The following is a 288,358-nucleotide window of genomic DNA, read 5'->3' as shown; positions in this document are numbered from 1 at the left end:
GAGATTTGTCAATTTATTTTTGTTAATCTGTCGTTTTTCGTAAAATAAACTGTTAATGGTATCACCTTCTAAATAAGAAGGCTCGTATATATCGCTTTTACTTCTCTCTTTACGTAAATCTTGACACGAATGTGTAAGACTTTTATTAATAATCGCGTCACCTTGGCCAATGACTGGGTTACTATTACTACTAACTGTTTCCTTCCTGATGTGCTCCGATAATCGTTTGATTCTGGACTTAGACCTGTTCTCAATTAATCGATGCATCAATCTCACTTATGATAATAATCTTTTGTCATATAAATTATTATATTAACCCACATATTCTTATGTTTGCGATGTTTCTCGTCCATCATTGAATAAAGCTTATTTCTGTATTCGTCGACAGAGAGTTGTACGTCGTCTCTGAGCAACGGTACCACGCTCGAACCTCTTGCCGGTTCGTTGCTTCTTCTATGAAAACTGTAAAAAGAATAATGACGATAATAATAAAATAATTCCTTTTATTTCTCATCACAAAGTTAATGTACTCGGCCACATAAGGATGTTCTAAAGCCTCCACAGCTGTTAGTCTGTGATTTGGATTGAAGACAATCAGATTGCTGATAAGGTTCAATGCTTTCTCCGGCACCTCTGGTAATAAATCCTTCAATGAACGCCTGGGTGCGTTTGGTGTCTTTTCTAATAAATGAGTAGCATATCCGGCGCTAACCGAAATCAGATCTGAAAATATCACCAAGGAAAATCGATTACTTTCTTTCTTCTATTCTGAGGATTTGTGAGACTATCAAAGAGTATTACCTTCTCTAGTAGGTGGCGGAAGAGTGGCCATTATTCTTTCTACTTGATTTATCGTCGATGAACCAGGAAATAATGGCTTTCCAAGAAGCATTTCGCCAAGAATGCATCCCAATGACCACATATCGATACCCTTCGTGTACCTAAATTGTATCCATAGACAACAAAGTTACGTAAATTTATATATGTATGTATATATTTGTACAAAATAACGAATACCTTTTTGAAGCAACGAGTATCTCCGGTGCACGATACCAGCGAGTTGCCACATAATCCGTGAGTGTTGGATCGCTGGCGGTTTCACCATCTCCTTCGCCTATTTGAGTGACAGATCGTGCCAGTCCAAAATCAGCGATTTTGCAATGACAATGAGCATTTAGTAGAACGTTTGATGGCTGGAACAAACATAAACATAGCAGTCATTCCGATGGGAATCAATCCACGTAGACCATCTCACCTTCAAATCTCTGTGTATCACGTTTCCTGAATGAATGTATTTGATCGCCTTAAACAGCTGATACATGATGAACACCTTGTGGAGGTCCTTCAGGATCTTGCCCTTCTTAATCACGTTGTGCAGATCGGTTTCTGGGGAAACGGGCCGAAACGGGTTTCAGGCCAAAAGTCTGAGAATCGCCGCGGCATGTGACCTTCGTTTGAATTCTTCTTTGGACCGGGTAAAACTCACCCATGTACTCGAATACGAGATAAATATCTCGGTCGTTGTTCGCCTTGTGAAGACCGATCAGTCGTATGATGTTGTCGTGATTGGCGAATGATAGTAGAAACATTATCTCACGGAATGTGCGCTGTGCATCCGTCTGATTTCTGAAGGCATCGAAGATTTTCTTCACCGCTACTGTTTCCTTGTTTCTCTTGTCTATCGCCTTCCATACAATACCGTAAGCCTATCGAAAAATTTGTCGAAAAATTATCGATTAAAGATGTTTTAAATTTTGAATAAAGTTCGTTACGATTATAATATTTATCCTTAGATTAAATATTTGATGTCGTGATTGTAATTGTTAACAGCACATGTACCGATTGCTTCCGGTTATGTTTTTCCATGATGGACCTACGTGATAATTGTTATGGATAATTGTACGTATGCGCGTATATATGCACACAATTTTTCTTCATCATATCCTTCATACTATATAAAAACAATTTGCTTTTTTCATCCCATATAAAGTTAGAATCATTTTTTATATTATATTTTTCTAGAAAACTTTATATATTATACTTTCTAGAAAACTTTATACATTATACTTTCTAGAAAACTTTACACACACACACACACACACACACAGACGCACACATATAACTGAAAAAAGTTTAAAGAACAACATTGCAAAAATAAAAATTACAAAATACTTAACATACTATAATATTCTGAAATTAAGGAGAAATAAGTAATTATTAAAAATAACAGAATGAACAAAAAAATTACCCCCTTGCCAAGACGTCGAACAATGTCATAATGTTTGGTGACGTGTACATCGATCTCTAAAACCTTTTCACTAGTATTTTTTGACGACATCGCGACTATAGATGAACGCGATGAAACTTCACGAACTGATACGGCGATCCGAAGGATTGAAGATGTACGAAAATTTTCAAACGGAAACGATGATTAAGAACTGTAACACATTCACATCTTTACACATCAGGAAGGAAGTTCTACTTGATCAGTTTTTTCATTCGACCTTTGACACATCAATGTGGCTATGTTTATAGAATTCATGCCAGTTACTATGACGACAATATTCAATGGTACTCATGGTAGCAACGATATCGCGTGATCACTACTTGTCCAATACATATATGGGGATAAATTCAAGAGGAAAGGAAAATAATTAAAACGTTTAATTTTTACGTTTAAGAACGTATATTTTTTTTCTTCAAATCTCGTACAAACTGTAGTCAACATTATGAATCTTGTTCGACATTTACACCTTTAAAAGTGATGCTTACTACGTAGTGTAATTCTTTTTAACAATGAGAAACTATGTAATAGGTACAATTAATTAACAAAATTTTTACAATACTTAGGATAGATAAAAAATAAAAATGCATAAATTTAGAAATAGAAATAGCTGTTTAAATTATTACTAAACTTGAAATGCATACTGGTCCCAATAACAGTTACAAATAGCCTATTTGAGACAAGAGCATAATATCTAGAAGATAATCTAAAAATTGTTTAGTCTGAACGAACGATACTTCTGAAAAATGAAATAAATCATTCGTCTAAATGTCGATACAGGAATCTAATGCATTAAAGATAAATTCTTTTCGTCTTAATAACAGTAATAAACTCTCGCGAGGTACTTTATTTCATGTTGCATGAAACCAAAGCTTCTTGGATAAAGAACTGCTTAAACGATTTTAAGCACATAAGGTCCTGTTAGTCCAAGAAAACTTTTAAGTACACACACATATAGATATTTATCATTCATTTTTTTCTTCTTTCCACCCTTTTTTTTTTTTTTTTTTTTTTAATAGATAATATATAGGCTAATGTTCTTTTCAATAGCCTCCAGCTGGTAAGTAATATGTATATCATTCACTTCCTTGGCTGTTGAATAATAATTGGACGTGAACTATGAGTTGGACGTGCATTATGAGTTGGAATAGGCTTTTCATGGAAGACTTGCACAGCTTCTGGAGGAAAGTCTGCATTCCCTTTTGCAGGTACTCCACTAATCATGAGAGTTTTTGGTGGACTGAAACATAGTTAAAATATATATAAATATATAAATATTTTATTAAACATTATAATATGTTTATGATAGATAAAATTGTTTTTGTAATTTGTTTTCATTTAAATATAGGAACAATTTATTCATTTATATGTATATGCTCATTTTGTTTGTATCATGTTGCTTTGTATTGCGCAATACAAATTATAACGTTATCGCTAGTATAGCAAATACACGAGACTATGCCACATATATGTCCCATATGTTAACTATAGGTAACTATTACTTGAGAGATCAACTGTGTTTTTAATCATTATAATTTGCTAGATTAAATGTTAAAATCAATATTGTTAAAATACGAATTATTCTTACTGTAAATAGAAAGATACCTGCTAGACGGTTTACTTTCGTCTACATCTTTAATTGGTTTTATTTCACGATCTTCTTTCGGTGTTTTGTGTTGGGTGATTCTCATTCCACCTGCTTTTACTAAACAAGGATATAAAATTTCAATCAAAAGAAAGTTAAATACATAGCCAGATAGCCTTGAAATATCCAGACAGGTGCATATGACGTCATTCTAGTTGTGTAAACATATTTACTGTATTTTAAGGAAAATCACGATTTATTTACTTACCAGCAGGAGGATGTCCACCTTTGAGTTTACACTCTTCTGGACTTGACATTTATATGTTAATTAAGAAATTACAATTAAAAGTTATTTTGCTTTTTATGAAATAACACACCTTGCTTGTTGCACTGCGACACCAATCACACTGATTCAATGGCGGTCGGCGGCGCAGTAATAAGTAGGAGGTTGCAGTGGGGCGGTGGCTTCAAAGTACATTCTTTTCATCTTATCTTTCGTATGTGTATATTTTTTTTATTTCAATATTATGTTCATAATTTATTTCTAACATTGAAAAATAATATTCATATCGATTAAATTACATGTTTTGAACGAATAAATGTTATTAAATTAAATCGCAGGCAAAAAATAGATATAAAAATTTTACATTTCAAAGTAAATTTTATTAAAGGAAACGTTTCACAGGATATAAAATAAACTGTAAATGTTACTAATTAAGTCCTTTCTGTTTCTGATCTTGATACATATAGTGAAGGTCTTTACAATCTTCATCAGAAATATGTACCCAGCCAGTCGGCTTCATGTGATACACTGTAAAAGATTCACATTGTATCATATTGTATAATCTTCCTTTATATGATTACGTACCTCTTACAATACCACCAGAGTAAGCGTCTCTATGAGTAGCATGATAAATTGATCTTCTGCCAAGTTCATAAGCCTCTTCATCAGTTAAATCCCAGCGATAGCCAGAATCTAATGCACCAAATGCATAAATTGAGCCTGATCCTACACTGAAAACTTTTCCTGGTGTACGGGCACCTTCTGAATCAACATAGTATAAACTAGGTCCTCTTTTGTCCCATCCAGCAAGCATCATACCTGTAAATCAATATTTTATCAATTTCATTAAAGAAATCTACTGTAAATACTGTCGATTTGTAAAGAGATAAAAACACACCTATACTTAATCCCATTCCTTTATAATTATATATCATATTTGACAAAAGCTTGCTAGCAGCTGCAATAGAAATACGTTCCCTATTCCTTAGTTCATATGTACGACATTGTTTTGCTAGAACTCTATCCCAGTAAACACAATCTGCAGCACCGCCAGCTAAAGTTCCAAGGAGATAATCATTGATTTCAACAATTTTCTTCATAGTAGATGAACCTATAGTAGATGAGAAAATATGTTATAATATTTCTTATTCAAAATTATAATATTTAATACATATACACTTTAAATTTACCAATAAATTGACCCCCTGTTGCTCGTGAGTCAACAGCAAGGACAATTCCACCTTTATACTGAAAACCCAATGTGGTTGTTCCATGATCAAACTTGATCTTCAAGTGTTTTCCTGCTTCATCAGTCCCTTCTGCGAGTTGTGACAATTTTGCTGCTGGCTATATACGTCAGAAAAGTAATTTTTAAAGAGATGACATTACATGATGTAGCAAATTTAAATTAGTGAAAGGTTATGTAGACGATGGATTTAAATTATTTACTTACATTCATATATGGTGGTACTGCTAATTGTGCATTGTTTATAAAATTCCTGCTATATGCCTGAATTTCTTGTGTATAATTATCTTCGTTACGCGAGACATTGAAATCAACAAAAGAATTTAGACCACAAACTTCAGCAAGCGCCATTTTTGTAACAGTCTAGTGTCGAATGCTTGTCATCTTATTACTTCGACTGTTCATTATAGAGAGCGTGTTTGAAGCTATACTTTGGCGCAATTTCACCGCGCAGATTTTAAATTATTGCGCGCAATAATACTTTTTTAAATTCATTGTATTTTCGTACCAAATTATTTTGGCATAAAAATTGTTTAACTTAGTGCTTAGAAAAATATTTAATAACAAGGTAAGAGTACAATACCGATTTAATAGAAAATATAAGTAAAGATACAAAAACTGTTCTTAATAAAATATGTTTACATACGTTATAAATTATAAGTTATAAGCTATAGGTGCAAAGATGGTTTATTTATTTATATGTATACAAGAATTATATACACATTACTGTAACTATTAAAAAATAAAATAATTATTATAAAAAACTTAACATACATAAATGAGTAAATATCTATATTTCTACAATGAAAAACAATGAAATACAAAATATATGATTAAAAATTTTCATATGTTCCTATCTCCTGAAAAATTTCATTTAGTCAATAATAATTCTTAAAATATAAATTTATTGATGGTCAATATAGTAGGAAATTCACTGATATATATTCTTTTAAACGCTCTCGGTTGGTGGCGCTAGAGGTACATACGTCATTGTACTACGCGGACGATCGTCAGTTCACATTTTTATAAAAATTAATTCTAAAGAAAAATATTAGGTATTGAGTAAGTTGAATTTAATTTATTTAATAATAATAAGATACATTTTGTTAATACATACATCAAGATCATATATACATGTACAGGATATCTAGAAGTTTAATTTCAAATTTCGGTGTTGTATAAGTAAAAATAAAACTAAAATGTCATATAGTAAAAAATTTATAAATGGTTTGTTAAACGATTGTAACAAATACATGAAATGTAAGATTATATATACTTATGTATATATTGTGAAAAGTGGTTTCCCTTTATCAATACAAAATTGATATCAATTTATTGTAGATCAAATTTCATGATTTGTAAATGATTAATTCATCTTGCGTAGATATTTTTGTATCATAAATACTTTGCCTTTTAGAATTCACCACAAACAACTAGTAAAATGCACAAAGATAAACGTACCTTATACGAACATGTATTATAAACATTATGTATCCTGTTTTATTCTATTTATATTAAACTAATTATAAGAGGAAAAGTATTGATAATATTTGAGACATTTCATATTTCTATTACAACTTTTTAATGAAAAATTTTTTAACTTTCTACTTGATTTAATTTGAATTTCTGCATAATCCTATTATTATACAGTAAAGTTTGACACTAAACTTTTGGGTAGCCTATTAAGATCAGTATATATTACGAAGTTCAAAAGTATTTTACAAACGTTATATTTGCATCCCTTGTATTTCTTTCGTACTCACGGAAATATAAGGGATTTCTTTCCTATTTATATAATGTAGGGTTGATTTATTACTGTGAAACGGTTATCTGTATCAATAATGATAACGAGTTTTCTGAAAAAAAAGAAACCTTCGAACTTTCGTTAAAGTAGAATACGGTCCAAGCGCTTGACATATCGTTCCACGTGGAGACATACTCCACGCTCCATGTATTATGTGATTTATAACATTAAGATAATCAAAAGTGAGGGCACGTCACATTTCGATACCATGGATCACAAAATATATTTGTGTTTCAGTAAAGTGTTGTTAAATATCGCGTATTATTTTGCTCATGGGGTCAACGATATGACGTAGTCGTGATGAAGACGAGGTCACGTGGAAGGGGGTAAGGCACTTTACCGTATGCACTGATTGGTCTATGTCATGATCGCACCACCCATGTATTTGACGTATACAATATGAAATATGATAATATATTATTGCATATTTTCCTTGCGATTCTCTGTATTAAAACAACCGATGTTTGTCTGCCGCGGAACATCGATAACGATAACATTCTTCCACTATTTTCTAATTATCTTTTCTAACTATGTCATTCTAGTCCCTTTCCAAACACTTATTTTATGCATCGAAAAGAAATGCACCTCTTACAGGTTAACTAAATATTTCAGTTGATTTTTCTGTATCTCCTTTATGAGAATATTTATGATACGAATCGTAACGATCGCTTGAACGTTAGCTCGAGCACAATTGCTTATTATATTTTTTCCCTTAATTTTATTTTTTGCTTATATTACGAGATATTATAGCAAAAATGGTATCTAAACATTAAGAAACGATAATTAATCTTACATTAGGTGAATCATCGAATTCTAGTCAGATTTTATATAGCAATGTATAATTTGAATCATTAAACATTAAACCATATTCAATTTAGTTAGTTCTTTTCTTAGTTCTTCGAATTCTAATGTTATGACCATATAGGAAACAATTTACACTATGTAGATATGAAACGTGGAACGACATATTCAATATCACTCTCTCTCAAATACATAAACGATCGTGTCAGAGCGTAGAAAAAATTTTTCAAAAAACTCAATGTGTCAAAAGGTCAAATAACTTTGTACGTATCATGGAATTTTCGAAGACGCGACACGACGCGATGCGATGACTCGGTTTACCACAGGATAAAATAGCTCGATAACGCGCAAACGCATTTGATGTTCGAATAGAAGCTAGTCATTTTATCGGGTTTTGAGGGTCGACGGGGTCGATGGTGCGACGCCAGATTCGATAAAAGTTGAGACCATTCTCGCATTCTATCGCTTCCCCTGCTTCACTTGAATCTTTCATTTTCCTTGGTGTTTCTTTCCTAAACTTCTGATGGGGCTCAATCAATCTCAAAATTCATAAAGTTTGTAATTTCAGTCGGAAAAATTATGGAACGTGAAGGAATAACACTAACAATAAAGGAAAAGCGTTAATTACATATATCAGGTCAAATAAACAAAATACATCTCGTTGATATAAACTTTAATATAAACAAAACATGTTTTCCCTATCATTATTGCATAGACATTTTTCTTCTTTTTTCCGTTTTTAAATAAATTTTTTCTATTCTCAAGCAATACTGGTACTCTTAAGCAATACTGATTTTATTGAATCGCATTTACTCGATGGTTTTATTAATATGCATGATTGGTTATAAGTTGAAAAGTTCACAAATCGGAATTGATTTGGTTTCCTCCTAAAAAATCATTAATTTATCTAAATCTGCGCTGATATAAATACTGTTGTCGTGTACTATCGTCGACTCGTGACCGACTGATGATTCACGATGATCAGGGGACGAAAAGATGTTCCCTGGTTCGTGTCATTGTCGGGGTTCAACGTTCAATTCGTGCAAGGACGCGAGCTTTGCCTCTAAAGAGCGTTCACGTGCGGAAAAGTCAAAGAGACATTCTTATCACAAATCGGTTGAACTGGGCTCCGAAAAAATCAAAAGATCCTTGGAACCTACACGTGCACACATATTACGCGGTTTTCATTTATTATACGGCGCCAGTTCTTGCAAAAAAAAAAAAAAAAAGAAACTAATAAATGACGATATTTTTGCAACGGATTAATCTCCTTAAAAGAAGCTATCGCGAGGTTAATTCCAAAACCATTATGATTGTTTGAGGTGACTGCATTAATGTCGTCTCAAGTATTCTTGTTCTTTTAGTTATTATCGTCTTGTTACATAATTATTTATTTTTCAAAAATTAAAATTTACTCTCTTATTTTATGATTTCTTTAAATAGCTACTTAAATAATCATTAACTACTCATTATTGTAATATCGCGATCTAGGGATTTTTAGTTTGAAAAATCGAAGCTAAATTACTCAAAATGCAATCTGGCTTTGTTAAATCGTAACTACTATTGTACTACTAATGTGACACGATAGTTTAAGTAATAGTATAAGGGACTAATTAAACATAATATTCTCTACATATAAGAAGCGGGCCTCTGGAAATCTAATGAACGTAATTTTTGCAGTTTGTTTTTTTCGATTGTTTACTCATCTCTATTGTAAATCATCTCTATAGTCATCTGGAACACAAAGCAACCTCTCTAAATCATGTTCGTTTGTGTGGTAACTCTTGCGGCACAAGACAACGTTCGTTTCGATAGTTTCTACTCGAACTTCCTACAGGTTCAGTATTTTATATGTACAGGCAACTAATATAATTTTATATTACTCGGTGTACGCACTTATTCCGCTCGAGTGACGATTTGACTCGGTAACGATCGCGCGCCGGTAATTACGCAACGGGGGTAGAACTCTGCACGATCGTTGAGTAAGAGACGAGGTGAAGGTGAGCAGTTAGCGGCGAGAGTGTAAGTAGCGCCCGCCACGAAGTAAAGTGCAGCTGATCGCTGGCTACCGTGGACCAACGACCGCAGTTGTATCGTCATTTTCCATCATTTTTCCTTTCTTATAGAAAAGCAAAATATGTATAACTAATGTAAAAACTCCCGTGAAACATAATATTTAGATAATTGAATGTTTTGCATTGAACGACACTTTGCTAAGTGGGGCTTGTAGAGTACCAATTATTCATCTAGTATCTTACAATAATTATAAAAATAAATTATCTTCATTGTATGAAGAAAGAGTTAAAAATAAATTGTCTTCATTGTACTAAGATGTGCGAAGGAAGAGTTAAATTTTTTACAAACTATGAATATCGGATTACGATACACACAACTACACTGTATGTCTATGAATGGAAAGCTGATGCAATAACGATTCGAGTTGTATCCTTCGATGTTTGTCTTTGCGTGTCTTCATGTGTGCTCCCTATACGAGTTATCTTGCGAAGCAAGCAAAATTTGCAGTGACAACGATCATTAGACCTCTCCATTTATCGATTAACTAAGTACATCCAGGGAATACCTGGAGGTTCGTGTCGAAATCGCGGTTACTGCTGACTCGTCACACCGGATTCATATACAAGCGTGCCCATTTGATGGAACGTGTAGGCACGAGTGGGCCTGATAAAAGTAGGTGTACGAGTATGTACGTAGGGGGTTTTACGAGGAAACAACGAGAACCGTAACCTACTTCTGTACAGAAGCCGCGAGCTGGTAAATCGAGACGGGAGAGGGGTATTTCTTGGAATTTGTATAGTCATCAGATAAAGTATTCCTTCGATGTTTTAAATCTTCCATGATTTCCTTCCCCACTTGTAATTGTTACCTCGCATTCGTTGTTTCAGCGATTTAATTTGAGTTAACTTTAATCAATTCAAAAAGTTGATCAATGACAAACTGTTGGGTCATGTTCATTCCGAATGTTATAGTATTCGCCATGTTTTTATTGTTCAAATAACGCTTCCATACTCATACTTGTGTCGCTGAGCTGCAACCATATGCGTGTGGAAGCTGGCAAGAATAATATCTAACAGAGGATTAAATTCATTATTTCAAGTGGTTCGATTATCGGTCGACCGGTAAAAGGGTTATCAAAGCTACTGTAGGGCTATCAAGACATTTTTCGTTTATGGCTCGCGCGTGTATCTTAAATGGCTCCACCTTCGAAAAAGCACACAAGAATATGTGTTCTAATAACAAAATAAAATCATAGTAACATTGAAATGAATAAAATTTCACTTCTTCGAATTGTCTTAAAATTTCGCGATATTCGATTGGTGACAAGCAATTAGACGCTGTGGTTTCATCATTGTGCGCCTCTGAGAAATCCACCACGCGTGACTGATGTCGAGTCCTGATAATTCATGAAATAACTCGTATCGCGTACCACAATGAACATGAAGACTCAAAAGAAGAAATGTTGAACAAATCCATGGAATACAGAAATGGGAGGGAAAAAAAGAGAGAGTAGGAAAGAGGATGCATGTATAAGAACAACGTTCAAAGTGAAAAACAACAATAACAACGATTCGGAGACCCCCTGCGACGCCTATCGTGATACAATTGCGTCAGTAATAACACGATCCGAGCATTAGTACCATTCAGGGTTATCAATCATTTCTCTTTTTTTTAACCTCGCTTGTGTTTCTGTGCTGCTGTGATAACAGAAGCTACGCGATATCTTCCTTTTTTGCTGGTTCGTGAAATCTCGGGACGAAACAACAGGAATGATTTTACCCGACCTTCGCCTTTGCACTCGTTTTTGGAGGTTTTTCCATAATCCAGGCACGTGTGATGATAACCGTGAGTTCGTAAGATTTTTTTTGACTGTATCCGATTCGAGTTAGCCCGTATCATGTATAGATAAATACGCCAGTTCCTGCATCGAAATGATTCGTTTCGCAGTGGTTATGATTATTCCATTAATCCTGACATTGAAGCATAGTAACGATCTTTAGAAAAGGAAAAAATTGAAAAGGTCAAGTAATTGATAACGCATTAGACGCAGACGTAAACTGAAAAAAATCTGTGTTCTTTTAACTTTTTGCAGAAAAGTTTCCCTTTATCAGTTGATATTGGCGATCGTAATATCATTAATGACATCGCTGTACATCAAGGTATATCCATTTAAGAGAGAATGCAAAAGTAACCGAATCGACTATTTAAACCTGCTTCAGTGTGAACGGGCAACTCATTACCAGAATAAAAGAATATAATTAGCAAATTTAATCTTCTATATGCTAGCTTACACTTTGACCTCCGGAATAATTCCACTGATCGGAGCATACGTCGTGCGTTCAAACTTAGCATTCGGTATATTCCACCGCAGTTATGCTTGCTGGTGCTCTAGTCATTAACTACTTTAGCAGAAGTTTATGAAAAATTCTCAAATATTCGTAAATATACATTCGTACATACTCAGGTACGAAAGGCGAAGATATGAGACATTTGCCTAGTAAATTTTACGTGGGTAAATCGTTAGAGATGGTCTGAGAAGAGTACTATTCTTAGTTTAAGGACGCACGGATTGGAGATGAATCACAATAGACTTATGATTTTAACTATCTGAACCATCTGTCTGAATTTTATCTAATAATATTTAAACATAACACAGGCTTCTTCATTCTGTGTACATCAGTGTGCAGAGTTAGTTATCCTTGAATTAAAGATTGACAAATTCTACTAATTCGCTCTAAGGCAACAGGAGGTATCTGTATCATATGGTGAAGATTTCTCACGAAACTTGTCGAATCTGAGTGTTTCTGTTCTTTCATTGTCGACATAGACAAGTAAGCAATGCACCAGGAACACATCGGTCACTCGGTCACTTGTGGTGTACGCGGCTGTGTACGCTAATATTAGCGTGGCAACATGGTAACCGCGCATCGAGCTTATTCCTGGCCGAGCAGCCAGCTGCTTGGCTAGCCAGAGTCAAGGTCACGGCGTTACTAGCTATTTGTCGTCAGAGTCACAATCGCGAGTATCACGCGTGGACCACGTATAGCATTGGCCAGCGACGTCGAGCCCTTTTCCGCTCTTCAAATCGGAAGAGCAACCGAGTATCGTAGATTGCAGCTTATACGCTAATGCCAGAATGCCAGGAACACCGAAATCACCGATCGACTGATTTTTCTTTCATGTTAACACGTTCCTCGAAAGACTCGCATGGGAACAGATAAAAATAAGTCGAGACGAAATTACTGTCCGGTCTTGTGACAAGCTGTTATCGTGCGATTAGTTTATATCGAGCGACGTCTTTATTGTGCGCTCGTGAGCATCAGCGAGATAGAGATGTTTCATTGCCATTTTCGTGGATTGGCTCTCGAAAAAGATCGAGATAAGAACGCGGTGGATAAATCTGGTTAATATGAGATTCATTTTTATTAGATCGTCTGGTAAGTTCCATGTATCAATATTTACTAGAATTTGTTTAGCTTTTTCATTCTCCTCGACATTTTTCTCTTCGCTAGAAAAGAAGAAATGATATCTTGTGTCAATGTATCTTGGTATTTTTGATATTCTAACCCCTATTCCCACGATTACGTTACATATATGCGACATAAATCACGTCATTGTATATTGAAACTTGCCCAAAGTTACCGGACGAAACTGAGAAGAAGAAAAACAGGAAGAACAGAAGTAAGAACCAGAAAGGGTGGAAAGCGTGAGTGAAAGACGTCGTGGTGGTTGTTTAATTGAGGATGAGAGGGCGACGGTGACAGCGACGGTGACGACGACGGCGACGACTGTACCGACCTTGACCTTCGTTTTGAAACGGCATGCACGAGCGTGGTGCTGTCGCCCGAAGCGAATCGCATGTGTGAGAATGTTTCGTTGCGCGAGCCAGTCCACTTTGGTCGCGCGGTTGTATGTGGAGCACGGTAAAAGTGACAAGGTGTTAAACGATCTGGTCGATCTACGTTACGTTCCCCGTTATGGGGTACGTGGCTCCCGCGATCGCTCTCTACATACTTCAGTTATCCTAAGCGTGGCTCGTAACCGTAAGGCCAAGGTAGTCGGTTACTTTCACCGATTATGTCAATTCCTGGCAACGACGGCGTTTTCTTCGTTGACATTACGAAATACCCTCACGGCCTCATGACGGATCTTCTAAAGTTCCGTCGCGTCGCGCCGCGCCGCCTCTGCTCTTACCTGGCTGCTCGGCCAGATTTTAAGCTAATTTCGAGTCTAATTTCATTCTATTTTAAATACACTGACATACTACTAACGTATCAATGAGACATTTAAAAATTGATCTTAACTTCTATCTAGATGTCTTTCCTGCACCTCTGCGTATGGTATTACTTAGTCGACAATTCACTCGAGTTGAAAACGATGCACGTAATTTTTCAACGGTGAAAGCTTGCGGTGATAACACTTTCCATACATACGACAATACAAAAGTTAAAGTCCCGCTAGGATTTGGCTCTTTTGCCGAAATGTATCGAGCACTTTGGATGTATTTTTATTTACTCGATGCAATCAAGTGCGAACAATTTCTAAATTCAGTCTACAATGGAGTAGGGTTCAGCTCGAACGGAGTCGTTGCCTAATCTTAAAATCATCGTCTCAGGTCTTAGGTCGTAACGAGTAATTTGTCTTATTTTTTTTTGCGGCTAGAACAGATTACACGGTGAATTTTTTTTCAATGATAATTCAAATATCGTGCGCCACAGTAATTGGTTCTTATCTGCAGAACGGTGAAATGAAGATTAAAATTGCCATTTTAAAAACTAATTGAAGCTTTGGCTTTCATTTTCGTTAAAATGTTGAAATTGAAAAAAAGAAAAAAAGAAGGGAAAATAAGCAAGACTAGATTTCTTGAGCCGTATGAAATGCTTTAATTTACATCAAATTAAGCGCTGCTCCTGTTACTACGAATTACTACGACCATTTATTAATGAAATACAATAATATTTGCGATTGAATTTTGTCGATTCTCACAAGTTATGTTGCACGATGCTTTTGGAGTAAATTCGAAGATTGAACGACATTTTTGGTGACGCTTAATCTTCTTAATTATCTTTTAATGACACGCCGCGTTAAGCAATTTACGTATCAGATTAAACGTTCGCTTGAAACGTGGCATCTTCCTGTAATTCATGTTAATTGCTATGTTTCTCCGCTGTATTACACGCGGTGAAACATTTTCTTCCCTGTTCCAGCCATATTAAAATCAATTTCCAGATATATTGTGAAATTACCGTTTCGAATAACAATTTCTATTAAACAAGCCGTTCTATTAATCATGGTGATACATTTTGCCGCGATCACTGTTCGACGATACAAACATATCCGGTTAGGTAACCCAGTATTTTAAAAGGAAGAAAATTCCAGTTTCACGGACTGAGGTATCCAAGCAATCGTAAAAATATAGGCTAAATGCGCGAACTCATGAACGCGTATGTATACACGTAGCTATGAAGGAACGAGAGTGAATGAGAGTAAGCGAGGCGCTCGTTTGGCCTCGTAATGAAAGTGAAATCGAGGGCGCCAGAGTGCTCGCCCGGTTCTTTGCTTCACCACAGTGCGTATGTCCTACGTCCAGGCCATGCACCGACGAGAATTATTTTGGATAGTAACGGAATAGACGATACTCTATCCATATCTCGCTATAGTGGATCGCCATCGCTGAAAATTCCTCAATTTAAAACAAATAATACGAATGCATTGACACGAATGCGTTGTCTAAAACAAGCAGAGAAAGAGGAAAAAGAGAAGAAAGCCTGGATCAAAGGAAACATTTTACTGTATCGAAACCTGCCGATTCGGAAGGATTTGAGATTTACAAGTAAATAGGCATAGCAACAGAGATAGGGCAAGAGTGGAAAGAGGGGGTTAGGAAAAGGAAGAGAGGAGACAGAGAGAGAGAGAGAGAAAAAGAGTGAAGAAGGGAGAGAGAAAATGAAGAAGGGGTAAAAAATTTGAGAAGGGCGGATTAGTGGCGAGGAAGAACGGAGGGTACACAAGGTGTTGGCTGTCCGTACTGTTGGCGCAAACTTTCACTTTTTTCGTCTCTTCACCCCCCCACCTTGGTATGCTTTGTAAAAAGCGCCATGGCCGGTATCACATCGTCATTGGTTCATTTTCGTTGGATCTCTTCGTTCATTGGATTTCCCTTCCATGCACGATTCTCTTTCTCTCTCGTTGATTCACCTCCACCGCGCTCGGCTTCTGTCTCTTTTCCTCTCTTTCTTGTCCCCCTCGTTGATTCTCTTCTTTCCCTTTCACTCTCTAAGAATTCTCTCTCTTTCTCCGCTCCTCTCCGACTCGTTCTCGTTCTCTCCTCCGCCTCTCTCTTCGACGATATCTCATCGATCCCCTCCAGCAACCCCCGACACTTCTGGGCACGGCAGGAGTCCTTATGTAACTGACACCATTCCGCTAGAGTAACCGGGACAAAATGTTGTCGAATATGGCCCGGTAGGTAGAAAAACAACAGAAATGCTGGAAAATCGTATCGCGAAATCGAACGGAGTTATCCCTCAGAAAGATGCTCCTTAATCATGAATAATTGCAACTTCAAAGGAGGAGAATTAAAATATTGTCTGTTGGAGGAAAATCAGATAGAATTGCGTCAAGGATAGCTGCGGAAAATTAAAGTAGTTTGATAGTAGTTTTTTTCTTCGAAATTATATATTTCTAAAGAGTCCTATAGGTTCAGATTAGGCAGATTGTCATCAAGTAGACAGATGTAGTTTTTCAGTAGTAGTTTTTTTTTTTTTGAAATTATATATTTCTAAGGAGTCCTACAGGCTCAGATTAGGCAAATTGTCATCAACTAGACAGAGATGTAGTTTTTCAGTAGTAGTTTTTTTTTTCGAAATTATATATTTCTAAGGAGTCCTACAGGCTCAGATTAGGCAAATTGTCACCAACTAGACCGAGATGTAGTTTTTCAGTTCGTCCTGCGAATCTGGAGCGGATTCGACGGTCGTCGTAGTCTATTGCAGTCCGTAAGAATTCCGCTTTTGCAATCTTCCCAGGCTCGACTCTAGTTGCGCGCCAATCGACGCTTCAAAAAGGGACGGCCGACAAAAGTTCGTACAACAATGAGCGACGTTGCAAATCCACCGGAGATCCTTGCGAAATGGTTCCAGATATTTCTATAATCATATTCCACTGGAACATCGTGAGATATTCGTTTCTTTTGATTATAATAATTGTTCCCTTTCAGCCCCATGTTTCGCGACTCCTCGATTGGACCAGTTAAAGGATTAAGAAAGCACGCGCGAATTGTTTGCAAATAATTTAAGGAGAAAAGTCGTTTGAGTCATTCGGCTTTAAAAGCAAACGATTAAATCGTCATTATCGTTACATTATCATTCGAGCAGCTTCGATGTGCTTGATGCTGTTATCAACGATTTCTATATCGCTGAAAAATATGTAAGCACGCATCCACTTGAATTGATTTGTGTTGGGCGTTGTGCACTGGTTCTATTGTATCATCGATAATGGACGATGAATATTTACACGGAAAAGGTTAATCGTATTGCTATTAATTGTGCATTGCTTGCAAATCTCGATCGTTCGTCTGAATTAAAGCAGCATTGGTTTCGTTATTATCGCAATTCACTGATATATATTCTATAATTAGATCGTTTTTCCTGCGAAACGCGCGTACACTTTTCGAGTCAGTGAACGAACTGCACGCGCCTCAATTATCGTTGCCCGATAAATTATCGGATTATTAATTGTCGCAAAATTCGTAAAATATCCTTGTATTTTCCAATTGACCGATATCGAAAATGTGCCTTTTTATACGTAGTAGAGCGAGTGCGATGATGACGGTGACGGCGACTACAAACAACAATTTAGCAAAGCAGTGGGGACGAAGTGAAAGTGAGTCGAGTATTGTTTAGGAAGCCTCGACGCTGCAGTGACTCTCAGCTCGGCGAAATAATGCTACATGTCTCTTGAATGTTTCATACCGAGAATGTAAAAAAAAAAAAAAAAAAAAGGAAAACTTCCGATTCCTTGATCCTTCGTCTCCTCATTGTCCCACTGTCTAAATTTTATTGTCCCCACGTGAGATGCAATGTTCCGTTTTCGAGATTGAAGGGCTAGCAGTCTTTCGAGGACAAGAAAATTTCTTGTAAAATTGATCGAAACTTCTCTCAGAAACTTACTAACATGATCGTACGTAGATCCATTTTTCAAACATGGAAATTAAAGATACAAACGATTGGTTAGACTGACCGGAATGAATAATTAGAAAAAAAGAGAATTTACATACATTTTGATGATCAAAGTGTATCCGTTGATAATTTCTCAGGTGCGAAAGATACGCGCGCAGAATAGTGGCATTTGAATGGCTGTTCGGTGAGTCGATGCCAATAGTGGTATATCTAAGCCACCAATGAGTCGCTTACATAACTTATGATGCACTCCCAGGTTCACAATGAGATTTGCTTTCGGCGATACAACTTTCCTTTCGATGGATCGGTTTGCACGACACGCTCGTACTTGACGCTCGAGACGCTTTTTAGAATATGCGTAAACTTCGCTCTAATTTGCCATCAGATTCAACTATTAAATTTCGTCCTCGGAGTGTTTGCGGATGAAACAAGAAACCTCGATAAAATTTAATTGGAAATCTCGTTTCAAGTTTCGGCTCCCTCTCAGTTCCATCGTTTTTGCTTCGAGCGATAAGAAAGAAATCGAACTGAACGTCGCGCCGCCGCTCAAACGTCGATACTTTCTTACACTCGTGGGATTTCCTTTGAGTGTATCTCGCTCGTGACCTTCGCGGAGTCCATTGTCATTAATTATGCAACAGAGTTCGCGTGACATCAGCAGCAATGCAGCGGGGATTTCTGTTAATTTTCCTTAAGAAATTCCGTGAAATGTATCCCCATTGCACAGCAACGTTTTCCTTCGTACCTTTATTTGTGCCACAAAGACATTCTAGTTTGACGATGCACCGACGCGACGATCAGTTTCCATCAATTAAAAACAGTTTCTTACTAATAATCGTAATAATAATAATAATAGTAATAATAATAATAATAATAATAATAATAGTAATAATAATAATAATAATAATAATAATAATAATAATAATATACTAATTATCGTAATATTCGCTGCATTATCACTTCAAACACGATCTTATACGACATGTATTACGATTAATAGTAAGAACTGAACTGATTTGGAGACTTATTGCGAAATTTTCTGAATCTTCAAATAGTCACATGAAAGAAAATCTATTGTATACGCAACATCGATTGAACATGCTGAAATACTACGAAATAGAATAGAGCAAGGCTTCCGACAAACTCGAGAAACACCAGGAATGATAGAGAGAGAGAGCAATCAGATGAATGACAAGACGCGTGCAGGCTTGTCTTCAAATGCAAGGTGGTCATTTCGAGCATCTTTTGTAAAAGTAATTAAAACAGAAAATTCATTATATCTCATAGGAGACAGATAGGACATATATTTATATGGCTTTTTTTTCATTATTTTTAGGCGTACAATCAGCTCCCGAAGTGGGTCCCACAAGTTACGAAACACCCTGTATATGTATATTCTCGCAAGTTTCCATTCGAAATAATTGCTTGATATGCATTTCGCAACCAACAAACGTCACGATACATCTTTTTCCAAATTTGCATCAATGTGAATAATCGCGCATAGACAAAAGGTTAACGAACTCGTGCATTCCTGTTTAGATTGCCTTCTAAATTGTAGCTCGATTCATTACTCTCGATTCATAATTTATTACTTGAACGTGTTCCAATGGAAAAAACAAACATTCGTCTCTCCATATGATTCTAATTAATAAACCAACCGTCACACTGTATACCTGGTACACTCGGTTAATGAAAGAAGAGAAAGTCGCGTAAAACGTAAAGAAGGGAACAGGGGAGACGTGATATTTTATTCACCCATCGACACGTGCTAGGCAAAAGTGGGAGAATACACCCGATAGCCTGTGATATCATCCAAGAGGATGATGATGCCAGCTCGATATCAAATACCAAAAGTACTTGATTTTGGAATTACACCGATCAACTATGTGGACGTTACCTGGCCAGCCGATATCTCGTTTCTTGTAGGTATATAGTGCAGGGATCGAGTGCCTCGCGTGTTCTTCCGAGCGGGTTCAACGACCGGGCTTGGCTAGCTAGGAATTTGGTGCAGGTGAGGCCCAATGAGGAACGCCTCTCTCTGTCGGCGGGGCCTGCAGGGGGATCATGTCTGCTTGTTTGCTTGTCTTGCTGTATGCTCTTGCAGGCCAACGACCCGTCACACGCCACCGTGGCGGACCTTCTACTAACGTAGTTGCTAGTTCCATCATTTTCATGTTACAACGTCATACATTCGATTCCAATGAGCCCGCGAGGACACGAAAAATCATTCATCGCTTTTCACCAACGCTTAACTCAAACACCCTGACTTGTCTGGCTTGTTTCTAGTTATTTCTACTTGAATCTCCCATAAGGATTTTAGTCGTTACGAAGGAAGAAACAATATGTAAAAATTGCCTAGCCATTCGGTTAAAATGCGGCGGAGCTTCGTCATGCATAAACCGTATACCACATTTTAAATCAACACTTAAATCAAATAAATGGATTGGTCGTGGAGGTCCTATTGCATGGCCTGCTCGTTCTTCGGATTTGAATCCATTAGATTTTCATTTGTGGGGACAATTAAAATCTATTGTACACGCAACATTGATTGAAAATGCTGAAATACTACGAAATAGAATAGAGCAAGGCTTCCGACAAATTCGAGAAACACCAGGAATGATAGAGAGAGTAACCAGGTGAATGACAAGACGTAGGTTTGTCTTCAAATGCAAGGTAGTCATTTCGACTATCTTTTGTAAAAGTAATTAAAACAGAAAATTCATTATGTTTCATAAACGAAGACAGATAGGACATATATTTATATGACTTCTTTTCATTATTTTTAGGCGTACAATCAGCTCCCGAAGTGGGTCCCACAAGTTACGAAACATCCTGTATGTCGTTTTTACTTTTTTATTTATCGCAAAGCAATGTAAGTATGTTCTATTCGTGCGTTGAGTTTTTATAAGACAAGTTGGACAAATCTTAACGAACGTTGGTGCCGCTTTTTCCTTAAATCTTTTGTTTAAACATGTGCTCGAACCGATGTTGTGTACGTAAGGTCGACAGCCCGATTTTGGTTCCAGTCACGTATCGACAGTGTCTTCCAAAAACCGTTCGACTTCTGCTTCTCGGATTTTCAGGAAATTAGGAAAGATGCGCGTCCCGTTGGTTCGTTGCAATAACAGGGCAAGGGAAGAAAACATCTCTAATCTAATCGGCGATAGAAATGCCTGGCAACCAGCTAGTTTTCGATCATGAATTTGGTCGTGAGCCAATCTACTTGTGCATAAATAAACGCAGCCATGTGTAAACATTTGTGTACCTGCACGCGCGAATCATTTCTCGTGTACAGAATAACAATGGTTTGTAGATCATCGACGATCACGTCGCCAGACACTAAAGTCCTTCTCTAGATCGAGGATATTTTCGATCGACAATTTCGCATGCGCGACCGTGACGCTATGCAAAGAACAAAATTTGCTGATAACGGAGACAGTATTTTTTCCGAAATTCAGATAACTGGCTCGAAAGACCGCTCAAAAGTTGACGTTTACGCTAGTCGCAGTCACGTTTTTGCACATGTGCGTCTCTGCACGTCAGCACAGCGAACGGTTGTCCGTTTAAGCGGAATAGATCAATTCAACTTGACTGTAGCTTTGATTAGCACTCTTCGATGGCATGTTTACGCATCAGATCAATTTATGAATTTTTCCATTATATTTCCCTCTTTACTAGCATAGACGCTAGCTGCTTTCAGCTTTCGGTTGCTATTTACTTGTAATAATATATATTCGATTCATAACAATCCATCAAATGTATACATTGTTGCTCGATCCTGAGATATTTATCAAAGAGATGCCGTGAGATTTTATAAAAGATTAGAACGTGTACGTACGTATATTTGATGCATTGTATCTATTATCGTTACCATGAAACGATTTTCATCGAGCCCTAAAATTGTCAGCCTTGATATCGATGGCCATTTTTCTTTCGAGATTTTGCATCGAACGAGAATTTTTAAATGGGAATCATTTCTTATTCTATTCGATTTCCTGACATACGATAATAATCGCTTTTATGCGTGCGATGCTCGTATGAAAAAGAGGAGACAAAGCTGAAGCTCTCGATGGTGTTGGTTTTTTTTCTCAGTTAAATATACTTGGTTCCGTGAAAGAGAACGACGTTCGTGCTTATTGTGCGTTTACACTGACTCTCGTGTCTACTTCCGACGGTTCCGCTTCCTAACACACGCAAACTCTCACGCATCATTACAACGATTATTGTATTGCTAAATTTCATATTAGAAATTCTCCATAAAGAAATGAAGAAAAAGGATTTGTTTAATTATACGAACAATATATACGTCGCGATTTATGATCACTCGCAATATTTGCCAGAGATTGATTTACAAAGTAATTGTTGCCAAAATGCGAACCGCTTCTCAAAGATTTAGTGTCGTAACGCTCGATTCAGGAAGCATCGATATTCGTAAGATCGTTCGCAATAGGAAACGGTCGATGTGGAAGCGAGACGGGGCATTGTTTTAGCTATAGGACGCAACCATAAGCTCATAGGTCAGTAACATCGATTGCGAAAATCCGTTTGCTCGCCCAACTGCCTTGCCGACTGACTAACTGACTAACTGGCTGGCTGATTAGTCGTGGCTGACTGGTCTGTCTGTTTGGCGTAGGCCGTACATACGGAGCGGCGTGAGCCAAGCAAGGTCAGGGTTTCGCGAAACAGCTGTTAGGCCTAACCCAACCCACATACGAGCGCGAAATGTTACGTAGTACTCGCTCACAAATATCTCTCCCTCGTTCTCGGCCGGTCCTTTATGTCTGCCGGCCAATGTTGCAGGTTTACGTCACTCTTGGATCGCGAGCATAACCGCTCGCGAAATCCTTTCGCCGAGCTACTGCCGTTACCAACCAGCGCCGTCTCACGATTTACGGTCATCCTCACTTTCCTTTTTTACTTGGCACAGATAACGGATGAACAGATTTTACGTCTCTCGTTTTCCCTTCTCCTCGGACTATTCTCGTTCTTCGAACGTGAATACATTGAAAATTCGGATTAACAAGTGGAACAATAGCCCGATTTATGTGTAAGTCGGCGCAATGATCGATAACATCAGTTCGAATCTGAAATCGAATTTCACCTTCGTGAAATTGCCAGATCTATTCGTATAGGTCGCGTGCAATCTCTCCTCCTACAAGATCGTGGCAAGCGCCGGCCTTGGTGACTCGAGGGAGAAAAAGCGCGCATGATCGTGACCTTTGCCGCGAGCCGTTACCATTCGAACGTAAACACACGCATGCACGCGCGTGCGTGCACACGGGTGCGCGCGTTGCGTGTCGCGGAGTAAATTCAATTGCGTAACTGCCATCGTTACGTAGCGGGCAACGCGTTACGTGGAGGTAACAAGGTTGTGTTCTCGGGGAACCGACAGCATCCTTTTGCAACGTCCTTTTGCCTACCGTCGATACATCGCCAATTTCTTCGCGGAACGATCTCCTAAGAGAACTGTCGATCGGATGACCACGTTCTACTGACACGGATCCATCGAATGTATTCAGAAGAAAGATCGCGTTGTCAATCTATCCCCGAATTGTAAATGCTGATTTCGTTGTAGTTTATTCAATCTGTGATCATTCGTAGGGAAAATCAAGTATCGGGCACAAACAGTCTTTAAAAATTTAGTTACGTTTATAGCGAAATTTGTGTTGGAAGGCATCGACGCGGATCGAGTTGGACAGTATAGTTGAATAGGAAAAATTGAGATGATTCTAAGAATCGTCTTTATGTTCAACTTATTATGTTACGAGTGTTAAATTTGTTGTTGCAGCGTTGCAAGAAGAATCGGAAAAAACGAGAGACTTGAGATGTTCCGATGAATAAACATAAATATGTGGACATGGGTTTACACTTGGAGAACGTGCGGATTATGATATTCATCTGCTTCGAACGTTTTGCATTTTGTCTCATATCCGTACAACAGTCCGAGAAGATTCTATTCCTTTTAAAGAAATATTTCCTGTTTCCTTTTCATATTCCAAATACATAAAATAGAATTCTGCTTTAGAGACGATTTTTTATGTATGTCGCGTTTAATGTTATATGACATTAAAATAGAAAATATAGGAAAAATAAGAGATCTACGTAGAAAATTTCTGGAACGAGCTTTCTACTAGTGTTTTTCGAATGATACAGTTTGTATATCACGCGAATAATCGTGGTCAACTCTGAATTGCAGATGTCACTTTGGGTTCGAATACGCGATGCTCGTTTTCGCTCCCGAGGAAACAATCATTCGAATGACGAATATTTTCAAAAGACAAATCAGTCATTTTTCTATCAAAGTGTATGCTAAAGAGTTAGAGAACGTAACGATCAAATTATTGTCATCGATCTCGCGATTAGATTTGCGGCTTTTCCGGACGCAAATGCAAACTTTTTTACTTTACCTCCAACGGGGTCGGAAAAAGGCGTTAATATCACTTAAATTGCGGCCGAGCTTTATCATCAGTGGAAAGGGAAAAATGCGTAGGAAATCGAGGCGTGGTATGCATAATCGTGTGGTAAATTCTCACGCCGAATGACCGCCTCGCAGCGCGCATGTGTACCAGATACGTGCGAAGGAGCACGGTGTAGGCGGTATTAGGTGTGGAACGGAGGCGAGAAGAAGGTCTTACATTAGATTGTGGTTCGAAAGTAAAATCCACTCTTTTTCAACGGTGGGGAACGGCTTGTTTCTGTTTCTGATGTCTGTAAACGTCTGTAAGCTTCGTCCCCTCTAGGCAAACGACCGATATTTATATACAGAAATTTCATAAAGCGATTTGTTGTGTGGTTGGTCATAGCAGACACGCTATGCTTGGACGTAAAACTGGCAAGGGAAGCGTTTAACGTAGTCCGGACCACAGGATACTATATTTCTTCTTACTATGGAGGTAGAGTTGTTTCTCGACACAGTTCGGACAGTGGTATAGCTATAATACTACTGCTGGTGTCGCAACGCCGACTAGCGGTCCGGTATCGTCCAATGGGGCGAGTTTATTTATGAGCGAAAAGAAGTCACGAATGAGGTTAGCGTTTGAACTACGTTGCAGAGGAGCAAACACGATATCAATGTCAGATGCATCGAATAATTATGTAGCGTTATCATTGATGATTATAGAGATAAAATGTCTTTAAGAAACACTGGCCTTCGGTTACCGTGCAAATACATTACGATGGTAACCGTATGTACTACGGTTTCTCTAATTGGTTTGTTCGCCAGATTTCTCGACACGGTCATTCACAGAAGGTTTTCGATGCTTTATTATTATCTTTTCATTCGGCTGAAAAAGTCGGTAGTAAAGGCAGAGGTCGGGCAGTGCAGTTGCGACATCGAGTAACGGTCCAGCTTCGTCCAAACTAGCTGCTAGAGAGAAAGGTGTAGCAAAGATAGGATTAACCGGGAACGGCTAGTAGAATGACATCCAACTCGCCAGCCAATGTTTTGTAGTTATGCACAGCGGATTTCTTCTATTCTGTACAGTAATGCAAACGCCACGTTACATCTGTTTTGTTTGATAAGCGTTCTCGCAGACGTTCGTATATTTTGTTCTCGGTAGCTTGCTCCAAACAATCATGTTTCGCTTGATTGGATTCACATGAGTAATAGCAGAGAGTGAGTGAGTGAGTGTGCGTAAAAGAGAAAGAGAGAGAGAGAGAGGAGAGAAAGAGAAAAACGGCTTCTGTAGGGCGGTCACGAAATAGTCTAAATAGAACGACATAAAGAAAACGCGCATGTCTTTTCTATTCTGCGTTCCGCACTCGTCGTCATCGTCGTTGTCGTCGTCTAAGCGGCCGGCCTTGATCCTTGGCGCTGGAGTCGCCCGGAGCCGACCAAGCTCGCCGCTACTCGCTACTTTCACTAAGTACTTTATCCTGCCTTGTCCTGTCCTGTCCTATCCCGACTGCGCTCATACGTGGTACGTAAGTGCCTCGTGCATTATGTTCGCTTAGCTAGACCGCGCTTAGAACGAGTTCTCAACTGGTTGCCTTCTATTCTTTCTTACCTTTCGACTTCATGTCACCGTTATCTCTTTAGATTCTACTAGATAATCGGGTGACATTTGTCTTCTAAATTTTTTTTTTTTTAAAAACGCGCTTAGTTTTTTTCTGTTTTCTTACGTCTGTCGCTCTCTTTTTATTACTCGTGCCACATATCAATAGATATCATAGGAATTTATATGTATTTAGAAACATATTTAGAAAGATGAAACCGAAGTACATAAATATAACGATAAATATATATATTTTTAAATAGTTTATACAGTTTTCCATAATATATCTTTCTTTCATGTTTCTTGTAAAAAAAGAGGAACAATATAATTGGTCGCTTTAGTTATTAACAAACCTCGTAAATACTTCATAATCTTTATTGTTCATTAAATTGGGAATCCTTTGCGATACTAATTCCCTAAAGATTTTTCTGTTTTCTTACATCTGTTGCTCTCTTTTTATTACTCGTGCCACATATCAATAGATATCATAGAAACTTATATGTATTTAGAAACATATTTAGAAAAATGAAACCAAAGTACATAAATATAACGATAAATATATATCTTTCTAAATAGTTTATAAAACAGTTCTCCATAATATATTTTTCTTTCATGTTTCTTGTAAGAAGAGGAACAATATAATCGGTCGCTTTAGTTATTAACAAACCTCGTAAATACTTCATAATCTTTGTTGTTTATTAAATTGGGAATCCTTTACGATACTAACTCCCTAAAGATTTTTCTGTTTTCTTACATCTGTTGCTCTCTTTTTATTACTCGTGCCACATATCAATAGATATCATAGAAACTTATATGTATTTAGAAACATATTTAGAAAAATGAAACCAAAGTACATAAATATAACGATAAATATATATCTTTCTAAATAGTTTATAAAACAGTTGTCCATAATATATCTTTCTTTCATGTTTTTTGTAAGAAGAGGAACAATATAATCGGTCGCTTTAGTTATTAACAAACCTTGTAAATACTTCATAATCTTTGTTGTTTATTAAATTGGGAATCCTCTACGATACTAATTTCCTAAAGATGTTCTTCGAATGTTTCATTTGTCAAACTGCAATTTACTATATATCTAATTTATTTATTTTTATTTGCTATATATATTATTATATTTATTTTATTTATTATATAATTAATTTATATAATACTTATTATTATATATTATTATTATTATTTAATTAATATATTATTATATACTTATATATTTATATAATTTACTATATATATATTTAATTTATATAATCTACTATGATAATATTAATACTATATATTAATTTACTGTAAATTTACTATCGCAAAAGTGAAATAAGATGTGAATCAACGCGCAAGGGGTGTAACCCCGGACGTAGTCAGACGTTTGACGAGACGCATTCGGCTATGCGTGCCGAAATGTTGACAGGGAAATTTCGCGGGAAAAAACGCGCTACGTTAATGCGCTTTGTGATAATTCGGGCCGATTAATTGCGTCTGCCGACCGTAAATCGTAAATGTACGGGCGCCCGCAGAGTTGAGCACCGCTTGTACGTTTCTAGGTTACACGCGCAGCGAGCCGAGTTTCACTTTTTCAGCGTTCGACGCCACGCTCCGCGACCATCGGGAGGTTGATCGACTCGTCTAGCGTCGACGCTCGTCTCAGCGCACGCACGCAAGTGTTACCGCTTACCACGGAATTCATATTCCAGTAATATGAAAGATCGTTCTCAAGATTTCGACTCTTCCTCGTCGACACCTTTCAATTATCTTCCCCCCTTCGTAATTGCGTGGTAGCTAAGTATCAGCTAGCTCACGAATCCTTCCCGAACTATTTTCAACCTCGAATTCTCCCTAGATTGGTGGTATTTTCTCTACAGGTTGTCGTAATATTTCTGGTTACAGTTTACGATCGTGGCTGTTTCGGATATCTATTGTATCGCAACGTATGATCAATGTTGCGGTTTAACTTTATGGCTGAATTCAGTTGGCTGTCGATCGTTCGATTCGTCGTGCTTCTCGCATCAATGACGATTCATTCCAATTTTTCAACGGCAATTCTTAATTCCTCCGATTGAACGATCCGCGTCGTCTAATTATCCTTTCTCTCTCCTCTTTGTTTTCTCTCCTTCCTCGTCCCTCCGTGACGTGATTTTTCGATTCTTCGTGGATGTCCACGAAGTGGTGTGTCTACTAGACGCACGCATACATAGCAAATGTTGGGTGAAACTCGCTGGTACGACACGCGGTTGGAATACGGGAAGAGGCGGGACTTTCGTTTTTGAAAGAGCTCCGCTTGCCCGGTGCGGCCTCGAACGCGTCGATCTTTTAAACACTTAGACTGCAGTCTAATTTCTGCGCCCTCGACTTTTTCTTCTTGTTGAATCCCGTCGTGACTAGTTGTGTTAACGACGCGACAACCGTGAAATAAAATGGACGCTCTATCGATGATCGTTAGACGCGCGATCATCTTCATCTCATGCGCGTTTCATCGTTCCGTGAAATTTATAATCGTGAGCATACCCGTTTCTCGTTCGTTGTAATTTGCGCCACGTTGCGCAACTGGTAAAGTAACTTGCAACATAATTTATTTGTATTTCGCTGGATCGTGAGGAAACTTTCGATCGCATCCGACATTTAAATCTCAACGAAATTTCCCAAATTCCCTGGAAAAGGAATTGCAAGTACGTTTCGAGAAATAATTCCTCGGTCCTCTCAAAGCTGGAGAATGCATGTCCCAGAGTATTCTATTTGTACTTGCTGCAGAGCAACGCGGCATCGAGTACGTTCAGACCACCTGTTGCTCACGCTCGAGAATCCCACAGAAAGCGTCGCGAGTCACGTCGTCGATGTGTGGCTCGTAGCGTCGTAGCGGTTCTTGTATAGTCAAACCCTTTCCCCATTCAGATTGCCGACCAATGCATCCGTCCGTGCAAGAGTTTGAGAGTTTACTCGGCCGTGATTCGTCGACGGGCCACTGTCCGTGTCACTGTGTGTCGTTGGTCTTCGACAGTATCCGTGGCTTCTTCGAAATTTTGAACTTTCTCCAGAAGACGACACTCACGTCGCGAATGTGTACAGGCGGTCCACGTGGTATACCAAGTACGAAAATAACCGACGGAAGCGAGCCAACGAGAAGGAAAGTGAAACTCCGTACGGCGTACATGTAAGCAGGTAGCGCATCTACCAGCGCGTCGCTAATTGTACCTGGCTCATTAGGTATGATCCGGCGCGCAGCCACACCACTATTTTTAGGCTTCCGTCCTCCAAGAACATTCGCCTGCCAGTCTCTCCACCGACTCCGCTTATTGTCCCGGACGGGTGAAGTAATCGCTGAAGCATGGGAATAATTGCCGGCTTGTTTCTCATCCGAGCGCGAATCCAAGTTCCTCCGTGACGGAAGAGAATCTTCTCCTCTGACGTAACACTCGACAGACCCACTGACACGCATTCGCCGAGATTTCTTCCGTCGCTAAGGCGGCCTTTGTCTACGTACACTTTCCATTTCAGTAGAAAGAATTTTTAGAATCCCTCCCCCCTTCCTCCTTTCCTTCGAGAGCAATACACCTATGTACTAGCTATTGTCTGAAAGAAATTTAGGAAATCGATCAACTTTCTCAGGAAATTCGAAAGTCTTCAAACTCGGAGTGCCGCTTTGACAAACGATTTTAGCTTCGACATTTCGACCGGTGCGATGATCTCGATTTTCAAAGGTCACGTTTCGTCGAACGTGACAATCGGCTGAGAAAGTACAGCCACTTCCCTGTGTGTACTTTCCATTTCTACTTCCAGGAACCGAGATCTCCAAATCCAGAAATCCATAATTCGAGTAAATATTTCCAGCGCAAACGTTCCGATTGAAAAGTCGTTTGTCTCGGCTAACAGATGTCCTCCGTCGTATTGTTAGCTCATCCTGCTCCCATGCGATTTATTAGCATCGACCGGATCGTGTCCGCGATAGAATTTTAATGTAACCGAAATACGCGCGCGGGATGTCATCTCGAATGTAACAGTCGCGTAGAACGCATCATCGTTCACGTAACGCAGTTACGATCGGTTGGATTTGTCGCCGATGATCGTCACTTTCCCCCGAGCGAGCACGAATCGCTTCCCGAAGTGTGGCGCGGCATCTAAGTATGTCAACGGGTCTAGCGAGTGCAAATAAAATGCGATCGCTTGCGTTCGTTTCGTGTCTCGAGCTCGTGCGCCTCCTTGCTTGCTTTTCGTTGTCGCGCGGTTCTCTTATTGCGTAATGCTGTATCTACGTGCGTTACAAGGAGAGGTGTACGAACCGAGACAGCAGAAAATTTTGGGTAAGTAGGTCGATCGAGGTTTAGCCTGCTTTTTTTTTTAAACTGTGAAAAAGAGCTTCATGACTTTTGCAATGGACAAAAATCACGACCACATGGATTTACACTTTAAATTCAGCGGGAAAACCAATTCGATTACTCTCGCTTTGTCTGTCTATCTTTGCGTAAGATTTTCTAAACTTCATGGCTCGATGTGCACCACCATGTCTTAAGCATGGAGAAAGAGATTGAAAGTTATTTCCTTGTGGCTTGTCGATATTCTGAATCACCGAAAGAGGAAAGAAAAAAGTCGTCTAAAACTTTCTACGTTTTGCTGTTTTATATATATATATATATATATATATATATATATATATATATATATATATACATTTTGTAAACTTTTGGTTTGTTGCTTCAAGAGTACAGAAATTTATTAAAATTTATAGATACAAATAAGAAACACGTTATTTTTCTCGATTCTAGAATGACCATAAGAAAGTTTAGGGTAATTGGAATCGCAAATAGCTAATGTTTACGCGGATTGCGAGCAAGCACGATTCGCTGCACACGAGATCTTTGGCAACAACATTTATTTCAGGGATCTGGGGTTCGCGAAACAAATTAACGAGTGAAGAAATGCTGTGTACTAGCGTGGAAAGAAAGAAAAAAAAAAAAAAAGAAAAACACGCGGGCTGACGTACGGCAAGAACATTTTATAGAAGGAGGAAACATTAGTGAAATAATTTTACTAACAGACGTTCGATCATTTCTAGAACTATTAAACTGTATTGTTCCTTAATTTTTACATTATTTGCTTCTGATAACCTGCGTCTCTAAAGTGCCATTTCCTCTAGTTATTTCGTATAATTATCTTCCGTTCGCAGGAAAGATACGCACGATCAGTTAGAAATATCTACAGAAATACATGATACATGTAAGCGTAGCCGTGATAGCGGTAGCCCCGGGGTATCGTTTTCAGTTGCTAGCGACACAGCGGCATTCTAATGGCCAGCCGTTCAAGTGAAAAGTGGAAAGACCGTTTTCCTAAGTGGAAGGACCGTGCACGTGTCAACCGTGCAATTGAACCCGAGATCCTCGTTTCAGAAGCGAAACGAAGCAAAGTGTCTGTTCTCTGCGGTGAAGGCAATCACTGTGACTGGCTTGGCAGCGTTCACGATCCGTGACGCTCCGTGACTCGGGATCTAGGCCGATTGTATAATGCCGCGAACGTTTCACTAAAATCGTTAAATAACAGCCTACTTTAGTCGGATCGCTCGGTTCTCTGCTCGCTTGTCTTGTTTCGCCTTGCCTTGCCTTGCCTTGCCTTGCGTTGCCTTGCCTTACCTTGCTTTGCCTTCTCTAGGCTCTCTAGTCTCTCTCTTTCTCTTAAAATCGGCCAACCAACCAGGCAACCAGGCAGCCGAAGTACACGCTCGCCGCTTAGTCATCGTCCGTAGGCCCGCTCTCTCGTCTTCTCTTTATTGTCGGATAAATCGATTATCACTCTCGATATGCACGGCTCGTCGCGTCCTACACGCTGGATTTCGTGTATCGCGCGATAACGCTTAACGGGTCTCGTGAGAAGGTTGTGTTTCAAAAATTGGAGATCGACATTGATCCTAGGTCTGATTTGTGCATGTGTATAATTTCCTGTTTAAAACGTGCCTGACGACCTTCTAAGAAAATAAAACTACTTGTAGATTATATAATATTCGAAAAAAATGCTTGATTTAAAAACACATTGTGGACGGGGGACGCGTCTTTCAGTTTTCAACTGTTCCGGACGGGGAACGCTTTTTTGCGTTGCAAGGGACACGACCAAGGCAACATTATATATAATTTATTACATTGTATAATTATATATTATAATGTTATATAATTTTTCAAGAAGTAGGGAAATTGTTTCCTAACATACCACACCAAGAAACGTTCATTTTATTTAATAAAATACCTCTAAACTGAAAAATAACTAACAATTTTAATTATTAATAAAATAATAAATATACTTGTTGAATACTATACATTCTCTTGAACCCTTTCAATCATATATTTAATAATTCAAATAATACGAGAAAATACAGGCTGTATGTTTATCAAAGCATACCGTCCTCAATGTGTTAATATAAATATAAAATAAATAAAATCTAAAATACATAATAAATAGATTCTTAAATATTACTATAAAAAATATGTAGTAATATTTAAGAATATTTTATCAATGTGAAGTAACGAAGTGCATATACATTATGCATTGTACAAAGTTTCCCCGTTGCTCCAAAAATGAGCCGGCCCTGGGAGCAGATTGGGCGCACCGAGTGCTGTACGCGAATGTATACTTGGATTTGTTGAAATTTTAACGAGTTCGGCGCACAGACGATCGTACCTGACAGCCTCTAGAAAGTAACAAGAAACGAAACGTTTTGTTTCAAGATTGATGAAACTTGACGAGGTTTCAATGATATATAGAGAAAACAACAGTTTGTTGTACGAGGATATGATGTGGGGTAGAATCTAGCAGCGCACACCGCACTGGATTGAGCAACAATCCGGCAATTACGTTTATTGCCGATCCGTGTAAGCGCGCGATCCCAATATTCACGCTAATTACGCCCGAGTCCACTCAATTAAACATTATTTCTGCCGGTGGACTATAATTATCGTACACGGATATATCTATCGTAGCCCACGATAGCCTTTAGCTATCCTGCGATTTCTATGTCGATCACTGATAGTCCTAGTGCCTGAAAAAGAATTATTCTCGAGAAGTAATATGCACGCAGATTAAGCGGCGGATCATCGTCTTTGCGCGAAGGATACGGTTGGAATCTACTCGATAGAATGGTTAATTAATCGCTGGAGAGAAAGATCGTGCCAGCTATACATTTATTTCTTTCGAAACGAGTTTCCGCGGATTAAAAATCCAAATAACCGGAGGAAAAATTCTCGTCGATCCGGATTGCTAATTTATCAGAGCAATTTAACGATAATGCACGAATGACGTGGCAGAAGAAGGAATAAAAAGCCAGCTCTAGTGACTATGTTTCTGAGATTAATTCGCTGTTTGTCGGTTTGTTCCGTCGTAGTCACTTTACTCCGAATCGAACCGCCTCGCGTTACATTGTTCGGTCCCCATTTCGGAAGGAGCGGACAAGTTAAGAAGGACACTGCGGCCAGAAATTTCCCACAAACTTCCCTTCGCTCATAATTCCGCGGATGACTCAAATGTGTCGATCGCCCACGCGTATAGCCCGCGAATCAGCGCAGATTTCTCAGAGTCTACGCTGCATCAGTAGATCCCGATGGGCGGAGGATATGACGAATACGATTAATTATATTCCGCAAAACCGCGACGCATCCTGTCTGAATCGTCTTGTACGAGAACAGTCTGTGAGTTCGCGAGAAACTAGGTCATCGGGAACCCCGTCCTTTCTTTCTTGCACACGATCGTTCAGTGACACTCGGTGGTTTATTCTGAATTTTGCGGAAAGGAAAGCGATTGTGCATGTTGTATTTACCACCATATGATTCATTGAGGCTGTCAAAACAGTTGGGTTACATTGTGTCTCTGAATACAGAAAAAAATGGAACAAATGATTTTATAAGGAAATAAAATGAATGCATGCTATATAGCAACAAAATTCATATTTATGTATTTATTTATTTATTTACTTGACAGACGTAAGTTTTTTATGATATGTTTATTTATATGGTTATCTATTAAAAAATAGAGAACACAGAAAAAGTGATTACAACGATTACAAAGGGTTATTCTAAAGTTGAATTACGTGTGACAGTAGAGATTAAAGAGTCTTTGGTTTCTAAACTAACGTTTATTTAATTCGTATTTTGAAATGAAATGATAATTCATATCTCGACTATCCAATTTTAATAGCGTCTCTCTATTTTCCTTTGACGCATCTCGAGAGATCGCTCGGAGTCGAAGAGAGTTAAACGTGAGGACCATTGAATTTCAGTAGAATAGGCTGGCGTTACTTCCGGCAACTTCGCCAAAAGGTTCAGGTAAGAAAGCTAAAAAAGAACAAGAGGCTCCTTGCGCAAGAAACCTCTCGACTGCGGTTAGCCGTAGTTGTAGAGAGTTCGCAGTCTCTTCTAAGCTTCTAAGTTGCTGCACGATTCGTTTGAGGCGTGAGGTTCGAAAGTAAGTGCCCCATCGAGACAATGCCTCGTGAAAATAGGGCAGAGTAATTAAGCCGTTATATAACCGGTTGAAACGGAGTTCATAGGCCGTGGTGTCTCGACACGGCGCCGCTTACTACAACGAGACTCCAGAGTAAACAGGGTGTGTTTATCATATCGTGATAATTAATCAAAAGAAACGAACGTGTGATTTTTGCTCGTTTCATTTTTACAAAACGTCACTTACAATTACTTGTAATACAATCGAACATTCTTCGTATCAACGTCCACTGCCACTGTTCCATGGTTAACCATGGATCGCCACCCCGATTGCATTAAACGTTCTACTCTGCAATATCTTGTTCACAAACAATAAACATAGAAATGATGATTTATCGACGCTTTCCCTTTACTATATCTATAAATTGCGAACGCTGCGTTGGTAATCTAGCAAATTCCATACTAGTTAGTAATCTTTTTCACCAATGCGATTCTCGCGTTCGAGCAAATCTTTCCACGATTCCGGTAACTCGTGTAGAATATTTCTCGGAGAAGCTGCGAGATGGCGAAACGGTGGCTAATTTACCTCCGATCGTAATGCATATCTAATCGCGTGATCGCCCTTTTCCTTTTTCTTATATTCCCGCGACAAAACAGCGAATTCCTTTCGCTCTCGAGAGCCAAAGTGGTAGCTGTACGTGTCTATCTGGATGACCGATCGAGCCAGACCGGCTAAGAAATATATTACGCCACTGTCTGTTTACACTGGAAGTCGACTACACGCGCGAGCACGAGACGTTTTTCTTGCTCTTTCCAGCAGGAATGCAAATATGGATTTTGTCGGTGCATATGATGTGCCTCTCTTGTTTTTCACCAAGTTGGAATTTACCTCGACAAAATTGATAATTCTCGAACTGAGCAATTGATAGTTGCAATCGTAAATACCGACGACGCGGAAATGTTTAGAAAGCGAGAGAAATAACAAAATGACAGACAGGTTAGGGAAATAGATTTTAGTATATCGAGATCTGTATCTGGGCGATAATCACTCGACGTGCGATAGATATTTTGACCGTTTTCGGAAAGGATGACACAAGTCTACGGAAAAATTTTATTTTCGTAACAATAAATAATAACGGACACGTATGTATGTAGATAAAGCTAAAGTATCTGTTCTGGTCTCTGAGCAATCGAGTCGATGACCAGCTTTGTTCTTGCTGTTCTGGCAATTTACTGACAACCCGGTTTTCCTGTTTTCTCAAAACATTTTCCTTTCAGATTCACATCACGAGCACGAAGATAGCGAACACGGAGGAAACGAAGAGAAAACTATACGTTCACATTAGTGAAGCCATATTGGGTGGTAATTAGGTTGCCAGTAGAGGAAGATCCTAAGAAACGACCGGTCATGAGTCTACTCCGGCAGAAAGAAACGACGGAGCAGAGTAAGTATTTACGTGGTGATTTTATTTTATCCATTGCTCGGTGAACGTACTCTTTAGGAAGCGAGCAGGATTATTGACGAAGTCGTGGAACAGGATCGTATCTGGTCGTGGATGGGTGCCGAAGGTGGCTTTATAGATACAGCGGATGGTGGATGGTGGTTGTTAGCGCGAGTCCAAGTCGATGTCGATGTCGGTCCTCTCGGTGCGCGCTCGGTGCTTGTGCCACTTTCACTTGGTTACATAACCCGTGTACGTTGGTGCGCGCGAGCGCGAGGGGAACTGGGTAAATGGGAGAACCACAATCTGCGCCTGCACCACCGCGGCATAGAGACACCGGCACGGCGTAACCACTTGAGCCGTGTGTCCATGTCCTAAGACTGCCTCTACGTACATACATATCTCTCTTTTAAAACTGAAAACTAGCTAGTTCCTACGGCTAGGCTGATGAATTTGTAAAAGGTACGTCAGCACGAGCCGTACGCGTTTCTCACTTGCCTTCCGTCGCCGTTTCGTACAGCCTCGCGTTTACCAATTACAAATTATCGATCCACCGTTTTTTTCTCGCTTCTTTCTCACGCCGTAACAAGTTAGACCGTCCAAAAGTTTATAGTATATAAATTTAAAATTTAGGAGAGTAGATTCGCCGATGATTTGACTGTTCGCAACGTTAAATACCGATGCATAGGAAACTCGAGACGTCTGCGCATTGCGTTCTAGTGTTTTTTGTTTTACCATCTAGTATCCGAATAGAGAACGCTGGAGAGTCGTTGCGCGAAGAAATGTCAGCCGGAAATGACGCGCGATCAATTAAAGGTTAATGATGAACGAGAGTTGAAGAGATAGCAAACTCTAAAGAAACAAAGGGCAAGACGATGAAAGAGAGAAAGAGAGAGAGAGAGAGAGAGAGAAACGGTGGAGAGAGACTACGTAGGTGTAGCACAGCGATAACAACAACATACCGCGCCCCTTTCTAACCCCCTCGAGAGGAGAACGGCCGAGGGAGGTGAGGAGCCGTTAAAGTGGATGTGATGACCCAAATACGAGGTAGTGAAAGTGGCACACCGGTCAGGCACGGCTTGCCGCCACCGTCGTTCACCCACACGCACGAATACGCATTTACGTGGCTGTGCATGCCTACGAGACGCGTATGCGCGCGTAAACGCGCCGCGTTAATGCGCGCTGCGTATCGAAGCGAATAGTTCTCTGGCGGAGAGTTGGCAGCGGCGGTGATGAGGTGAAGGCAATATAGGCGCAGCTACCGACTGATTACTAATTGGAAATTATGGAAATTTTGCATGGATTGCGTTCGAATGCTCCATCTTCTATCGTTTTTCTTTTTCTTTATTCCTCTTTCTCTCTCTCTCTCTCTCTCTCTCTCTCTCTCTCTCTCTCTCTTTTATATACGTTTGTACGCCTTCTCTTTCGAAGGAAAGACGCGGATCTTCTTCTGCTCCGTCGGTTTTCCTTTTCGTCCAATTGTTATCAATGCCGTAGGTTTCTTTTAATTTTCATTAATTCTTTGTAAGGGCACGCGATGGGGCGCGTTTTATTTCCGTGACGATGGCTTCATGTTTCGCCGTCGACGTTGCAAGCCGGCTTCTCGACCCTTCGGCGAAACGTTCTAATTGAAAATACTTGAATGGCATCCCTCGATCGGCCGAAATACCTCTAGGTGTTCGTGGGTAAATTTAGCGTGCCAGCGGCAAACTCGGATTCCTCCTCGACCCACGGGAACACGGTTTTTCGTTAGATCTAGCCGCGGTTTCCGAACGTTCGTTCCTCTTTCGATATCTTTTCGGATATTTAGGAACGATTTGATACGTTCTTCTTCTTCTTCTTCTTCTTTGCGTTCTTCTATTTTCCTCTTCTCCATTTCAAAATGTCCCAACTTCTTTTAACTTTATTTCCGTGCTTGTCCACCAGCTCCGTTGAATTTATTTGTTTAAATAATTTACATGGCTAGGCTGTTATCCGAAATGTTGGAAGAGTTTTCTCGCTCGTCGTCAACTACGTATCGTCAAATCTCTGTATCACGACCCACTTTGGTTCCTTGTCCGTACATGGACCTCTCGAAATCCGTATTCACCGGCAGCCGGAACTGAAACGCTTTTGTGCCTTCCCGGGACGATCAAGGACGAGAAAGTGAATTATAACTCGTTCCACCTCGGCCACGTACTCGATTAAACAGTCGAGAAGGGCCGCCTCTGTTCCCGTGCGACGTGACCGTTACGTATCTAAAACGCGTTCACCGCTACTACGAGCATAAATATTTTTTAACGTGTAATAAACGAACGATGTTATGTATTTTTTGCAATAAAGATTTCACGATAGAGATAATGGCCACGCGTTCAGCGCGTACGGAACGAGGCTTCGGATCAAAGTCGCGACACCTTCGAATCTAGTTCTAGTACGACTATGAATAGAAGACGAGGCCTCTTGGCCCAAGCGCGCGAGGCTCGTATCCTAATTAAATGGCCGCACGATCACCTTACAATTAACTTTAAAAAAAGGGTGCACGTAACACAATGTCTACCTTGCACGACATTTATTACGAAACGAATGTGAGAAATCTATCGGTTAATCCTATCGTAAAATTCATTGAAATCATTTTCGTATGCGCGTTCATATTTAAACTGAAACCCCTTTTTTCACGTTCGCAAACGTGACGCTTTTACGGGAGTGACGCTGATTCCTCGTATCCACGTAAGCATCGATGACCGTGCATTCTAGTCAGCTCCAAATGGTTATCTTATTTTCAACGTATCTATCTTTATCTTATCGGTCGTGATATCTTTCACGAATCGGAGTATACCAACGTCGCGACAACAACCGCGGGCGGAAGCAAGCAAAGCGTGTGTATCGGAGACCCCTTCGGAGACGTCGTCACGAGTCATCGAAACGGAATTGACGTCGCGCATACAGGAGAGATGCTACGCGTGAAATCGGAACATCGATGCTCGGAATTGCACGATTTTAAGCGATAGGTGACGATGCACGCGTCTACCAATTCCAATGAACAGTAAACAAATAGACGATTGAATTTTTCTTTTTCGGGTCGTGTTATCACGACGGATGTGTCGTGTAAAGCTTGATAAAAAGAAATTCCTGGCGCCAATGGCATTGCATCGAAGACGAAATACTAATATCGCGATCGTACAAACGAACAACCGTTTCGCTGTCAATAACGATTGCCAGTGAAAATTATTTTCACCATTCCGACTGAGACTCGTGACGTTTTTATGGGAGATACGAGGCTGATTCCTGGTCGATAATCTTTTGTTGATTCGGAAAATGTTTGTACAAATGCTTGCACTTGAATCGGATCTAAATCAAAGGTTTTTTCTTTCCAATGAGCATGTGTGAAACGTTCCCCGTCCTTTCTGTTTCTTCCTTTCTGTTTATCGCTTCTCCCGCGATCCGTTGCATCGCAAACACGCTCGCGAGACTCGAATCGGGTTCTATCTCGTGTAACCGACCGGCATCAAGGGCTAAAAATTTTCTCGACTTCTATTATTAGGGTAGCTGCCCTCAATACCGGTATCTATATTCAGCATATACGCATATGCGTTAGTAGGCGTGCGTGCATGTATGCATATACATCTATGTTTAGCGAGGGTCTAGGGGCAACGCGATGCACGCGAGAAACGCCGGTCAGCCTGGCCTAGGCCGCTGAACAGGAGCACAGACCTATCGACGTTGCTCGGACCGAAGACACGAAAACGGTCGAGCTTTCGGCGATATATTTAGAAAATCGGGCGGAATCGGGCCGGAACGGAATCAACTCTGACGGAAGTCGATTCTCCTCTTTCCTCCCGGCTTCCCGATCCTCTCCTCTTTTAGCATGTTGCGATTGATTTTCATCCTCCAGTCATAGAGAATACGTTATAATCGAATGCGTTCCGCGTCAATGTAGAGATACGTATGTATAATTTATTGTCCGATTGTTCCTTTTGATAAATTAGTTCATTACAGTATGTACTCTTGGTTCAATACTTTGAAGCATTGTTCGAAGATGCGCAGGGACTACATATTTCTGGTACCGATGCATTGCTTCAATCTAGGCGTATAACCACGGCGTTGTTTGTTATCTGAAATTATTGTATCACCCTCATGAGATAGCTCGTGAGCTAATGTCCTCTACCGATCGAACCGATCGCCAAGAAGGACCAAAAATCAACGGACAAAACGATTGATGGTAACGCTAGAGGATCGCGTCTCCGCTAGATGCGGCCACTCTGAGAAATCCGTTCACCGTGCTCGCGGTCGTTCGGATACTGGCCGAACGGATCGGTTAGGACAGGGACGAGTCTCCGATGTATCAAGACAGGATAGAATAGGATCGAATCCGCGCGCGACTTGGGATAGTCAGGGCCCGGTGCGGCGCAGCGGTAGTGGTCCGGTCGGTCCGGCTTTCTCGAGAAGTGCACCTTGGCACACTTACCGGCGCAACCCCACGCCACGCCACGCCACTCCATTCCACTCCACTCCATTCCACTCCAATCCACTCAACATTGACGTCGACGCCGGCTCGACTCGATTCGACTCGACTCGACTCGATTCGATTCGACTCGATTCAACTCGACTCGACTCGACTCGAGTCGACTGTGCTCGCCACTCCACTCCACTCCACTTCACTCGGCTCCATTCCGTACACGGTGCCGCGCTCGGCCGATCCACACATTGACAACGATTCACCTCCGCGCCGCTCGCCAGCCCGTTCTATCCTCTTTCTTTCTTTTTTTTTTCTGTTTCTTCTCTTTCCTTTTCTTTCTCTGGCTTCTTTTCTCTGTTCCGTTTGATTAGCACCGCGTTCCTAAAGCTTCCCGACCGATCGAGGGGGCCGAGCTTTTTACCGTATATCGAAATGTTTCACGCAAAGCAGATTGATCGCTAAGGATCGCCAAGGTTGTGCTTTTTGCTAGGATAAAAAGTGTTAAGAAAAAGTGATAATAGAGGCGAGTCAATGATGATGAATTTATAAATCGTTCAAGTGCTATTACAAATCATTCATTCGATGCATGGTATTGGCTTTCGGATATGTAAATGTTATTCATATTTTGTTAAACGGTAAAGTGTGTACTTTCCCTCGTCTTAACGACGTCTGGATACAGCAGTCGGCATTATTTTCGACTTCACGTGACTTTACTCACGATCCGTCCAACACGATCCACGCGTAACACGTTGCGTGTGTATGGCATATAAATAGGTATATACTATCAATAACAGTGTTTCTCACGGTAATGACTTTCTCTAGCCTCTTTATTCTCACGTTTCCCTCTCAAATTTGATTCATTCTGATCCTTCGTTCTTCGTCTTCACTTAAACTCCTCTCAAAATTCATGAAAATATAATACAAACGATAATTACAACTTGTTGTAACGATTTACTTTCCCTTTTTCTTTTTTTTTTTTTTTTCATAGTTATCTGTGCATTTAAAAGATGCATATAGACGTATATGCGTGTAGACACGCGCCTGCGAGCACGAGACCAGCGCTCGTTGTGCTTCGTACAAAATGACCTCAGTCGCTCGCGCTACTCTGAGAATCGCTTGGTTACATAACTGCGGAGGCAGAAGTGCCTCCTTCTTCACGGGTTCGTTACTTTTCCTGGCTTCGTCAACGCGCTCCGTTTTACCTCACAACTGCACAACGTTCGTCTCTTTGCCGTGAATCCGCAGCAGGATTTCAATTCTTACGCAGGATTTCAGTTCTTTCTTGTTGTTGTATCTTGTCACTACGTGCAGGTAGCTGGCAAGTTGATGCTTATATTAGCATTATTTTTATTTAAGCATACAAAATTACGCAATTTACACAGATTCATGTAAATTATTCATACTCGCTTTACCGATAATCTCAGACAAACGAGTTTCTTAATCCTTCGCGGCGGAGATAAGCAGGAATTTGTCTGCGCTAAGCATGTCTTCGAAATCAAAAGTGTTAAATTTGTCTCTGTTAGTTAACTGCAACGTGAGAATGCGAGGAGAAAGTATGGACTTCGATCGTCGTTAACGATATTTTAATTGCCGTTACTGCGATACGCGGTGTTCTTGCCGCAATATTTGGCTAGTAACACGGGCTCGAAAGTGCGGCCTTTGAAAAGCGAAATCTTTCGAGTTTAAACGGGCTAGCAAGTACGAGATTTTAATACCACAAAAAGAAAAAAAAATGTCTTTAACAACCAAGACCAAAGTATACATATACAATGTAAAGAATGAAAAAAAAAAAATGCGTGAAATGGAGAGAAACGTACGACTCGCGGTTCTTCTGTTCAATTTGTTGCGTATTTGAAAAGGAATAGAAAGATAGTTCGGTTAGATTTAATTTGGTGAAAGTATCACGGTCGCTTTCTGAATTTTTTCGGTGGCACGGTGTTCGTGGTCGAGAAATTTCGACTGAAACTATTTTCAAGTTCTTGAGAGTAACTTGCTAGATGATGGGCTCGATTTCAGCGAGTTTTACCGGTTTCTGTTCGCAGCTTCTGGTCCATTCGCCTTATCGTTATGCAACAAATTGAGCAATGAATTAAATCGAATGGGTTCCCTTATCCGTTTCGCGACCGAAGTTGATCGTGCTCGTGCCCATCTTCGAACTCGAAATTTCTAACGGTCGTCGCTGATACAACAATACCTACATGATTTTCGATTAACATTGTTTTGATTTGATGAACGTCTGCCATACGACACGTTCGATCGATATCGATCTTTGATAATCAAAAGGTACGCGTGTCAAGAACAATGACAGTCGCACGAAGGTGATAAGTGCACGAGTCACACGATGATCGATACAAATTCAATCGCCTTTTCCCTACTGTTAGAAAAAACGTATTTCTCTTAGGATGTCTTTGTTTCGCTCGTAATTAGTTACGCAGTTCGTGGGGAGCATTCACGACCTTATCGATAAGCGAACATCGTTATCTCTCGAGGATCGTTGATAATCGTCTGCGTCCTACTTAAAAATAGCAACAGATTACGCGTACCGAGGCGAATCTCGCGCTTGTGTTTTCTGCAGCGCATTCATTCATGACTTCACATGACACGTGCGCGGCGTTTCTTGACCGAAGTATCGCGTTCACCATCGTGTCGTGACGTCGCGTCGACCAACAGAGGGCTTTCAAGTCACCGTAACTACCGGTTCGACGATGCAAGATACATTTTCTATAAATGAAACAATAACAATTATACTTTCGAACTATAATTACACGCGCAATTGCATATCATTACGAAAAGTCAGACTGTCGTATTCTCACAGTTTCAAGGTTGATCTAACTCTCGTTACCTACACATATGTAATTTAGAGTCGAAGAATATTTCGTTTCATGAAAATGAACGTCAACGATGAGACTTTATAGTTGATATTCGCCACGAGCGTGGATAAAACCACACTGCTCGGTAACGAATGCACGTTAGGTAACGAATTTTCCTAGAGACGGCAGCCATGAACGATGAAACGAGAACGGAAAGTCGGGAATCACGTTGTGTGGCGGGAAATTTCCCCCGAGTTTGATCACGTGAAAATCGACGTCGTACATTTTCGGGACGTCCGCGTTATCGCGTATTTATTCAAGCTCGTCTTCAATTCGATAGAGGGCAATAAACAATTTGTTGCAAGTGTGTCAGAGACACCTGTTGGAACGAAAAGAGGGAAAGTCGGACGAATCTTGTTGCGTCTCGAAGCGCTTTACGTTTATCACCAAACAAGAATAACAAATCACCGGAGAATGATGCACACGCATTGTGATGCAATCGAGTCGAATACGCGATGCTCGCACGTTTTTTCAATGAATCAATATTTGTGATTAAAAACGCGAGACAAAAGTACGATCAGGACGGATTAAGGAGGTATTCTGGCAATGCAGCTTGTAAAAATCGACTTTTTTCTAAGAAAACCGTAATACATTTTGGCATGCAGTTTTCGCACACAGATTTATTCATACTTAAAGAGTATTTGCAATTGTTTTTTTAACGAAATTGAATGAAAGTTATGGAAATTATACAGCCTTAGGTAAAGCATGTTTTTAAAACATGACTGACGTGATTCCGGTGAGTCCATCTGGTTATTTCAAACTAAAAAACCAAAGTGCATCTTTATTAATATAAATATGTCTATCTCATGAACCACGAAATTTCGAAATTTCGAAAATTAAAAAAAATGGCAGCATTTTGAAGTTCAAATATCGATTTTCCTTGTGCTTTTCGTCTTCTGGGTAAAAAAAAAAAATAAAAATAAAAAAAGAACATCAGATTTTGAAATCCGTGGTTCATGCGATAAGTCAAGATATGCATTTTTGAAGTTCTTGTTACCCGTTGTACAAAAATATTCATACTTACAATCAATCGAGTAATACAAAAATAAACCAATAGAAATATAAAAATAAATAATAATATTATAAAATAAAATATGTTTTGAGAAAAACACATTTGAAGTTTTTGTTATCCGTTGTACAAAAATATTCATACAATCAATCGAGTAGTACAAAAAATAAAATATTATAAAACAATAGTAATATAAAAATAAATAAAAATATTATAAAATAAAATATTTTTTGAGAAAAACACATTTGAAGTTTTTGTTATCCGTTGTACAAAAATATTCATACTTACAATCAATCGAATAGTACAAAAAATAAAATATTGTAAAACAATAGTAATATAAAAATAAATAATAATATTATAAAATAAAATATTTTTTGAGAAAAACACATTTGAAGTTTTTGTTACCCGTGTACGAAAATATTCATACTTACAATCAGTCGAGTAGTACAAAAAATAAAATATTATAAAACAATAATAATATAAAAATAAATAGTAATATTATAAAATAAAATATTTTTTTGAGAAAAACACATTTGAGATTTTTGTTACCCGTTGTACAAAAATAATCACACTTACAATCAATCGAGTAGTACAAAAAATAAAATATTGTAAAACAATAGTAATATAAAAATAAATAATATTATAAAATAAAATATTTTTTTGAGAAAAACACATTTGAGGTTTTTGTTACCCGTTGTACAAAAATATTCATACTTACGTTGTGAGTAGTACACCGTTTCCTTTGAATATCTATAACTTTGCTAATTTTACGAATTCAAGCAAATTCTTTTACATAGGCATTCTCGGAAGCATATACTTTGAGCAAATGTAGAAAAAAAATTGATTTTTTTAAGCCGGATTACCAGCATACCCTCTTAAGAAAATTCTTTGTCAAAATGGAGAGTCTTGTGCGTACGTTGATACATTTTGAGATCTATGCTAGTCTATGCAATGTTATAGAAAGATTGGATAATATTTCAATCCTGATTTCATTCTAAAAGCATAGCGATTAACGCGAAAACCAAGAACACAAAACGCCAATTTATCGCGGGCCGAATATTGCACTGCAATGTTAGTTGAATTCATGAAAAACACTGCGTCGGCAGGTTCGTAATCTTTAGAATAGTTTTAGACATTTCTAAACTCAATCGCATTAAGTGTAGTACGCATGTAAGTGTAATCATCACTGCGATAAGAATAATTAACTTTTATGTCAAATATACTTACAATACTTACGAATTGTAAGTCGTGAATTGTAAGAATATGATGACGGGGTGAGATGGAAAGTTTGACAATCTCCTATATATAATACAATATTATTGAACGATCGTGATTTCATTCGAACGAACGTAATGCCGGGTAATTAACGTTGGAAGCGGTCGAATTAAAAGTATGATGGAAGATGCACGTGGGCCAAGACGTGGGCCGGAGAATGAACCTACGCGTTCTGCCACGTCGATTAATTCATCCAAGTTAAATTCCGGTGCGATGTTATCCGCTAAAACGTTGTCCGTCTCTGACATTATCGAAAATATAATCATGCTTCTTCGCTGCAAAAACACGTTGACGCGACAGCGTATGCAGTTTCCACAGTCATCGATCTTGTTTCTCATACATATCGATACCCACATCCAGGAAAAACGATCTTATCGCGACGATGATAATGTAATCGAAAAGTTTATCTGTGCCCTCCCGTCTCGACGATCTGCGTCTTTTTAATTTTTATACGTCTCAATCCCACGAAAAACTAGTCAGAGGAAAGGTTTTTATCGCAAACGAGCTTGACGAGCAAATTGTCGGTCATTAACGACAAGCCAATGGCCTCTATGCACTTACCTTCCAACAATTCGATGACTCACTTTCGGCACATGCACGTCTCTTTCCCGAGCTTTATCAAACCGACGTACAAGGCACAAGGTAAGGACAAACTTGAACGCGAGGTGTCGTTTTTCAAAATTCTAACGCATCGTTCCCGCGTGCCGCCGTTTCCGTTAATTCTCGATAATTACGATCAATGCGATCGAAATTGTCTTCGATCGATTTTTACGACAGATTCAACGACAAAACGACTTCGCGTTAATTGCAAAGACGACGCAGCGTGGTCGTTGGTGAATCGTACAACTACCCACGTTAAACATGCTGGCAGTCGGCTGGCAGTCTCTGTTAGGATCCCCTTTGATCTATCACTACTCCCTGCAACGTGCTGGCTCGCCAAACAATAGGCTTTACTCAGCCGCGTATCTATCAGCCTGATCTTGTTGCAAATATGAATATAATCTGAATATGGACTGTTTTCTATGACGCACATCGTAATTGCTCCTATAAACTGACTTTATCAATTATCAGCCAATTTTCAATGAAATGTTCAACTAGGTACAAAACTACCGATTATGCCACATTTTATTTCGGTTATATGTAAATTTATACGTATTCGCGTATTATCCAAAAAACAACTATGATCGCAGACGATACTATATCCGTCTCATAAACTAGTCCGCGAATTTCTTGATACCGAAAAAAACTAAAACCGTCAATCTGCGACGAAAGCATTTTTTTTCAGTCGCGTTGATGATATATCCATTGATATCTCTAAATGATGCGTTGTAATTCAAAGTCATGACTATTCCGTTTGTGATAAATTCTCAACTTAATTATCGATGCGGCGCCCTTTGTATTTTCGCTGCCACTGTTCAGGGAAATTCTGGTCAACAGTTGAATCGTCACAGACGGATTAACACTACCGACGACCAAAGTGTAAAATTTTCAACAGAGAAATTAAGACGCAAGGAACAGGAAACCATTTGTAATACAACAAAGAGCACGAGCTTCTATCGATATACTTTACTGAAAGTTAGTCAGGTCGCTGAAAATACGCTGTTATAAATTTATAAAATTCCTATAGGAAATTATGAACTGGTCGTTCCGACCACTTTGGTAGTTCTAGTGTTAAGCAAATTGAATGCCAGGATGCGCATACTTGAATCTGATTGTCCAATCGATCGCCTGATTATCTATTACAAACCGAACGATTGCCAAATTTATTTATTCATTATTTGTTTTTAGCCAGCGTGTTATGTTTATAAAAACGCATCGAAATTGTGTGTAAAAAATCCAAAGTTCTTTCAACTCTAGTTGGATAACACGATGAAATATGTATCTTACATACATATATTATCAGTGAAAACACAGAATTGAGAGGAACAGCCATTCTCGTGTTGTTTCGTTTCAATAAAACAATCCGAGCATCGTCCCGCGGCAGTGACGTTCGTTCACTTGACGCCTGCGTATACCAACTATAAATACGCGACAACATAACTGAATCATTTTGCATCATCTGCTCGACCGTTCACAGTTTTGCATCGGGATTGTCCGAGCAACGAACGGACATGTCACTAATTGTCGATAAATCGGAAAGAACGAGGCGAGGAAGCGCTAAAGAAGGAGGAAGAAGAACGTGAGATATGTAACGCGACACCGCGTGTATTTACACGCGCGTTGCTCTCCCAGCGAATGCTCTCTTACGATGCACATTGCACGACCTTGCAAGCCATGTGCGAATAACGGCCTCAGGCCACCGAGCGGGCGCGGGTGCGTCCGGGGCGGCACTGCGCATGCGCGTGTGCGCGTCTCGTGCACGCGTGCGTGCACGCGTGAGCTTCCACGTCCGCGTTCGCGTCCGTGCCCGTGCCCGTGCCCGCGCCTCGTTCCTTCCTCTCTCGGGGAATCCGGCAAGAATTACTCCCGCTGGCATAATTAGATCTCGTAACGATGGCCATGGCCGCTCGTTTAATTTATTCGCTCCATCGAACGCGTCTCCAATTCTCTCTTGTTTCTGTTGTTCCTGTTATCGTTGCAATTCGGTTCGGCCGATGGTTTCCGTGTCACATATAGGAAAATAATACGAATGATTTGACTGTTTCATTTGTCTTTTTTTTTTTTTTTTTTTAGATCAATTATTTTATGTCGCATCAACCTCATGGATTATTAGCGACAACAGAAGGAAGGATGGTTTATACGTCGTTGTAAAGCGTAGTGTGTTTCAGAGTAGCAGGTTTGATGATGTTCCACTGTACTTTAGGTTGTCTTTTAGAGTGGGTTTGATGCTGAGTTGCTTTCTTAGCACTAGGTATACTTCGCATGAGGTGGTCTATTGTTAGGGTCGTCCTGCAGAGTGGTTGGTCTTCTTTGATGAGTATAAATTTGTTATATTCGTTTGTCCGATTATGATTCTTAATATTACGACTTGGTCGCGTCTTTTTAGAGTGGGTAGGTGGTATTACGTTCTTGTAAAAATCATTTTTTATGGTTAGTAGTCGTGATCTCACTAAGGTTTCCCATTCGCTGTTCCAATGGTGTTTGATTTTTTGCTTTAGGTGGAGCGGTAGAGGTGGACAAGCAAGTAACGGTGTGTTGTGATAGGAGAATTTCATTTGTTATAGTTGATATCGTTCGCATATTTGGCGGTACGGCAGATAACTGGTGCATAAATATGAATCACTGTGATAAATGTACGAAAAATATCGCAACTTTCTGATAGACCTAATAAATCGAAGGTTGTATCTGCACGTGTTCGATAAGGTCACAAAAATGATAGAGCGACGTTGGAAAGAAGATCCTTACCGTTTCATTATCGATTGTTTATCGGCATTTATCGTCTTGTACGATTCCGTCTATCTACAACTATCATTGAAAATTCCATCGTGCTACTCCGACGAAAATCTATCAACGACGGCACAAAAGAATCGATGATTAAGCTGGAAGTAATAATTGTAACTAATCCTGCTAAGATATAGGATGAACGATCATCCGCCGTCTCGTTTTTGAGGTGAAATGTTATCGTGACCGATTAAAACACTTTCCACGGAGATTAAAATTGATTGGCCGGTGTATTTACACGAACGATTCAAAAAAAGAAAAAAAAATTTATTGTTAATAGCGTCGTGCAGGAAGAAACAATGACATATTCTGAAATCGGTTGTCACTCGAACGTCCAATGAAGCGTCCACGTGTATAGCTGAACAGACATCGTAATCTTCGATGACGGTTCCGCAGAAAAAGACGAAAATCGCATGCAAAGTCAAGTCGCGCGGTGATGATCGGTAAATACATTTATCTGACCAGCGAAAACAGTCTCAAAGTGTAAATATCGTTTGTCGACACAGACTGTACGCTCGATTCGCGTTATCTTTGCTAAATCATTCGGAATTATCGATTTGTTGAAGCACTTCAACGACGTTCGTTTCCGGATGTCTGTTTATCGTCTGTTACCGTCCGTTTCCCCTTAATGCGGAAAAGTGAAGAGACCGTATTACAGTCTGTCGGGTAGCTCGTTGCAAGATTAAACGATGGTTTATACGACCATAAACTCCGACACTAAAACTCACGTAGATAGAATCTTGAAGTGTCACTGATAAAACATCTGTCGCGCAAGCGTTCAACATCATCCAAAGCGTCCATAAACATGTAGATTCTCGCAGGCATTAAAAAATCTGCAACCGGATGAACGATCGGAGGGAATTTGCGTAGATTGTAAATAGAACAGAAACAGTTGGTGGGACACAATGATTGCTATACAATGATGTCACGATAAAAAGTTCTTCTTTTATTTCTTTCTCCGTTATCTGTCTCGTTATTTCATCCATTCATCTATCTGTGTCTTTTTTTCTTCTTTCGTTTAATCGTGCCGATCCATGGATTTCTACGCAGTTGGTTACTTAAAATTCACGCCACGGGTACGTGATGTCCGATGCTCTCGGTCGCAGTTTCCGTTTTGTGTTCCCCGCATTATCGAAAGACCAATTACGCAACAAATACTTAAGTACACACAACAAACATCGCAAGTACAACGAGCGGGTGCAAAGAAAAAACGAAACGAAAGAATGCGGTATCGTCGCATATTATCGGCGTGACCTCACTCCAACTTTTTTTACTCGGTATCACTCTCTTAACCGGAAGAAAGCTGTTTGCACGCGTCATCAAGGTATTCTGATGACAAGTCACAACAATTTTGCCCGATCGAAAAAAAATTCCAATAAATAATCCTTGACGTTGATATCTATATGGTGTATCCTCTGTAATTAAACGGATTACAAGTTCTATCGTCTCGTGTGTATTCCAATCACGAGCACTTTCGTCTCGAAACCCTTATCCGACGAGTTCCGAAACAGGAACTCGAAAGAATGAGAATCGAAAGTTTCCCGTTTGCCTATCCTCAAGCTCGCGATGCCATGTTCTTCTCCTACGCTTCTTCGTATCTGGCTGACCCACTTCCCGAGCTACGGAACGAGAAACACGAAGAGCTAGGGAAAGGATCGAGCGTGGTACGGCGCAGCGAAATTACTCGCTCGCTGGCTTCCTACCTGAGCAGTGCTTTTCGAACAAAATCAGTCGAACTCGCAGCGCATGCCCATCTTGCGAATTCCTCCGCTAATACTTTTGATTTATAGGTTTCCTTGAAATGAAACTCGTCATCGTCGCTGATTCTTCGTTTTACACTTTCTTTTCTTTCTTCTTTTTTTTTTTTTTTCTTTTCTGTTCCATCGACGATGTTTCGGCGACGATACACGACGGAACTGTTTGCCGATTAAACAAAACGAGTAACCTAAATAAAAGCGCGGATCGTGGCCCAAGGACACGTGTGCTGTAGATGTACGTGTGCGCCCGCCTGTTTTTAAATTGAGTTTTAAATCGCGCCTCGTTACTTTTTCATGCAATATCAGCGAGCACTGTGCCGGATTCCGCTGATCTCGACGCAATTCTTTTCGGGACCGTTCACGAAGCGAACCCGTTTCTCGCTCTGGTTGAAAGAGCTTTCTCGGGCTTGTAAATTATAGCCAGCTGATCGTTGTTTTTATTCTCTGCAGTCCGTGATTACCGAGATGCGATTGTGATCACTCCTCGAACGCATGTGAGTGTCGATAGAGTCAATAAAGGGAGAAAGAGAAAGAGAATCACGTAGCGCGACCTGGAAACGGATTTCCTTTCTTCGAATTTGGCGCCACTGGAAAGTAACTTCAAACTCGACACGACTCAAAAACGAAAAAAAAAAAATAATAAGTATATAGGAAGAGATTTCGAGCCCTACTTTCGAGAGAAAAGCCTTTTCGTTCTTCGCAAGCGGTTTTTCAACGCATCGACGTGACCGGAAGCTGTCGGTTCTAGAGCGTCTACTAGAACAGTCGAGGACAGCATGCATTAGTATTCTTTCAGAGACTCGCGGTTGGAATAAAAGGTGTCCGAGCATGTTCTCGGTGGTTCACGTGTGCGTGTACCGTGGCATCGCCACGAACGATCACGTACTTACATACATACATGTGGCTGAGAAGCGTCAAGTGGATGCACCGCGTCACTCGATCCTTGTACCTCTCGACGGAGGCTTCTTTTATGTAAAAAGAGCCTGTAACTGGGCTACTACGGTTACCGTAGCGTGCTGGATCTCCTCGCAGCACGCATGCAGGCCACGAGTTTTCCGATTCTTTGCGATCATCGCACGAGCGAAGATATATTATAAGATCTCAAATTTTTGACGAGCTCTGTAGTTTATTTATTATGTTGCACGATCGCAGAAATGGAGAGTAATAATAATTGAAATTTAGCTTCCCATAATGTAAATTTGAAATATGTTTCCAAGATCATCTTGAATTTGCAACATTTGCTCGTATGCGGACATTCAAATGATTGCTGCGACAGCTCGCATTTCTTACGGCTCATCTACCACATATCTACCACATAATTATGTAGCAAAATCAGTCAAGTGGATTTAGAGTATCGCGAGATATAAAAAGTAGAAAGAATTTTATTATTGAACGTCTATATCACTCGGATAGATAGGTAGAATTGATGCAAATGAGGAGAACGAAAGCAATCGTGAAGCTCAGAAAAGAAGATAGGATGATCCAGGCCACTGAAAAAGGAAAGTGACTGCCATACCGCGTTTCTGCCGGTAGGCAGGTTTGCTGTCATCATTATGCAATAATTATTATGATCGCGTTGTCGTCGCAGTCGCCATCATTACTGCGACTGTCGATTGTAGCCTGGCCGGTATCTATCGTAATCCGGCCTGCTGATTTGATTGTAAGCAATTATGCGTACAATTTGCGCGCGACCGTCGCAATTCGCGAATCTATCAGAGTTTAATGATCAAGATTACGCTTTTTCTCCGCTCGGTTTCAACATTTGTCAAGCTTTAATTAATTTTCACCGCAAAGAGTCACGAATGACAAATGGATCTCTAACGCATCTCTTCATAGAAACGATCGTTTTTCTGTGCGTTGTTATGTCGCGCTAGAAAATGGAACGGCTGCTATTTTCCTGACAAATCCAAGAGAGAGACGATTGAGTGAAAAAATTTTTGTTTGTTCGCGCGATGTTTGCGAGCGATCGCAACGGACAAAGAAGAATCTCGTGCCAGTGTGATGAGTTGGGCGCTCGCTACGTAAGAGCAGCATCTCAGAAACCTCGAAGGATGAGATTCGTTTGTCCTTGTTCACGGAATCCGGGAAGTTGTTTCGAGGCTGACCATTTCTCGAGGAAAATTAGAAGCAGTTCTTGCGAGACCGGTCTCCTTTTTGTTTGGTATCTTTACGATCCCCGTTCTCTCTTATATGGGCCTGTTACATAATTGCGAAGATGCGAAGAAAATGGACCACGAAATGAACAAAAAATGAGAATAATTCTGCACCGCGCAATAGAACGAACGTGAATGACAGTTCGATGCACCGAGAAAGAGCACACGGTTCTACCTGTGGAACGATCGACTTCGTTTCTGCCGACTCGACGGTATCGGTCCACGTGCAAAACCGCGAACTTGCAAAACCCAAATAGGACGTCACGATGCGCTTGTCTATGTTTTACGTTCTACACGATTTATCGTGGCGCTTTGTTTCGCTCTGCGAAACGTCGATTCGTAGAATCGGTACTGTCGGTGGTCAGACATGTCCTCGTATATTCAACCTTTTCTATTGTCAAACGCGCGCGCACAACACGACATATAAATTGCATGAGTAAACATACTCAGGAGGGTGATACGACGATTCTACGGTAATTGTATGCGACGTGTGTAGAAGAAAAATTTGCAAAATACTAATGCTAACTTTGTAGTTCAACTTTGCATAAAACTGCCGCTTTATTATATTTCTGAAGTATATACAGGGTGTTTCGTAATTTGTAGGACCCACTTCGGGAGCTGATTGTACGCCTAAAAATAATGAAAAAAAGTCATGTAAATATATGTCCTATCTGTCTTCGTTTATGAGATATAATTTTCTGTTTTAATTATTTTTACAAAAGATGCTCGAAGTGATCAGCTTGCATTTGAAGACAAGCCTGCACGCGCTTTGTCATTGATCTGGTTACTCTCTCTATCATTTCTGGTGTTTCTCGAATTTGTCGGAAGCCTTGCTCTATTCTATTTCGTAGTATTTCAGCATTTTCAATCGATGTTGCGTGTACAATAGATTTTAAATGTCCCCACAAGTGAAAATCTAATGGATTCAAATCCAGAGAAAGAGCAGGCTATGCAATAGGACCTCCACGACCAATCCATTTATTTGCAGTGTTGACTTAAAAATTGCCTAGCCACTCGGCTAAAATGCGACGGAGCTCCATCATGCATAAACCGCATCCGAAGTCTAATATCGCCTGAAACTTTCTCTAATATTTCGTGTAAACGCGTGCTCAAAAAATCAACGTACTTTGTGCCTGTTAGTTTCCCATCAAGAAAAAANTAAAAATTTATCAATTATTCCTGCCTATACGTTTAAACTAAACTGGTGTTGATGTCTTGAATGCACAATAACATGTGGGTTTTCTTCATCCCAATTATGATTATTATGAAAATTGAATATACCATCCCTGGTAAAACTAGCTTACTAGAGTTTGCTGTTTATAAAATTCATTATATCTCATAAACGAAGACAGATAGGACATATATTTATATGACTTTTTTTCATTATTTTTAGATGTACAATCAGCTCCCGAAGTGGGTCCCACAAGTTACGAAACACCTTGTATATATTGTACATACATTTATGAATGGAATTATCTTCTAGATTATCCGAAAATTATTTTCTATTCATTATCCGAAAATATGTTTCAAATAAATTTTGCTACGTTTCGAAGAAGTAATTTAGTGATTTTTAAATGGAATCCTATATTCTTTTACACATCAATCAATACATCTTTTTATTTTTTAGAAAAAAAAGTATTAACCTATTTATGTGGAAAAACAACTAGTTTAGGAGATGTTTTTAATTTCAATTTTATTAAGTCTATGCATGAAAGACAAGAACAGATTTGTCTTTTATCTGATAGATTTTACAAAATTAAAATTTCCTACTAGGTAAATAGAACTAGATAAATATTTTCTAAGGTAACGATTTTTCGACATACATCAACGCCATTTTGAACGATTAAAATATGTATCGATTAGTGTATAAAAATATGAGGTTCCATTTAAGAAAAATTAAATTGATTTTACAATCTTCGAAATGCCTCCATCTACAAACAAATTGATTTCATCAAATTAAATTCTCTTCTAGAATTCTCTTCAAATAAACTTCTCTCTCGAATTATAACAAGATTTGTCTAAAATACTTTTTTCGAATAATGAATAATTCAGAAGATAATACCATTTATGGATTAAAACTGGACTGCATATCTATTATAATGCTTTTAGTATTATTTAGAAATTAGAGATCGTTTTTTATCTTAGGGCATTTCAAGTTCTATTTGTTTTATTTTACACTCTTTAAAAATTTTCCTTTCTTTGCATCTTATAATAATCGAGACAAATATCGAGACAACTCAATTATTTTTCAATGCTCGCGATATGTATTAATTATCGTATTTTAATTAATGGAGTATCATCATAATCATCAGAGTTGCGTTAGAAGGGCGTAATGAGTTAGTTTTTCTAATTAATTAACGCGTTCACATACCGCGACAGAAGAACACGAACTTTATTATTGCGTGTTCGGCTAGTTGATGCGTTCCCGTTTCATATTCGAATGAAATCTAAATAAACCGGCTGTAAGTTGGTCTTTAATGATATTTTCTACAAGGATGTTTTAATTACCTCCACAGAATTGTCGCGAATAGATACTAGGTTATCGAGAATATCGCGCAATCAATTAAATTCCTGTTCTTTAGCTGGTCGAATGTTTATAATAATCTCGCGATACATAGTTGACTAGGCAATTCACTTTCTTTCCCTTTTTTTTCTCTTTATCTCTCTATTTTTTGTCTCATCTTTTTAACGTATCGCGTTACGCACGGCCTGATCGCCGTAGATTACGCGTTTACGAAACTCACATACATACACGGCGCCATTGAACTACGACCTGGCTAGATGACCCGACTTCCACCACGACTTCTTCGGAAATCTTTCCAACCACGTTGGTTTTCAACAATTCAAAAAATTATCTCATTCAACAAATTCCGTAACGTGAAGATTCGTTTTAATTTTACCGAAGCAAGTAAACCACCACGGACGATATTGAGAGTATCAAAAATTTTTGGTCAAATGGAAATTCTTTTTGAAAAAGAAAAAAAAAAAAAGAAATAGGATAGATGGGTGAATACATGTTAAAGAAACGCGCGAATCGACCGAAAAGCGAAAACGCTTTCGTTTTCTCGCGGCCGAGAGCCAGCGAAAAGAAAACAAACAAAAGCGTTGCGGCGAAGCGTACGCGGCGTGGCGCTCGTGCCAATGCTTGCCCGTACGCGGTACATAGCTACGTGTACGCGAAAGTTCTGTCGAAACGAAGCCTTAGTCATCGTCCTTTTCCGGAGGATATAGGTATATATTCGATAATACTAATCCGCGGCTCGTACCGTGGCTTTTGCTTTCTTGCAGCGCAGTGACCTGATTCCTTGCATGCAACGGTAAGAGTGTTTCCAGAGACTGGCATAGGGAGATGGAAAGAGAGAGTTGCCAGAGCGAGGAACCGAGACGGGGAAGCCGCGGCCACGAAAGAGAGAGGAAGAAGTAGGCGCGAGGGAGCGAGTGCGCCTCGTGACACGTAATACCCGTCACGGTAATAGCGGTACGATATTATAGCACCGCTAATGTCATTCATTTGTGATTTAATGGGAGAAGTCTCGACCGCAGTCCATAGGAGGACAACGACTGTACAGAGCAGCCGGTTGTCGAATCGGAGAAAACGTCAGCCAACTGCTTCGGCCCTTCTCGCGTTTCGTGAAACAAGTATTATCAATGATATCTTAACTATTCGTTACCTCGATGTAATGTACCTGTTTATCGTTTAGCGAGATAATGTAGATAATTTCATTCTCTTTTATTATATTATATTACTCTGGTGTCATATCGTTGGATTTGTCAGCGCGTCGTTAAGAGAGAAGAGAGATGAGAAAATTGCGGTTGATAGACGTTTTAATAAGCAAGCGGCTGATCGCGTCGCGGAATCTCGGGCATCGCTATGCCGGACGTTTCATTCACTTCTTTTTCTCCGGGTCGAAGAACGTGGAAGGAATTCTCAACATTCGCCTTACATGTGTTGTTACAGTGGCCGGCGCTGTGCGGATTCGTCGGTCCGTTGGTTGATTCGCCGGAGTCGTGTGCTCCAGTCGCTGCGCCGGACTGCGGCGGAGCCCCAGTATCACTAGCTTTCTTTATGTAGGTTATCCCGGTTATACTAGTTACGACGAGCTCTTAGAATTTAGGTTGACCATATGGCGAACGAAATCGTCGCGTTTCTTTCTCACTTGGTTACTAATATCGTACCGCGCGCCAAACCCGAATCGTCCGTAGCAAACTACTTGCCAATCGAATCGGCCGACGTTGATCGACGATACTGCCGCTGAGAACGATCGATCGATCGATCGTTGATCGCGGACTTTCCATTGGACACGATTTAATCGCGCGAAAGAATTCGCGAAGAATTGCGTCGTCGGACACGATCGCGTTGTGAACATTTCACGGGAACGCAATTGTTTCCGATTTTTGTAGCAGCGCGCTGGCGCCTGTCGAGAGCGACATGACAATCCCTGTTTGATCATCTGTATTTGTATCGCGAGTTCGTCGGCAAATGTACGCTGCTATTTGGACAGAGAGATAGGGCAAGGTATTAGAGCCATTCGCCGGCTCATCAAATTGTAATTTACAGTCGAAAGAGTCGGTGTCGTCTTTACGCTGCGCGTTCATCGATCGAAAGACCGTAGTATTCGGTCGTACGGAAGAATCGAGACAAAAATAAATTCTAGACTTCCTCGTGGCGGCGTGGGTGCGTAAACGTGCAGAGCCGTTTCTTATGTATGCAGGCCACCGACGCACGGATGAATCGTTAGACGAGTCTGGCTGTTATATTCAGAGTATCGCGCTGGTGTATCGGTATCTCGAGATTAGAGCTTTCTATTCCACGTTTTTTGTGATATTCACTGCATATTGTATTCACATTGCAAGTGAAATTATGAAACTGTATTCTGAAGAACACAGACTGTACGAACAAACTATGAAATATATTTACAATCAAATTTTAAGAACTGTACTTTCGTAGTGTTTTGCACGTTAGTAATTAAGGTAATTAAAACATTGAAAAGTTGTCATTTCGTTCGTTGTTGCATAAACGAGAATTCTGTCTGTTTCTTCATTCTGTCGTCGGAGTGAGAAAAAAGGAAGCGGCATATTTACAAGTTCGGACAGTAGAACCCACCAAATTATTCAGCAGATTAGTGTTTGATCGGCGTCAGATAAGGAGAGGTAGACGCTTTCAGGCGTGTCCCTGATGCGTCGTACGCGTCTAATATAGCAATGCAGGCGTGGAATATAGGTCGCTCGCTAGAACGCTCTTTTATATATGCCGCCACACGCTCGTGGATCGTGGCGAAGATATAGACGCACGCGCGCACGCGAGCGCGTGCATTACGCACGCATTATGAATTCGTTAATGTTGTTATATTATGTGCCACGGGATCCTCGTTCCGATCAAGAAACGAATATAGTTTGTGAGAAACTTGGTTCGTACAAGACTAGCAGTTTTTGCATGAACAAAACAGTCATAGCAAAATACCAAGGGCTCGACGAAGGATCAAACGGCCGGAATGCTTCAATGTCTCTGTATCCGGCTATCTGTTTTTGTGACTCAACGATCAAGCATGGTGAACGCTTCTGACAAATCGTGCTGCTAGCGGTAGCGTGCAGTTCCCCGTAGAATCGAGCCATAGTCATCCACACGGGCAAAATAGTCAGTCGCTTATTTTAATTCCCTCGGAGTTCCGCACGTACGTCTACGACCCGTTACGGCCGGCATAACAATGCATGACGTAACTCTGGGGTCGAATCCTCCTTACCTCCTCCGTGCAACGATGTTACAGGAAAGTGAAACTCTCGGAAACCAGGTCACACCCACATCGTGCTTGCAGCAGTGAACCGCGACGCCGATCTACGAGACTCCCCTTTTAACTCTGGGCCAGATATTTTTTCAATCCAGCCGAGGGAGTAGCGGACGAGGAAGGGGAAGGTGAGAAAACCTTCTCTCTTTGCTCAAAGGGTCCTCCCTTACCAACAGAATCAGATTTTTATGTGTTCCCATCCGACACCTTTTTCTCGACTCGTGACATCTCTAATTTATGTAGTTTCATTGGTTGGAGGATTCTTTATGTTCCACTTCAGAAACAGATGAGATTTATAACAGAACTGACGGAGATCGTGAAATTTTTAAAGAAAGTTATGATCTTCCTCCGTCGAGGCAAAGAGAATCCCTAATGATAAATTATGACCTTTCAACTTATACACCAAGATCGAAGACCTTGGTTTTACTATTTTCTGCATGGATAGAGTGTCTTTCTGTTTTACTGGAATAACGGGTAATACCGGTGTTGCGGTGTGTCTCCGTAATTCACTCAGACTCTCTATTATATCTTTCACGATTGTAAAATCGTCCAAACTCTTGATGTTAATCTGTCTTTCCAAAGCATAATTCTATTCGTGATCGTTTCATGAGCTCTTAAAAACGTATAACGAAAAGCGAGCACTCATGCCGCTCTAGATGAAGCGTGAATACACTCGCTCGTATGCGAGAAATACGCCTTCCTTTTCGTGAAAGGGAGAAGAAGCAGGCGCGGGCGCGGATGCGTGGGTGAGAAACAGTGTTGCTAGAGCTGGCCCTAACCCATATACCGTTGCAGCCAGAATAGAGAGCGAACGAATAATAGAAGGGTGGATAATATTACCATTGCCAATGCATCGTTAATAACGCTATATTGTCAAAGTGTGACGGCTCGTAGAGAAAGAAAACCACTCTCGACGAGATTTTAATAGTGTAATAATTTCTATAAAAGTATTGTATATAATAACGAGTAACGATGTCTTGGTTTATCTTTGATTCGATCGTTCGTACAGGTCATCTTTTCGAACGATTACTCGATCTTGAGAACGATCACTTCGAAATATCATTCCAATATTCGGTACGTACTTCCTTCGTGTTGGATTGGTGGAATAACTGTTCCCACGGTTCTCTGCCGAAATCCACTCTTCGAGCACGTAACTGGCATTGTTTGGCAGTGCTTGTGTCTAAAACTAGCGACGACCGCGACATGTGCACGTAGACATCCCGGCGTCAAAACTCGTTGCATTATGTCATACTTTTAATTCGACGCACAGTATCACGCATCTCGATGACCTTCGAATAATCCTTTGCTACTAAAAATGCTACTATTTCGCGTCTTCTCTGTAATTCTGTCGTAGATCATTAGTCTTTGAATATGACTTGTCCGAAAAGTAATGAATGATTAGATTGCAGATAATTGATTCTATTGATTCTCGATGCATCAGTTTCGCGATTATGAAACATTTAGAATAATTAAACTATCGATTAATCTGCAGCAGGTGTGTCAACATTAGTCTGCCATCGCGAAACTAGCGGAAAGTCGCGCCCCGTTAGACATACATCGTTCGAGCATTTATCTTTATATCATTACAGACGTCTAAGTAGAATATTTTCCCTACAAAATGATAATTTCTGGAAAATGTCGGTCCTTCTGAGCGAGTTTCTCGCATATTTGAATATATTTAGACTGCGTATCCCTGGCACAGGTTGACGTAAGCTAACGACTAATTATGTTACCCTTTAAACGCTGGACCACGACGCAGTGCCAAGTGAATCATAATTTTTGTACATTTCATTTTACAATTGTAAAGTTTTTCAAAAATCATCGATACTCTTATTTTACAAGATGTCTTTCGAGATTTAAAAATGTTTCTCGTTGTGACATCTTTGAAAAAAAGAAAATAAATAACAAATAGGACAATGCGACAATATCACGGAAAAGAAGTACATTTACATCCTATGAATACAAGCACTAATTACTACCTTCAATATTAAATTGTTAAAATTCCCATTTAAAGTGTGAACAAATCACTGGCTATACAAGAACTAAATATTTATTATCTTTTTTTAAAAACCTCTTTTTTTAAAGGATCAGGTTACATCGTAGTTCGAAAGAAACAGAAAACGCATGCGTCAAAGCGCGCCTGGCAAGTTGGAACTTGGAGAACCTGTTGATCCATCCGAAGCCACGTGGTTCGATTAGGTATATCATTCCCGTTCCGTTCATCTCCATCAAGTTTCACGATTCTCTTTATAATTGCGAAAAATTCATTTGTCGTTCGAATTATACGCACGTGTCTGCTTGCTGGTGCAATTCTGTTCGATGCAGTTCTACATCGTCGAACGGTTGTACCCTGTCCCATCAGAGTGCAAAATGAACGCCACCATCGCCACAATGGTGTTAATCTATTTATCTGACTAACAACAAACTTATCTTGTGACTCATTCACCGACGGATTCGCGCTAAGACTGAGAGGGCCGATCGTTTTCCGCTCGCGCGTCTATCGTCTACATCCGACAAGCTCGATTTTTACTGCCGGATTAATGGTCGACAGTTTTATTGTCGTTTTCTGTACTACGTCAAAAGAATTTCGCATTCTTTTTTTCTTTTCAACAACTTCCATCGAAACGTTATTTTATCATGTTTTCTCTGAAGCTTCGTCTCGCGGTACAACAAATCTTTCTTACGAGAAACGTAGAAAAAGTTTTGATCGATTAATTTATTTTTACATCGCGATAAGCGGACGTACAAATATTTGTGGATGCGAAGACAATGATTGATTGTTTCTTTTGAAATTTTCGTTCTTGTGATGTTCCTTGTGCGTGGTTCAACGCAATTATGAATAATATGGAAACAACAACGAGTGAATCAATAGTTTCGTATTAATTGGTATTTTGTATTGTATTGTGTATTGTCTAAAGTTAAAGGGATTCTCAAGATGGTGCTCCTCGGCTGTTGATCGCATCATTCTCATTGGAGTTAGCTGGAAAAATCTTAAGAGAGACACGAGGGATATTTTAAGAAATGGAAAAGTTTAGGACCATCGAAGAATGTTTTTTATATCAAAATACTTTTATATCAAAATATATTTGTGCATAGACAAGAAGACAACCGTGACAGGTAATCTCGTACCTAACATACATCAGTCATACGCCAAGGAGCGCGTGTACATGCACATACACGCTCGTGTGCGGGCATGCATGATGTGCGCGGACATGTAAGTGATATGCACGTACACACGTTTGTTTTGAGTCGTGCATCACCGAGAGACCCGATAAACATCTTGAAAAAAAAAAAGAAAATACAATAAAATAAAATAAAATAAAGAAGAGAAAAAAATATTAAACTTGTCGCACAAGTACGTATATAAGGTAATAACAAATATCGTTTTCTCGTACGCGATCGAATCTACGAACGAAGAGGACGATAAAATGAAAAGAATGAAGCCCGCTTCACGCGATTATTACGGTAACTCAAGATAAAAGGGATTCGGTTGAACCAAATCTCTGGTAACGTCAACGAATTATCTATCTCTCCTCCCATCCTGTCTCGCTGTAATCTTCTAACTCGTTGTTCACATTAAAACGTATAATTATAACAATCAGTTTTGTTGGACACATGTTCGCACACATTCTACATTTTTTATAATTTTTTTTATTTTCGCTTTCCTTTTGTCCTTTCGCGCTCGTCCTTTCTCTCCCTCTCTTTCTCTCTCGTTCTCTCACAAAAAACACGAGTCCATTTCGTTTCGTTTCTCTAACAAAATATATTAGCTTTTTTTTTTATGTACATACATCTCAAATATAATAAAATTAAAATATAGAGCTATAATACAAGATGTGATAAGAGTGCTTTCCATTTTCTGTGTGTATGTGTGTATGTATTTGTGTATGCTCATTTTTCGAGGAGACAGTCGCATCATTTCACTCCGACAAGAAAAATATAACGCACGAATCTAAAAGATATATAGACATTTTTATCGCAACGATGCTGATAGCAAATTACGATACCTTGGCATGCCTTTTTAGGTACTTGGTAATGAGAACGATAATCTAATAATTTGACCAGTCGATATTTAAGAGTCTGAACGCAACGCAGTGCATGTATCACATCGTCACTTTTGCATGTAGATTTGTGTGTGTGAATTTGTATGTATGCGTGTGCACATCTGTATGTACATGTAAGTGTGCGCGTTTTGCTTTGTACTCGTATGTACGATCAATGGAAGATGTGTTGAAAATGTATAAAGAAAATCGAAGATTTATGCAAACGAATTTAGATATACGCGTGACGATACGCGCATGCACGTGTTGACACTCGTTTCTGCGTAAGCAAGTATTTCTGTTGCGTGTGAGCATTATGTATGTGAGAGTGTGATTGATGCGTGTGTACACATCCACGCATCATTTATTCAAAATCGCAACGTGCGTTTCATTCGTATTGTGAATTACGCGATCAAATAAGGTGGCGAATCCGCGAGATATACGGTAACCACCACCCAGTCTTACGTACATTGAGAAAAGAAGACAGAGAAAAGAAAGAAAAAAAATAAAAGTTAGATACGAAAAAAGAAGAAGAAAAAAAAAAGAAAGAAAGAAATGAAGACGATCGAATGAATCGATCGTTCATCTCGATTAATTTTCATCTATTTTCTCGCGTAACACCGAAGGCCCGAAGAAGAGGATCGCAACTTGAAAGGCCTCGCAAAGCATTCCTCGCGTCTTCTGTTCGCTTTACTTTCCTTTTTTTTTTTTTCGTTTTTGTAAATCTTTTCTTCTCCATGTCGTTGCGTATTGTCTAGAAACGGACAGGGGAAAAATGTCCGATGCACTCGATGTAAACAAAAGTTCGCCTTGGAGCAGAGGCACTTTTCTTCCACACGTAAGATTGTTGACATAAGCTTTAGCTACCAAAAAGCTCTTCCCGGTGTGAAACCATCGAGCGTCTCTTCTCTCAAACGAGTCACGCCTCTCCCTTCTTCTACTCTCCTTCGCGCGTTCCTTCCCTTCTACTTACTCGCTATTTCTCATTCCCACCACGTCTTCTCTTCTGTCCGCGAGCTGCGTGTGTCGTTTCTCTTGAACAAACGCACGTGCGCATCTCGCGTTCTTCACCGTGCAACAGTGAGGACAAAAGACGTATTAACGTCCACAGCTTTCAATACAAGACGGTTTTCTTAGATCCGGATGACGTGGATGCGAAAGGATCGAGCGGGACCATCGGGCGGCCCGGAAAGCGGAAGTCTCTTGCAAATGACTTTCTTTCGCAATGATATCGGATTGAAAGGCAAGGGACGAAGGCCGGTGAACGAGAGAAAGGTGTAATAGAGGCGGCACGATGCCACCGCGATACTCAACGACACCGACATAGTGCGCTACATAGGTCCCACCGCGTGTTGTTGGAATTGATCGAGGTGCCTCGAGATCTCGCGATGCAGCTGTTCCGGTACCACGCCGACACTGCTGAACAGAGACCTAAGAACGTTTAGTTCCTCCGTCAGCAGTTCGATTCTCTTTTTGAGCAAGTCGTTATCTTTGACCAGTAGCTTCACCTTCTCCTCGGTTTCCCTCGATCGTACCTTCGCCTTCTCGCGACTTTTCCTCACCGCAATATTGTTCCTTTCACGCCGTCTTCTGTACTCGTCGCTGGCTTTGTCAATGGTCTTGGTCTGTTTCCTGGCAACAGCCGCGGCGGTGTTGGCATGATGTTGATGCGCCATCACTGGCTTCATCGGTCCGCCTCGAGGTGCTGGTTGGTGCACTGGCGCGCCAGGGTGGCCTCCGGGCACCGTGGACGGTGTCAAAGTTGTGAAGGTTGGTGCTCCGTTGGCGAACGGTCCGTTTGTAACTGGACTGTATCCACCTGGTGGATACTGCGGACAGTGGCGACGATAGTCCGCCGGGTCGAGTGGCTCCTCTTTGATGCTGGGCGATTCGGAGCTCGAGCTGTTGCTGTCGCTACAGCTGTTGCTGCCCTGGTGATAACTTGCCCCGCTGTGGACAGGTTGCGGCATATAGGCGAGCGTGGTACGTGGATAACCCGGTGTTCTGGCATGTTTCACGGCTCCGTTATTGGCACCTAGCATATCTAACAGGCCGTCGTTGAAATGGCTGTCGTCGATCAGGTGTTGTAGATCCAACGATATCTCTGGCGTATTCAGGTCTGTCAGCTCACCGGCCGCGGCGCAATGTTCCGCGTATTGTTGATGAAGGCTAGCCTTGCTCGCCGAGACCTTGCTCACCACCGAACTGCTCTGCTGTTGACTGTGATTGTGATTCACCTGCAGAGCTGAGTTGTTGTTGTTCGCCGTGTTGTTGTTGTTGTTGTTACTCTGATGGTTGTTGTTATTGTTGTTGTTGTTGTTGTTGTTGAGTATTTGAGACTTTTTGAGATCAGCCGCGCCGTGGGCCTGGGCCTGATGGGCCGCGGAATCGTACATGACTGGTGACTCCATCGCTCACTCGCACATCACAATTATGATATATATCTTTCCGCGATTTTGTTATCACCTTCTTCTATTCTGTTGAATGTAAGTATCCGATTGTTTGTGAAATCGATCGTCCGTTTGTTTTTACTACCAATTTCTTTGAATGATTTACCCGTACTTTGGATTACAAAATTAGACGACACGTTATTCACGGGAAGAACAGAGAGTCAGACGTGTCGTTCTGAAACTCTGTCACGAGAAAACGACCTCGAACGACGAGCCGCGGACTTTCCCGTGCGGACGGGCCGAGATCTGACACTGATCCAAGTATCAAAATGTGACCCTCGACTATTCCAATTTTCGAGGACAAAGACGCACACCGCCCTAACTTTCGTCCGTCCCCCTTTAGGAGGACACAAGATCGTTGATTATTATTTAATTAAAACCTCGTGGTCCGTATGCGCCAACGCGTTCACCACGCCTACGCGGGCTTTTTCGTGTTCGCGGTTGCGGTACACCACAAGGGATAATACTCGGAAAACAGGGAAACAATATCACCTACACGAGAGCTGGCGCACGACTGAGCGGCTTCGCGGCATGTCGCAAGCTTTCAATGTGGCGTGCGACGAGAGTAACTCCATGCCTCATTGCGCTTGCGCTCGCGCGCTTCCCTCTTGGCCACTCTCCTCGCCTCTTTCCTCTTCTAGCGATCAACGCTAAGAGCGTGGATACCGCGCGTCCACCACCATACTTTTTCTTTCTTTCTCACTCTCCCTCTCCATTTTACTCCAATCGCTTCTATATATTCTTTGTTTCTTTCTCTCCTTGCTGTTTTGCCTTATTCCCTCTTCGTCGTTCTTTCCCTCTCTTCTAGACTAAATCTTTCTTTGTTCGTTTTACAGGCTGACATGTTGTCGTCCCGTCGCGGCATCGCGCGACAGGAAAACTTTTCCGGTGCTCGCCTTTCTCGGTTCTATTTATAAGAACTTATAACACGAAACCGCCGTTCTTTCAGCGTACGGATTTTCCACGGAAGTCGGCAGATTTTCCGTCGGCAATTTTCGTTCCTGTTCCGCTCCCTCTGCTTTCCGATGCCCGCTCGTGTATGTGCGCGTCATCTCGACGACTGCTCCCATTTCCCTATAGCTATACGTATGGAGAACGCGTGATTCGTTTCGCGGGACAACCGATCCGATGACTGTCGTTATCGTCATCGTTGGTCACTCGATCGGAACCGATTTCTATATAATACCAGGTACATTTGATTCGTTAGGTAGCGCATGCCGATATCTGTCCAATTGCTTGCGCGAGATTGCGTAATTAGCAGTAACAAAATGAGAAAGAATATTATCGGCAGTATGTAAGTAAGATCCTTGGATGGGCTTTGGAGACGAAGAACGGAACGACATTACCGGTACTGAAGAGTTTTACTGTTCGTATCATAAGATATTGCAAGCGGTTTTGTTTAAATTTAGAGTCGACGACTTATCAAGAGGGGAATTTTATGATGAGTGATCTTAACCGTTCTATCTTTGTTTCAGGAGACTGCGTCCTTTGATGTTATATCTAGGAATGCATTTTGTGCGTTGCAATGACGTCGACATACAATTTTGGATTGACATTTATGTCGAGAGAATTTCGAATATTCCTCCAAGTGCCGTGAATCAACGCCATCGGCGACATCTCCAGACAGAAAGTGAAACTGTTGTCAGTCGGTATGATGTTCCCGAACCGATTCGCGACGAAAAGAGTCGAGTCTAACCGAATTTCTTCGCCGTGATATTAGCCACAACAAAAAATTAGTAACATTCGCGTAAAAACTTTTCGGCAATATATGTTTTTCGGGTTCTTTTTGTGATTCACCGTTGCTCTCGAGTATATAGTGCTTCGCTAAATCAAGGTAGGTACTACACGTTATTAAGTTATTTTTCTCGCGCGTTTCTTATTGCGGGGCTGTTTTGGGCCTACAACTGCCTTTGACGGGATGGTCTATAGGATGTACGCGTATTATTATGACAAAATACGAGTAACACGTCATGCAAAGCATTCTCCGTTACTAGAGTGGAAGAAATTTACATCGTGGTGTAATATTTTCTTTTTCATTTCTACTTTTGCTTTACCGTACATATCTGGACGTTTTGTACACGAGTTGCTTGAATGCTTTTGGGCTTAACCTAAACAAAATCTGGTACACAGTACTCCCCACAAGGTAGCAATATTTTGTTTTGTATGCATTCTAGAAATTTTGCGTTTCATGATATATTTGTTCCAACGCGATTAAAGTATTAAGTAAATATTTTTTGATTGAACATGCATATACGTTTTTGTATTTGAAACTTTAACAACTTTTGTTTTCATATGCATTGTTATTATTGTTTAATATGTATATTAAATTTTTGTTATATATATTGTTTAATATATATATATATTATATATTATATATATATATTACTGTTTAATATATACTCTGTTTAATCTATTTTTCAACCCATTGTACATTTGTTCTTTCAGTTTTTAAATCCAAGCGAAGCTCGTTTAAACATTGGATGTCAACAATGGCAGATGAACAGCAGCAGTTTTTTCTTAAATGGAACGATTTCCAATCTAATATGGTATCATCGTTTAAACACCTACGAGATGAAAAAAGTTTCACAGACGTGACATTAGCTTGTGATGGTCAAACTTGTAAAGCACATAAGATGGTGTTATCTGCTTGTAGTCCTTATTTTAAATCTTTGTTAGAAGTACGTTATCATTTTGTTATCAAACGCTATTTTTAGGAAATGCGACACAGTTAATTAATATTTTTTTTGTAGGAAAATCCGTCCAAACATCCCATTATAATTCTAAAAGATGTTGCATACAGTCATCTTCAAGCTATTTTGGAGTTTATGTATGCAGGAGAAGTTAATGTTTCTCAAGATCAGTTGCCTGCATTTCTTAAAACTGCTGATCGACTTAAAGTTAAAGGGTTAGCAGAAGCACCAGGTGCCATTAAAAGAGAGGGTTAATGTTACACTTATAGTTATGGTAAGATCTTACATTGAATTTAATTAGCAGTTTAATTAAAAATTTTATATTTTTTCGAATTTAATGTTTGCACTTCTTCCAGAATATTGGGAGACGTGCGGAGTGAAAGAAAAGTGTAATAATGTAAAGTGATTGCGTAAAGACATATACCACACACTATAAAAAACACACATTACGTGTGCACAACTCAGTGTCCTCTGGTTCATGACTTGGATCAACACACGGCGACAATGTAAATTATGCCTTTTCTTAATCTCAGTTAATGTTAATGTTGTATTGAATGTATGTATACAAATATGGTAGAGATGTTGATGTTTGTCTTGAACCCGTTGCGCCATGTGATGGCAACAACAACATTGATTATTTTTTTATAACAAAGTGCTGCAGAAACTAATAAGTGGGTCACCATAGTTTACAATACACCGAACAGTTTTGTGGATCAAATGGAAATGTTAAAAGACATCTTTACAACTGCTGTTTTTAAAATGGATCTACTGACTCACTATATTTTCCTATCGGCGGTTCTATGATAGATCTGTTCACGAGGCATTGAAATATAGCACAATCTTTTACCGTTTTTTTTTTTTTTTTTCAATATGGAGGATAGAGCAATACTTTGTTGTAATATAAAGCATTAAATATATTCGAGAAATAAGATTTTATGATATTATAATTGTAAGCCAATGTGTTAACAACATAGGGTTGCAAGAAATTTAGATCGTATCGTGAATAGATCTACAATACCCCGATAATACCCCGATGAAAGAATGTTAAATCATGTTTACTGGAAGTTGTAACATGTATGTCGTTTATTGCTCTCTGTTGTTAGCGACAATATATTTGGTTTAGATTTGTATATATGATTATTTCTCGAATTATTGGGACAATATAATATTTCTCATATGGATATATTTGTGATATATCCTATAGTTCAAAAAATAATCATGTATATACATATATTTAACCAAATATGATATATGTGAACTTATAAATTTTTTCTTTTTCACTGATTAATATTTACAATTGGCACAAAAAATAGTTGTTTCATTTATTTTTAATTGGATCAGTACCAGTTACTTCTTCTAGTAATCGTGATTTTTTTACTTAACCAAATACTGCCAGTATTTATACCGGCGTATTCACAATATTACCGATAGACCAAATTTATTTATGATAATAATATATTAAGGGTTGAATATCTTAAATCGAGGGAAGGTTATTGTAATATAAGCGAGCAAATTTTTGTAAAGTTGGAGCGCACAGTTCCTTTCCCCTCCTGAATCAGAATAATCAGAGATTTAAAAACAAAAAAGTCAGGAAACATTATCGAGTCAAGAACATACATATGTATGTGTGGATATGCATTGTATACAAAAGTTATCGTTTCGTTTGTTGTCAATCACAAATATTCAACAACTTTTCCTATTTTCATTTCTTTTATCTTTTGCAAGCTTATGAATTATATTTTATTTTACTTTTTTTAAATTTCTCAATATATTCGATTTAATTCTTGACTCTTTTTATTTTTTTCTTTCTTTTCCTTAAAATTATTTCTATTATAATATAATTTTCGAAAAAAACTCTATTATGATCTTTGAATTCATATTTAAAGACCACAATACTTCTACAACACCGAATGCCAATTTAAGATTACATACTTGTTTTCGATACTTGAAGCATATTGGAAACAAAACTATAGGTGTGAACAAATTGTCACAGCACAATTTTTTCTGATTTTTTTTTTTCTTTTTTTATTGCGTCGGATGTTCTTGTGAACATTATCATGATTTTTTGAAAGCACCAAAATTCAAGTCATATTTTTGTTTTCAGTATAGTAATGTATTCGACACCAACGATTGTTCTAACTATAAATGACACATAAATGCACGTAGTGGGACCAGCTACAATGAACATCGTCCTATAAAGGTACAATTGGAATTGATCCTGTCCAGCCTTCATTATATATGGTTCTTTTTTTCGAAGTACGATCATATGTAGATATTTTTACTCATTTTATTCTCTGAATAAGGATAAAGCTGGAAGAAAAGTTCTCACAGTCATCCGATAGCAAACTGTACTCCAAAATTAAAAAAAAAAAGAATGACCGTGTTTGTTCACAGTATTTAAGATAGCCTTTAATATTGTAAGATGGTTGGATTCAGTTCCTACAATGACACGTTTATCGGGCATTTGGTGACTAAAATGCGAATCATGAGGATGAAAATCATGAAGATGAAATGCATACACTATAGAGTAGAATCTGTTATACGAATGATGATTCGAGATGATTGCAACTTGTTGATAAGTTTTCCTCCATATTTCTTAATCAATTAGGTTACACGAGTAGACACGTTCAAAAGCTATTACAAGTTTTTTACTCTTTTTCTTTCTATTCGAATTTTTTTGAGAATGACCGATTTGCGATCTATTGATTTTCCCAAGTTTACCGACGAATCTCTTATTCCTTTTGTACTGCTACTTTTTGACCTAAAATTTTCCTCGTTCATCTTTTTATCGATATTCGACGTTTACTTCTCTTTTTTTTTTTGCTAATTATTATGTGACTCGATGATGATTATGATTACAATATGACAATGTTGAGATATAAAAATAAATTGTGTAAATATATCATTTTCGTAAAACTGTTGCTTTTCCCTTATGCCTTCAGATTTTAATAAGACAATGTTTGTTCCATTTGGCATGAAAGAAAAATTTTCTTTCTTTATTAACATACAAATGCGTATATTGTTCATATATATAGAATATACAAAATAGTAAAGCATGCACGTACAAAAATAAGCCATTAATTTGTATCAAAATATAATAATACGGAAAATTGTCAAGACTCTCAGCTTATGCTACAAATAGATGATTCAGGTACGTATAAGAGATGAATCTATTGATTCACTGTAATCTTCCATTTATCTATCTATACTTAAAAAAGAAATATTTGCTAAAAATTTACTCTAGGATCAAATTATTTTAATCATTTCGTAATGAATTCTTGATTTTACTTGTAATTAGTTTTGGATAGTTGAACAAAGAATATCTAACCGCAAAAGCAGTAATCTCATTTAGCACTCAGATTCATTTTAATCTCATATCGTGAGTTCCAGACATCCTTTGTGATGCTAAATAGAAAAAAAAAAAAAAAATATTAAATTGCTATTCCATTTCCTTTTCTATATATTAAACATAAATTATTAATAAATTTCTTACATATAAGGTAATCGAAAAACTACTGGATTGCCCTCAAACACCAACAGGCTGACGTTGGTTTCCTGCTGGAAAGTATGATGCATTTGACGTCGTCATTATCGCAGATTCTTATTGTGCAGAAGTGGTGCAGAACAGGGGAAATATAATGATATCGTTCCAATTAAAATAGGAAAACGTTTCATGATTTTACAATACCTAATTTTATATATAAATAAAATCACTGATACACATAATTAAATTTTTAGGAAGTAAATTGTAGTTATTATATTATGCTATAGCTATTATTTTATCTCCCTAATTATCTTATCTGTAAGTTACTACTATTAAATTTGTCTATTTTCGCTACGTATAGTCCAAAAATGTGAACAGAGACAATCAACTGAAGTAGTATGGGTGGTATCAAAAGTTTTGATGTTGTCATTTTATGCTTGTATTTTAAATTACAAAGTTATTAATTATCGTTTTGACAGTGAAATGAAATTGGAGTTTCTAGAAGAAAAAAAATTAATTAACAATCTCTTAGTTATACGAGGAATTAGTATTTCAGCCATTTCAAATACTCACTCGTGACAATTTCATGCAGATTTTTATAATCGATATATTTATAGAGTTCACATAATCCACTATTGTAGTTATTATCTGTTCTAGTATTACAATTTGCACTCACAGGAAGGTATTATAATTTGCAAATTTATCGTGCCTTTCTTGAAGCAACAAAAATTTTTTTTCTTTTTGATTCCTAATTATATGAAAAATAAAGTGATTCGTGTAAGTTTATAATTTAATATGTTCTTACAATATATTGTTCTTACAATATTAACGAATTTCGATTCCTTACGCATCTTTATGTAAGATGAACATTCAAGTCTAGACTCGAAATTATAGTGAACATTGGTTTGCACTCGTGATCAAATTTCTATGATCTATCGATTACGGTATTTATACGTATACCTGACATATTCATCATTATGCTCAAACCTGCATGATATATTATAAGGCAGTTGGAAATTAGAAAGAATAATAGTTAATAATATATCCTCTAATGGTAATAATATATCCTCTGTGCAATTTGATCCATAAATCATCTGAAAATTACAGAAAGTACACTTATAATTTCGTAAATTTGATTATACATTCTTTATTTGTTATCATTATTAATTATGATTTTCTTAAATATTTAAATCTGAAAATTTATACTCACATTCTTATGTATCAACTATGTTGTATTTGAACTAGAAGTATTTTTCTGAATGTTCTAGTCGCTTTTTGAATCATTTTTTGAAACATTTTCGGTCCAATGCCGTGTGCTCCTGTAGCACTAAGAAAAGGTGCTATAATAAAAAATTAATCAAATCTTATGTTAGATAAATTTTATTTTTTTATTTCCAGATACATGTTTTATAAAAAGTCAATGATCTTATCATTTATCAGAATGATTGCCTTTATTAATACAACTAAATACTGATATATGATTAATCACAATTTTTGGAATAAAAATTGAAATAATAATCATACTGTTTCACATGTAATAGTACTTGAACATTGACACAAATTGTGAATTAGAGATTTTTATCAATTAAAGACGATTTATCGTAGGTTATTGAAGATCTTCATTTCGTAATTTGCAAATGCGTACATGATAAAATGACACAAATTATTTGCAAGATTTTCAAAATGTACGGATGCAAAAATTTTACAGACTTCAAGTTAATACATATAACACGATTGTTAGTACATGCAATAGCCGACATCGAGAAGTATAAATTTTAATAACCAGTCTTGTTGACATCGTATAAAGAACATGCGAATTTTTTTGGATTTTATATTTGTATTTAACGTTGTCAAAAAACCTGTACATACTATAATTATTTCAGGTTAAGCAATTTATTGTGATTTACTGCAATTTACTTTCGGTAGAGCAACCATTGTCAAAATTGCCACTATCTAGTTCAAATTAAAATATCATCAATATTGAAAAGTATTGTTAGAAGCCTCATTCCTACGAATTTGAATTTACTATCGTGCTTAAAAACCAGAAAATCACCTCTAATTTACTTTCTTCTTGCTATATATATGGTAATATTTCCATTGATAATTCTATCGGTCATGTATTATAAAGAGATAAGACGTAATAGTCGATCGATTAAATCAGAATTGTCGAACTGGCGGCTCGAGAGCCAACTATGATTCATACTTTGCGAGCCATGGTGGAGGAGGCCCATCTGCTTTATTCTGTTGTTAGGAGGGAAAAAAGAGGGCTTATTGATTGTCAAACTCCATTGATTAAAGATAGATCATTAATTAACAAGGATAGACATCCCATTTTTCATGTCCCACGTTTGAAAGTCACCTGATCCCCTTACTTATTATCGGTTCAGTCTGAAAAAGACTGCAGCGCCAGTGAAACGGTAGTATGCACAACTAAAAACTGCGATGTTCAATTCAGATAGATCTAATTTGTCGACGAATACTTGAAAAAGTCAGTATGACAGACACTTGATGATCGGTTGTAGTTAGTGTGAAACAGCAAGCGGTAGAAGAATCTGACAATGAGTTTAAACAGAATCTAACAAAATTCAGAACATAGAAGTAAGATCAGGTATAAAAATTTATGGCTATAACATTAGATTATTATTCTATCTCTAATTTTAACGCTTTATTTGCTTGAAATAACGAAGCTTTAAAGTCAGAAACGTAAGTTGCATTATAAAAAATGTGTATACCAAATTGCAGTTTAATAAATCGTAATTCAATAGATACTATTACTTTTCATCATTTTTCTGTTCATTACAAAGAAAGATGCTTGTCAACTGTCGTCGGTTAGAATCTAACCATTAGATGATTGGATGGAAATAAAGATACAGAATTAAAAGAAAAATATGTGTATAGTCTGCATTTCAGAAAGTAATTTTCTATAGTTCCGGTTTATTAGAGAAAAATGCCAAACCTAAGATTTATTACTGAATCGAAATAATAAATGATATTAATGAAAAATAATATTCTTAATATAGACGTAGTATTTAAAAAATTCAAAATGCTGGAAAAACGGAGAAAAATAAATATAATATTCTTCGCTTACAATTTCGCATAAAATGTAAATCATTAAATAGATTACAAAGTAAATTTTCCTCGGGCAATATATAGATTATACGTGCTTGAAGAAAGTTATTAAAATATCCAACTTTTTACTTTTATAATAATGTTATTAATTAGAATTTTGCGAGAATTTACATAAAAACGGCAACAAATATGCGTAGCAATGTATTATACTTTGTCTGTTTTGTATAATGAAATGTGCAATATTTTCGCTTTTTATTTACCTAGTTCAAAATCGATCATTCGTTGGTATGGGAAAATACTTTAGTGGACAAAATTATAAGAGACTTCAAAATTACTAGTACAAAAGTTTTCATTGCATTTGTTGTAAATAATACTACATACAAATCAAAAATATATAATTTTAATTAACATTTCCATAAATTAAACGAATATTTCAACAAATTCTTAATTTAAACAAAAATAATACAATTTCCTTTGGACAAAATGATGAGACATTAGTACTAGTTTGTTACAGAGAGTCATCGTATCGAGTTGTATTTGCCTGTATTGTCTTACAAATTCTTTAAAATTCTATTGTCTTATAAATTCTATAAAAGTGAGTTTATTAATTTAATTAATTTTATCAAAAATTAATAAAACAAAAGCACGCCACGTAACAAATCATTAAGTGAAGAAGAAAAAATAGAAATTCTGCAGTTAAAAGCAGGAAATGTAAATTTCACTCAAAACGAAAAGAAATCGGTGTGCTATTAGAAATTTTTTATGTAATCCCAAAAAGTGTGAAAAACTGAAAAGATTATCAAGACCACCAATTTTCTGCAAAAAAACAAGAGAATAATCTTGAAAAGTGCATTGAATTCAGCCATTATACCTAGATACATTATACCTAGATAAATTTTGAATGTAATTTAAATGCACCGGTGAAGACGATAGAAAGAGAGATTCAGCGAACAAAATACTTGAAAAAAAAAATTTGTTATAAAATCGTCATTAACAACACAGCAAAAGCAATGTCAATTGGAATTCGCGCTGAAACTTTTTCTTTTTCAGTGGAAAAAAAAGTGGAGTCATTTTCACTAATGAGAAAAAAATGAATTTAGACGGGTCTGATGGCTGCAAATACTACTTCCATAATTTGAAAACGAAAAGATCAGAAAATTTTAAGTCGTCAGGATGTTTTGTAATGCTTTGGGCAGATGTTGCTTACAATGGAAAAATAGAATACTAATTACTTAAAATTAATAGAAGAACAAATTCAGGATTGTGCTACAAGAATTGCTGGAGAAAATTTCATTTTCCAGCATGATAATCTATTTAATACAGCTAAAATTATAAAAGACTTTTTTAACACTAGAAATATACCAACTTTAGATTGGCCAGCAATGTTTCTGGACTTAATATTATTGAAAATGTATGGGGAAAATTTAGCAATATATGAAGGTGGAAAGCAATACAATAACATTCAAGAATTAAAACTTGATAAGCAATTTTGTGCACCTGGAGGAATTTAGATCAAAAGGTAATTTTGTGCGCCTGAAGGAATTTAGATTAATATTATATAAAAAAAATTATTCAGAAGTCTATCAAGTCGGAGTTATGAAGGAAGAGCAACCTACTATTAGCATTAAAAAAGACTTGAAAATTTCGTTTAATTATGAAAACTACTTTTGTTTCTTATTAGTGTTTTATTTTGTCTAAATATGTTCAAGTGAAATTGTATTATTAGAATTTTTGGAAATTAAGAAAATTAAGAATTTTTGGAAATATTCGTTTAATTTGTAGAAATGTTAATTAAAATTACATAACTTTGATTTGTATGTAGTATTGTTTATAAGAAATATAATGAAAATCTTTGTGCCAGTAATTTTTCAAGGTGTCTTATAATTTTGTCCATTATTGTAGATACATGGCCAGATATTTGTAAAAATTTACGGTTCTTAAGATAAACACTACACAGATGAAAGAAGTAGCTGATCATAGTAGTTTCATATTGTTTTAAGCTTTTCGATCCACACGAGACTCCTAGGAGACTTGTTGCTTCCTTTGGCTAAAAAGAATATGGCCAAAAGTATTCAGGCATAATTCCACGGATGGTAGCTTCGCACTATCGACCGCTCGATTGAGTGCGTGAAACAAATGTCCGAACCTGCGGTTCTTCTCGTATTGAGCAGAATTACTATCGCAACTAGGCATCAGTAAGGTAAAATTAACCTCGTGATGATTGAAAAACGAAATACAGTCATGAAAGATGCAATTAGTGCAGAGGAGAAACTATGCGCAACACTGAGGTTTTTAGCAACAATTATGAAGATTTAAAATTTAGTACTGCAATTTCATCTCAGTCATTGAGTAAAATGATTCCTGAAGTGTGTATTGCTATTTATGAAGAATTAAAAAAAAGAATATTTGAAGGTAAAATTAAATTTTTATTTTAAACATTTTTATACAAACAGAACGTTACAAACATATAAGAACAATAAAAAAGAATTATGTGGATGTGGAAATGAAGTGTGAGTTTTATCACACACAGGAAATGTCCTGAATTTAAACGACTTGGAATTGTACAGAAATCGCATAAAATCTACAAGACGTCCAGAAGTAACTGGCAATAAAACGTTCAGCAAAATCATTTCTAATGAAGAGAAAGAAATGATCACAAATGATATATACATGGCTACAAATGTAAATACTACGACCAGATATGTTTGCTGGTCGAAAATGTTTTGATAGCATAGTTTCTATTGTCTGCTTTTATTATTAATTTCTTTCTCACGTGCAGTATTGCAAATTGTTATTGAAAGGTATTAGACCTATTTATGCCACTCCACAAATATTTGAACCAAGAAACGAATTCCTACAGAATTGGTATTTCTACAGAAGTGGAAAAAGGTATTCGCACACTCGTTAAAAAATTTTAATATTAATAATAATAATTAAAAATAAAATAATAATAATTAAAATAATAAATTATCGATATTTTAAAGTACGTAAAACAAAATCGTACAATAATCCAGTTGATCCTATTTTAAGTTTCTATTTTACCAATATTGAGTTCTGTTTTTTCAAAGATGTTTTTAGATCATGCAGCACGTGGAAAAGCAAGAACAGAAGTTGAAAACGCCTTAAAAAATGTAGAAACATTTTTTTTCGTGATTAGATCTATCATAATCTTCAAGATTGAAGTTTTTTTCTTTGCATCAACCCGTTGTACATTTTTTGTCGCCATTTTAATAAACTGAATATTTGAATAATATTTGAATATCAGAGTTAAACGACGAAAATTCAAGAAATCCTAACATTTTATCAATTAAAGAATTCCATAATGTTTAGAGTTTTATAAAATGACGATAAAAAATCGTACAAGTTTTAAGAGGTCATTGTAAAGAGAAAACTTTGATTTTCAAGGTGGATTTAATCATGAAAAAAAAGATTGTTTAATGAGGCATTTAAATTTTTACAATTTTCGATAACAAAAATATCCTTTCTTCTTCACTTGGTACACAATGTAAACACATCTTTGAAAAAAATAAATTGTCAAAGTGGAGCCTTCACACTTTAAAATGAGGCCTGTTGCATCGTTATATGACTTTTTTTTCATGAAGTTATAACAATTTTTAATATAGACAATTTTTAATTCAGTATGCGAATACTTTCGTTTAGCTCTATATTTACAATCGTGATTTTTCAAATATAATTCATATGAACTGAACCGATGCCCTGCGATAAGATAAATAGGATCAACTATGTCAGACACAAGATACCTTTCGATTCTTCCAGTTTTTTCTACCGGCTTCGTCATTTTTTCTATTTATTTCTGTTCGCCGCAGCCTCTTTTTGTGTTGTCTCAATTTCAAGAATGCCTCCCAGCATTGTGTTGTTGACGATGAATTGTGGGAGATTCTGCTTCTTTTTTAATTAGGAAAAAAAGGAAATGAGTCCAAAATATTTATAAGTTGAGCTTGAGTTGAAGTTAATAATATTTTTTATTTGAAATGTACCTTATTTATATTTAATTCAATTTGTTTAGACCATATTCTGACGCATTATAAGGAGGTTGCAATGTGCTCAAATTACGTTATTCCGGAGCCAAACAAAATATTCCGAATCGGTCAGTCAGTTTAGACAATCAGTCATAAAACACCCAACATTTGCCAAAGTACTTTATGGATAGCTTAGGAAAACGACCATGCCGAGACTTACGGCGAATTGCAAACACTGTCGTTGTCTAACTGCACGTTCCTCAGAACTAGAGAGAAGGGTAGGATGTGAAAGAAATCAATCTGACGACACACATACTACACACCAATAATTGTTCATACACGTTCAAATATATAATGGTTGAAGAAATTTCAGTCTTCTTTGATCAAATATCCTTTCAACGGAAGTAAATCGTCGAACGAGCGGACATCGAAACTGACATCGCCGTGCTGATACATACGTACACATATGTAGTTTCTTCTAGAATCTTCTAGAACAATTTAGGTTTCTTATCAGCATGGAGAAATTTATTGTCTTATTTTGGATTTTACGATCATTTATTGTTCTCGGTCGCTGGTCGTGGGACTGTTATATTTACAATACTGTTTTCTAAGAACAGTTGGCACCGACCATTCGATCGATGTTTTAATTAAAGTATTTTTTAGTTGAGTAATCAAACGGCCCGTACTTCAAAGTGATTAGTTAGAATTCGTTAGTCAATTTGTATAGGCTAATACAGGCCCGCCGTCAGCGGGGAAGACGTTACATTACATTACATCGTTATTGTTATACAGTGCTCGCGACTTTCGATCTCACTGGAATCGTTACGCTATTTCGCTACAATTCACCAACGTAATTGCCATTCGCCTCAACAATTAGCGCTTCGAGCCGGATTCATAACACTTGGTCCATCGTGCCACACCACAATTACAGCATATTATGATACAGATGTAACAAAATCGTCTAGATTTTATACGAATAACTATCTTATATATTTTTTACACGTAGTTATAATACTTATTTTTATCGAATTTCTCTTTTCTTTCTTCTTTGCTTTTTTGTTTCCAGATCAATTTCGGACCGATCAACGAGCTCAATTTGTGTTCTTTCAATTGGCAAGGATTTTATTCTTTTACTTCCGAGAAGATTCGGAAAATCGGATTTAATTCGCAGCTAATTGATCTAAACACGTCGTCCCATCGCGCATTTAGTCGGCTGACAGTATTGAAACTTCTCTTAGCATCAGCGAAAATTCATGGCTAATTTCGAAGTCAAATGCCAGTCCATATTATTGCTGCAATTAGACATTCAGATTTCGAGTGCTTCTCGATCTATAATTGCATTAAGGGGTCAGGACAGTTTGAAATTTTCAAAAAATCGATTTTTTTTTTGTCTTAAATAGTAGTTTGAAGTCTTAGAAATAAGATACAAACGGTCCTAGTTTTTCAAACGACTTATTTTGGGGGTATAAATCCGTGGATGCAGAATAATTGAATTTGTATCACTGTTTACAACTTTAAGTAGTAAAGAATAGATCGTGTGATTCAAATATTACTTTTGGTGAATCGAATATTAGAGGACTTGGATTCAATTTAGTTGTGAATTGTAAGAACTATGAACCGCGATATATAAATAAAAAAAGTAAGTAAAGGATACATATGAAAATTTACGTTCTGAAACTTTAAACGCATTTTTTTCGAAACTAGGTTTCTAGAAACGGTGTGCAAGATATCTCGGAATCTAACCAACCGGTTATTGTGAAACTTGGTACGTATCTTTAGTGTAATATTTAATAGGAATTGACGATCGAATATTTTTTAATTTTTAACAATTTCGAAAAATATGAACAAAAAAACGTAGAAATTTTTAACACCAATTTGATACATCAAAAACAAATGGCTACTATTTTCATAATTTTCGTCAATTCCTAGAGAATATTGTTTACTTTTTTGAACTTTTTTTGCCTCTTTGTTGCAGCTAATCCTGTTTGGCTAGAATTATGCACACCGATAGGTAATGTAAAAAAAAGTTATGTAAGGATGTCGTTAAAAAGTTAAATAAGGATTCTTTTTTTCTTTTTTAATGTTGCTTTTTATAGTTTATAATGTGTTAAAATAAACCACAAAAGCTCATGTCAATCAAATATGTACTTTTGTTTTACTAGCCATCCAAAGTATTCGTAATTTTTAGGCCCGTCAAACTGTCCTGCCTCCTTAAATAGCCACTTTGTCGTATTTTAACGTATATCCCACATGTCCCTGGTTTAATTCGATTTCTCGAATTTGTCCTTAAATATATATATATATAATGTTAATAAACTCTTACGTGGGAAAAGTTATCGGGAAAATTATTTCTACGTGACACGTTCATCTTCCGTTTTTACAGTTGTTATTTTCATTTTCTTTGTCGACTTCGAATCTGATTCTTTGTTTATCAGCTTGCTTGAAATAGTGGCAAGAAGACATCGTAATCTGATAATTGGAAGCTTCGATTGATCAAAATTCGCAATTTTTTATAAAAATTTCATAAATCTACAATAATGCGATTCGAGTAAATTTTTACTTTACTTAAATATTTCTCTTTTCCTTTCTACTTTTCATCTTGATATTATTGATAAATTTTAATTGTCGACAGTTTTAGCATTAAATCGCAATAAATGATTGAAAATGTATTAGTAATATTGATAAAAAATAGATGATAAATACTTTTCGAGCAGCAGAGACTTAACGCAGATGAAATTACAGATGAAATATTGTATAGACAGTAGCTATTTTTGAATATATTCGACGAACGGAATCTATTGAATTTAATTAATTTGATAATAAAGGAAAAATATTTATAGAAATAATTGTAAAACTTCCTATAAAAATTGATTCTACGATTGATTATTTCTTAAATGATTTGTAGGATCTAATTTAGTATACATAAGCTGATTGTGACCGAGTTGTAAATCAAGACTCGTAATTTGTCACATTTCACAGACTCTTTGGAATATGTTTAAATGTTAGATCTTTTGTCATGCATCTCTATTTGAGAGTAATACTTGTATTTAAATATACATAGATTATCATTCTCAACGAATAATAATCGCCTGATTAAAACATATTGTAAATATAACATATTTGTCGATATGAAAAAACTTATAGAAAAATATTGAAAAAGTTGAATAAGATGAAAAAGCGTGAAAGAGATGAATTGAATTTTCGCTTTAGATTCAAGAGTTTCAGTGATCATGAAATAGCAACTGAAAAATATTTTCAAGTTCATGAAAGAATGACAATATAAATGAAATTTTCGCTTTAATCGAGAAAAAAGAAAATAAATTAAAATTGATAAACAGAAGAGGGAAAAATAGCTAGCTAACTGTCTGAACAAGAAATTGGCTTTTGTTAAGAATTGGTCCTTGTTAAGAATCTCTTTATTGTGTGCATAACTATTAAAATTAGTTTTATAGGTAAATTTCAGCAGAAACTTGATTGTTTAGAACATTATACGAAAAATAAAAACGCGTTGTGTTACAGGATTTCTTGAATGGAATGCTTACTGTACGAGCTCACCATTCATAGTTTCGGAAATTTCAAAGTCAATAATCAGTTTGCGTATATCGGCTCGATTACACTTCCTCATTTTCAGGATTAGTGTTCTTGTTTCCTTTCCTTTGTATTGAATTGCATTGAATCCCATCTAGAATGAAAACAATGACGGGCCCGATATATCGATTTCATCGATCTACCATATTTATGTTCGTCTGACCGATTTCAATATTCCTGTCATCGTTCTGCTAACAATTAATTTTATTACAATGTGATTGAAAAAATATTTCATTGTTCTTCGTTTTGTAAAAAAAACCAATAAAACTGTGTTTATAAAATGTTTTTTATTATACATATAATAATATGTAAAGATAATATACTCATATATTAGAAGAATTCGTCAAATTCGATTTTTGTACTTTCAATTATAATAACTTTTAGTCGTCTTTCGACTTGCGCTTTTAGTCGTCTTTCGACTTGCGCTTTTAGTCGTCTTTCGTCTGACTTCATTTTGTCATTTTTTACACTTGCTCGCTCGTTAAATAAGCTTATGGTAGCGAAAGTGTTATAGGATCTAACGGAAACAATTAACGGAGTACGTGCTTGTCGATCTTTCAATTATAATTTTAATAGCTCCTAATCAACCTCTGTTATCTTTTTCAACAGTATGATACAGGCTAACGCTACTGATATATTGTTAATTTCTGTACATTAAAATCACGATGTTGGAATTAATCGTTTTGTAAATTAAATTCCATAGTGCTATCACGTTTGATCAGACAAATTGTTTTAATCATAAAAGAGTCGATTGTCTCTCATTCAAAATTAATTGCATTACAATTAATTATACACAGAAGACACAACGTTTCCAGTATCAATAAAGCAAAGGCACTATTACCATGGCGTTACGTTCGTTCATTCATTTTTGTCTTTTATTACGAGTTTACTTCTCTTCTTTGACAAAAAAGAATCTATTTATACTCATGGCAATAGTATTTATATTTCATCCACGTTAAATTGATTTTTAGGATTAAAATTTATAACGATCAAGGCTGCTATGCCGAAAATTTAATTCGTTAATGATAAACAGAAGGATTTATTTCGGTATCGCGTTCCCAAACGTGCTCAATAACACAATAGTGTTCACGACACGATAAAATTCTTAATGAGTCGATCAAACTGAAATGCATTTTCTTTTCTCTTCATTTTTAATGAAGATATTTAGGTAGAAATTAAAAGTAAAAATTTATGAAAGTAAACATAATAAAATGTTGTAAAATGAAGTAGAGTGAATATTTTTGACAAACGGGATTAGGAAATTTTCGTGCTTTAATGTAATTTTTTATAAATTACATTAAAAAATGTATGGAAAAATATTTAAAATAATTGCTCCTTGTGGAATTTATTTGATTTTGAGAACTGTATTTTTTTTTTTTGCGAATGAAAATGCAGATAAAATTTTTGGCTCGTATAACTCAGGATCGATCTAATTGTAAATCTAAAATTTCGAAATTTCAATATTTCGATTGCCAGCGATCGATTGCCAATTTTCTATTTTCATCCACATAATTTTGATCATTAATTCTGGCAAAATAAAGAAGAATTAATTTATTTCTTGACACTTTTTATGGCTTCTCGCTATTTACTCTCTCACAGAATTTTGAATATTTGTTTATCGATGAGATCGATAACTTTTTTGTGCATTTCGCGTTTAACTGGCAGTTTTTCCAACAAACTGGCAGTAAAAAACTTTCGAACTTTGGCGATTTACACTTTTAATCGCATTCACTGATTATCGCTCAAAGAATGCTATTTAATTTACTGAATTCTTAGTGTAGTTAACTTCTCACTTTATATTCTATACTTGCCATCCAACGATTTGTTTACAACATACTGTACATATTTCATTGTACAAGTTTATTTCTCTTTCACAAATCTCGTAATTCATTTTTATGAAATTTCTTTCCTTTTCCATTATTCATAATTCAAAAATTACATTTATAAATCTCTGGTTTCTATGTGTCATTTAATAAATAATATTCATTTTTCTTCTCGGATAACAGTTTTCTTCTCACGCTTTAGGTGAGAAAATTACTTCGTTGTTCACAAAAATGGATCAAGTCAACTTCAGTTGTTGGAAAAAACGAGAAAAATCTTCTTTTTTATCTTCTTATGACGTATACATATATATTCTTGATCAAGAGACAAATGTAAAGAAACGATTGACGAAGAAAACTTCTGTTTTAATTTAAACATTAAGCAAAAAATCGTAGAGAGATAGCGGCCGCATTGACTTTTTTTCGTGGTTTTCATTTAATGTCTATGTCGAATTCAGAGAACTGAATGATCGGTTCTCCATGATATTTCTTTCAATCGTGGACGACGTTCGACTAGAATTCAAGGGTTAAGGGTGACGTGAAAATTAACAATACATCGACTACATCGTTTTTTCGTCGCTTCAAGCAATTTTTGAGAATCAGAAATGAGAAAATACAGACACCAGATTCACTCATCCAACGATTCTCCAAGCGCATTTCTTTCTTTCTTTTTCATTTTTACAAAGATTCAAGATCGTCGTGGAATCAGTTTATGGTCTTCGACGAAACGAATAGACATTTACTCTTTAAAGCACATCGTTTAACTAATAATCTGCAATCTCGTTGCTAGTTTGAAACGACAACAATAGAAATTGCTATAGATCAGAGGCGTGAGAGATCGGCATTGAACAAACCAGAGAGCAATATCTTTGAAACTTTATTATACAAAGGTAACTGAATGTTCGCAATGAAGTGTGGGATTAAGACGTGACTGTGATTAAAAAGCTTACATGTTTAAGGGAGCATCAAGGAGACGAGTAAGGAGAATCCTTAGAAAAAGAAAAAGAAGGGGCAAGTAACTATTTGGCGGAGAACCACGCCGATTGGAGGAGAGCCAGAGCACATGGTCGAGGCTTCCAAACATTCCTTCATTTTCTTCGTCTTCTTATTCTTCTTATTTTCATTATCACGTATGCAGAGAGAGAGAGAGAGATAGAGAGAGAGAGAGTGGCTATTTTTGAAAGCTATCTTGAACAGTTTGCCGTGAATGCTTTAACCTGCCGATCGGTCATTCGACTCGACTCGCGTTTTCTTTCTTTTGTTTTCAATCGCTTTCCAGTGCTCTTTCCATTACATAGTTGTTCTTCGCTCCAAAATCAACTTTGCCTGAATCTAACCGCATTTCCTTGGGGCTTCTCTTTATCGAATTATACTGACGTGATGCAGTTGACAAGATACGCTGATATTTATACACAAATCAACGCTGGAATCAAGTCAAAAATACCGAGTGTCGACTCTCCCCTGCGTGGTACGATGTCAAAGGAATATCTGTTGTTTTTTAATTGTTAGTTTGCGCGATGATGATGGACTTTTTTAGTCGCTGTATTCGATCGTTTCCTCGTACTCCATGGACTGCTGCGATCTAGTTGATGACGAAGTCACGGATTTGATGGATGTCGCTGACTCAACGACGGATTTGGTTTGTACGCTCTGTACGGATTTCACGGCGGAGACGGATTTCGATTCCGACGTGACATTCATCGACTGCTCCACAAGACTGCCAGCGTTTTCGTTTACTGCGGAAATATACAGATTTTCATTTTAATTGTTTTACTGTTTAATCCATATGTCACGTGGATAACGCGGTGATCAGACTCATTGTTTGATCGGACTTACGTCGTACGGGTAAATGGTTCATTTTTTAAACGTTTTTCATAATGTTATTGAATAGCGAAAAGATTAATACACAACTACAATCACTATGAACTATCTAAACGATCTTAAAAATTTTCGAAAATTTCAAACAATGAAAAATTAGAAAATGATAATGAATCGGATTGAATAAGAGCAAGGGGAAGAAGTCGAATTAAAAAAATAAAACAGAGTTGGATTGTACGCCGAATCGAATTAGTAGCACGCACCTTTAGCTACCTCCATTATTGTATAAAAATTCCGCGTTGGTTTCTGTTAGCCAGTTGGTTCTCACAGGACGTTCCGTAAAGGAAAGAAGACGCGAAGAACTCGAGATCGAACTCACGAATGGTCGGAACCACGGAGCTTTGGGTTATTCTAAACCCGTAACCGATGGAGAGGGAAAGTCCGTGATCACGTGGCGGCAAAGATGCACGAATGTCAGGGGTTGAGGGGAAAATATTGAGCATGCTTGGCGGCTTTTAACGACGGGACGAGAATATTTGTGGAATTTCGAATGGCTCGCTGCGTATGCGTCTCGATGCTGCGCTGACAATGAGTCAATGTTCCGACAATCGTCTATCCAGCTTATTGTTAGTCATCGCCATTGAAGATATCATGCTGATAATCTCGAAACGATTGCTAATTTAATCAATCATTACGTGTATCTTTATAACAATTTCTCGGAGTAACGGAAAAGTAAAATTCTAAAAGAAATTATTTTAGCAATTAAAGTCCATGATATTCTGAAATTTGAAATTACAAATTACGTTCTTCGTAAGAAATTAAACACGTTTAAATAGTATGAGAGATCTTGTAACATCAATTAAATATTTCCTTAAATCAATGTCGGTTTGATAGATGTTTTTATAGTGCTGTTTTTTTAAATTCTATAAAGCGTTGTTCCTTTTTTTAATTATGTTATGTTAACATAGTAATTTCAACAAAACGATTTAAAGTATTAGAAATCTGTTGCACAATGTAAGTGATTCATTTTCACGAAATTCGGGAATCATGTTCTTGACGAATGAGAAACGATCATGAATTTCACGAATCTTGTATATATATAGTAAAAAAGCGGCTTGAACTTTTGCCAGATTTTCTGTAAACGTACCGCCTTCATACTTTTTTCCCAATAGTACTCCTCAGACAGAGTTTCTATACGCAAGGTGATCGGTCACTAAATTTAAAGGCTGATTTTCCGGTCTTGCAAATGAGTCACGTTCCGATTGTGATGATCAGTATTTCTTACAATTACGTAAATAATATTCATGATTCATGCACATTAGTAATTGTAGCAAATCAAATTTTCATTTGTGGAACCGGCCCAGAACGTCGTATAATAGTGATAAACGAGTTAAGTCGATAATAGTCAGCCAACGTTGAATTAATTGGAAATTTTGACAGGGATTATTGGCCAGGTATGATGCTCGTGCGTCGCACTGGCAAACCGATCTGCTACTAGAATAGTACTTTTATTTATATTTGTTAAAACAAAATGACTGGTTATATTATTTCTAACTGGTCCAATGATGATTTTCATTTTACAATTTTCGATGGAAAATTGGATAAAATTAGACAAAAAGCATCAATAAATGATATAGGAATTATTTTTCAATTAAACATATTCCAGATACATATGCCAGTTTTTGATAATATCCTTTATTTTTATTTTTCGTCAACAAAGTTCTAAGAAAGATTCCCTTACTGTATACAGTATTTGTAAAATGGTTCTCTGATGCAAAACTTAACAGGAATCTTCCAAAATAGTCAAGAGCTATTTGTGTTCGACGTTAGTTATACCAGTGAGAGGGATCTCACAGGGAACGAGTCCAGGAAAATAGATTTCACGCAGAAAGATTTTTTTTGACTCACACTTGAAAAGATTCCCTTGGTAGAGCTTCTCATTCCTCATCTTTTACGAAAAGCTAACTCTGAATTTATGTTTCTTCCATAGCAATGTGTCGGTGAGAATCAACGAATTCCATGAGGAAATTTGATCGGTTGTAAAAGAAAATAAACTTGAAGAATAATTAACTTGAAAGAAATCATTCATAGATTCAAAATGAAGTTGGAGGCTTGAACTGAAAGTTAAGTTGGAACAGAGTTCAAACACAAGAACACTAGAAATCAAAGAGTGAGATTGCTTTGCATCTACGTTTCTCCAAGGTATTTGAAGAGTGTTGTTTCTGACTTCTCGTTGCTTCATTTATATTTGCAATTTCTTCGAAGTATTCGATGCGACAGAGTCGAATTTTATTTAACATGATTAGTAAAAATCTTGGAGCTAATCGAACTTTGTTCTCAACTTTGATTTGCTTCTTCAACGGTCCATTTGAATATTCTGCTTGCGAAATTAACGCCGGAATCTCCGATTTACGAGCGTTGACAAGAACGTTTACATCCTTTTATTGTTAGTCCATGTAAATTTACATATTTGCTTGATAAAAAAGGAAGAAAACGGAAACCACGTGACAGAAATGTGGTACGGAAAAGAACGGTCGATGGAAAGATGATCATCGCAAGATACGAACAGATACGAATAAAAAACGCTTCTGATGAAAATTCACTCTCACTTTCGTCGTGATTGTCTGTTATTATGCAAATTATCAGATAAAGACAGTACAAAGAGACGGGCTTGGCCAATGTAGCGTTCCATCGTCTCTTCAAATAGACGGTGTAAATATTTGCACCAATTTTTCGTTTTATTACCAAAGAGATCTCTGCCTTTCTCGCCCATCCGTTTATATATAATTCGTTTGCATGTTCAGCGCCATCTTCGTGTTTCGCATATATGTATGTATGTACGTACACGTGTGCCAAGCGAGAAGAATGTACAAAGCATTGTTCTTGGCCGGAGCGCAATACACGTCTCAATCGAGAGGAACCATTAAACAAAATCTCGACAGTCGACAAGAAACAGCTAAATAATCGTAGGTCAACAGCTGGCATTTCTCTGAAGAATTCGGTATAATGGACGGAAGGAGTTATTAAGAGAAAAATGGTCTAGAAATCACGGTCGTTCCATGATCGATATTTAGAGTTGATCTAATGAATTTTATCTTATTGAATAGAATGTTTGAAACACGTACTTAAAGTGTAGTGGATTCAATATAAAAGAATAAAATATTTTAAATGATAATGAAAAAAACCGAACTTTATAAATAATTTAAGAACCGACTTAGTGATAGCTAAATTTGCTACGTCGTATTGCTATTTCATCCGATTTATTAGTATTTTAAATTAAATATTGCTATTCGTATAATCTGCACTGTGCAATGAAAATCGATCGCGCAAAATATGTTCCATTTATTGATCGTTTTTGGGGTATTTGTCTGAACTTTATGTATCTACGCTATTTTTTAATTTGCTCCTCTAATAAATTGCATTTTCATGAAACTACATCAAAACGTTCGCGTGTTAAGCATATGATAAAGAGCCTAAGCTATTGGCTAGTGAATAACAGTCACATGTGTAATTTAAAAGTGGTTTTAATTGTATATTTGACTTTATTTATTGTGTCCTTCATATTTTCATTTCTGCAGTTAAGATACGTTTTATAACAAAATATTAAAGTTGAAATAAAATTTAAAATACGATCCTGGCTCGGTCATGTGCATCTATTTATCACTACTGACTCGACTCTATTATAATTTCAATCTAAAATTTGAATTCCTCCGCACGACTGGTTGACACGGTTACAGGCCGATAAAACTCAAAACTTCAGTTTCTTGAATCAAATTCAAGGGGTGGAAACAGAGAATTTTATGAGGTTCGAATCCCATCGTGTCGAAGTGTACTGCTTACGTCGCGTCATTCTAGTACTAATCTTAAATCGTAAATTGCTTCTATTCTTTTTGTTTTATGTCCAATATCATACTAGTAAATTTGATGAGCTGATTGAGCTGATCAGCACGCAATCGATAAGGACTCGCGGCAAGTGATCGGATTGCTATAACATTGACTCAAAAGAATAGGGAAACGATTGCCTTTGCTCTAGGCTGTTTCTATGTAAATTTTTTATTCACAAAATATTACAAATAAGCATTAGAAGTGAAGAAATATCGATAGTAGTCTTTGTTGATAATAATCAATAATCCCGAACAATTAATAATTATCGACTGTTTCTAAAACTTCAAATTCACTACCATAATATTATAAGTATACATAATCATCATTTTTATAAAAACGTTTTAATAGAAAAAGTGAAAAAAAATTTAGGATGAAGAACAGTATTAAAAAACAAAGTATGAAAATAGCCATTTAGTTTTATTTAAAAAAACGATTATCGATACTTTTTCCTTTTATTTTCATCCTCTTTCCTATTTGCTGTTATGTTAAATATTCTTTCAGATTCTCTGGAAGTAGTTGAATTCTCAATTTACCTTTCAAAATAAGCAGACTTGAATATAATATTTTCCTTTTTTCTAATTTAGGTATCAAATAATTCAAATTATAAATTCTGGAAGTGATAGGTATTATCAATAACGTTGTCACATATTGTGCACCTAAAATTATCAATCCTTAACTTCCCAAACATAAAACTGTTTAAAAATTTAGTTAATATTGTTGACAATAGATTGGGAACTTTAAAAGTATTTGATTTAGACAATCCTTTGTTTAAATTATATATCTTATGTACAATGTACTATTCTAATGTGTTGGAATGTTTTGGATTAATTTCCATGGATTTTTCTTTTTTGAGACTTTCTTTTGTACATCTTTGAACGTTTCTACAACAGTTAAATAAATTTGATTTGCATCAATAAATTGGCATATTGCAATTATATAAGACTTAATAGCTATCGATGTCCAGATATAAATTGTTATTGCAACATAATTTATATTATTTCTTTCAATTTATCGTAATAAGGATATTTATTAATTTTATAATTATAAATTAATTAAATATAGGATATTTATTATTTTTTTTCTTAAAGCAAATTTACTAGACACTATGGATCTTGGATTAACTAAGTGAATAAAGTTTTTAAAACCAAAGTCATTGACTATGTTATACGACTGATAATTTATAGCAATTGTCATGATTAATGTTGAATTTAATTTTCTTAGAAATTGAAAATAAAAAATTGTCATACTGAAAAGAAAAAAAGGACTAATATATTTATAGTTAAATTGACTTGAGTTATATTGGCTGCTAGAACTGATACTAATATGTACTAGGAATTGGAATGTTATTTGAATTCTTAAGTTCAATTAGATGGTATATTTTAATGTCCTCTGTTAAATCTGTTGTATTTTTATTAGTTTTGTATTCTTTTTCTTTTTTAATATATTTCGCTAATTTTTTGACACTGAATTTCTTAAAATACTTACATATTAAAAATTTCTTTTTTTTGGAGTTCAGAATCAAATTCCACATTACCTATCACCTGTAGCACACGTATGGCCCGCCGCCTTGTTTTTATCCGGGTTAATATTGTTTTTGACATGAAAAAAATTAAAAATAAATCAAATTACACGCTGTAACGCAATAACCGATTGTCGAGTTGAGAAATTGTGAACAATGATCGCAGTAATGATACAGACGTCGCATTTCCACAAAAAGTTTGCCGATCCCTGATCTATAGTATCATCCGATTCTGTGCATAGTTTATTACCTTCAATTATTTTCCTTTTCTTTGGAAAATATTTATTCATTTTTATTTTTAATAATGATAACAACAATAATATAAAAAATTAAAAAAATAATAATATGAATTGTAGAATATGAGTGTCTCTAAAAGTTCATGAATCAATTTGTCTACCAACCGGTGCTGAGATACATACATACATTGCAACATGCATCATGAAACTTAGAAATCGAGGCATATATCGCCGCATGTTTCAACATGTGTGGAGGTTTTAATAGTCAAAGCATGTTTGAGCACGTGCTGCGGAATATCAAAATACAAAATGGCATTGCTGATGAACAGTCGAAGAACACATGAGCCATGACATAGACAGAGTGGAAAGTAGATGGGGAAAAAAACTATCGATCATCATCGATAATCATATAAAGATATCGACAGTTTTCGATGTTGAAAACTATCAACTATTTTTCCACCACTAATAAACATCTACATATGTGTGATTCTTTCAAACAGATGTACGTTCAATTTGACTGGTTTCAAATTAAAAGAAAAGTTCAAAGCAAATTTAATTATTAATTAATATTGAAGATAATATTTTCCGTCTCAAGGCAGTTATGATAATCGTAATTAAATATAGAAATTTTCTAATTCAATATTCTTCTTTTCAGCACAAAAAAATCTATTTTCTAAATTCAGAGTATTTATGACTAAAGATAACAGTTTTTAACGGCCCATTTTTTCATGCTGGTAAGAAATCCTAACGGCCGCCACGCTTGATCACGGTTAGTATCTTTTGTCGTCATCTCCGGTCGTCAGGCCTGTTTTGTTTAACGTTTTCAAAAACGGTTGACGTCGAATCATCACACAATATTCAAATTAACGTTTCACCTAGGCAATCAAATGACCCATACTTCAAATTGATTGGCAGTAATTCAAAGTTTCTATAAAATAGGCCAATCCGCCATCAGCTGGGAAGAAGATAGACGAAAGTTACGCGAATAAATAAACGCGAGAAGTACAGATAGACAAAAGTTACGCGCATAGATAGACATTAGACGATAGATACGCAGATACGCAGAGAAATACAGATTCACTTCTAAAAATTTACAAATTAGGATCGATTATTAATTACGGGAAACGTCCCATTTCAACGCGTTTGTGCGAAATTAAATTTGAGCATAGACAACCGTTTGAGTCAGTCCCAACCGCAAAAAAAATGCGACTCGACAATTAATTTTCAATTCTATATGTAAAATCTACGTGCACTAAGTAGTCACTCGATACGAATCGAACGAACAATTTGTTTGAGTTTTGATTTTATCCGCTGTATACGAATATATATGTATATGAAATAAATCAAAGAGAGCTTTGGCATTGAAATAATCTTATTATCAGTTTCGTGCAGCAAAGCAGCTGGACCCACCGCTTGAGCTTTGTTTCGTTGTGCAATCGATGAATAATCGACGGAAGGGTTTAAATATTTGTCCTGGTTTACATAATGTTCTCTTAATTTGTTAACACAGGCGGAAATTAAACTATCGCTAGAATTGATTTTATCACGATTTCATTTTACCATTCACCGTATCCTTCGTAGAATGCCTGAAAACACCGATTCGAAAATTTTTCACTATTAAACGATGATTTTTCATCGACAATATGAAAACAAGAAAAAGCCGTGACGTCGGTCGATGAGATTCGATAGGATGTGAGTAGCTCAATTTTAACGTCATATAAGCGACGACGTGATTTCGTGACTGTCCAAAGGCAGACAACTCATAGCTTTCCATAGTTTACGTTCGAACTGGGCTCCTAATAAAAATTTCAACGATTGTTTATGAAAATTATTACAAATAACTTATTTAGTCTCCATAAAAAATATAATAATAAAAAATGGATCTGCCCACGGAGTGAGATGACAAACTTATCATCCTTCTGGTAAGATGACTGTATTTGACTCCAGAACTGTCGAATCTGAAGGGTCGTGAATTTCTCGGAAGAGAAAGATACCTTTAAGTATGGAAAATCAAAGACTGCATTTCTGACATGTAATGCTGCATTATTTTAAAAAAGGCATCAGTGGTAAAGATACCGCAACTGAGATTTGCATCGTGTATGGGAGTTGTGCTACCAGTGTTCAGACAGTTCGTGGCTGGTTTAGGATTTTTAGAACTGGTAATTTTCATCTGGAAGATGAAGAACGCAGCAGCCGTACATCCACTACGGTTATGGAAATAATCAAGGTCATGGTTGATGAAAATCTGCGATGTACTGTTTGGCGGATATTTAAAAAATTCCGCGAACAACGGTGCGCAATAATCTTATGAAGATCGGTTACGTCAATCGCTCTGAAGTATGGGTACCGCATTAGTTGACAGAGAACAATCTCCTTAACTGTATTTTGACGTGTGATCTGCTTCTTCAGCGAAATAAGATTCATTTTTGAAGAGATTGGTTACTGGGGATAAGGCGTTGATTCTTTACGAGAATATTACGTAAACGATCTCGGTCAAGGGGTAAGAAGCCTTTAACAGTAGGAAAGTTTCATCTTCACCCGAAGAAAGTTTTGATGCCAATCTGATGGGACTGGAAAGGTGTAATTTATTATGAACTGCTATTTATTATGAAGGCTTCAAAACAATCAATTCAGTGAAATACTGTTCCCAACTGGACAAATTGGAGGAAAAAATCGCCACAAAACGACCAGAATTAATTAACAGACGTCGTTTTCCAACACAACGCCCCAGGCTCCATTTGTGTTTAACCGTCAGGAACAAATTGTTATCATTTGATTGGGAAGTTCTACCTCATCTTCCATACTCTCCGGATATTCCCCCGTGTGATTAGTACTTCTTTCTTTTATTAAAAAATTCTCTTCGCGGTAAAAAAATTTATTACAAAAAACGACTTTTTATTAAAAATGCACTTAGAACGATATTTTGCTAGCAAATCACAGAAGTTCTGGAAAGATGACATTATGCGGCTTCCGGAGAGATGGAGAAAGGTAACAGAACAAAATGGATCATATATAATTCAATAACCTAGAACAAAAAATTTTGCGTATCTAATGTATCCTTATAAAACGAAAGGAACTTTTGAGACAACCATTTTAAACAGTGACTCCTATATGACAGATAAAACAACTAATTATTATTTAATCATAGACATATGCACATCCTAACTATGACTGTATTCTTTCTTAAATTATCAATTCGTAAAAAAAGTTCGTGAATATTTTCTCAGGCATCATTCGTAATATCAACAGAATTATGAATGTTTTTGGTCGTCCTAAGAAATCATGAATATCTTAAAATTATGAGAAGCTGGCATATTTCTCGGAGACCAGAAATAATAGTTATTTTAAACATTTTTGTGAAAAAAATCAGTAATTTGTTTATTATTCAACTTGTTTAAGAATATTAATTGAGAATATTATAATCCTCCGACTACTGAAGCATGCAGTTCTGTGCCGAAGTCATTTCTGATCCACACGGACATTCCACTAACACATATTTAGATCGCCCGAGCTCACCGATACTAACTATACTAACACAGAGTGATGTCGCTCGAGACCGAGGTCCTCACCGATATTGTACCAACACAGTGACAGACATCCGACTAGTAGGAACATGTAGGAGCATATAGAAACAAATAATAATCACATTATATTTATTTATATTTATACATTGACGAGACAATCGCTGTATCATTGCTAGGTCCAATACGTTACCAATTACGTCCAAATTCCTGGTTTTCTAGAATTACATTATCCACAGTTTCTGATATATTATCTTCTTGCATTTTGACTTCGGAATCTTGCATTTGGAGTTTAGCGTCACTATTTGATACACTTTCGTTGTCTGATGATTGGTCACTGTCAGGAACGTCTTGTGCATATTGAGCGAGAGAAGAGAAAGAAATATTGCTCGTTGGCAATGCGTCAACAAATAGAAACAAATAGAAACAACGGAAAAAGTAATAAAAAGAACAAAAATAATAATTGCTTCGATTTGCACGTCTTTCCTCCTCGGAGCGTTACCAAAAACTGATTCCTTTGTCTTCAGGTTTCGTCACTTTGGCACTTTGGCGGACACGTGTTAGCCACTTGGCGTTCGTGCGTTAGTGCGATCAGGTTTCAGCTACTAACACAAGTAGCTCCCATCACTGTGTGCGTTATTGCATTCGAGTAATTCTCAATACTGGTCAAAAATGACTCCGGCACAGAAGGCGGAGGGTTAATCACAAAATTTGAAGAAAAATTTTCAGAAAAGTACATGATTAAAAAAATCATTCAGTTATAAATAACAATTATAAGTGACAGAAAATTTTTTTAATTACCGATATTATTATTGATGAAGGAAATACATATATATGTGTATTTACTCATAAGCGAACAGTAGTGAAACATTCGCTACCAGCAAGGGAAATTTATTTTGATTGCCGATATCAATATAAAGTATTGTTTTATATTCGACTAAAGCAATAAAATTTTCTCAATCCACACCAAACCAGTGTTTTTCTTGTTCTAATGGAAAAAAACAAATACAAATAAACACAAGTGTACGTGTACTATTCCATATTAATTTACTTCAAAATTTGCAATTCATCGCGGAACATGTATCATCATTGTGCTTCTACTGTGTTAACATTATATCATCATATTTACTTCTATTTATATATAATTCATTAATCAAGCTACGTTATTATTTTGCTATCATTATTATATAAAACTATTGCATATATTAATTTAATATTGTTGCTTTAAGTACATACAACGAAACGGAATTTATTTGTAAATATTTTACTGTTGAAGAAATAACAAACGCTTGCATTGAATTTGTAACAAGCGATTTTTAATCATTTTCACTACTTGAGTCTCACTTTGACTTTTTACTCTTACTGAACAAATATTATAAGGATTACATGGCCCCCAATTACATCGACATACTAAATTAAGTTATTAAGAAGTATTTCTACGTGAAAAATTTGGTTTATTTCTTTAAAAATGGAGATAGCTACAAGACATAAGAAATTAGATATAAATAATTATAAATTTTAGATATAAATATCCAATTATAATTAATAATAATAGAATTTCTATGTATGTACATATTATTTATAGCTTAGATATATCTTAGAAAAAAACATGAAGCTAATAATCTGAAGGAAACATTTAGGAGCCATTTTGCAAAAATTCAATAGTAGTATAAGAATTAAATCAATCATTAATAAAAATCAAATTTACTTTGTAATGATAGACAATGAATGGAACATTATAAAAGCCTTAGAGTTCTGATGTGAATGTCATAGAAATTGATGTAGAAAAACAATTCGATATTGACAGAGATGCTAACAATGAGTAATATGTTAAAGATATGCAGAACTTTAATTACTGCTTTAATCAATATGAAAATATATATTATATGGATTAAATGTGTGGTCCATATGTAATAATTAGCTGTTAAGAATATCATTTAATATCAACATTTTTAACATTAGATAAAAAACAGAAAAAATTATTGGATCTTCTTTATTAGTATTAATGATTACTTTAATTATTACTTATTACTTAGTGATAATATTACTTTTTTCAGATACTCTTTGCAATACTTACAGAGACAATAAGAATAGGGAAATGAATTGAGATTTAACAACTCAGTTCAAGATCGTATTATTAGTATTAAAATTTCAGATTGAAGCGGATATAAAAATATAAACAGTGCAGCTTTCGAAATTTAAAGATATAGCTACAGTCAATGACATCCGAAACAGGATAATCTTGAGTTAAATATACCATCTTTTTAGATCCGCGATTTAAACGGTTTGCGAATTTCGGCGAATTTCAAATATTGAAAAGTGAGACGACCACTGACGCCATAATGGTCTGTGATTATCCATTCTTGTGATTATCCAATATCTAAAAAACACTTTTAATGAGTGCTAACTCATCTTAAATTTTATTGAAAATTTCGAATTAATTACTCAATCTTCGAATGTAATTACGTAATTTGACGCATTTTTTTGCGGAATTTTAAACTCAAGTACCGAATGTTGTTATTTGCGTTTTAAAAGAGTTCTTACTTCAATTCGGTTCCCTCAGGATCTTCAGCATCAGTCCTTAATGATGGTGACAAAATGCGTTCGTGAAACTATAGTCTTTGTGCACGCACAACACTTCTATTGATTACAGATCCGGCTCGAAAGATCATGACTGTAGTACTCACACACATTGCAGCAGATGCGTCGTTGACGCCATCTAACTTCAAGAAATGTACTTCGGTCAAAGGTACTACTCAATGAAACGGTGGTTGGATGGTGGAGTGTTTTAGCAATATGGCTACGTGTCGATTGTGTTATTGCGTGTTTAAGATACAATCATAAATACTACCCCTAGTGGGACGGGTTTTACGATCGTTTAATAAAACCGGCTTGCTGATTGCAAACATGTCAACGATTAACAAATGGGATTTGTCCCAGGAGGACATGAAAAGTGCGTCAAAAGATGAAAAGGTGAGTGGACTGCGACAAGTTTAGTACTATAATTCGATGGTGCCGTGATGCAATCATTTGGCGGGAAATTTAAATTTGAATGATTTCAGGAATTGTTATTAGAGCACGATAGTGATTCGGACGAAAATATGCTGTTTAAGTGAGTTTAATATATTGAAATATAATTATATTTTTTCATTTGGAAGTTTGGAAATTATTCTTCTATGTTCTAATGAGTAATAATAATATTTGTATTTATATTTTAGTCGACCAAGTACATCTGTAGAAACTAAAGTGGATGAAAAAATGGATAAGTAAGACTATTTTCCATTTAATCTGTAAATGAAATTTGATTTTTTAAATGAAATCTGATTTCATACTATACTTTAACATAATAATGATTGCATCATCGATATTTGCTTATTTGGATCCTAGTGTTAGGCTTGAAATTCAAAAGGTCACAGAAGTGATGCGGGAGAATGTACAGAAAGTAATGGAACGAGGAGAGAAGTTGGAGGATCTACAAGAAGCTAGTAATCGATTGACTATGGCCGGAGATGAATTCAGAGCAGCAGCAAAAAAATCTCAACAAAGGGCGTGGTTGCAGAACTTTAAAACAAGAATTATTCTAGTCACTATTACAGTGACTATCGTCATTTGTATTATTGGTATGATGCACGTTATTGCTAGAAAATGCATGATAAAGGCATGTCTCTATAGTGCATTTAAAATAGAAATGCTCAATCATTTATTTCGTAAACTATAAGAACATCAATATTTTAAATCAAAGAAAGAAAAGTAAATGGAAAATGTATTTAAAATACATTAAACCTTAAAAAGATTGAATTTATATATTATATAAATACTTATATTATATAAGTATTTGTGCGAAAACTCGTTATTTTAGTATTTTTCTGACATAAACATAAATTGTGCATTTCTAGTTTACTCATCGAATGTTTGTGTTTATTTATCGTATTATGCACCACGTTATCATTATGCATTCTATTACATTCTTCGTTGCAAATCAGCTATTCCATAAAAAAAGAATCATTTTCGATACGTTTACGTAGTCAGATCGGCGCGTATCGTTTTCAGTTCTGGACATCATGGTGCTTTACCTGGTTCTCAGATAGCGAACACGATGTAGTGACCCTCGATCGTTCGATTTCAGGTATACATCACTGTTTTCCACTTCTAATTTGTTCGCACGATTCCATCTTAGCGTTTCTTATCTTTTTTCTTAACAGATAAATAGATTGTTTATCACAGTTATTGCGAAATTTGTCGCAGCTAACAAGTTAAACAAGATATTGGTTTCTCTTTTGCTTTTTAATACTATCCATTCCTCATTCGGCTTCACACGCGTTTCACATCGCTTTAATGGTTGATTAACGGTCGAATGCGTACGCATTATTGGCGTTTTATTTTTCAGTATCCATCATCATGAAATATTCATAATCGAGGCAGCCAGACTGAAACACTACTGTTTACAAGAGCATGTTTATATTTGTACCTGTCTTTCATGGATTATTATCTACGTGAATTATTATCATAAGTTTATATAAATATATATGTTGTTATTTTCATCCATTCAAGTTTGTCATATCTTCCAAACCTTTGATGTTAAGAAATATCTCTTCGAAATTCCGATTACTTTGGAAAAAATTAAATTTTAATATACATAATAACATAACGCGATTTTTATCTCGTTAAGGCATTAAAAAATATAATACTTTTTGTTCTATTTTCCTTAAAAAAAGTTCTATATGTTATTAATTAATGAATTCTGTATTTCTTAATTCTATATACTATTCTTAATTCTTAACAATTATACATTATATTCTTAAATTATTAAACATGAATTAAGATCAATTAGAATTATAAGAAGAAAGAAGCTCTTTCGCGCATTATTGCAAAATTTGCTCGCATAAGCGAACGCAACTACGATTACAGAACACGAGCTCCCCCACTATCAATAACGAATACTTATACGTTTCGCGAGAGTCTACACACATCGGTAGTCAGCCGCATCGTGTACATTGTACACGGTCGTTAAACGAATATTCAGTCGTTGTTCGATCGCGACATCGATTGCTTGCTCGCGTCGTCCGTACTCATTGTTGAACGTAAATTCGATTTAGCGCAAATTTTTTTGCTCTTTTTATTCTTTTTTATTCTTTCTTATGCGATCGAACACTCATCGGCAGATCTAAGCGCGATTTTCACATTAGTCAATCATGGGAATATACGAGATGGTGGTCGCGGCTATATCCGTATTTATCGGCGCCTATCTACTCACGGGAAAAAGACGACGTTTCATTTACTTACTCTACAAAACTTTGCCTAGAGACGTGCTGTGAGTATTTAGAAAAGCTATTTATTGGATTAAATTGGGAGAATACCATCATGATGCGAAATACCATCGTGGCATAGCTGTTTCGTTTCTGACGAAATATGATCCGATGACATAATTATTTTCTTTCACCGTTGGTATTTACGTGAAAATATTTTAATCAAACAGATTGGTTGCGTCATGTATTAATTTGGGTAACAATATTATTAATAAAAGCACGGATGATCTGTTCCGCAAACGACCTTCGAACCATGGTTGACGTTTAGTGATATTGCGAGACCACGTGCTTGTGTTGATAATCGAGGGCTGCACGATTGCAGAATAAAGGAAACATTAAAATAATCATTAAGAAAACGATTCTAAAAATAATCATTCGCGATCCATTCATGCGAGTTTTTTGTTGAAAACGCTTTCTTAACCATTTCCATCTATGCCTCTATAAAGACTCCTTATTTAAACACTTTCGAAAAAAGCGTTTAAATAAGGAGCGTACCTGTTTCGTATATATGCTCATTACGGTACTAAATTCTTAAATAAATATCTCTAATCCCGGATGTCGTTTCAAATGACATCTGAATAGACTATCAGGCTTGGAATTATACACATCATGCTGCAATATGTATACGGCAAGTTCCTTCTCCTAACTCATTCTTTACAATTAGATCACTTACGATACTATTGAACGCGAGCAAAGGTCCTGTGTCGAGTGAATCCACGCGTGAACGCGTGATCGTATTAGTTATTCAAGCGAGTTTGTGAGTTTTAAAGAATTGCAAGAATCCGTAAATATACAAAAGAGTTGTTAAAATTGTACGTATTTTGATAGAAAATACAGCTTCTGTTCTATAAAGATATTCGAAATGCATGTTTTCATTGTGAGTAGAAGTAAGAATATTCTTTGTGAATGCGTGTAGTTGGCTATATGTTCATTGGCGAATGCATCCCGCGCATTGTGCTACCGTGAACGACTATTGTAGAACCAATATGAAGTGCATGGAATTTAAACAGTCGGTTGAATAACATTGTTTTGAAGCCGCATATACGCTCGATGGCTCATCGCATCGTGTTAATGTCTCGAAGTTTTGAGAGTTTCGAGATTGAGAAGATTTAGTTTTGATTGGCTCGATCTTACTTTCTAATTTTCTTTTGTCCTTTCATTTAATATATAATTGTTTGACGACGGCGCGGGTTTGATCAAAATTTGATTACAGGGCAGTTTTTTTTTTTTTATTACGAAAAGAAACGAGCAAGATTTTTTTGTACTTGCAGTAAAGAAGAATTAAATTTGGCGGCATGAATGAATAAAAATTTTCCAAACATATTTTTGATATTTTGATATCCAAAATTATAGGATTGTTCTAAACTATAATTGTGTATAGTGTGCTTCATTTTATTGATACTTGGATTTCCTATAGTGGAGTGTTCGTTCGATCGATACATTGATCATACAAACCACTCAAATAGCATTTATCAGCATTTAATCCTAGTTCAAGTTATATATTGTTAATAACTCCGCTTGAAAGCTTTTTGAGATTATATATATGTATGTTTTAATTGTAAAAAAGCAACTTTATCTACTTTTAAATTAAAAAAGAAAGAAAAATATTAACCTAGAAATTGACAACTTATATTATTAGGTATATTATTAGTCTTATTTCTACTTACTATGAATGTTTATGCAAATTCATATTTTTATTAAAACAATTAATGAAATGAACTCAAAAGTAGAAATTTCAACTATTTCAATTATTAAATCTTATAATGTCGTATTAAATCTTATAATGTTTCTGTATTTTGAATATTTTATAGAATTTTATATATTTAATGCTTTCTACAGGTTTCTGTATTTTCAAATTTCCTATAAATTTAATAAACATCCTCTTATACATAATTATCAGTATGCTCGAAAAGTACATAGTATGATAAAAAATCCAAACGTTACATTTTTATATCTCCTCACGCACTTGTAAATCATAGAAATAAAAATTATTGCAGATCCTCTTACTATTCTTTAACATCGATGTATTGTTAAAATCCAATAACTTATAATATATACTTATATAGTAAATACTTAACTAAAACTCAATATCTAATCACTATTAATAAAGTCAAAAACTATTCAGACAAGACTAAAAGAAGAATTGAAAATCATTTACATACACAGTGTTTTATACGATAATTGTTTCATTTTTTAAATTCTGATTTTGTATGATTTTACATCGATTGAAACAAGGTATGAGGTTTTACCAAGAGGCGTCACATACAAACGATTGCAACAGGTTGTTGAAATATCAGATATAAGAAGGACGATGGTGCATTGGTTTATTTCTGTTCCAGGGGCTATTGCACGCGTTATGCGTGTAAACATCATTTGCAAAATTTTCTTAACGAAAGATAAACAGGTAACAGCCTTGTCCACGAACGAGTGCTGGATGCCAGCGTTTGCATTCCATTAAGCGTTGGTCTATCGCGACTCGAACAGCAACTGTCTTATTTGCCCTGTATCGGAGCATCTTAACCGTTACAGTTTCCTAGAGAGACTACAAACATTTCTCCTCTATTATTATTATTATTATTATTATTACTATCTCCTATTATTACATAATAGTTAATGTTTTAGTATTGGACAGAATTGAGAAGTTACAGGAAACTATAAATTCGTGTATTTGTATATAATGACTTTAGCAATTTCGTGTACATAATTTGAATTTCAAATAAAGGATGATATTCTATTCGTTGAAAATTGTAATGTCTCTAAAGTAATGTAAATCTCAATTCACTGATGAGTTATAACGTTCATGATATCACGAACAAATGTTACACGTCAGCATTTCATTAAAATTTAGTTTCCATGATTGATTTAATACACAACAAGTAATTAAATTCAATAAAAATTAAATATTTTGAAAACGGCCATAATTTTTTTTTAAACAATTTTAAAGAAGATAAGAAAGTTGTCTAGATATAGTTGTCGCTTATTTGCAACCCTGTGAAAATCTATTATGAGATTAATGCATGTCAACGAAACCGCAGCCGAGGATTATCCTTATACCTAGCATGCAGAGCTTGCTTCGTTATTTTATTTAATTTCATTTAATCACCGTGGAAGTACTGGAAGGGGCTGACCGCTGGTGTCGTATGCTCACCGCGATACAAGAGCTTCAACAAAGACGTAATTTTCCAGAGACATAGAGCAATCCTTATGTATTTCTAGCATTAATAACTTATTTTTAACCTTATAATATGATATTACTTTAAATATTCATACTGTTCGTTTTACATTTTAAATTAGTCAATTAATTCTGAATAAATTATATTTTCTTAAAAACATATAAGAGTTTAGATCAAAAGAAAATATCCCTATTTAACGAATTTTAATATGAAGGAAATCGCAATCTTTTATTAACTATTGATTTGTTACATTTATTTTTGATAAAATAATTGGTTAGATATGCAGAAAAGAATGGCGAAAATATAGCATTCGTGTGGATGGACGCAACGCGCGTGTCGAGCGCGAAATTACTCAATTGATTTAGAAAGAGAAGAACGTATCGTTAGAGAGGAACGTATGTAACGATGCGCGACAGAGAAACGCATCATTGAGTCAGAAAACATGTAACCATCTATTCATTGCCCGTACCCTAATTTGTTTCTAATCATTTCATTTGATCCTTTTTCTATTAATTTCTTTCCCATCATAGAAATGCATTGCATACAATCCACGGAGTTACCTTTAAAAATAATACTACTTAAATCCTATGCGACTATATAATTTATATTGTAATTATCTTTTTTATTTTCTGTAATGAATAATCAATCATTTTCAAATTATTTCATTCGATCATTATTTTTGATTATTTGTTTCTCGATATCTTTGATTAAAAAAATGCGTCAAATTTCGCAACAACGATAAAGATTCTAGTAAATAAATGTACAAAGATCAAAATTAACAATAAAAAATGATTTTGTTTCGAAAATAGGGGAGCATATAGGTTTGTTCGAGTGAACGTGTTACTATGGTGGTGGGAATGGCGAAAATTTACCGTGGCGAAGTTATTCACGAGACATGCCACTGCTAATCCCGACAAAATTGCCTTTATCTTCGAAGATAAAGAATGGAGTTATCGGGAGGTGAGTTGAAATAATTATAGTCTGCAGAGCAATAGAGTAATGTTTCTCATTGACGAATGCAGTTGGAAGAATACAGCAATCGATTAGGACGTTACTTCCATGGAAAATCTCTGTCTCGCGAAGATACAATTGGCCTGATTTTGGAAAGTCGACCTGAATACGTAGGAATCTGGCTGGGCTTGAGTAAAGCTGGTTTAGTAGGTGCTCTTCTTAACACGAACCTTCGTCAGGATGTCTTGGTGCATAGTATCAAGGCTGCTAATTGTAAGGCTGTCATCTTTGGATCAAGTTTTAAAGATGGTAAGATCAAATTGTTTCTAGAATCGGAAACAAGGAATAATAATTTCTCAGAAAATACTGAAGTACATCATGTAGTACAAATACATACTTTATTTAAAAGTAAGATGCATAATGAATATTACAATGAATGCAGGCATAAGTTAGTTCCATATTTTTCTTTTATTCATATAGTAACATCATTTAGTTATTTGTAAATTATTATGTGAAATAAATTGAAACTGGAATCAATGCAATTTTCTCTCTAGCGATTAATGAAATCAGGGAGAGAATTCCGCATGTAGCACTGTATCAGTGGTCCGAATTGTCCAATACTTCATGCCTGGAAGGAGCAATCGATCTCAATCCAGAAATCAGCAACGTCGATATTAGCCCTCTAGACACCGTGGCTTTTGGTGTTCCTAGAGACAAATTGATTTATATATACACATCTGGTACCACAGGAATGCCGAAAGCTGCCGTTATTACCAATTTAAGGTATATCATATTCTTATTTTCTTTTTTGATTAATACTTTAGCCGATCGATCATCTTCAATGACAGCTATAAGAAAACAAGACGCGAGAACAATTTTTATCCTTCAAACTGTTTACTAAGTTTATTCATTTTTTTACAAACACTCTTACTAGAAATGATTAGCATATGAATAAGTAAATTCTTGGTATTTTGATAATATTCAAATTTTCTTATTATATTTTGTTATATTTGCATATTGTTTTTTTATGTAGAAGAAATATAAAACTTCAAGTCTACATAATGCTCGTCACGAGTATCATTCTGTATTGCAACGTTTTATCATACGGTTATTGACGACTAATTATCATTCTAGATATATGCTGATGTCGTGTGGTGTGAATTTCATGTTAAACCTACGACCAACCGATCGCATTTACAATTCTTTGCCACTTTATCACACGGCTGGGGGATTAATTGGAGTAGGTCAAGCACTGCTGAGAGGAATCACAGTCGTACTTCGCAGACGGTTCAGTGCTTCCAAGTTCTGGCCGGATTGCGTTCATTATGAATGCACTGTAAAGTTATTTATACATTATTGTTTTAGATTTTGTACTAATACTGATAGATTTAATAGTAATTTAGCTTGAACTTAAATGTCGATAAAATCTTGTACACATTTCGTTTTTTTTTGTTCTTTGAACTTTAGATTTTCAAACTATTAAAGCTAGTTTTGATTTATTCAAAATTGACATTATTACAAGTATAATTCATTGCATGAGAGAATATTGGTCATAGGTAGCACAATATATTGGTGAGATATGTCGGTATCTGCTCACTGCGCCACCAGCTCCTTGCGACACTACACACAAAGTTCGATTAATGTTTGGAAACGGTCTCAGACCTCAGATTTGGAAGCCTTTCGTGGAGAGATTTGGTGTGAAGCATATAGGTGAATTTTACGGTGCCACTGAAGGAAATTCAAATCTTGGTAATTCACGCTTACTTCATATTTTCTTTTTTTCTTGATTCCGATTGTAAATTATTATTTTTCTGAATTATTTTCAGTGAATATCGATAACAAGATTGGTGCAGTGGGATTTGTACCACTCTGCGCTGGTTCTTTGTACCCTGTAGCTTTGTTGAGAGTTGATGAAGAGACTGGCGAACCTATGAGAGGACCAGACGGCCTGTGCATCCGTTGCAAACCTGGTAATAATAGATTTTATGTTTAAAACTTCGAAGCCTTAACTTTTCTTTGGCAATTTTTTTATTTTCGTTTAGGTGAATCAGGTGTCTTCGTAGGTAAAATTAATCCAAAGAGAGTGTTGAATGATTTTTCTGGATATGTAGATAGAAAAGCATCAGAACAAAAAATTCTTCGCGATGTTTTCCGAAAGGGAGACAGAGTCTTTAATTCTGGTCAGTGAAATAAACCGATAAAGAATATAAAAAAATATTTATAATTCAACTATGTTCTTTCTATAGGTGATATATTGCTCATGGATGAATTTGGGTACTTTTATTTTAAGGATAGGACTGGTGATACATTTAGGCAAGATATTTTTGTTATGATATTTTAATTATGTAGAGTTACATTTTATAATTTAAAGTCTGTTTTTAATTTTTATAAATGTAGGTGGCACGGTGAAAATGTCGCTACATCTGAGGTAGAAGCTGTTGTTAGTAATTTGATAGGTTTAAAAGACGCAGCTGTGTATGGAGTCGAGGTAATTGGTAATGAAATTTAATCAATTTTTATACTGGGTAAATTTATAAAGTTGTGCAATTAACAGGTACCTGGAACCGAAGGAAAAGCTGGAATGGCTGCCATTTATGATCCAGAAAATACTCTGAATATTAAAGAAATGGCAGATGGTTTGAAAAAATCTTTGCCGTCATATGCCAGACCTCTTTTTATTCGAGTCTTGTCAGAATTACCAATGACCGGCAAGTATTTTAATAAATTTATTTATTCAAGTATTTTCCAATCAATATTATAATTCATTTATGTCAATAATTCGAAGTTTTTATTCCATTAGGCACATTTAAGTTGAAGAAAAAAGATCTTCAAGAAGACGGATTCAATATTAAAAAGGTATTTTTTTATAAAAAAGTAATATTTTATATTTAATATTTCACAATGTGTTATTTGTGCAATTTTATTTGTACAGGTTACGGATCCAATTTATTTCCTTGATAATTCTGGTGTTTATGTGAAGCTGTCAGAACAGATTTATAACAATATACTTGAGGGAAAAGTTCGATTGTGAGAAATCCTTAAGAAAATGAAAGTATAAGAAATCTCGACTTTGTATAATTTTTATTTATTGATGAGAGAAAAAGTCTATTAGACAGATTTATCTTTTGTCTACACAAGTATTCGCAGCCATCCCGAACATTTCATCACAAACAAATTAGCTGGAACAAATATATTTATAAGTATTTTTATACTTATTTTATTCTACTTTTTTTTATTGTTGAAATTCAATAATTCAGAATAGTAAAATTTAAAAAACGAAAAAAAAGGCGAGAGAAACAAATAGATTTAGTACATTTATAATATATTTAAAAGAAAAATATTCATGACAAACACTTACATCCTGCAAATTACTCAAACTGTTAATTTTAATGGGCTAGATGTATTTGTATTTGTTACATATCTCTAGAGAATAAGATTTTAAGTTATTTTATAAGAAGTTGGTGGAGGTAGTAGCACAAAGTGATGGTAACTCTGTAAAGTAACGTGTGTAAATTTGAAGCGTCGTGTCGTAGTTTAATAAATTGTCCCCTTGTTGAGAAAAACCAATTCGAGTTGGACTTTGTCCTCTGAAGGTGCCTTACTTTACGCCCACCCGAAGTGTTGTCTCTAATAGCAGAAGTCATTGGTGCGCAGTCTCGGTCGGAGTACAGTGACCTTCATTATTAGACTAACGTGTAATATCTATCGGATCTAATATTCTTTGCTATTTGCACTTACTACAATGGAATTAACGATTTAATAAAAAAATATATTCACCATCAGAAATTGGTGAAATAATTTTGTTTACTTAAATTATTTAATTTCGGAAAATATTACTTCCTGAAATTTCTCCAGAATGAAAATGACATTTCTATAATAATCCCAATTAGTCATAGTGACATCATATTCTAACTTTTATCGTTCATAGATAAGAATGGTCTACAAATTCATTTCAAGAAAATTTTGAGGACAGACTCGAATTTGTCATCATGTTACATAATCGGCCATTATCAAAACAAGGAAATGGAAAAATACTAATAATCTATTGTGTCGATCGTTTCTACATTGCTGCTATCGAGTATACTATATCAGAGAATATTTGATAAAACAGTTGCAAACTAAGTGCTATCATATTAACAAGAATCAGTCATTATTGATAATTATTAATTATATTGATTGTTTCTATCATTATTGTATCAAAAGAAGAAAAGAAAAAAAAAAAACAGTCTTTTCGACAATCATTGTGTATTCTGAATTCTTTTTAATAATTAAAAATTAGTTGTCCTGTGTCTATCATTTGTGACATTATAGCAAACACGCCCAAGCAGTTTGCTCTGTTTGCTCTGTTATGTATACATTGTTTAAATCTATCAACTCCAAATCTTATCAAGCTGTGTACAAATTGATTAAAAGTTTACTGTGTACAAATTTTAATCTGCTTTCGAGCTGGATTTTGTTTCTTCTGGTTTCTGACCGAAATTATAACCGCACAATTCCTCGAACATTTGTCGAGCAGACACAATGTGTAAAATGGGCCACGAGAAATTCGAGTTTGCTATAGATCGCGGCGGTACATTTACTGATATTTACGCTAGATGTCCAGGCGGTAAAATTCGAGTGATGAAACTGCTTTCTGTGGATCCTACTAATTACGAAGACGCACCACGCGAAGGAATTCGCAGAATTCTTGAACAGGTATTTCTAATTGTCATCTAAAAACTTACTTGATATCTAACATAGAGCAATTTCAGGAAACTGGAAAAAAAATCGATGGGGAAATAGATACCTCGTTAATATCATGGATTCGAATGGGTACAACAGTTGCCACAAATGCTCTTTTAGAAAGAAAGGGTGCGAAAATGGCACTTTTGATTAACGAAGGATTCAAAGATCTACTTTTCATTGGTAATCAAGCACGACCAAATATATTTGATTTGGTATGTATTTAAATACACTGTTAAATTAATATACAATTTGAAATAATTCAATTGAAGTAATTGCAAAACATGTTCTTTTCTTTTTAGCAAATAGTGACTCCGGAAGTATTATACAAAAAGGTAGTTGAAATCAAATGCAGAGTGATACCTGAGTTACCTGGGAAATGTCAAATGAATAATAAACAATGGCGCAGAGTAACCGGATCTACGGGCGAAGATCTTTTTATCACTCAAGAACTTGATGAAGAAAAGTTAAAACTAGATCTGGTTGAGTTAAAAAAATCAGGAATTGAAAGTTTAGCCGTAGTTTTGGCGCATAGTTACACGTTAGTTTCAAACATCAGTTATGATCTAATTTAATATTTTATTAAATTTTGTTCATATTTGTTCATTTATTTTAGGTTTGCTGAACATGAGATAAGAGTAGGAGAATTGGCAAAACTTGCTGGTTTTCAGCAAGTTTCGCTTTCTCACGAAGTTATGCCTATGGTGAGAATAGTTCCTCGAGGATTCACTGCTTGTGCTGATGCATATTTAACACCACATATTAAACAATATTTGCAGGTATCTTTTTTAATATACTTTTTCAATTAATTGCTCATATATATAATAATTAAATGTATTTTAGAGATTCTCCTCTGGTTTCACAAATAAATTGAAAGAGGCAAACGTTTTATTCATGCAAAGCGATGGAGGATTGACACCGATGAATTCGTAAGAGCAATTTTATTGAATTAGTAAAGACACTGCTAAAAACACTTAATAGAATATGTCTTTCTTTACAGATTTAACGGATCTCGAGCTATTCTTTCTGGCCCTGCAGGTGGAGTAGTTGGTTACGCAATGACTACTTATGGAAAAGAGACCAATTTACCAGTGATTGGGTTTGATATGGGTGGCACTTCGACTGATGTCAGTCGTTATGGTGGCAATTATGAGCATGTATATGAGAGTACAACCGCTGGTGTCACGATTCAGGCTGCACAGGTATTTCTACTTTATAGACGCTTCAAGCTTTTTCAATTCTAATAAAATAATTGTTGACACAAGTTATATAAATTGTCGAAATTAATAAAGTAATGATTAAATTAATTATTAAATTGACAAAATATGAATTAATTATTAAATTGACAAAAAAAAATCTCGCAAATGGAATAAAAAGAGAAATTATTGAGATAAAAATCGATGTTAGTCGAAATGATTTAAAAGATAAATAACATTTTGAAACAAATTTCAAAATTGGATTGAAGTTGGACGTGAACACAGTTGCGGCCGGAGGTGGATCGATGCTTTTCTTCAGGTCAGGTCTCTTCGAAGTTGGACCTGAGAGCGCTGGAGCTCATCCCGGTCCGGCATGTTACAAGAAAAAAGGTCCTCTGGCTGTTACTGACGCGAATCTAGCTTTGGGAAGACTTTTGCCAGAATATTTCCCGAAGATATTTGGTCCGAATGAGAACGAACCACTGGACAAATCTCGAACGATAGAGGCTTTCCAAACACTTACGAATCAAGTATAAAGATCATTCTTTCTTAAAACATTGTCATAATATAATGTTAAATGATCAGTAGCTTATTGAAAAATTAACTCTGATTTATAGATAAACGAATTTCTAGCGACAGGGGGACATGGAACAAAAATGACCATCGAAGAAGTGGCAATGGGATTTATCAGAGTAGCTAATGAAACCATGTGTCGCCCAATACGAGCTTTAACGCAGGTATATAATAAATTGTAGGAGATTTTTTTAACATTTTTACATTACACATATACATTAATGTTTTAATTCATTTAATGTTTTAATTCATTTAAAAAGTTCCTTTTTTTCAAATTAGGCAAAGGGTTATGATACATCCCGCCACGTTTTGGCGTGCTTTGGAGGTGCCGGAGGACAACACGCGTGTGCCATTGCACGTTCTCTAGGAATGGGAACTGTCTTTGTTCATAAATATGCTGGAATTTTGTCAGCTTACGGAATGGCTCTGGCAGATGTCGTGGAAGAAGCTCAAGAACCTAGTATGGAAGTTTATGAAAAAGGTGTCTGAAGAAAATATTCCTATATTTTTACTATTTAAATTTTGATGCAAATTTTTTAGTTTTTCTCTGTTTTCAGAATCATTTGCACGTTTAGATGAACGTTTAGATGTCTTGGAAAAGAAGGTTCGAGAAAAGTTGACTGCTCAAGGATTTCCCGACTCTCATATAGAAATAGAATCTTTCTTACATTTACGCTATGAAGGAACAGATTGTGCTCTAATGTGTACTGCTAGTCAAAATACTCAAAAGAAAGGCATGAAGCATGGAGATTTTCTTACTACATTCCTGGAAAGGTAAAGTTTAATTATATAAATATAAAAAGAGAATAAGAAATATAAATATTAATCATAATTATATTAAATAAAGATACCAAATAGAGTTTGGTTTCATCATGCCCAATCGAAAAATTTTGGTGAACGATGTAAGAGTAAGAGGCATAGGAAAAACAGATATCCAGATAGATCCAATTTTACCTTCTTCCAACGATGAACCAAAGTTAGAAAAGGCAAGCAAAAGAAAGATATAATCAATCCGGAAGTTAATATAATAGGACTAAATAACAAAACATAAGTTTTTCTTTAGACTACTATGGTGTATTTCGAAAATGGTTACCAGGAAAGCAAAGTGTACCAATTACATTCTTTGTCACCTGGCCACGTGATTCAGGGACCAGCTATCATAATGGACAGTTTGAGCACACTTTTAATCGAACCTGATTGCACCGCATTGATTACGTCTCGCGGTGATGTGAGGATAACAATTGGTCAAGGGCTACGGTCCAAGGTTACGTCCGACTTGGATACCATTCAATTGAGTATCTTCTCCCATCGTTTCATGAGCATTGCCGAACAAATGGGCAGGTAGATGGAAAATACAGTCTAGGAAATTTATTTAGTAAATAAAGTACATGGTTCTGATAAACTGACATGTTGCCTTTAAAGGATTCTTCAGCGAACTTCTATCTCGACAAATATCAAGGAGCGTTTAGATTTTTCCTGCGCTGTTTTTGGTCCTGATGGTGGCTTGGTTTCTAATGCTCCGCATATACCCGTGCATCTAGGTGCTATGCAAGAGACCGTTCAGTATCAGATGAAAGTTTCCAAAGGTGAATTTTCAGAAGGAGATGTGATTCTTGCGAATCATCCCTCTGCTGGAGGATCGCATCTTCCAGATCTTACTGTCATTACACCAGTTTTTTACAAGTATTCATTCTTTATTATTTTATCTTAGAAAATCTTAGAAAATTATAATGATGATGATTTTATTTATTTGGAACGTATTTTTGCTTTTGAACAGAGATGTGAAGAAACCAGTATTCTTTGTAGCAAGCAGAGGACACCACGCTGATATAGGAGGTATTACACCTGGCTCCATGCCACCGCATTCAACTTCTTTGCTTCAAGTATGAAAATTCTTCAAAAATTTCAATGAAAAATTCTTTCTAGCTTTAATTAATGTTTGTTTTTCCTCTTTGTTGAGTGTCTACACTATGACTATTAATATATAATTAATTAATTATATTTCTTTATAGGAAGGAGCGGCTTTCAAGAGCTTCCTACTTGTACATAAAGGCGTGTTTAGAGAAAAAGAGTTGACGGAAGCGTTAATGGCACCTGGAAAAATTCCAGGAAGTTCCGGAACTAGAAATTTATCTGACAATCTGAGCGATCTTAAGGCGCAGATTGCAGCTAATCAAAAAGTATTTGTCACGATGACAATTTTGGCCTTTCATTCATAATTTTCGATAAATTTCTATGTTATAGGGATCGCTATTGGTCAATGAATTGATCGATATATATGGTCTCGATGTGGTGCAAGCTTACATGGGCCATATTCAACACAATGCTGAAGTTGCTGTAAGGGATATGTTAAAATCTGTTGGCAAACGGCTGTTTGAACAAACTGGGAACACCGTAACAACTGCAATAGATTATTTGGATGATGGAAGTCCTATTCAATTTCTCTTGAACATTGATATAAACAAGGGTGAAGCAGTTTGCGATTTTACGTAAGTCTTTTTCTTTCTTATATTAATAGAATTATGATCCTCAAGATTTTTAATTTAAAAACTTTAGTGGTACAGGTTATGAAGTGTGGGGTAACTGTAATGCGCCTAGAGCTATTACTCTTTCTGCATTAATTTATTGTTTAAGATGCATAGTAGGTAGAGACGTTCCTTTGAACCAGGTAACATTGTTTTTTTTTTTTAAATTATTCTTCATTTGCTTACTAGATATAAAAAAAATTGTTATTAACCATTGTTATTAATCATCGAATAATTTATTTCATTTTCAGGGTTGTCTAACACCCGTAAAGATATTTATTCCAAAAGGATGTCTTTTAGATCCTTCAGAGGAAGCTGCAGTAGTTGGTGGCAATGTGCTCACGTCTCAACGAGTGGTTGATGTAGTTCTACAAGCTTTTGGAGCTTGTGCAGCGTCACAAGGTTGCATGAATAATATAACACTTGGCACTGAAGAGTGGGGTTATTATGAGACAGTCGCTGGAGGCAGTGGAGCAGTAAGAAATATTTTCTATTTCTTTCATCTAAACTAGTAATATTTAATTGTTGAAAAATTATTTACAAAGGGTCCAACGTGGGATGGTAGAGGAGGGATTCATACGCATATGACAAATACAAGAATCACTGATCCAGAGATATTAGAACTTCGTTATCCTGTTATTCTTAATAAGTTTTCTCTTCGACCTGCCAGTGGAGGAATTGGTACTCATACTGGTGGTGATGGAGTTATTCGAAAAATGACATTTAGGTATTTCTATCATATTGAAAATTTTCTAAATGACACATGGTTGTACATGTACTTGAAATTCTATAGAGCACCGATGACGTTATCTGTATTGACGGAAAGAAGAGTACATAATCCACCAGGATTAGCAGGAGGACAACCAGGTCAGAAAGGAAAAAACACATTAGAAAGAGCTGATGGTCGAAAAATTAATTTAGGTCCTAAAACTGCGGTATCAGTGTACCCAGGGGTAAGAAAAACGGCAATTTTTTCACAGAACCAGCAGTTTCTCGTATAGAAATACAACTTGCATAAATTTTATATATTACACGATAAAAAATGACACGAAAAAAAAAAAAAAAAACAGCAAATTGTGTGGATTTCAAGAAAGCAAAATGTGTTGAGTCACAAAAGATTTGATCTCAGCTATGATCGGAACTGTTTGTAACTCGTTGCTAGCAATGTTTCACAGTACATATAGCTTGGAAAAATTTGCGTCGATATTAGTTGCATTCTTATTGAAACAGCAAAACAAAATTATACTTCGCACAACTGTTTAGACCGTGGAGAAGATAGAATACGTTTATTGGTTTCCAACTTTTCTTGTTGGAACTTGTTTCTCTGTTTATGTTCGTAATATCGAATTCACATGTTTCGTTGTTTGCAATTTCATTTCTACTGAAAAATACAAGCAAACGTCGAGTATTTCTTGAATTGTTCGATATTTCTTAAATATCAACATTTTTTATTATAGGACGCATTTATTCTGGAAACTCCTGGAGGTGGTGGCTATGGTCATCCCGGTAAAAAGATATCATCAGTTCAGAGAAAATCTCAAGGATTCGTGGAACGCGGCAGCGTGTTTGAATACAGAAAAGCACAAGAATCCGTGTAATATATACTTGTAATTGCACATATGCAGTAACGGCAATTTAATAATCGTAGAATGCGCACAATATTCTTTGTGATTATATCAATGAAAAACAATAAATAGAAAGTGAACAAATATTCGACATTGATTTGATCGTCCATTCCGTCGATGTTCGATTACGACCAATATAATAACGATAGAGCTGGTAGTAAGAGGGTAATTTAAACGTTCAATTTATCGTTAAATGGTTTATTCAGAAGTTTCTTAATAAATCGAAGCGAGAACCGAATCAAATTTACTGGAGCTAGCATCGATTTGCCTGCACGGTTCATTCGGGAACGGCACACAAGGCTACTATTCCATTTCCGGTCGCAGTAATTGCTGACCGAAATATCGCGGCCTCTATACAGTTACACAAGTCGAAACTTCCGATTGCACTTCCATTTGCACAGAACGTTTCTTAGAGACGCATACAATTTTCATCCAATATTCATGCATTCCCAACTAAATTTCCATTTCATATAAGAAATAGAAAGAAAATACTATTGCGAGCAAATAGAAAATCGTTCGATTCCCCTTCTCGAAACTATGAATAGAACTCTCATTGATGTTCACCGTATACTGGTGTGCTGAAAAACGAAAGTCGAGAGCTCTTATTTCGTAGACTTCTGCTAGCTAAAAAGCTTCTTTGTGCACTCTTCTTTTCATCCTGAAACACGAACCGAGGAACGTCCACTGTGTCGCATTAAAATGCAATACGACGTGGCGGACCGCGTGTTAAGGTTCATTCACAATTAGCTTGTCTAAACGAGCTGATCGTAAAGCTTGTACGTGACGATTTATAAAGGAATGAAACCGAGACGTTTTTCCAGTAGTAGTAAAACTTGAATTTCCTACGATTTTTTGAAAGAATGGTAATCGTTTAAGAAAATGCTGATTGAAACGGAAAGATCATTTCCTTCGTTCGCGAATTAGTGCCTTTGAAAACTATAATATAATAATATTGTTTAAAATTGCCGCTTTCGCCGATTATTTCGACTTATTTCGGAGAGAGGCAGGCACGTTGCGTTATGATCACGAAACGATAAACTTTTTCTGAGAATGTTACGGATGCTCGCGAAGGGAGAAGCAGAAAAGTTGCACGAAAAACGACGATAGTTGGGCAAAGTTTTGACCTCACTTTTGCCCAAGTTATATCCTTCTCAACGATACGCGCGCGTGCCGCGACCAGTATAGCTGATATCTTTCCGGAAATCTTGCTGTCGTTTGAAGAAAATTTCGCCAAGATTTCACATGAAAATATTTTCAAAGCGTTTTCCTACATATGAAATATGTAAGATACCGGTCATCGGTTTTCTATCGATCACCGATCTATAATTTAGTTTCTTTCGTTGAATATCCTCGAAATGCTTATTAGTTTGTCAAACAGATCCATCTGTGTTTAACTTGATTCAAAATACCGATAAATTATTTATCGATATTCTTTTTTTTTTATACTTTATATTCGTTTTATCATAGTTTTCCGATAATGAAAGTAACAGGCTGCGCAAACATTAATTAAGCCATGTTCATTCAACTGTAATAAGCTTGAAGACGTTTTATAGTTTACGCAATGTTTTACCAAACTGAAACACCTGTCATATACTCCTATAAAACCATGTTTTCGTTTAAGAATCAGGAGATCAACTGAAAACAGTTCAAATTAACACTTCTTGTTACGATGTGGATACCTTCAATATTTTTCTTTCTCTTCGCGTTTCATTGCATCTGTCTGTTCTCAAGTGCCAATTGCAAAGAACAATTGATTCGAGATGGAAATTCCGAACACTTGAATCCAAACCTAGAAAACTCGCCAGTCCACGGTCGAGTAATTACGTTGGAAAAGAAACCTGCGGCCAACAGTGAAGCGTTTGACAAATTTCCGGCGTTTCGTTGGAAATACTTTGGTCAGGTAGGTTCAAATGACAATGCGGACTAATTATCCCGGTCATTCTTTCATTCTGTTCACTCGAAAGGTATTTTTTTTTTGTCAAGAAAATCGCCACAATGAGCTAAATAGATTTTTAGAAGGAATTTAAATTTAGAATTTCTTTTTTTTTTCTAGAAATCGATCGAAAATATCACATCGAAAAATCAGCAAGTTCGTAGTTCTCTAAAGAATAAACACGTAATATACACTGATAAACTTCGTCCAACCATCTTTGTACAACCAGAACGCAACGGTTTTCAAGAAAACGAGCAACTTCCCTTTCGAAAATTGAATCGGAGATCGACGCAGACGAAAAAAGAGGAACGAAACACTCACGAATCCGGATTCCCCAGGCAAGCTTTCAATCTGAACGGCAAACTTAGCCCCGATCCGCGTATCTCCAGCTTTTTTCTTTTGTTTTTCAGTTTGGTTGACGGCGAGGATCAACACTCTGGCAAGCGACAAGCCGACGCTGAAACTTTCCAAGGAAACGAAGAACGAATGAAGAATTATAAAGTTCATAATTTACGTGGTTTCAATCTGTCAAGCTTATTGCCACTTAAAAATGGATCCTTGGAAATCGTTGATCTGCCTAGTCTGATCCGGAAAATTTTTGACTTCCTTTTTAACATGATTAAGCTGAAACCAAAGGGTGAAAATGAAAATCAATTGTTACACGGTACAATAATAAGCAAATTTTTCGAATATGGAAAAGATGCGTTGAATAATATGAAGGAAAATGTAGAAGCTGCGAATGTTGGTATTCACAATGCAGTGAAAATGGGTCCGTTATCTATAAACTTTGACGTAGGAAAACCATGATCTACTATTATTTATAAAATATCATCATCTTTATATACATACTACATTATATTGTTGCTATAAAACTTTTTTTTTATTGCAAATGAAATTGATTGAAAAATAAATACATAAATTGATTGAAAAGGAATGAAAGATTGTTACAGCCTGTATGTTGCTAAGCATGTATTATCTGTTTGTCACGAAGAAAGATTTTTATGGGAGATAAATTATGTTTTAATCAAAGATAAGTCGAGGGAAAGTGGGTTATTGGATAATTCATCCAATAATTTTTGACAGATGAATTAACGCCTTAAATATCTATGAACACGTATCTCAAAGGTAACGAGAATAACGCGTAAATCTACCATCATTCACGTGTATCACGATTAATGATCACAAAGGTAATGATTCACACGTGAATGGATGTAGAACAATAAGCTATAGATTGGTTAAATTTAAGGTAACGATTGCCGATTGGCTCTTAATTAATCATGTTCAACTGCATAATGCATATTTGATGAGTAAATCCGTTTAGTATTAATATACTGATTATCAATTCATTTGTAACTTTGAATGATCAAATTAACTGGCATGACATATCCTCGAACGGGATGAATTGAATTAAATGGAAACAATTAATAGCAAAATATTACTTATTTTGTTTAATTCATCGTCGACGTGTCACTATAAAATGGTAAAATCAAATCCACTACTTTTGCTTCCTCTTTCTATTCTCTCGGTGACGCGAATTTGTTCAGCATCCATGGAAAAAAATTCCCATCGCTTCCGCGGAAAATAACAAGAAATATCGATACCGTCAACGTGGACGAGAATTTTTATAGAAAATTCCTCTAACGAATTCTTTATTTCCCTTTATTTCCGTGCGTGTTATTTTCAATGGATTATCAGCGACATTCCGTATTTTATTTTTCTAGACGATCACTATTGAATTAAACTTACAAAATGCAAATACTGCGGTCACGGTATTTCTTCGAGAAGAAACTGTCTCCCACGATATTTTCCAATAACTCGAATTTTCATCGGTCGAGGAAAACATGTCCAAACATGCGTAGAACCTTAGATCGTCGAAAACAAATCGTCAACCTTTTTGAGAAATACTTAGAAGTCGAGATGTTTGCGAGGAATGAAGATCGCTTAATTTTTCGACGGTAATTTATTTTTTCGTACGCTCGAATCTTTGGGGAAGTATTCTTTCAAACGGAGGAACTCTTACTTTGGAATCACCTGGAGTCTATGTAAACGTGACCAAGCGTAGCCCGATCATGAGATTTACGGGAACCACAGCTGAATCTTGGACGATTCGTTTCGACCAGGAAATGTGGCCTGCACGAAGCTAGCATTCGATAGGTTCGAATGTTCCGAATCTTCTCCTTGAAACCTTGTCTGTAGAAATATTAATTTCATCCATTGTTTTTGGCTTGCCTAGCAAAAAGTTTCTATAATGCATGTATTTATGTTACTTGTGTTTATGTTATTTATGTTAGTTTTTGAATATTATTATTAATAATAAAGTAAAATATTTAAAATATATTAAAATAATTTATATATCATTTATATATAATTTATATATAATTTAAAATATATTCTAACAAATTTAACGTAGAACGCTTACAAGGGAGTATTTGAATATTTCCGTTTTTTTTCTAGAGATATGAATAAACTTTGTTTATAAGCGGGAATGTAAGTTATTCAATAATTCAGTGGAGTAATTTTATAAAATTTTTTGATCCATTAAACGATTAAACCATGCAGCTTTGACGACATTCTCTATAAAAATTGAACACAAAAATATTGCCTTTATATTTTCTTGTTTCTTATATAATAGACTATAAAATTAAGGTTAAAATATTTTCTGAATTAATAACTTTTGTATTAATGTATAGGTTAGTATCCTTAACAAATGATTTTTAGACGGACATTTTGAAATCTCCGAAATTTCTTCATCTATAAAAAACTCATCAATATATTGTGATCTTTTCTATACCAAATAACTTTTATTAATAAACATACTTTTAAAAACAAAGATATTTAAATGCTCTCATTTAAATGCTCCATTCTGTGCACGCATGCGGAAAAACGCCCAAATATTTTTAATTCCAAAACCAACAGAAAATTTTCGTGACTGTCGCATTTCATGGGATTCAGAACGCGCGTTGGATCCACTGAAGGACGAATGAATAATTTTCTGTTTAAAGTCTTTGCAATGCAGACATTTGAACATTTTCTGAACACATGGTAAATTGCACGCGTGTCCCGGCTAACATGTATGAATTGCATCGGTAGAGAGAAAATGGAACAAGTAGGGAAGATGAAGATCCAGAACCGTCGTGGTAAGAACGCGATTGAAAGGATGAAACTGCGTGATACGAAGAGAAACGGAAACTGGAGTAGCAGGGCAAGCGATAAAGGGGTGGTCAGCTGATGCCAGTGGTGCGTTACTGAGCTACTGACATAAATTCTACTTTTCTCCGTCTCGTGTACTGCCCAACTGTAACTGTATTCACACGACGAACCAATTTTTCACGAGAAACGTACACGTATGTATGCCCACTTTACTCACGCGACTTGTCCCGGCTCGATTTTTCGCATAAATCGCCCAGTTAACGTTTCCTTCAGATCTCCTGGAAAACAATACAAGAATAATTTCCTGATTATACGGTTTTTGCGTATACTTTCCGCCGGCGTATTTTAATGTTTAGTACTTTGTTTGACATGAAGTCGACGATCGTGATGGAGTGAGATAATATTGCCCATATTATCTGAAACTATTGAATTGATAAACATCTCGCGTTACGTGCGTAGGATTCGTCAGAAGAAAGAGAGTTTGTTGCTAGTGCGTGCGTGATCGTAAATTATGAAAACAGATCGTACAAATGTCTGCAGCCTTAGCTTGAGCAATCACAGCTGATTGCGGGAAGTATGAGAAGAGTGAGAGAGAGAGGGAGCGGGGGGGGGGGGGGGGAGGAGGAAGAATGGATGTTTGAGGATTTGAAAGAAAAGAGAGTGAGTTTTTGAGGAGCCCGGCGACTGGACGATGGATGAGATCCGAGAGGATAACGCAGTGAGTATTCTAGCGAGAAAATAGTTTTTTAAATAAACGATTGTACCCCAATACCCTCGTACATTTTACTTCTTACACATGAACGTTTGTTTTTAGTCTCTGGAAATATAGCGTAGTGAGATATTTGAAAATTCGAAAATATTTGAAAAATTCGGTGTTTTTTTTTTTATTCATTTATATTTAAGACCTTTGCGAAAAAGTTATAATAAAATTGACAACTCGAACAATTTTATTTTATTTCGAGAGTTATTCCGTGTATTGATCCGTAAACATGAATGAAAAGTCTCCCTTCAGGCGCGATACACCGTGGTTTTCTTGTTTGCGAAGAAATCCAATTTCTCTGAAAAATTGAAAATGTGTATGGTGTAATAGACGGGGATTATACCGGAAGCTGAATTTTAAACAGAGTCAAACTTTAGCGATGTAGTTGTGTGAGAAGTTGGCGAAAATGGATCGTCGAATAATACGTTGTACGTCTCTCTGATGATGTTGCTCTCTGACGAGAACACCGATCTTCTTACTATACAGTTTGCTGTTTGTAATGTTAGAACGGTTCCCGAGTAACAACGTGGAAAAAGGAAACAACGTAGAGGAATGAAACGCTACAGTGATGAAACGGTGGCGTAACGCGTTTTCGCGAAGCATTGTTTCATAATGCGGAAGTTCACGGTTCTTCCGAGTTCACAAGTTCTTCCGAATTTGGGTCGGGAGCGGAAGTTGTTCGGTCTAAAAGTCAATAAGTTGGTGAAATTTTACTTCAATTATAAGGACTCGAGCGAGGATGACCAAATCGTCTATTTGGCGAAACAAAATCTAGCGAAGATCAATGGGAAATTTGTATTCGTGAAACTTAAATCGACAAAACTATTTTGCTTCGTTCGATAGATAATCGACGATCGTTTTGTGCCGACGTCACTTTTGTGGTTAAAATCGTTCGTTATTGGTTAATCGAAAAAATATCATCGATGTCAAAAGTATTTAGGACAATAAGAATAAAACCTCTCTCCAGCTTAATCAAGCGTTATCGAAGCCAGATTCAAAGCAATTCCGACGATTGGAAAATCAAGTTTAAGAAATTTATGTTCAATTCGTCTGGATTTAATAAATACGGACTTTATATGCATGATTTGTTCGATGACAAGGAACCAGTGATAGGAGAGGCATTGCGTCGACAACCAAAAGAGCTGCTGGATGGGAGAAATTTCCGGTATTCGCAGAAATACGTTTGCCTTACGTTAATCGTTGAACTCAATTATTTGACGAATTTCTATAGAGACTTTTCGCATATTTGCGAAATTGCGTATAAATCCATGACTAACCACGATGGAATTTCTAGATGTATGCGGGCATCTCAATTGGACTTCCTGAAGATACATCTGCCGAAAGAAAAATGGATCACATATGAACAGGATATAGAATATCGATACTTGGATCCATTTATAGAAGAAATCATGGCAGAGAGAATGGAAATTTATAAATTTGGCTGCACTAATTATTCTGATATAGATTGGCCTTATTTTGAAATAAAATAGGAGCATTTGTCTCTTGTTTAATCGTTCTTCTGAATACGCACAGTATGAATGAGAAAAGTAAAGAACATGTAATAATAGAACCGTCATAAGCATTAAAGACCAATGACTGTGAAAACTTGTGAATATATTATCTCGATACATTCGAAATTCTGTCTATTGGATTAAAGAGAACGAAAGTATTCCTCGTTCCCCTTCGAATCGAGTATCTTGATTTGCATTTGGGAGGAAAGTCTAGAGGAAAGTTGGAGGAGACGATAAAAGTGGATGGCGTTAAGGCACGGTTGCGATGTTGGTTCTTGATGATAACTTCGTTATCTCACAGCCTTAATTATGGGCCACATATTCAAGTGACTGCCCCGGCAAGGATGTCGCTCGAGACATTTGAAAGTTGCTTCTTCAAGTGCATCACGCGTTGCGGTGGCAGCCGCCGCCAGCTTCAAGGAGCCTCTTAAAGCTCCACCCTGACCTAGACAGGATTCGCCCTCGGCTCGGTTGTATTCAGAACACTCCGCATTGGCAACCCCTCTGACGCTTTTTCTCATTGCACGTTCGTCTTTATAAACAGGTATTCCGCGTACTATCACTTATTTTACGGGTTACGACTGGAATATTTTCGGCATGGAAAAACCATTTAATTAATACCAAACACAGTACTCGTGATTTTCACGACCGCATATCGAACGTACGTGCTAGTCTCACGAATCTGTACGAGAGATCGATACTTATTTCTTCAAATACGCTCATTTTCTCATGGACCTCTGTATCAATATTTATTTCTCTCTATTCTCTTTGTTCTATTTCCTAATGGAAAAGTGGTTCTCCTTGCTTGTATAATATATTACATTGTTTGGGCATAATCAATTTTAAAGAGTGAAGCATTCCGTCAAATCTGGAAAGAATTGTGTTTTTCTATCGAAAAGTATTCAAGAGGATTTCCAAAACTCAAAAAACGTGCAACTCGGTGTCATTAACATTTAGTCCTTCTCAATCAAAGACAACTGTTAATTACGAAATTACATCCGCATGTCGGTAGAAGTTTCTCGAGGATAAAGAGAGCGTTCTCTTATATTAAATTATGATGCAGCTGTGTACTAAACTGAAAGTTATTTCTGTCGGTATTAAATAAGTACGATATGACAACGTGGTGGTAAATGGTTTCGTTTATTCAGTTGGAAATAAAGAGGCATGACATTAATTCTACTTCTGTTGGATGGTTAATACAATTATTCTCAACAAGTAGAACTTGGCCAGAGATCGTAATTCAAATATTTCGATAGTTATCGATGTGGTGAACGATTCTTACGAACGAACATTATTTCGATTTACCTTATCTACTTGATAGTTTTATTCGGTTTACGAATGGTGAAACAAAATCTCAAAGCGAATCGACCGTGATTCAATGTTCAGTTCAGTTTTCATTTGAAAATTCAGTGTCGTTATCAAATGAATTGTGATTTCTCATTCTGAGTTATGTAGCGACGATGTAATTTATTCGAGGATGCAAGTTTGTTTTCATATACGTCTTAATGACCGGCCATTTAATTCCTCCACTTTGAAAACAATGAACCGTTGCGCGACGAATATATTAAATTAAATTTGCAAGGCCAGTTGGAAAGCTTTGACTTGCACACAAGCGTGATTATGTTGCACCCAAAGGTAACTTGAACTTCGACTTGAACGATGCGATCTTGGCTGATCGTTCTAGGCTTGTTTGCAGAGGTCGGGAGGTATCATCAAAGTTTCACCAAGAGACTTTATCTTCTCGCTGGAAATGTTAGCGAGGCTGTGCGAAGGTATTCGAAAATTACGCAATCGATTAATGTTTTGTTCAAGATTGGATTTGCTTGATATCGGTAGATACGTGTTAACAAGATATACAGGGTGACGAGACATCAAATAACTCATAAAATATTTGTTGTACGAAAAAATGTTCTGATAGAAGTTGCATTGCTTCCAGAGGAATATATAATATTGTAATCATTTTTATGTTATTTTGCTTTTTTATCAAGATGTGAAGATCACCTTCTACTTTTTAAATGGAACAGTTAATATTTCTTCCCGAGTTCGGATAAAGCGTTGAATTCTACATAAAAAACTTTTATGTTATTTTGCTTTTTTATCAGGGTGTGAAGGTCGCCTTCAACTTTTTAAATGGAATAGTTAATATTCCCGAGTTCGGATAAAGAATTGAATTCTACATAAAAAGGTATTATATCAGATAAGGTCTAAAATACATAATTACTGAGATTAACGATCTTGATGTAATACTTTTTTATGTTGAATTCAACGCTTTATCCGAATTCAAAAAGAAATATTAACAGTTCCATTTAAAAAATCGAAGGTGACCTTCATACCTTGATAACAAAGCAAAATAATACAAAACTGATTACTATATGCCCTCCTGGAAGCCATGCAACTTCTATCTGAAACATTTCAACAAATATTTTACAAGTTCACGACTCACCCCGTATATTCTGGATGATCGAGCACGATTGCTCGGGCTAATTAAACATCATTTTCCTCCGAATAATAAATGAAATTCTGACTTCCTAGCTGTGTGCTATGTATGCGTTTCCCTCTATCGCTGTGACCAACAGTTTCGTTTATTTTGTTTATTTGAACAAGGAGGATGTGCTGCGGAAGGAAAATAAATTTTTCCCGAAGGAAGAACCAGCGAGAGGATCTGATTAGTCTCTTGTCTCGTACCAGGAAGAAGAAATCGCGCTGAGAAACAGCGGTATTAATAAAACGCGCAAACACGAACAAAACGGCGAGTGAAGAGGCATTTTAATTTTTCGTAGAGTCCACTGAGTCCACCGAGTCAAAACTGATTAGTGATTTTTCTTTTTCTCGTTTTGTTAATAGCTGTATATTCTGACGGCATAAATTTGATTATCGCATTACTCGCGAGACGAATTATTGTACAGTAGATGGTTTATTAAGACGAGGAAGTTGCACTGTATTATTCTACTCGGTGGTAATTTGCATACATCGCTGGGTCGCTTCTTATTGCTTTCAATTCATTCCAACTTACAGTACGTGAATTATGTTACGTTAATTAAAGTGATTACACGTGGCGAAGAATAAATATCCAGGAATATTATTCTTTAATAATACATAGTTTACCCGCATAGAGAGAATTCATAATTACATTGGCGTAATTAAAGTGTAGCAATTTCACATCACTTTCTCCTAAAGAGATGCAGAATTTTTAGCGACGATGTGCCAAAGCTTTTCATTGAAAGATTCGGAAACGTGGCAATGAAAAAGAAAGATGAATCAACGCGTATAAATTTCCGTTTCTCTGGGCACGGCGACGAGTTCATCGGAACCGAGAAATCATATTTACTTTTGATGGAAAATGAAAGGAAAACATCGAACGCGGTTCAGTATTATATTTTCCATTCGATTTTCCGAGTCATGTAAATTTTAGCGACGATGAAAGGCACTTGATAATTCGTCTGTTTCAAGCAGAGAACATTTTTTGCAATGGATTTACAGTAGTTGGAATTAATATATTAAATTATATACTTGTATTTAATTCTACAAATAACCGTGTATTCTATATTTTCCAGAAGGTGATTGTGACAGAGACATTCGTGTATAACAATTTCATTTCCAGTATATGAAAAAAATTGCGGATAAGAGATTTATCTCCATTTACTTCTGTAGCGTGCCGATCTGGTTCTACGTATTTTCTTTTCTTGACGTACGAGCCGATCGGTGGCTCGCTCGCTGCCTTCAACGTTAATGAAGTGCAGCTAGTTCAAAGTAAAGTTTGATATTGATTAAAGAGTTTGAATTGAATCCCTGGAATACACTGGGTTTGGGGACGCGAACCGGCAGACACGCGGGAGGTTTTTTCTTGCTGACTTGAAAGTGCGAATAAGACTGTTTTGTTTTTTTGTTTCGGAGTCGGCCTTTATATATCCGAGCCCTCTTTGTTTCCTCTCCGATCCTGTGTGATCGGAAAGGTGGGTTTTTCCAAACATTTTCAGGGTCAGTTCCAAGAAGTAAATTTGACAATTGCTTGGGCTGTATATATGTTGATGACGATGCGAGGATAATGTAGGAAGTGGTAATGTGAGGAAATGCGTTTCGTCTCAGAGTCGCTGCCGAGACTCATCAGTGGGGCTGATGGCAGCGACCCCTTAACCCCAGACGCTTGTGTTTTTTCTAACTACTCGCTAGGCTGGACGGTCACCCCATCCTAGCGGTGTTTCACACTCTGTTTTTGCTCAACATCGAATATCGTTAGACTTCGACGCTAGGCGCACAGCCACTTGCGGCTTGTACAAGTCGGTGTTCGAAACTCGTACTCGAGGGACTCTAGGCCGCTACAGAACTAACGGTTCTATCTTCCGTGTCCTGCCGTTTTATTAGTGTCCTGTTTATGGTGGGGACCGATGCGATAAAGAAACTCATCGAGCCTTGGAATTAAGAGTCAAATATGACTACAANGAAAAAGTTACAAGACAGGAGTTTATTGTCCCTGGCTCGATGAATTTATTTGTCGCATCACATTTTGACCCTCATTGTGTTCGGTAAGACCGAACAACTTCTATGTTTATCTTTACGTTTAAGATACCTTTTTGACTGCATAGTACAAAATTGATCGATGCCTCAGCAAGATACTCGTTAAATGTATGATCTTGTCAAAACACGATGTTCATCACTTACGTCAGAAGGCATATCCTACACTACATTTTCTACCAAATTTTTTCAACCTAACATAATTTCTCTTGAAAGCTGCGGCAGAATCAATCATTCACAAATCTATACACGAGGACAAGTTTTCGTATATACGAACGTAGAAAGAATTTACCATGGAATCTCGTTATGGAACAGTATTCGTACGCATTGCGCTGGTTTCTTACAAAGAGAATGAAGACCATGGATTTTATATCTATTAACAGACAGTTTGCTATCAAGGGATTGTTCTTCTGACTTGAATGTAATGCTACCCTCAGAGTGTCGGGAAATGCTCAGGAGATGATCTGTATCGATTAAAAGTCAAGTCGTTTCTTCTCGATAAGCGGACTGTCCTTTATCAATGTCAGATGAGTTCTCTAGTTACTGATCCAATAGAAAATGGAGAAAGGCTCTTTCATTTCAGAGGTTTTTCCAGAGGGTCTTCAAGGTTGGGGCAAATCGTTGATAATGATCGTTTGTCAATTCTGCGCGGAGTGCATTTTGTTTAAATTTTTCTACTTTCATTGAAAGGAGCTTAAAAAATTTTCTACTTTCATTGAAAGGCTGTGTCATGGCTCATGATACGCCCGCTTATATATAACTTTCGGGTAATCCGATCCTCCGACTCTAATGAACTAACAAGTCCATACTCCTCTTGTGCTAAATTTTCTCTTCAAAAATGGCGCGAGTCTCCCGCCGGGTCATAAATCAGGGCCCCATTCGAAGTTCCGCAGCAAACGGAATTATTAAAAATTTACAGAATTTATTAGAAAAGTTTGGAAAGTTGATTTTAATGGGTGGATGAGGCTATCGTTATTCTCGTGGAGTTGGGCACGTCTTGCTTTTATTAGTTCGTTAATTTAATTATCCGCAGCGAGAAAGCATATCCGCCAACACGCCACGTGAGGACATATAGCTTGATATAATTGAATTGTAAGCTGTCTTTGCGATGCTTACGGGAGCTTCCAACGACGAACGTGAGCCAATCGACGTGCATTTTACACAAAGAGCACCGATAGAATTTAATTCTGAACGTGTACGGCGTGAACGTGTAATTGCAGTTATGTTTGTAGACCAATTTATACAACTATCAGCGTAATCGTTCCGTTTGAGAACGCGACTGTGAGCGCGCGACAAGAATAACGATTCACACGGCTTTCCTGCTGTCTATTGTCGAAAAAGAACTTCCTTTCGCTTCTTGTAATTATAGCGGCGATTCTCGCGATGAAATAGCGGAAGAAGCGATACACTGGAATGAGATTTCAGATAATGCGAGAACTTTCGTACCTTCCTCGACGTGGCTGTCTCTTGGAACGCTTCAAAATCTCTGGCTTGGACACGAAGTCGATAATTGGACGGTCGATGGACAACGGGGGCGAAATGCTGCTCGCGAAGCTAGAAAATGGTCGACGCGACCAGTGTTATCCAAGTGTCGCGGGCGTTTTACCGTTTCGATAAACGCTGATGAAAATGAGCGGCGAAGGACGTGTCGCGTGGTTGTACAAATATCTAAGTCTCAAAGTTTAAAACGCCACTCCTCTACCAAAATCGTCACGGTCGTGCAAATATGCGAATGTCGAGCAAAACAGTAGCAAAGTCATTCGAAATGAAATACGCAGCTTGCCGCAAAGTGCGTGAAGACACGAGCAAAAGAAGGAATTTTATTAAAATTCGTGGACCGCTATGCAGAGATACATAAATTGCACTTCTATGAATTCATGCGAATCACGCGGGAACGCTTTAATTAAATGTGACTCCAATAAGAAGTTTTACTTCCGCTCGTTTGTAATATGTGCGGTAATAAATCCTGACCGTCAATGTTTTTTCTGCCGGATGTTTCGCCAAGAGGATGCAAGCCGTGTTCTTTTGCGCGGGAATTGTTACGATCGCCTTTTGCTTTTTGACGGAAATTCACCGTGCACGTTATTAAATTTACTTTTCACGAGAATATTTTAAGGCTTCTCGTCTAAGACGCAACAGTTGGAGCAGATTTTACGTTAATTTCTAACTACTCTTTCCATTTCCATGGATACCATACGAGCCTATTTGATACGCCCTCAGCCGTGGAAGCCTGTCAATGTATCCTTGCTTTGGTCTCTAGTTATTCGACGCTTAAAGCTACTATTCGATCTCTTGTGCGTGAAATATGTCATCCAAGAGAAACGCTTAATGCAAATCAAATTGTGGAATTTCTACTCTCTTCTGATTTCTTGAACAGTTTCTCTTTAGAATGACTTATCGAAAGACGTGATATGTCTTTTCCTTTTAACACTGTAGCAATTTGTTATCGTTCAAATGTTGGTTAAATAGCTCAATATTTTCAGCAATTGTGTATGTGCTTGCATATTACGAGAGATATCCAGGGTCATGATATGTGGCAACACGCCATATAGCAAAGGGATCTTTTCGGGGTTTGCTGGCAACTCTCTCGACTGCTTCAACCATCGATTTGACATTAAGGAGCTTCCTCTTATTTCCTGGAGCTTTGGGATTTTCTGCTTGTACCTTTCAGCGAACGGAATATCACCCAGATTAGCATTCCAGTGTCGTTCTGGTTTTTCTCTCCGAAATGGTTGACCATATGGGATATCAGAGATAATACGTGTTATTGCAGATGGACGGTATATTCAAGAATATCTTTTTTTCAGCATATGAATATTAAAGTTATTTGTGATATTTTATGTTTAATAAAGAACAGTGGGATTATTTTTAATGAACGTGAATCTCGTGTTTGAAAAGTTTCGTGCCGAAAATGTTTACACATAGGATAGAAGGATAGAGATAATACGAAGAAAAGGGACAAAGAATGAAGAATGAAGTTTATCCGATTTATTTTGGAAAATCAATATCCGTACCGATGAATCTTTCGAAAGGTTTTCCTCCTCTGTTCATCGTTGTATATTCAGCGTGCCAGTATAAATTTATTTTAAAAAATCGAGAGACCAAGAAATATATTCAGCTTGTGTTGCTGTCAGCCAATCTGGAAACCACGCGCGCGACTAAATTGTTCGTTAAATTTCCAGGGAAGAAAGGACTTCAATTTTTCGATATTTTTGCCCGTTTGGACAACAATTGATTCGTTTGGTCGATCATACACGCGTCACTAAACATTACCGCTTTAATGTTGCGAAAATTGAATCGGGTTTCGTAACCTGTCTTCTTAATAATTCTCGATCGACGATACAAAACGCTTTCATGTCAGAAGAATTTTAATTTCCATATTGCGAGTTGCATTTGCATTTATATAGGATTAAACCCGCAAAGATGTGTTTTTAAATCGAATAATAATCATTTGTTCGCACAGTGCTGCCGCTCAGCTACATGGAATCAAGCTTTTCTGAAACACTCTTCAGCTGGTTGTTTCTCGCCTCGAGTTTAATTATTCTTCAATCTTGTGTTTTCGATCCTCACTTTACCTGACCTGAATTACAAATCTCTTTGTTTGTTGGAAAATCAATTTTCTTGATTTCTGTTGAGAACACTGATTTCTACTGAAGTCTATAAGTGATAAGTCTTTTTATAAGATTCATTACGAACATCCGGATATATAGGGTGTTAATTTAAAATCGATTATCTAAATTATTTCCACTGTTCCAAATGACTAAATAGGATTTAAATGGTGTGCAATTGGTGTTAACAAAAGATTTTGAATATCTCACAAAATAAGGTGATATTACTGCTCTCGTTTTTTATTTATTTTCTTACTTTTACTTTTATTTATTTTTTCAGTTTAGAATGAAACATTTTTGTTTTGTTCATCATTACGTGAATAATTTCACGATTATGTAAACTACCAAACTTCACTTCATAATATCTCGTTATAAAAAATCGATATTAATATACTAAAAATTGTCAATATACTATATACTAAGAATTGTCAAAATGATTTGACAAAAATCACAGGATTTTTTTTGTCAACTTCAATAGTAGCGGGGGTAATTTAGATGGTCGATTTAAAATTAATACTCTGTACATACTATTAAATCACATTCGTTCACATATCGAATAGGATTTTCTTTTGATTGATAAATCCGCTGTAGAATTCATGCTTCACATTATGTATGCTTGGTGTTGGTGCTCACCATTAAATAAATTCTCAGAAAGAGGTTCTTCTAGTTTTCTGTCTTATTATCGTTCGTACAAGACTCCGTTAATTTCAACTGTATTTTAGTATTGCTTATTCAATGCCATTATTTATCAAAACGATCATTATCCAGACGCAATCCGCTCTGGAATATCAAACACTATTTTTCTGTCTCGAACATCGTCGGCAATCCCGGATCACGAGTAAGAAAAACGAGCACACTTATTTTTACTCTAGCTACAGTAGAAAAATGTGTATTCGTCCTCGATTGTTGAAATGGCGGGAACGACGGAGAAGCGTAACGAAGAAAAAGATGCTTGTGCGTACGGTATTTTCAGCTATGTGAAATTGTAGATTGAAAGAAGCGTTAAAATTCTGAGGATTTCTACTCTTACGTTGTCAGAGCCTACGTCTTTTTCTTCATTGTCTTTTCATTTTAATTTTCAGTCTTACAACGCTTTGCCATTCATTCCTCCTCCCACATTGGCTCTCGGATCTTCCATCTCGGGCAGGATATTAATATTCAGAATTCTTAGAGCCTCAACGGAGAAAAGGGTGAAACTTTACTGGCCAGTTTCATTCCTTACATTAGACTTTCTCCGCCTTCTGAATGAATTCTCGTAAACGAGTTTCCAAGGTAATAAAATGAAATGCCCGATACGGTGGCACGATAACGGAGCGTTATAATCGTGAGAATCCGGCCGTTAGTGAAACACATGATTTCCATAGCATAAACATTTCTCAAACGTCGGCAGGGCCAAACTGATTTTCCAGTTGTTATACTCTGGCTCCTCTTCAGGCTCATTAAACGAGAATAATGGATGTCTCGATTATTTCGCGTTGCTGAAATAAAAGAACGATTTCAACGAAAAAAAGGATGAAAATATGCACTCGTGTTTGATGAATGAACGTGGAACGGTCGATGCGATCAGTCTGAGACTAACGCTGTTTAAAAATCCTTCCATCATAAATTTATGAACTCGACGAATCAACATTTACCTTACTAGAAGCGAAAAGAGAATAATTTGCGTTCTCTATGTTACATCGTTTTCGCCTCAATTTCGCTTTTCTAGCTTCGAGTGTGCGTGGAATGCCAAGTGGTCAAAGGATTAAATTGTTTCGGGAGGAAACGTTTCGTGCGGAAGGAAAAGTTCGTAGAATCCGCTCGTTTTTATATCAATTATTTTACGCATTCTATAAATTACGATGAGAATTTGTTGCTCCTATTATACTCAAATATCGTAATATCGTAGAGAAAAGATATGAGAAATAATTTGGGGAATTATCGTAGGTAGTCGATGGTATACCAGTAGACTGCGCGAGGCAGTTGATTTAAAAACTCGTAAATTCCAGCCAATTCAAAAAGAACTGAATATCAAAACTGACAATCTATTTTAAGTTTCCTTTTTTCTTCTTTTTTTTTTTGCTAAAAAAAACAGAAAGATAGATTATGCTCTTTTTTCAGACAATCGACCGGGTGAGGGTCCTAGACAGGGTGTAAAAGCTATCGAAAGGAAATAACGGGAAGAAAAGTGCAAAATGTGAGTTCACAGAAGGAACAAGCTTTGAAAAGGAAGCTTGGTAAGTGGTCTGGTAGGAATACGACTTGCAGGTTAACCTTGATTTTATCTCTTCTCCTTCTTCCTCTTCTTCTTCCTTCTGACCGTCTCTAATCTCAAGGAATTGCTGCCAAACCAGAGAATCTCCTCTCATCGCAGAAATGGATGCCACCAGAAACAGAGAGAGAGCGAGAGAGAGAGAGAGAGAGAGAGAGAGAGAGAGAGAAATTCCCTTGATGTCATCGCTCCACATGTCGATTATTAATTTTTGATTTATTTCTAATAGGTCTTTAACCCGTTTAAATTTAAAAGAGGAGAACAAACTCGGAAATCATTTGCCATCGTTGAAACTGAACGAAATCGATATAGTATTTTTTTTAGTCTGTTTCAATCTACGGAAGTGTGTTATTCAATTGAGGGAATTGAGGCAGAGAATCATTTACCTTTCAACAAGATCAAATTCAAATTTAGTTTCTCCTCTTCTTTTCCCCAGATTAAATTCTTTTAACCGAGAAACGAGTTAATTCCCACGGACTAGAGGTGATGATCGAGTTCCGTGTGGTTGTTCAAGAAATTCACATTACGGTATTGAGAACGGCCGCTTCAAATCACCGACGGAATAAAGCTTCATTTTAGAGAACCGTCTTTCGTATCGATCGCCATTCCGTTATATAATTGATGATTCTAAATGCGACAGCAGTCAAGTATTAAGTGGACGGATGTCTCAAGTTCGATTAATTAATTTTCTTGGGAATTTCATTATCGCGATATTACTCTATGCTGTCTAGCCTCCCTTCTTGCCCGAGAAATTCCATTACGAGATGCTCTTTTTACCGAATCGTCGATAATCCTCGGTTGCCGACGAAGAATATTTCCGTTGCGTGAAATGTTCATCCCCTTCTTTCCCTTCGCAGCTATTTTTCACGTTGCCTAGTTTCAAATCCAATCACCGCGAACGATATTCAATCAAGAGAACCAGATGTTTTCTCGCAAAAGAGATAGCTTACTACGGATAACAATGAACGATCGAATTCCCGTTTACGTGAAAAATCGATCGGATTGAAGTTATTCACGTTTGAACGGCAACCCTTAGGCAAAAATTACAGCGGCAATAGGGTAATTCTGTGGTTTGTCGACAATCGAGGCTGAACGATGAAAAACTAGCTGGTACAAGGGAATCAGCAGACAATTTTCGTTCTTGTCGTCATTACCATACATATTGCGTTGCCATCGCGATTCGCAGCTTTCTCTGCTACCAGATTTTCACACCTTCCGGCGACACATGCTGCGTATGGACCGCATTTCTGACAGCAAGCAGATTTATGAAAGGATTGAATTAAATATCGTGAAACAGTGAGAGTCTCAGGTGACAAAATCCCTAGAAAGTCAGTTGGAGAAGAATCGGTTGTCTATTTATTTCAGTGGGATTTCTGCCGTATTTGATTCTTTTGTCATTCGCGATTCATCAAAATAATTTTAATACACTTGGTCGCACAGACGTTTTATTGCTTACTGGTATCGTATCGTGTTAGAGTCGAAGTTTTGGACAATGATAGTAATTCTTTTTCCTAAACTGGATTCTATCGCAGTAGTTTTATAATTTCAAGTGCGAAGCTTCTACTTTGATAGTCGTGTGTTTATTCTTTTCGAAGATGATTTCATATCGATGGTTTACGTATAGCGAGTGAGAAAATTTCTTTTTCTTTCGAAAATTGTAAAAATTTCGTGTATAAAAACGTGTGTAAAAACGTTAAAAAATCTTTTTTTCACAACTAGATCCACTATGAAGTCGAAGATTGAAATTTTCCTTTTACAACGATTTCTTAAAACTCGGGATGCATAATTTTTTTCATCATTTCATTGAATTTGAGACAGAGTTAAATGACGAAATGTTTGGATTCCTTGAATTTTTGTTTATTATTTAACCTTAATATTCAATGCTCAATAAAATTGTGCAAATTCTAAAACGTCATTGTAAAGGAGGAATTTCGATCTTTAAAAAGATTTACATAAAAATTTTTCTTCGATGTTTTTAACTTTTGAATACGTTTGAATTTTTACAATTTTCGGATGAGAAAAAAAGTATTCTCACTTTCTTATCCGCTGTCTCATGATGTAAAATCATCTTCAAAAAAAGAATGAACTTATGACTATCAAAATAAAGGCTTCACGTTTTTAAAACGAAACTAATTGTAAGTATAAATTTTATATGATTTTCTTATGATATGATGATTTTTGTTACAAAGTTACATCAGTTTAAATTATTGATAATTTTTCATTGTCACCATTATGTTGTTCACTGTCATTATTATGTTGTTCACTGTACCTATCGACAAAACCGTACTTATCATATCACGAGGAATATCATGTATAATATACAGAATTGCTCAGTGTTGCCACAGTTTTTCAACCACTTTTAATAGTTTGGCGAAAAAATGACAAATCAGTGCTTGAACATCAACAAATGTCAGGAATGAAAATTGCGAAATTATTTTTTTTAAGCAAGATTATTTTAGTTCCTTTAAATAGCACCATGTAACTTTTTCTCAAAAACTGTAAAAATTCAAACGTGTGTAAAAATATTAAAATATTTCTTTCATAACTTGCTGACGTAACATTGTAGGTAACATTGAGACAAAATGAATGATGTAGCATGTTAGTACATTCGTTCAACAATTTGTTAGGAAAATCATTTTTAATGTAACAAAAATCTTCAACTCTAATACTGATATTACTCTTCTAACTTTACTTTACTACTATATATATACATATTGTCACTGAATGTAAAAGGGCAGAACTCTGTTCAGTAGAAAGTGATTAAGCAATTTGAACACTAGATATACTACTACTAGATGTTTTGTAGCAGATAATATAATTATATGCATTACTGTGAGCAAGAAATCCATAACAAGTCTGTTGACTGTTTACGTTCAGCGATAAAGCTTACGTAGTGATGAAGCAAAATAGACAAGAGTAATATCAGTGTTAGACATAAAAACTTTTGTGTAAAGGAAGAGTCCTTTTTATTGAAAATACAAAATAACCTTTGTCCACGCGCGATATAGCATTCTATATCCGGCTCAAAGTATCAACGATCGCGCGCAATGTGCTGTATCCGACTCGAAGGATCAATGTTCAACTCACGGAACTGTGTGTCCACTTGACACAGCTGATCCAGCTCGAAAGATCAATGTTCGCGCGCAGTATAGCACTCTATATCCGGCTGGAAGAACCGAGGTTCACGCGTGATGTACTGCTTTATTACGACACATAAAAACGAAGATCGTGATTTCATGTATATTGCTTACTGCGCGCTAACTATTAAAGGACTGTCCTTTGATTTATATGCAATGTTACTCTTCGATTATCAGAGAGTGTTCAAAGGAACGATCGATTGGAAGTCAAACGGTTTCTTCCCAATAAGCGAACTATCCTAGTGTCAGACGAGTTCTCTATCACCCTGAGACGATGGAAAATTGAGGAAGATTCTCTCGTTTTCCTTTTCGTCGGCTTCGAAGGTTTTTGGGTCTTAAAGTGAGACCAAATTGTTCAGATCAACTCCGCACGTTTGAGTGCGTTTTGTTGAAATATTTTTCCACTTTCATTGAGAGGAATTTCCATTGAAGGAATGTTTCATGGCTCATGACACACTGTACATACGCTATTGAAATGTGCACTAACGTAATCTGCAGATAATAAAGATCCCTAGCTGCAATGAGCCAGCAAGGTCTTAATTTTCTTACTAGTTTCTCCCCTTTAAGCGTGAGTTCTTAGCCATGCCATAAATCACTACTTGCGGTTGCCGAACAACCTTTTACAAAAAGTTTGTGATAGAAGAGCTGAACTTTGTATACAATTGCGTGGATAACATTTCCAACAATTCACGACTAGACAAAGTAAAAATATTTGCAAACGAAATATTTTTATCTTTTGTACATAGGATAATTTAGATTTATGTTTATATTATGTACTTACAAGTGTGAAACAAAACAAAAGCGTAGAATAAGGTGATGAAGTCAGATTTACTTCGTAAATTTTCGAATTCAATTTTCTCGAAAACGAATCTGTAGGTAACAAAATTTTATTCTTTCTTTTCAACACACTTTTGCGTGTAGAATCACTTCTCAATCGACTGTCTGTAATATGTGAAACATACTTATGTCTCTGTATAAATGAAAATTTATCTTGACATACTTGATTACAGTACTTTATTACTGTTTGAATACAACGTAAATTATGAACGTTTTTTTACATTTACATTTAATTTAATAATTTTCCATTAGCCATTGTTCCGCGAAATAATACGTCTCGCAATACTTGTTGGTAAATTGTGAAATATGGATCTCGGCGAAGGTAACGGAGGTATTTAAATGCTACGTTAACCACTCGTACCTTCTCATTCGCATTCTCACGCATCGTACTTTAACCACTAGGGAACTTGCATGGTTGAATCCATTTTCAAACTTTCTCTTGTTTTCCGGAATGGAATTCTCAATTTCATTTCTGTTTAGAAATGAGAGAGTTATGGAATTCCAACCGTGCGCGACGATCCAATATTTTTTGAACAGAGTTTTTCGTTATTTTTTTTTTATTTTTCCCAAGCAAAAGACCAACAATTTTTTGTCGGAATTGTTTATCTGTACAACACGCTCGCAGTACAACACTCGATGGTATCATATATCGTGTATCAAAACCTGATACGCTTATTGACTTTTAAAAATCCGATTTATAATTACATATTATTGCATATAACACGTGCTTAGCTCGCACCTGTACCGTAACTTGCGTCGATTGTTAAAAAAGGGAAATTCTTTAAAATCTATTTGAATGATTTTAGTCAGGAAGTTGGCTGCTCCCGTTTGATTCCCCAGTGTCGGTGTGTCAACGGCAATTGATCGTGCTACGTTATCAGCTTTTCCAGGAGCTAGGACCACGAATCGGAATGGCGGGGTAGCCACGTAAAATACAGCGCAATCTGTTCACTGTCGATACGAATCCTGCTGTACTTACGGGCTGCACATGTTTCGCAGTGTATCTACACGTACCAGGCTGAACGAGCAGATTCGTCGGTAGGTTACTCTGACGAGGAAAATAAGCTGTACACAAACTGCGAATTCGCCAGCAGCGTCGGATTAATGAATCAACTCGAAACGAAATCTTTCAAAAACGAAGTGCGATCAAACATGTTTGCGTGTTGTATAGCTCAAAGGAAAAAAAGAAATCATGAAATCAGGATGGATGAGATCATTTGGAATGGCAATTACATCGTGTTTTTTCACGTATGTAAATTATAAAAAGATTATAATACAACAGTAACGAACTGTAACGAACTTTTCTACTGAATTTAATGAAATTTGTTGCCAATGAGAAAGCAGAGAATTAATGGTAGACAGAAATTTGAAGAATACATGTTAACGAAATATAGGCTACAGAAAGCGTTTTATATGTACATACATATAGTAGTGCCAATTTGAGCGTTCATCACTATCCCTATCAATTTTTAAAATTGGGACCTCTTACTGTTCAAAGGAAACTGTTGCAAAATGCAGTATGTCAACTAAAACTTCTATTCTATATATTTTTGTGCAAGTGAGAAACATTTATTCTGTTGAAAATAAAACAAAAATTCTAGTTAGACAGCAACATTTATTCTGATCTGAAGAAGTACTAATCTGAAGTGAACTTTGAATTATTCCATGAAAAGAGTTGATTTAGATATACTAGAATACTGGACTAATGAAAAATTAGAATAAAAAATTGTTTCCAAGTCACTAATGCTAAAAGTTTACATTGTTTTCGCTGCATAAATTAGTGTGAAATGGATATTTAGTACTTCAAAATTTATTCCTAATGATTTCAGAACAAGCATTTAAAATTAATTTCGGAAACATATTACTCTAAAAAATGTCTAAACTCTCTATGAATATGATATTGTTTGATCTTTCTAATTTCCTTCTTATCATTAATAAAATAAAACAATTATATAAAAATTACAGTGTGTTTCCTTTTTTTATATTCATACTGTTTTCTCAAGTAATACTAATCAAACAAATGCTCCCAACATTTATATTGCTACTCTTGAATATCTGTTCAAAAATATATGATCCTCTAGAACCTTCATTAATCGAATATAATTAAATATTAAAACTGAACTCTTATAACAGAGTTAAAATGTTAATATATAAAGTTAATTTAAAATAAAAAAAGAAATGTTATATAGGATGTTTTCGAAATCGTGGTACAACAAGGGTGTTCGTGGTGTGATTCGACATGTAAAAATAAATCAAGGAAGGAGAATAAAATTTTCCCACACTTGAATTTAGCTAATTTTAGACGTGACATAAAAGAATAATTAACAAGAAGATATTTTACGAAAAATAAGTAAGAAATACAGATTTTTTTGTACGATACTACTTCGTTTTCGAGAACATCGAGTTTCAAAATTTATCAAGGATATGTATGTGTCAAGGCAACTTTTAATGAAACACAATGGACACAAAGTTTATTTTTTTAAAAATAAAACTTTGAATGAAAAAATTTTATTTTACATTTTTTACTTATTTTTTCACATAGAATAATCTCAATAAATAAAGGCTAAAAGTTCGATAAATAACGTTTATTTATAAAAGTTTTATTTAATTTTTATTTATAAAAACATTAAAGTTTTATAATAATTTTTATTTATAAAAAGATTTTTATAAGTGTCGAATTTTCCAAGTCGTATGAAGATACTACTAAATGATTCGAAATTTAATACATTTATTATTATAATCTAATTAAATCTAAATGTATATAAAAATAAATTTAAAAAATTTAAATAATATTTAAATAATATTAATACAATTTAATCAAATCTAAATATATATAAAAATAAATTTAAAAAATTTAAATAATATTTAAATAATATTAATATAATCTAAACAAATCTAAATATATATAAAAATAAATTTTAAAAATTTAAATAATATTTAAATAATATTAATATAATCTAATTAAATCTAAATGTATAGAAAAGTAAATGTTATAATAAATGTGCAAATATCTTTTCCCGTTTTCTCTTTTAATCGTTTTTTAGTTCGTATATATTTCAAATACTATGGAGAAATCCTATATGAAATTAAAGGCAAACAAATATAGACGTAAAAATCCGACCATGGTAGAGGATTTAACTGGAAAAAATAGCAGTTAGAAAACACGGCGAGTCTTAGCCTTGGAAGTTCTCTTGTAAAATACAGCTGGGTGTTTTTCTTCTGTGGATATCCCGGTTTTTCGTTTACGTCTTTCTTTCGATTGTTCGCAAAGCTATTGGCTGTGATGCCAGCTTTTTTTCTTTTTTTTGTTTGTTTCGCGCGGTTTGAATAGGCAAATCTGCGTAGCACGACAGCATGATAAATTCTCAGATAAATACATCGAAGCTCGGTAAAACGATCGATCCGTTCAAAATATACATTTCTCGTTTTACAATGGATCGGGAAAAGAGCAGAAAACTGTGGTAGGGGTTGGCGAAATCATTCAAGTACCCTGTAGGGGTTGGTAACGTTAGCACGGATTTAGTTCCATTGGATTCTCGTATGACGATTTGCATAAGAAACCTGAATACATTTACTCGGTGAAATCGGATGCAACGTTTCCCAGGATATAGGCGGCGTAATTATTTTCTTTTTGCAATTAGTTTTTTAAGGTTCTCGCTTTACAGAAAAAAAGAAAAAAAAAAGGAACGAGTGATAGAAAAAACTACAAACGTTCCATTTTCCACGCAAAAGTCTTGTAATAAATCTCGGAAGATAGAACGCGAAGAAAAATCTAGTTAAGCTTTTTACCGACTCTCCTTTAGTGACGCCTCTTGCATCCGGGTACAAATGGCAGCGATATCTCGATGGAATTAAAAAAGGCAACTCCCAAGAATCGTGATTTCATTTTCGTCAAGAGAAGTCAGTTGAATTGTTGCTACCCATTATCTCACCCGTACAAGATAAATCATCGTTTATAAAGATACCTTCTTCGAAGAGAGAAACCCGGTGGTATTCTCTTTCTTCTTTGAGAGTTTCAAGGAAGTACAATATGCACTACTAACGAGAATTAAAAGCAACGAGAAAATAAGAACACTTGGGGAAACGAGAGCAGACTTTATCAGATATCTAACTATCCTTTTGCGATCACGTGGTAGAGCATTTCGCTTTTTTTTTAACACAAGGTGAATAAATAAGATACAAAAAAATTCTTTTCACGAACGATACTTAAACCGTGACCTGTGCCGATAACGTCATATAAGAAAAAAAAAGACCGTCTGACAAGTTTGTTCTTACGTATAGTTTAAGTGAACCAAACGTGTACATATAAAACACACATGTAAAAGTAAATCATAGACAGATGATACGTCTATGATTGAACAGTAATATATTTAGATACGTATTAATTGGGAATATCGTTGAAAGTTCGCGTTTCACTAGGGACAACCGATTTGTCGAGCATTGTACTTGCAAACTTGGTGCAATCTCCAGCTTTACTTTGTACGTGAAAACTTAGCGCGTAATCTCTGCGGAGTAAACCTAAGTAGAAAACGTTTCCTGAGGCCAATTATCTGTCCAAAATTTACCGAAATGGTTGCCGTGTGAATTATTATGCGCGTCTCAAACTTGTATCCGGTATAAGATAGTTGTAAAATATTTCGTCCCAGTTGTAAAATTCCAGAAATTCATATTCGATATTGAACATCTCGCTCTATCCTCTTTAGGGATTTGAATTTTCTTTCCGAACCAAATATTAAATATTGCAGGAATAATCGGATGTGACGTAACGTAACAATTTCCATTTTCGCATCAATAACTAGCGAATTTCATAGTCGGAAGCCCGTTGATCCGGTAATAAATTAATCCGGACCGACAATGAATACTTCATCATGTTTTATAGCATTAGCTTCCGCATGTTCGTGGTACTCGATATTCTAGGGAAAGTATTTTGTGGGAAAGTTGACTAGCTATCGCGAGAAACCGCATTTTCTCTATGCCACGGGTAAGAAAATGAATCCTATATCCGTGCAAGACAGTATTTTCTCCGGCCAATGAGAAATGAAGAGCTTTCTAAAAAGGAAATTATAAATCTCGACTCTCGTGCTCACCACTTTCAATTATATCATTCGCGCGTAGATCAATCGCATTCACCCTGTCCGTGTATAATATTCCTTTTTTCCAATTTCGCTTGGATATTGCCCGGTGGCAGTACCAACCAAATTATTCGAGTCTCGTGGTGATCGATCCAATCGATACGAATCGAAAAATCCCGCCAGGACGATGGAGAAAAATTTGATGCGATCGTAATTTCTTGCCACGCTCAGCGAATTTCAACGATAGCTGAAATGGCCAGTCAACGTTTTTCGGCTTTTTAAGGGAACAATTGCTAAGCGGATATTCACAAATGGCTGATTGACATCGACAAAATGGTTTAATCCAGATTCGAGAGTGGCAGTTTCGTCGCTGCAAAATGAATCTTCTTGCACGGTGATATATCTACCTACATTTATATCGCCGCACAATTAGACAGATTCGAAATGGGTATTTTTTTCGACCAAACGTGGAATTTTCGAACGAACGTTTCGGGTAACGGGAAATTTTCGTATCGGTTTTTCGAGAGGCGTTTTGTATTCTCTGATAGTTGGATAATAACAAATATCAGATATGGCAATAAATCTCGAGCCACTTGGCACTTGAGTGGTCTAATTAATTTGTAACGAGTTTCCACAAGTTGCCCGATGAGCCTTGAATATTAATCATCGTTGAACTATCACAAAAGGTTCCTTCTTCTTCTTTGTTTTCATTTTCCTTTCAGTTAATCGCCGGCGCCTTCCATCCCACTTATTTAACTTACCAAGATATACACCTCGCCCTGGAGGTGAAACAGCCCAGTTTTTTCTTTAAACGTCTTACCATTCTTTTCCTTGATTTTCCAAGGCTGAAGTTAGTTTCCGATGGAAGAAGAAACTTTTCGCTGCGCAACAAACGATAAATCACTGGATCGTAGAATATTACTTTAAATTAGTCCGCCTTCTTCGATTGCCTCGAAATGTAATTTTAAGAGGCTTCGTATATTTAACGAAGAAAATCCGCGAATAATTCGAGACGTTTCCGCGAGTCATTCTGTGAGATGACTTTAAATGATCTTCCGAGGAACGAACCTTAGTTCGCGAGAGCCATATATATATATATATATCGAATGAGTTGTATGTCTATATAAGACGAAAGAAGGATAGAAAGGCCGGGAAATGCATTAAGCTTCTGGATAGAGCGAAGAATGATCGATTTCTTCAAAGCACGCAATAAGACGATCTTTCGCGATCAAGATGCAGGCGAGTTGAGCCGGGATTCGAATTGTGTCGTGCATACAGTGCTTCAGCCCATACAATACCAAGTGCAGTCAGTGGAACATACTGTTTAATGTGGCTTGGACATCGAGGCCGATAGATTGAAAGATTTGGGCCAACGCGAAACTCTTTACGATGTTGTTAAAGTTTTTTTGAATATTAATTCCACGGGAGTATTCTCTCCTTCATAACAGACATTTAAACTATTCTGACTCTGTGCCAGGACATTTTCCGACGATTTTGCCACCGACTGATAAATATTAACAAGAGACGATTGTATCCGCAAAGCGAAATACGTTGTCTTTTATATTTTTAAACGCTTCTCTCGTCTTGAAACGGGTTACTTGGCGGAGGATTATCCCAGTTTTCTGTCCAAACGTTTGACTTTTCTTTGTACCTTGGAAATTTGACCAGGAAAAAGCGGACGCTTGGAACTTGCTATTGGGATAAGGAATAAATGCCATTTTGAATAGCAAATGTTAGACAGTGACGTATTATCGTACGAGATATACAAGAATCGATTCATCGAAACAAATTCATATTTGCTACACTCGAACAATTTGTTTCGTAGCTTCGCGAACTACAAAATTTCTCAAGATCGTCGTAGAGTCGAGCAGCTGAATTTGCCTCGGCGGACTTTATCTCTCGTCGATTGCCCAAGTTTCATCAGGCAGTTCGATATGCCGACTTCCGTTCGGGTTCGTGCAGTTATCAGTTTGTTAACCGACGAACTTAAATGCCGGTCCAAGTCTTGCCGATAGCCTTGAAGGCTGAAGTAACGCTCGCGAGGAAATAGATTCCTTCGAAGAAAATTTCAACGTTCTTAGATTGCCGAGTATCGATTTCGTGGCGTCGTTTATTTTTCCGCTTGTTTTCAGCGTACAATCAAGCGTGCAAAGCACTTGTTGAATGGAAACGTGAAATCAAAGTTTTCAAAGGGGAAACAAGAGTGATCCTCAACGATTCGTCACTCGACAAGTTTAATTGTGACTGCGATTCTTTCAGCTATAGAGCGCGAGCGAATATAAAACAAGAGTAAACGCAATCAACGCTAGCTGAAATAATCAAATCGGTTTGTGCGACCACTATTACAAATCCAATACGTTTATTTTTTTTTTTTTTTTATTCGTCATGAGATGGCGCGATTATTTATTTTTCTTTTTTTCTTTTTTTTTTTTGCGAAACACTAGTCCGAAATCGCGAATCAATCGAATTTTCTCGCAATTTCCAGCACACGTGGGAGCCGCTCCCGCTTGTAATTTACTTAAAAAGTACAATTTACGTAGCAACTACGAGAGATAAGAGGCCGACCCGACGCGACGCGTGAACAATAATTAGCAGGAGCGAATGAAAGGCGAAGGAGACGCTTTTGGATTAGACTACTAACAAAGCGTTTTAATAGCAGGTCGTCGTTATTGCAAACGCGCGAAAGTCTACGGAGGAAGTTGGTTCGAGGAAACCATCCGTCGAATTAATTACGGTTGGTCGACGAACGAGGCGATAAGGCAACTTTGCGCAGAATGAGATGCTAGACGCGTCAAGATAGCGCCTCAGGGAAATCCTCGAAATCGATCTCCGAATTTTAATCATCGTCCCCTGTTAACGGGGGTCGCTTTGAATTTCGTCACTGGTGAATTTCGCGATTAAGTTGCTTCTCTCGTTACCAAAGTCTAAATTGTCTCGAGTGGTTTCTCGGATCACTGTGTCTATCGATATAAATTCCTGACACGTTTATCGAACGAATTATCTGTTCTTCTTTCTCCGTTATACAGCGTACAAGAGGAAAGAATCGCTTGTCATGTATAAATGACAATTACGTTCTATCAAACTATATCTACGTCTATTCATCGATTTGGACTTGTTGTTCCTTTAATTTAATAGATTCTTTGTTCATTAGCATACTCGAAATATCCAGCGAGCTTCGTTGCGAACAAAGTTAGTTATCCTGATAGTTGGCCGGCAGTAGTCGCAAACTATCATCCTTCATAGAAGCTAAAGTCCGACGTGGAAGTAATTATGCCGGGTAGTATTCACGAGCAAAGTAAAAGCGCGACGAAACGACTGAAACATGCGACAGAAATTTCTCCTCTCTCTTTCACGGACTTCGTTATCGAAGAAAATACGAGAATTTTCCCTCCGATTCGTACTTCTTCTTTTAACACGGAGCAAGTCGTAATTTTTCGCGATTGTGTTTCCATTTTCTTGGGTCTATCTCGGTCGTTACTCCCCCCGGCGACTAACGATACAATCCTGACACTTTAATAACATCCCCGGCCAACTTTCGCGTCCCGATACAAATACATACTGTGGCAACGACATCTCCAGTATTACTTTCCCGGCAGTTCGCCTTTCTCCACGTTCCGCGGTTGCGTTTTCCGCTTCGATTCGCCTTTTTCCTCACGTTACTCTGCCCCTTCACGTTCGTTGCGTCCATCCTCCTGCATTCCGTTCCAGATGCATCCGTAAACAATATTTACGTAAACTTGGCGTTCAACCCGTAGCAAACTTCCTCCGTCTTTCTCCATCGATGGATTCACGCGAATTATCCCAAGAGATACGACAAAGCGGAACTGTAACGGAAGCGGGAGAGAATTTTCGGGATCGGTTCATCAGTCTGAAATATCGCCTCGCGGAAACCGGCAAGTTCCCAGTACCAACTGGTGTATTAATGCTGATTCGGGAAGCCTGCGCGCATTCGTAAATGCCTCGGCCAACTTCTTCGCGAGTTCCCTACAATAGTTTCCTTCTTTTGAGATTCACGAAGTACCGAAATCTATAGCTCCCGTGGAATCCTTTATACGCAATATATATATAGGTATTTCGGCTCGTCAAACGAGAGGATGGAATATACAGGGTGTCCGTAAAGTCTCTTTACAATTTCAAAAATTTATTACAAAGGCAAATGAAAAGACAGATGAGTGGAAATTATTACAAAATGAGACGTATATATCTAAGTTTTTACTTTTTTTTTTTTTGCCTCGTTTAATACACCACTATATGGGCACCATTAGTTGCACGAAGACGGTACTCGATTTCTTACACGATGTTTTCCTCAGATGTTCTTGATCGTCCACTCCTCTCTTCATCGAACACTGTCCCTGTCTCGATAAATTTCTTATGCCATGCACGAATTGATGGGCGTGACGGTGGAACTCTTCCATACTTAGTTTCGCTGAGTCTGCAGATCCGATTTGGTTTCAATAAACAATGATCTTCTTTTGAGGAGTAGTCATTTTGTAAGGGGTTCATTTAACAGTATCTTATTCGTCAACAGGAAATGCAATGTGTTAAAAATCTTGATAATCACTGAGTACATGGAACAAATTTGACAAAGATGTCTCATCAATTGCCTTTGTAATAAATTTTTGAAATTGTAAAGAGACTTTATGGACACTCACGTAGGGTTATGTTAAAGATATCGTGTATCGAACAAAGGTACGGGACGTCACTAATCTAAAGCAGAGGATCACTGATGCCATTGCCACCATTGATGAGGGTATGCTACAGCGAATATGGCAAGAAATCGAGTACCGTCTTGATGTGCTTCGTGCAACTAATGGCGCCCATATAGAAGTGTATTAAATGAGGCAAAAAAAAAAAACTTAAATATATACGTCTCATTTTGTAATAATTTCCACTTATCTGTCTTTTCACTTGCCTTTGTAATAAATTTTTGAAATTGTAAAGGCACTTTATGGAGACCCTGTACTTCCACCAGGTATAGGAAAATGGTAATCTTCGCAAATCGAGGCAAATTTTGCCTCGACAACTTCGGAGAACATTTGCCATTCCATCACATCGCATTCGAAATTCTAATGGTAAACATTTTATGTATTTACAGCTGTGCCACGCGCTGGAGTATACAGCGAGCAACATTCCGTGGGGAAGATAAACACGATGCTTCCGCCCATGCCATCGTTGTTTCCTTTTTTACTTTATCCAACCTTTCGTCTTTTACGCGATATATCGTAAAAATATTCTTGTGACCGAAGGAATTCGCATTTTAATCGTTCTTAGGTATCCTCGATCGTCGACAGGTTTATCAGCTTTCAACCGCAAGACGAGAGGTAACGGGTTAGCCCGGGGAGAACGAAAGATGAAGGAGGTTCGTGGGAAGGGAACAAAAAATCAGCATGGCAAAAGCGCTGGCATATCTACAGTGAGGCGCTAGTGAGATAGAGAGGAAAAGCAAAAGTAATCTTCGTACCCGGGAGGGTACGCTCAGTTCAATGCGACTTCTTCGCTTTTAGCTTCGGTAAGAACGAGAGCGATGGAAGCATTTGTGCCTGTGTTGAGACTGTTTTCGTGCGAACGTACGGACGAATAGAAAAGGATAAGGGAAGACCGAGAGCGTATGTTTCGATGCGCGCAGTTACCGCATCGCCTTACTTCCCCTTTAGCACACCGGCTATCGGCTCTTCCGAGGGATGAAAGAGGTGCTACGAAGCGAGCAGGGAGTTGCGTTGCTAGGGGAATCCTCGGTAACGAGAGCGGGATTTGCGGACAACTCGAATTCCGCTTCAAGTCACGCTCACATCGGCAAACGTTCCTCCATTTAAAACAGTTCTTGGTTCGACCAATTAAAAACGCTGGCCATCGGGCCAAGATAGGTGTTGCCTTACTAATCGCGACGTTAACGAATTATCCTTCTGAGCGTTAAGCGACCCAAATGACACACGGTTAATAGCGCGTTAATGGCGCGAGAAACTCGAGGCTATCTGATTCTAGCGAGCTCGTTAATTAAACTACTTACCTACTCCGGTGTTGTCTGTTATTTTCTCAAGCGTAATAAGTAACGATAAAATGAAAAAACGCGTGATCTGAGTTTTAAGCGAAACCCTAGCGCCGCTATACAAACATTGAAATAACCAGAGAGTGTTTTTGATCAGAAAATATCGCTACTTCCCATAGAGTCGTAACTCTGAAAAATGGGAATCGCAGCGGGTCTTTTATTTTTTCATGGGAGCGAATGGAACGGAAGGCCAAAGCAATCAGAATGATCGGGGAAGAGAGGATGACTAATTCATACGATAATTACGGGTCTGGAAAATGGTAGTGGAATCTTTACGACGTAAAGACGCCTTAATGGCGTCGGTGTACCATCCTAGGAGAAAAAGCGAAGGCTGTTGTATCGCTGCAGTGGCTGGTAATTGCGATAAAGCTTAATTTTCTGCAGGATGTCGAGCTATACGATTTGCGGTTCACTTTTAACACCAGCGTTAGTTGGGATTTGTAAAAATAGTAATTGAATTCTATTTGAATTCCATTTGAATTTTATTTCGCTAGAAAAATAATTGTGGCAGTAGTTAATGGAACGATAACTTGCAAACGGAATAACAAGATATAAAAAGATTAGAGAGAAGAGACTTTTCTTTGTGAGATGTAACCTCGGTAAATTATTTTGTCTATGAATGACACGAATATTTTGATATGCGTGTACTTCACTGATGGTAGAGTTTCAGTTTTCTCTTTCTCCCTTGGCTCGTATAAATAGCTTGTAGGAAAGAAAAAACAAATAAATCGAAGGAAGTATGAATAAAAAAATAGGGTGCACATTGTTGCACGAATAATGGACGAAATAATAGTTCGCGTTTAACATCGTTACCGGGTAATCAGGCTATGGCCTCGATCGGAATTAGCCTTGAGTAGAACCCTTCTGTAACCGGCGTAAAAGTGTGATTAATTATTGCACGTTCCGGGCGAACAATGGATTTCCTTTCGGCCATTATTATTTCTACGAGGCCGCAGAGAGAAGAAGCGGTATGTTTCCTTTCTTTTTATCGACCTAAATTCATACTCGAGTCGCTAAACATCGAACTCGATTCTTTCTCTCTCTCTCTCTCTCTCTCTCTCTCTCTCTCTCTCTCTCTTTTAAATCACGAAAAAGAAAAACTAGTTTCGAACAGCAGTTGTATCCATACAATCGTTATCCACTGGCTGAATGATGTTGCATAGAGTCGATGTAATTTTATTTCAAATTGTAAAAAAAGCATCGTGTCAGCGATGCTCGACGCTTGGTTATTTATTTTTTCAATAATTGTGAAATGAGCATGTCTGTCATTAGAGATAGAAAAAGGAAGGGTAAAAAAACTGGGCAAACGATCGGACGTTCGCGTTTTATTAGTTTTCAGCGTTAGCATGGAGGTTTCGCGTTTCGAAACAAAAATTCGATCGTTGCTATCCATTATATTCGCAAGCAATTTTTGCTCGTTTGCCCTTTCTGCGTATCGAATGGATGTACGCTCCGTGCAGTTAATACTTTAACGAATGATCCATGTATATCACAGCCATTTTTTAAGATTCAATGTTTCGTAAATACACGAAGCCATTTAAAAGAAACGCAGGTGTGTTATATTAAATTCTTCGACAAAACTGTTCCGTAAATAAACGTCTCTTAAAACGATTTTGCGCGTGATTAATTAATATAATATATAAAAATATAATATGTAAATATGTGTCACTTGTTTTTTTTTTTTACCAATTACAACTCGTCAAGCTGAAAGTTGTTCCGCTGTCCGCTCAACTCCATTTGTTGTTTGATTTCAGTGACTGGTATTGAAATTTCCTTGGAGTCAAGCAGTGCAACTCTAAATTGACCGTAATATGGGATATTACAATTTGAACAAGTCCGTGGTACCAGCGAGCAAACGATGCAACTAGGCACGTGGCGTCGTTTGTCGTAGCTGCGTGCTAGACATCCCGACCGCCTGCTCGCATAATAAGCGAATGCATGCAATACGATGCATCCCTTTGGGCATTCGCCGGCATCGTCTACATCTACGACGTCCTATCTCCATGCCCCGGCAATTGGATAAGCGGTAAATGATAATCCTCGAGATTCTGAACGGATTTCAACTTTCCGCTTGTCACGAGCTGTGGATAAAATCTGGGATCGTGATACGCTTGTTAGAACAGATACGCGTAGATCCTGTATAAAAAGTTTTAAGCTCAGTGGAACAGCTTTCGAGTCTGTTAAAGCGACAATAATTGAAAAAAAGCATTAGAAGTTTCTTTCATAAACTTGTTATCAGGTAACTCGTGTTAAAAGTCGCGAAGTAAATCGTTCGGGACGCACGGATCTACAGGTCGTTAGCGAATACTATGGAAGTTCAGTTACATATGTATATGTACGCGAGTTCGAGGAAAAGATGCCAGACATATTTTCAGCCATGCTTCTTGAAAACGGACGACAAAGCTATCGGCGAAATATCTTTCCACTTTTCATCGGGGCAGCGTGCAGGATCGTTCGCGTTTAAATAGCATCCGTCGCTGGAACGCGACGCAACGCTCTATTTCCGGCTATGATTCTCCAACTTCCTGCACCAGCGCCACGTTCTGCACAATGATTTCATGCGATCTGTGATTAATAATTCAGGAAGAGAGTGCGAAGCTTTACCAATTAAACATTTTGCCGGTGTCCTATGGTAATATGTAAATCGCCCATGAAAAAATGATGAGGCAATCATCTCGCAGTCCAACTAAATTTATATCATTAATAAACATTATTGATAATCATAGTACTGCGATCATATATTATACGTGTTTATACATGCATTGCCTTTTAACATACGTATTTATGGTCAGCGCTTTCGCATTGCAGAGCGTCGCAATATAGCGCGATTAGATTGCATTCGCGTATCTTAATTTCGAATTTACAAACAGCCGTTCGTTGGACGGAGATTAATTGCCAGCCTTTGGTCGTATTCGTGCAAACAATGTAAGCATTTCGAATGTTAGATGATACAGCACGCTTTAATATTAAATACTTGACAATTTTTTAAACTCGTTCTCGTCATACATGTAGCACGCACTCAATTATTCGGCCAATTCAATTATCCGAATTATAAGGAAGGCTATCTCTTATTCTCTTATTAATTAGCCTGATTCATTTGAGAATAACATCGAGAAGAAAGGGGAAATGGAAGAAGAAAAAAAAGAGTTCAACGGAAAGATGCATCATCGAACACATTTGGAGTTCTTTTCACGAGCAGCCAGGAAAGATCGATCGCCAGCCACTTAAATTTCAAATCCTCTTTAAAATGGAGAAGCATTAAGTACACCATGCTTTGCGATAATATAACTAACAATAAGCAACACAGGAGCCGTGATAAAGGGAAATCCTCGCGCGGCCATGCTTTAAACCGTGAAAAGATTCGACGAAGCATCAATTCTTTCGAAATTTCCCACCCTGTCTATGACAGTATCCATTATCTGCGACAACTTTGGCGTAAGACGAGATAATAAAGTTTATCTTAACAGCTGAGCAGACCGGGATAAACAGTTCTTTGATAGAGCCGAGTAAAAAGGTATATTGCACAATTTCAGCCAAGTATACTCGTTATACGGTAATTCGAGTGTGATACGGGCAATGTGACGCGATTCGTCGGATCCCATAGGCCATCCGGTAGGGATTAAACTTTTGCGGCTTGATCCTTCCCGTAAACCTTAATTGAATATAGCTATAGTAGTTAAGGCAACAGTCGACCATCGATTGCACGCGAAACCAAGAAAACTGGGCTACCTCCGGGTGCGGACAACTTTCTGCGTAGTTTATTATTCGCATTGAATAGCTGCTGGCTCTAACTTGGAAACTTAACGCGGAACGCTTATAAAACTTAACTCGCCTATAATCTCGAGCGCGTCGAATGCTAATGTAATCAAATTCCGTCGCATTTGATTTGGAATCGTTTCACAGTCCGCGTCCAGAAGTTACAGAATTTCAAGACGTTCGCTTTTTTTTTTTTTTTTTTTTATACGTTCGACGTTATTCCTCCCTGCATTATAGATATATGCGAATTTCTGCCACCGGAGCGGAAATGTTTATTTACCAGATGGTCGATTACAGATCATCATTTGACTACAACGATTAATTTGATAATTACCCGACGGATATGATTTCATGACGATTCGACTGTGGGAAGTGAGATTAAATTTGTCTCCGTCAAACAGCGCGAAATCTATCAAATTAATTGGAAATATTGCCTGGTTCTCATCACCGCGTTCAATGAATCAATTATCGTCAACTGTTCTTTAATTATTCATTTCTCATCTATAATATTTATCACGGTACTTGCTCTTTATTTCCCAACGTGCAGAGTTTACTAGACATCGAAAAATTACGAAGATTTCGAAAATGAAGCACTATAGACGCTGAATGCCGAAATTTGATGTCGAAATATCGCGTTAGGTTGGAGAATCTTTTCTCATGGACCGCGTGGATTTCATGACCGAAGTTAATTCGAAACAACGTCTGGCATGGTGGTATGGCAGCGGCCAGATCATGGCTGTAGGATAGCGAAATTTATTCGGAAAACATCAACGTACCTACATACGCGGGCATATAAATAGCAGTGGCCCGACGCACGCTTCTCCAGCGAGTTACGCGTAAAATTAGCTTACTCAGCCGTTTCGATCCAATGGCAAAAATGATTTTAAGGGACCGTGAAATTGACCCAGCGGGTACCAGTCTCTCGATCGTGTCCCTCAATATGTTCTTCCGTTTGTATTAAAAGTGAAAAAGTTGAGGGCATGACGGATGTGGGAAGTCGAGCGATTTAATCGAGATGAATAGAAAGAAATAAAGAGAAAGAGAAAGAGGAAGGGAGGGAGGGAAAGAGAGAGAGAGAGAGAGAGAGAGAGAGAGAGAGAGAGAGAGAGATAGTATAAGAAAGGAATATACAGTGATAGGTTTTATCCGAATGAACAGATCCTCTGGAAGTCGATTTCTTTACGATAATCCGAAGGAGAGCAACTCGATGAGAAAGAGGCAAGCGGATTCGTAAGAATGGAAAGGTATTAACCTCAACATGACAAAATTAACCCAAGCGTCTTCTTTTATTTTCTGCTAAACCCCAGGTTAATTAAATTTTCACTGATCTAATCGTTTTTAACAATAAATATCACGCTGATCGATCCAAAATTTTCTAAAATGCTTGCTCCTTATTTGATCCTTCGTTCAATGAAAGATCCATCTTATTTAATTCCATTGTTCTTTTTGATATTCATAATTCAAAATCAGAAAGTGAGAAACTTTTGCGAACCAAGTTTTGTAAATGGATATTATTCTCGAATTCGTGACGCTGCAAGCGAACATACGACGATTCATTTTAATCCCGCAAATGGAGAGTGTGTTAACTGGTAGAAAACAGAACGCACAGAGTCACAATTCGAGATAGAAAAAGAAACGCGAGAAAAATATAAACGAAATTCGGTTAGCCAATTCGTCGTAAAGGACTTCAAGAGACTCGACCATTTTCATTCATCAAGTAAAGTGATTTCTTTATTTCGAAAATCTATTCCAAAATAATAAATTAAAAAATATGTGTTTCAGAGATTATCTACCGAGACTCTTCCGTATTTATTGATTTTATTTCGTAAAATTTTTCAACATGCACGGTAATTCCATTCTAACCTTGTACGTAAATAAATATTTCGTATACGTACATTTTATCTTATAAATATGCGAGAATCTGTTCTTGGCACATCGGAAATAAAAAGATGAATGTTATTAACATCGGTCAGAGAAACGGGACGGAGGATGGAAAAAAAAAAAATAGAAAAAGATGACGGAAATATAATCCCTTCCGTGAGGTATTTATCGTCCAAATAAAATTATGCGAATTGATGCGGTTTCGAGAATATCGGACCACGTATTTACATTTTATTAAAAGTGACAGCAACCGATGGGCGGACATAAATCGCCATACCACCGATATTACGAGTGCCGTATGTTGCCGCAGATGCAGATGCGGAACGATGCAGATGCGCGGCTGATCCGCGACTATCTCGCAGTACACGCGCGAAAGCCACGTTGTAAAGCTGAGACTTTATTCTTCCATTTTCTTTCTTGCCGATTTTCCATCCTCAGCGACGTTTACCCTGTTTTCCCAACACGTCACTCGCGCTGTTTCTCCCTCGTAACAGCGGAATGACGTTGTTTACATGGACCGAATACAATCAATCTATCTTATTCGCGACAGATTATCTGGAAAATTGAAGCCCCGATGACATCATTTCTACCCTCATATTAGAGTTACTGAGTTCTCTGCGTGTAACTAGGTAACGGAAAAAGGCTAGCTGAGAACAGTTAACGGAGGAATAGGATGGCCAACTGTAATTATTGTTATTTCATAAAAATTTCAATATTCCAGAGTTGCAAAAGAGTTTTCGTTCAATAAAGATATATTAATTAAAAGAACTTATTTATATTGTAGGACGATAGGCGTACTCACGTACTTCTGTATTCAAAGTATATTCAAAGATTTCAACATATATCATAGTTAAATAATTAAATTTTATAGCTTAAATGTAAAATAGCCTTTATAATTCTGGTAATTGGAAGATGGTTAAATTGAAATCGTACATACATTGAAATAATAAATAGATGTAGAAGAGAATAGACGGATGAATGTAGAGCTTGCACGGAACATTAGCCTTAAATCCATGATCGACAGTGTCATTAATACAGCTCAGAAATATACAATATCATTAAAGGGGATACAATATCATTAAAGCAGAGAAAAGCTCAAGTTCAAGTAACAAGAATATTTAAAATTATTTAATCATTTAAAAGGGAAAACAAAAAGCATTGTTGAATTTTCATTGGTCTGCAAAGGGAAATGAATAAGTTGATCACACCCTCGAGGACATAGCCATTAAGATATATTTATATCCCTAGGAGAGTCTAGGAAATATACTATCTTTCAAAGAATAATGGTTCACGGAACCGTCTGCGACGAGACGTGTAATTTTCCGATAGACATTCTTGCTACTAGAAAGTTGGCGATGCGTTCTAAAAGTCCTTTTAGTGGTCGTATATCAATCCACGCAAGATGTCGCAATATCATGAAATCGTGATCTTCCAATGGGCGTAAATTCTTTTTTCTCTCGGTTGCCGCGGTAAGTTACCACTTCCGTGGCAAATTCTTTCTCGATCAACTGTTCCACCGCGGAACAAACCCTTTATCTTCTTTTATTTCCTACTTTCGAATAAATTTACCACCAAGCTGTTACCACGGCCGTTATGTCGCAAGATCTTTCTTCGGTGAAAACATTAATCTTCGAAAGTCGATGCCCGTCGTTTTTGTTCAGCCAATGCCCCCAAGAAGAGAAAGATGTTTCATGGTGGAACGAAATATATGAATCGTACATGTTAAGCAGACAGGATGGTCAGACTTTGTATTCTAACATCAAAATACGAGGGTGCGTCGATCGTACAATCGAGGAGAGGCGGTTCTTTTCTGCTTCTAAACAGTGTGGTGAAGAGGAAAGGAAAATTTATCTTACCAATGGCACGGTAAAAACACAGATCTTTCCGCTGATACAGAAAGGGAACCGAATGCGCGCTCGATGCCTGTGTACATGAGCCACTAAGAGGAAGATCCACGACCTACAAACGTATATTTACCGCGACGTCTGCTGCTCCAACAGACTCATCCTCCTACATAAACCGGATTCCATGACCTCTTTCTCGTACTCCTTGCTCGGCGATACACAGAAAAGATCCTTCTTTCGGAAGCTCTCGAAATGCTTATTTTACGGCACGGCGTCATAAAGGCGCGAACTCCCAATGAGCGTAAAACTCTCAACTTCGATATCCCGTAACGTACCAAAGTCTCAATAAATACAGCTAGAAACTAAAGGCTTGTTTCCTCGTCGTGCAGTTCGCTTTCCACTTTTCTTCTTTCTTTCCTGCACACTTTGATTTTGCATCTATAATATGTAAGATATAGCTTACTTTCAAGCTATATCATAGCTCTCTTTGCAAAAGAGATAGACTGTTTCGTCGTATAGGGTACAATGATTTCTTTTTAACTTATGTACATACGTACAATGGCGTACATACATTAAATTTTCAATGTTTTGTAAAATTGACAATATTTAAATTGTTACAATTAAATTAATTGTTATTAAAGAAATATTAGAATTTAACGATAAAAATTCGAAAAATTCAAAGACTTTGTCGGATTTTTGTCGATTTTATTGAACTTTGGATATATCCAAAGTTCAATAACTTGGCGAAAAGAACTTTTGCAGTAAGTTTTAGATCATTGTAAAGGGTGTAAGGGGTATAAGGGATGTAACCTTCAATCTTTGAATCTTTGAATCAATGATTCAGTGAATTCAGTGAATTCAGTGAATTCAGTCATGGGCAAAATTTTTTGATGTTTTGAGAGACGTTTGAATTTATAGCATTTTCGAAGAAAGACAGTACCTTTATTTTCTCACTTTATGAAAAATGAATCTAGAAGTTTCACACTTTAAAAATGAGTTCAAATTCATTGCTGTATGATTTCTTGTCAATTTTTACAAAATATTGAATATTTAGTGCACGTAAGTTTGTGGCCGCCACTATACATCAATTCGGTAGAACGTGCGTTTTTTGGATGATGGATCGATTTTACTAGATTGCACAGAAAATATTTTGGCCAACGTTCAATTTATAATCATTGTCGTTAAATGTTTATCGCATGAAGAAACGAAAATGACTGATAATAAAAAGGGAAGAGGCCGAGGACATGAAAATGAAATAAATATGTCTGTCACATCTGCTAGGAAGTTCTATCTTGTGCAGTTTTATTTGGGAAGGAAATTCTGCCAACTGAATCTCACTAGATATGCATTGAGGCTGTCTCGTACGGTTTCTGTACTCTTGGAAATCTTTCGTAGAGAACTCGTCAGTGAGACCGATGGCTAAAGATTACAGGTTTAACCAGATGTTCCTGACTCAGTAACAAGCTGATAACGAATCTCTAATAGGATTATCTGGATTTAAGTGACGGAGATGTCGCAAATAAATTGAAAAATCCATAGTTCCGGTTCAATATTTCAACTTTATATACACTATTATTTTTCCTTCCTGGATAATCATTCGAATATAATATATTATAGAATCCAGAGAAAATTTCCAATCATTTGCAAGCTTAATCATATATGGTTTATATGTAACCAAAATTTAGATTGAAATTAAAATTGTCTTCTGGGTCTGAAGATTAATGTTTAGGTGGATATTTTTACGAAAATATGCTGTCCACGACATTAATTCTATTTACTTTAAATCTAAATATTTAAGCATTGTTATATTACAAATTGAACAATTCATTAATACATTTCTGGTTAATTAATATTAATAATAAACGGCGTAATATAAATATTGTGCTATATAAATATTAAATTTTGTGTAAATTAATTGTATTATACAGAAAATTACAGAGTTGTAAAGATTCTATAAAATGTATAAAAATGCATAAAGGGATTAATGTGGAATTGATGCGAATTAAATGGGAAATCTGGAAATTGAGAGAATATATTTCGAATTTGGAAGTTTATAACTGTAGTCATTAAATGTTCACATCATATGCTCAAATGAAATTTAAACACGAGGTTATTCAAAAGAGAATATCATAATGTTACATCATGAATGTCTATTTGTTACTTCTCTCAGATATCAATTGAATTAAAAAGCAAAGGTACACTTAATTTAATTTATAATTTTCAACGTGAATTTGTGTATTAATAAAATTAAAAGAAATTTTGTACGTAAGTTTGAAGCAAGTTTCAGTTGTTTGCTTCTAGAATATTTTTTGTCCCAACTCGGAGTTTCTCGTCTCGTTGCACGTACTTCTATGAAAATTTAATAGTGGCGCACGAAGCGGTAATTATTCAGTTTTCGATTAATAATTTAATATCATGTAATTTAAAATGCAATAAATAATGTTCACGCTATCGATAGTAACTTTTCACTTTTCATCACAGTGTTGGACGTGAGGATATAATTTAAATAAAAAGTAGAAAACCTTCCGTGAAAAGAATTTATATGAAATTACGGTGATCAGCGTCATTCCGTGCATTGATTTTTCCGACAGAAGAACGGATAAATATATGTTTCAAAATTATTTCGAAATATCATCGTGTAAAAGAGGTGAGAGAAGAATTACCATGAAATACAACGCACGATTGTCGTCATGTGGTCTTGGAGATCGACGGAACTACAACGACCGGAAAGCGTGCATAAATTATAAATTATGCGGAAGAGATAAAGGTGACTGAGTATAATACTACATACATACATATGATCATATAGATGTGTATATGTATATATATATACTACATCGCGCGTGCACACATATTAGATGCAACATATATACCAGAATACGATGTTCCAACAGCAACAGAGTCACATTTTGCTGCGATTTAACTCATCTGTCTTCATTACTTACATACGTGTTTTTTTTTCCAACGATCCCCGTCGAACGGCCAAGTTTTCGCTAAACAAACAAAACTCAAGGTCTCTTCGTCATTTAACGTGATATTTTCCAATAGTATATGGAAAGTCCATGGATATTAACTTTTCCTCCGTCTGTTATCACAGAAGTAAATTCAATCCACCATGATAATTTTCATGACAATTTTTCACTGTGATTTTATCTGATTCAATCATTAATTCAATGTCTTGTCTAAGACATATGAAAGGGAACCAGCAAATTATCGCGATAGATGATTCTGCAATATCAATCTGCAAATCATTTGAAAATAATTAAAAGCTATATGGAATTGAAAAAGAATTTGAGGATTAAAATGTTTCGGATTACGAGAAAGGTAGAAGGAACGAGAAAGGTAAAAGGATAAATTTGAAAACCAACGCTTTTGTTGAACTTTATGCTTAAAATCGAAATCAATTGCAGCATTAAAGTTAATGCGATTGATTAAAGGTGTAAATTAAAAAATTTTTAAATAGAGTACAAATTTACAATTAGAATTTCAAAATCTTAAAATTCCCTAAGGAAAATTATAGTGGAACGGATGAAAAGGAAGCGAAATGGAAAATTACGTTACTATCCAAGTAATAATTTACAAAAATACATATGTATATGATTGATGAGGTTAGATCAAACATCTAGACTATTTTAAAATTACTATATTTATTCGTCTGGTGTATCATTTGAACAGACGTTTCGTGTGTCATTTTATATATATATATATACAAATGTGTACTCTCTGTACATCCTGTCCTAAATAATAACCGATAATACATAACCTGTACAGAAGCGAGAATTTTTTGATTACTAATAACCATAAGGTTTCTGACAATTTTACAACGCTTATAATTCACAGTCAACACGCACGTTTTTCACACTTTCCCTCCTTTTTGTTTCGCTACTATTGTTTCTGTTTTCTTGTTCGATAGTTTAACATATAATTGACTAATTTAATTATTTACTTGCTAGTTGGTTGATGCACGCTTGCCTCAAAATTTCAGTTTTTCACAAAAACGCGTATTTCTCCTTGACATTGATTAATCGACAAATAGTATACAACGGAAAAAACGAATTTTAGGATTACCAATGAAACGTGCGTGCACGGTCGCATTTTCTGGAAACATTTTCCGAAAACGGATAAATTTTTGAAATAAATTCGCTGTAACATAACTCTGAGAATCGGAAAATTATACCTTGTATCGTTTGAAAAGTTTTGTTCAAATAAACATTCTCACTCGTTCGCAACTTGACTAATTTGCCGATTGATCGTTCTAACCGAGATTGATATACTCTGAATCGGACATTTGCAGACCGAAACATGTTATCAAGCCATAAATGCATTCTTTCTTTCTTTTTTTTTTTTTCGGTCGAGTGCGCGTAAAACATGCCCCATACTCGATTATTAGTGGAAACACCGTGGAAAAATAGTTTGCCTATTGTAGTATTATAACCATACGCTTGGATATTCGACAATCGAACCGCTAAATCGATATCGCGTGTAAAAAAGAATTAGGCTACGTTCGACTTGAATATCGTCGTACATTAGGCGAGTTGACATACTTCAATCAAAAATCTACTTATTCGTTAGCTGAAATAATCTCTCGTAATACGTTGCGTTTTTTCCTCATTTTCTAGCCATTTCATTTCGAGTTTTCTCGAACTGTGAGACTACCTGATCACTTTGAAGTAGTTCCATTAGAATTATAATGTAATGTATGTATACTTATGTAGATGTTCGTCTCAACACGTCACTTGCAAACGCCATTACGAAATGCGTTTCGAACTCGATATGTTTGCATTCTGTGCGGCTCGATTTTATTCGCGAAAAAAACGTTGTGTTTACATAACAAATATGTGTTTCGGATCAACAATTGCAGATCGCAGCGTGCATTTCAGTTATCAGTTTCAACATGCGATGCAGTTAAGAATGCAATGGAAACAATAGGAATTATGATGAGTCCTTTGCTTTAACTAACTTTAACACATCGCGAGTATACAATATGTAATATGGCAGGGAATGAACGCCTCCGAAAAACATACTAGCATACATTTTTGATTTCGATATAATACGATATTGTTTACAATGAAAATAGTACAATGTTAACGAAAATTTGCAGTATAATATATAACAATCAGTAAATAGCGTTCTTTCATCGAACAACATTCGATTTAGACGATAACAAAAAAATTGTTTTTCACACTTGCGTGATAGTATTAACAATGATAGAGCTTGCGCCTCTTCCTCGTTTACAAAAATCTTTGGTCCGTGATCCAATCGATCCAATATGCGGAAGATAATCTCTTTCGAATGAAAAATAAACCCTAAAAAGGTATAGTGGCGCCGATCTCCAGATCCATCGATCTTTCGGTTAAATCGATCGATCTGACGACACAACGGAGCGCGCTAAGGGACGATCGCGAGCCATCCAATGAACTTTGAGTACCTACGGTTCTCCTCGATGGTCGAACGAACCTTCTGCTGGTTCTGTTAGGCCAGGTTCGATAGAAGGGCTCCTGCTGGCTGTGATGTTTCAAGGCACTCCAGATGACCGAGGATCTTCGCGGTGGTAAATGGGAATGCGACAGGCAAGCGCAGTGCTGCCAGGCTAAGGTCGGTGTTTTGCAACGGAAAATAGGAGCTCGGAAGGCCTCGGGAGGTTTCAGAATCAGGAGATCGTTCAGTTTTAAAGACAGTTTGGTTGACGACTCTTTCGAAACCGGAACACCATCCATTGACTGCATCACGTTGCGTCCAGTCGACTGTAGAATAGCAACATCACCGCGTAATGCCCCCGCATTTCTCTCGATAGACTTCGAAACGGAGGTATCGTTCAGCTCCGTTCCGTTGATTTCACCAATATTGCCGAAACGAGTCTCTCTTGCATTGGCGATTTCCACCGATTTCGGTAACGGGACGTCAATCTGCTTTCCCATTCCATGAGACCTTGATGTTTCAGAATTTCGTAAGAATTCCAGGACGGTACGGACCGATTGACTAGGCCGATCGATCGCGTCGACGTGCGTGGATCAGGAGGACGAATTCGCCTCTATCGTCGAACTGGTCGAGGCATCGTCGTCCAAGGAGCTTTGTGTCGCTACAGTGACTTTGTTACCATCGTTCCGACTAGGCAACTGAAGATCAGTGACAGTTTGACGGGGATGGCGTCTCTTGTAGGGCTCCCAATCCCCTGAACCCCGGCGTCAGTGCGTTGCGATCACGTCCGGCGCGCTCTTTGTGCTCTCTATACTGAAAGGTCGCCTCTGATCTATCTCTATCACCGCTTCTGCTCTGTACCTGGGGTCAGATGTCGTTTGCTGAGGGCACTTGGGCGTGCCAGAGTGTTGAGCGCTCGATGCGTTGCTGGATCCGTGTCCAGATCCATACACGGAACTGCCGTACCTCTCCCCGGAGCCAGATGTACCTTGCCGCAATAATTTCGGCGACTGACGATAGACACTGTTTTCTCTGTTTGACTTTGGACTTTGAAACCTTTGATACGACGGATAATCCGGAGGTTCATGGTAGGGAGAACCTTGACGCGAAGGTAACGGATAACTTGACTCGCGAGTCGACCAACCGGGCGGGGCTGGAATTGGGTTGTGCTTCGGGCAAACGCCCATACTGCCGTCTCGACCTCTCGATGCTGGACTACAACCAGAACATTGAGAGCCTGGCTGCTGGGAGCCATGCTCGGAAGACTGCTGCACGCTGTGCTGTGAAGGCTGAGAGCTTTGGCGCGATTGCGGCGGACTTTGATGATGAAGGTACTGATGACGATGATGATGGAGATGATTGGTCCCGTTTTGAGAGCCCGGAGCACGAACACCAAACGTCGTGAACCCCACGGGCATTGCATTGTCCGAGATTCGAGGCTCAAAAAGGCTTTCTCGTGTTTGACAAGAATTGTCGCGCATTTCGGGCTCCTCGCTGGACTCCTGTAGACGTTCCTGGGTGGCATTACTAACATTGTTACTTTGGTGAATGTCGTTCATGTCTCTTGTATTGTAAGCCATCTCCAATACGAGATCCTTCGTATAGTCCTGTGCTATTAGCGTTGTGGGTGGTAGAAGTTCTTTACTGGGAATCACTTCCAGGCTCGGCGAGTCGCTCCCTCGGTCCCTGATATCCGTTCTGGAGGATGTGATTGGGCAGGGTGTTGTCTTACGACCGAGTTCATCTAATCGATTTTCTCTGGATTGTCTAATGTGTTCCTGGACAAGACAAACGAATTCTTTCAATTAGCCGAACAAATATCGTAATAGCGGAGATTACGTACGGAGATGGTCAGAAGTTTCTAGTAACTATCTTCTGTTAATGGTGTTTGCACTGCATCTCTTATTTAATTAGCTACAACGGATCACTATTTGATCGATAACATTCAGAATGTTATGTTACGTTATATTGAACAGTATGAAACATTATCTCTTTGATCCTTTCCCATATCGTACTCACGCGCTCGTCATATTACTTTGTGTTTCAATTTCAAAAAGCTTTGTAAATAACACATTGGCTGTTAACTTTGAACAAATACGGTATGCTATAGTATGTTATTTCTCATTCAAAGGATTAAAATTTTAAGCCGTTGGTTTTAATTACTTAGTAGATTTTCATTTGTCCGATTGTTTTTTTCTTTTTTTAAATAAAATGAGGATTTTCCATCTCGTTACCTTATATTTTGAATTTACACTGCAAATAACACACTTCCAATGATAGTGAAATGACCGATCAACAGCATCATTTTACTGTAAATAATAGCGATATTTAGTTTCCTCGTTGAAATAAATGAAAGGACTGAGCTACGGAACGATATATTTCATAACTGTAATTATGCAGTATTATAATAATAATAATGTATCTTGATTTGAAAAAAGCAATTACTCGTAAATAATTATCGCGATTCCGGAGACGATTATTTGTTCAAAATTAATTTTGAATTTTCATTCTCTTCATCAATATTTATTAGTTTAGTTTCCCAGTATTCACGATTCGATCGATCAATCTCATATTTTTTATTTCTTGTAAATTTGACTCGTTCGTAACAAACGAACTGGATTCATTTTGTGTCGTACCGTTTCGATCTTTTTGCGAATTGTGTGACTGTTAGACACGGGAATACACGAGACCGTACGTGACAAGTTCAGATCGTGGGCCGAATCGAAGTCCTACTATGTTCAAAACATAATAGAAATTCTAGGAACGTGTAACAAGGCGAATCGGATATAATGCACAAAGCACCTCTAGTCTTTCGTGATTTATCGATACGTGCGTTTCGTGTTGTTCGTGATATTGTATATAATCTTTCAAATAAATGTATTTTCGAAGATTGTCAAGCATATCACGTGCACTAGATAGAAATAATAATTTTAAGTATAGTTGATTGCGTCGAAGCTAATGCTGATGTCGCGCTAAATGACTTTTCGAGTAGTTTTCATTGCGAGCAAAACTCAACCTTCAAAGTTATTCGGGAAAATATTTTTCAAAAGAAATGACTAACATGGACTCTTAAACAGATGGATAATCCAAGGATAAGATCCAAGATAATGGCTCCACTTTCCAGAATACTGTCGCGATGTCTTTTCAAAATTTACGCTAATCCCTAGGGCGTTTTATAGGTCCGGAGAAAAATCAAAAAGCAGTCAGTCTGTTTCTCAAAAGTCAGTCCGTCCGTGTTCGAAGTTAAGGAGTCAGGACAGTTTGAAATTTTCAAAAAATCGATCTTTTTATTTTGTTTTAAATAATAGTTTGAAGACTTAGGAATAGATACAAAAGGTCCTAGCCTTTAAAACGACTTATTCTGGGGTTTAATAATTAAGTCCGTGAATACAGAATAATTGAATTTGTATCACTGTTTATAACTTTAAGCAGTATTATAAAGTGTAAATCGTGTAACTGTTACTTTTGGTGAATCGAATATTAGGGAACTCGGATTCAATTTAGTTGTGAATTGTAAGAACTGCGAGTCGCGATATATGAGTAAAAAAAGTAAGTAAAGGATACATATGAAAATTGACGTTTTGAAACTTTAAACGTGTTTTTCTCGAAACTAGGTTGTTAGAAACGGTGTGCAAGATATCTCGGAATCTAACCAACCGATTACTGTGAAACTTGATATGTATCGTTAGTGTAACATTTATTAGCGATTGACGATCGTACATTTTTTAATTTTTAACAATTTCGAAAAATATAAATAAGAAACGTAGAAATTTTTGGTATAAATTCGATACATCAAAAACAAATAGCTGCTATTTTCATAATTTTCACAAAAATGAATGGATCCAACATTTTCACAAAAATGTTGGATCGTCAATCCCTAGAGAATATTATTTACTTTTGAACTTTTGTTGCCTTTTTGTTGCAACTAATCCTACTTGGCTGAAATCATGCACACCGATAGGCAATGTAAAAAAAGTTATATAAGGATGCCGTTAAAAAGTTAAATAAGAACCTTCTTTTTTTCTTTTTTAATATTGCTTTTTATAGTTTATAATGTGTTAAAATAAACCACAAAAGTTCATGTCAATCAAACATGTACTTTTTTCTTACTAGCCGTTCAAAATATTCGTAATTTTTAGTCCCGTCAAACTGTCCTGCTTGCTTAACCTGAATCTAACTCCGTTGTTAATAAACTGTAAGTTTAAAAAAAAAAAGGAAATCCAGATTCTAACATTGAACCCTCAAAGTCATATCGACAACAAAATTTTAACATAGAATACGCATACTCTGAATAAATATTACGATCGTTATCAAAATATAAATATGAAGCAATGCAACACGTAAAATCATTGAGATCGTGTCTGAAAAATTTATTACCATGCTAAAATATTTTATGTGAGAAAACATATAATCGTATTTTACAACAGACTGTTAGTTGATAAAAGAAGATTCACTTACCCGAATGATTCGATGATCTCGAATCAGCTTCCTCACGCAGTTGAAAACGAAGGCGAAACTCATGCCAAACATGATCAGCGAGAAAACGATGAGAATTATAACGATATGCTGTGAGTCAATCAACCGAGATTTTTTTTTCTGTAATGCAAAATATAAAAGAAACATAAAAGAAACTTCTTGTTTAATTGTAAACAACTTGGAATGTATAACGTTACAAACCTAGCTTACGTTGAAAAAATTTGATATTTACATTTACAAATTATGATTATAATTATGACTGTACTACGGTTTTTTACGTGTTTATAGGAAATTTCAAAATGCAAAATTGCAAAGAATGTACGTAATATGAAAAAAAATACATAAAATATACAAATAAATAGATTTTTTTAATTATGTTCTCAAAGATATGAATTTATATATAAATCCGTATGACTTCAAATAGAAGTATTAAATTTTATTACAAGAATGTTAGAAATTTAATATTTTCGACATAACCCAATCATAAAGTGTAATGAGAAAATATTATATACAAGAAATTATTTGTCATATATGAGTATTTGTTCCGGTAGATGAATTCACCTTGAGTGAGTAGTTGATCACTAACAAGGAGATAATAGAAATTGCAAAATCTCAAATGAGTTTATGCATTCGATGTTTTACATTGATACTAAAAAAATCCTAAAAGTGTTTGAGTGCTTTGTTTTTGAGAAATTAACAAAAAAGAGAAGATACGAAGATATGTGGCATGCAGTGAAATTATTGGATAATTGCAATATATTTAAAAATGTTACTAAATTATATTTCTCAAAGGACATTCATAAACAACATTGCAATGATGCATCTGTAATAATGTGATTTCTTTTATAAGCAATTTCTTACGTTTCAAATATTTTTCTTTACGATATCTGTAAAATTGTAAAAAGATATAGGAGCACTATAAATAAATAAAGATAATAGAAAATTTATTAAAATAAACTGTAAAAATTGAATACGCTTAAATGAAATAAAAGTCTGAGCATTTATTCACTTGACTACATTACGTTGTGTGAATTTTATTTATGTTCGTATCTTTCTGCGCTCGAAATAATTTCATTAACTTCTCGAAAAAAAAACTTTTGGAATTATTTTACTATCAATGTAAAGCATCGAATGCACATGGAGCCAACTCATCCAAAATTTCGCACTTTTCGTCATTTTGTAAATTACATATTCATCTATAGAAGTTGTAACAGCCCTAAATGGAAGACAGTACATGTAACATAAATTATGTTTCTTTTCTGTTTCCTTCTTTGTTTATCGCGAACTCACATTATTAAATATCCTGCCAAAATTTTTAATGACATGATATATCTTTTCGTAAACATACAAAATTAAAATTCAGAGATGAGATTCTTCTTATCGTGCGCATGCGAAAGTATTGCCCACGCAGCATAACATTCGTTTTCTTTTCGTTCTCATCTCTATTGTTGTGTCTAGCTTCGAAATTATAAATAATGGGAATGTAGCCTGTATATCTCGCCGAAGGCTTAATTTTGAAATCCTCTCGCTCGGTCAGGAACTTTTATGAACGCGTATAAAACTGATTACTACAGTTTTACGACTATAAGACGGAATTGGAGTGCTTCAGATGGAACAATAGGGGACGAGGCGGCCAATATGTTTCAAAATTGATTAGAATTAACGCTGCTGTGTTATTCATGGATTGAATGGATGGTTGCATAATCTCGATTGTTTTGTTGGTAGCGCGTCCTGATTTTTTTATCCCCACGTGGATCGCTAAACCACGAGCATATATGACCAAGAGATAAGAATAATAAGCACATCGCGCATAATGAGAGCACATTTTGCGAAGTGCTGGTACCATTAACAAAATAGACGGAATTATCGTGGTCGTATTTTTCACCGAGATGTTTGTGGAAGTATTTCTGAATGTCGAAGAAATAAGATTTCTGCGCATTAGATCATTTAATATTTCTCAAAAAAATCTTGAATCGATGACAGTGCAACCAAGAGGAGAAAGAAACGAAGAAAGGGAGCCAAGAGGAGAACGAGAAGTTTTGGTCGAGGAGTTGAAAATGCCTCTCTTTCTGCTTCCGCAAGTTCGAGAGGTTTATTGTTATGCTTATATGGGCGAGCACACTTCAACGGACGTTTTACGTGTTTGCTAAAGTCCGTACAAAAATATATTTCGAATGGCTATTGCATTCGCGACGAGAGACATTTTTGATGCTTTCCTCCGCTATCGAGCAGGGATTTATTCCGGCCTGCAAGCGGAACTTCGATATTTTCGATTGTGTCGATATTTATTCGGCTTTACTCTGCTGAATGTCATGTCGAGTATGATGAAGATTTTCTTTCAGGTAATGTTTTTTTCCAATCCCTACCGTTTTCTTCCTCTATTCTTTCTTTCCTCAATACCGACAATAATAAGATTATTAATTCATTGAAATATTCATTTTTATTCTGATCGAGATTACTTCATTTCAATTTAGATTCGATTTAATTTTTAAAATAGCACAGGTTAAATTTATTGACATTTTTAAGATTTTCAATTAATAATAATAACAATAATTTAATAAATTTAATAAGATTTTCGATTAATAATCGAAATAAGATAATAAGATTTTCAATATTATTATCAAATAATCGTACATAATCTAAGAATCTCATATTATAGTAAGTAATTTCAATCAATTATACCTATGGATAACTCGGCTATGGATAATTATTTACAAAGCGGACGACCTTACGAATTTTTATGATTTTGAAATATGTGCATGATTTCAAATCTTTTCCCTATGTATGTTACCACCGCTCGGCTTTAGTTCCCAAAATCAAAAATAATTTTGCCACTCTATATCGTTTGGGATGTTTAAATTAATTGAAATCATTAACGTAGATTTGAATTTTAGATGAGATTCGAATGCTGCCAAAGGGACGGAAAGACCCGATGGTAGCTTTAACAGAACATAAAATACCTTCGTACGACATACTATTAAATAATACCACAACTGCAATTTATATTATACTTTTTATTATATTGCCCGTCATTTGAAATTGAGAATACTTCAACTATAACGTCAGAAAAAGCAAGCTATTCAGCTACCAATTATATTGCCGTCGAAACAGCTATATGTATAGTCTAAGTAATGTGTTTACGAGTTCCATACCGTGGAATATTTGCCTGAATTTTCCGCCAGGTTTCTACGTTTGGTATGCTACTGTGCATTACTGTGGAACAACAAAATGTATCTAATTTTAACAACTAAATGATTATATCCTTTATCTAAATGTTATATCCTGTTAAAATTGTTAACAGAATACCCAAATTTAATCTAATTAATACAAGCACATTCAAAACGTTAGAGATATGATATAAAATAACTAAAATATCTTTGCAAATATCTCGGAAATTAAAATCGAACGATGGTAACATGTATAGGAAAAAATTGTTCACAATATTGACGTTAACATATTTCAAAGTCATCAACAAAATCCGCAAGACTGCCCGCTTTGTAAATAATTACCGATAATTCTTATCATCGTAAGCATCGTGTCCACGTTGATAAAAAAGAAAAAAAAAAATTGTCGCGCTGTTGATCACAACTCTATTCATTCAATTCTCCCTAATTCTACTTAATGACAACTGAGAATCTTCGCCGAGTTTTGCATAGGTTCGTCTATTCCTTGACCCGGATCACTGCAGTCAGATTCGCGCCCTGCTGCATTGAAATTAATGATAGTCCGGCGAGGATCCGCTTCTTTCGTTCGAGAAAAGAAATAATTAGTCGCGAGAAAAAAAATACTGAAGAACTTCTCATTAACGGGGGAAATAACGAATATACGGCGAGGATTCTGTTATGTTCTTGATTCCCGTTTTATGTTACCGCAAGGGCGACTGGCATTGCGAAAAGGGCTGATAATTAAAGAACATTCTTGCGACGGTAATTATTATAGAATATCTCGTCACCCGGTGCCAGAGTGAAATCGATATCTTTAAGAGAAGAAGAGCCTCGAGAACGACTGATATAAATGAAGACGCGAACTAGTCGATCGAGGAAGAATCAAATGCGACTTTATTTCATTCGAATCGTGCAATTGAATCGCGAAGATTAATACTTGAATGGAACTTAATCGGGGCTTGAATATCAATCGTCCAACTATCGATTTATTTTCTTCTTAGATCGAGGCGACCATGCAAAATTTCATTCTACTTAGGAACCTTTAGGATGTAATCATGTGCTCAGTTTAATAATGCTCAGGGTAACATTGTGTGGACCGTTTTCGATCATTTCTCCATCGCGTTCTTCTCTCCTTTTTTTTCATGACGTCTGCTTTCCATTAGTATTTACCTGCAAGCCTCAAACGATGTAAATGGTATTGGGATATACTTTCCATTAGAGGGAAATAAAATCGGATAGGACGGTTGCCACGGCGTGTTTGCCACGATTTCGTTCTGCATTCTATTTGTGCCGTCAATTTCGTAACCGCTTTCCCATGCGAACGGGTCCCACTATTCTAGCGTATAATCTTGTCATGCTTTATTGCAATCATGAGACACAGGTAGGTACACGGATAGTAGAAACAGGAATAAGAGAAGCAATAAACGGCAACGAAATGCTCGGTGACACAATCTAGTTCGTTAAACGCCAACAACGATTTTTTCATTTTCTACCGAGGAAGTTGCGCGAGTTGCAAATGGCTGTATAAATTTTTATTGATCTTGTGCTTGAGTCGATTACGAAGCTTCCTAAATAATATACTTTGAAAATTTTTTTAAATACCTGACTTGCGAAATATTGCATCGCAAAATTACGAACGACCACTTTCTTTTTTTTTAAACTCAAAGTTTAATTTCCTCCATTTGAGCCGTTTTTAGTATAAGTTCAAATAGTATAAGTCAAAATAGTATAAGTTCAATTTTGAAAAAAAAAGAGTTAAGGCTAGTTTTAGTTAGACATGAATATTTTCTTTCCATACTTACAATAACAAATGCTGTACAAGTATGTACTGTCTTTATAAATTCATCAAAAGATGTTGAATTAACTGTTGAGTTATTGCAAGAATGTTTTTTTTTTTTTTTTTTTTTTTTGAAAGTGGGAAAGTCCATTATATGCTGTTCAGGATATAATAAAGAATTGTCAAAAAACAAATGACTTTCTTTTACGTGAAATGGAACTAGATTTTCTCAACAAAATCCTTATAAGAGGCAATATCAAATAGGAAAAGAAACATAAACAAAGAAATTATACATTGGCTGAAGGTATATTGGATAAGTGATGACTTTATAAAACCATCCATGAGAGAAAATGTATAATTTAAAGTTTGGAAAATGAGGAAGGCCAAAAAATTTTAACAAAGTAACTTTGTTACCACTGAACTTTAAGATCTGTAACAAGAGATAAATATATAAATGATTATTACTACTTCATCATCTTACATACTTCCTATTCACCATAAATAAAATATGAACAAAATGATTATTATTGGTTATCATCTTAACGAAATAATTTACACGAACTTGGAAACAAATATCTGCGACACCTTCCTCAACGAAGAATACATAGCCGCCGTATGCATCGATATTAAAAAAGTCTTCGACACAATCTCGAGACCAAAATTATTAATTCCCTCATCGAGTTAAAAGTAAATGATAATATGCTATCTTTCATAACCAACTTTCTATCCAATAGATCAATCCAAGCAAATGGATCTCTGTCACATTCAGTTATAATCAAAAACGAAGTCCCACAAGGATCAGTAATGAGCACCACACTATTTTTAATAGGAATCAACGACATTACCATCAACCTCAAGCCATCAATAAAAACCCAGCTATTTGTGGATGACATAACAATCACATGTAGCAAGAAAAATATAAGCTCCATTAATGAACATTTACAAACAGCCATCAATACCCTTCAGGACTGATCAAAAACAACTGGCTTAAAATTTTCTCCCCAAAAAATCCAAGGCATCCTATTCACTAGAAAAACCAAACGCAATCTCCCACCTAAACTATATCTGAGTAATCTTGAAATAAAGTTCACTCAAAATATTAGGCCTTATTTTCGACAAAAAATTATCTTGGGCGCCATATCTAAAAACCTTAAAAGAGTCCTGTATAAAAAGGATTATAAAAGGATTATAAAGGATTATAAAAACCCTTTCCAATAATAACTGGGGAGCGGATAAAGACACTCTTCTAGAAACATACAGAGCGTTAATTAGATTCAAACAATGGCTCTACCGTTATAACTCAGCCGAAAGCTCCACCAAAAAAATTATAGATCTAATCTCTCACTCAGCTCTTAGACTAGCTACAGGTGTAAACATGTCGCATAAACAGCCTACTACTCGAAGCCAAAGAAATGGTACTTGAATCCAGAAGGAAGTTCCTAACTCTTAAATATGCACTAAAAGTCTCATCCACTCCAAATAATCCTTGCTACAACATCTTCTCCAATAGATACAAAGTTTTCTATCAATAAACCCAAAATTCCCTCCCCTTTTCATATCAGACTCACTATCAGACCAAAATCTTCCAATCCATCACTTTCAAAATCCACCGCATCATTGAACGTAAACCACTACAAATTTCTCCATGGACAATAGAAACATTCCCAACAAACACCAGAGTCTTGCCAAACTCCCCAAAAATATCCTCAGTCCAACTGACCACAGGATTCGATCCCTAGAACTAAATAACAACTACGCCCAACACAGCAAGATTTACACTGATGGGTCAAAAACGGACACTGGAGCTGGATACGCCATTATCACAGAAAAAGCCAAAAAAACAAGCCACAAAATCTCTCTTCTTCATCATCCATCTTCACAGCAGAAACTTATGCCATCCTGGAAGCCATTAAATATGCATACTCAAATAACGAACCCCAGATCGTCATGTACACCGACTCCATAAGCGTTACAAAATCCCTAAATCATATGATCAAGAAAACCAACTAATATCCACCATCCACCAAGAACTAAACCACAACCAACCTAACACAAACGCTACAGTCATCTGGATTCCAACTCATCAAGGAATAGAAGGAAATGAAAAAGCCGACGAAGCAGCGAAAGAAGCCACAGTTCCTTCACTTACTAACAATCGCAACCATCTTCCAATCCCCTGCGACGACCAAATAATCCATTGCAAAAAAAGTAACAAAAAATGAATGGAATAATACATGGAAAACAACTAAAAGCATCCAACTACACAAAAGTATACAGGACTTTCACCAGCAAACACCAAACCTTAACAACAAGAAAAAAGGAATAATTATCACACGCCTAAGAACCGGTCATACCAAGCTGACACATGAACACAAAATCAAAAAGACTACACTACCCACCTGCACTCATTGCAATAACCATCCATTAACAATAACCCACATACTGCACGAATGCCACACCACAGAAACCCAAAGACAGAAATACGGAATCAACGAAAATATAAACCTGACTTCTCAAAATAACATACAAAGAGTATTAAAATATCTCAAAAACATAAACTATTACATATCTAATGGCACCGTCGTCGCTAATGACCTCGCTGTCGATGCGACATTAAGAAAAAATAGAAGAAGAAGAAATAATTTACTTTTTATAGCTGTTTTATTATAAATTCTTTTAAAAGAGTATATAATTGAAATTATTTCTGAATAAAGTCAATTTTACTTACATGTCACTAATTATTAGTTTTTATATAAAAAAAATATATTTTAAAATATATTTTAGAAAAACCTATTTCAATTAAAATTTAAAATAAATTTAAAATTGTTATTATTCATATTTCAAAATCTTTTATTATTAAAAGTAGTATAAGTCTATTTGTAGCTAAAAAATGTTTTATTTCCTTCAACAATTTTATTAATTATTATTACATATAATAATAAAATTATTGACATGTTTATAATTTTAAAAACATTATCCGAATTTATTAATGTTTACCAATTTTTTTTAGTTTATTTGTTCAAGCGCAAATTTTTATATATTTATTCAATGTATAAATAAATGGACTTACACAATTTCAAAAAAAAAAAAATTCATTTATCGTAATTTCAATATTCTTTTATGTATGTCTGGAAAATATTATAGCCTTTAAGTTGTCTCAGTAAAAAATATCTTGGTCACTGACATAATTTTCACTTGTGAAAAACATTAAGTAAACAGCTCGAAAAAGACAAAGGTCGGAATCAGATTTTACATTGCTCCGTCACGGTATAGCTTCCTGTCAAATGAAGTCGAAGAAGTATTGGGAAGACGTAGAGTCAATTTCGCGCGACAACCCAGATGAACTCATGTAGAACTCATGTAGAATGTATACGCTGTAGAATGAATAAACTCGATAGAGTTATCGATACAGTACGGTCTTGTTAAATGGCCATTCTTGCGGTACGATGGACAATATTCAGTGATCTGGGAATTCAACTGTGCTTTTTTTCTATTGCCTTTTTCTACTGACGATCTTGAAAATGTAGATCACGCGGCGCATCTATTGGACACTTGGTTGCTCGTGTTGTTTCGAAAATTATTAAATGCTTTGGGCAATTTTCGGGATGAATGAGTAAGAAAAAAGACACGTTAGGAACAATCGTTGCATTGAAAAAAACGCGAATACAAATCTAAAAAAATGTGTGATAGAATGGAGACAGTGTGTTTCATAGGTTCGGAAGAGTGAGAATTGTTTATATCGTGGCTTTTTATGCTCGTCAAGTATCTAGGAAACTAGAAATGAATTCCCGAGACATTGTTCATTCGGATACAAGAAGTGCAATAGAAAGGAAGCTTCTATGCGCAGCGCGTTCCCGATAAATCGTACGAGCACAAAGGAACCCACGAACGACCATCTTTTAAGAGGATAACCTTTTTAACCTGGGATGCCGCCCAGGGACAAGAAGTTCACGATCTTACAGATGAATATTACGGAACAACTGACCTCAAAGAGAGTCCCGTTTTTGTGGTTTAAATGGGATCCTTTTTATCTTACCTACTGGAAAACCTTCTGGATCGAGACTCTATTTGTGACTACTTCTTTTAATCTTAACTTTTCACTTGAGGGAAAAGAAGGGTTTCGCTTACGACCGTTCGATTACTTTATTTTTCCGACTCGATCTTAACGAGCCACTTGGCCGACGATCATGTTTTTTTCTGTCATCCCAGATATAAAATCCGAGATTTATTAGTCGAATATAGTTTGTTGAAGACATGTAAATCATGGAAATGTAAAATTAAAATCAGATCATCTAACAAGACGATCACGAGAAGTATTATATATACACATTTGAAATAAGAACGAATCGAGATTCCTTACACATCGATTAAGGTTGTACTCGCGGTACATGGATCTTCGTTTGCCGAATACCGTCGTAACGGGAACGCTCGTGGTGGAAATAAGCGACAATTTGCTGTTAGATTAATATCTCGTCGATGGCATCGTGGTGTCTGCCAAAAGCGCATACTTATTGCACCCGGTACTGAGAATCCCTCCTTTAACAAAGTGTAACGATGCGCAACATTCAAGCATTGCGAAACCACATTTATGGTGGTTGCGAGTTGGAGATCAGGGGAACGAAACTACTGGCTTAGCTCGGCAAAGGCAGCCTTGAATAAATTAATTAACCACTGGGAGAGCGAAGAGAGGGTTAGAAGCGGAAAGATGGGAGAATATTAAGTCTTTATTAAGATCATATACACCGGATTCTCAGAATTTATTACAAAGAAAAGTTCAAACTAATTCAATCGAGACTTCCCAAAATAACGTATTAGTCGTCACGTTTATACAATTCCGTTTGATTTAATTGACAACGATTTTCTGCATTTACGTTAATTGTCATCGAGAATTGTCTGGCACTCCATCACGTTTTGTGGTCTTTTAACGTTTTATTAGCATGCGTGAATTACTGATAAACTAAATGTAGGAAGAGTTGAATTTCTCTTAAATAAGTTAATCGATCTGCTTGATGAGAGCAAAGGAAAAGGGTAGAAGACTGCTTAAGATTAAATGACGCGACGTGCCACTCTTGCGGTATCACATATAGCTCATTTTTGGCTTGGTGCAAAACACTTAACAACGATCATCTTTAAATCTATATTTTCTAACTATACTATGTTACGATAGTTATTCGTTTGCTTTAATACTGTAATTCGTTACATTATAGATACGTAAGGTCAAAGAATTTTCTTTGTTGAAGCGTACGAGCGCTATGAACCCTCTCTGAAGAGTAGCCTGGCTTACAGTGACACAATGGAAGTGCTTCCGAATGGGTCTGCTAGTCGCAACAGTTATAATGACAGACGAAGAGATCTTATTAAAGTTCCACTTCACCGCCCTTTCGCTAGGGTTTCTCAAAGTTCCTTGAGATCTTTGTGAAGTTCTCTATTTCACGTTGACATACATAAAACAAAACTGCAGCCAACTTTTCCACGATGCTTGCCTGCTGGCTGATAACGCGAAAAGCGCTGACTGAGATTGCATAAACGATGTTGTTTTGCAAAGATAAAGCGGACCAGGAATTAAGGCAGAAATCATAACTCAGAAGAAGAAACGTGAAGCAAAAATGATTCAGATCCGAATATTTACGGATATTTGAGGATAATTACTATTGAATTTGGTGGGAAAAATTTTTCTCACTTACGTTGCATGATTGGTCTTCTTCGTCCCACCGGAAACGACAATTGATCCTCCCGTTACATTGCAATTCAGCGGCGATACACGTTGCGTCCTCGCAGTAAAATTCACTATCGAGGCAAGCTACAACAAATTAACAAGAACATATAACATTACTATGCATCTTCGTTGCAATTAAGCTTCTTATGTAGCGTCTCTTGCGGCACAATATTGTGTATGAAAAAAAAAAAAAAGCAAAGAAAAACGAAAATAGTATGAAATTTTACCAATGTCGACTTCTTAATCTACTATTCTTACGATCTCGCGCTTGCTACGAACTAAGAACAAAACGAACAAAACGTGCAATACTGTACTATGCGAGAGATAGGGAAATAACTAGATTTTGCTCGGTCCCATAAGTAAGTCACTCGTAAGATATTAGTTCTGTGGAGGAGGGGACAGGTGTGGAGAAGCTGAGATTCTTCTGGTGCAGAGATAGAATAGGGAATTTCGTATGCGTATCTGCACCGCTGCGGTTTACTTCATTTGCCATTCAACCAAATCTTCCATTAATTCACCACACCAATCCTTCCACGGCTGAGTATTTTTTGTTTTGTTTTTTAAAATATCGTACGAATAACAGAAGTAACTTCGGATCGGTGCATTTTTTCGTGTCGGAAATTTTATCTCGAATACATCGTTCTACGGAATTTTAACAATGTTTCGTATTGCTCGACGATTCAAGCTCCGCGAAAAATTTCATATTTTGGTAAAAGAATTATTCCTTGGTAAAAGAATTATTCGAAGCATGCAGGGAAACACGTGTCGGGTCAATTGAAAGGGCTGGCTCGAAAATAAGAAACTTTCATTAGAATGAAATCGTATTCTCAATTATTGACATTCTCATTTTCCAATTTGCTACATTCTAGTATACTATCAATATTTCGTTTATTATTAACGAGTTGTTTTTGCGTAACCAACATAACGTTACTGAACCATTGGTAATGAGTCACTTTGGTTAATGGACTATCCACATCGCTAATATTTACCGATTTATGATCGTTGACAGGGAAATAATAATCTTTCGTTTTACAGACGATTAGTCGAGCAATTATCTAATTGCTCTTCCGTTTCTTCCTCGTATTTTTCATTGTTTGCATGCTGTGTTATATAGCGCACGCGAGACAACGTTAATTTATAGATTTCCATTAGACCGTATCTCTCTATTTCCGAACACGAAAGGGATTTTCAACGAATAAGGCACGCCGATGTTGAATTTAATGAAACTTAACATTGAAATTACCTGCGTGCCGTGAACAAAAACATTCGCAATATTCGTACGACATGCGTTATAATTGAAATTAAACTTTCTTCTCCAAGGCAGTGCGTGAAAGATCATTAGTACCATGCGTGTTCTATTATTATCTGACGAATTGTTGGAAAATATAATTGTTCACTGTAAAATCCAATTGTTGTAAAATATAATGATAATTTCCCTTTGCCTGCTAGCAGCTAATTCGCATCGATAATCTTCCATAATTTGTCTGTATTCATTTCGCGCTAATTAATTAATAATTTTATCAAACAAATCAATATCTACATACTTTATCGAGACGAACGATTTCCGTATGCCGTGTTTAAAGCTTTGCTCGCCAATACACATAACTGATATTTGACATTTTTACGCAATGATAAGTCGTAATATGTTGATTAACATTATTGGCTGATATTTTGCCTCGAAATATCGTTAATGTAGGAAAGGAAAGATTCTGTCAATTCGAAGTGTACGTTTAACAAAAAATGCGATACTCCAGCAGGGCAAACGATTATGATCAATGTGAATTCAGGATATTAATCATTATTGATATTAATTATCGAATAATCAATAATCACTGATTAATGAATAAGAATCGTAATTGTTGTAATCATTAATCATGAAATTGATCATGATTGCACTTTTGATTATGCTATAATTTGTAATATACTTATAAAAAGATACATATTTATAAAAAAAATATTGTAAATATTTTGTGAAAACATATTTATTATTTTTATTGTCTTAAAGAAACATAATAACATATAATTTGCATTGCAACATTATTTGCATTTTACGCCCAATCCTATAAGAATTTGTTTTACTTTTTTCAGGTAAATCAAAAAATTTTCCATCAACAATAATTGGATGGAAACTGATTTGCATAATTCTTAAATCGCTATTGGCACTATCTTCTATAGGATTTGATAAAGACAAACCTATTTAATGATAAATTATCAAAATTTTGAGACTCTTTACAATACTCATTCATTTTTATATCAAAAATATAAAATCATTAAGTTGAATGATTTTATATTTTTTTATACCAAAGATATAGGATCATTAAACCTCATAGAAAACGTACATATTTCGAATCATTCATACAAATTGTGAATACAAAATTATAACAAATTATAGAGAATATGCCAATTGACAAAAGAAATATCATGTTTCAATAGGACAGAGATTCAAAGCATATGGCAAAAAGTGTACATACAAATGCAACCATTTCAAATTCTAAACTGGTCAGTCTTAAAGTCCAAAGTCCAGACCTTAATCCCGCAGAGAATCTTTGGGTAATTCTCAAGAAAGAAATACAAGATGCATATGATTTTTTTTTTCCATATAATATCGACCAATTATAGAAAAGAATTGAAGAGCAACTGTATGCAATCTCTCGTGAAGTATGTAAAATTTGGTGGAAAGTATGCAGCCGTTTTAAATAGTGCCGATTTAAGAAACAATAAAAAATGATAACTCAATATTTTGTCCACAGTCCCTTAGCACAAATTGAGTCAAAAACATATTCATATAAATATCAAAGTAAATGTAATAAAATTGTTAAACAATTATTATATTGAAATAAGTACAGATTAATAAATCTAACAAGAGTAATGTAGATAATTAATATAAAACGAGATTAATATAAATTGATATAGATTAATATATGTATACCTATCGTGATGTACAAATAAATTATATTTTTTTTTTTTATAAAAAATTACTTGCATTGATTCAATTTTACTTCTTACTGTATATATATATTAGAGAATAATAAATTTCAACAAATTAGAAACTCAACAATACAGATATTGTAATAGCATACTATTGTGCAAAAAGGATTATGCGTAGAGGTTCTCTAAGATTGAATATAAACTCAAACGACACAAGCATCTCTAAAATGATATATGTACATATGTGTATATATGTACGATGTGTATATATGATAAAGTTTCGATGAAGTTTCGATGAGGTGTTATTCAAAAACCCTGAATTGCCGATTTTGATGAAATTTGGCATGAATGTAGTTTTCAAAAAAACATTCGACTCATATTTTTTTTTATCGGTTAAAGGGATGAAAATTGCCCTCGAAGTTGGGGGTGCGAAACATTTTGTTAAATCTCGGAAATTATTGAAGACAGTTTTTGTGTAAATTGATGAAATTATATATTTTTTAACGACGAATTTAATAGTGTAAACCGTTTTGCAAAAAAATTTTTTGTTTGAACAATATATTTAAAAAACCGTATTTTTGGTGCAAGCGTTTACACTGAACGTGTTAAAACAAAATGAAGAAATATATATAACATGTAGTGCAACTTGCAATGTATAGATACATAATACAAATCTTAATAAAATATAAATTAATCACTTAATGATTTGAAGATCATTAATTAATGATTACAAATTACAAAAATTAATCAAGTTTACTGATTTATTTTGACGATAATTAATAGATTGACGATTACGATTTCTGTGATTATACTCATAGGAATGATTGAAAAATAATTGATTACTGCCTAATTCTGTAGCAAGGGGAATGTAGGCATTATTTTCGAACTTCAAAAATGGCAAGCATATTCGATAAAATATATATAATTCGTGGACGATATTATGCGGAGATAAACGCTATCGCAGACAACGGTGTACAATTAATCGAGAATGTTTGTGAACTCACGTTTGTCTCCCGGATCTCTGTCTCTGAGCGCTGTCATGACGGCCTCAAAGCTGCTGTTCAACGCTTTGGGTTCTGCGTAAAACCTGACAAAGGCGGTATTGGTCCCGACGAGAACGGTGTCGGCGATGCTACCGCAGAAATTCTTCTCTCTCGAGGACATGTCAGTGCGTTCTTTGAATATGTCCACGAAGTTGGCGTCGCACTCGTTTGGTCGTTGCAGTTTGAAAGGATCCGAGAACGTCAGCTGAATCTGAAAGTTGTACGTGTTCCTGTGATATAAACCCTACGAGGAATCCTTTCTCTTCCCCTCCGTCTCTATCTTGATGACGAACGAAAAAACTCAAAGCTTTTCACCAATTAGGCAGTACATTTTATGAGGAACGTCACAATTACCTACAATTTTGTGTCAGACGCGATTTTGTTTGACCAGACGGACGTTCAAATAATGGCGGGATGAAATGAATCAAATGCTGCCTGACAAAGGCACCTGTCATGTAACATTTTAGATACCATTCAAGCTACATGACGCATTGCGCGTTTGAAGTTACGTTCGTTTATTAGTGAACAGGCTTAAAAGATTGTCAAATCGTTATCAACGAGGGGAAATGTTTCGCGAAACACGACGGTGTTGATAATGAAATTGACATTGCGACAAAGATGTAAATTAACAAATTTACCTTCCATCCTTCCTCAACGGTGATGTTCCACATGCAGTCCAAAGGGATACCTTCCTTCTCGGCAAGAGTCTTCCTGTCTTGCACGTCGTTGCTGCTAATAATTGCCTGCACGCCATTCACGTATCTTACGCATGGCTCTGGTTCTGGTGGTACTCCCGCTGTGAATCACACCTATTACAGTATTACACTTTCCCTAGGCCATTGTCAGGTGTTTATTTACATCGACTAACTCGCCCGTACGTTTCATTTTTCGCGCGCAATGCAACTCGCTTATTTACAAGTACCGATGTCAAGGTTCGAGGACCTATTCATCATAGCAGCGTTTCTTAGGTTTTCGGAAAAAATACAAAGAGAAAAGAAAAGAAAGAAAAGAAGAAAAACAAAAAAAAAAAAGAAAGAAAGAAAGAAAGAACAGAAAAGAGAGAAAAACACCGACCATGGAAAACGACGAAAAATTTCCAACTATTGTTCTAGAAATAATTAATTTCCCGCACTGAATTGGCATTATAAAACTCGGACTCGGCGGTGCACAATGAACGAGGGAAAATTAATCAAACGGCTGAAAAGATTCACCCCTTCGGCATCCGATTAATTTCGTCACTCGTTGGTGCTTGAATTTGACGTTATCATCGTGGCGTTTTAATATTTGTCCCTCGTTAAGCCTGATTTGGGAAAGTCTCCAAAGCCATGCGTTTTGGAGCGTACTGAGAGCAAGCGAATGCTCAAACGGCATTCATCGCTTCGAATCTGAGAAAGTGCATGGAAATAATGAGCTGTATGAGACGTGGAAAAGCAACGAATATCGATGCTGTATATTTGGTAATCTGGCGTGATTTAGTAGAGTGAAACGCAATTTTACAAGAAAATTTTACGTGATACGTAGTTGCAAAGTTATAATTTATTAACATTACGTAATATTAATTTATAAAATTATATGAAAAAGCAAAATTACAGCAGACATGTTCCATCGTATGAACAATTATTCTTTAATTTCCAACTCGAAACTTGTTTCCAGTTCTAACATTTTATGAATTGTTAGAGGAGTGAAATGAAATAGTAACAGTGTTTCGGTACAGTTACAGAAATTACGTTGGAATTATTTTTAGTTAGCTCGGAGTGCTAGTTTCTTGGTAGAAATTCTCCGATATACAATTTATTACTGGTCAAGATAAAAAAATTTTGCACACAGATCCCAGCTGGATTGGAAAATTCGTTGAATTGGATGCTTCCCAACGTTCGCCGACGTCGCTGGGGCTAATGTCCGACCAACTATTCTAATTTGAGGATCACCGTGCCGCCGTTCGTCACTCACGTTTGTTTTTAATGAACGAACAACAATTAACGTAAATTTCACTGCGTATGTTTTTTGGAAGACATAAAATTCGTCGAATACGAACCAGCAAAATATTCTTCCTGGTGCAAAATATTGATTCAATCAATTTCTAAAACCATAACCTACTGACACGTGGTGTATAGATATCATTCTCGTATAACCTATATAAAATCATTTGCAATCATGGATCTCGTATTTCGTGAACAATCTCAACGGTACAAATTCTCGGTTGGAGCGCGATTCGTTCCTAGTAAAAAAATTTCACACTGTATACACCGTGACAACGTGACGGGCGAGTAGAAGAATCGTGATACCATAGACTTACGATAGGTTGGTCTTGGTATCATACTCCAGACGGCCTTGAAGCCCTTGCCCTCGATGCTATCGTCACTGTGGAACCGCAACCAGAGATATCTCGTCTTCGACGTGATCTCTGGGGGGAAATTCGTGCCACAGAAGTTACCAAGGAGATTGGAGTAGCCGTGCTGACCGTCACGTACCTCAAGGAAATCGTAACGGCAGTCGGCGCTCTCCTCGAGCTTGAACTCGTCTCGAAAGTCGAGCTTCAACAGCATGCCCTCCTTAGCTGAAACGAGAGAAGTGTAACGTTGCGGTTAAAGAATGTTTTTCAGAATTTAGCGATTTTTATATTCGTTGAAAAAAATGTTCCTCGACGTCTTATTATGTTAATGATATTTCAGAAAAATATTGTTTATTATATTATTTTTATTTTCGCAGATTGTGCTGTCTAGTAACAAAACTCGGCTGATTGATCAGCTCATATGATAAATATTTTAATTTTGTTAATGTGAAAAGTCGTCCCAGTCGTCCAGTCAAATTATGTAACTTTCGACTCATTTTACGCCAAAAAAATATTATAAATATTCAATTTACAGTTTTCCACAGTGCTTTTCTATCAATTACAAACAGAAAACAATTCATTTATCGCGACGAATTCTTAAAAAGAATTGAACGTTAAAGGAAGCGGAAGAAGCGTTTAGTTTTCAACATACAAGTGTGTACGGAACGAAAGTTAGTGCAGTGAACGAAAGTTCAGATTCGTCGCATCTTTGTCAGACACGTTATCTAACAAGCGTTAGATACCATTCTTACGTTTTCCGCGCAATAAATCGAAATGGATGATCTGTTCTAGGCTTCAGAATCTTGGGCGTACAGTAATCTGAACGTGCAATTTGTAAAATCAGGCTGTTTGATCGCTTTCTTACTACTGAACTTGCGTCGTGCATAAAATCCGGTCGATAGATACGATCTGTAATGAAGCTATTGGGATGCAAACGCGACTTCACATCCCCCGCACGTACTAAGATTATCCAGGAATTATTTACCGCGAATTGATCGTTTGAATTCACTTTATCTTTCCAGACAACGAGAAGATTTCTATGACATTTGGATCACGTGGCTCGTGATGTGCGCACAGTTTTCATGTATCGCCTCATTTGCTGAATCGCAGAGAGATCGCTGCCGCTCTGTCGAACAATTAATCTGCTTCCAGTTCTATGGTTCCTCTTAGGTATAATATATTATTTCAACGTAACAAAGATTCCTCCATCAAAATGGGACACACACACGCGGGGCGGGTGCATGCGCGTACACGAAATTGTTGCTAAATTCCAAACGGTTCAATGAACGTTACGCTTTATACTGCATAATACCGCTGAGATCGACCAAACGGTCAAACAAAATGTATGATAAATAGAGGAGGTTCGTTCATAAATACTTGGTATTTGCGAATGAAATATCTCATTAGTATTGTTTATTGTAAGTGGCATAAAAATTTATATCTGACCGATCGCGATAATAAGAAAGTTATTGGCTGAGAATTATAGAAGCCACATATTTGTTCTTAAATATTCCCCAACTAACTATTTGTTCTCGAATGTTCGCTATTCGAGGAAATAGATCATCTATTTTCATGGCAATCAAAAGTGTGCAAACTATTTCCATGAATAATACGTGAATAACGTACTCACAGAAATGTTGTAAATTGTACGTCATAAATTGTTTAGATAATTCTGATGAGGCTCTCGAGTATTATTAATGACTTTCTCACTATATTCGCGGTATTGTGGACCACCATTTTTTTCGTAAATTATAGTAAAGTTTTTGAAAAAAGTTGTTACGTTTTTTGCAGCCAACATGATGGTTTACATATTTTAATTTTTTATATTTTGCAATGTTGTTTAAGAAACGAAAGTAACCATTAATTAAATACAGCTCAACTTTCTTTATTAAAAGATATTTAATTAATTCCATAAAATGTAATACATGAAATGTAAACATAACTGTAAGATTGACAGTATTCTTGTGTACTGTTGTATTTTCCTTGTCTTTCATGCATAAATTTTATAAAATTGTATTTAAAATATCTCCTGCACTAATAGTTTTTTGACATAGGTTAAAATGTTGATCTGCATCAATTAACACGATCACTGCGGTATAGGGAGTTGTTTCAAAATATTTCTTTCTCCCGTGCGTTTTGTTTTTTTATTATTTTTAAAATTAAGAACAAATTTTCTTTTTGCCGCCAAATATAAAAATGCAGTAAGGTATATACGTCGAACTGCGTACAGGATCCATTTATCTTTTAGTATCACCAAAAAGGAAAATCTAATATGACCAATCCATCGTAATCTATACAGGACATTTAGCTCGTGTGGCCAAATAAGAAAGTTCATGGCGGGGCTCATTTGTCTTGTATTCAGTGGCAACTCGTGGAATTGCAGCACTCACAATTTTTCTCGATATATATTTATTAATTTATTTATATTCGCTTGCAATATTTAATTTTATCGTCAAGAATCCTATAGAATTCTTCCTTTGCATAAAAAATAATAAAAACCCACTATATTTATTATGTGTAAAAGTTGCAGCATCTCCATGATTTTAAGCCATTTACCGCCATTACTCATATTACTAAATGGAAAGGTTCCAAAGAAAATGAACGTATTAATAAAAAAAACATATCCTTTTATTTAAAAACTTGAATCATCTTCATCTTTGTTTTTTCAACAACATTGAAAATATAAAAAATTAGAGTATGCCATCTGTATGTTTGCTGTAAAAAACATTACCTTTTTCACTTTTCTCAAAAACTTACCATTTATGAAGAAAATGCTGGTTCACAATATACTATGAATACCCTGTGTAGACGCGTAGGAATGTAATGCCCACGACAGAGCGCTATTATTTTCACTCATATATTTGTGCCACGCTATGAATGAAATTTTGGCTATCATCTGCGACTAACAATAAACCACGCAAGACGCGAATTCATTTTTGTCTGAAGGACGAATGAATGAATTTTCTAGACAGCATGTTACCAAGAACGGGAAATTCCTCATGACATGGTGTTCTCATCGAAACGAAAAAATCGTCATTGATAATTACTTTCGATTTCTCTCTCTCTCTCTCTCTGAATCGAGAATAGCGTCATATGTGGCGCAAAAATGCCGTGACTTACCCATTCGAACAACGAACGTTCTTCGGCTCTTATTTGAATGGCGAAGCTCAAAATGCTTCGAATCTTCCACGTTGGCGAGACCGCGTTTCATCGAGATGAAGAGAAGAGGAAGCGATAAAAAGCGGCGCGAAGGAGGACAGAAAAAAGAAAGGAAAGAATAAAGGTGCGCGTCGTGACTATTTTCTCGGAGAGGGAGGAAACTCTAAAGCGGCGGCAATCTCGCCTCCAACCACTGTCCGCTTTCGTATGAAAATACCAGTATTCCAGTCGAGGAACGGTCGATCGCGTTTTTCAACGCGATCCAAAGAATCTCCTCGCTTCGTTATCTTCGGATTGTGTCACCTTCCGCCTGCTGCTTGTAATCATTGTGGAAATTAAGGGCCATTCTCAAAGAGTTTCACAATTCGTCGCTATTATACAACGTTCACTATTTCTTTCACTGTCAATTCGTCTTTTGCATTTCCCTTTGAAAAATTTTTCGAAAACCAATAAATTTTCATTTAGAAGTAAATTTCGTGGCATCACATCTGTCACATCCGTAACAGGGTCTCGGTGCAGCCCCGATGCTGTACTGGATGCCACGAATTTCTATCGACCTGCGGAATTACCTAATCGCCGAGCGACAAACGTACCGCGAGAAACAACGGATCTAGAAATTTCGAGCAAGAGGGCGTGAAATCTGTTCCGAGTTGAAGTTTCGGCCGTTCTGGATATCTAATATCAAATTTCACCGCGTCTGAGTTACTGCGAACATCACGTTTACTTACGAAACGAACGGCTTCCGTCATTGGGGAACTTGTCTGTGCTATGAAACATGCAAATATACCAGTATTCGCGATATTAGTATATATCACGGTTCCACTCTGAAATCCAATGAGACTTGTCTACCTCGGAATCCATTGTTACATTCCTCTCTCGATAAGTCCATCGAGTTTTCTCGCCGATACTTCATATTTTTCGTAATTTATGTTCGGGAGAGCATACCTTCCGAGGTCACGAAGCTTGTACAAATTTTCGCACATTTTCCATTATTATTCCTGGGAAGTTAGGGGAAAAGCTCGAGGGTGATTTCTAGGCGAACGTGATTAGGATTTCTTCCAGTGGCAGGAAATTTATTGGCAACTATTGGGCATAGATTTTACCCATCATGTCGGATATCGACAAGTATCGATAAGGATAAAAGGAACGCCTTTCTCATGTGTTCTCTCGTGAAAAAATATTATAGCCGTACGTGCTTAGCTTTTGGGTAGCTAAAATTTATCAGTATCTTCTCTCCTTCGACTAATTTGAATTATTTTAGGAGAGAAGTGTCGTGGTGAATTATAACGAATATATATATATATTCCTTATACAAGGTGTCTCAACTAAACGGAACCATTTAAATTTTTGTTATATAAAAAAAAACTTCTGATAAAGTTGCATAAGGCTTCATCGAACGGTGGAAAGAAATTTTTTTGAAAATCATTTTTTAAGAGATTTGAAGATTATCGGTAATTTTTTAAACGATACTGTGTATGCATGCTAAGTTCGGGTGAGATGGTTCGACCTCATGTTATAGATTATTAAATGTCAATATTCAGCCTTTCTTAGTGGTATATTGTATCTATAGATTATAAACCATATGAACCGCCCTTATTGTTCATTTTCATTTGAAAAGTAAAATAAGATATGTACAATGTGTATAATTGAATCTCGAAAATTTTCTGTCTTAAATTATATACTTTAAACTATACTTTACTAACATTTTACCAAAAAGTTATGATTTTTTTGGAATACATGTTAACATAGTGTTTAGAGGTTATGGTTACATTTCTGTAATGAAATATTGTCGTATCATTATAAAAAAAGTAAGTTATCCCAGACTATCGGGATAGATGGTCCGTTTTTTTAGGAAAGAGTTGACCCATCATGAAATTATGTATAATAGTTAGTAAATGTTTTTCTAGAAAATTATGCCGAATGAATATAAAAAGGAATTCAATAATAGAGCATTATGAACAAATGAAGAGGCAGTTCAAAATGGCAAAATGGACGTAAATATGGAATGTTTTCGGCATTCCAACTCCTAAGGAGACGACTGAAAAATAATGATTATTGAAACAAAACTTTGTTCTTTAGAATTACCTTCATTGCTACATATGAAAAATGAGGAAAAACAAAATTCATATCAAAAAATTGCACAAATGTAAGATTTATGACATTTAATTTGACTGAGAATTTGGGGATAAATCATAAATTTAATAAGGAGATAGGATTACCTGGATATAATTGGCCAACATGTTTTTAAAATGTCATCCAGATTTCCAAAAATCAGAAGGTGTTTTTTTGTCTTGGTGACAGAATATGAACAGGGCAGAAGTTAATTTATATTTTCAACTATTAGACCACAACCTAGAAAATTTCTTAAATACACTGAGAAATATAAATGATAGTGCTACAGTTGAGTAATAAACTGAAAATTGAGCTCAAAATATGTACTTTTTCTAATCCGGATGAGATGGTCTACAAGATTTCGTTTGTTTAAATTGTTCGTAAATTTATGATTACTTTTTAATTTTTTGTTTGTAACATTGTAAATTTATATGTAACTACTTTCACAAATACGTACTTTTCTTTTTAGATATCGATTAGATTTAAGATGTAATAAATCTTTTCAAAAAAAGTGCGTTATTTTTTCTTCGATATGCTTATAGAGCATGAAAAAAAATTCAATAACCTCCATGACCATTCTATTTAGACTATTTATTCTCGAAATATTTGCCTTTATCTAAAGATGCTATGAATTTTCTAAATATCATGCTGGTATTGGAAAGAATAAAAATACTTTTTATAATATTATATATTGTATGATACGAAGGATAAATGCAGTTAAGAAACCTCTCTGCATATAAACATATTATTTCTTGGAAATATTGGTAACCATAAGTGAATATCATATTAATTTTTTCTTCTAGCGAATAACGCATTTTATTATCTTTAACTGTTATCTCGATACTGAATTAATGATTCTTTGACTGAGTATAAAGGTACTGAATAAAAAATAAGCAATCATTCGTTTGGGATGTTTAGTAAGATTTAATATTTATATTTATGTTCTGAATGTATAATTCGCTTTCTTGTATTTAGAAAATTCATAATTATTTTTAGACGTAAATATTTCGAACATAAATAGAATGACCATGGAATGAGGAGGAATGATCATGAGGATCGTTAAATTTGTTTTTTCATGTTCTGTAAGCATATCAAAGTAAAAATGATACTATTCAAAAAATTATCGATAACTTGTGAAAAAACTGGTCTTAAAAAAATTTTCTTTTCACCGTTCGATGGAGTTCGTTCGGAGATTCCATTTCATTCGACGAGTCGAATTATTTGCATTATTTTTTCAATCCTTGTACAAACATTAAAAAATTGTTCATAAAGCGTGGAACAGTTTTTTATAAAATAAAATTTATATTTTTCTCTGGAAATGAAAAATAGCGAAAATTTTTCTATAAAAAGAAGAATCATGGACTATCGAAGAAGGTTTCGAATCAACATGCAACGCAACATCCTGAATTCGTGACCATAATAATAATAAGCATTATATCCTACCGGTAGTTGATCGAATTTTTCATAGAGATTCGCATAATAAGAAAAATAAGGATTGTTGCTGGGAGTTTAATGGGGTCGCCGTGTTGCACAAATTTCAGTAAAATTGTGCAGGGTTTTTCCCTTTACTCAAGTTATTTATTTCTTGCAACTGTATATTGCTGATTAATATTTACAAATTTTTCCCATGACAAAACCGTAAGGGCAAAAATGTATTTCGCCGCATACAGGCTTTATGAAACGAAAATGAACAAGATGTTTTTCATTCAAATGGATTTCACGGTATAAATAGAATTTCTTCTTTCTAAAAAAAGTAAAATACTATATGAAAATTTAATTTTATATACGCAGAGCATTATGTTCACTGTTTTCAATAGAATCAACATCAATAATTAAATGCAGTTTACATTGTTGCCCATCATTTCAAAAATATATAATATATAAAACAAGAAGCAATTGATTTCGAAGTTAATTACGCGTATGTGTCCTCTCTGTTTTCCAAATCTTTTTCGAGACGTTGAAAAAGCCTCTTCATTGGAGAGAAATGGCGAATTTGTAACGCGAAATTAACGTCAGTTGAATCCTTTGCGCGACGACGAAACGTCGTTCATCTCATAAATTCGCCATCTCCTTTCCGATTTCCGACTTAATTATTTCTCTGATAATCTCCAACTGTTCCTCGCTTTTTTCCAGCGCTGTACTTAAATTCAATTTCAATCAACATGAACAGAAACAATATCTGTTCTTGGAACAATGAAATTATTAAACAATCTAATGACAGATGTAAATAAATTTCCATTCGAACGAGCAAACTTTATTGCAATTTTATTTCAATTTTTCTTTGAAATGGAATAAGAAGAGAAGAACGAAGTTTTCGTAACGCAGTTCCGAGTTTATTTTTTTCTTTTTAACCTTAAATCCCTCGAAAATGTTTTGTAATCACCTTTGTAAGCTGTTTCAAACTTATTTTTTCGTGGTGGATGATTTATGTTGTCTTATTCAGATCCAACTGCGGATTTGGGTAATACGAGTTTATCCATTTATTTAGGGTGTTCTCAACCAGTGGAAAGTTTGTCCTAAGACTTTATCGTATGTATGTAGTATATTAAGACTATGTATGTAGTATATTACTATTCAAGATGTGCACGATACATATAAAAAAAGAAAACAGTCGCAAATTTCTCATTAACTGTGGGCTTCGTTAAATTTAACGCATTTCAATAAATCTGTTACATATAAAATACTATTAAATTTTTATTTAATAAAATGTATAAAGTATTAATATTCTAAAATAGAAGATTTTTTTATTTTTTAAGTGGAATACGAAGAATCTTTATATCTTAGAGCGAGAAGGAATGATATTAAGAGGAATTGATATATTGTTATATATGACGGAAAGGGTGTGCGAAGTAAAAAAGGTTGGGAACTATTGATTTAGAGGGCGGCCATTAAGTTGGTAAAGAGTCGACGATTTAATAGATTGTTTCTCTGATGTAGCAACTAATATCAAGGGGAACACAGTCGTGAATAAATGATTACACTGGACGTAAAAAAAAATCGGCCTTTCGTTAAATTATATTTAGCTAGAGACCTCGTAAACTGTGGACTGTGATCATCCGACATAAAAAGAACGAAACATTTTTATGGTTTTAACGAAGGCGAAAGCAATGAATTGGATTTCGTGAAAAACCATCGTTAGAAGGAAATGTAAAAGGAAAGATACGACTATATTTTACACAGAGCTTCAGGAAGGGTAGCTATATTTTATATGGTATTAGGTGGCTTAAGGATGCTACGAGTTTGGGAAATAGAGCGAAACGGTTCTTTTACATTCGCATCAAGTCGTATCCCGTTGAGTGAGAACATTTAACGAGCACTGCCGACAAGGGTGACCGTGAACAGGCATGATCCATCCTGAAAAGCGAGCCATTTTCGGAAATACGTTGTTAAGAGCCGATGAAGGGGAGAATTTACCGAGACAGATCCTCGGGGATTTAATATATCGCCGTCTTTCGTTATTTGCACCCTGGATCGCACATGCGTTCGTGAATTTAAGAGAAATAACTTTTTCTAGAACAGTATAATTTCTTATGGTGTATTTCTCTTCTTCTCTTGGCTTTCATCCAAAATCGCTTGACCAACTATTGTGCCAATTGTATCAAATTAACGTACAATAATATTACGTTTGGTGTGCGGAAGCCGCATTAAGACGAAACAAAGTACTACGAAGACTACAGCTTACTTTACGTTCACGCGAAACCATCTGGAAACACATCATTTTGTCACAGACTAATGTATAATAGATGTCAGAGCAGAATGGACGCGGACATACCGATGCACATGCTTGTACGCGCTTAAACTATCGCTCGGCCGAGATTTCCGCTTTCGTAGTGATTCATTGCACTTAGAAGTGCGTTCGACGATGCCACTCGTCATGGAAACCGACCGTAGAGGACAATGGAGAACAAGCCAGCCGCAAGAAGGAATTAACCAGCCCGAACTTTATCACGGCTAACTGCGCTATCCTTGCTCCCCAATGAATTTGCCGATTCGAACACGGACCAAAGTAATTCCAACGATCGAGATCGTTAAATCGCACGTAATCCCCGCTCGTTTCGCTGATTAAAAATGTCCATGGAAAAATATCTTGCCCCTTTATTATTTCATCGGTCGTGGAAATTATGGCTCCAATTTATCTCCTTTCTCTCTCTTTTTTTTCCACTAGTAATTCAGCCTTGCAATATAATTTATCCTCGACTGATCCTTGCGTTATAAATATAAGTTGCGTCATTTCTTGAAATGGCGAAACTAAGTTGTAATCGGCGGAAGTTTCCTGAGTAAAGTTGATCAATGGGAAGACAGATTGTGGGTGGTGTTTAACGCCATTTTGGTTCAAGGACAAGCGCAGTGTCTTGCCGCAATTAATGGCTTCCCTTGCAGAAACTCTCGGCCCTAGAGTATTTCGATGTTCCACGAAACACGGAGACGGCAGAGGGGCGGTCGCCCTTGATTTACGTGGGGTCGCATTAAACGGTTCTTTGATGGCTCCTTACCTCCTGAGTGGTTGATAACTTGATTTGCTCGTCCACTTTGGAACTTAGCCACGGCTTCCTTCTATCTCCGATGGTCCTGGAAAGCCTTTTCTCTCGGACTCTAGGTCGCTACCTAAGTTGCTATCAATTTCTGTTCTTCGATTTTTCTCCGCAACATCGAAAGTGCTAACTTTACCCAGTTTCGATTGCGTTCGACGCAGGAAGTGGCGGTAATGGCGAAATAGAAAAGGTAAGAGAGACAAACGAATTCGTCCTGATGTTATCTACGCAACGGTGGAAAAGTTTTTATTGCAAGTTTGCGTCTCGTAGCGCGAAACGCGAAACTTGGCAGAGGTAAGGAAGCCGACGCCTGGCACGCCTGACAACACGCTTTAAATTGCACTTGTGGTAAGAAGTCTGAACAGCTGGTGAAATTGGCGGTTACAGGTGACGAGACAGGAAGAACCAACTGGCAACAAAATGTCAAGAAACAACATTGTTTGTGAAAAGTCAAGTGTGTAACTGTTCTGGTTTCGAATCATTTTCGTTTCTTCTTCTTTCTCTTGAATTCTCATCCGCGAAGCAACGTATCCTCGTGATCTGCCTTCAAAGAACGTTTGATCTTCTCTTTTTGAAATTCGAGCTAAAATGCGACTCCTAAGCGGCGTCACATGCTCGCAGAATTTAAAATCAATCCTCTCTACGATAACATTACGCTAATAATTCAGCACAACTACATTATTGGCAAACTCTATACAATCATTGGAGACGATCGTATAGAAAGAAAAAAAGGAAAAATAGCTGGTAAGTTGATTATTCGTAATTAAAAAAAAAGAAAGTTGCGTCGTTTGGTTTGGTTACCGTACTGTTCCTCGAGGGAGATGAAGCGTATCCGTTTAACGAACTATTGCTCTACGAGTCCTATTTTTTCGTTACCCCACGAAACGGAAGAGGTTCGATCGTGTTTCACCCGGTGAATGCTTATTCAGTCTTCAACCGACTGTGATCTCATTAACGTGCCTGAATGGCTCCAACTGCTTAAAAGTGTCCCACATTTCATAATGATACCGATGTAAGCGTGTTCACGAGCGAGCAATTAAAAAGGTTTCATCCGTACAATTAGGATCTTCTTCCTCTACTTGGTTCGTTTGCGTGATCTCTCCGATCAGAAACATCAGCCAATACAGAAAGAGAGCCGTGTCCGTGTTATACAGCGATGTCGAATTATTGGCTCGACTTTTGTTCTAGTTTCCAGTGTTTCACAGAACTTATCTATGAACCAGCAAAATCTGTAATTTACAGCTGAGTAATCTTTCTAAGATGAGAGAGAGAATGTTATCGTATCGGATGTAGTTTCGTTCCAAACTTACGAGAAACGTTTCCACCACGAAACTTTCCTTTTTTCCCCTGAAATCACTGATCTCAATCGAACGACAAGTTGTCAAGACGCGTTTGCTTTCCCTTTCTTTAAATGTACTCTTTCGAGGAATTTCAGAAACACATAGAAACTGGTTGATTTGCCGCGTGTGACGTTGTGCGTGTGACTACGCCGTGCATTGACCTCTGTGGTTCGTGTGTTTTCCGAAGGAAACAGGAATCATATAAATTTGAAGCTGCATCATGACTGCACAAACGATACCAATTTCGATCCGAACTGGCTGTTATCTGTGCTATATCGAGCACAGGATCAAGTAGTCTTTAAGCTCGTCGATCGTTCATCAATTCGCAATTGCAGTTGGACGCGAACGCGCGCGCAGATAGATGTCTCTCTCCTCGCTTGGAGCGATTTCGACTTTGCGCGTCGCGACAGGGAACAGAACTTCGAATTGTTCCAATTAAACTTTGATCGGCCCTGCTCTTTCACCGGGGTGTACCGGCCGAAATGCGATTGGAACATTGACCTTTGTCCCGCTCGATGATCCTTCAAAAGTTTCGACGATTCGCCGTTGTATGCCGAGTGATGCTAGCATTTCGTCGAGTTTAACGAGTTCACCTAGATACGTAAGAAATCATAGAAAAGGTAACGAAGGCGGCAAACTAAGAACAGCACTTGAAACAACAACGATTGCGCTCTTGAATTTCGCGAACGACGTCCCAACCTGTCCGATGGGAACGGAACGCGATGCCGTGTAACTTAATAACACAGCTGTTGGACAATTTATACAATTTCAAACAATTTAATGTAGAGTGAATTGCGTCAATTTACGGCGAAACTTCCTTAATCCTGCCAGATCCATATTTGATGTTCGAATAATTGGGTGTCGTAATTTACATAGGGTGTTTAATATGTCGTAATCACTTCGATCAATGTAATGGCGGGTGCGATGCATCAACGTATTGGTCCGTTTAATAGTGCTAGTTATAGTCTGTTGTTCGTCACTTAACGCGAACAATCACGGTTTAATTTGATTTAATTTTCCTTTTTACGAAGATGAACTTTCGTGTTATTTTAAAAACATTTTACTTTTGACTTCAACTTTGAATAGTTTCTAACTATAACATAATCGGTGTTTCCAACTTTTCTAAGAGCGTCATGCTACGATAATTATTCCCGTAGGAAGTTTTTAACTATAGAATGTTCATTGTTTAAGTTAACTCTCGAATTGAAGATCGTTTCCTTTCAACACGTTCGTAGGAAACGTTAAGCAGGTGATTTCAAACGAAGAACACACTTTCTTATCAGTAGACCAGCAATTGCAGTAGCTCTGTCTTATCAGCCTCACCAGAATGAACCGTGGAAAGAATATTATCCGAGAAAATATTATCCTTAAACGTATTCAGCGCACGTTGTAACGGTTTAAACTTGCTACGTACCACGGCTACTCGTAATCCATAACGATCCGCCATGACATTTCCACATGTAAATGACCTACGTTAAATGTTCAAAAAGGAAATAAAGTGCACTGGTCCGTATCGATATTTCGCTGTTTGTGATTTACAAGCGGTTCAACTTGAATTTACTCGTCGGTTTGCAAGTTACGCGCACAAATGATTTACAATTTTGCCTTCTGACACGTGTAATTTTATTTGATAAAGCAGATTTCAATCGCGAATTTTATGACTTTAAATAAAGGAAACAAACGTGACTGCTATTGAACCTATCGTTTTCAAAACTCGGCCGAGGACCAGCGATCGCCGTGGATACTATTTTGGTAGATCAGAAGAAGATTCGGTGTATACGGTCTGAAGCTCGCCGACCCTGACTCAATTTCGAGCACGACCCAGCTGCCCTCGTTTGCCCAATCCGACGCATTTCAAGGCGTTTAAATCGGCTAAAAGGAACGAGCGTTTTACGAACGACACGACGCCTATCCTTTACTACCGCTTTCTGTTTGCTTACACTGCCCGGCCATGGAACGAAGAAACGAACAAGTGACGAATGTTCCGTTCACGTGGTTCATTTACAATTTGTCCGATTCGTTTTCAAAAGTATTGTTCAAGGATTTAACGGAAACCCTGTAAAGGGGAGGCAGCCAGAAGATAATGTAATATTCCAGTCATTATCGTAGAATTAAGTTTTTACACGATCGTTCGGTGTGAGGGAAATATTGCTCGGATTCCTCGATGCGAGAATGGATTTCCAGTTCCCTCGTCCGAGATTTATCGATTCGTTATCAAAACTGGGACCTAGGCATGATTTACTATTTCGACCCGCATTCGCTAGACCGTTTTACGCAATTACTCTTGCCGAGTAGCTTGAAACGTCGCGTCGAAGGTGCAAGAAGGATGGAGGAGTTACGCGTGGAATTCACGAGGATAAAAGTATCGTGGAATCGGTTGTTTGCTCGGCGGGCAATCGTAATGCGTTTCCTTTACAAGCAATCGGTCGACGATACACCGCAGCAGTGGCCGACGCTATTAATTCACCGTGCTAGTTTTTCTCGTGGCTCGTTTATTATAAATTCGACTTGCCACTGTTTATTCGACATCCGAGCGAACAGCAGGGAGAGAAAAAAAATTGATGCGCTCCCTTCGACTCGGCGACATGCATGAATGCATTGTATCGACGAGCGAGAGGAAAATTTACTGTCGGCATCGGACGGTATCTCCTCGTCGTGTTGGACCAACGAAACCACCAGAGTGTATCAATCACGGCGCGGCACGACGGCGTCGCGCGTGTTAGTCGTTTGCCCGTTTTCGAAGTTTGGTCGGTGCGCCGTCGTAGCCAGCAAGCTACGACGAACTTATACATATGAAACGAGTGGAATATCAAGCTCGAACTCCGACGGGCACAGTTAGTGTCGAGTTAATTCCTCGAGTTAGATAGATAAGTGGGGATACGCTTCTATAATTTTACTCTGTTTGATGTAACACACCGTGCTCGTGCTGTTTTGAATATGGAACAGTATCGGGTAACAATATCGGGCAAAGAATAGACTCGTGTTCTTCGAAACGAAAAATGTTTACTCACCTTCCAAAACCTTGACGCATTCCGTGAGATTTGGATAATTTTCCGGGTAGTTGGGACTATAAAATTCTTGTTTAACCTCGTCGCCAACGCTGAATTTCTCGCACGCGTCCGGTACGTGCCTCATTTGACGACGTATAACGTTGTTCGCAACGAACGTGGTCGGCGTTGTGCTGGCGTTTCTCCGATTTTTCCAAAAATTGGGTGACTTGACCCCTTGCGTCGCCACTATCTACACATATTTGAAAATCACGTGACAATTTACACAAAATGTTCTCTTGGCAATCATATCGATGTACGGTTTAATTTTAAAGTCAGCGTTAGTTACAGTCCGACAGGATTGAAAATTTACACGATCGATAAGCAATAATCCTCTAAACCTTAGGTGTCAGGTCGTTAATTATATATAGCGACCTAACGACGCTTTGGGTAACTGGTATCGTGATAGCGTTAAATTATAGTTATCGACCTGCTGCGTAATTATTGCCTATAAGGAAAATATATATCTACTTTGTGTTACGTTAAAATAATGTAGATTATTTCGCACTTAATTCTTTTATTGTTATGTTAAGCTGAAGATTTCATCGGTCCCTCATTTCACTCCCTCGATTCTCCATTTGAGAGTGATAAAGAGTGAGAGTTATATAGAAGCAATAATCAAGAAGATGTAAGATTAACGGGTGAAATATGATACGACTTACGTTGTCAAAAGTTGCCGGGGTGACGATGTTCACGTCAAAGCCCGATCGTTTCGGCATCGACTGGATGAACGTCCGTGAGGTAGATAGATTTATCTTCTGCATCGTGTCACCCGTACTCATGGAGGACACGGTCGAGTTTTGACCCGAGATTTTCACTTTTCTCGCGTCATTCTTCCCCGTCTCATATATCGTCTCGACATTCCTGTGAATTTCGATCTTCTTTTCCTCCTCTTCATCGTCATCCGGGCTCTCGCTGGCCGGCTTTAGCAATTCCAGCGTGACTCGTTCCCGGGAATTCGAGCTGTCCGCGTGCCAGGAAGTTGTCTGACGAAACTTTCCGATAGATTTGGTTTCTCCCGTGGTACGCTCCGTGGTACTGGTGGACCAGGCAAAGGTTCGCCCGCTTCTTCTCGTGTCGTATGTACTCCACAGTGACTCTTTCGTCTCGCGTATGGCTTCCGCGGCCGTCCCAGTCACTGAAACATTAATGATCAAGCGAACTTTGTTACAGTTTGTCATTTTCTAATGGTAACTCTAGTCACTCTAAGCCTTGGATGCTACTACAACATTTTTTTCTTGGCGAAACGTGTTTACTAGAACTTCTGAACTCACCACTTTCAAAATCCATCCTACCATTAACCACAAATCCCTCCATAGACAATAAAAGCATTCCCAACAAACATCAGTCTTGCCGAACTCCCCAAAAAAATAGTTAGTCCAAATGACCACAGGACTCGATTCCTAGAATTAAATAACAACTACTCCCAACACAGCAAGATTTACACTGATGGGTCAAAACGGACACTGGAGTTAATGGATAACATTAATGGATACGCCATTATCGCAGAAAAAGCTAAAAAAAAAACACAAAATCTCCCTTCTTCATCATCCATCTTCACAGCCGAAACTTATCCCATCCTGGAAACCATTAAATATGCACACTTAAATAACGAAGCCCAGATATCGTCATATACATCGATTCTATGAGCGTTACAAAATCCCTAACGAAATCATATAATTAAGAAAACCAACTAATATCCACCATCCAAGAACTAAACCACAACCAACCTAACACAAACGCTACAGTCATTTGGATTCTAGCTCATCAAGGAATAGAAGGAAATGAAAAAGCCGACGAAGCAGCGAAAGAAGTCACAGTTCCCTCACTTACTGACAATTGCAACCATCTTCCAATTTCCTGTGACGACCAAATAATCCATTGCAAAAAAAGTAACAAAAAATGAATGGAATAATACATGGAAAACAACTAAAAGCATCCAACCACACAAAAGTATACAGGACTTTCACCAGCAAACACCAAACCTTAACAACAGGAAAGAAAGAATAATTATCACACGCCTAAGAACCGGTCATACCAAGCTGACACATGAACACAAAATCAAAAAAACTACACCACCCACTTGCACTCATTGCAATAACCATCCATTAACAATAACCCACACGGATGCCACACCACAGAAACCCAAAGACAGACATACCGAATCAACGAAAATATAAACCTGACTTCTCAAAATGACATACAAAGAGTATTAAAATATCTCAAAAACATAAACTATTACACACATATCTAATGGCACTGTCGTCGCTAATGACCTCGCTGTCGATGCGACATTAAAGAAAAATAGAAGAACTTCTGAACTGTACATATATGGTTTCTAATCATATAAGGTTTAAAATCGTCAAAATAAATGTTTCATTCAATATAATCGGAATATAACAATTTCTAGCGTTCGTTAAACTTACGTTCTCTCGAAATCTCTTGGAAATTGCATTCCGATCATTTTGCTGTGTACGAAGACGTTGTTTAAAACATAGAAAGGAAGAATAACAGGAAACAAAAAATAATTAAGGTCGAAAACTGGTTTCCAATCAAAAGACTACACTTTTGACAAAGACGAAACATGTAAATTCCACTTGCGAAAAAGTCCAATCGATTTCGACGCTTTGACTGCCGTTGTTTTATTTTTTTCTTTGCTTTTCATCGACGCAACGCGCGATCTGGATTTGACATCGGCGAAGCGACCCGAGTCGAATTCTGTTCGATACGTAACTAAATCTGTCGTCGAGTTGCATGCTGACTTTCTCGAAAGACCACTATCGTTACGGACGGTGTAAACCTCGAATTCGTTCTTTATCGATGAAATTGCAAAATTCTTGAATAGCCTTCAACGAAACGATTCGAGTCTTTCATGCGAAAAGAGCAAAAAATATGTGTGAACACCCGTTCTTAGGCCCGACGTTTTATGGTGAAATATGAAAGATCGTCGTAAATATTTTCTTGCACTGGGGAATATTATGAAAGCGTTCGGAGAATAAAAATTCCAAATGAAAGGAGCTACCTCTATTCTCTCGCTATGCGGCGAATGCAAACGACATGCACAGTAATTTGCAAAAAGATCTATTATTATATTGTTTCAAGATTCGTGGCATTTAACTATTTAATTTCAAGCTGGTTTTTAATTCTTTTTTATTCGTAGTTAATTTATTCTTTAGTTTATTTACTTTCATTGCCTATTTTTGTGAATTCCATATTATTTTATAATCTAGAATAATTTTAGGACAATTGAAAATTCCGAAAATTCTTCGGGATAAAAGATAAGAACCACTTTACTGCTTCCCTTTCCAGCAAATTTAATCAACCACACCCCTGTCATTCTCTTTCGTGGACAGTCCATTAATTTGCATAATTTATGGACGCACTCTTTTCGCACGAAATGTCGTATGAATTGAGTCACAACCATTCCGTAACCATGCTCTCTATCCTATGGAACTCACAAATTTCATTAGCAAACATTAGCGCACGAGATACGTGTGTTTCCCGCATTTCTTTGGCTATTTTTGCATTTCAAGGAAAAAATTATAACTCGGATATGTATTTGCTGAAATTTGCTTAGCGTTCGCAACTTCGTCACACGAACCGATCCATTAAAAATAAAATTCGATTTACTCTTCTCTTCGATTGCGCTGCAATGCAGAAACAAAATTGGACCGTATTATTGAAAAAGACTGCCACTGTTCTAAAAGCCTTTGCGCCTGTTATTGTTACAAAATATTCATCGTTGAACATTCTGCGCATTTGCAAGTTTTCTCGGGGTTTCTTCGACAGATATCGATTTTCACGGCTATCGGAGAACATTTTTATTGAATCCAATTTAACGCTAACTTGTAAACACAATCTTACTATTCCATATTGGAATTCGACAATTTTATATTTTATACCTTGAAAATGTAACAACAGTTTTATGTTGAATTTCCAATTTCTTTTGAGGAAATAATTACTAATTGTTTAGCGTGCTGGAAGAAAAAAGGAGTGTCGTGAAAATGTTAAAGTATCATCTGTATCTTTTAACGTGACAATGCCATTTGTAAGCCGGCGCTTTGATCAGTATACCTTGAAATTTGAAACGCTATATCACCATCAGGGTTTCTCAGAGAATCTCGAGAAATTTCCATGGTCGAATTCTTGGTGCAAAAACTGCGCTGTAAATGTAGGTATCCTCCTATGTTGGTCACGTAAATCTGATCTTTGCACGTGCAGGATATCTTGTTTTTTACTCTTTCTGTCTCTCTTCATACCGAAGATGTTCCACTCTTTTTTTCCCGTTCGATGCCTCTATTTTAAAAGCACGGTTGGTTCGCCTTCCATCGTTGTGTCAGGAAGAACGGCTGAGCGTTATCCTTCTTCTTCTTCTTCTATGTACCGCAAGATTTTACCACGTTGTTTACGATTTTGTTCCTTTTTCCTTCGAGATTCACATTTTTCTTCGGTCGAGATAAAATCCACCTCGATTTCGTACGTAGTCTGTACTTTTTCCATAGCCAGCCAGTAATTATTTTGCTCGTGATGAATTTCGCGCCTTAGCTCGCCACCGACACGATGCTATCATGTTTCTTACTAGTTAGTCTACTATAAATCACCGGTTTTCCACCTCATTTGTAGACTCAAAATTTCGATATCGGGAGCCAATTTGGTAACATTAAGATATAACGAACACGTTATAGAGAACCGTGAAATGTACACGATAATTCGAACGTATAAATTGCCTGACTGGTTTAACTACTATTTATATTTGCTACCGCAATGTCAGGCTGCGCGCTCGCTGAGTATTACCTTATATTTATAATTTCCCATGGGATTGCCGTTGTGCGCAGCGGTCTAGCCCAACTGTGCCTGCTTCTTTTCTCTTTTGTATCATTTAATTTGCCGCCAATTCATTTTCTCGCGGCTGAGCATGCACGTGACTCCGCACCGCTTCGTTTCATTCTATTAATTGGCGACGCCTCGGGACACAATTAACAGAACAAGCGACAAACGTTTTAACTAATAGTTGTCCAACGGTTGTTCATTCACCATGGTACGAGGTCGAAGTTCAACTTCATCTCGATGCTTTCGTCAAATCAAGGAAGAAGAAAAAGAAACTTGAGAAAGTGTGAATCCCTGTAGGATTGATGCGGATGTGAATCTCTCTTCGAAAAAGCGTTTGTTGGATAGAACCAAAAGAACCGTGCTGCGAACTGTTGCATTATTTGCAAATTAATGAAATCGATGTGTTTGTTTCAAGTTTAAAAAGGAAAATGCTTTAAAAGAGAAGAGATTGAAATAATCACACGGTAAACGAAATAGTCTAATCATAATTCAGTCAGTTATATAATCGTAGATTTTTAATAAAGAAACAACTATCAGATGATCTAGATTCGCAGGATGGATGAAAATTAATTAAATGTGCACAGGATATTGCGTTGCTATATATGTAGGTATAACAACGGGGTCATTAATATTTCGAAGCCTGTGAAGCTAATTAAAACCGTATGAAACACAAAATGTGTCAAGCAAATATTTGCCAAATGGAAATTGTAAAATGGGCGTATAATTATCGATTTTCACATATTTATAACAGACTTGATTAATACCATCGAACAGAAATTTTCGAATCGTGACTTATAAAAATACCTGCAATATTTGATTTTACGAGGCAATTTTAGATACATAAAATTTGCTTTCACGAAACGTTAACAAAACTCTTCTCGAAAAATTTGTGTCAATATCGTCGAATATTTCTGATAACCATGAAATTAAATATTTGTCGAACCGGGTGTATCCGAGAGTTTCAGTAAAAGCTTAACAACCGCGATCGAACAGAAGGGCAAATTTTATTCTTTAAACTTTTAATCCTTCCATGCCGAGAAATCCATTTGCTTGTTCAAGTTACCGTGTTCCTGGCAATACGAGCAACACGGCAAACATTCGATGATAAATCGAAAAAGTTTCTTGAATATAAGAAACTCTCCTTTCAACCCACGTCTGCGAAGAATCTCCCCTTACGTGATTCTCCGTAAGAATAGGATATATCACTTTCAGAAATTCATATCCAACTAGCCTTCGCCGAGGAGTGTTTCACGATTCACCACTCTCACGACCGTGCCTGTGAAATTTCGATATTACGAAGCTCGCCTGTTTCCGCGAGGACGTGTTAGATGGCGATTAAAACTTGTTGCGCCGCTACGCAGAAACGTTATACAAATTGGAAACTTCGCTAACTTGTTCGAGAAACTAGCATAGATTTACGCCGCGTGGCAAGATAGAATTACCGACTAACTTTCAAGGAATTGTCTACACGCCGTGCCATTCGTGAGCAATGGAAATTGCTCTTTGAAGAATCAGTACATCAGCGCGCTTTATGTATACTTTTCTATCTTTGTGAATTTCTTAATTTTATATGTACTGATTTTTATTCTTTTTATTTTTACCTAGCTATAAATTATAGCGTATGCTTTCCACTCTATTTATACTCTCTTCTTACTCTCAATTTTATTTTACTGAATGCAAACGCAAAATAAAACTCCAAGGGAAGCTATGAAATATATTCACTAGACCAACTCTGAAAAACCATTGGAAATTTTATCATTGAAAATTTTCTTCCTACTTGATATTTTCCACGCACACACGTGCGCTCATAGATAACGTCGATGCGCACGATGAATCCACGAAGAATTCCATTTTCTCCCATGCATCCTTCGAAATTGTCGTATAAAGGGAGGACGCTGTAGAGAATCCGTTCGATCGAATTGTAGACACAATATATCGTGTTTCGCGTCCGATCAATGCAACAACGCGACTAATATTTCTATGAGAATGTAACTTTCTGTATATACAGAGTGGGTCACCAGATATTGCCATCTAGATTTACATCATTATTATTATGCGTAGCGAAAAAATGTTTCAGATAAAGTTGAATGGTTTCGAGAGGGGCCATTTTGATAATACTAGTTTTCTTGTAAGTGGACATATGAAGGTCATTAACATCTTTTTAAAAAGAATTATATATTTTTTATTGCATCAGCTGATGTATCTTGATATTCTTTACAAAAAAGTATTAATATACTTATGTTAAAAATTCATTAGTTTAGGAGATATTTTAATTTTAATTTTGTATAAAATTTATGCGTGAAACAGTATAAATACAAGAGTCCTTCCTCTTCCATGTCTTTCATACGATAATTTTACAAAATTAAAATTAAAATATCTCCTAAACTAATGATTTTTTACTCGCGAAATGATTTCTTCGAATTATGGCATTTGAAATGTTTGAAAAATAAAATTCACATAATGGATTTACATATGAAACAATAATGCAACAAATAAAAGACACAAGTCTTAAGAATGTATAAGTTAGAAGAAAATTCGACAATGTATACAGGAATAACAGAACAAGAAATATAAATGTTAGTGCGATACTATTGAACATTCTTGCGCTCTGAATTATGATTTAGTTTATATTTTCATTGGACATTTCTTTGAATGTTTTCTAGATTAAAGCTCAAAAGCATCGCGAACCTGTTATGTTATTATCTTGAAATGGTTGGCATCAATCGTTTCATCGATGTTAATTTCACCGTTTTTTTTTCTTTTTTTTTTTTTTTTTTTTTTTTTTTTTTTTTTTACCGACAGAGTAGAGCAATGAAACGGCTCGTTTTTTAAATCTGATTGGCTAGATCGAACTAGCCCGTTCTAACAAAAACAAGCTCGCGGGCAATGGTGCATCAGAAACAATAGAATTTTCATTTCAAGTAGAAACAGTATTCAGATACAGTATTCAGGTACGGTTTTCACGTCGTAAAGAAAGAATCGGTAGAATTTTCAACATGTATAGAAACATAACAAAATCAAGAAACAGTCTAACTTTTATTGAGTAATCAACGTCGTCAAGATACATTATAATTTTCTAGAATCGTTATACTTGTCAATCTGAATCTAAACTTTTTTTGCGAAGTTAGTAGTCGCATTTATTTACAAAAGTTTCTTTTTCTTTCACAGTCTAATGCTGTGATAGTACATTCATTACTGACTACCCAAGAGCCAAACTAGACAGTTTATATTATACTTTTGTATTAATTGACGTTAATATTTAATGGGACCAAATTCAGCATTAATCATTCTTTGCAGCCGATGTTTAATATTATTTATTCTATAGTGTTGAGTCGCATCCGCTGACGATTGGGAACGACTCAACGGGGTTGTCTGGCCGCGAAATTAATGTGCAGACGCGTTTGAAACGGGACGATTGCCGTAATTAGCAAGTGAAGTAGACTGTAGTCCTGCGCGGACTAATGAATATCGTATCTTAATGTCGTCGCGTATGTCTATGCATTTCTAACGTAGATATCTCCCGTGTATCATGTTTTCGTATCACGTCTATACGTTGGTTGTCGTATATCTGATGTTTATCGCTTGTCTATCGTAATCTATCGTAATCTGACTAACGTCTATCTGTCTAACTATGTAACGTCTATCTGCCTCCCGGCTGACGGGCATGTTTTATAGAGTTTGGCGGGCGAATTACTTCCAATTAAATTCATTGTTCGATTGCTTGAATTTGGATAGCGTTAATTTTCAAATGTTCGCTTTGTGTGGTGATCCGAGGTCAACCGCCTTTGGAGATGCTAAACAAACAGGCCCGTGATCGTTGACCATCATGAAAAAGTGGGGCAAACTGTTACTTTTAATCATAACATTCGGAATCTGCCAGAACAATTCTTCATGCTAATAAGAAGTCTAACGTTCTATTTCAAACGGTTTTCTGCGTATTTACATAGATTACAATTATAACCGCTTCGCGATCTGATCGAAAACGCTTCGACCACAGTTTTTCCGATTCTCAGTTTCAACATATAGAATTCTGTATTTCCAATATTTTAATTTTTAATACTTCTTTCGGTATTACTTCGTACTTTTGAAGTCTTCTCTCCATCTCAGCCCACTACGCGAAGGGGTTGAAATCTAGGCTTTGTGAAGGTGTTCTTAACATATGAGATATATTGTGAGCAAAATGTTTCAGATTGTTATCTTATAATGAAAATAAGTTTTTCAACCAAATCCGCCCGCACTTTCTTTACTTATTGTACTTTGAAACATTTAGATATTTATATTTATAATTCCGTTAATGAGAACGACGTTTCCACCGGCTGGTCGCCTCTGTGTTTTATTTTTAGGATTAGATTTCATTTTTCTATTTTTATATTTTTCTACCTCCACAGTACTGTCCGTCTGGGACAGAAGGAATTTATTTTTGTCTGAGAATGTAACTTTATCCCTGAAGGTATCGTCTCAAGCAGTAGTTTTTTGCGAAAGTTAATCTTTTCTTCATATTCGTTTCACTGATTATGGTTTTTTTTTCGCGGTATTCTTCCATGGTTATCATACTCTCATAGAATTCTGCGACACAATTTAGCGTGTATGTACATCCTTTCCAAAACTATTAGCAATCCTCTTAGCAAATTTTAAAGCAGAATGCGCGTTTTTCTTTTATTTCCTTCATTTTTAAACCTTTTAATCATGTAGTATACATACAGTTGACTTATTTCTATTTCCGTGATTATTTCTATTACCTTGTAAGATTTTCCTTCTTTATATAATCTCTATCAATTTACTCTCACCTTTATTGGTTTCGGATCTTCCTGTAGCCATATTTTAAAAATTCATAAAATTACTGCTCACTGTGAAACACTTGCGTTTTAAATTGTGTTTTAACGTAAACTCAAGTGTTATGATTAAGAATTTCGTGATATATTTATATTTTTCGTTTCGTTATTTCTGTATACGTAACGAAACAAAAACTGTATACGATTTTCTTTCATAACTTTAGTTATATATTTTTCAAACTTTTATCTGTTGTATTATTGCTTACTACACATGTGAATCCATTTGGGAATTTCATTTCTTTAAAATTTTAAATTCTATTGTTTGAAAACAATATTCATAGAACATCGTTGATTAGTGTACTTTGTAATATAAAATTATTCCGGGCCAATAAAATTCTTCGAAAAATGCAGAGAAAACTTCTTTGCCAATTATTTTGGTAAGGTGGATCGTTAGTTTTATTTGGAAAATCGCAAATAAACATAATTACTTGTAAATACATTGTTTCAACCTTTATCGATTAAATTTTACATAAAAATTCATTTATTTGACAATTAGTCGGTTGTCTAGAGTGAAGACAATAAATCGTAGAGACGCACGAACAATATTCGTGATTCCGGACGTGTCAGTCGTAAAGTTTATTGAGCAATAACCATAAACAAAAACTTTTCTATTTACCAATGAATTACAGACCTTTATCTATGGACAGTTGTAAAATACGAGAGATGGCTGGGGCGCGAAGCCAACGACGAAGACAAGGGAACGGAATCTACTGGAACGGCTTGACCCTTCGTTAAATCCAGCCAGCGTCGTCTGATTTATGTTTCTCGCTGTCTGAAATTTTACTCTACGAAAGCTGCGCGACAAGGGAAAAATTAATTTTCTTTCGGACAATTCTTTTCTTCGAAACTATTAATTACTCGTCTCGATTATTCTTCGAAAATATTTCACTCGATTCTTCATCTGGACGTTTCAATCAAAAAGACTATCCAACGAAGAAGAGATTTGAATTTTTCGTAACAAAACGATTTGCGCTTTAGATCATCCCGTGATCTGCTTGTCACATGATCGGCTCGCGAAACAGATGATTTGAAAAGGCAATAAGGGCAATAAATTGCGCGAACCGAGAAAATTGATTTGCCGATAAAAAGGCATATTTCAAAGCTAGAAAGTTTGACGTTGTTATAACACAGATATAAATAGATCCTCCGCGGATGTTGCTGTATCCACTTTTTATTCGAGTCAAATTTTCTTCGAGATTTTAGAAACAAATACATCAAATTCTAGTTCGAAACTATCTATTCGTTAAAATGACGATAGAGCTGAAGAATCAATAGCTGGCGCATAACGATTGATTTTTCTCGTTGGATGCTGGAAAGTAGCACATAGAAAGTTTCATGACTTTGCTGTGGAGATTTTCCGGTTGTCTCTTTGTGGTAGCGCATTCGAAGAAACTTACGGTCGACCAAAGGTACCGCAACTTGTGGATTACCAAGTCGGATATTGCAAATTAGTTTACGAAGAGGTTTATGGCATTTTACAACTAGCTAATATCATATTTCTCTGTTTAAAAGAAACATTCAAATCGAAGAGTAGCTGAAGAATTTCGATCAAAATGTAACAATGGAAATCCGATTAGCGATAGATTCGCGTAAAAATCCGGATTCGTCTTGAAGCTCGCGTGTTAGGAGCGAAAAGGATGCGCATTTCTTCAATGCCACAACGTTTCCCTTCGAGGAACGTTTGCTTTCCAATTTAAAACCGCCGTCGTCCTCGAAAAAATATGGAAAAATTCAATACATGCGTTATCGTATCGCTACCTCTTCCTTAACTGTCTATCAATCCGTCTGGCAGTTTCAATGCATTCTCGCGATGAAAATTTCGATTTGGTTCTCATCGAACCGAATCCGGGAAAAATTTCGTACGATTAATAGTATTTTCAACGGTTAGTTTAATAAAACGAACTCATCGAATTAAATCAATCAAATATATTACTTATTATTATTTACAAATGGTCTTTTCTTATGTTGAATTTCCCAAACCTTGCAGACAATTGAAGTGTTTCAATTGTTTCCTTTTGTCATAAACATGACAACTGCTAGACCGTAAATAAGTGAAATAAATCTTGGAAATCCAGGATCTGCGGTCGAATCTCCGATACAGGAGAAACAGGCGGGAAAGGGTAGCAGGGTAGATTTATCGTCGACTTGCTCTCCTTTTGATTTTCTAACTTTAGAATTAGAAAGCGTTAGACCTGGCATGGACGTTTCTTGCTCAAATACGTGGATTTTCCTTCGCAACGTTTCAAAGATATGACATTTTGTATTTTTCTCGAGGGACAGAACGCCCAAGAGACGTCATAAATAGCCACGAGGAATTTCAAACAAGAGGAAGCAAAATACCGGCTAGTATATCACCAGGTTTGCTCGATGTACACGGAGACTGTAATATTATTTAAGAAGTAATCGAACGAATATTTAATGAAGTACAAACTCTTCGGTCCGGAGAAGTACCAAGGCAGCGCGTATCTGAAGCTTCGGCATGACGGTGAACGTATTCATTTCCATTCGGTTTAATAATTTAATGCTTTTCAGGAGATTGGCTTCTTTCCTGATCCTACGGGGCACCGGCTTGCCCGGAAAATTTATGCTGCATTTACGTTCCAATGTTTTCCGGTCGGTGCGCAGCCACGGACGTTGCGCTCTGTCTCTCCTCGGTAATTTCCTAAAATTAAGATTCCTTTCTGTTCTTCAATTAAACTTCATGATTGCGTATGTTCACTGATACGAACTTCTCTTTTCTTATTTCATCAAAAATTCACAAATTCTTCTGAACCTATATATGAGTCGCTCACATGTCAAATCGATTAACTCTACAAAAAGAAAAAGTAGAGGAAAGTGAAAAAGTAGTTTACATTATTTTTTAAAATTCCATTTAAAATATAAATGCAAATAAACATTGTAAAATATATTAAGTATTATTAATTATAATAAATATAATTTCGTCTAACGACATATAAAATACAAGATGACATATCATTGGAGTAATAATTTTCGCACGACTAAAAGAATTAATTGATTTGACAGATGAAAATAAAAAGAAAATAATACCATCAAATTCAATCTTTAAAACAATTTTTTATTACAGATTTTTAGAAAAAATTGATGATAAAGTTCCGTTATTATTACAATTATTGTTGTTAGTATAGTTAAATTGAACCATCATCACTATAAATAATAATGTTCTCTCCATCACATACATTCTTATCACGTAAATTTGTTTTTAAATTTCTATAATAATGTTTACTAGAAAGAATGAATTTCAATAGATCATGTCTCCCTTCTTTTCTTTGTTTTGCCTTTAAGAACATTAATATTAATTCTTAGAATATTAAATTTCATTAAAATCATATTTGAACTGACGTAGGGTTTCAACCTTTCTAATTTATCTATTATCCAATGAATTTTAAACAAATTCACTGGCTTAAAATATTTTAGTCAATTCGTTGCTTTTAAGTGGTGAGATAGCATTGTTTTTTGAAGTTTCACTTTTTTTATAACAAGATAATATGAATAGTTTGCCGTTATTATCTGATATATATACAACTGTATTAAAAAATTACTTAGCTAATTAAATTTTTACAAATTTTTAAATTGCATTATTGCAACTTGAGTTGAATTAGAGTATGAAGTTAATCAAATTGGCTTCCGAAATAAATTACTAAGTCAAACAAACATGGTTATTTAATGGCGTTATACTTAATTATTAAAGAAATTTATTTCGAATATAAAGAGTTAACAGTCAATCAAGTGTTTTAGCACTAAAATTTTAAAATGTCCAAAAATGTCAATCGATTTGGCAAGTGAATGGCTCATATTTTTATCTGTAATACTTCCGCGATTAACTGATTGCGCGAGACACATTGTTATTCTCTTTATTGTAGTATTGCTTGACAATGATAGAGTTCTTTATTCCTAACTCGTAAAGATTCAAGAGCTGCTAGCTGGCAATCGGTGTTGGTGTGTAAGATGAAAGGGATTCCGAGCTAGGAGGACGTTTCTTCAAAGAAAAACCGAGCTTGAAGCTAGTAACCATCGAGCGCACAAGAATTGTAGCGACATTAGAACTGTCCTGGTCGAATCTCGGTGGAACTCCACCTACCATCTTTCGCGGCGCGCACCATCCATCTTTTTCGCTGACTTTGCTCGGCCCACGCTACCACGGCCAACGATTTATAATGGAAATTCTCGAGGATTTTGCGAAACCCAGTGAATGTCCCCGCGCGTCCATAAAACCATTAGCGGTAAGACATTAATTGTGTGAAAATCTATGAGTGCCAGCATTCAGAATAGCAGCTGTAATGAGCATGCTACGCTCTTGTTACTCCTCAATTAAACTAACGATTCATTGACTCTTGCGTCGCGAAAAAAGAGCGATAAATACGGTTACAAACGCTTTATCGTTTACAGCTTTTCCATTAGATCTTGTTGTACAAAGTTTCCCCAGTGTCACAAAAATAGAACTGAAGTTATAAACAAAATTAAAGTTACGAACAGTTTGGATTAGAATTAAGATTTGAAAAGAACGTCGTTTTTTGGGAGATTGAGATGTTTTGCAATTTCCAATAAATATCACGAAACCGTTAAACCGTGTTACAAAGAAACAGGAGTAATACGCGCATAAATTATGTAAACCCAGTCCCAACCGAGCTATGATTTTGGGTTAATGAATTCGTTTTGCAGAATACGAAAAACGAAGATGTTGGTAACGTAAGAGCTTCCGTTTAAGGAGATGAGTGTATTCCGGAATGGTGTGTTCTAAGAAACATGGTTTGGTAACGCTAGGGAAGTACAGTACCTTCGACGTAAATTTAATGGACTTTCATGTTTGCTGGCGAGTAGTTTGGCGCGTGTGCTTACGTATTTAGCGGCCGCGCCGCGTCTCGAATCATTGGAGCGGACGTGCGTCCGCGAGATTGCCTGGGCAACGTTAGTGGCCGGCGAATTCGGGATTGTACACGTTGTTATTTAATACATAACCAGTTTTCTAACTGGCGCCGAGGCGACGATAAATTGCTCGAGCCGTGATTTCACCACCGAAAATTGACAGTTGCGCGAACAAACTTCCAAACGAAATTTCCGTGCAACAACGCACCGCGTCCTATCGGGAACCGTGCATCGTTGTTAACCTATCTCGGGAACACCGGCAATTAAATTCGGTAATGTCGGTCGTCGTCGCATCGTTGAGGCTGAAGGGAATCGCGTTTACACGCGTGGAACGCTTCCTGGCTCCTCTTGGACCACGACACGCTGGACTTTGTGCCTGAAACGTCATTGACAATCCCCCGGTATGCACGAGTTCTAAATATACAACGACTATGCTTTCTATTTTCTTTTCTCTACCGTTTCCTCTTCTCTTCGACGCGCGTTCACGTTAATTTTGGATTTTCCTTCGCGCGAGACCGACCATGCGCTTGCTTTTGCAACTTATTATCAGTCGCTGCGCTTTTTGCTTTTCGTTCCCTTTATATAAGTTTACGGACACCGGTTTGTCCTAGGCATCCGCGGAATTCACCAGTGAAATTTCGTGCGGTGAACTCGCTCGCTAGAAATGTGATTGTTAGCCAGCGAATGAAATGCGCTTGTCGATGCGTCCCGTTTAATTAATGAAATTACTCGGTTCGTTAATCAGAATTGCTTCTACGATTGCGTTACGATTTCTGACAAGAAAGCGACGACCAACAATATCTTTCAAATGAAATTGCATAAGTTGAAAACAGTTGCTTCAGCTTTGGGTTCTCTGGAAAGATCTCTCACGTTTCGACTTTCGAAATACATACCAATGGACGCTACTTTCGTAATGGATTTATTGTCAGACGATTTCACTTTGTAGCTAGAAATAGAAATATTTTGCAGGGACACATAGAACTAACGAAATTCTTGCGACCATTTAAAAGGGGCATTGCAGAGGGAAATGAGAAAGAGGAGAGGAGGAAGAAGACAAAAAAGGCCACGCGTATAATGCGAGTATGTGAATAAACTCTCTGTTTCACCGAGGAAACCCTTGGAACTTAAACTGCTCCTTTTAAAAGGGAGAAGTTCTCGTGTAGCTCGACGCTGAGTGTACCTGCAGCGGCCGACTTTCTTGTCTCAAGGCATAGCTTTGGGCGATGTTGGAAGTGTTCCCTAGTTAACACGGAGTTTATTCCACCCTTTCTTCTGCAAAACAGCAAACAAGAGAGAGAGAAAGAGAAAGAGAGAGAGAGAAGCGGTTAAGGAAGGGAATAAAGATTGAGTATAGAAAAAAATTCCAAGCACCACTTTTACCTCGTCAACGCGAAATTCGCGATCAAAAGTAAAGCCGCTGGCGGCACGTGTCCCTTATTGCGTTACGGCCGTTTAATAATCGCGAATTCACCGACGCGAACAATAAATGTGAAATTAAATAGGCTTCCCTCTTGGAATCCTCAAACGATTTCACGTCCTCCAAATCTTTATTTTTGCTCTCCCTCGTTGCTTGAAAAATTGTAAATTTCTCCATCATTCACGTTTGCTCGAAAAAGAGGCAAAATTTTATTCAAGCGTGTCAATGGCAAGTTAAAATGTGTCTATCGCATGGCCAATCATATTTTAAAAGGGCAGATTTTCTGTAAAACTCAGCAATATAGCAAACCACGTTCTACACGCCGTTTTCGTGAAACGAGATCGTGCTGGTAGATATGTTAACTATAGCGGTAACAATGAATATTAGCATGAATGCAAGTAGTGGAGAATTATTCATTGCAGTTTCAACACGAACAGACAGGCGTGCACACGAAGGAGTTGGAAACGCGTAGAGGGAAAGCATTAATTTTCACATGAATCGCTGTATATGTCAGATACATTAAAAATACATAACACGCAACGTGGCTTTGCTAAAGGATCAGTTGCAAACATATCGTTGAAATTTCGCAACGTAACGCGACATATTGATCGTAGATAATTCAAAACCGTTTGGAAAAGAGAACCGGTGATTTTTATATTGCGCACCAGCAGATAAAACGGCACGCGCAGACGAGCACGAATTCTCTGTTTTACAAATACCGTGAAGCGATATGAATAGAGAAAGAGAGAGGGCGAGAGCGGGAGCGAGAGAGGAATAGAGAAAAAAACAAAGCCAAAAAGAAAGTTTTGTGTTTTACAGTTCTGTTGCCGTTTCTTTGTTTCATGGGGCAGCGCGCGAAATATTCGTGTTTCATAACGCGTACGATTGTCTGTTTTAGACATTAGATAAATTCCTATTGACGTGATGTAGGATTTAATTCGTCACAACGGAATCAAATCAATACAATATCGAACATTATCGATTGAAACCAATTAATTGACGATTATGTATGTACATACATATGTATGTGTATACGTGAACTTGATCCATGGAATTTAATATTACGCGAAATATAATATATTTTAGCTCGTGTTTGAGAGTTTAAGTTAATCACGGAATTAACGTTGGAATTAGCTTTGTGAAAATAATATCAATCATAGAGGAAAGTTTCTACGATAGAAAATTCTGTAAAGTCCGAACAAGCGGATATTATGGTAGGGGCTTGTTTCATTTCATGCACAGCGGCCAAAAACATTTCGCAGATAACACGCTGGCGTAACCTATCTATCGTTTCCTCGTAAAGTTACACTGACTGGAAATTTATGCGAGAGAAAGTCAAGTTTGGCGAACAGTTACAATAAAACGACGCCGAACGACCTGTGGAGCTGCGGCGGCTGCGATTTCATTCCCATTTACTTGCAACGAATTCCACATCCCGATAAATAAACATTAGCGATCGATACACGTTTTTATTCCGATGTAAATTTCCCCCATCGACAAGCGTGTCGTGTTACTCGCGAAATCGCTCTCGTCATATATTTCATATTATTTTATTTCACGCCTATTGAAGAAACGACGATGTAGGGGACGGATATTATAAACTTAATGTCAGGCAGTACCGTCAGGCAATATTGTAATTGCGAGAATTATTTTGTGGAATTGACCTGCCAATAGTCGAAAACCACTTACCTTCCTGATCACGCGAAGGACGCAGACAATTGGTCGATTCCAATGCACCGCTACAATAAGAGTAATAAATAGTGTAGTAGTGCATTGGAAGTATACAGCAAGACGCGTTAGTTGAATCACCTCGCGCAATGTTCAAGCCTGGGAATATCCAGTACGTCAGCTTTCGCTCTACCAGCAACCATCTCGTACACAAGGAGTAAAGGTAAACGATATAGTAACCATCAATTCGTAATTCGTTTCCTCGAACACAAAACCTTGCTTCAAAGACGAGAAAATCGTAAAATTTCAAGGAATATCCGAATACAGCAATTCTCGACAAGAAGCTAGTAGAAAACCATACGGACAGTTTTACATTGCTTAAAAAATTTAACAATGGCGGACTTATTTTCGACAGTTAATTGTGATTCGTTGTAAAAATGCGAAAATAATCGCGCCAATCGCAGGTGTCGCTGTTCGCTTATCAGAATTATATGGTAATGTCGCGCGGTATTATGGTCATGTTTTGGGGGATAGTCGGATTTATTTATAGCGAAACGCGTTTTGCGATTGTGCCAAGCATACTAATGCACGACTAATGCATCGCACGCAAATACGATCATTAGACGTGTTCGGTTGTACTGGTTGCTCGTGGAAGCAAGTGTCAAAGATATTCAATAAAGAACAGATAATGAATCGATGATTTGGCTCGTTCGATATCTATATCGCGCTACAAATTGTAATATTTAATCGTAAACTTTCCAAGTTTCGCGATCGGCGAAGAGAAAACATTTTCGAGAACGCATTCATTTCCCATGAAAGCCGATCAGTAACGTATCAAAGTTGCCAGGATGTTGTGCGATTCGTCTCTCAGTGGAAGACAGCATATACAATAGGGGAAGCATAAAAATGGAAGATGAATGTTCCTCTTTAGCGCTCGAACCAAGAACCGGTACGGTGCAATGTCTATGTAGCAAAGTCATGGAATAATGGAATCGCGCATTATCGGAATATCCATACGTGCGCATCTCAATAAAGCTCGCACAGAAACGAAAAAATATCGGTACGCTAGTAGTAATCCGGATAATCCGTTCGAAGATGGACGAGCAAGCTTGTAAGATGCTCCGGATATGTTGACCAACTCGACGGAAACGTATATGTAAGAGTATTCGATCCAATATCGAGATTTTAACGTAATCTTATTTCGCTCTTGGAAGTTGCGTTTAATTACATCGAGTATGTTACGTTATTCTTAACAACGTTTTATTTGAAACATTGTTTTCAATCGTTATTCTATTTGTAGTTTGAAAAAATCATTTCTGAGGCTCAATTTTCGACGCAAAAGTAAATTGAAGCAAACTTACAAACGCCTAGTGCGATTTTAAGCGAGTTGTAGATATTCAGATGGAAAAGTTAGTTCCACTTTAATTCGGTTAAACATGGCAATTTGTGTAAATGGAAATTGTACGGAGTTGGTGATTTACTCGCAACAACTGGAAAATTAATTTCTCGACGTTTTCTTCCATTCTATTACACTCGTGACAAAGGGAGATCTTCCTGTTTATTTAGATATCTGTTACAACCCAAGCGCGAGATTTCCAGCGCTAGATTGGAATCGAATGCCAATGATAAATCATTCGTTTGAGCCTAACAAAGCACCACGGATGCATCGTGGTTACCGGAGTAACGAGAGCCCCCAGTAACATTAATTTTGAGTCAGTTCTCTTGAAGCTTGATTTAACCATGTATATTCCTCGGTGCAGTTAGGCGGCTCGTTGGTATTTCATTATAAAATTATGAGTCCGAACTAGTTTCTTGGATTCTTCTTCGCCGGATAGGATGCTTCGCGGAAAATCAGATTCGCCGGTGTTTTTTTTTTTTTTTTTTTGTGCACCGTTACATCACGGTGAATCTCTAACAAGTACAGAAAAGGAAAACGTATATTTGAAATTTTGCGAAGAGAAACGAATTTATAGAAACAAAATTGACGTGGCCACAATTCATTCAATAAATACTGTATTCGTATTACTGAAGAACTGACATCCGATTGATAAATTGTATCGCATCGAATCGAGCAAACGTTTAAAATAATTTAATTAACATTGTTTGCTCCGTCGATAGATCGCCTGGAAAAATATTCGAAGGATATCCTCGACCTAATAAATTGAAACATCTCAATTCGAAACCGTTCAATTACAATCATAGTCGCAAACGATTGTAACGGTTCCACTACCTGGTTAACCGGCTCGTTCAATAATTGAAATTTCGAGTTTCGAATTTTGTCTTTCACGGACTTTATGGTTCGCGAACAGAAATGCAAATGATTTCGTCACGGTCGTTTCCATGCTCGGTGTGCGGCCGGCTTCTACGTGTCGAGCATCGTTGCATCGTCGTTACTACGTTGTCATTGGTATAATTAAAAAAAAAAAAAAATCAAATTTCGAAAATTTGTCGGATAAGAGAAAAACGACCCAACACGCAGTCTCGTATCGTTAATTAACGCAAGGCCATAATATTCGCCATAATTTCGAGGAATGTAAGAGCGCGATGTGTTACATCTGTAGGCCATTCGTTATTTCTGATAACCTTAATGGCAGTATTATCATTATGTGGTAGAAATATAATGGTGGTTCTATAAATCGTAATTATGTCCTAGCACGTATTTTCAAAATTGCAAAAAATTGAATAATCTTGTCAAATGATTCGCGGTTCGTCAAGATTATCGATGAGGATCTTCCCTTCGAAGCTATACTCCGTTGAACATTCGTTTCGAACGTCAGCCGCGTAATATCGCTTAAATAGATATAGATCGTTATGCGTCAGATACAGCCAGTAAAGGAAGCCACATGACGGAATTCCAAAGGAAAGAATCGAACAATGAGATAGAGTTATTGAAATTGAAAATTTTACTGGGAAATTGATCCACCGGTGGCTGCTATTCCTCGTTCTATTCCATTTTATCCGTCGATTGATTATGAACCGCATCGCGGTCGGACCAAGTAGATTGCAGGTGGAATAGAAAGAGGATTACCGGGGCGCTATACTCCTTGAAATACGGGGCACAAAGGGGAAGGATTTCGAATTGCTGTAGGAAATCGAAAGGTCGATGGTAACGGGACCAATGGCCGACCTACAGTCCAGGTATATATCGTGCTTCCCACTGTTCTAGATCGTGCGAAATTCCCCTTTTCTCGCCAGTTTCTTTTTTCTTTCAGTCATGAAATACTACGACGCCAGCGGCGACAACTCTATTTTTATGACCGGGACGCCCGGCGTGGACTTCCGGTCGAGGACCCTAAAGCCATTTCATCGTGGCCGCGCTCGTCTCTCGCTCTTCACGCCCGATTGAAGCTCCCACGATTCGTTCCGAACGCTCTTATCGTTGCTCCCTTGAAGCGGCCGCCACGGAAATTCGCCAAATGCGATTATCGTATCAATGCTTGCGTCCGAGTCGCTCGGCCGAATCAAATATTGACGGCTCTCCCTTTTCTTCCGCGTTTCGTTCGTTGAAACCGATATGGTGGCATAGTCGAGTTTCTTTCTCTATAATTACCAACATTCTTCGTGACTTGATGACGGGATCATTTGATAGTTTTTAAATCGTATCCCATACTCGTCACTCACTCGATCGTTGTTAAGGGGGTTTTTCTAGTGTGAGGTGCGTGTTCTTTGTTAGGGAATTTTTTGCAAAGAAACTATTACACCTTTTGTAGTCATCATTTGATAACGTTTATTTTGTACGTATTTCAAAGACTTTTTAAAATTTTTTGGAACGAAAGAAGTTAAAATTAGTGACATACTCTCAAACATAGTCGCTTTTAAAAAAGGTCGTCTCACGGTGTCCATGATTTTGGCCATTCTACTTGTCTGAAATGAAAAAACGTGAAATTCCTTAATTAGCATGAATTTGGCTGTAGCAGGTACCAGAACAAAAGAAAAAAATCGGTAATTAAAAAAGTGGCAAAACTTTGAAATTCGATTGTCGATTTTTGCATGTTTTCGTTAAACTTCGGAGGCCTAAGAAATATAAAAAAATAAAAATTTTTAATTGATTCTGGTAGGGGTTGTAGTCATACATGTACTAAATATATACTTAAAATTTTGAGTCAATTGATCAAGTAGATTTTGAGATATCATGGACACCGTTCTGAAAAACATAGTTTCCAGAAAAATGTTTTTGAAGCTTAGTATTGCGATAACAATGACGCTGGTCGTCGCGACCTTCTAACAACCATGACTTCGTTAATTTTAGGAGTTCACATATAAGGTTACAGAGATTTATTTTTGAAACTATGTCCTTTAAGAATATGCAAAAAAAGAAGAAAATCGATTGTTTCAAAAGTTTACACTAGAATACCCCTTTAAAAGCAAAGAAACATTATGTCGATAAATTCCAACGTCACTTTCTCTTCTTTGAGAATTGCTATCTTTTTGATAACTATACAAAACTTCCTCTAGTCGGAAGATTGTACGCTCTAGGCTATATATATTCATCAGAAAATTGCGTCAAGTGTCGTTTATCAGAATTACCTCCAAACTCCTTATTCAAGATCGTGCGACTCGGAATAATCAAAACGAATTGCCTCATTGTGTACTAATTTACACGCGTAATGGAGTTTGGATTATTTTCTCGTTGCATAATCAGCGACAAGAGTGTTATATATATGCAAATGTGTTATATCGCAGCCGCAGTCACACCACAGAGTTTTCGTTTCTTTTTTTTCAACCGAAATTTATCGATCGATTCGAATATTGTGTAAAAAAAACGAAAATTCGTTTCTTTGATGATATTTAATGGTTTTAATCCATTTTCATTCGATGTATTATGAATAAAAAATTGGAGTATTGTCGAAATTCTATGTAATTTTATTTAAGTGGACAGGAAATTTTGATCAGGCTTTATTAAAGCTTTCAAGTTACAGACCGGTTTAATTAAATCTTCAATATCGGATTTGTGTTTTGCATTATTTTTGCGGCTCGTGTCATAGCTTATGTAAATCGCGTCCATCGATCATAAGCTGCTATTCGGAATTATCAACCGAGAGAGAAAATAAAACATGTATTTTCCATTAAATTAATTGACGCGTTATTGTTTAGGTAATTTGATTTGAAATTATCTCCCTTTGTTTGGTTAGTCGGCAATTAAATTAATGGCTATAGATCAGGTTAACTTGGCTGAAATTAGCCTTCAATTTGTCACAATTCTAGCTAATTCTCGTTCCATTACGTGATCCATATCTCTTTCGTGGAATTTCTTTTCGTTTTAAAATCAGACTGTTCTTACGGATGGACTTACATACATATATTTTCTCATAAATTCCACATATACCAAATCTCTTCATTCGCATTTCTCTTTTCCTTCCTGCTGCTGGAAAGAAGATAGTATCACTCCACGAAAGATAAGTTAACAAAATTTTTCACCACGGATTTCAAGAAGAATCTTTTGCGTTTTTACCGATTCAGCAGTAAGAGCAATGGTAGCTCGTCGCGATCGTTTCATCTTCGCGTTTTTCAGCGGCATCCCACCGATTAATTCTTGCCGGCTGGGAGCAGCTAAATCGCGCGAAATTGCTACGAATTACCAACCTCGGTTTCTAACGTTTACCGTGTCATCATGTTCGTTCGTCTGCCCCTCGGCCAGTTCGTTCCTTTATCGAGCTTAAAAGCAACATTCACCATTGGTTATTATTACGCAATTTTGTGCCTTTCGTAGATTCTAATTGTTCGTGGTTGGTACAATGGCAAGAAATGGAGGAGGAAAAAGAATAAAAGGATAGGTTAGGACCCTTATCTGGCCACATTAGGTTTAAGTAGCCAACGATATTCCGCGTAAATGTCCACCGATTTATCAGTTCCCCTCATCTTTATGCTCATTTGTTGTCTCTTTATGGTCTATGTTGTCGCTTTTATCTAGCCTATCTGATGCTCATTTCCGCAATGCTCATTTCAGATAATTTCATACCTGGAAGAATTACATATTTTCTAAATTTTTACAGGATTCATCCGTAATTTTTTTCATGCATACCATTTGCTGTAATTCATTTAGAAGGACAGATGGAACAGGATGGAACAGAAAATCGGATAGGATTGAAGAACAGCGCTGCTTCCGGAAATATGCAAATTAATGTAGAGTTTACAGTAACACGTGTAACGTGACTTGTTTTTAATTCATGGAACCAGCGTAATAGTTTTTGTATTCGCTGGAGCAGACTTTCCGGGAGAGGCGTTATGCCGTGAATTCAAATAACAGGAAGTAGCAGCCAAGCTGTTGCCAGCGAAAATATTGGCAATAAATGTCGCGATAATTACGTGGAGAATCGGTACGTGGCTGCGCGAGTTCGCAGATTTTGTAAACTCGATTTGTTTGAATCTTAACAGAGAAAATTTCATCCAGCGAACCCGTTGCATCGCGTTGTTTGTTTGCCACTGCCGAGAACAAAATTTTCCAGGCAAAGGAACATTATGAAATACCCGAAATCGATGGTTGTCGATGATGAATTTTTTGATGATCTCTCTTGACTGATTCTGTTGTCTGATATTTCGTTATTTATGAATTAGTAGAAATGGAATTCCCTCACGTGATTTGCATATCTAAGATCGTAGAATTGTTTTATGATTCTGCCCGATACTATTCGCTGTCACATCAGTTTATTTTCCGCAGGACGAGAATATTAAAAATTCAAGAGTAAAACCTATCTTTCTGAGAAGAAAGCTTTTTCTCTGTAAATCTGTGCTTTCAACGAAATTGTTTCCATGTTATTTGCACTTAAAGTAAGTGTTTTTCATTAAAGAAGAATTTCAAAGGAAAGTAGCTTAGAGTAAATTTTTTTCCTTCAAACAATTAAAGTAACAATAATAAATGATAAATGAAATCTTATCTTTTTTGACGAAAATAATTCGAGCGGTTCGCGGTGTCGTGCGCGTAGTGCATAACGACAACGTGTCTTAAGAGTCAATTCTGACTCCTTCAATTAGAAACTCTATTTCGTTGTGGCTCGTCCTACAAATTGAGATGCAATCTGCGCATAAAGGAGCATCCATTGCCTCGGAGGGAATTGCGTGTCGCATTGATGCGGTAGCCAGTTAACGTTGGACAGCAGCTCGCGTTAATCGGATGCAAGTCCCGACTAATGCGCATCCGTCTCTGTGACGTTATCGTGGTCATCGTCTATTCGATGACTATCGTTGTGATTCTAGTCCGATGAGCTTGTTCGCGGACATTTCCATTCGACGAATCGCGGCGTAACGAACGGAATCGCTTTCGAAGCTGACGATGTGTATCCGTATCGATCAACGCCGAATCACACGGCACGTGTCCGCGTTGACGTGTGCACGAGTTGCGTGAAACGCAGGTATCACTTCCGTGCCTCTATGACAGACTTATTTGCATAAGAACCATTCGCATCAGGGTGTAAAGAAGAAAAATTATTTGCAATTTGCTTCTGTTTCAATCCTAATTGAAACGGTTAGTGAGAGTTAATGAGTACGATCAGTCAGGTTGATTGAGGCAGATCCGGTCAAATGTCTGATCTGTTTGATAGATCACGGTACGATCAAGAGAGGAACGCGGAAATGTTGACAAGATTCGTTTTGTAATAAATTCGATCGTGATTATACCTGGCGAGATTTATTTTGCACGCTTTTCCATATATTGCGTACAACATAAAGTTATTACACGCGTCGTTCAGGCATAGAATCGCTAATTTCAGTGAAGCTGGTCGGCAATCTCTAGTTCAAGCGGCGTTCACGAGAGTTTACGGTACGTTAAACGCTATTGAATGTAGTACATCGAGGCAGAGTGGTCCTCGTTTCCGCAGTTAATATTGCGCGATGAGAACTAAAATTTCAACTGAAAATTTCGTCAATGGGTATTTTTTTTCGAATGTTGTACATGGTTGGAGATTTCATATTAAATTATCAAAGAATCCATGAAACATCATAAAAACACCCATTTAACAGGAATTGAACGAATTCTTCAAATTTCAAATCTTTACCCCGTTATTATTAATTCATAAATTAACTCTAAACACTCGTTGATTTCTAATAATTAGCAGATTTCACATGCGCGGAAGAGAACTTGCAATCAATGAGAATACGTATTTATTAACATTCTATGAAGCACTTGTGGCAAATAGATGCTATTACCACTCGTCCGGAAACTCGATTTCATAAAAGGATAAATAACATGTGTTTCTCATAGACCATTTTATTTACTTTGTCTACTTTCGATTCTATAAGTATCGGATATTCAAAGTCATGTCATCATAGTATCGACAATTATTCTGTAATTAATATATACTATAAGGCAAGTCTGGGTGAGATGGCTCGGTTTCATTATATAGGTCATATTAGTTAATTTTCAGATTCTTTCAGTGGTATCTGTATCACGATCATAAACTATATTAACCGTTCTTCTTGTTTTTTTTTCATTTAAAGTAAAATAAGTTATAGGTAAGTTATAATTGAATAATTTCAAGAATTTTTTATACTTTAAATTATACTTTACTAACATTTTATCAAAAACTAATTACTTTTTCGGAATACAGTGTGTTAATATAGTGTTTAGAGGTTATAGTTACATTTCTATAATGAGATATTGTCGTATCATTATAAAAAAAAAAAAATAAATAAATAATTCACTATCATTTCAGACCATCGGGTTAAACGAACCGGTGTTTTAGCAGAGAGTTGACTCATCATGAAATTGTGTATAATAATTAGCAAATATTTTTCTAGAGAATCATATCAACTGAATATAAAAGAAAATCTAACAATAGAGGATTAGGGACAAATGAAGGATTGTTGGATAAGATAGAATTGGGAGCGAACTGGCGACCCGGTCATGGCTTATACTTTTTTGGTCGATAGGACGATTCCCTTCTACGTCGTGACTCCACTTTAGTTTTGGAAGTTACAGGAAGATCGGGAAAGCAACTTGCATCGTTGCAGCGAGAAGGAATGTACAGAGTGAAAACTAATTTTCATGGTGGGGAAAACTAAGTGAGCTCTGTTGCGACAGGAAAGAAGTACATCGCCTCTGCGGTAAAGACAGTTCAAAATGGCACAATGAACATGAATGTGGCATGTAGAGTTTTCGGCATTCTGGCTCCTAAGAAGACGAATGGAAAATAATTATTCAAACAAAACTTTAGGATCATCTTTATTGCTAAATATGGAAAATAAGGAAAAACAAAATTCATATTAAAAAATTGTAAAAGTACGGTTTTGCACCAACGTGGGAACATAAAATTTATAGCATTTAATTTGGCCGCATACTTGGATATACCATAAATTTAATAAGAAAATAGGGTCAGCTGGACATAATTGGCTGGATGAAATGTGTTTTTACAACGCTATCTAGATTTGTGTCCGAAAATCAGAAGGTGTTTTTTTGTCTCTGTGCCAGGATATATGTGAATAGGATAAAAATTGACTTGTATTTTTAACTATTAAAGCAAATTATAAGAAAATTTCTTAATAATTATTAAATTTCTAAACAAAGCGAGAAATATTTAATACAGATGAGACAAGCCTACAGTTGAATAATAAACTAAAAATTGAACTCAAAATATGTACTTTTTATCTGGGTCATTCGATTCAGACAATCCGGATGATATAGCCTTTTACACAAGGCCATTTCTTTTGTTTTGTAAATCTATGATTATTCTTTATTTTTCTGTTTGTAACATTATAAATTTATATGTATCTACTTTCACAAATGTATACTTTTCTTAGATATCGATCATATCTTTCAAAAAAAAAGTAGGCTATCACTCTCCGACTTACCTGCTATTAATATTATGATGATTATATATACAAGTATATCAATATTGTGGGATGGGCAATTCTGGGAAAGGGCTCAGAACTTTCTCCAGTGCCCAACTATTGTCGCCAAATGTCTCAAGTGGTGTGTGTCATGTGCTGTAGAGAAAGTTAGGCCTGGGACCTGAGAATGTGTATTGTTAGACCTGGAGGGCTTAAGGCAAGATATTAAGGGTATGGATGCGTTTGTGTATATGTGTGTATGAATGACAAATTTTTGTGCAGATGAGTCAAAGAGTTTCGAGCGATCAGCGAGAATGCAGTGAGTTGCGAGTTGCGAGAGTGAGAATACAGAGTTGCGAGTCGTGAGAACGAGAATACAGAGAGTTGCGAGTCTATAGAGTAGCGAGTTTAGCGAATAAATATAGCAATTAAGAGAGAACAGTGTAATCATTTTCAAAGCATCATTAAATGAAATTTCTTATTTTTAACTTTATTAAACAACAATTTTAAACCAAAATTCCTACAATATACTTATCTATACCAAAGACAGAGTTCATTTTGTAGCTAATGCTGATACTTACCAACTTTCTGTAAATTTTCTTTCGATTCTAATCAATTTCGTGAATAGTTAATTATAAATTTTATGATAAATTTTATAATATTGCATATTCTATTATGATGAGAGTATATTTACAATTAGAAATATTTTCATAATATACTGCTCACAAAAATTAGGGGATATTTCAAAATGAATATGAAACGATAAAAAAAAGAAGCATTTGATTTTTTTTTTTTTACTAAACAAGAACATTAGAAAAGCAAATGACAAGCCAAAGAAAGTTGTTCTTTCGCTTAAAAAAAAAAGACATGATAAAATTTACTCTGTGACAAATGAAAAAAAGGAAAGACAAAGCTGGGCTTCAAAATTGTCGATATATTGCAAACTATTTTTACGACTGGTAATTCGGAATATGTAATTAGCACAGTTCTGTAATCGTTTACAAGGCCTTGCGCGCTATAACATATCGTTGAACGCTCAGGAATGGCAAATACGAGATTGTTCCAGAATCTGGCTTGCGCAATAGAGAGAGCACACTTGTGCCGTTGTATTTACGACGTCTCGTTTATGGGAACAATAGGAAATTTCTAATACGGATGATTGAATACGTAATTGGTGGATTTTGAGAGCCGCAAAGAGACCTTGATCCTCGATGAACCCAAAAAGCAAGGAAGCTTCTCCTAAATTTCTCATTTCCTTGCGCTTTGTCTGCTAAAAAATCGAATGGTCGAGGATGAGAGGAAATTAAAAGACGATTCGCTGCAACGAGCAGAATGTAAAAGACAAAAAATTCGATATCCGCGGGTAATGGAACGAATTTTCCAGTGTCCATCCGAGGATTGTGCGCGTCCGCCTATTTCGATTATTTGAAAATTCAATTTAGTAACACAATTGTAAAAAATTATACAAAATTGATACAAAATTGACACAAAATTATAGACACCAAGACCAATTTGCCCAAAAGCCGATAATTATTAATATTTCATATTTGCTTTTCAATAACACAGCGAAATGTTAAAATAAACATTGCTGTGTAAACCAGCGCAGCGATATTGAAGTACGCAGCAACTTCGTGTTAATTATTGCAAAATCGAAAATCTTTTATGTTGTGATACACAGCTACAGCAATTCCGAAACTGAACAAAAATATCGAGTCCAAAAAGTTTAACGCTTCTTACGAGTGTATTCTGGTGCAAAATAACAGGTAAATCGAGACGATGAAAGAACACGTGATGGCACGTTCCTGGCAACAAGATGAGTTATTAAATAAAACGCGTATGTTGTACTATTTCCTTTTTGTTTTATGCTCGGCTTCACGAGCCACCGTGTCAGGATTACGATCATTTCTTAGTTCTTGCGAACGCTTTTAAAATTAAAAGACACTCTGAGTAAAATTAATCCGAATGTCGCGTCAACTCGATAAAATTTCGAACGGCATAAAACTTGGACAAAATTAGCACTTACTTTGGAACACGGAATTACGAAGGTTTGCTCGCTATCGCTCGCCACTTTGTTTCCTGCAGAAGCGCGATCTTTCCACGCAAAACTTCGACGCTATTTTCTCCAAGTTCACAGCTAATTTTCTGTGGGGATTTCCGATTGATTCACGGACAGACACGCTCGATGTCGACGTTCAATCACGTGGTACATCTTTCTCAACAGTGCACGGTGCATGATCCACTGCCCGACAGCAAAAACGCTGCATCTAACGATTAATTACCCTCGCGGCTCCGTTGCACGTGCATTAAACCTAACCCCTAGCTTCGATACGTCACAATGGCACGCCAGCAGGTAACACGTGCATGTTCTCATCCATCAATCACGTGACATTCTCGCCGACCCATTATCGTCGCGTTCGCCTCTGATTATCGTGTTCGATGCGAGTTTCAACAATCGACGGAGATACGCTTACAATCCGTATACCGATTGCGTCTTGTCATCGACTTCCTCCAGGTACCATTATTCTTTTCGAGTGGTAAACAATAGAAAATGGTCTCATTTTCTCTTGGTTTTCTCCTTTTGTTCTTCACATTCCTTCGCACATAGAGCGTCTTTTAAAGAGACATAGGTACATATATATTATGAACCAAGTTCGTGGAAGAATGGCGTGTAGCTACAAAGAGCAGAGAGTGGAAAGCAAACACTCCGTCGGAGCTGGAGTTACAGCCGAAGTCGAATAAATATGCTACCCAGTCCTGAATGCACGATGAAGGTGACGAAAGGAGTCCCTAAAGGATAGTTCTCAGACAATTTGGATTATTCGCGAGTATTCCCACAGGTATACTCGAATATCGTGTCTTGCAATTTCTCGACCTGACAAACTTGGACAATTTATCACCCTACGTTACAACTCCCACTTTTGCTTATCGACTCAAGTTCCATAAAATGTGTTCTCTCTGAACACAGAATTATTCTGTACATTCAAGTTTCACGAGCAATGCTATTGAACCTTTTACTTATCACGTAGCACGTATCACATCGTAAATTGTATTACGACGGTCTGCATCGTGGAATCAAGAAGTAGTGGTATCGTGATGTAGAGTGTGAACACCTGATGCGTATTAAAATACAATTTGTTGCGTACGTGAGACAATAAACGTTCCTGCCAGACATACGGCAGTCGTTCGATCGGTGCCCGTTTTGCATTCCACTCGTTCCGTCTCGTCAGAATTTTTCCCGGATATCAAGCGAATTCGTGCGAGAACGAGGTGTCGCAACGTGTCCCAGTGACAGCTGTTCCCTGCTTCGAAACGACGCGTTTCGGATGCATAGCCGCGGTGAGATGCAACCTGTCGTGTCTTGCGAGAATATGCGAAGTTTTGTTGCCATTTCCGCACCAAAATAGCGTATTCCGCCCGCCGCTAATTAACGAACAAGTACTTATAACACGCGTTCTCCTCGAGGTTCATGGCAGTTTCAGTAATTATGAGAAAGCATGCGAACACTGTCCCCCAAGAGACGCGATTCAATCTTTCGTGTTGTTGCGTCATTGCGCGCGCTGCGGCTAGCCTCTAGCTCCGGCAGTCCAGGGATCATCGATTCAGAAGGTTATTGACCGCATTTGAAATTAAAATTCAACACAAAGCTTCCTATTTTATAATACGTGCAATAATATTTTATAATATGTACAATGAAGAGTATAACCGAATACACAACGACAAAAAATTGTCGATATTTTAAACTATTCTTTAAACTTTGTAAAAGAAAATCATCTAACAATTTATTTATTGTTAATCTCACTTTCAAGTGTAAAGCTTCTACTTTAACTGTTCCAAGTTTGTTTTTTTTAAGATACTTTTATTTTTCATGTAGCAGGTGAGAAAGTAAGAATACTTTCATTCTCAAAAATTGTAAAAAATCAAATATCTGTAAAAATATTAAAAAATATTTTTTTTGTAACTTGATTTACCATGGTATTAAAAATTGAAATTATCTCTTTATAACGATTCCTTGAACTTTGCTGTACGATTTTTTTTTTCATTTTATTAAACTTTGAACATTAAGATTTGGATGACGAAATGTTGGGATTTTTTGAATATTTGTCATTTAACTCTAATGTTTAAAGTTATAAAATGACGAAAAAAAAATGCTACAGTAAATTTTAAGAGATCGATGTAGAGGGAAAACTCCAATCTTGAAAGTCACGATGGATTTAATCGTAAATAAAATTTTGTAGTGCTGTTACATATGTATGAATTTTTACAATTTTTTTTTAAGGAAACACTTTTCCATCTACTTGGGAGAAAAAACGAATTCAGGATGACCAAACTAGAAGTTGCATGCTTTAAAATGAGACCAAATAGATTGTTGTATGATCTCTTTTCAAAGTTGTAACAGTTTAAAGTATCGATAATTTTTCATTTCAATTGTGCAATACTTGCGATGGACAATTTTTTTCTAGAAAGCTCAATTATACTACAAAATTATCAACAAAACACTCTACTACATATTTTGCCCTTTTCTATATTTTACATGCAAATACTCAATAAAATATCATTCACGTTAAAATTCCACGTGCGTATTCAATTTTGTTCGCTTAATTGTACGTATAATATTAGATAACATGAGAAAGAGAAACTTCGAATTATGACGCGGTCTTTTCTCATGACGATGTTATTTCTCCTACTTTAAATCTGTCAGTTAGAAAGCATATTTAGAAACTTTCGACCCATGTATATGCAAGTCCTAACTTGACAATCCGCTGTAGACAAGCTAATGCTAATAGCATTAGTTACACACGTCACTCCAGATTTATGAGATTAGGATTGAATATAGTAGGAAGTCGGTAATCTCTTTGTCGCACTGTCATAAATCTAGTTCGGTATTTCGAAGCTGAAAGTATAATATACAAAGTCTTTTTTTATCGTTTTGTCATTCGTTAAATCTTGACAATTCTATTCTCTTTGTTAAAACAAAAACGTTTAGTTATTTGGTTATTTAATAACACGTCCGTCCAGTCGTTATTTCATATCACAAGCTTTCGCATGATAATAGGGATGCTAACGGTTCAGTCTGATACGATAAAGCTCCTTTGTTACTTCTACCATGAAAGTTTTCAAGCGTGATTAATAAAATACGTCTCCGTGTCATTCTCTCTATTCTTTCGTTTAATCACATAGTCCATGATTCGTGGCATTTTTGACGAACTTTTACTGTATCTATCATTATACCTGCTTTTCATTATATACATACTACGTGTTGCTCGTTTCCGTTTTCATTTTAATAATCGCACTTCTCGTTCACAACTGTTCGTTGCTTTCTAAAGTTTCGTCGAATTGGCAACACGCAGTGACTGGTGAAAAATATTTAAGGAGATAATTTATCGTTTATAATTCGCGTCGAATTTCGAGAAATTAGCCGGAAGCTGTTTATTTCACTGCCAGGTTTCTGCCTTCTTGCAAAGTCCACGAGCGAGGAAGTCTTCGGAAGAGATTCGGTTCAATAGCTCGCCGTGAATTTTTTCCCTTTGCTCGAATACAGATGACCTTCGTTAATTCAAGAGGCGTAATCGGAAAGTTAATTACGAGAAGCGTCGCGCGAACAAGACCGGCCTCGCGATATTTCACAGCCAGCACGCGAAATTACCAGCAACGAGCCTCTGCCGCGATATTCTCGGCACGTTAACTTTATTTCACTTGAGATTGGCCGCCTTCGTTCCTTCCTTCCCTATCTGACGAACTACCCGATAGCTGAAAAACTCGTAAAAGCACGACTCGATCGTAAGTCTAATTCATTTGAGTACATCGATATCCATCGAGTTCGTTCAATTACGTGGCTGGCGTAGACGATGGTTGTTCATTGAGATTAGTTTAGTAGGTACGTAAATCTAATGGTTTGTTGGTTCTAGTGCAAGGCACAAAGTGCTTCTGCATAACTTCTCCTTTATCAGCGTCATCTGGATAGCACGTATTGTTCTCGAGAAGTTGGTCGAGTCTGCGTCACCTTGATCGTACATTCTCGACCAGCCTGCTGCCTTCCACGCATTTCCCCTTCGGCTTGCTTTTCTTTAATAACAACAGTCTAGCTTTTTATCACCAATAAAATCCTCTGACTCTTACAACGCGCATAGAATGTGAACGTTATTTATCAACAGTAAGAACTTATATCATCATCTACAAAGTGTACTTCATCAACAAAGCTCATAAATCGAGATACGAGTCGTGTCCTGTTTTTTCTACACATTGATTGATCGAACAGAGATAAAATATTTACGCATTTTGACATGAAGAAAAAAAACGAGTGTTGTGTAGTGTGTGTTCTAAACAGATTTTCCCACGAAGTAAAACTTTGGAGATATGGACATCAAAGTTAGTTCACAATTAGTTTTCAATAGCACTTCAGACGAAGACATTCTGCAGACGCATTTGTGAAATCAAGATTCTGAAGATCCTTGCAAAGTCCAGGAACAATCCGGTCACAGTTGAAAATAGCCAGGCCTAGAGGAATTTTGGAAAATCCGTTCTGTTAGGCCATCCACCTTCATATGGTATCGTCACTCCTCTTTAGGGATACAGCGTACATAGGGTGCACTGTAAGGGAGTAGACAAGCGCCAATCATGTCCAAAAAATGAATCAGTTTTTAGTTCAATGCCCAATTAGCCAAGACAGAGTCAGGCTATTGAGTTGTGATCAGGCTGCTGATGCTAATCAATAAACAGTAAACAAGTCATTTAAATGTATTTAGTTCCACATCATTGAATCTATAATCTTGAACTAGAAACTGAGTGCAATATACAAGACCGAATCATAGCGATGCTGTACCTTAATAACATCAGTACATAATGCTCTCGTTATAAGAATTTGGCCGAATAACATGTACAAGGGGACATGAAATTCTTTATGAGAAAGCAGGAAAAAGATAAAATGAAGTTTTTTACTGGATCTAAAAGACATTACCAATCATAGAACTGTTGTATAGTAAATACGCTAATTAGAAACGTAATAGCAAATAATAGGAACTTACTATTAATGATCGATCCATTTTCGCTTCATTCACGCTCCGCTCTCGACTTGATCAAATATTATTCCACTGTTTAGATTGTACAGAGTATGTGAATTTGTATTGTGAATATTACTTTAATCTCAATTCGATCATATTTTGATAACGATCATTCAAAATAATATTTTACTGGAATAAGATCAAGTATATCTGATCAACAATGTGAAACGTTACCGCTAATTAACCTATCATTTTATGAATGTCTAAACATGGCTAAACAAAAGTGGTGAAATTTCGGAAAATATATGTATAATAACTCTCATTTATATTCAGACCCTAAATATTTAAAGTATTATACGTTTATAAAAAAAAAAAAAAATAAATCTGAATTCATTTTAAAGCTTGAAGTCTGAAATTCTTTCAAAATGCCTGAGACTTCAGGCTTTCAAATGAATTCGTTTTCTTTCTACAAAATTATAACAATTTCAATGTGTCTGAATATTAATACAAATCATTGTATATATCGTCATATAAATATTAGTAAATTATTAATATAAGAGAACGTTAATCCTTCATCCAAACTAATCGGGACTAAGAAGATTTAGATAACCAAACAGTTCGGATAATTGAACATGCATACCGAACTTGCCCAGTAGAATAAGCCTAAAAGGAATTTACGAATAGGTATTAAGCCCAGAATTAGTTATTGAATGTACGGTATTACGCCCAAAGTTAGTTATTGCTGTGAAATTTGAAATGCAATGTATATAATTTATAAACAACATTAATATCTAATTTAGACATACAATGGTGTTACAAGTATTCGTATAATCACGACTAAAATGCTGAATAATAATATTTATTACACAATATTTTTTAAACAAGCATGATACATCTATTCTTCAAAGTCTGTAAAACAACAATATCATATAAACAAAAAAAAAATATTCTTATTGTTTATATACATATCAGGAAAAATGAACGAAATGACAGAAATGAACGCGTAATAAGTATTTATATAGTTCTATTGTCATTATCAAGTGTACAAGTAATTTATACATTTATTTTTTTATTTAAACATTTATAATAGAAACAACAAATAATTGTAAAATTAATACTTGTGATTAGTATTTAGTAGGGTTTCTCTTCGATTTTATTATTGCAACTAGCCTTCTACGTATTAAATTAACCAAATTAGATGTGATTTTATTAGTGATATTATTCCATTCGTTGATTAAAATATTTTTTAAGTCTGTTTTGGATAAAATTGTATGTTTTCGAATTGTTCATTCCAGATAATCCCACAAATGTTCAATAGGGTTAATATCTGATGATTGCAGGAGTGTTTTTAAATGCGCTAGCGTATTATATGCAATTCACAAATATTATGTGAATGAAAGGAATAGAAAGAAGAGATTCGAGTTCGCACAAAGTTACGTAAAAACACCGGTGGATTTTTGGAACAGATGAGAGCAAATTTAACATTTCTGGCTCCGGTGGACACTTTACAGTGTGGAGAAAAAAAAAAATGAAGAGTATAAACCTCAGAGCTTACAGCCGACAATTTTTGCAAAATATTTTACAAAAATAATCAAGCGACCACATAAACCAAATAATAGTCAACAATACACAGCATTATCTGTCATCATTTCAGTAAACAAATGAGAAACGTCAATGCGAAATTTAAACAACGACGCTACGTTGGAATTCGAATAATCAACACTCTATTGTGCAATCACGCATACACGTATTGCAAAATTAGATAAAATTTTAACGTAATGAATTTTTTACTTTTTAACTGAAATTTTAAATGATAAAAGCTAAAGCAAAAGCTGTGCTAATTTATAGTACAAATATAGTATATTTATATACTGCTCTACAGTGACAATAACTACAAGGAATTTAAAAACGAACTACTTTTTCACTGTAATACTGAGTGTTCGTAGTAATACATATGTGGTACGAACATTCAGAAATGGGAGATGAATCTTGAGGTACTGCGTGAGAGAATCGATACTGTGGACTCGACCCTTAGAGCTTGTCTTGTTGTCACATAACTCATTATCTTGATAACAGAATGAAAACTGATTGCTCATGCAATTTAACTTTTCAGCCAGAGGGCGTTCTGTGTACAATCTTATAATCAATAACAAAATATTTGATTTACTAACTAGAGTATAATATATTACAATACAGGCCCGAAAACTTTGGGAGCATATGAGAGAGTCGATGTATTAAGAAAAAATATAGTCGATGTATTAAGAAAATATATAATTAGAAATTTGCCCGTTTTCTGTCCATTTCAGAGAAAATCGCGAAAAAAAACAAAAAGGTTATTTTTTTCGCTTATTTCTTTATACTTATTGATATTATCATTTATTTTGTTATCCATATTATCATCTTATAACATCATCTATTATCATCTATTTAACGAAGATACTGTTCCAAAGGTCACTTGCAGCAATACACACATTACATCGGATTTTGATCACTTTCATTGTGTTTCATCCTGGTGATAATTGGTACATTACTTTGATTTCTTAGTTACTCTCTTGTATTGATTGGAAATGAATAAATTTACTGAATGAATGAGAAAATTAAAATTATTTTTTTATTATTTCCTCTAAAACAGAGTAAAAACGAAAAAATCTCTAAAGTACATTTTTTCCTTAGTTTATCGGTTCTCTGTTCTGAAGTTTTGATAACTAAATTCAGCCTAAATATTGAATAAACATATCAAAAAAAATAATGTTAAAGATTTTTAAAGATGAATGCATTTTTCTCGTTTAATATTAAACTTTTAGACTTTTGGTAATTTTAAATATCTAAAGGACTAACACAATCCTTTTCGTTGAGCAATGTAATTCATAAACAGGAGTATTACAATGAAAATTAACCATACATCCCAGGACAAAAAGATAGCACATTTTATATTTTCTTATACTATGTATCGTGAATTATGTATAAAAAATAGAGGAATTGTATTTGCCGATGAAAAGAGATTCAATTTAAACTTAAATATAGTAGAAAATTATTGAGGAAATTTTCCGAGAGCCTTATATCAGAATGAAACACAATGCATTGCTTTGGAACGGAAAAGACTAAGCCAAAAACTCATTAAAAAACTATACAAATTTTTGCCTCAAAGAATAGCTGCCGTTACTAAATGCAAAGGAAGTCATACTAAGTATTAAACAATTATCAAAACTTGCTTTTTTTTGTTTCTATCCATTGTTCTTCACAAAATGTGCTATTATTTTGAGCCAAGTATTACCATATTTTTATCATTTTTTTTTAATGACACAAAATATATTGTAAAAAGCACATTACTAATAATTTATATCACTTATAAAAGCTAATGTTGATAAAAAGCACCATGGAAGAATGCACATAAAAAAGATTTTATATCATTCGTTCAGTAAAAAGAAATTTAATATTTTTTAGAGTGCGCTATCCTTTTGTCCGAGGGTGTAATTGCATGTAATGAATTTTAAAATTCGGTTTTATTGAAAATTAAGTCTTGGATGAAAAAACAAAATTTATTCCATATGCATTTCTTTCTATTCTTTCATCGAAATGACTTCACCTCATATTCGGTTATGCGTGTTTCTTGATAATTAGCAGTTTAATGTGACATAGACAGGCCTACATCGAAATTTCTGTCCGCAAAACGAACAATAAAAAATGGAGGAAGAAAGTGGCGTTCGTTTGACGTGAATTGAACTGAATGGAATTCCGTTGTGGCAAACAAACGGAATGCGAGAAAGCGCGTGTTGGATTTAATGAAACGTACAGCCTCGGACAGGTTGTGAAGAGGGATCCCGATAATTCGATGGTCATCCGTAGGAACAAGAGACGATCGCTAATGGGGTGCGATTTTTTGCGCGTCACGAAACGAGAATCAGCCACGAGACGCGTACGCTGCTGGAAAACGAAGCACCGTAGAGCGTCGACAATCGAGCTGCACACCGTTCCGTTTCGATTTTAATCGGCAGCGAACGTGACTCGCGTTAGCGCTGCTTCCAGATACCTTCCGCAGCGGGGAAATATTAAAATCGTTGAAGCCTGTCGAGAAAATTCTACCACCGACCGTTTGTCGATGTGATCTCCTGAAGCGCCACTGGAGAAAACGAATTTAATAGTCGGAAATGGCGATGCATCGCCAGAAGAGATGCATCGCTCGTCCAACAATTGCTGATTTTACTGATTTGTACAAATGATCGTAGAAGAGAAGCTATTTAACTGCAAGCTATTTAGATGAGAAACTGTATTCCTGTTACAATAAGGAGTATAACTGAACACATAATAAGGAAAAATTATCGATACTTTAAACTGTTATAACTTCGTAAAAGAAAATCAATACGAGAATCATCTTCTCAAAGCTTCTATTGTTTCGATTGTTTTGAGTTCGTTTCTTCTAAAAATATTTTTACATTATGTAGCGGGTAAAAAAGTAAGAGTATTCTTATTCTCAAAAATTGTAAAAATTCAAACATTTAAAGATATTAATAATTTTTTTCATAATTTAGTCCACTGGATGGTTATGAAAATTGAAACTTTCTCTCTACAACGACCCTTAAAATTTGCTGCACGAATTTTTTTTGCAATTTTATTGAACTTTGAACGTTAAGATTGGATGATGAAACGTTGGGATTTTTTAAATTTTGTTTAACTCTAATGTTCAAAGTTCAAGAGAAAATGAAAAAATGAAAAAAGAATCGTCGCAAATTTTAACGTTTTGTTGTAAATGGAAAAGACCATAACGGATTTAGTCATAAATAAAATTTTCCAATGTTTTTACATTGTGTGTGAATTTTTACAATTTTCTAAAAGAAAAAAACACTTTTCCGTTTGTTACATGATATTAAAATATCTTGAAAAATAAAAAACGACTTTAGTAAGTAGTAGAAAACCGAAGCTTTACATTTTAAATTGAGACTAATATCGTTGTATGATTTTTTTTTAACAAAGTTATAACAGTTTAAGGCGCGGACAATTTTTCATTTAAATTAATTTTAGTGCAAATATGACTCCACGAAAACAATTTATATTTGCCAGAATAGTGATGATAATAGGTCACAAAATATTTTTTGAAAAAACAAAACATTCTACAAAACAGTATATATTTTGTTTTCTTTTTTGCATGCTCTATACTCGATAAAATTATTAACGTTAAAGATCCATATGTGTGTTCGGTTATGCATCTTAAACGGTGTTTATTTGGCCAAAACATTCACGTTTTACCGATTAGTTGCAATCGTTTCTATAAGTCGTGCAATCATTATCCTTAATAGCACTTGACGTATATTTTTCGTTCATATCGAAATATCATTTTGGCATTAGATAGGCTAAAAGTTATCTTAATGGTAGTTTATTGGAGATGCATACGTTACGTTGCATGGGGAACTAGGTCACGTAGTTTGAGCCCTAGATGTTCCATTGCCGTGTTGATTGAATGTAATAGGTGTAAATTTTACACCCTATCCAGTATAAAGTGGTTTCGAGTTAAACGAGAACTGAGCGTCGCCAAATGTCGGGGGCAGATTAAAGTGTCGTAAAATTGTACGAAGAGAAAAGTAGAAATTTTCAAACGTCACATAGCGTACAACGCAAAAAGAACAGAATGGCAGTTCATTTCCGCATATGCCACGAAACAAAAATCCTTTTGTCCGTGTTCACGACCTAAGCCAGATAGCGAGAAATTTCCTCGACGTCACACAATTTCACTTCACTACGTAACTTCCCATCTACGCGGTAATATCTTCTAGTGAGAATTTTCGGCGGCCAAAAATACGCGGGTCTCTGTAAACGGTTGACACTGTCGCAGGGTCTGTGGAAATTATTTTACACGTCTCAACAGCTTTCGCGCGTGAGCATTCGACGTTACCTTCCGCTCGTCGTGGGCCTTGATTTCATGTTCCATTCGCGTCGTGTAAGCTAGGTGGTAGATCGTCTAAAGCTGGACGATAGCGCGAGGAACACGGAAAGAGAATAAACGCGTCGCGTTTAAAACGACCGACGTTTGCGGACTGGTATTTATAGCGTTGCGTTGACTAATCCGGTCGAATGGTGCTGGATGGCATTTAGCAAATTTTCGTCTTCTTCCGTGTTGAAACGACAGAGAATGACGCGGACGTTTTCGCTCGACAGTGAACCACGTCCGTGTTTACAACAGATTAGAACGGTATTCACCGCTGAAAGGTTATATCCGAGATAGAGCAGGCAAGACGCCTCTATTCTAACGTCCACATCGTGTTTCATCGTGCCACGTAGGCGTCCGGACTTATCTGACTAACCTACTTGCTCGAATTGGAGCGAATAGAAAGGACTTTAAGGTCGAGAGCGGAAAGGATGTTTGCGGATAACGTCTGACACGCTCTCGTCCCTGTCAGCGAGATACCTTCGCGTCACGGACGACGTGACGATGATTCTTCCTCCATCTCAATTTTCTACTTGTTTAATTCCATGCTTAAACCGAAACACTCGGCAGACGGCCAAGTAGCTTGTCGATCCTATCCACTGCAAGTTTCGAACAGTTTCGCTCCTGTCCATGGCAACTTCGTTATTTTCTAGTGAAGAAACTTCAACGAGACTTGGCGTCAAAAATTTCCTACTAACTAGTTGGTTCGACCATCGACTGGACCCAGTACCGTTCCTCAACTTCTCTATTATCAGTCCCTCGATAACGGAGTACGGCGGGGTCGTTCTCTCTCGTTCGTGTGTAAACAAATTAAAAGTTGTTACGTCGAACTGACGCTGATCCACTCGAAACTATTGCAACAGCCTCGTACCAGATGCTGCGGTTATCTTGCGGCTTTCATTCAGATCCGCCTCGTGTTCCCACGTGCAAATAAAGAGTTCGCCTGCTTACTGTTTCGCCGCGATTCTCTCGGGCATCGTTCCAGCAAGATGCTTTCGTTCAATTTGTTTGCCTTCTTTCCTACCGCGTGCCCTGCCGTTTACTCATAATCTGTGATCAGTCTGGCAAAACATTTCGCATTAGACAACTTTCCTGCTTCTTGTTTAAAATTTCATTTGGAACTTGGTAATTTCGTATACATCTTTTGCTCGTCTTAAAAATCGAGTCTTCAATTTTCTGGAACACTCTGGCGAGAAGGTTATCGTTTTTAAACGTACTCGTCACGTACAGGCATGCCACGCGCACACGGGAGAATTTTTCGATTAATCGGACGAAGAATATTTAATTTCAGAGAAAATTTCTCCACGTTCTTTCCACGTCCGATATTCACATTGCAAACCCTCTTCAATCCTCTGCCTCAGAATACGTACAAAATTTCTTCGGCTAACCGGAAGTGACACGTACAATCGGCGACAACGCTCGAGGCAGCGTTACGACGCATGTCTGTCCATAATTTAGATTCAGCCGATTTCCGATCTGGCTGGCCAGTGGATGTAGATACGCGCTTGACGATATTCCTGCGGACCAATATTGTGACGGTCGGTGTTTATTCGCGACTCGTTGGACGAACATGAATGTCGCATGTCCATCCGTTTTCTATTTGGTTGAATGCGTCATTAGTTGCGCTGAACGTCGCATCGGCATCGTTTTATCGACAGTGTTTACCAGACAGCCAACAGTTTACGATTTTCCAATCGTTTTTAATTATCCGTGCATTCGACGCGATACCGCGATTTTAATTAATTCCGTTATATCAAAGTTAAATCGCATACGAGCATTTTAGAGTTCTCAACCAGTCACGTTCCAAATGACTTTGTTAAGAAGATTAAAGACTTTCTTAAATGTCTCTGGCAAATAACCGAGGCCGGAATTCCGGAATCCGTCGTACCAGCATAAAAAGTTACAAGTCAACAGTGCAGCGCACAGATTCGCGGAGTCTATTAAGAACTTTCCACCTCGCAGCAATCTGCTTTGCCAATTAAGCTGCTTGCCTCCGTCTTTGAATTTCATCTTGTCGATGTTCCCTTGGTGAGAACGGAAATATTCAAAAAAAAAAAAAAAAAATATGAAAGGGACAAAGAAAAACACAGAAAGAAATACCTGCCTCGAAAATGAAGGAAAGTAATAGCGGTTCGAGTGAAATAAGCTGGCGACAGAGCAGCATGTCTCCGACAAACGTTCAGCAGATTCAGATTAGAGCGCGCGGCAACTTACGTGCTGCGCGAATCGAAAATATACACGTGTATCTAACATCACACGGTGTAATTTTCTCACTCGCCTTAATCTCCAAGATTATTCCATCTTAAGAAAGACAGAGAGAGAGAGAGAGAGAGAGAGAGAAAGAGAGAGAGGAAGATAAACGGGGGCGAGGCTTCGAGATAGCAATGGCGATCGCGCATCGCCGCGACCGTAGCCATCGCGTTTTACCTTGAACGAATCGCGACTTATCTTGGATCTTTTTATACGGGCCGCGTTTTTCGACTAATAAGATTTCACGGGCGGCGCGCCGCGACTCGTGTGCCCTAAACGAAGCTAATCCTTTATCCCGCTCACGTACGCCAAGTTGCTCAAGGGGATTTCGAGAGGCGCGCATCGCCGCGTCGTTGCTTCCCGAAAGCTTCGTCCTGTCGAGTGGAAGTACCCAATTGGGGGGGGGGGGGGATCGATCGATGCTTGATTCTTGATTATGAGGGTAATCCGATTACGCGCTCGCCTGTAACACCCTTTGTGTCGTCATTCCATACTTTCCTCCCGCATCCCCCTCCCAACTTTTGTTTTTGTTTACAATAACTCTCTACGTTATTCCTGTTATTCGTTTGCTTTAGACCCTTGTGTAAATATGAATGTAGCAGTGAACATAAGTTAAACGTGGAAATCCTGGCAAGAAGAAAACTGTAAAGTGTATGGACCAATGAAAGACTGGCCCGTAAAAGTGAAAGAAGCGATGAAATATTTGACCGTACGAGCGTTAATCGAGCATGTGACTATAAAAGAGCGTATAGAGAGATCAGCAACCGAAACGTTGTGTAGTAAAGGTAATGGTAAAGCACCTGCTCGCGAAAAAGTAGTAAAGCGTTTGAAATTGCGAAAGATAAAAGTAAAGCAGCAAACAGCATTTAATCAGAAGGAAACATGGCAGAACTGTCTGGCAACAAGACGGCAATCAAATGTTTGATGGAACGTTTCGTTATAATGAATGAAAATCTTCCTTGTATATGAAGATTTGAATAGCTGAAATGTAAAACAATAGATGCACGAACGATAGCCGCATCTGAGTGAGGGCGACAAGTGAAATAGGACCACGTTTGATCAGACACATCGCTGCATACGAATCAACAGATGACACGTACGTTGACGCACTGATATTGAATTTTTCAACGAATAATGCTTTCGGCGTACCTACGTGTAGCGCTTGCAGGCCACGTTTTATGTATGAAGCTGTCAACCGTCAATTGCAAGCAGTGAAATTCAAGGAGTAAATGAATCGAACCAATCAACCAAAACCAAAGGACGTAGTAACAACTCTACTATTTCGCCATGCTTCAATATCATTGTGCATCGTTTGACACGTGGCCGAAACACATTGTGTAATGCAATTCGTCATGGATTTTGACGAGAGAACCGTTTGAATCGATAGTGTAGCTAATGACGTAAAGAACAGAACAAGGGAATCTTTGACACGTTATCTCTCGTTAGACGACAAGTCTTGTTACGTTGTGTCGTTAAAATAGCACTGACCGAAGCAATTCAGAGGACGGTGACTCTGAAAACGAAACGAGCGGTGACTAATTAGCCAGAATGTCACGAGAGAAATTTCTTCAAATTTTATGGAGGTGAGCACAATCATAAGTTTTCATGTACATATTTTACGCGCTCCGTCTGGAAAAATAATATCACTTTGAACTGTAATGAAATTAAGCAATTCCCGTTTTCGTACTCATCCAGCTCATTATCTTTTCCGACGAACTACGTAAACATGTTTTAATTTTCTTTGATCTATCGCCATACGACTCATTGTACTTTTGTTCATGTTGTTCGTAGTTAACGATATCGCTGGAAAATGCGCCGTTCATATCGCCGAAAAAATCTCGCTTTTATTTCTTGTTCCTCGAGTCTTTGTCATTTTTGCCAGAAAATCACGTGCATGGATTACGCGAAAGCGTAAGAAGCAGAGGTGAAAGAGGAAGGCATGGCGCCAAGCGAACAACTGCTTCACGCTACGCCGCATGCGGACTATGAAAATTTAATTATGTGCTGCTCGTAATAACGATTCGTTGTTCGTGAACCAGTAAACGTCCACCAGGGCGTTTTTGTTTGACCCTTTTATCGGCGGATCATAAATTCCCGCGAACAGGGAACTGCGCGGCAGCCGTGTTCGACTGAGAGCGCAGAGAAAATGTCGACCCTGTCGATCGATATCTGTATATAGCCGTGAATTTCCCTGAAACGTGATTATAAATCGTTATGTGTTAATGAGTACTATTACCCGGTCCACAGATCATTATGAAGTATTAGCAAAAATTCAATGGCTGACTGAACATATTTGATGTGCAACAACGTTTTATAATCTTCGGAGAAACTTTGACTTTTATATTTATTATTATATTATTTATTATTATTACGTTCATATTATTACTATTATATGTTATTGTTATTTTATATTATTGTTATTATGAGTTATATTGATTATTATAATTATAATAATTATATATATGATTGTTATATTTCCAATTCCCGTTAATTACAGTATGGAAACCAACATATGTTTTATTACTCTTTGGTAATAGAGTAGCTCGTATAGATGCGAAATAATGATTAGATTTCCGACTGCAGTTGAATTATGAAAACATAAAGTAGTTTTTTTGCCAGAAACGTTAATTATCCCAAAAATTGCAACTGTTCATTTTGTAGTTCCTCGCCCATATTTACGAAGTTTCGAATTGGTCATAGAGCGATTGGTCCTTTTTCACAGATAAAATTAGTATGGACACATAATTTCTTGAACATTTAGCCGAAATTAAGCAAAGTTTAAATCCACTTGGCCTATCCAAATTTCGCTCTTCGTATCCACAAAGTTTCTTGTCCTTATTAGGTGAAATTGTCATTGCTTAATAAACCACATTCTCAGCGATGAGGGTAGTTGGTCTGGAAACCATTACCACTGGAACTCATTAAACATTATTTTGAATGAAAGCTACACCGATGGCGAAATTTTCCTGCAATCAACTCGAATGTTTACAAGCTTTGCAGCGCGATATTTACCGATATTAGCTGTTTGCTGCTGTCGGGAATTAACGATCGCACATTCTTTTATCAATTTGTTTAATTACTGGGGAAGTTGGACCTATTTGACCACAAATACCAATTTACGATCAAAGAAACAGAAATTAACATTTTTCATTTATCGTGTCTATTTGCAGTACATTTTTGCAAGTCAGTCAAAGCCGCAAATTTTCTGTATCACTAATTATGCGACGAACTATGTTGACTTGGATCATCATTCCGTTCTTGTTCCTTCTCATTTCGTCCTTTCAATATTTTCGTTCACTGTGGCCAGTTTTTTTTTTTTTCACTCTAATTTGCTTCCATTTTTCTTCCCGATTCTTTACTTTCTACCTTGGATAAATCCCGATCGTATACATACACACAAATGACCAAATCGTCAAAAGTTTGCGTTGACAAACGAGCCTGGTCGAAACGACACGCCGCGAAACGTTTCCCGATGGTAATGGACCAAGTTCTCGCCGGATTTTCACGTTCCGCTCGTTATTTCACCAGTACTGTTCATCCGCGAAGATGAATTTCGCTTCTGACAATATGGAACAACGCCGGAAGGTGTGACCAATCGAAACTCGATCACGTTAACTACGTTTTTTCTTTTTTTTTTTTTTTTTTTTTCGAACGTTTAACGTGAAAAGGTTTCACTATTCAATCGTTCGTACATGCCACACAACAAAGAAGAAACGACGGAAGTTTTTTTCATGCACATACAGAACTGAACATACAACTCTTGCCAACTTTCGTTTTACGAGATAAGAAAGCCAATAAGAAATGCAACGAAAACGCAACAGCGGGTCGCAAATATTTACTCGACTTACGTACGCTGGAGACTTTAGTTTCGCAAACTTCAACATCGCGTTATTAATTAGTTACTCTTGCGACCGAATTGAAAAATTGCACTTGCTACTAATAAAGGTTGAAACTACAGTTTAATCGAATCGTTAGAATTTATCCAGTTTTTTCGTAAGATACCTGATTACTATATTCTCTGAATGCGGTCGATTCGGTCTGGTAACCACAGAGGATCTGGTCCGAATATTTTTCTCTCTGTTCGCTGCAACTTCCTTTCTCGCGCTTCCGTACTGCTCCTTCCGTTATTTTCCTCGGCCGTTTCTCTTATTATCTTCCAGCCCATGCTCCAGTTCTCCGCTTAACTTCAACATTCGCCTTTCCTTTCCCGGAATTATGTTGGCGCGAATGTTTGCTCCGTAGCGAGAGACTTACGTCTCGCAACTGGCATTCGAAATTTGTCAGCGAGTTGCTTTTCTCTCGCCGGTACGGCGTTGGTGAACCAGGCTAGCAAAGAACGGCATGATTTAACGAATTCACCGTAGCCGGTCGGATTTTTCCATGAGAAACCCAGTGGCCAGCAGATAAACAAATTCAAATTTAGAATTCGTTGCTTTCCTTTTACCCTTGTTTTTTCTTTTCCTCTTCCCTAACGATGTTTGCGCATGTGTGGACACAACAAGTTTACGTAGCGAGGTACAGACGATGCTTTAGTTTCATTCAATCTCCGAGAGAATACGATATTCGTGAAACAAGAATCTATGGCAATGTGTACGATATAGTTTCGATTCGAATAGGCATTTAGTCACTGGCAGGGAAATCCTCTCTTCGACGAACTTCACATTAACTTTCCATTTTCAACCAAGGGCCACAGTTTGAAACGGGGACGCCCACAGTTTATTCGCTCGAACAGAAAACGAACAGATACGCACGTGAACGGACGAAAGGGAGAAAAGGGATTGTGCGGAGCCAGCAAATCGGACGACGCTCGGTGTAATTTACATGGCTCACGATCGATCAACGTTCGCTTTTGTAGCTTTAGAAAACCTCACGACCTTTGCCCCGTTTCGCCGAGACCCATAGATTACCGAGGATGGGTACCACTTTATTTACTTTCCAATTTCCATTGGATTTGATATTTATCCCTTCCCTTTCTCTTCAGTTACAATCAAAGAGAACCGATTGGGATTTTTCCCACGTTATCTCCAGCGTGCTATACTAATTTTCGTTCGAGCAACCGGACAATCGCGCCACGAAGATTGAAATCGAGTCTCCGGCTTTCCAAGAAGACGCAGCTGGACGTGCCAGCTATTTCCATGCAAATACGATCGATTTGGCGCGAGTGATCGACGGTCTCTGAACGCTGTTTCGTTCTCTCTCGCCTCTAGATTCTAGTAAAAATAAAAAACTGCGAGAGAGAAATATTCAGCGTAAAAGTCCGTTTTTGATGGTTAAAACGTTATCGTTACCGATATCATGTTCTTGCGCTTCTTCTTTACAACAAGAGGATGCACGAGCTTTGGAATTGGCTGCCAAAAATTCCGTGGAATTGGGTCAATTCGAGGGAAACTCGCGCGTCGTCGAGCAGTTTATTAACAAAACGCCCAGCATCCCGTAACCTTCGTATCTCGCTTTGCCGCGCGAGCACTGCACCAGTGAATGTAGGTTGATGTATTAATATCATTAATTCGCGTACGAGCCGTTTCGGTGCGTATATACCCGTCGCAGCTCGTGGCCAAATAGCGAAGCCCTTCGGTCGCACTCGTCTTGGGAACACACCGGATTTGTAACACATAGTGTATTTTAAGACGGTTCAATTTTGCCGAGGGCGCTTCGCAGTCCGTTGAACGCGGAGATCGTGCAGTACGAGACGCCGGTTATTCGATAATTACGCTCTGCCGACTGCCCTGCGTATTCATCGTGACTTTAAAACGATCGTCGAATAAGGCGAAAGTAGGATCGAATTCCATTAATGGTTTCTATCAAAGGTACCTTTTGTTCACAGATCTGGTATTCTGACTGCACGTACGTCCGACTGGTTCATCGAAATGTAATTAAGGGACAGGCCTAATCCCTTGTGACAATTACCCTGGAGTTTCTGACTGCACTGGGTAAGCAAGAGATTAGAAATGCTCGTTTGGGCTCCGGCGAATGTGCCATCGAGTTGTCTGAGAATTTCAGTTTATGACGATGCACGATATACCACGGCGATAATCTCGCAATATGACAGAATTAAAATTTTCCTTTTCATCTTGTCATTATTGAATTATTATTTCTGAAAAGAAAAGTCCAGATGAATCTTCTTCGAGAAAGTAAAAAATTCTCGTAATAATTATAATATTCTTTATATCTTGTCTGCTGACAGTAACACTGACGCTTGTCGACTGATCATTTTTATTATGCTGTCGAAACAAGTCAACAAGTCATTCTACAACGTCATTTTACGGCTTTTAGAAGATTATTTGGTTTTCTGCATATCTGGCATAAAATCCAGCGCTCTGATAGAAACAATTCAGATAATTGCATTGTATCAAAAGAATCGAGTTTCATTTGCCGTGTAGAATCGTACCGTTGCGTTCGCGCCGTTAACGCGGTTCGCAGGAATGCAATAATGCAGTTATTCCCGATAATCAATGAAACCCTTACGTTGCTCTCAATCCACTGAACAAATTAATCGCCATCGTTGTGTCGAATCGAAAAACAGAAATACTCGATACTTCTCGCGTGCATGGAATTTCGTTGGCGGTCGAATAATATACTCGATATAGAAATGGAACTTCTACCTCTGATGTCGATCTTGTACCGATATTGCGTCAATCTCGAGCAACGAGAAATAAATTTATAAATTTTTTCCAGTGGTAAATACCGTTTACTCAAGTTTCCATCGGCATATCGAAACCCCAAAGAGTTACATTTCCCGAGAGACTCCAATTGATTGTCAAACGAAAATAGCGAATAATGCATAACAAGCAGGGACACAAAATAATTCGACAACATTTACCGAACGAAGTAATGAACATTTCACGAAGCAATAGAATGGCAATTCCACGCGCCAATATCAAATCCATGGGGAAGGGTGGTATTTCGTTAGTGGCGCTATCGACAGGAATCTAAATCGCTCGATCTCACGACCAGTTTGTCTCCCTGAAAGATCGTCGCTGGCGAGAACTAGAAAAAGGCCAATAATTCGACGTTGCCTCTGAATGCCACCCACACCGGACTGTTTCTATAAAAATTGCAAACGAACCGCTTTGTTTAAACGCAGGGGGGAATGATTCGATGATTTTTGTCGCGTGCCGTGTCCGCGAGTTATCCATTTCTTTGTTACTTCGATAGTTCAATCGGCTTACACGAGAAAGAACTCAACGATTGCAAATGTTTGACAGTGAGAAAAAACGTTTAGAAAAATTGAGCGAAATTTCATCGAGCTCGTCGAGTTGCTTAAAAAAAAGAAAAAAAAAAAAAAAACACGACGATTCCGTTGGTTTCGAGAATCACAGCTGTTGTCGCAAACCAAGTTCCGCGAAAATATGTATTTTCCTGGCTACGGAGAAGGGTCGTCAATGGCTACGCTCGATGATACGCTTCGTTGGAGGCTCGTTCGTGCGTCGCAACAATAAAACGTGAACAGAAGTACTCGCCAAGCGTTTTCGAGTCCGCCGCTGTAACCGGAAACTTCCAGGAAGTGGACTGCTGCGTCGCCGGAAACGTCCTCGCTGCCCGATATTTTCCACCGATTTCACAGATATCCTCTGTGTATCTTAATAAATTCTATCGCTCTTCGATAGTTTTGATAACGCCGTCGGTTTTGATAACGTCGCTTTGCTCATCAATTTAATACACCATATATTTCTCGAAATGTGCAAGAAAACGAGCAACAAATTTTAAAATTTAAATAATAAAAATTATTTTTTAAAAAGTATTTTAAAAGCTTACTGCTTTCCTCCAATTTTTACAATTATGAATTAATATAAGTTATTCAAGAATAACTTGATCGATTGACGATTTTTCGTAGTGGCAAAGCGATTTAATAACACTATGGAGGATGTTTACGAGTGGCCCATTTTTCAGAGTGTCTGCCCGTGCGAAAATCCACTTTCGCCGCTCTCATAGAGCCGTCTCGAGAGCTGCAAAGGCCGCAGCTCCGCCCGTGTTCCCTATTTCTTTGAAATAACCTGACAGCCAGTGCGTCTATACTCTCCTCGAGGTCCGTTTATACGCTTCAAATAGTCGCCAGACCCGTGAGCACCGTCCACTTGTTTCAGTCTTCTGAGCTTTCTTCCTTTGTATTCCTTTCGCTCGATCATATTCCCTCCACAAGATTATCTTGCGTAATCACGCTCGATCGTTCCCCAACTTGGCAAATACATCACCGCGTGATTTGTATCGAGCAAGAAAAGTTATAAGCTGTTTAAGAGTTCAGACAAGTGCACGCTCCACTGCTTCGTAACAAGATCATTATCTTCCATCTCTACGATTTTTACAACTTGCAAGTGAAAAAAAGTTTCCCGTGTTATATTTTTCTCCAACGGATACAATGAACAAAAACATTACGCGAGCAATAAGAAGGGGCAAATGTATTGTCATCTCCGCTTTGTATATTAAATCGAACTGTCGTTTCCAGAAACAAACGACTATTACGTAGTAATATTACATTTCTCATCTTTCGGTCTCGTTCAGAGATTCGCGTTTCGACCGCTCTTAAGGGATTCTCGAGTTTAAGTCTCAAAGACAGAATGGCGTATTCCCAATTCAACCCTTTTTGAGCATTGTAAATGCGTAATTGCGAGGGGCAATGGGAGAAAGCAGTAGCTCTACGGGATTCTACGATGTCGTGCTTATTGCCCACGCTAGGAGAAGAAAATCGAGTGGAAACGACGCGTTCCCATGGACGGGCGCGAAATCCAATTTCACTGATGAACGCTTCCGTGTGCAATTAATCGAAGTCTGTCTTCATTGATATTGGCGAGACTGTAAATTTAATTAACCGAATTTCTATGGCTGCACTTTAAATGTCGTGTATGTGTGTGTTTTTTTAAATGTTTTGCGTTAAATTCCGTGTTTCGTTGCCACATTTTATACTCTGTTGTTAATTTGTTCGACGAATGACGAATCTTGATGCGTGATCATTTACTTTAGACTGGCGCTAATCGATTCCTGCGTAGTTCGTGTTATAAACGCTCATATATCATTCAGTCTCTAATTCCTTTAATCCTCTTGCGATCCCATTTCGAGTGCAAATCTATTCCCTTTACATTATAAAGCGTGCTCGAATTCGATGAAGCAGTACCTTTTTTTTATCGATTGTTAAAATCGCTACTGTGTTTCCAACGTTCAATTCTCGATACATAATCTAACTTGCGAGTTAAATACTCGACAATTTTTTTCAAAAGTTGAAGCTTAAGTTGATGACTTAAACAGACAGACCAGACTTACTTATTAATCGTCCATGTTGCTGCAGTTTCGTTGCGACTACCGAATCTATACGAAAATATCGGTGCCCGATAATATTTTCATACGGGAATTGTCGGTCTCTCTGTTTCGGAATTTCGGATATTCGTCTTCTTATCCCATTGTCGGAAACTCATCGTGCAACCAGAGACAGGATTAACGGATATCAAATATTTGAGATACATATATAACAATGTCCGTCACGCTTGTGTACAAGCTTAGTCACTTTTCGCACGTTCTATGCTTCGCGGTCGACAGACTATGCTCAATAGTAATCGTTTTTTACATTTTGATTAGCGAAGGATCATGTTGTAATGTGTTGTTGGCATTCTGAATGTCGGTGAAACATCAACAAGGGTAAATAAGTCCAGGTAAGATGGTCCTATTGGCTGAGATGACTTGATCTCATTATATAGATCATCAAATGTCAATTTTCAGATTTTTTTTTTAATGGTATATTATATCTTGATCACAAGATATATATTAATCGTTCTTTTTGTTGGTTTTATGTGAGAAATGAGAAGTTATGTATAATGTGTCTATAAATAGTCTTAAATAGTCTTAAAAATTTTCTATTTATCCTTCAAATTATAATTTACTAACCTTTTTTTAAAAAGTAATGATTTTTTTCTTAAATACAGTCTATTAATAAAGTGTTTAGAAGTCATGGTTACATTTCTACAATGTAATGATTCTATCGTATCATTGAAAGAAATAAATTATCATTTTCAGGATTATCAAATTAGATAGCCTAGTTTTTTAGAGGAGAGTCGACCAGTCATGAAATTGTATGTAATAGTTAGTAAATATTTTTCTAGAGAATCATGCCAACTGAATATAAAAGAAAATCTAACAATAGAGGATTATAAACAAAGAGGAAATTGTAAACAAAGTTCACAAACAATAGAGAATTATAAACAAAGAGGAGATTGTAAACAAAGTTCAAAATGGCAAAATGGATGTGAATGTAGTAGAGTTTTTAGTCTTCCGACTGCTAAGAGGATGAAAAATAATGATTATTCAAACAAAACTTTAGGGCCACTTTCGTTGCTAGATATGGATAATGAAGAAAAACTTAAAATTTATATCAAAAAATTGCTAAAGTACGGTTTCGCGTTAATACGTGAATGCGTAAGATTTATGGAATTTAATTTGACTGAAAATTTGATGGATAAATCATAAATTTAAAAAGAAAATAGGATCAGCAGCAAATATGATTGGCAAAATATGTTTTTAAAACACCAAACCTCGGATCTCATTCAAAAATTAGAAAGTATTTCTTTGTCTCGAGCACAGGGTATGAATAGGATAAAAGTTGACTCATATTTTCAATTGTTAGGGCAAACCTTACGAGAAAAAATCTTTTATACAAATCGAAAAATATATTTAATATGGATAAGGCAAGCTTAAAGTTGAATAATATACTAAAACTTTCAAAATATGTATTTAAATCCGGATGAGATTTAAATTATAAATTCATAAATTTATCTACTTTTACAAATAAATATATATTGTAGATAACGATTGTATTTAAGATTTAATAAGTCTTTAAAAAAAAAAAAAAAAAAAAAAGCGAGCTATCACTTTCCGATTTAGCCTTATACTTTTGTGTACCATCGCGTTGTAAACTAACGACGTTTCTCTAATTCTCGTTCTCGCATCAATCGTTCTACCAATTTGTGTATTACTTTTTAAAATATTATACTGCAGCGTGACTTGCTAGTAAACATGTAACTCTTGGCTAACGCGAAACCTATCAATTCGTCGAATCGTCTATACACGAATTTCGATTTGGCATCCAAAATTCTGCACGCGAGAGCTCGCGATCCGGTATCTTGGCTGTAACGGCGTGATTCGCGGCGCCACGCCATGATATTTATTGCCAATTAGTACTGCAAATTGTCCACCGGATATAGTGACTTTAATAAACTTCAGCGTTGGTCGAGGGAACAGCAACTTATACGTCGCGCGTGGCTCTCAGGGGGTTTTAACCCGGTCGACGCTGATAACCGAGTTCATCAAGCTTTTCCTCTAGCTGATATTAAATTTGTAAACTCAATGATCGCCATGCCCCCCATCTGGTTCCTCAGCCGCGTAATCTTTTGCTAACGTGATTGGTAACGATCCTGAGAAATACTCGTTGCCAAGTCACTATATTTTTTTCATAGATCTTCAAAATCAACAATTGATCCGATGGCCTGCGAAAATCTCACGAACAAAGTCTCTATATTATTTTTGTCCGGCTTTGTCATGTTACGTGGTTTCATCATAAATGCGTTATTACGATGACGGGGGATAAGTTGACGCTACACGACCTCTTTGTACGCCGTGATTCGCCTTTCCTCCTTTATTGAAATGCTCAACGTTGCTGGCAGCGTTCAGCCGCGATGAAAACGTCGGCGTCGACGTTAGGTGTCACGGGAAAAAAATGTGACCGCGTCGAGATGCCCCAGGAACTGGATAATTGCAAGCGCGTGAAAATCAGTGCCGTGAAGGGTGTCAACCACCATGAATGGGCACTAGTATTTTTGACTTCAGTGATTTGTAGTGTGAAGCAAACAAGTAGTCGAGATTGTATTTAATACAAATGAGCTTGCTGAAATCGCGATGTATATAATGCCCATTTAAAAGTGGAACATAGTTGTTAAATAGAACTGCTTAATCTTAAACAATGGTTTACCATGCATAATATCCAGTCTCGGACACTGTGAAGGTTCGACTATCCCCTTTATAACGAGTCGAATACTCGAACGTACAACACGGATATTTGCTAGTAGTTGCCCGATGAGGAACAAAGTCTTTCAAAATCTATCCGTCAAATCTTCAACGTGGTTATCAATTATATTCTCTCGAAATCTACGAGCTCGTTCACCATCGAATAACGAGCGAAAGAAATCGCTGAAATACTCCAAAGATTCTCGATCCATAAAGATGGATGAAACGAAAACTCAATGGAAAAACAGAAGATCGAAAGCTCCTGAAGGAGTTGAAAGATGATGAAGCGTAAGAGATATACAGGATCGCGCGTTTGTCTGGCTTCCTACGAGTCGGGAAAACAAACAAACAAAGAGAAACGTGGCTCGTCTCCGAGAGATGGAAATGTCGAGCCGTAACGAAGCTGCAAGCCGATAATGTGCTTACTCGGAACAGGTGGAAAGAGGATTTTAAAGGTGTTTGGCGTGGGAAGCGCTCGGAGAGGTGAGTAGAAAATGCAAGAAGACAGATGACAGATGGAAATCGTAAAACTCGAGTCCATCCTCGGGTGCAAATAGCGAAGATCGAAGCGAAGACTCGTCGGCCGTCGTCGCCTGAGAATTATTAAAGGATTTACCGAGGGCAAATTGATTCGCCGTTACAACAGACGGTGCAGCGCCAATAATTCGATTACTTCTTCAAAGTTCGAGGCATACTGCAAAGGACAACAGTCATCGTCCAGCAAAGAGCGGTAATTATTCGGAGATGGTGTCTCGGTGAAATGGGTCGGCCGCTTTTATTCCTCTCGCGTTTCCGATGGATAGAACCTTCATTTTCGATGGGGTGCATTACGTTGGAGGATTCGCGGACGGTCTTAATATTGAAACCGTGGCTCTCTTCCGTATATACCGTGACTTATGGTTTCCATGGAGATTTACCAGTCGACTGGAACATCGGATCGATGGAAAGCGATAATCAATCAAACGTAATTTCTTATGAAAAGTATTAGCGAAAATCTCGTTCCCGTTGTTCGACAAGCGTCGACCTGTCATTTTCACGCCTGCAATCGCCAACCTGCGAGGAACGCGTAATCCACGAATGGATGAAATCCGATTACCGCGCTTGACGGTAGCTACGTTTGTCGTTCCTTTGTGAATCGCTGATGCAATTAGGCACGTGCCAGCCGATATCCACCAAGCCTATCGACATGCAACGCATACGTTGATACAAATTTATCGGCATTGTTTAGAAGTTCAGACTATGCGAAACAATCGGATTAATCAGACTCAAAGATCAACCGTTCCGATCATGTCCGTGGTTCTGAAAAAAAGACGAAATGGCTTGCGAAGAAAGCGGATTTTGCGCGAAACGAAAACGGAAGCAATTGGAGGATATGCAATTAAGCGGAACTGATTTATCGGTAATGGGAGACAAATTTTATCATCGTTTTCTCTCCCTTCCCGATGCAGACTGATGTATCCTATGTCCAGCGTTGTTCGAGTCCGATTCGAAGGAAACTGCCACAGCACGAAACTTGGTTTACTCGCCCGAGCGAGGAAAGCGTCGATTCCCGAACACTGTCGCGCGTCGTGAACGCGAATTTGCTTCTGTAAAGTGACAACGAGTAATGTCGCGATGCTGAACAAAAGAGAAACGGATTCGATATAACGTCACTCGAGTGATAAAAAGGCAATCGTGCTGGCTGGCTCGCGAGAAGAGATGCAGCTGCGCTCTTTGAACCGGCTGTCTCCCCCCGGAATAGGAAGTTTCGTTTCACGGATCGATGTGCTGTCCTTTTGACGCAGCTTAGACGGAACTTATCTAACCGGTGCAGACTTCTTTGCACTTTGAAATTGATATTCCTACGAACGTTGCTCTTGCTACGTATGACACATTGTACGTTACTACGGATAAATCCAAAAATTTCTAGCGACGTTTGTTGTAGCCTAGCCTGATGAGCAAACGACACAACACAAAAGATTCAATTGCCAATTTGTTTTACAAAGCGGAACTGTACTCGTTCAGCGATTTTGCTATTCCCGCGATTCGTTAAAATATCGTTTGTCTGGATCGCAAACTCGGCGTTAGTTAACGTCTAATCTCGTGTTTGTATTTGAAGTGAATTTACACGATGTACTACCTTGGGCTGATCTTCTTCGAGAAGAAACTTTATTCATTTCACTTCTATCCGACTAATCCTGCTTAATTAAACGTTTCTCCTCCTCCTAGTGGGTCGTCCTCAGCTGGATTAACCGTCCGACCGTATCGTCCCTTTGCAGTTGAATTGATCGAGGTTTAAATATTCTGTCCGTTCCACGACGCAACTGAATCAAGATTTGAAGGAGAGAACAAAAGATCAAATCGGTGCCGAAGTCGACCTGAAGATTGTTGAAATTCCGCACAATAATTGACGAAGGCGAGATTTTCTCGACGATTCGTTTACTTTAAAAACACAACGACGGGTCCTCTTTGTCCCAACGGGGGACAGAATCCGCGTCGCTGAAAGCTAGCGACAGTTTACACTTTGCTTCACCAAGCACAATGCAAACTGTTCTAGTTACAATCTGACAGAGAGCACAATTCAACACCCTAACACTGGACAATGTAATTGATCGCGCGAAATGTCTGGATTATGCACGCGGTTTGACGAGCTTCCCCATTGACGGAGAAATTGATTGGCAGAGATTTTTGTTAGCACGGCCGCCAGTTTTAGCCAATCGATAAACGCTCGGAATTGAGAGAAATCAAAAGCGACACGAACTTCATCGACGAACGTCCAATCGATACGGCGGATAATTAACACGATTTGACAAACTTTGGAATTTTCCGAGTAACTGTCTGCGAAATTTGCCGGTGCCTGTCAAGAAAAATCGATCGATCGGTTAGTTAAACCTAGTTACGCGAAAGCTCTTTCTTCCTTTAGTCTTTAAAACGAGACGGAGACGCGAATCGATATAATCATATTTTGTTTCGCGTTAATTCACGGAAGATAAATTAAATTAAGGAATACAAGGACGGCAACTTTTCTCAGAGAACAAGGTTTAACTCAAGAAGGAAGGGAAGTCTGGATATGTTCACGAGTCCCAGCTGCGAGAAACGATGTCACCCTCGCTTTTAGGTCTGCGAATCCTTGTGCGTACAACAGGTAGCAACGCGATATTTACCACGCTTAGTCCGAAGACTAGAACGAGTCGAAATGGAACGGTTAGAGCTGTATTTTGGAGGAATGAGCAATATGGAAAACGGTCTGGCCGACTCGACCGCCGCCTAAATATATAATAGAATATAGATAGCGTGTTCCACTCACCGAGTACGAGCAGCAGTAGAACTTGTTGCGGGAGCCGAGCCACCATTGTGGGCTCCTGCTCTGGCGCATTTATGAATTGAAATCGGCCGATTCCGCCGTGCACCGTATCGACTCTCACAATCACAGCCACCCTTTGCAACAACATTCATTTAACGTTTCTCCCAGCTTCTACGGATTCGTTGTTGCTTCACGATCTCGCTCGACGCTTTCCGCCGACGCACACACGATCCACATTCACCAAAAACCTTTGGTTCTTTTCTTTATCGTGTTTTCTTTATCTTACACTACGGTATTGCGAGCACGCACGCGAATCACAACGACTTCTACACGGCCACGATCTCGTTTGTTGTTCGTTGCTTGTTGTTGTTCTCTCTCACTCAACCTCACTCGCGAATCACACACGCATTTACACCGTTGTTACCCTTCGGCTCAGCATTTCATCCGGCGCGCGACCAAATGTAGTGACGGCTGAAATATCAGTGGCCGATTCAGCGTGCAAATTGGCGACGAGCTGCGCTTGATCGCGAGGATTTGCCGGTGTTACATCTCTCGCGAATCCCCTGTGCGATTACTGTGTCGAATCGACGCGGTTACGTTTGCGTACATTTTGACCGTGATTTAGTTATTTGAACGTGGCGAGTATTTTTTAAGACCCGAACGATACATACACGGAAATAAAAAGAACAGACGAACAGAGTAGTAAAATGTTTAACGGATTAAATCCGATAGGAGCGCATAAACGAAACAAGAACGGTTAAGCGAATAGAGATCGCGTTGCGAGTAATAGTACTTTTACAAGAAGCAAGTCGAGAAAGAAACAAAATAGGCATCACTTCGTCGCTGGCGTGACCTGCGATCGAATATTCCTCGTGGAGAGATATCGTATCGAAAAATTGAAAGGTAAAACTGAAGACCGATAAGCCTGTTCTTCGACAATCCGCGAATGAATCCCTTCTTTGATTCGACCGAGTTTCACGCGTGTGCCTCTTTCTTTCAAGGCTTGATGATTTTTTTATGTCGTTAGCGAGAATACGCTTCATAGCCTAACGAAGATTCGAGTGTTTTCTCGTTCATAGAATAATTTTAAACGTCGGTGGAAAAATCGTACCGTCAGAATTTACGAAGCGCGAGCTTGTTTTCCGCGTGACACGTTAATGCGAGAGTTTAAGTCCTGTAGGAATTTTCAGTGAAATCATGATTCCCTATGGCTTCGGCACTTCGTTTCACGGTAAACTGTTTACTCTGGTTGTTAATCTCCTTTCCGGCGACGAAATAAAAACGCTCGTTTAATTGTCGGCACGAGCAGTGAGGGAACAAGGGAAAGAGAAAGCACACCGCGGTAAAAATCGCGGTGTCGCTTTTCCTGCGGGCTCCAGTATAAACTTTTCATTCGTTTGTTTTTCCCTTGGCAGACTGAATATGCATGGCCACGTGAACAGCCACTTCGTAAAAACGAGTACTTCTCGTGCATGACTTTTTTTACAGAGATTTTGGTCCGTCAATCTTCGTGATTGATGATTACGGTCTAACAACATAATTCCAAAAATCGAAAATTGAATGAAGTTAATCAAAATCGAAAATAAAAGTAAATTATTCAAAATTTTCAGACTGTTACTTTGGTTGTTGCTGTGACATTTGTTTAATCGCGAACGGCGAAATATTCCCTGGAGGGAGCCTCGTACGTAACCTCGGTAAGACCAAATGTACAGAGAACTCGAAAGTTCTTTTAAATTGTCTTATCAAATCCGTCCCTCGAACTGTGGTGATCTTTCGAGGCCGTTTGGCCGTCTGCCGAGATTTTTCGTGGATATTTTTGTCGCGGCCGTGCACCGGTCTCTGCTCCGACCGAATCGTTGAACAATATGTAATAAGAAAGCCCACCTCTGCTCCGTAAAACGATCGTAAAAATTATATCCTACAATCGTACAATCACGTGTCCTTCTACCCAATATGCAATATTTGCAAGCAATCCTAATTACGATCAAGCGCAAGCTTGTCTTCAAAAAGAATTACACTTCTAGCCGTCGTTTGCACGATTGCATTCCACTCGAGGAGCTCTGCCCTGTGTTCCCTCGTCGTGATCCAAGTGACCTATGTACAACACACACGTGACAAACGAGCAGAAAATCGCGGAGATCGATGCACGAAGGATAGGAAAACGATCGCAACAACGAGACGTTTGACGCGGAGTCTCACCGCCGACTGACTGTAACACGGCTCCTCTTCGATCATCCCTCCTCTCAGCACGAGCACGCGGACTAGACGCATCGCGCCGCGCCGCGCCGCGCCGCGCCGCGAGTCGCGAGTTCTGCGCGAGCTCATGCGAGCCGCTACGCAGCAACTTCTCCGCTCGATTGTTCGACCGATTCGCACTGTTCTACCAACCTCCCTGCCGCGGCTCTCTTTTACTTTCCTCCTAACCGTGGCTTCTCTCTTTCCTCCTGCAATCCCCACCCTTGTCCACGGCGACTCGGAACGTGCACGTGTGCGCGCGTGGTTTTCAATGGTATGGTTTCAACGAGGAGATTCGTGGAAATTTGCGGTGGCCAGTGTGCGTCGTAATTGCGTTGCCCGATAATTGTCGCGTAATTGTTGTCGTCGCGTCGCCGGGACCTGCTTCTTATTTTCCTTTGCCGCGCACACTCTGCCAGATAGCGACGTAATCTCGTTTGCGTTTCCGCTGCGACCAACAACCACGCTCCCTCTAGCTAACCGTGAATACCTATCCAATGTTTGCCGTGCCACCGGCTACGCTAGTGGAATGGAAGTAAGGTACAGATTATAAAAGATCCTCGGCAACGATGTGAAACAACAGCTGAAATCCATTTTATTGCCATGGGAAATTGTTGAAAGGATTTATCTCGTGGCTCTGTAAATTGTACATACAATTGTTCATTCAACGAGGTGGAAATTGAACGATGAATTTGTACCTTCATGTGCAAAAATCAATAACGTGAAAAATCGATAACGTGAAAAATCGCGCGGAAAACAAAATCAGATAAAATTTCGTTCCTAGTTAAAAATCAGAGTCATCGTGTATAAAATATATGTAGCTGTTCCTGGTCAAATAAATACTTGGTGTATATAAAGTGTAATCGAGATCTTGCAAATACTCGAGCATCGAAAGCGATGACATCAAAGATGTAAATGTTAACGAGAGAGACGGCACGGCTATTTGCTGATGACGCCGGCGTCTCCTTTTGGCGTTTCCAGCTCAACATACCGAAAAAGACCCTCGTTGCTATCTTTCTTATGCAGCTTCGTCCGCCGACGTGCCCTCACAATTGGGCGATCAAAGGCAAGCTCGATACGGCAAAGTGTTTCACGAAGTAATTAAACTTGCTGTCTCGTGACATTCGTTAAACACGTACAATACACTTATGTGACGGTTAGTGGTATCTGCTACGATGTTACGCGAGCATAAGCTCATTCACGAACCAATATATTCCTGATTCCGGTTTTCCGGGAAAATCAAACGGACAGGTATTATATTGGCAAAGATTGACTGAATTCGTCAATTTTGACGACGATGTAACGTGGCAGAATCAATGACTGACGCTTTCCGTGCTACCATCTTTTCATATTAGGCGCGAAAAGACTTGACGTTTTGCGCGTTATTATCAATAATGCAATAACGCAAAGTATACATCTTTCGTCTAATGAGAAAAGAAGAATTCATTAACGTACTGTTTATTCTCGGGAAACACAAGTCATTCTTATCGATATAATCCAAGGGTTTAAAAACACGGGGAAAACACCATTTCTCCAGTAACTTTCGATTTCACTCGAATTCGATCTGTCATTAATTGAACGGCGAACGAAGGGAATTGGCCGGTCGACGCGAAACAAACCACTAATTCGTTCGGTGTGACGAAATTAAAAAGAAAGAGAAGGAAACACGGTGGCGTTAAACGGAAGCAGCGGAAGCAGAGGAAAGTCGGTGGTTGCCCGGCAAAAGGGCACGGTGCAACCGGCTGATTGAGCACCCGTCACTGGCAGACGTCTAACCGACGTTTTCCAATTCGCGCGGCCATTCATCGGCCCCCGTTCGACAAAAGCGCTGGCTCTTTTGCAAATTGTAAATGGAATTTGAGCGAATGCTCACCGCTTGTTCCTTGCTGGAAAAACGCATCGTTCGCCCTGTGGCTAACTGCTGCGATACTTTTCCTCGAGACCTGTGTTACAAGCGCGCTTTGATCTACCAACCATATGATCCCAACTTTCAGCTCCATATGCATTAACGTTGACCGACTCACTAGTCCGCTTCCGACTAGATTTTCGCTAATCTCCCTGCGGAAGATCTGAAGCAAGTGTGCAAAACGTTTTGCAGACGCATAGACGTGTTAAAAACTCTTTTTGTTCGTTCTCGGACTAGCTTTTTTTAATTCTCTAGTTGTCCGTTCGATGGTTCCCTTATTTACATATTTCTCGCAAATGTTAAAGACTCGATGATTTTTGGATTCTTTCTTTACTTTAAAGAAATTATGGTTAATAGTCAGATAATGCGAAATTTACTTCAGAACACGAATAAGGAGAGTGTGACGGGCCTAAAAATTACGTATAGTACTTTGGAGGGCTAGTAAAAAAAAACTACATATTTGATTAACACGAGCCTTTGTGGTTTATTTTAACACATTATGAATTACAAAAGGCAACATTAAAAAAGAAGAAAAGAGTGCTTTTATTTAGCTTTTTAACGGCATCCTTTTACATAACTCTTTTTTACATTGCCTATCGGTGTGCGTAATTCCAGCCAAACAGGATTAGCTGCCAAACAAAAAGGCAAAAAAAAAAAAAAAAATTCAAAAGTAAACAATATTCTCTAGAAATTGACGATCCAACATTTTCATTTTTGTGAAAATTATGAAAATAGCAACTATTTGTTTTTGATGTGTCGAATTTATGCCAAAAATTTCTACGTTTTTTTGTTTATATTTTTCGAAATTGTTAAAAATTAAGAAATGTTCGATCGTCAATCCCTAATAAATGTTACACTAAAGATACGTACCAAGTTTCGATTGGTTAGATTCCGAGATATCTTGCACACCGTTTCTAACAACCTAGTTTCGAGAAAAACGCGTTTAAAGTTTCAGAACGTCATTTTTCATATGTATGCTTTACTTACTTTTTTTACTTATATATCGCGGCTCACAGTTCTTACAATTTACAACTAAATTGAATCCAAGTCCCCTGATATTCGATTCACTAAAAGTAATATTTGAATCATATGATTTACACTTTATAAACAGTGATACAAATTCAATTATTCTGTATCCGCTGATTTAATGTCCAAAATAAGCTTTTTTAAAGGCTAGGACCTTTTGTGTCTTATTTCTAAGACTTCAAACTAGTATTTAAAACAAAAATAAAAAAAACAAAAAATCGATTTCTTTTTTAAATTTCACACTGTCCTGACCCTTTAAGAAAGGAACATTGGCAATTATAAATTTCAATCTAAATCTCAATTTCTCAATCTTTCAGCAGTCTCTAATCTATAATGAAACGTTTGATCGAGGTTTTGGCGATTGAAAGCAACTGCCGCTGCAAGTTCGAATCGAGGAGTCGTCCGTGTAAATAATAGATTCCCTCTATTCCTCAGGGCAAGTTATGATATTCATGAGAAAACAATGTCCACCGCTTTCCTCGATATTGGCCACTATCGCATGTTTATCGTACAAATAACGTTCTTTGCCCGGTCGTTAAATATTTGTATTGTTTGTAACAAATAGCGACGATATTAATATCAGAAAATTCAGAGTTGCCAGATATACCCGCTTTATCTCGATCCGGCGAATTGAAATTGATCAAAGAAAAAACCGTGCAATTTTTCGATGAGATGGAAGATCGAAACCGACACTTCTGTCGTGTTTTTCTTCTCGGATTGAACCACGGGGCAATACAGGAAAACTCCTTGCAGACGCATTACTGGGAAATCCTTGTCTTTGCGGTTAGAGCATTGAACTAAGGTTTGGCGTTCTTTGTCGCTTTCTCTTGCTTCTCGCCGTTCCTCTTCACTTCAGCACCAATTGCATCGTCGTTGAGCCGCAACGACTCTTCGATGATTTGCGGTCAACCAATTAGCCGCATTAAAAGAGATTGTGGTAAGGAAACTTTAATTGTCTTGTCCGGATTATTCGTCGATAAACTCTCTTTGCGATACAGATAACGACGCCACTTTTCGATCAACATCTCCTTTTACTTCTTCATCTTTTTTCCCGTGGTTCTTCTAGTTTTAAACGTTAACCTCGCGAAGGAAGATAATTGATCGTAAGTAAGAGGATACTCGTTTTTATACTGCAGTCTCCAGCTGTATTATTCTTATTAGGTTTCTAAGTACTTGCTTATTAACATTGTACAGCGACGAGAAAATGAAATGGCCGGCCGTTACGTCGGTAGCGAACGCAGTAATTGGCTTGCGACGTTGCTTATGTGCTGCATTACGCGGACGTTTATTTCTTTCGGTAAGACAAAGAATGTTGCTTAAAAATCCAAACTATCGGCTCATTATTGTCACCTTGCGAGAACGATTTGCCGGCATGCTGACGAAACGTCGTCTTAATACTCATAATCGTTTAGGAAATTAAGCGCTCTACCACTTCTTGTTGTTCTTCTTTTTCCTCCTTTCTTCTGCAACAGAGTTGTTGCCCGTCAGTTTGAACCAAGTTCTTGCTTCGTTCCATGGATGACGCCACTTTACATGCAACAACTTTTACAAACTTTTTACTGATTGCGCTATGAAAGGGTAGCAAGAATATACAAGTATAAAATGTATATTCATCACTGTAACAGGATACCGCGTAAAAATAAAACAATCAGGATGTATTTCTTATTTTACTGTTTTATTTTCATTAAATAACGCGTCATCGAGCCGCATCATTATAATATGACCAGCTTCGTGCTGTAGATTCCGAATTAGATACAAAAGATTGTGTTACTCGAAAACGTAGACGATAAAAACTAATCATACAAAGTAATAATATTATAATTTACACATAATCTAAGAGGCGATCCTGATGCAACACGAGTGGTCAAATACCAAAATTTCCTTCGTTTCGACCTTTCGAGCCTTGTGCTGCCTTCTGAATTTTTGATAACCAACTATCACCACTACTGCGTGTCGGTGCAAGGCTCTGTCGCGTCATCCGCGCACACACACGTTCTACCGTTTTGACCGTTTGGTAGACACAGCTGATCCTTGTTACACCTTCCATTCTCGAATTGACAGGCGTTGGTTACTACCGTGAACAGACAAACAGATAATTTACTAACTCACTCAGTGACGATTCATTCAATCGTGCGATACACGAACGATAAGAACACGGAATTACGATATTCGATGGATTTTATATACTTGTAAGAGGGTGATCAATTTGACGGAGAACAGAAGAGAAACGATGACATAAAATTTGATTTACCTCTCGGGCACGATTCAGGAACGACGACTATTCCATATAATTTACCGCTTCCCCCTGGTGGTACTGATATGGCCGTCTTCCTGTCCCCAGTGCTCTTCATGGCAACTTCGATTTTGTGACTACGATGGTAAATAATGGATGTTTGAAATATCTTCGAACTTATACGCTACTCTACTCGATTTTCCTAACTTGTTACGACCCTCGTTTAAGCTTTACTATCTCCTAAGGTATTTTACTGCCCGTAGTAAAATACACTACGAAAGTGTGCTAACTATCATATCGCTCGGATATTCAATTTATCTCGGGAATTTGTTATCTATTCCAAGTAAGTACGTTACGAGCTAATCAGACGCTGCATTATCTCGATAAAACTTACGTTTTCCAGTCGGTCCAATAATAATTTTGCTGCGAAATCGCTAGACCAAACGGATAGGTGAGCTCGTTGGCGACTACGTTAATTTTCCTGCTATCGATCTCCATGCAGCCTGTGAACAATTTTCAAAAAAAGGTCAGAGAGAGAGAGAGAGAGAGAGAGATTATTGAGTTAGGAGACGATGATCGTGTCGCGTCTATTAGCAGAGAAAATTTCATGGGGAGATCTGTCCTTACTTATCGTAAACGTTCCAGCGTCCGACCAGCACAGCTCATCCATCGCCCAATCGATACTTAATGAATTCGGTAACTTCACGTAATCCCCTTGAAGGAAGATTGCACGATCGGTACCATCCTCGTTGGCCCACTCCAATTTCGGTGACGCACGGTTCCAGTCGGACCAAAATATCTTCCTGGAAACCATCAAATATTCTCGTTTCGAGTTACGAGCTTCATCATTTTCTCGTCAACCTGATGCCGCTGAATTATTCATCAATTACATTGAATTTTCCATAGGACAGACGCTTTTCATTTAATTTATTGTACAGCGAATGGACGACGGAATTCGTAGAAACAATACTTACCCACGATACGGATGTACGGCTATTCCTCTAGGATTGACCAGTCCGTCCGAAACGAGGACCTTCCGCTTCTTCGTCTCGAGATTGGCTACCTCGACAGTCGTTTTACCCGAGTCGGTCCAGAAAATATTTCTCGAGACCCAATCGACCGTCAGTCCCTCGGGACTGCTAACTTTCGGCAAGAACGTCTCGGCCATCGACCCGTTGTACGTTAACTCGATTATTCGATTACCTAGAAAATAAATCTCGTCTAGACAGGGTTTCCTCGTTGCTGCTATTTTCGCAAGATAATTGCTTCGTATTTCCGGCGACGTGGACCTTCAGAATATTGATATTTACCGGTGATGTCGCTCGAATAAGCCTTCCCGTTCATACAATCGATGTCAATCGCGATAGCCATTTGTGTGTACGCTATGTAAATCGGGCTACCGGAATTCTCATGCGTCGGCGCGAATGGAATCCTCAGCGTGGCCATTCCTTGATTCACCAGCAGGAAGTTGGCTTCGTGTTTCGGCCGTGGTTCGCAGTTGATTCCATCTCCGGTGAAACCTTCGTTGCATACGCAAGAGAATTGATTTTCTCCGGCCGCTACGCACGTCGCGTTTGGTGAGCAGATCGTTGGATCGTGTCTGCATGACGACTGAGGCAAACACGTGTAACCATCGCCGTAATAGCCCTAAAAGTGGTCAGAGATCGTTAGAAACGACATTTCTATCAAACGAATTACCAGAATTACAGCTAAACTTTGTTTCAATTAGTTACTGTACCAATTAGTGCATCGCGCTAGGGAATATCGAATAGCGTTTAATCATCCATGGTTTATTACTACTGCAATACTAATCGTTTACATTTCACCAATAACGTTCTCATTCGTTTTCAAATTTCCTACGAAATTACTAGCAAAACTGACTACCGATCGTCCGTACTACTGTTTCGTCCGGAACACTTATAAAGTTGTCCGATTTTCAAAGTTACATTACACTCTTTTTCCTTATGAAATTATTACTGACGCAGCGTCTGATCACCCTTGGTTCACTACTACTATTAGCGCTAGAATCGAATGCAAAGTTGACTGATCGATAACATTCTTCTACTACTTTCAAACATACGATCGGATTACCACGAAGTCTATCAATGTGTAATCACACCAGCTTCACCGAGGAACCTATGATTCAGGATGAATTTGCGCATTCAATAAACATACCGGCTGGCAGATGCAGGCGAAATTTGTGGAGGTTTGATTGTAGCCACAGACCGCATTCCTGCCGCAATTATTCAGCACGTTGCAACTGATGTGGTCCTCGACACATTGACGAATTCCATCACCGTTGTATCCCTCGATGCAGACGCACTTGTAGCCACCTTCGCCGGTGGACACGCACTGAGCGTTCACGTGGCACTGGGATGGATTGGTCGAGCAGTCGGACACTACGCAGCGACCGTCCACTATACTGAATCCTGGATTACACGTGCATTCGTACCGCGAGCTGACCGGGTTATACGAACATCGTTCGTTCTCCAAGCAATCGTTGGTACTGCTGCATTCGTCTAAATTTAAAAAAAAAAAAAGATTGTTGAAACAAACGAATTTTAGTAATCGATCGTAATTCATTTCAGGCACTGTTTTAGAATTAACTCTATCATGCGACCGTTCTTTAACGAAGTGCTAAAGATACGTTTCTCGTTTCTCGTAAACTACATACTAAACGAAGTGAGAGAGGTTTGTAACTTTGAGAAATAGATATTTTATAAGTAGATTACGAATTTTTATGCAAATTCATATTTTTGAGAGTGTAATTTAAAATATAGCAATAGTACGACGAAGTAAGAGGTGAGAGTAAGAGATTATTCTACGTGAAAAAATGAGTCGAAAAGAAACAATAATATTTTTTCATCAAAACCTTTGTTTTCGAGAAAATCAAGTTTAAAAATTTATCAAGTATATTCGAATTTAGCTAATTGTAGACATTGCAGACAAGAATAATTAACGAGAGATTATTACGAATTTAAATAAATAAAAAATATAGAATAAAATTTTTTATAAAATGCTTCACTTTCAAGAAAATCGAGTTTGAAAATTTCAATCAAGTACATTATCAAGTACACGTGTACCAAGACAATTTTTAACGAAACTATTTTCTTGAAAATGACGCCTTAAATAAAAAAATTTTATTCTACACTTTTCGTTCACTCTTATGCATAGAATATCCTCTTGTCGATTATTTGCACCTGTCTAGTGCAGAATTAACTAAATTCAAGTATACCATATAAATTTTTAAATTTTCGAATTTTTCGAAAAACTAATAAAAAAATTTTATTGTTTCTTTTCAACTCATTTTTTCACATAGAATCACTTCCTATTCGATTGTACCATTATGGGACATACTTATGGGACATTCTACATATTGCAAGTTCGCACATTAAAATTTGCTATAAATGCATGAAAATTCGCAGTCTATAAGTGAAAATGTATGATAAAGGAGTCGAAAAAAAAAAAAAATATGACCGATAGGACTGCAGGTGGTTCCATCTCCTTCATATCCTGGATTGCAGACACACTTGGCTAGAGACTCCTCTTGCTGACACGAGGCGTTCGGGTCGCAAATGTCCACTTCCAAACAGGACACCTCTGCGCCAGAACAACACTTTTCATTCACTCGAGGAATAACAACGTCGTGGTAGTTGGTCTCGAGTGTGAACGATGACATTTCATAATAATGAAAGAAGAACAAGATGCGAGTTAACGTACCTGTTTTTGCGCATTCCATACCGTCACCCTCGTAACCGGGATTGCAGCGACATTCGTAGTCTCCGGTGCTTGTCACGTAGATACATTGGGCATAGGGATGACACCTGTTCACCACGTTGCACGACACTGGACACAAGCGTGTGCAATTATGATAATGTTCTGCCTGGTAACTCGTATTTGCTTCGACTATCCACGTCCGAGCATTTCGTGACGGGTTTTTGCATATCCATCGCATCGATCGTGTTTGAAAATGCTTACGTGAAGACGTGCCAGATGTTTTGTAACAGGTTGACCGTCATATTGTTTGCGTGGTATTAATTGCTTAATCAGCTGAACGGTATCGAAAATTTTACACGAAAGTTTTATAATTGTAGATCAATAGGACGATCAATCTGTTGCCAATAATAACTTAATCGCAAATGAAGAATGCTGAATATTTACTTGGTGCGTGCAAGAAGCATACAGCCGGTGTGTAAAATTGGTTAATAAGCGGAATAAATCAGTGGATGGCAAAGCTGGATATCGTACAGTGAAATCCTGATGGACCCATCGTTTCGTGGTTGAATCCAATCCGAGGCACACAAATCTCCTTCGTATGATGGTAATTGTGTCCCCAAGGACATATGCAGTAGTCTTCGTAGCATTCCGGAACTGGACGTGCCGATACTAGAACGCACGATGCAAACCGTTCGTCGCCGATAGTTAGTAATCATCGCAAATCAATAATTATAATCGTTTCGTTCTTGATGCTATCGATTGTATTGCATCGAATCGTATTCTACGTGCGATTAGTTGTCATGCACCAAAATGTGTCATTCCCTTGAGGATCAGATTTCTAACTATAATTTTCCTCCTTGGGTAACTGAAAAAATTCTATCGATTATAAATAAAAATATAATTAAATTTTATATTTTCGTCACTTCCTCCAAGGATTGAGACTTTCATTACGGTTGACTTGAACTCTCGAATTCACGATAAAGATAAAGATCTTTCCCTTCGTGCAATTGAACTATTTCAAACATTCAAACATTCACAGTTAAGACTAATACAATGATCATGCTTGATAAATAAATCAGATGAATTCGAATGACACTCTGGTCGAGAAATATACCGGATTTGTACGAATATCCCTTTGTCGTACTTACAGTCCCGATCGGATTTGGTCGTCGTCTCTTCCTGCCGCGTACATTCGTTATTCCGATACTCCCAGCCTCTTGGACACCAGCACATCTCCTCCACGCATTGCGGTTTCGGCGGTTCGCCCCCAGTGGTTACATCCGCGTCCGGATAGCACGTGTAGTCATCACCTGGAAACGATCGTGATCAATCATCTGGAAGGTGATCGTGAAATACGAAAGCGATTCCTTTGTAAATCGCGATATCGTGTGGTAGGACTATTGTGATTCCACTATAATTCAATTCTACATTGTCTTTTAAATTCCTGAACAATTATAACAGAATTAGTTCTGTAGCACAGTTATGTTTATTAATGTTAGTAATATTAAATGTTAGTAATATTAAATGTTATTAGAATACGAAATTTAATAGATCAGAATATTAAATCAATTTGGAAAATTATTCTTTACGTTGTCAAATAATAACTTCTTACCAACGAAACCTGGTAAACAAATGCACACGTGTTTCTGCCTCTCGGTGTCGAAACTGCAGATACCATTGGGTGAACAGTTATCCTCGACGTCACAGGTGGCTGAAACAACTCGTCGAATGGCACCGAACTCCGACAATTTTCCATATTAACAATGGTTAAATCTCCTTACCTCGTTGTGATGCGAGATAACAACCTTGCTCGGTATCCTCGAAGCCAGGCAAGCAGATGCAATTAGGCATTCCATCGATCATCACGCATTGCTCGTAATCCCCGCATCTTGTTTCCTCGCAAGAAGCAAGCCCTGTATTTCCAACAAAAGGTGCATCAGTTACTGGCAATTCGTAAAACAGAGACTCGTTTTGAAAGATGTCGAAACTATTGATTTTTCAATCAGACTAAGTGACTCGAGAGAGTTATCAGTGTACGGTAATCGCCGTCTGTTGGTAACTCACTTTCGCAAATTCGACCATTTCCAGAGAATCCAGGTCTGCACTGGCACGAATGACTACCTTCTTGATTAATGCATTGTGCGTCAGGGGAGCACATGTGGTTTCCGGCGGTACATTCGTTTACGTCCACGCAGATTGCGCTTCCGTCTTCTTCGTATAAATACTGATAGCTGGTAACAGAAAGGACAAATTGAAAATTTCCCCGAAGAAAAGAAAAGAAATTTTTGTCACAACGGCAGAATCAGATAAAATCTGTCCCGATTTTCCAATTTACTTAACCGTAATGCTACAAAAATAAAAAGAAACCGTTCCGTCGATGTTTACCCAAATCTTACACGCACTCTTTCAAGAGTACACTAAACATCTAAATCAAAGTGAAGCTTCTTACCCAGGATTACAGACACATTTGAAGCTATCGCCGTCAATGATGCAAGAACTATGCTCACTGCACGTCTCCCTTCCCTGGATACAAGGATCTTCTTCCTCGAGGGGCGCGACTTTTGTGTTGACCGCAAAACGGATAATCCCCTCGGTTGCCTCGTAAGTAGTAACTCCTCTGTAGAACTTCAATCTGGTCGTATCGTCCTCGGGTTCGACGCTGAGATACGGGCACTCGTTATAAACAATCGTTTCATCCTGAATGAAACCAAGTTCTCGCTCTTCGCCACCTTCGTTCAGTTTGCAAGTTCTCTCGCTCCGCGCGCGGATCACGCCGGCTTGCGCTCTAGTGTAAAGTTCATCGTAGTCACCGTAGTCAACCCTTGTGTCCCTCGCCAACTGCGGCACCGTACCTTCGATCTTCACCTCCACTTTTAGCTGACCAAACACATCCAGTCCGAGATAGCTGCTACGTATGGTCAATTTGTCGCCAGTTGATGAGTATGTCAATTCGGCCGTATGATTGAAAATGCCCCCTAAATCGATGGTTTGTCTATATTAATTATTTTTAACTCGACTTCCGTCTTCGAGTTTTGATTTTGGAATAATAAAAAGAAATAATGAAAAGAAACACAGAGGAGAAGCAGAGACCAAAAATAACATTTATTTTAAAAACTTTTATGAAAAAGATCAGTAACCGAAACTTGTTTATTATTTACGTTGTGAATATTAATCTTAAAATATCGAGAAAATTTTTCAAGAAACTACGTGATTGGAAACATTTCGATTATAAATAACAATTATAAGTACAACCAAAAATTTTTTTCGTTGTCGATAACCATCATTGATGAGGGGAACTCTATATCAACAACTTATAATAGTTATAAGCTGTTATATTAATAACGAAGAAAATTCATTTCAGTTTTTTTCATTTCGACGGAGGTTCAAATAGAAAAGTTCGATTAGTTAATGTGTCCGGAGTTGGCTCTCACTTATCCAATCTTTTAATGCAAATCGAATCCTCGCACGAAATTGTTGGATTTTTTCGAAGAAAATGTTGCGTACGATATTAACACCATCGTAAATGATCATTCTGGTCAAAGATTGAACAGTTATGATAAATATCCGACAAACATCTGAATGTGTCTGTATAATCATAAAAATATCGCGAGGACCGATTGCGAACCAGATCTGGAAATTTCTTTTTTCCGATGTTCATAAAAGATGGAAAAACGGGATATTGTAATATTCGTAACCGTTGTCGATTGCTCGATATGATAATATAAAGTGTAAAATATAAAGATTTGGATTTTCATGAAACAATCTTCCGCAATTGCATCAAAACTATAGAGTTACTGTCTGAAATAAATCTCACGAAAATTAATGAAAAAAAGAGAATCGAAATAAATATCTTTCATCGATAACGATAGTGACCACCAAAGTTACCCTTATCGATAACTGTTATGAGTAATTGAAATCAATTTCTCTCATCAATAATAGTTATTAGCAATGAAAAAATTATTTCTAAAACTTATAATTATTATTTGCAATAAAAAACATTTTAGTGCAAAAATTAATTGTTATGCTGAGACTATTTTTATTCTGGTTATGGTCCCTGAGGAGCAATGTAGAATAATTTCATTGCTGACAAGAATTTCTTAGACGATAGAATAAATAGATTAATTAGCAGAAATAATTATTGGGATTAATAGTATGTAATGTGCGTGAAATGAGACAAGCTGTTTCCAGTTGGGCGTATTCCTTTCGTGAAACTTCTTATTAACTATATACAATAACATTGTCTGAAAGTACCTGTAAGCTCATATCCATTTTTCGTTTCACCGATGGATTTAGCGAACAACCAACCAATCATACTGCCTAGATTGCCGAGCAATTGAAAACTGGCGCCAATTTCCTCCGGTACTCTCGACAAAGCCGTGTATGTTCTTCCATCCTTTGGTTGCACGTAGCATTGAAGATCTCTCGCAGGGAATTCCACGCCGTTGATAGTCCCAGAAACACGTCCATTTACACGCAATGGGATATCTACAGATTTCGGTAACCTTTTAAGTTTTTTTTCAGCTGATGACTCAAATTAGCTTTTAGTCGTAAACCATGATGACCATGGTTACCGAGTAAAGGACATTCAAAAGGTTTTTCTTCGAAAATTTCCTCTTTTACGAAGTCATCGAAAGAGCAACGAAACCAGTTCCCGTGATCTATGAATAGATCAGAGAGAACGCGACCGGAATCGTGCGTTGTTGCTCGTTTCGCGACACTTGTCGCTGTCGAAAAGGAATGACTGTTCGGTTTAAAGTACAGGGACCTATGAAAGCGAATGTTTATGTAGCGTGGCTACATCAAAGAGACGTGACTCGCGGATAATTGGAGGGTTGCTCGGTTTACGACAGCGTAGGAAGCGACAGAATCTCACCGTTCGGCAGACAGGATTTCCCATTGCCGAAGAATCCTTGCTTGCAGTGGCAGCAAAAGCCAACCTCGTAGTCGATACACGTCGCCCTGTTGTGACAAGTCGTTGCCCCTGTTCTGCAGTTGACTACCTGATTCGTGGCACTATTGTCTGATCGAAAAAGGAATAAACAAACACGTGGCTACAGTCTAAAGACAAACAATCGAACTAGAAGTTCGGACAATCTAAAGATTAGTATTCCATAGGAAATTCACCTTCGATGTTGTCGGGAACTTTCACGTCGCTGTCGTCGGTGATCGGTCCAACCTGGAACAGCCACTGTCCAGGCCTGTTCACGTTTGACCATCTGAAGAACAACAAGCAGATTAGAATTTCAGTCAAACGAAAGATTGATCGTACTTTGAACAATCGTTATATATTGTACATCATGACTCACTTGTCGATATTTTGAATCTGATCCGTCCCGGAACCCTTCAACGTGTATATTCTTCCTTCGCTCATTAATCCTGCTTGCGCCTTTGCATCCGGTAAACCGTTCGGATGCGATTCACCTTGGATCCATTGTACACCGTTTTCCGGATATAAGAATTCCACGTAGGAATGCGTACTGTTCGATATGATAGCTACTTGATACGTGTTTACCTAAAAGAAATCGAACGAAGTTAGAAGGGTAGAGAAACTGCGATCAGTTTATTTATCCGTATCCATATTATCTCTTTCGTAAATGTCGAGAAAATTTTTCTTTATTCCTAAGTTTGATTCATTTTGATTCACCTTATCGTTTTTTCCATTATAGTATCCAACGTCCACCCATGTGACGAGAAATACGTGAGTCGGTACGAATTCTGCGACGTCCGTGAAAGCGCTGCGAACCATCCCTCCAGCTCTAGCGAGAACTTCCGGCGCATTCGTTTCGCCGTAATATACTCTTCCGGAGCCTCTAGTGTCGACGTGTGTATAGAGTGGCGCGATAACCGGATCGTCGAGCGGGAACGCGATATTGAAAAACCTTTGCATCGCCCTGGCGAAGGATAGCACGCCATTCCCGTTTACCTGCAAACAGGTACGATAATCTCTTTAGCTGTTGCTGTTCTTCTGTATCCAGCCAAGTAGCAGGAGATCCGAAATAGGGGGAAAATTCGATGGCTCTCTGTAATTAAAAATCTCATTACGTGAATGAAAATTGGGACGTAGAAGCTCATTGAGTTTGCTGGCAAACTTTTGTCATCTGTTCGATATAACCCAAAGATAAAATTTCCTCTGTGGTCTTCATCTAACTTTTACTCTGTTCCCTCGTAGATACGGAGGTTTCTAAATTTCATAATCTTCCACGAAGCGATCCTGCTTGAAGGTAGAAATCTGCATATCTAGATCCTCTTTAATCCAAGAGAAGTCGCGAAATATGAACTAAGAAAACTCAAGAAATCTTCGATTGCTTCTGAATGCACGTTTATAAATATCTCTAAATGATTTTCTTCTCCGTAACTAGAATTTAAATTCTAAAATTTTTCCAGCATCAATTCAATGAATGTTTAGTAAAAAAGAAAAAAGGAAAAAAAGACATTATCTTTAAACACGCACGTGTAGAGGTCATTGAACAGGTAAATAGAAAGCACGTGTCGAGGATCTGTCGATGATGTAACGAGGCGTCTCGTATGTGAGTAGACCAAAATTTATTTAACTGGTGTATGCATCGTTTAACGAAGCCGAGACATTAGAAACGGCTCGAGCTCGAGACTGCAAGTGTATATGTCGTCTTGTCAGTTGGCTAAACCAAAAGACGCCTTCGTCGTTCCACATTTATGCTGAGAGCAGCTGTGTGCCACCACAGAGACAAACGAATCCCGACGTTTAACGACGACCAAATTAAAACTTCACCAGAGTCCAATGTTTGCTGTTCCGCGAATATTTCCGTCTGTCTACGCGCGCCCTATTTCGTCGTGTATTTTTGGGTTACCGGGTTTTGTATGTAAGAGAAGAGATTTTATTACTTGAGAGTTATACAGACTCTCAGGCTTAGATCTTTGTTTAAGAAACATTTCTCAAAGGAGTATTTGAAAATAATAAAAGATGGTGGACGAAGCTGAATTTTCGATCTTGTATTTTAAATGCCTTATTTTTCAAATTCAATTTTTAATTCAAAATATTCAGATTATTTCTCGAAAGAGTTCCGCAAACTGACCACTGTGCCACTATATTAAATGAAACAATGTCGTCTAATAATACACATTCAAGCCGTGTATCGAACAAATGGAAAGACGGAAGCGAGGCTTCGTAGTCAACGAGTCTGACTAATTGACAAAGTTTAACGCGACAACCAAATTCCGGCCTGGTTTCGACCACTCTCACGTCCCGATTTCTCGGCACGAACTCCTGATTGTACAACGTATGTATTGTTTTCACGTGATGTTAACACTACGACCACGTCGAATTTAACACGCGAGCCGGCGCATATCATTCAACGAGCGACCTGGTCGCGAGAATTGGCACAAATTAAATTGATCAGGCAATGATCCTCTACATCACGTGTTGACTCGTTGTCACGTTGCTCTTTAAATGCTTGATATTACGCGCACAAAGCTTCATTCGATCATCTGTTCGGTTTACCCGTTTGCACCTTGCAATTTTTCGATCGAATTCTTTCACTGAAAGAATTCTTGTCCACCTAAAAGCGAATTACACAATTCTGCGTCTGTTCTTTTGACTTCGAACAATTTCATCCCGCGAAGAAACAGTGCTAATTACGCTTTGATATCGTCTCATGATCGATCGAACCTTTCCTTCGTGACCGGTGCGAGCAATTTTACGCCAATGGAGTCTAATTGAAAAAGAGGGAAACGCAGCGAAAAGAAAAGAAGAGTGGAAAAACAAAACGAGTTGGCAGTCAAGTCCCCGTAATTATTCTCGATCGACCATCGAGCGTTTCTTTTCTTTTAATCCCGGTCACGATCGATAACAATCGCCACGGATTAGCCATTTCCGATTAGACGATTTTCGTGCGATAATTACGAGAGCGTCGGCAAACTGGAATCATCGATAATCGATAGAACCTGGCGATCGCGTTCGAGAGTGGACATCGATCGTGTCTTTCTCGACTGTTTCTCATTTTCTCTTTTTCTATCTATCTGTTCGTTTTTCTTTCGGTCTCGTACGTTTTGACAGTGGCGCGTTTCGAGAGAGAGGTCGAGACTGGCGCTATCTTCTTCGGGGCTATCATCGGGTCGTAGGTCACCGCTGAGTCGATGACACACACGCACAAACATAATCCTCCTAGCCAGAGAAACGGTGAAATAGATAAGGAGTGTCTAAAAGTAATACGAGAAATCCATCTTGCTCGTTAATTCTCTTCCTGATGTCACCGATTTATCCCCAGTATTCGCGCGTTAAATAAAAATCGGGAAGGGAATAATCGTCGAATGGAATAATTTGAAGCAACCGATTGTGATTGCATCTCCTCGTAGCCGTGACTTGTATATTACAACTGTAAGTGTATATAACGATACGATGGTACGAGCGATTAACTAAATCTATTATCTACCATTTCGAGTAGAGAGCAAGATTTTTCGCTCGTTTTGCCTTAGACTCGTCGACGAAGTTTCGAATTTAATTCGGGAAAAGAAGTGCTTTGACGAGCCGAGCGGAGCGACGTTAACTTGGCTCCCCTTGAAACTCTAAAGAAATTAAATGGTAAAGGAGAGATTGCGGTCGCTGGAGGACCTGCAATCCGTGAGAACTTAACCAAGCAAACAACAATCGCAACTGCCCGCGCAACTGCGTTAAATACCAACTTCGTGCTCGTTTAAACTTCAAAACTCGATCGTTTTACTTTACAGTCAATAAGATTCACGAATTGGCTAATCGTTCTTCTTCCAATTGCTTCTGGAGCTCGCGTGTTTCGAACATCAGCCACGTGCTAACAATCACGCCCTCGACGAACATTCTTCCGAGAACAGAGTCGATTCTCTTTTCTTTCCTTTGACGGCAGTCGACTATGTTTTCGAGACACGAGGTGAATAAGGCGGGCCGCACGCGCTAACGCAATCGTGTAATCGACCGCAATCATTTTGATGACTGCAAATCGTCGACGATAAGCGACGAAATAGAGATGATTGTAGTGTAGGCAGAGCTTACAAGTAGACCGTCGCGGATATATCGCGGCTCGTATCTGTGTCAATCAGTTCGTTGCCGGGCTAAAGCAGGTTTGTATTCAAAATAATCATCGTACGTTTCAATTTCCTCGATTTCCTTCAAAAATTCCATTTAAATTCCGACATTTCCATCGCGTGAGGTAAATTGCGTGACGTCTCACGAATGAAATTCTTGAATTGCCTTCTATTGCCGCGACGATTGCCCGTTCATCGACAGCACTTCGTTTCCGTAATTCGCTCGATTTAATGTCGTTAAAATTAATGAACTATGTATTATAGCTGCGGCGTAACGTTTTCTTGTAAATTATACATGATCTTCTGTTAAAATTATTATTTATCAAAGGGGTGCTTACGTTGTATGAAAAGTAGTTTCACTCGAATACGTTATTAGTGGTAATTGAATTAGCCATGAATTTTTAAACTAGCCTAATTGATGTTCGCGACGTGCGATGACGTCGCTGGCAAGATGTTGAAAAATCGCCGGCGGAATTTCACAACGTCGCTAGAGCGTTCCTCCTACAAATCGCCCGTTAACTAATGTGGGAAAGCATCAAGGATAATTGGCCGCGTTTATACCGTAAATCGCCAGTCGTATTAACATCCATCTGGATGTAAATCCACCAGCCGGCTTCCGATACCATTCGTTTAGCGAGATCGTATCATTCGCGGACGAACGCGCGGATAACCAACAGGTATCTCTCTTCATTGCCGGTTCAATTTCCGCGAAACGGTGCGCAATAAGCGCGGCACATGTAATTGCCGCAACGTGCCGCTTCTTCTTTTCCCGCTCGATGAAATCAAATCCCGCTTACGTATTTATCTATTTAATTAGCGATGCTGGCCGATTGTTCGGAAGTTTTCGCGCTGCTTTTGCCCACGCGTTTCGCTAATTTATCCTATCTATTCTATATTCTTGTGTAATGGAGCTAATTAAATATTTATCTGATGCTCGACAGAGCAGTTAATTAACTGTGTGATACCGCGAGTTTTCGAATCAGGGTAAAGCGGATCATTTATCGTTTCTATGTATCGAGACCACATCTTGATGAACGAGCCGCGTATTTTCGCGATCGAAACAATGTTCTTCACTCGTCGACCGAATCTCGATTATTCGTCCGCACTGATTCGTCAAGCGTGCGGCTCTGGAGCCGAAATTCGAACTTAATGTGTCTACGATTCGGTATAATGCGGTCGCATTATTGAGTTTATCGATGAATGAAGGCGGTTTACTACGAAACCTCACCGTCATCGTGCACGTGGTCATCGTAATAAAGTAGATGGTCGAGTGAAATAAGTTATAAAATTGTAATTTCCAAGTAGATTTCTTTCTAACACTAACGTAGTTATAATTATACAACGTTTAGCGTATCAATGAAGGACATCTTGTTAAGGAGCAGTAAATGGATTGTGTCAGCGTCACGAATCATGGGTCGCAATTACCTCAGGCTGATCGCGTGTTTTTCTACGTGTAGCTTTTTACGCGGCAATGAAAACATAACGTCGCTCGACACGCATGAGATCATGCACCTTGGCTCAGTGAAATCAATTAGAACGAAGATTCTTCCAAATAGCTACGTATGTACGCGTGGGAGCAGACGTACCGTACAATCAATGTTCATTGAGACGCTACATACGACGCTTGTGAATCGCTTCGTGGAAAAGTGAGATCACTGTAGAGCTAACTGCACAACTTTTCTAATCTCGTCGTATTTGCCTTCTGTGACTCAATACCGTTCACGACTAATCTGCCATTGTTGTTTCCCCCCAAAATTCGAGGGCAGATAATTTAATAGACACTTTATCTCTCCTCCTGTCCCGAAGGAACAGTTTCATTCTCGAGTTTGTTGGAGAATTGACACTCAAAGTGTTTGAAAATTAGTTACGGAGCTGAATATCTCAAAGCAAGGCTTTCGTTCAGTCGAAGGGATGAGTTCTACATCTCGCGCATTCGAGCATGATCCGCGTGACAAGTGACGCGTACCGAACAGAGTCGTGCGACGACCCAAGCGTAATTAAGCGCCGGCTGTGGCTGTTTGACCGTCATCACAGACAATGAATTCGTGTCACGCCAGAAGATGACGACAGATTAGACCAGAAGCCAAATTAACAGGATGACCGAATGTTTCTGGCTTTTCCTCGTTCCTTCCGTGCGAATTAATTTTAACGAAACGGATGACACCATCACCGCCAATATGACCGTTTCTCTCTAACTTTCTTTTCCATTATCCGACGATTTGAATTCTTTTTATCCTCATCCACGTTACATTCATCCAAGCAAAACGAAACGATGCGTTTCCAAAGGGGACGGTTCGTTGTATTTAAACAAAGGAGACACGTTTCCTGCAACACACGCTAGCATCGATCCTAATTTAAAACATTAAATAAACTATTTTCGTGCTGCACTCTACCTTTCCCCGCAAAGCGTAAACAGTAGCACACGCGCTCTGTGTTTACACAATTTCGCGCGCTACAAGGGGTTATTCCACGTTCGAACGTGGCCCCAGCCTGCGGCCCTCTGTCGAGTTTTACCGTGTATTTTTGTGAGCACCGAAATTAAACGGAGCCGAATGCCACCGTTGTCCAATGGAAAACCGCGGAGGTCCACGTTACTGGATAAAAATAACGATTTATCCACTGAATCGCGTAGCCTTCTATCAAGTTTTAAAATATAAATTCAAGCCCGATGCTTTCCCAAATTGACACATGATGCGAAATTTTTTTTATTCGCGATATTTTTTTCAGCGTGAATTATTTCCAAAATTATTCATAATTTTTTTTCAATCAACTCACTTAAAATCAAAATGAAATATATTTGAATATTTGCGACTAATAAATGTCTAATTTATCACCGATAAACAAATTAAATCAAAACTTTCGTGTACTTACGAATATGGAATTGAAAATCTTGTCGTAAAATGCAATGGGTGTCTTGAGAATTGTCTCCGCGGATAAAAGATATCCGTTGACGTCTGACTGTAGGATCGAAGAACCAGGTGTCGCGTAAGGATATAAATCGTTTTTGTTTAAAGCCGCGGCGAAGGGTGCGAGTATGGCCAGCACCAGGGTCAGCGCTAGGGCCTGCCACGACACGCTGAAATGACGCACGCAACGAGTCATTCTCTCTCAGACTGCCTTCACGCTACTGTCGATCGACACAGCCACTACGACGACGACGACGACGACGACGACGATGATGACGATGACGACGACGACGACGACGACGAGTCCTCTCTTGCCGCCCCTTAATCGCCTTTGCTCGCTCGTCCTCTCGGTTGCTCTTCCTTTCGAACGCACGAGACACCGTCTCTCTGCTCTCTCCCAGTACCATGCCGCCGATAATTTCGTGCTACTGCCCCCTCCATCGACCCAGTCCGCCTCGGATCACTCGCCTCTTTCTCGCAGGGGGACACGCGAGTATCACTGCGGTTTCGCGCCGCGTTCGCGACGATGAAGAATTTTATATTTAATTCTTCTTTATTATTTTTTTATTTACTTATACTTCGCTCTTTCGCAACACTTTTCTTTCTTATTTCAGCGATTAGTTGATTTAACTCTATCCGGTAATCGGTTATCGGTCATGAAACTGTGCGACAAGAGGTACAGAAGAGGTATGCGAGTTACAGTTGTTGCGAAACGTATTTATATACTAGTGTATTCATTATAACATGCAGTGTATTAAGTTCAAGCGTCTAAAATTATCTATCATTTGGTAATATTCACATATGATTTTAAATATTTGATACTGCAAAAAAATTTTTTCATTGGAAAACAAATATATGTAGTATATGTAATTACTTTTTATGTATATATATTGAGTTTATCAATGGATGTTTATTGAGTATATCAATTACTTTTATGTATGTATAGTTTATATTTTCTACGGATGTTATAGCTAAAAGATGAGAGATCAAGACGTAGGAAACCATGGATCTAGATATCTGCGTAATTAGAAGTTGTTATATGCATACTATCTTGTCTTACATGCCATTATATCTGCTAAAAATTCCACGAATCTGTGCAGTATCCATAAATAATACTCATTCTGCTTAGTCCTCATTATCAGACTGAAAATAATACCAACAGTTTTGAGTTCGTTTATTTTTTAATTAATTTATTTTATGCTTTTCCTTAAGCAATCTGCGACAACATCTCAGTTGTGTAATGCATCCGGGGGGGACACAGAAAGTAGCAAAGATTACGCGTCTATTTTTGTTCAGAAAAATGTTATCAATTATCTGTTATGCGTAAACACAAACGAGTCGGCGTCACGACTCATTCAATTGCACCTTCGATTTATTCTCCATCGCATTATCTTGCTATTCCACGAGTTTTTAAGGATTTAATTACACTAATAATCGTCATTCATATCGAGAGTCTTGACAATTGGATTTCAAGGTAATTGTAATCTGTGCCCACAATGAATGGTCGTAAAGATTTAACGATTACTGTCCAATCTGAATCTCCTAATCCAATATTACTTTCAATGAGAATTTATTTCTTGCGTCTTCTTTAGCTTCAATCTTGTTCTCCCGTGGAATGAAACGAAACAAAATGACGATCACGGGATCAAAAATAAGAAGAAAAAATTTAATTGAATTCAATTTCATCGCTCTAGTATGAATCAATCGAACAGAGACTGCAATGTAGAGAACAATCGTTTGTATAATTTGATCGCATTGCGTTTAAATTTCCCAGGAAGAAAGAATTCGCGAAGTTCTTTATTCCTTTTTCTGTATCATTAGTTCGCTTCCACGACCCAGTTCCGTCTCTAATTGCATTCTTACCTGCACCGCGTTCTATTCAATCTCGCATGTTTCGCCATAGGTGGTTGTATCTGGATCGTAGAGCATTGTTTTTCGCTGTTACTTGATAAAGAGTCATTCGGTCGCGGTCGAACGAAGCAGTTCGTGAGACATACGAGATACTGTTTGATATCTCTCAAAACGTAAGATTTCTCTTTCCTTTTCCTTGATCCTTGATCAAATTGTTTGGAATTAGAGGAACTCCGCACGTCGACTCGGATAAATAAAAAAGTTGCAACTGCGATCTGAAAATCATGTTCTCGTATACACGTTGTAAATTGATCTTTATTACAAGAAATTACATGACTAATTTGTACATATAAAATATAAATATGATACAAAGACTATGGTACAGTAGACGCGTGTTTACGGTAGGTCTCGTGTATTTCTGTTAGGTATATGTGCGCGTATGTGTTATGCTTTGCATTGGCTCACCTCCTTGAGTGGAATGATGAGGAGGTCGGATAAATTCTTAATCATTAATTACTATTATTCGTTAAATTGTTTAGTAGTCGTATTTCACGGTAGACGGAGTGACGCGCTTCCCTAACTCGAACGTAAGACGAAAGGGATGGGTTAGAAAGACAGAAAGAATGTCCTTTCTTTGACAGAAGAAAAGAAGAGGAAGAAGTTCTTAAAAGATGTAGTTTTAGAAACAGAGGTGTGTTCTTAGAAGGGAAGAGGAGATTGTCGTGCATATTGAACGTTCTTGAACACATCTGGAATCGGTCGCAGGATGAGTTCGGGAATTGAACTGGAAGAAAGAATATGTTGTGAAAGTGGCGTGAAGCAAACGATTGAAAATGATCGGAACGAGCACGTGTGTGCTCAACGGTAGCGGGGCTAAGAACGGTCTAGAAACATGGACGAATAGTGTACAGGTTCGTTTAACAACGGACAACGACACAGGAATTTTGATCTACGATCGATCGGTCCTGTAGCTTCGAGAACGATTCTCTGGAACTAACGGGGATCGACGATCCTGTGTTGCTCGGTAAGCAGACCCATCGTTACTCATCGTTTGCAACCTTGTCTCGCTTTAATGATTGACTTTAATCATCATAATAACATACATCTGACTCATAGTTGCGACCTATAGATATCATAAAATCCAAGTAGATGGGGCTAAATTAGACGCATGATCGCTTCGTTGTTTGTTGTTGTGTTATTAGAATCGATTTGCAAGAAAATGTCAAAAAAAGGGAGCAGTCGTTTTTTAGAGATATATTTTAAGACCGACTTAACTATATCCATAGATCTATGTAGAATCTAGTATGCTTAAATCGTATACGTATAAAAGGGACTTAAGCTCTTAGATTGGCAGTGCTATATTAGCGAGCCAAGATTGCACATAGCGTAAGGAGCAAAGATCGCGGATACGACATATATGCAAGTATCCATATACAGGAGGTCAAACGACAAAGACACGAGTAGTTTTCATCGATATTAACAGCAAACGTAGCACAGTTCGTATAAGAAAGCTGGATTCTCTCTGTTTCTGCCGCTTGGCATTACTGGCATTCTCGATTTATTTTCATCCCATCTATTTTCATTCTCTGTGACTCCTTCCCTCGTCTTCCACGATCTGTACCCACGCGTTTTGCTTCTCTACGCGTTTAAACTTTATGTTTAAACTTCATCCTGCTCTCTCTCTCTCTCTCTCTCTCTCTCTCTCTCTCTCTCTCTCTCTCTCTCTGTCTCTTTTGCGCTTGCTTGCCACGTGTCTTTCGTCCCATCAGGAAATAAAGAGAGCACTCACGTACCGAGCAACTTTTACAATTACGAATATGTTTACCACGGTAATGTAACATTTTCCGTTGCAACATCTTTCTCTCGATTACTTTCACGTTCATTACTACCTCATCCTTCTCGTTCTCTTTTTCTCTCGCGCGCGTTCGCTCACTCTCGCATTCCCATCGATTCTCATCTTCGTTTCTAAAGTGAATTACAGAGCCCTACGAAGTGCGGTAACTGCTGATAACGATTAAAGCTACGATAATATCTTTGAATTAACGTGCGTGCATTAAATACAATGACTACGACGCGTCCCATCGCCGTTATTTTCCTTCATATTTTATCGTGTCAATCATTTGCCGTATGAATCTCTTACTTCTTTCTCGGCGATAATATCACCTGATAACTACCACCTCTTTATAGATATTATATAATATATGTATATAATATAATATGTATGTATAACATATATGTTATATATAATAATATATAACATGTATACATAATATATATATATTATATATAATAATATATATATATATATAATATATACGTTATACATAATAATATATAACATGCACATATAATATATATGTTATATATAATAATATATAACATTTATATGTAATACATGTATGCTATACATATATATATATTTTATATTTTTTCTATTATCATTTTGCTCTGTGTTCAATCGACATATTATTTTATCTTGTAATTCAAATCTGTTCAATTTCATTCAATCTAAATTTCGGTCCCGAAACATCGATCGAAGATCAGCATTGTTGTATCGAGAGATCAGTGGAATATGTCTACCTGTTTCTTTTCTGTCCTAAAAGATGCTCAATCTTCGATCGACCAAGCACGCACGGCACACTTTCATGACATTTAATACTGCACATCTGGTTCTAAACGGATCAGATCACTTTCTTTCTAATTATCTTGGCGTTGTTCTCGAAGCTTAAAGGTACGAAGAGCAGTCTCTAATTACGACAGATGATATTCTTTTGGTGGTTTGGAATTCTTTTACAATTAAAACCAGAAGCAGCGATTCGGTGAATTTACCTAAAAGTTGAGTCTTTGACGGTCGATTAGTATAAAAAATGAAGCACCAACTTGTACGTTAAATTATTTTAATTCAACAAGTATGTGTCTCACGTTCCATATGCCATCTCGGCCAACAATTTTAACATGGCTAGAACATCTTAGAAATCATAGTAAAAATCTTACGATTCCTCTTAATCTGGAATGCTGAGATCCAAAAGACGGCCTGCGATCCAAACGCAACAAATTTCTCAGCACATCAACGCAAATGATGCTTTATCCTCGTGAAAAAATGGGATTGAAGCTCCTTTACGATCGATTATTACACATGCGTAACAATGGCGACGATGATCACGATACGACTAAATTTGTCATTTAACAACTACTGGACGGAGTCGAGCGACATCGTGACAACGATTCCCCTTTCTTTTCTTGTTTATTTTTTCCCCCCCCCCCCCCCATCAGCGACCTCGCTCGTCTCGTTTCTAATCGTACATATAGAGATCCGTTAACGATCAGCACGCAGTTGAGCGCGCTGATCCAAGTCTAGGTTAAGTGATTCGAACGCCTATAGGCGTTTCCGCCTGTCGCGTGCACAGTTGCCTTGGGCAGGAGTCGAAGCAGGTGATCAAAAGGACGTGGCTTTTGCAAGCTTGCACTCGCTTGCGTAGAATACACGTCTCAGCCTCGAGCGCTTCTAAGAACGACGGATCTCGCCAGTCCATACTCTCTTCAACATGAACTGCAATAGCAAACCAACTTTATTATAATCAAATCACTCCTCTCCTCTCTTTTCAATGTATCGCAATACTTACGATCGTAGCTCCAGCGAGCATCAGGCACCATCAAGCGCCTTTTAGCGTCACGTAGTTCTAACCTAAGAAGGCGCTGCCGTAGTCGCAGGTTGTGTATCCTGGATATCGTGCCTCGTGGATCCGAGCGCAACCGCGCGCGCTTGTCCAGGATGTCCACGTCCTCGCTTGTGTAAGCGAGTATCCCCAGTAGCGCGGATGGCGCCCGTGGCAGATGGGCCCGGCACTGGGCCCGTGACCGGAGCCCGTACTCTGCCACCCGCTGTTCCACCGCTGAAACACCCGCACAACGTCGAGGTTAGAACCCCCAGCGCGCCACCTGAGGAGAACCACCGTACAGAGGGACCATTTTAGACGGTTTTTTCACATCGTTTCACGGGACTTTAGCTGACAAGCTAAGCTATCTACGCATCTTTTTTGCGATCACGACATGTTACAGACATGCATTAATTCCTTCTTTTAATATTTGTTTTCTTTTTTTTTTTTTTTTTCCTTTTTACTTATTACATTTGCTTCACTCTCGACAGATCGATACGATTTTATCGTAACTGAACTTTGTGCAAAGGATCTCGGGTAACAGGAAATACTCAACTAATGACATGCAGCTACTTCAACAAGTTAATTGAAAAGGTTTCTATCGATCTTTCTCTGTGCGATATTTACTTTTTATTGCAAGCGTTTTTCATTTGAGATCACGGACAAAAATTCAAGAGATCAAATATCAACTACCTTGGTGTTCTTGAAGAGCTCCGGTATGCCTGGACGAGTCGCTTGCGATACTGCTCGTTTCACTGTCTCTAACGATGCTGTCGTAGCCAGAACTTTCCGCACGATGCCTGGACAAAGTAGCTGGCGAGAGTTTCGCTGCGCGTGGCGTGGAATCCGCACCAGAATCGTACCCTTCCTTGTTCAAACCCACCGAAGAGCCCAAACTAGTAATTTTACGTTGCACTCGACCTGAGGATGGCGCCGGCGATGGAATAGACAACTGCAGCGGTGTTGTTGCTACAAGAAAGTTGGAAATAATCGACGATATGACGCTTGAAACCAAACTTTGATCGATACGAAAATTAGCTGAATACTCTAAAAGAGCTATGATATTCTTACCTTGAACTTTGAGATCTTCCTCGATATCTGACTTGCCAGTGACAGTCCTCTCAGACCTCTCAGCCGCTGTGAACAGTTTCTTCGCCTCGACGTATTCCTCCTCTGGATCTGAACCCGAAGCTCCATTTCCCGGTAACCTTTCCACTTCTTCCTTGAGATTAGGGTTCGAAGCACCGTCAGGATGCCGGAGACTGGAGATGTTGCACTCGCCAAGTTTCCCACAGTATCTCCTGGGACTGGCTATGTGCGCTACGCTGTTTGGATACCAGTAAGAAGCAGTGGCCGGTCTGGTCATGCTCTGACGACAATTGTCGCAGATCTTCTCCTGATCGGACTTGCCGGCAATGTACGCGGGCTCGCTGTAGATGCTGCCGTGATTGCTCGCATTGTCGTTGAACATCACGTCCGAAAGGGACAAGGATTGACAGCGCGACGGTGGACGGAAGACAGGGGCGGCTGGAATTTGTCCTGCGTTAATGCGATACTTGTTGTAGACCTACGCTGGTTGGCTGACAGGGTGATTTCGTTTTAGAGGACTTGCACGATGATTCTCGATGGAACTCGACCCTCTCGTTGCCAGTTTCGTTTCGTTCGGATTCTTGCTCGCTATATCGGATGTAGCCGATCGAAGGCGACAGCCTTATTTTGCGGTTATGAGGTTCGGAAAAGGAGGGAAGTCGAAGTCTAGAAACGCAACGAAAGGGTCGATAACGCACACAGAAAACACACATAGAGTTACTGAAAGGTCGAGTAGCGTCCTCTTTGCTCGAACAAACTATCGCAAACTTACATGGAGCTTCTCTGACGTTCACGTTCGACGAGTTCTCCCTTTGATAAGTGACCGAATTGGAGACATTGGCGAGCGCCAGCTTACTTTGGTAGAGCTCGTGGAGTCGAGCCAATTGGTCGAACTTGTGCCTGGTCTCTTGTTCTAGGAAGTCCTCGTGGTCGAAATAAGGTCTGGGCAACACACCGGCGCCGACCGGAGGCGGATATTGAGGCCTGTACCGTTCCGTGTCTGACATTACCGACATCGAGTCTGGAAATTAACACGTATTTCTGTTTCCCATCTGGCTAGCAGGATTCGAACGATAAGAACGAAACAAATGGTTAGATAAGAAGGAACGAAAAGAAAGAGCGTATTTAGTTGGAAATGGACTGCCTTTATCGAGCGCGATTTCCAAGACGGAGAGCATCGACGAATAATTATATCGAGCTGCTACCAATCTCTCTTTTCTGTCTTCTCGATCGTTATAACTCTCAAGCTACCTTCTTTTTTCTCTCGCAATATGATTATTTCTCGTCGAGCGTACTATTATCAAGTCCGAAGGCTTTCTTCAGAAACAATCTTCGAAGCATTCCGTTCGAGTACCCCTCGAAAAAGAAGGAAAGACTGAGCAGTAAGAATGGAGCAGACGACTGACAGAACACGACGCGATATGACCGTCGCGAGACACTGTTGTGAAAAACTCGATATATTTCCTCGGATAATACCCCGCGAGCTGGCCATAATAGCGACTGGATACATCCAAGGCGGATAGGAAAAGAAAACGCGCGTGTTTACTTACCAGTGAAGGTCGATACGACGGTGAGGTTCTCCTGACTGAGAATTCTCAAAGGATGTTCCTCCTGATCGCTCTCGGGTAAAGGATTCTCTCCCATACACATCGCGATATCCTCCTCCGTTACCTGAAGACACGAATCCTGCATGGGAACAGGTTCCAAATCCTCGACCTCGACAATCTCTAAGATCTCGTCCTCGGAGGACAACGAGTGTCTGGAAGGCAAGACAATATCCTTGTGCGAGAGGTTCAAACTTTCCATCGAGACTTCTCTGCTGACGCCGTTGCTAAGTGGTTCGATGAGAGGTAATGGCGGAGGTACCACAATCTCCTCGTCGTCGTCTTCGTCCTCCTGAAGATCCAGTTTTCCTTTGTCCATGCTGTCGTCCATAACAGGACTGGCCGTCAGATCCAATCCAGAATCCGTGTTGGACTTGACGTTCAAAAGATTTAGCTTGGCGCCGAGCTTCTCCGTGATATCTTCAATCTCGTTCACCTTCAGACTGTCGCTTTCGACCGTGGACAACGAGGTGTCGTCGTCGTCCATACCTCCGCACGTCTTAAACGTCGTCAGTTCCTTAAACTGCGACGACTGGCCGGATATCTTCGAAGATTCGATTTTAGCTGCCGCGTGTCTGCTCTTCTGAATCTGCGACGACTGGTTCTCGACCCATTTTCTGATCATACTCTTCTTGTGGCTGTCCATGAACCCGTAACCAGAGGAATGTTGCTGAGTGTGTAGTTGCAAGGTAGGCGGACCAGTCAGTTGCATGGGACCGTCGATCCAAGTCTCCCTCTTGTGGTGAGGATCTTTCAACATGTGTCTAGCCTCGGCAACCTTAGACTTGGAAATTCTGGGACCGTCTATCCATTGTTCGTCCGAACCACCGCTAGGTGCAGCAACTGGAATCTTGCTGCCAGGCGAATCGTTTGCCTTCGACGAGGAAAGAACTTTAGTCGACGAACTCCTTCTGGCTGGACTGGCCTTCGGAGTAGCGGTGTGCGCCGGAGAAGTCTGTTTCGAGGCTGTCTGCGTCAATGTCTTTACTACCTTGGTGGATTTGTGCACCGGACTGCGCTCTTCCGGGATCTTGCAGGGTCTCTCTGCCGCGGATCCACGAAGCACTCTTCCCATGGCGCAACGATTGTCTCCGGAGTTCAGACTGGGTATATAAACGGGAGGATGTTCGCCGTCCGTGGCATCGTCGGTGCTGGGACCGACATAGATCACCGTATCCGCGGACAAATCGCTGGAACTTGGATCGCATTCGCTGTTCTGCCTGGCTGCCTCCTCGCCGGAACTTCCGCCACTACCTGTTCCTTGCGTGCCCCCACCCACGAACTTGATCTTCCTTCGTCTCATTCGGTGAATACGGGACGCCAGTTGCACGGTGGTTAGCGTCTCCGTGTAGTGTTGAGCGTTGGGAGACACGTGGGCGATCATCGCGGCGTGACACGTCAACGAGCCGAGACACTCCTTTAGTAATTGGGTTAGTTTGTGCTCCTTGTACGGCAGATGTTTCTGCCCGTTGAAGATCGCTAGCAGGATATTGCCTAATCCGGACAAGGGTATCCCGCCAGAAGACTTGCCACGATCCGAATTACCCAAGTCCATTAGATGGAGCCTGCTTCTACCTCCCGCAACTGCCAATTAAAAATATCGAGACGTATAAATATCATTCGCTCTTTGTTGAGAATCGATTACAATACAATCGCGTACAACTGTGGTCACAGGTTGAAATTTTATCTGATCATTATCGATGTGAATGTAATTTTAGAAATTCCTGAATATCATCTTCGTTTCTTTTTTTTTTTTTTTTTTTTTTACCAAAGTGCAAGAGAGCTACCGAAATTTTTTTTTTTTTTTTTTTTTTCACCAAGTGCAAGAGAGCTACCGACACATTTGTTTATTTTAGACACGCAACATCGAAAGCTTATTTACGAAGTCAGTTTTTAAAAATCCAAAGACCGACACAAGCGACCACCTAACGTTTAACGTTTGAATTCTTGCGTCATCGTGCCCAAAAAAATTCATACGCGACGCAAGAACTGCACTCGAGTAAATTGCGTTATCAGGTATCAAGAATTCGCTACGAGAAACAGTAGGGAATAATTTCGTGAAGTCGGTAGAAAGCCCCATCGTTCTTCGTGAACGGAAGCCACTCGAGGCCGAGGTTGCGTTTCCAGTTTACGGAGCTCAATGACAAACGTTGTTTACGAGCGGCAACTACAAAGGAGGAAAGGGGATCAGTAGATGAAGGGAAATGTTTGGTGGCTCACCTCCACCCTTGCCAGCGACGCTGTACTGATAAACGTGTAGAGTGTAGAGCATGTGCGCGTCTCCGTCCTCTCGTTGTCGGCCCGCGACTGCCGCATCCAAATAGAAGGCGGCACGTTCCGCTGTCGGTGCACGAAGCTCGCTGTGCTGTTGCAGCTGCAGGCTGCCGAACAGTGGGTCGTCCCTCAAGTACACAGCCGGTGACTGCTCGGAGTCTGGGAACAAAGAGTGGTCGCAAATCACGTTACGCGCAATCCCCATGTTACGCTCGCTGCGAACCTTCATCAGCAATAAATAATAACATCGTGTCACTGTCATTTCTTTTAAGTATACTGTAATAAATAGACTTTATGTACGCCCTTGGTAGAACTAACGGAATGACGTTGTTATCCCGTGAGAATGAAAGTGATCATCCGTATTGTAAATATATTTATCGTAGGAGGAAACGCGAGTAAATGCAAAGTTATGAGAAAGGAAGAAGGAAGGTTGGCTAGATTATAGGATCTATACTCGGTGCTATATATCATAGCAGAAAAACAAGAGGGCGAAGGGAGGGGGAGGGGGGGGGGGAGGGAGCGGCGGCACAATGATGCAGGTGGACGGTAGATAGTATAAATCGGCTCCGCCTCGGCCGCGAAATATCCGCGGACCGTCTCAAGCTGAGTTATGACGTCGATAAAACGCCGAGAAATACGCGCCGCGGAGATATCACGGCGCGTTATCACGGATAACTATCGGTGACTGGCGGTGTGCACGGCCATAGCCACGGGTCTTTACGCGAATAATCAACGTAAATGCGGAACAGAGTTGTAAATAGCGAT

At 37.5% G+C, this 288,358-nt stretch overlaps 13 protein-coding genes and 2 long non-coding RNA genes across 38 annotated transcripts in view; 7 read left to right on the top strand and 8 right to left on the bottom strand.

Moving 5' to 3' along the window:
- LOC122534600 (extracellular signal-regulated kinase 2) overlaps positions 1-3,004 on the bottom strand; it is a 5,286-nt gene extending 2,282 nt beyond the window's left edge. Inside the window, exons 1-8 of one of the 3 annotated variants that reach the window (XM_043665388.1) lie at positions 2,249-3,004; positions 1,487-1,706; positions 1,256-1,386; positions 1,018-1,193; positions 802-941; positions 531-723; positions 322-462; positions 102-244 (exon numbers count right to left, since the gene is read on the bottom strand). In XM_043665388.1, the coding sequence (XP_043521323.1) occupies positions 102-244; positions 322-462; positions 531-723; positions 802-941; positions 1,018-1,193; positions 1,256-1,386; positions 1,487-1,706; positions 2,249-2,338 (1,234 nt within the window). In that variant the 5' untranslated portion in view covers positions 2,339-3,004. Of the gene's footprint in view, positions 1-65; positions 245-321; positions 463-530; positions 724-801; positions 942-1,017; positions 1,194-1,255; positions 1,387-1,486; positions 1,707-2,248 lie in introns of all 3 variants that reach the window. The other 2 variants (XM_043665389.1, XM_043665387.1) reach the window with 2 other exon arrangements.
- Positions 3,005-3,276: 272 nt separating this feature from the next.
- Positions 3,277-4,309, bottom strand: LOC122534604 (death-associated protein 1). Its single transcript, XM_043665393.1, has 3 exons — positions 4,138-4,309; positions 3,890-3,989; positions 3,277-3,524 (listed from the first exon to the last, which is right to left on the bottom strand). The coding sequence occupies exons 1-3, from the start codon at positions 4,184-4,186 to the stop codon at positions 3,365-3,367; spliced, it is 309 nt and encodes a 102-aa protein (XP_043521328.1). The 5' UTR covers positions 4,187-4,309; the 3' UTR covers positions 3,277-3,364.
- Positions 4,310-4,510: 201 nt separating this feature from the next.
- On the bottom strand, positions 4,511-5,793 carry LOC122534603 (proteasome subunit beta type-5). The gene is made up of 5 exons (XM_043665392.1): positions 5,606-5,793; positions 5,343-5,499; positions 5,051-5,263; positions 4,738-4,971; positions 4,511-4,680 (listed from the first exon to the last, which is right to left on the bottom strand). Exons 1-5 carry the CDS (start codon positions 5,747-5,749, stop codon positions 4,580-4,582), a joined length of 849 nt encoding a protein of 282 aa, XP_043521327.1. The 5' UTR covers positions 5,750-5,793; the 3' UTR covers positions 4,511-4,579.
- Positions 5,794-61,786: 55,993 nt separating this feature from the next.
- Positions 61,787-65,795, bottom strand: LOC122534634 (CCAAT/enhancer-binding protein-like). The gene has a single exon (XM_043665470.1). The coding sequence runs from the start codon at positions 65,170-65,172 to the stop codon at positions 64,093-64,095; it is 1,080 nt and encodes a 359-aa protein (XP_043521405.1). The 5' UTR covers positions 65,173-65,795; the 3' UTR covers positions 61,787-64,092.
- A 1,087-nt stretch (positions 65,796-66,882) lies between these two features.
- Positions 66,883-68,661, top strand: LOC122534636 (longitudinals lacking protein-like). Of its 3 annotated transcripts, none has more exons than XM_043665475.1 (4): positions 66,883-67,045; positions 67,657-67,889; positions 67,962-68,175; positions 68,258-68,661. In XM_043665475.1, the coding sequence occupies exons 2-3, from the start codon at positions 67,692-67,694 to the stop codon at positions 68,154-68,156; spliced, it is 393 nt and encodes a 130-aa protein (XP_043521410.1). In that variant the 5' UTR covers positions 66,883-67,045; positions 67,657-67,691; the 3' UTR covers positions 68,157-68,175; positions 68,258-68,661. The 3 variants fall into 3 exon arrangements, with proteins under 3 accessions (XP_043521410.1, XP_043521412.1, XP_043521411.1); XM_043665477.1 differs by lacking the exon at positions 66,883-67,045 and adding an exon at positions 67,107-67,227; XM_043665476.1 differs by lacking the exon at positions 66,883-67,045 and adding an exon at positions 67,222-67,354.
- Positions 68,662-70,005: 1,344 nt separating this feature from the next.
- LOC122534637 lies at positions 70,006-97,539 on the bottom strand. 6 transcript variants are annotated; one of them, XR_006307950.1, is made up of 6 exons: positions 97,366-97,539; positions 72,596-72,725; positions 72,233-72,479; positions 71,959-72,133; positions 71,395-71,883; positions 70,006-71,306 (listed from the first exon to the last, which is right to left on the bottom strand). It is a non-coding gene; the product is annotated as an uncharacterized LOC122534637 (long non-coding RNA). The 6 variants fall into 6 exon arrangements; XR_006307947.1 differs by lacking the exon at positions 97,366-97,539 and adding an exon at positions 73,439-73,598; XR_006307948.1 differs by lacking the exon at positions 97,366-97,539 and adding an exon at positions 73,255-73,432.
- A 33-nt stretch (positions 97,540-97,572) lies between these two features.
- LOC122534635 (vesicle-associated membrane protein 4-like) lies at positions 97,573-99,363 on the top strand. 3 transcript variants are annotated; one of them, XM_043665471.1, is made up of 6 exons: positions 97,573-97,794; positions 97,884-97,933; positions 98,040-98,087; positions 98,209-98,441; positions 98,847-98,947; positions 99,209-99,363. In XM_043665471.1, exons 1-5 carry the CDS (start codon positions 97,729-97,731, stop codon positions 98,921-98,923), a joined length of 474 nt encoding a protein of 157 aa, XP_043521406.1. In that variant the 5' UTR covers positions 97,573-97,728; the 3' UTR covers positions 98,924-98,947; positions 99,209-99,363. The 3 variants fall into 3 exon arrangements, with proteins under 3 accessions (XP_043521406.1, XP_043521407.1, XP_043521408.1); XM_043665472.1 differs by having other exon boundaries at positions 97,574-97,794; positions 98,872-98,947; XM_043665473.1 differs by lacking the exon at positions 98,847-98,947 and having other exon boundaries at positions 97,575-97,794.
- Positions 99,364-99,678: 315 nt separating this feature from the next.
- On the top strand, positions 99,679-107,818 carry LOC122534632 (long-chain fatty acid transport protein 4-like). Its single transcript, XM_043665469.1, has 13 exons — positions 99,679-100,132; positions 104,110-104,260; positions 104,323-104,560; positions 104,806-105,034; positions 105,386-105,587; positions 105,808-106,000; positions 106,078-106,221; positions 106,294-106,431; positions 106,498-106,564; positions 106,649-106,739; positions 106,806-106,959; positions 107,052-107,107; positions 107,184-107,818. Exons 1-13 carry the CDS (start codon positions 100,014-100,016, stop codon positions 107,280-107,282), a joined length of 1,881 nt encoding a protein of 626 aa, XP_043521404.1. The 5' UTR covers positions 99,679-100,013; the 3' UTR covers positions 107,283-107,818.
- A 152-nt stretch (positions 107,819-107,970) lies between these two features.
- On the top strand, positions 107,971-114,976 carry LOC122534631 (5-oxoprolinase). The gene is made up of 21 exons (XM_043665468.1): positions 107,971-108,946; positions 109,003-109,188; positions 109,276-109,514; positions 109,590-109,752; positions 109,817-109,902; positions 109,974-110,175; positions 110,439-110,699; positions 110,787-110,906; positions 111,022-111,223; positions 111,300-111,516; positions 111,590-111,728; positions 111,806-112,083; positions 112,165-112,425; positions 112,520-112,625; positions 112,755-112,922; positions 112,987-113,231; positions 113,299-113,410; positions 113,519-113,743; positions 113,813-113,994; positions 114,061-114,220; positions 114,725-114,976. Exons 1-21 carry the CDS (start codon positions 108,773-108,775, stop codon positions 114,863-114,865), a joined length of 3,867 nt encoding a protein of 1,288 aa, XP_043521403.1. The 5' UTR covers positions 107,971-108,772; the 3' UTR covers positions 114,866-114,976.
- A 1,456-nt stretch (positions 114,977-116,432) lies between these two features.
- On the top strand, positions 116,433-117,720 carry LOC122534630. Its single transcript, XM_043665467.1, has 3 exons — positions 116,433-116,792; positions 116,946-117,163; positions 117,236-117,720. The coding sequence occupies exons 1-3, from the start codon at positions 116,562-116,564 to the stop codon at positions 117,630-117,632; spliced, it is 846 nt and encodes a 281-aa protein (XP_043521402.1). The 5' UTR covers positions 116,433-116,561; the 3' UTR covers positions 117,633-117,720.
- A 3,938-nt stretch (positions 117,721-121,658) lies between these two features.
- Positions 121,659-122,225, top strand: LOC122534638 (cytochrome b-c1 complex subunit 7-like). Its single transcript, XM_043665478.1, has 2 exons — positions 121,659-121,900; positions 122,030-122,225. The coding sequence occupies exons 1-2, from the start codon at positions 121,659-121,661 to the stop codon at positions 122,223-122,225; spliced, it is 438 nt and encodes a 145-aa protein (XP_043521413.1).
- Positions 122,226-161,058: 38,833 nt separating this feature from the next.
- LOC122534628 lies at positions 161,059-256,311 on the bottom strand. 9 transcript variants are annotated; one of them, XM_043665465.1, is made up of 10 exons: positions 256,263-256,311; positions 254,067-254,534; positions 196,897-197,372; positions 196,199-196,427; positions 182,009-182,269; positions 180,351-180,508; positions 179,674-179,923; positions 175,710-175,825; positions 165,067-165,204; positions 161,059-162,386 (listed from the first exon to the last, which is right to left on the bottom strand). In XM_043665465.1, the coding sequence occupies exons 2-10, from the start codon at positions 254,209-254,211 to the stop codon at positions 161,376-161,378; spliced, it is 2,784 nt and encodes a 927-aa protein (XP_043521400.1). In that variant the 5' UTR covers positions 254,212-254,534; positions 256,263-256,311; the 3' UTR covers positions 161,059-161,375. The 9 variants fall into 9 exon arrangements, with proteins under 9 accessions (XP_043521400.1, XP_043521393.1, XP_043521395.1 ...); XM_043665458.1 differs by having other exon boundaries at positions 255,175-256,303; XM_043665460.1 differs by having other exon boundaries at positions 255,948-256,303.
- On the top strand, positions 223,853-238,887 carry LOC122534629. Its single transcript, XR_006307946.1, has 3 exons — positions 223,853-223,921; positions 236,176-236,179; positions 238,877-238,887. It is a non-coding gene; the product is annotated as an uncharacterized LOC122534629 (long non-coding RNA).
- Positions 256,312-260,884: 4,573 nt separating the features above from the next.
- Positions 260,885-277,508, bottom strand: LOC122534627 (nidogen). Of its 5 annotated transcripts, XM_043665452.1 has the most exons (21): positions 277,085-277,507; positions 270,825-271,103; positions 270,487-270,692; positions 270,305-270,396; positions 270,054-270,200; positions 269,432-269,665; positions 267,630-268,155; positions 267,245-267,411; positions 266,962-267,093; positions 266,793-266,891; positions 266,329-266,490; positions 265,712-265,849; positions 265,184-265,309; positions 264,941-265,063; positions 263,639-263,982; positions 262,774-263,110; positions 262,438-262,666; positions 262,091-262,266; positions 261,858-261,966; positions 261,482-261,600; positions 260,885-261,301 (listed from the first exon to the last, which is right to left on the bottom strand). In XM_043665452.1, the coding sequence occupies exons 1-21, from the start codon at positions 277,313-277,315 to the stop codon at positions 261,174-261,176; spliced, it is 4,104 nt and encodes a 1,367-aa protein (XP_043521387.1). In that variant the 5' UTR covers positions 277,316-277,507; the 3' UTR covers positions 260,885-261,173. The 5 variants fall into 5 exon arrangements, with proteins under 5 accessions (XP_043521387.1, XP_043521388.1, XP_043521389.1 ...); XM_043665453.1 differs by lacking the exon at positions 264,941-265,063 and having other exon boundaries at positions 277,085-277,508; XM_043665454.1 differs by lacking the exon at positions 265,712-265,849 and having other exon boundaries at positions 277,085-277,506.
- Positions 277,509-281,621: 4,113 nt separating this feature from the next.
- Positions 281,622-287,798, bottom strand: LOC122534640 (kinesin-like protein CG14535). The gene is made up of 7 exons (XM_043665479.1): positions 287,540-287,798; positions 285,266-286,903; positions 284,488-284,736; positions 283,698-284,153; positions 283,320-283,595; positions 282,594-282,863; positions 281,622-282,520 (listed from the first exon to the last, which is right to left on the bottom strand). The coding sequence occupies exons 1-7, from the start codon at positions 287,796-287,798 to the stop codon at positions 282,330-282,332; spliced, it is 3,339 nt and encodes a 1,112-aa protein (XP_043521414.1). The 3' UTR covers positions 281,622-282,329.
- Between the last annotated feature and the right edge of the window lie 560 nt (positions 287,799-288,358).

The sequence above is a fragment of the Frieseomelitta varia genome, unplaced genomic scaffold, assembly GCF_011392965.1.
Source record: "Frieseomelitta varia isolate USP_RPSP 00005682 unplaced genomic scaffold, Fvar_1.2 scaffold_62, whole genome shotgun sequence".
Classification (NCBI taxonomy): Eukaryota; Metazoa; Arthropoda; class Insecta; order Hymenoptera; family Apidae; genus Frieseomelitta; species Frieseomelitta varia.
This window is presented reverse-complemented; position numbering and strand designations above follow the sequence as displayed.

What these genes read in the sequence shown, in the direction of transcription:
- LOC122534604 (XM_043665393.1), bottom strand. Translation starts at nt 4,186, where the DNA reads ATGTCAAGTCCAGAAGAGTGTAAACTCAAAGGTGGACATCCTCCTGCT. An exon ending in AGGTGGACATCCTCCTGCTG is followed by an intron (nt 3,990 to 4,137) that starts GTAAGTAAATAA and finishes ATCCTTGTTTAG; the next exon opens with TAAAAGCAGGTGGAATGAGA. An exon ending in GAAAGTAAACCGTCTAGCAG is followed by an intron (nt 3,525 to 3,889) that starts GTATCTTTCTAT and finishes ACTATGTTTCAG; the next exon opens with TCCACCAAAAACTCTCATGA.
- LOC122534603 (XM_043665392.1), bottom strand. Translation starts at nt 5,749, where the DNA reads ATGGCGCTTGCTGAAGTTTGTGGTCTAAATTCTTTTGTTGATTTCAAT. An exon ending in AACAGGGGGTCAATTTATTG is followed by an intron (nt 5,264 to 5,342) that starts GTAAATTTAAAG and finishes CATCTACTATAG; the next exon opens with GTTCATCTACTATGAAGAAA. An exon ending in AGGAATGGGATTAAGTATAG is followed by an intron (nt 4,972 to 5,050) that starts GTGTGTTTTTAT and finishes ATTGATTTACAG; the next exon opens with GTATGATGCTTGCTGGATGG.
- LOC122534634 (XM_043665470.1), bottom strand. Translation starts at nt 65,172, where the DNA reads ATGGAGTCACCAGTCATGTACGATTCCGCGGCCCATCAGGCCCAGGCC.
- LOC122534636 (XM_043665475.1), top strand. Translation starts at nt 67,692, where the DNA reads ATGTCAACAATGGCAGATGAACAGCAGCAGTTTTTTCTTAAATGGAAC. An exon ending in ATTTTAAATCTTTGTTAGAA is followed by an intron (nt 67,890 to 67,961) that starts GTACGTTATCAT and finishes TTTTTTTTGTAG; the next exon opens with GAAAATCCGTCCAAACATCC.
- LOC122534635 (XM_043665471.1), top strand. Translation starts at nt 97,729, where the DNA reads ATGTCAACGATTAACAAATGGGATTTGTCCCAGGAGGACATGAAAAGT. An exon ending in GTGCGTCAAAAGATGAAAAG is followed by an intron (nt 97,795 to 97,883) that starts GTGAGTGGACTG and finishes GAATGATTTCAG; the next exon opens with GAATTGTTATTAGAGCACGA. An exon ending in GACGAAAATATGCTGTTTAA is followed by an intron (nt 97,934 to 98,039) that starts GTGAGTTTAATA and finishes TTTATATTTTAG; the next exon opens with TCGACCAAGTACATCTGTAG.
- LOC122534632 (XM_043665469.1), top strand. Translation starts at nt 100,014, where the DNA reads ATGGGAATATACGAGATGGTGGTCGCGGCTATATCCGTATTTATCGGC. An exon ending in AAGAATGGAGTTATCGGGAG is followed by an intron (nt 104,261 to 104,322) that starts GTGAGTTGAAAT and finishes TGACGAATGCAG; the next exon opens with TTGGAAGAATACAGCAATCG. An exon ending in AGGACTGGTGATACATTTAG is followed by an intron (nt 106,565 to 106,648) that starts GCAAGATATTTT and finishes TTATAAATGTAG; the next exon opens with GTGGCACGGTGAAAATGTCG.
- LOC122534631 (XM_043665468.1), top strand. Translation starts at nt 108,773, where the DNA reads ATGTGTAAAATGGGCCACGAGAAATTCGAGTTTGCTATAGATCGCGGC. An exon ending in TCCAAACACTTACGAATCAA is followed by an intron (nt 110,700 to 110,786) that starts GTATAAAGATCA and finishes TCTGATTTATAG; the next exon opens with ATAAACGAATTTCTAGCGAC. An exon ending in GAGACGTTCCTTTGAACCAG is followed by an intron (nt 113,411 to 113,518) that starts GTAACATTGTTT and finishes TTTCATTTTCAG; the next exon opens with GGTTGTCTAACACCCGTAAA.
- LOC122534630 (XM_043665467.1), top strand. Translation starts at nt 116,562, where the DNA reads ATGTGGATACCTTCAATATTTTTCTTTCTCTTCGCGTTTCATTGCATC. An exon ending in GTTGGAAATACTTTGGTCAG is followed by an intron (nt 116,793 to 116,945) that starts GTAGGTTCAAAT and finishes TTTTTTTTCTAG; the next exon opens with AAATCGATCGAAAATATCAC. An exon ending in CACGAATCCGGATTCCCCAG is followed by an intron (nt 117,164 to 117,235) that starts GCAAGCTTTCAA and finishes TTTGTTTTTCAG; the next exon opens with TTTGGTTGACGGCGAGGATC.
- LOC122534638 (XM_043665478.1), top strand. Translation starts at nt 121,659, where the DNA reads ATGTCAAAAGTATTTAGGACAATAAGAATAAAACCTCTCTCCAGCTTA. An exon ending in CTGGATGGGAGAAATTTCCG is followed by an intron (nt 121,901 to 122,029) that starts GTATTCGCAGAA and finishes TGGAATTTCTAG; the next exon opens with ATGTATGCGGGCATCTCAAT.
- LOC122534628 (XM_043665465.1), bottom strand. Translation starts at nt 254,211, where the DNA reads ATGTTGTTGCAAAGGGTGGCTGTGATTGTGAGAGTCGATACGGTGCAC. An exon ending in TCTACTGCTGCTCGTACTCG is followed by an intron (nt 197,373 to 254,066) that starts GTGAGTGGAACA and finishes TTAATGTTTCAG; the next exon opens with TGACTGGGACGGCCGCGGAA. An exon ending in GATACCAAGACCAACCTATC is followed by an intron (nt 180,509 to 182,008) that starts GTAAGTCTATGG and finishes TGTGATTCACAG; the next exon opens with CGGGAGTACCACCAGAACCA.
- LOC122534627 (XM_043665452.1), bottom strand. Translation starts at nt 277,315, where the DNA reads ATGACTCGTTGCGTGCGTCATTTCAGCGTGTCGTGGCAGGCCCTAGCG. An exon ending in TTATCTCGCATCACAACGAG is followed by an intron (nt 266,892 to 266,961) that starts GTAAGGAGATTT and finishes GAGTTGTTTCAG; the next exon opens with CCACCTGTGACGTCGAGGAT. An exon ending in TTATTCGAGCGACATCACCG is followed by an intron (nt 262,667 to 262,773) that starts GTAAATATCAAT and finishes TTTATTTTCTAG; the next exon opens with GTAATCGAATAATCGAGTTA.
- LOC122534640 (XM_043665479.1), bottom strand. Translation starts at nt 287,798, where the DNA reads ATGGGGATTGCGCGTAACGTGATTTGCGACCACTCTTTGTTCCCAGAC. An exon ending in CGTCGCTGGCAAGGGTGGAG is followed by an intron (nt 286,904 to 287,539) that starts GTGAGCCACCAA and finishes TTTAATTGGCAG; the next exon opens with TTGCGGGAGGTAGAAGCAGG. An exon ending in TGCTCGCTGGAGCTACGATC is followed by an intron (nt 282,521 to 282,593) that starts GTAAGTATTGCG and finishes TTGCTATTGCAG; the next exon opens with TTCATGTTGAAGAGAGTATG.